At 32.0% G+C, this 241,172-nt stretch overlaps 45 protein-coding genes and 2 long non-coding RNA genes across 76 annotated transcripts; 25 read left to right on the forward strand and 22 right to left on the reverse strand.

Annotated features, from left to right (window-relative positions):
• Nucleotides 1–5,579: 5,579 nt before the first annotated feature.
• LOC128396025 (protein OPI10 homolog) lies at nt 5,580–7,341 on the forward strand. Its single transcript, XM_053356543.1, has one exon. The coding sequence runs from the start codon at nt 5,815–5,817 to the stop codon at nt 6,397–6,399; it is 585 nt and encodes a 194-aa protein (XP_053212518.1). The 5' UTR covers nt 5,580–5,814; the 3' UTR covers nt 6,400–7,341.
• Nucleotides 7,288–8,977, forward strand: LOC128396023 (FK506-binding protein 2-like). The gene is made up of 3 exons (XM_053356542.1): nt 7,288–7,501; nt 7,640–7,916; nt 8,064–8,977. The coding sequence occupies exons 1-3, from the start codon at nt 7,293–7,295 to the stop codon at nt 8,229–8,231; spliced, it is 654 nt and encodes a 217-aa protein (XP_053212517.1). The 5' UTR covers nt 7,288–7,292; the 3' UTR covers nt 8,232–8,977.
• A 169-nt stretch (nt 8,978–9,146) lies between these two features.
• On the forward strand, nt 9,147–11,065 carry LOC128396020 (RING1 and YY1-binding protein-like). The gene is made up of 2 exons (XM_053356534.1): nt 9,147–9,191; nt 9,691–11,065. The coding sequence occupies exons 1-2, from the start codon at nt 9,162–9,164 to the stop codon at nt 10,567–10,569; spliced, it is 909 nt and encodes a 302-aa protein (XP_053212509.1). The 5' UTR covers nt 9,147–9,161; the 3' UTR covers nt 10,570–11,065.
• A 217-nt stretch (nt 11,066–11,282) lies between these two features.
• LOC128396021 (E3 ubiquitin-protein ligase CHIP-like) lies at nt 11,283–12,849 on the reverse strand. Its single transcript, XM_053356535.1, has one exon. It carries the CDS (start codon nt 12,504–12,506, stop codon nt 11,655–11,657), a length of 852 nt encoding a protein of 283 aa, XP_053212510.1. The 5' UTR covers nt 12,507–12,849; the 3' UTR covers nt 11,283–11,654.
• Nucleotides 12,850–13,061: 212 nt separating this feature from the next.
• Nucleotides 13,062–16,614, forward strand: LOC128396013 (cytoplasmic dynein 2 intermediate chain 1-like). Its single transcript, XM_053356514.1, has 5 exons — nt 13,062–13,591; nt 13,667–14,321; nt 14,395–16,274; nt 16,369–16,417; nt 16,479–16,614. Coding segments are annotated over exons 1-5 (2,652 nt in total). The 5' UTR covers nt 13,062–13,589; the 3' UTR covers nt 16,545–16,614.
• Nucleotides 16,615–16,627: 13 nt separating this feature from the next.
• On the reverse strand, nt 16,628–18,517 carry LOC128396018 (RING finger protein 121-like). Its single transcript, XM_053356533.1, has 2 exons — nt 17,543–18,517; nt 16,628–17,465 (listed from the first exon to the last, which is right to left on the reverse strand). The coding sequence occupies exons 1-2, from the start codon at nt 17,985–17,987 to the stop codon at nt 16,936–16,938; spliced, it is 975 nt and encodes a 324-aa protein (XP_053212508.1). The 5' UTR covers nt 17,988–18,517; the 3' UTR covers nt 16,628–16,935.
• A 153-nt stretch (nt 18,518–18,670) lies between these two features.
• Nucleotides 18,671–22,102, forward strand: LOC128396026 (hepatic leukemia factor-like). 5 transcript variants are annotated; one of them, XM_053356547.1, is made up of 5 exons: nt 18,671–18,775; nt 18,898–19,111; nt 19,188–19,807; nt 20,556–20,671; nt 21,390–22,101. In XM_053356547.1, exons 4-5 carry the CDS (start codon nt 20,580–20,582, stop codon nt 21,724–21,726), a joined length of 429 nt encoding a protein of 142 aa, XP_053212522.1. In that variant the 5' UTR covers nt 18,671–18,775; nt 18,898–19,111; nt 19,188–19,807; nt 20,556–20,579; the 3' UTR covers nt 21,727–22,101. The 5 variants fall into 5 exon arrangements, with proteins under 5 accessions (XP_053212522.1, XP_053212520.1, XP_053212521.1 ...); XM_053356546.1 differs by having other exon boundaries at nt 18,683–18,785; XM_053356545.1 differs by having other exon boundaries at nt 18,677–19,111.
• A 571-nt stretch (nt 22,103–22,673) lies between these two features.
• Nucleotides 22,674–23,768, forward strand: LOC128396028 (probable insulin-like peptide 5). The gene is made up of 3 exons (XM_053356549.1): nt 22,674–22,940; nt 23,054–23,297; nt 23,385–23,768. Exons 2-3 carry the CDS (start codon nt 23,054–23,056, stop codon nt 23,615–23,617), a joined length of 477 nt encoding a protein of 158 aa, XP_053212524.1. The 5' UTR covers nt 22,674–22,940; the 3' UTR covers nt 23,618–23,768.
• A 1,691-nt stretch (nt 23,769–25,459) lies between these two features.
• On the forward strand, nt 25,460–27,159 carry LOC128396017 (NDP-glycosyltransferase YjiC-like). Its single transcript, XM_053356532.1, has 2 exons — nt 25,460–25,579; nt 25,659–27,159. Exons 1-2 carry the CDS (start codon nt 25,551–25,553, stop codon nt 26,935–26,937), a joined length of 1,308 nt encoding a protein of 435 aa, XP_053212507.1. The 5' UTR covers nt 25,460–25,550; the 3' UTR covers nt 26,938–27,159.
• A 1,128-nt stretch (nt 27,160–28,287) lies between these two features.
• LOC128396022 (cell adhesion molecule DSCAML1-like) lies at nt 28,288–30,930 on the forward strand. Of its 5 annotated transcripts, none has more exons than XM_053356541.1 (7): nt 28,288–28,979; nt 29,071–29,346; nt 29,425–29,544; nt 29,613–30,009; nt 30,067–30,348; nt 30,412–30,531; nt 30,623–30,930. In XM_053356541.1, exons 4-7 carry the CDS (start codon nt 29,928–29,930, stop codon nt 30,796–30,798), a joined length of 660 nt encoding a protein of 219 aa, XP_053212516.1. In that variant the 5' UTR covers nt 28,288–28,979; nt 29,071–29,346; nt 29,425–29,544; nt 29,613–29,927; the 3' UTR covers nt 30,799–30,930. The 5 variants fall into 5 exon arrangements, with proteins under 5 accessions (XP_053212516.1, XP_053212514.1, XP_053212513.1 ...); XM_053356539.1 differs by lacking the exons at nt 30,412–30,531; nt 30,623–30,930 and having other exon boundaries at nt 28,291–28,556; nt 28,778–28,979; nt 29,613–29,777; nt 29,987–30,009; nt 30,067–30,179; XM_053356538.1 differs by lacking the exons at nt 30,412–30,531; nt 30,623–30,930 and having other exon boundaries at nt 28,291–28,514; nt 28,778–28,979; nt 29,613–29,777; nt 29,987–30,009; nt 30,067–30,179.
• Nucleotides 30,665–46,361, forward strand: LOC128396014 (cell adhesion molecule DSCAML1-like). Of its 15 annotated transcripts, none has more exons than XM_053356516.1 (9): nt 37,193–37,330; nt 37,552–37,624; nt 37,685–37,856; nt 38,033–38,398; nt 38,459–38,737; nt 38,796–38,915; nt 38,991–39,164; nt 44,241–45,823; nt 45,925–46,360. In XM_053356516.1, exons 4-9 carry the CDS (start codon nt 38,293–38,295, stop codon nt 45,973–45,975), a joined length of 2,313 nt encoding a protein of 770 aa, XP_053212491.1. In that variant the 5' UTR covers nt 37,193–37,330; nt 37,552–37,624; nt 37,685–37,856; nt 38,033–38,292; the 3' UTR covers nt 45,976–46,360. The 15 variants fall into 15 exon arrangements, with proteins under 15 accessions (XP_053212504.1, XP_053212503.1, XP_053212497.1 ...); XM_053356517.1 differs by having other exon boundaries at nt 37,729–37,856; XM_053356530.1 differs by lacking the exons at nt 37,193–37,330; nt 37,552–37,624; nt 37,685–37,856; ... (2 more) ...; nt 38,796–38,915; nt 38,991–39,164 and adding exons at nt 31,825–31,982; nt 32,056–32,103; nt 32,282–32,334; nt 32,413–32,532; nt 32,598–32,762 and having other exon boundaries at nt 45,925–46,356.
• LOC128396016 (rho guanine nucleotide exchange factor 7-like) lies at nt 35,072–37,716 on the reverse strand. The gene is made up of 3 exons (XM_053356531.1): nt 37,193–37,716; nt 36,969–37,063; nt 35,072–36,885 (listed from the first exon to the last, which is right to left on the reverse strand). Exons 1-3 carry the CDS (start codon nt 37,580–37,582, stop codon nt 35,451–35,453), a joined length of 1,920 nt encoding a protein of 639 aa, XP_053212506.1. The 5' UTR covers nt 37,583–37,716; the 3' UTR covers nt 35,072–35,450.
• A 20,023-nt stretch (nt 46,362–66,384) lies between the features above and the next one.
• Nucleotides 66,385–68,773, reverse strand: LOC128395876 (uncharacterized). The gene is given in 3 exon segments (XM_053356351.1): nt 66,385–66,686; nt 66,770–67,321; nt 67,324–68,773. Coding segments are annotated over 3 exon segments (1,701 nt in total). The 5' UTR covers nt 68,171–68,773.
• A 2,661-nt stretch (nt 68,774–71,434) lies between these two features.
• Nucleotides 71,435–73,008, forward strand: LOC128395948 (hydroxyacylglutathione hydrolase, mitochondrial-like). Of its 3 annotated transcripts, none has more exons than XM_053356444.1 (5): nt 71,435–71,583; nt 71,780–72,265; nt 72,340–72,443; nt 72,528–72,629; nt 72,707–73,008. In XM_053356444.1, the coding sequence occupies exons 2-5, from the start codon at nt 71,869–71,871 to the stop codon at nt 72,884–72,886; spliced, it is 783 nt and encodes a 260-aa protein (XP_053212419.1). In that variant the 5' UTR covers nt 71,435–71,583; nt 71,780–71,868; the 3' UTR covers nt 72,887–73,008. The 3 variants fall into 3 exon arrangements, with proteins under 3 accessions (XP_053212419.1, XP_053212418.1, XP_053212420.1); XM_053356443.1 differs by having other exon boundaries at nt 71,506–71,692; XM_053356445.1 differs by having other exon boundaries at nt 71,506–71,652.
• LOC128395947 (uncharacterized) lies at nt 72,825–74,623 on the reverse strand. The gene has a single exon (XM_053356442.1). It carries the CDS (start codon nt 74,480–74,482, stop codon nt 72,998–73,000), a length of 1,485 nt encoding a protein of 494 aa, XP_053212417.1. The 5' UTR covers nt 74,483–74,623; the 3' UTR covers nt 72,825–72,997.
• A 4,920-nt stretch (nt 74,624–79,543) lies between these two features.
• Nucleotides 79,544–87,172, reverse strand: LOC128395869 (maestro heat-like repeat-containing protein family member 1). The gene is made up of 8 exons (XM_053356343.1): nt 87,029–87,172; nt 86,194–86,341; nt 85,884–86,047; nt 81,232–85,293; nt 80,970–81,158; nt 80,724–80,867; nt 80,506–80,643; nt 79,544–80,419 (listed from the first exon to the last, which is right to left on the reverse strand). Exons 2-8 carry the CDS (start codon nt 86,216–86,218, stop codon nt 80,258–80,260), a joined length of 4,884 nt encoding a protein of 1,627 aa, XP_053212318.1. The 5' UTR covers nt 86,219–86,341; nt 87,029–87,172; the 3' UTR covers nt 79,544–80,257.
• Nucleotides 87,173–88,822: 1,650 nt separating this feature from the next.
• LOC128395870 (uncharacterized) lies at nt 88,823–102,942 on the reverse strand. The gene is made up of 6 exons (XM_053356344.1): nt 101,664–102,942; nt 92,195–92,752; nt 91,852–92,121; nt 91,439–91,757; nt 89,321–89,946; nt 88,823–89,233 (listed from the first exon to the last, which is right to left on the reverse strand). Exons 1-6 carry the CDS (start codon nt 101,785–101,787, stop codon nt 88,830–88,832), a joined length of 2,301 nt encoding a protein of 766 aa, XP_053212319.1. The 5' UTR covers nt 101,788–102,942; the 3' UTR covers nt 88,823–88,829.
• A 1,632-nt stretch (nt 102,943–104,574) lies between these two features.
• On the forward strand, nt 104,575–105,470 carry LOC128395957 (mediator of RNA polymerase II transcription subunit 21-like). Its single transcript, XM_053356456.1, has 2 exons — nt 104,575–104,994; nt 105,102–105,470. Exons 1-2 carry the CDS (start codon nt 104,734–104,736, stop codon nt 105,258–105,260), a joined length of 420 nt encoding a protein of 139 aa, XP_053212431.1. The 5' UTR covers nt 104,575–104,733; the 3' UTR covers nt 105,261–105,470.
• A 228-nt stretch (nt 105,471–105,698) lies between these two features.
• On the reverse strand, nt 105,699–123,779 carry LOC128395952 (polyamine-transporting ATPase 13A3-like). 3 transcript variants are annotated; one of them, XM_053356448.1, is made up of 11 exons: nt 123,450–123,779; nt 111,107–111,195; nt 110,715–110,882; nt 110,179–110,531; nt 107,435–109,721; nt 107,280–107,352; nt 106,864–107,160; nt 106,681–106,769; nt 106,520–106,606; nt 106,295–106,431; nt 105,699–106,048 (listed from the first exon to the last, which is right to left on the reverse strand). In XM_053356448.1, exons 1-11 carry the CDS (start codon nt 123,571–123,573, stop codon nt 105,862–105,864), a joined length of 3,891 nt encoding a protein of 1,296 aa, XP_053212423.1. In that variant the 5' UTR covers nt 123,574–123,779; the 3' UTR covers nt 105,699–105,861. The 3 variants fall into 3 exon arrangements, with proteins under 3 accessions (XP_053212423.1, XP_053212426.1, XP_053212424.1); XM_053356451.1 differs by lacking the exon at nt 123,450–123,779 and adding an exon at nt 122,053–122,223; XM_053356449.1 differs by lacking the exon at nt 123,450–123,779 and having other exon boundaries at nt 111,107–112,353.
• Nucleotides 116,368–117,503, forward strand: LOC128395954 (uncharacterized). Its single transcript, XM_053356453.1, has 4 exons — nt 116,368–116,632; nt 116,698–116,892; nt 116,981–117,146; nt 117,220–117,503. Exons 1-4 carry the CDS (start codon nt 116,510–116,512, stop codon nt 117,414–117,416), a joined length of 681 nt encoding a protein of 226 aa, XP_053212428.1. The 5' UTR covers nt 116,368–116,509; the 3' UTR covers nt 117,417–117,503.
• On the forward strand, nt 118,366–119,610 carry LOC128395955 (uncharacterized). The gene is made up of 4 exons (XM_053356454.1): nt 118,366–118,581; nt 118,643–118,837; nt 118,927–119,092; nt 119,168–119,610. The coding sequence occupies exons 1-4, from the start codon at nt 118,474–118,476 to the stop codon at nt 119,362–119,364; spliced, it is 666 nt and encodes a 221-aa protein (XP_053212429.1). The 5' UTR covers nt 118,366–118,473; the 3' UTR covers nt 119,365–119,610.
• On the forward strand, nt 120,033–121,364 carry LOC128395960 (uncharacterized). The gene is given in 6 exon segments (XM_053356458.1): nt 120,033–120,303; nt 120,530–120,720; nt 120,781–120,881; nt 120,884–120,898; nt 120,901–120,948; nt 121,011–121,364. Coding segments are annotated over 6 exon segments (663 nt in total). The 5' UTR covers nt 120,033–120,195; the 3' UTR covers nt 121,211–121,364.
• Nucleotides 123,780–124,628: 849 nt separating the features above from the next.
• LOC128395953 (dol-P-Glc:Glc(2)Man(9)GlcNAc(2)-PP-Dol alpha-1,2-glucosyltransferase-like) lies at nt 124,629–126,966 on the reverse strand. Its single transcript, XM_053356452.1, has 5 exons — nt 126,296–126,966; nt 126,000–126,206; nt 125,672–125,911; nt 125,464–125,608; nt 124,629–125,388 (listed from the first exon to the last, which is right to left on the reverse strand). Exons 1-5 carry the CDS (start codon nt 126,521–126,523, stop codon nt 124,781–124,783), a joined length of 1,428 nt encoding a protein of 475 aa, XP_053212427.1. The 5' UTR covers nt 126,524–126,966; the 3' UTR covers nt 124,629–124,780.
• A 17,463-nt stretch (nt 126,967–144,429) lies between these two features.
• On the reverse strand, nt 144,430–145,416 carry LOC128395956 (serine/threonine-protein kinase hippo-like). Its single transcript, XM_053356455.1, has one exon. It carries the CDS (start codon nt 145,263–145,265, stop codon nt 144,654–144,656), a length of 612 nt encoding a protein of 203 aa, XP_053212430.1. The 5' UTR covers nt 145,266–145,416; the 3' UTR covers nt 144,430–144,653.
• Nucleotides 145,417–145,549: 133 nt separating this feature from the next.
• LOC128396035 (probable serine/threonine-protein kinase mkcC) lies at nt 145,550–150,238 on the reverse strand. Its single transcript, XM_053356555.1, has 3 exons — nt 150,105–150,238; nt 147,668–149,941; nt 145,550–146,749 (listed from the first exon to the last, which is right to left on the reverse strand). Exons 2-3 carry the CDS (start codon nt 149,798–149,800, stop codon nt 145,703–145,705), a joined length of 3,180 nt encoding a protein of 1,059 aa, XP_053212530.1. The 5' UTR covers nt 149,801–149,941; nt 150,105–150,238; the 3' UTR covers nt 145,550–145,702.
• Nucleotides 150,239–150,472: 234 nt separating this feature from the next.
• Nucleotides 150,473–152,051, forward strand: LOC128395958 (G-patch domain and KOW motifs-containing protein-like). Its single transcript, XM_053356457.1, has 2 exons — nt 150,473–150,725; nt 150,798–152,051. Exon 2 carries the CDS (start codon nt 150,881–150,883, stop codon nt 151,244–151,246), a length of 366 nt encoding a protein of 121 aa, XP_053212432.1. The 5' UTR covers nt 150,473–150,725; nt 150,798–150,880; the 3' UTR covers nt 151,247–152,051.
• A 586-nt stretch (nt 152,052–152,637) lies between these two features.
• On the reverse strand, nt 152,638–159,383 carry LOC128395951 (papilin-like). Its single transcript, XM_053356447.1, is given in 5 exon segments — nt 152,638–152,900; nt 152,902–154,452; nt 154,529–154,715; nt 154,964–158,063; nt 158,153–159,383. Coding segments are annotated over 5 exon segments (5,790 nt in total). The 5' UTR covers nt 158,909–159,383; the 3' UTR covers nt 152,638–152,704.
• A 2,598-nt stretch (nt 159,384–161,981) lies between these two features.
• Nucleotides 161,982–165,954, forward strand: LOC128396000 (GATA zinc finger domain-containing protein 8-like). 2 transcript variants are annotated; one of them, XM_053356500.1, is made up of 4 exons: nt 161,982–162,179; nt 162,520–164,163; nt 164,249–164,656; nt 164,734–165,954. In XM_053356500.1, exons 2-4 carry the CDS (start codon nt 162,904–162,906, stop codon nt 164,986–164,988), a joined length of 1,923 nt encoding a protein of 640 aa, XP_053212475.1. In that variant the 5' UTR covers nt 161,982–162,179; nt 162,520–162,903; the 3' UTR covers nt 164,989–165,954. The 2 variants fall into 2 exon arrangements, with proteins under 2 accessions (XP_053212475.1, XP_053212476.1); XM_053356501.1 differs by lacking the exon at nt 161,982–162,179 and having other exon boundaries at nt 162,345–164,163.
• A 261-nt stretch (nt 165,955–166,215) lies between these two features.
• LOC128396002 (suppressor of tumorigenicity 7 protein-like) lies at nt 166,216–170,015 on the reverse strand. 2 transcript variants are annotated; one of them, XM_053356503.1, is made up of 8 exons: nt 169,865–170,015; nt 169,560–169,642; nt 168,763–168,934; nt 168,488–168,640; nt 167,844–168,290; nt 167,421–167,747; nt 167,153–167,245; nt 166,216–167,063 (listed from the first exon to the last, which is right to left on the reverse strand). In XM_053356503.1, exons 1-8 carry the CDS (start codon nt 169,866–169,868, stop codon nt 166,828–166,830), a joined length of 1,515 nt encoding a protein of 504 aa, XP_053212478.1. In that variant the 5' UTR covers nt 169,869–170,015; the 3' UTR covers nt 166,216–166,827. The 2 variants fall into 2 exon arrangements, with proteins under 2 accessions (XP_053212478.1, XP_053212479.1); XM_053356504.1 differs by having other exon boundaries at nt 167,844–168,278; nt 169,865–170,013.
• Nucleotides 170,016–170,170: 155 nt separating this feature from the next.
• LOC128396001 (tyrosine 3-monooxygenase-like) lies at nt 170,171–176,048 on the reverse strand. The gene is made up of 13 exons (XM_053356502.1): nt 175,862–176,048; nt 175,164–175,787; nt 172,919–173,053; nt 172,726–172,842; nt 172,464–172,644; nt 172,308–172,396; nt 172,013–172,080; nt 171,867–171,917; nt 171,665–171,810; nt 171,465–171,600; nt 171,269–171,395; nt 170,957–171,186; nt 170,171–170,898 (listed from the first exon to the last, which is right to left on the reverse strand). Exons 2-13 carry the CDS (start codon nt 175,221–175,223, stop codon nt 170,700–170,702), a joined length of 1,539 nt encoding a protein of 512 aa, XP_053212477.1. The 5' UTR covers nt 175,224–175,787; nt 175,862–176,048; the 3' UTR covers nt 170,171–170,699.
• Nucleotides 176,049–178,440: 2,392 nt separating this feature from the next.
• On the forward strand, nt 178,441–179,631 carry LOC128396010 (mitochondrial inner membrane protease subunit 1-like). The gene is made up of 5 exons (XM_053356513.1): nt 178,441–178,690; nt 178,790–178,878; nt 178,954–179,062; nt 179,133–179,243; nt 179,314–179,631. The coding sequence occupies exons 1-5, from the start codon at nt 178,595–178,597 to the stop codon at nt 179,347–179,349; spliced, it is 441 nt and encodes a 146-aa protein (XP_053212488.1). The 5' UTR covers nt 178,441–178,594; the 3' UTR covers nt 179,350–179,631.
• On the reverse strand, nt 179,563–181,171 carry LOC128396009 (dynactin subunit 5-like). Of its 2 annotated transcripts, none has more exons than XM_053356510.1 (4): nt 180,770–181,171; nt 180,222–180,352; nt 180,024–180,142; nt 179,563–179,959 (listed from the first exon to the last, which is right to left on the reverse strand). In XM_053356510.1, the coding sequence occupies exons 2-4, from the start codon at nt 180,336–180,338 to the stop codon at nt 179,653–179,655; spliced, it is 543 nt and encodes a 180-aa protein (XP_053212485.1). In that variant the 5' UTR covers nt 180,339–180,352; nt 180,770–181,171; the 3' UTR covers nt 179,563–179,652. The 2 variants fall into 2 exon arrangements, with proteins under 2 accessions (XP_053212485.1, XP_053212487.1); XM_053356512.1 differs by having other exon boundaries at nt 180,706–181,171.
• A 176-nt stretch (nt 181,172–181,347) lies between these two features.
• On the forward strand, nt 181,348–182,843 carry LOC128396007 (uncharacterized). Its single transcript, XM_053356508.1, has 2 exons — nt 181,348–182,627; nt 182,726–182,843. Exons 1-2 carry the CDS (start codon nt 181,560–181,562, stop codon nt 182,780–182,782), a joined length of 1,125 nt encoding a protein of 374 aa, XP_053212483.1. The 5' UTR covers nt 181,348–181,559; the 3' UTR covers nt 182,783–182,843.
• Nucleotides 182,834–186,585, reverse strand: LOC128396004 (platelet glycoprotein 4-like). Its single transcript, XM_053356506.1, has 8 exons — nt 184,924–186,585; nt 184,693–184,837; nt 184,274–184,623; nt 184,089–184,205; nt 183,697–183,997; nt 183,549–183,622; nt 183,276–183,483; nt 182,834–183,190 (listed from the first exon to the last, which is right to left on the reverse strand). The coding sequence occupies exons 1-8, from the start codon at nt 185,214–185,216 to the stop codon at nt 182,984–182,986; spliced, it is 1,695 nt and encodes a 564-aa protein (XP_053212481.1). The 5' UTR covers nt 185,217–186,585; the 3' UTR covers nt 182,834–182,983.
• A 148-nt stretch (nt 186,586–186,733) lies between these two features.
• LOC128396005 (serine incorporator 3-like) lies at nt 186,734–191,810 on the reverse strand. Its single transcript, XM_053356507.1, has 9 exons — nt 191,632–191,810; nt 191,034–191,368; nt 190,849–190,931; nt 190,624–190,761; nt 188,434–188,607; nt 188,088–188,354; nt 187,723–187,758; nt 187,370–187,463; nt 186,734–187,263 (listed from the first exon to the last, which is right to left on the reverse strand). The coding sequence occupies exons 1-9, from the start codon at nt 191,665–191,667 to the stop codon at nt 187,125–187,127; spliced, it is 1,302 nt and encodes a 433-aa protein (XP_053212482.1). The 5' UTR covers nt 191,668–191,810; the 3' UTR covers nt 186,734–187,124.
• LOC128396008 (elongation of very long chain fatty acids protein AAEL008004-like) lies at nt 189,530–190,393 on the forward strand. The gene has a single exon (XM_053356509.1). It carries the CDS (start codon nt 189,530–189,532, stop codon nt 190,355–190,357), a length of 828 nt encoding a protein of 275 aa, XP_053212484.1. The 3' UTR covers nt 190,358–190,393.
• Nucleotides 191,811–192,148: 338 nt separating the features above from the next.
• LOC128396011 (uncharacterized) lies at nt 192,149–193,362 on the forward strand. Its single transcript, XR_008326755.1, has 2 exons — nt 192,149–192,470; nt 192,658–193,362. It is a non-coding gene; the product is annotated as an uncharacterized LOC128396011 (long non-coding RNA).
• Nucleotides 193,150–196,732, reverse strand: LOC128396012 (uncharacterized). The gene is made up of 4 exons (XR_008326756.1): nt 195,976–196,732; nt 195,615–195,886; nt 195,152–195,550; nt 193,150–195,075 (listed from the first exon to the last, which is right to left on the reverse strand). It is a non-coding gene; the product is annotated as an uncharacterized LOC128396012 (long non-coding RNA).
• LOC128396003 (uncharacterized) lies at nt 194,336–203,602 on the forward strand. Its single transcript, XM_053356505.1, is given in 6 exon segments — nt 194,336–194,975; nt 196,637–197,053; nt 198,007–199,738; nt 199,741–200,635; nt 200,638–202,885; nt 203,199–203,602. Coding segments are annotated over 6 exon segments (5,301 nt in total). The 5' UTR covers nt 194,336–194,967; the 3' UTR covers nt 203,200–203,602.
• A 274-nt stretch (nt 203,603–203,876) lies between these two features.
• On the reverse strand, nt 203,877–205,004 carry LOC128395874 (uncharacterized). The gene is made up of 3 exons (XM_053356347.1): nt 204,844–205,004; nt 204,397–204,705; nt 203,877–204,294 (listed from the first exon to the last, which is right to left on the reverse strand). The coding sequence occupies exons 1-3, from the start codon at nt 204,908–204,910 to the stop codon at nt 203,999–204,001; spliced, it is 672 nt and encodes a 223-aa protein (XP_053212322.1). The 5' UTR covers nt 204,911–205,004; the 3' UTR covers nt 203,877–203,998.
• A 2,637-nt stretch (nt 205,005–207,641) lies between these two features.
• On the forward strand, nt 207,642–208,546 carry LOC128396036 (uncharacterized). The gene is made up of 3 exons (XM_053356556.1): nt 207,642–207,789; nt 207,866–208,062; nt 208,354–208,546. Exons 1-3 carry the CDS (start codon nt 207,642–207,644, stop codon nt 208,477–208,479), a joined length of 471 nt encoding a protein of 156 aa, XP_053212531.1. The 3' UTR covers nt 208,480–208,546.
• A 658-nt stretch (nt 208,547–209,204) lies between these two features.
• On the reverse strand, nt 209,205–222,718 carry LOC128395875 (protocadherin-like wing polarity protein stan). Its single transcript, XM_053356350.1, is given in 7 exon segments — nt 209,205–214,932; nt 216,441–216,615; nt 218,742–218,894; nt 219,216–219,250; nt 219,253–219,596; nt 219,598–222,280; nt 222,541–222,718. Coding segments are annotated over 7 exon segments (9,072 nt in total). The 5' UTR covers nt 222,656–222,718; the 3' UTR covers nt 209,205–209,365.
• Nucleotides 222,719–224,432: 1,714 nt separating this feature from the next.
• Nucleotides 224,433–225,562, forward strand: LOC128395989 (uncharacterized). Its single transcript, XM_053356487.1, has 3 exons — nt 224,433–224,612; nt 224,736–225,044; nt 225,147–225,562. Exons 1-3 carry the CDS (start codon nt 224,546–224,548, stop codon nt 225,437–225,439), a joined length of 669 nt encoding a protein of 222 aa, XP_053212462.1. The 5' UTR covers nt 224,433–224,545; the 3' UTR covers nt 225,440–225,562.
• A 14-nt stretch (nt 225,563–225,576) lies between these two features.
• LOC128395988 (4-galactosyl-N-acetylglucosaminide 3-alpha-L-fucosyltransferase FUT6-like) lies at nt 225,577–227,499 on the forward strand. The gene has a single exon (XM_053356486.1). It carries the CDS (start codon nt 226,039–226,041, stop codon nt 227,272–227,274), a length of 1,236 nt encoding a protein of 411 aa, XP_053212461.1. The 5' UTR covers nt 225,577–226,038; the 3' UTR covers nt 227,275–227,499.
• Nucleotides 227,500–230,092: 2,593 nt separating this feature from the next.
• On the forward strand, nt 230,093–231,949 carry LOC128395946 (sodium-dependent glucose transporter 1-like). The gene is made up of 4 exons (XM_053356441.1): nt 230,093–230,456; nt 230,523–230,681; nt 230,827–231,303; nt 231,409–231,949. Exons 1-4 carry the CDS (start codon nt 230,249–230,251, stop codon nt 231,921–231,923), a joined length of 1,359 nt encoding a protein of 452 aa, XP_053212416.1. The 5' UTR covers nt 230,093–230,248; the 3' UTR covers nt 231,924–231,949.
• Nucleotides 231,950–232,468: 519 nt separating this feature from the next.
• Nucleotides 232,469–234,645, reverse strand: LOC128395945 (sialin-like). The gene is made up of 5 exons (XM_053356440.1): nt 234,151–234,645; nt 233,523–234,062; nt 233,182–233,461; nt 232,876–233,117; nt 232,469–232,797 (listed from the first exon to the last, which is right to left on the reverse strand). The coding sequence occupies exons 1-5, from the start codon at nt 234,442–234,444 to the stop codon at nt 232,570–232,572; spliced, it is 1,584 nt and encodes a 527-aa protein (XP_053212415.1). The 5' UTR covers nt 234,445–234,645; the 3' UTR covers nt 232,469–232,569.
• A 475-nt stretch (nt 234,646–235,120) lies between these two features.
• LOC128396060 (sodium-dependent glucose transporter 1-like) lies at nt 235,121–237,155 on the reverse strand. The gene is made up of 4 exons (XM_053356581.1): nt 236,597–237,155; nt 236,376–236,534; nt 235,874–236,305; nt 235,121–235,809 (listed from the first exon to the last, which is right to left on the reverse strand). Exons 1-4 carry the CDS (start codon nt 236,802–236,804, stop codon nt 235,259–235,261), a joined length of 1,350 nt encoding a protein of 449 aa, XP_053212556.1. The 5' UTR covers nt 236,805–237,155; the 3' UTR covers nt 235,121–235,258.
• Between the last annotated feature and the right edge of the window lie 4,017 nt (nt 237,156–241,172).

The raw sequence follows: 241,172 nt of genomic DNA on the forward strand, positions 1-241,172 counted from the left end.
TATCAAGGTAATACTATTAACAACTTTGACCGATGGTCAAGAAAGTTCAACAATTGAAATTCTTATTCCATTTTCTCTTGTCGGTGGTCAGTCTTCCGTTAAGATGATTAAATAAATTACTGATTTCTACTGAACAATTGGATAATTCATACAACAGCGGTGAATGTGATTAGAAGTCATTAACAATCAACCAAGATAATTAGGATCAACTAATACATAATAATAACCACTTAAGTTCAAATATCACCTATGGATAAACTTAATTTATTTCATCTAATTTCTTAATCAATGTTTTCACTCATTGATTATTTTTAAATCATTCTAATAATTAAGCTTAATCTTGACTATTTAAATTGTTGTCTTTATCTGTTTTTGAACTGATTTTTACTCTTAGTCTATTAAACAACTGATGAAGGAAAAAAAAGTCATTTCGATTTGATTTAGATGGTTAATTGTCAGAAAAAATGATTGTGATTAAAATAAGAATTAAATTGTGATGATAAACACCAGATTCGTGAATGCACTTTAATGGATTGAAATGGTGAGTGATTTTTTTCCTACATTTTCATGATTAAATTCAATCAGTTGATCAACTTAATTGTCTGTTTACTATCAATTTCCTAATTTCAACACCTAATCACTCACAACGAAGTCAATGATTAATTTTTTCATCGTTCACAATCAAAAGTGTATCCAAAAAGTAAAATCATTATCAAAAATTAACGGAAAAAAAACTAAACATCAACAATAATCAAATTGATCAATACAATTTAAAACTAATCAATTCAATCTAATCAAAAAGTAACATTATCAACTAATAGACATCATCATTATCATGATTGTTAACAAAAAGATACTAATTATTTGCATTTCCTTGGTTGATTAATCAGAATTGAGAGAGTAACCATTGACAATTATAATGATTAACATGTAATCAGATAAATTTGAACACAAGGGGTTAATTGTTACCAAATAAACACGATTAAAATTATATAGTGATCACTTTCTTGATTTGTTTAAATTGTTAAGATTGTACAATTGTGTATTACTTTGCCTCGATAGTTAAATAACAAACAATTTATAATAATAATTTGCGTAATTTATCAACAATTAACGTGATTCCAATATTGGTTGATTAAACAATGATAATAACGGGTAACCCTATTTAATCACAATCAGTGAAGCAACTGCAATTGATTATATCATTTAAAATACTAAATCATTACGATAATTTATCAACCATTAAGTGAGAAGACAAGAAAAAATTTTTTCTTAAAATGGATAACAAAGTTAATGATGAACAATTAAAAAAAAAGAGAAACAAAAAATAACAACAATTAACTATTGAACATCAATTCTTAATGATAGTTAAGGCTTTAAGCTTATATTGATGAACAACAGTAAAATCAACAGTTAGTTAGTTAACAATTAGAAATTTTTTTCATCGTAATTATCTGCTAATCAAACAACAATTAAAATTTTCCATTTTAAGGTAACTCATTTGTTTTGGTAATTAGCTTGATTATCATGATTAAATTGTGATGTGAATTGATTATAACTTCCTGTGAGTTGATTGATTTTAGTTGATACCTTGAAAATTAATCTATTAATAAAATCAACTGATTGTTTGTTTGTGATTATAATTGATTGTTGAGACTTGACAATTTAGACTAATTATTGGCGCCAAATAATTAAATCTCAATTCTTAATCATTACAACGACATGATTATAATTGTGATTAAAAAAAGTTTCTTTTCTGTAACAATCAAAGAGGTCAAGCAAATACTGATCTCAATTAGACTAATTAGATTTGATTACCTTTGATTACGATGTTTTTGATTACATTGTATCATTTGATATTTTACCTTAATTGTTAATTGTGAATGTTTAATAATGAAAACAAATTATTTTACCAACTATTAACAATAAACGATAATGTAACAATAATTGTAAATGATTAAAAATTGTGCTACCTTAATCATCCAATGCTTATGCTTCAATAATCAGGGTTAATTAATGTTAATTGTTGATCAGAAAGAAATGATATCATTTTGTTAATCATCATTATCTTTAACAGAATTAAAAGAAAATCAATTTGATTACTTCTTAATTGTTCAACGAAGGAAGAAGAATCAAAATGAAAATGAAAAATTAAACTTCCTGGAAAACTTTTTCAAGTCAATTATTGTTCCAAGGTTATAGCAATCAACTGATTATCCTGAAAAATTAAAAACTAGTATTTATCTTAATCTAATTGTTAACTTACCTTTAGCTTTGATTGCTGCAATTGTAGTGATAACAATTCCCGCTGCAACAACAATTAAAACTAGAACTACTTCCCATCGACTAGTTAATTTGGATCTAGAATCACGGCCAAAGGTTGAATACCTTTCCCGACGTTCCCTTGAATTAGCCAGGTTGATTAATTGAAGATCAAGTTGATTGATTAAAGCTTAATTGTAACAATTAAGCTCACCAATCAAACAGAAAACAAAACAAATAAACAAAAAACTGAAACAAAAAACTTCAGCGAGAGAGCACAAATTAAGATATGAGAAAAGAAGATGATTAATAATTAATTAAATTTCTTCTTATGAACTTTTTTTTTTAATCCAATTGTTCCAAGTACTATTAATAGTTGTTGAATAATTGATTTACAATTAAAATAAATTAGAGTAAATAATCAAATTGTTCATTGATCACTTAGGTAAATCATTATAACAATAAGTTAATCATTTTCAGTATCAAAAGTGGTAAAAAGTAGTTGAAAAGTTTACTGATGATCAATTTAACATATAAGTTGATTGATTTTGTATCCAAATTTTCATAACACAAAAATAATTTAAAAAATTTTGAATTGAACAAGTTGTAAGAAACTTTTAAACTGAGTATCTAAATTAACTGTGATGATGATAACTGTTGTTATCGTCTTGTATGTTGGTTGACGATCAACAACTGATTGACAAAAACATGATCAAAACAACAATCAACATCAACAAACTATTAGAAACCGGGAACAATTAACTTAACATCTACAATAACATCAACAAACTTATTCACTAGTTGTAGTTGTTGCTGTTGTTATTGGTTGTGGTGGTGTCGTAACTGGAAAATAGCGACAGGTAAACACCGTTAGTACAGTTACAGGTAAGATCAATACACGGTGAGAGAGAGAGAGAGAGATGTAGACAGATAAGATGATCTGAGGTATGGACAGGTAAACATAAGCATGAGAATAGTGAACGATTATTGAACCAAATCATAAGAAAATAATTGATGCGTAATTTTTTTCGAAAAAAATTGATGATAAAGATGATGAATAAACAATACAAACAAATGCTCATCATCTTTATCATCTTTATCATCATAATCATCATCATCATCATCATGTTATTCAAAGTTTCTCATATTCATGAAACCAATTATTTCATACTCTTGATTGTTGAAGTTTTTTTTTCTGATCACTTGTTATTGTTGATTCCATGAAATTGATTAAAGGTAAAAGGTAACTTTTCATTGTTTACCTTTTAATTACAATCACTTCAGGTGTATCTTCATGATCCTTTTCATTATCTTTTTCATCTTACTTGTTACTCTTCCTTCACATTTTTTTACCTGTAATTTGAATAATAGGCTTGAATGATCATTGATTTAGTTTCCAGATTCTCAACTTTTTTTTTTGAGGGTATTTAAGGTCTTGATAATGATGGTGATGATAATGATGATCGTTGATTATCATCACCATAATAATCATGGTGTTGGTTTGGTTAACCTTTTAAAATGAGCATTCAAATGAAAGGTAATCATTATCATCATCATCATCTTACCCTTTAGAATCCAATCAACACTAAATTGTTTGACAATAAATCAAGGACAAGGAATAGCATGATCGTGATTAAGGTAAAGTTCAGTTTAGAATTTATTCTAGAATTGTGAAGAAATTAAATTTAGAAAATTCTGTCATCATTATAACCGATTATCATTGAACAAAGTGATACAAAATTTTCATCGAATATAATAAATTGGTCTTATTGATCTTCTATCACCCTTATCATCTTGATCATCAGAACGCAAACAGGTCGTGACATATATTCAATTTTGAACATTATCATTATCATCATCATCATCATCATCATTGTTATTAGGAAAAAAAAAGAAAGAAAAGAAAGAAAGAGAGAGAAAAAAATTCTACTTCTCCAAAACTTTTATATCTTTTCACTTCAATGGTTGTCACATCTTCTTGTTTTTATTTACCAACAACACTTTGCTTCTTCCTCCTACTAGATAATGATATTTATCATCATCAACAATATGATATATCATATTGTTGATGATGGTTATAACCATCATTATCTTCCCGTTAATCCATTGATTTTGATCAACTCAATTCCAACTTCAGGGTCAATCGTTTCAACCTGATTTTCAGGGTAGAAATATTTTTTTCTGGCTCATCTTAGCACTTGGACATGTTGATTATTATATCATGATAATCAGCCGATCGCTTATTATCATGATTAACTTGATTAAATCGATAGATTTTACAATACGAGTGATCTTTTCCCAATCAGTGCTAGACGATGTGTGTACATGTATTTTTTTTAATTGTATTTGCTCAATGTGATTAGTCAGTGTAAAGATGTTATCGTGTAAACGATTCGCACGAAATCATTTCTGATCATTATTATTTTTAGAAATATTTTGTTTTGTTTCTTAGGGACAAAAAAAAACTCTTCCGGTTGTTCATTAGTATTCATATTGTGTCACTGTTTCCGAATATTGATTAACATATATTTTCATGGAGGTTAGAGAAATAGTTTCATCGCCTTGATTTATATTCAAGTTAATTGATTCAAGATTCAATCATTAGTAACACAGATTCTGAGTAATTATGAGTTTTTACCATAAATTGGTTGAATGGTTGACGAATGGCTTCCAAATTGTCTCATGTTTAAAGACCAAAAAAAAATTATTCGAAAGTGACATGAGAAATATACATAAATGGTTCGTCGATTATATTGACGAAATGCTAAATGTTACGAATACATGTGAAAGAATGATAGTTGAATATTAATATTTATCTGAACACTTCGATGTTCAAAATTCGGCCGATCATGAAACTTTGATATTTAACCTGGTCGATCGAAAATTCATGTTTACTTATTCGAAATGGAAAACTTTTTAGTACTTTAACGTTGTAAAATTTCGACAAAATTATACAGTTTGAAATCTTTCGTTGAGTTTATACAGAATTCGTAATTTTCATCATCTTAACTTCAGGAATAAATGAACTTTTTGTCTTTAGTAAACAGAATTACAAGGGAGCTTTGGTTCAAATCTTTCGAATGAATTTCTATGAACCATATAGTAAATTATTCATCTAAGAAAACATAACTTAATTTGTTGGATAAATAGTCGATAGACTTAATTGAAGAAAGTAATTAAATTCAAAAATTATAAAAAGGAAAAGAGAAAAATCCAATTCAAAACGCGCGCCTAATTTAGGACTTTTATTCTAAAAAGATACAAAATATATCTGAATATTTATCCGATATCGAAAAAAATCCAATCTCAAGTTGGAATTTCAACTTTTAAACAAAACTGAATTAAGAATTAAAATTTTTAATTAACTAGCCTTTAACAAGAAATTGATTCTTTTTATCAATCGAATTTTCTTCAAAACAACTTAATTATTTTAGTTAATCATTTGAATCTTAGAAGCAAATTCAAGTTTTGATTGTTAATCATCTGAAACTCTTGTTTTTGTAAATTGAAAGTGTTCATCTGAGAAATTGGAATTAATTTGCAAAATTAACCATGTCTGCCTTTGGTATAATTGTGAGCGGTCGTTTGGTTCAAACTGATTTCCAACCGGTTGATGCTGGTAAATTTTTGATAACCATACCAAGTCCTGAGAGTCTTAATCACATTGTCGTCTTTCTCACCGGAACCTCACCCTTACCTGTTGAGATGGGTGCAAGTGTCTATTTCTCATGGCCTGACCCAACCAGTCCACCTACATGGCAATACTTGGGTTACATTTCAAATGATAAACCATCGGCCATTTTTAGGATAACCAAGTTAAAAAATGCAACTCCTGCGAACACTTTTGCCTTTTCTCAACCCATTGTTGCTCAATATGCTCAGATTGGTATCTCATGTGAACCATTAACTCAAATTGCTCAATTAACTGCTGATATAACAGTCAATCCAATGGGATCAGATTCACTGGTTACCTATGCAGCAAAAACAGCGGAAAATTTATTCAATTATACCTGTTCATTTGCTCGAACCATATTACCCAATACAAATGAACAATATGTTCCACTTTCAATTATCCAACAATGGTACACTAATTTCATGAGAAGAGTTGAACAAGATCCAACATTCATGAAAGGATAAATCATCATTATCATCATCATCATCATCTTTAATCACCATATTTACATCTCTACTCTTTCATACATACAAACTGAACTGATAATTTTTTTAAAAACTTGTACAAAAAAATTGTTTCCTTTTACCAACTCAATTTATATTGTAACAATTATTCAATCATCAGTGTAATTCATATCATTCACAATTTAAACCTAAATTGTATCTCATCATCTTCAATATTACCTGTGATTAATTTTCCCCTCTCAGATTAAACAAAAACAAGACCATTTTGATTGAAAAATGTAACCATTTTCAATCAATCAAAAAAGTTCCTAAAAATCCCACCAATTTAACCTAAACCCTTTCTAATTGTAGATAAAAAAAGAAATCATCTAAACAATTTAAAACAAGTTGAAAATTTCGACCAAACAAAAATTGCTAAAAAAAAAGCCACACCAAGAAATTAACTTTCGACGATCAAAACAATCAGAATCAAATGAATCAACTATAATCGGAAAAACGATTCCAGTCAATTGGAAGAGAGAAACAGAGATGAATCCAAATTCTTAACCAATTGATCACTAATTGAGATTGTTACTGTTTCCCTGATTAAGCGAACCCATTAATCAGTTAAGGAAGAGGAAAGAGCTCACCTTTTATCATTAATTATCATCCACCATCATCTTCATCATTCTGCCCAACGGATGACAACCTGTTTTTTTATTCTTCTCTCTTTTTCTCATCCACCACATAATCTAAACTCCACTGTGGCAGTTTTTGTTTTTCTCCATTAACTTGACGTGTCTTTAAATCTCTTCATCTTCTTATAGAATTACTCACATTTCTCCTTTTTTTTTAAATTGTTTTTCTTTTTCTTCTTCTTCACTTCTTTGTGATTTAAACACAATTAGACCAACATGTTGTTCAGATTAAATTGTCCTTTGGTTGGATGTTTATTTCTTTTAACAGCAACAATTACAATTGTCTCTTGTGATGAAGAGGAAGGTGAATTGAAGATTGATGTTACTCACAAACCGACAAAATGTGATCGTGTTACTAGTAAAGGTGATTTACTTAAAATGCATTACCGAGGAACTTTATTAGATGGAACTGAATTTGATTCTAGGTGAGTTAATTTACGCAAATTATATTCTATTATTGTATCTATTTGATTGTAGATTTAATGTAAATTCAATGGTTTTGTTTCTCATCTCTTTTTGTTTCTCTCTCTCTCTATATTTATCTTATTGGTTTATGTTTTTAGTTACTCTCGTAATGAACCTTTCCAATTTCAATTGGGAATTAATCAGGTAATCCAAGGATGGGATCAAGGATTACTTGATATGTGTGTCGGTGAAAAGAGGAAATTAACTATTCCTTCACACCTTGGCTATGGTGACAATGGTGCTGGTAATAAGATCCCACCTAAAGCAACATTACTCTTTGAGGTTGAATGTGTTTCCATTGAAGATGGTCCACCACCGGTCAATGTTTTCAAAGAAATTGATTCCAACAGTGATAATCAACTTTCAAGGGAAGAAGTAAGTTAATTGTGTCCCCTGGAAACCATTTAATTATCTTCTTTTCTATTGATTGTATTCTTTTCCCATCTACCTAACCTATGGACTATTTTTTTTTACTAATCAATTTTTATCTTTTCTCTCTCTCTCTCTCTTTCTTTTTTATAGATTAGTGAATATCTAACTAAACAATTACCTAATGTTCCCGATTCAACATTGAAAGATCTCCCTGACCATGACAATTTGATTGAAGAAATTTTCCAAAATGAGGATAAAGATCGAAATGGTTATATTTCTCACAAAGAATTCACTGGGCCTAAACATGACGAGCTTTGAACAAATTCTCACAATGTTAATAGATGCAATTAACTTTTTTTTTATTAGTATAATAATAATAATCTCCAATCAACAAATTAATCAGAAAGAGAAAGAAAGTTAATCAGTCAATATACAAGCCAAAGACTGTGAGTTAAACAATCAACTGTTTAAATCAAATCATTCACGCAGTTGATTATAATCAATGAGAGAGAGAGATAAAGTTAACCAGAGATATGATATTAATCAATAGCCTATCATTTATCACGAGTTAATCCAATCCATTGAAATGGTCTTTTGATTAATTATCTTTACCTGATTATCATTACCTGTGCAAATGATTTGGTCAACCAAGTGATTGACAAAATCAAAGTCTTTGGCTGTATAAATAAAAGTTATATTCAGATTTTTGCTCCATTGTATCTCCACATAATACAACAATTAATTGTCCTGAATGAAGTGTATGTGTTTTACATGTTGTCTAATTATTATCAACTATTTTTGATTGAACAAATTTAAATTACCAGAACCATAATTGCAAATCCATCACATGGCAAATTCAACAACAAGGATTCAACTTAAAATCTTCAACATTTGAATTTTGATTAGCAATATTATATGATAAATTTAATCATCTTTTTTTATTTTATATATACAATTTATTCAATGTCAACACCAACACCAATGAGAGAAATTAATTGTTTGTACTCTTGTTACAATTAACCACCTAACGATTAACTATGATTAAATCTTTATTTCTACCGGGACTAATTAACCTTAATTGGAATGATTTAAAATTGGAAATGACCATGGAAATGTTATCAATCAATTTGTTGAAAAATTGGACATTTCTAAATTTGATTGAGACTTTTAATTGTTTGGATAGAAAAGAATAAAAGTTTTTCCAAATTAGTAGAATTACAAAATTGGCGGTTATCGAAATTGAGAAGCATGGAAACAAAGAGAGAGAAAGAAAGAAAAGTAAGAAGCTCTTTCAGTTTATCTTTCAAATTTTTTATTCCATTTTAATCATCATCACTTCATCTTCATCCTCATCTTCATTAGTTCCTTTAATTGTGAGTAGAAAAAGGACTAAACCAAAGTTAATTAATTGGAGTTAATTGTTGCCACCCAATCATCGGGCATCTCGGTTTCCACTGCCACCAACATTAAAGTGCTTTCAGTTAACTGCGACAACGACAACAAACTGTTAGTGTCACAATTTTATTCTGACAAAAGTGATCCAATTCTTGTTTTTTGTTCTTTCATCTACCGAGTGTTTAACCTTTTAATCAGCTTGATTGTTAAATCTTTGATTGATTGTTCTTCTTTTGTTCTTGAAATCTTTCTCCTCTTTCTATCACTGATTTGATCTTCTTACACTGAATATTTTTTTTCTTTCTCTCTCTCTTTTTCTTTCTCTTGTTCTTTTCAACTCACCTATGTGATATTAATTTTTATTTATTCTATGGCTAACAAGGAATCTAGGCCCTCAACACCCCCAGCAAGAGATTCATCTCCAGATAATTCTAATGCTACAGGTGGTAGTGGTAGTGGAAGCATTAGTGGTAAGGTAACTAAATCTCAACGTAAACGTGACAAAAAGGTAACAAAAGAAAAAGAAAAGAATGAAAAAATTGAAGCTGAACCAATGGATAAGATGGCGGAAGGTGGTGGTGGTGGTAACAATCGGGAAGATGAGAATACATGGGACTGTACCGTTTGTACTTATAAGAATCCTGCCGAAGCTTTTAAATGTTTAATGTGTGATGTTCGAAAAGGAACCAGTACCCGTAAGCCAAGAATTAATCCTGAACTGGTGGCTCAGCAAGTTGCTCGACAACAGCAACACTTATTGTTGAAAATATCACATGGACGAACCAAAGATGGCAATGGTAGTGGAAGGGAGAGTAGAGAAGGAAGCCGAGATGGAAGTCGAGACGGACGAGATAAAGATGGCGATCATAATTCTAGAGAAAAGATTAATGATCCAATTAAAGAAGGAAATGGAAAAGAGAGCAGCGGTCGAGTGGACAGCGATTCTGGGCCTGAAACAAAGAGACACTCATCTTCCCACAAGCAAAATAAACACCGAAAAAATTTAAACCATGATGGTAACTCACTTGGAACCAGTAATAGTCACATTAAAAGCAACACCATCGTGAACAATAACAACAACAACAACCACAACCACAACAACAACACCAACAATATCAAGTCTAGTTCATCTAGCAATATAAGTAATAATTTCTCATCTGAAGCTGTAACTGTCAACAATGTTACTGTTATTATTACTGAATTTCAAAAAGACTTGAAAGATAGGAGTCCATTATCATTGCCATTTTCTCAACTTAATTAGAATTTATCTTTTAAATTCCTTCCACCAATCAACTAATCACTATGCTCCAATATCTGCCCTTCTCTAGCTCTCTGTCTCTCTTAATTGTTGCTCAAATGGAAAAGACAACACCGACGCTTTCTCTCAACAACTTACATTTCATCTTTTTGATAAAAACAAAATTCATTTTATTTTAAATTAATCATCATCGTCATGATCATCATCTTATAGGAAACTTGTCACTAATTATACTTTCTCTCTAAATCCGTCGCCGTCGTCATCTCCACCGCCGCTGCCACCTCTTTATCTAATCCATTGAGACAGTTATTGTTTTCCTCTTTTTCATTTATATAAGAGAAAATTTCTTTATAACTACTTTAATTTCTATACACACATACAACTTAATTATATTTTTATCCCGTGAATTGTATTTTTCTGTTTTAATTTGTATTTTACACAATTGACTAATTAACTTATCAAAATGTTGATTAAATACACTTGGCCTGTTAAAAGATAATCACAACACCAATCAACTGTTACGAATGGGAAATGTCACTACATCAACAATTCTAATTTGTTTACATACAAACTTTTAATTCTAATTTCGATTAAATCTTCAAGAGTTAAATCATTCGACAGGTAAACACATTCACATATTCAAGGTGAACAATTGAATTAAATGAATTTAGTGAATTTTTTTTTTCTTCAAGAGTTGAAATGTTCAGAAAGAGTAATTAAAAAGCAGAATTATATTTTAATATTATTACATTATTACATTCAAAGGGTAGATGAATTTTTTTAGAAAAAAAAATTGAAACAAAGAGAAGAAAAAAAAATCAGTCAATTACAGTGATATTTGATTGATGATGAAAAGTATATAATAAGGGTGAAAAAAATTAAGGGAACAAATTAGTTAATTATGATAATAGAAAGGAAAGTTTTCTTTACAGAAGCGTTTGTTTTGGTTTTCTCAATGTCACAGTAAATGTTGAAGGAAAAGGCGATAAATTGTTTGGTAGTAATATATGTTTGTCTTTGTGTGTTGTGATTTAATTTTCACGGTTACACTTTAATTGTAACACAGTTTGGTTTTTAATTTGATTAGTTTAACACTCGGTTACCCAATCATTTTCAGCGAGAAAAGTATCGATCACTTCTTTCATGGCCAAATTGGGTATAAGCTGTTCAGCGGTTAACGGGGTTCGAGTGATCGGATCAAAGTGTCCAACACGTTGAAGATGCTCTTCAATTACCTTACGATCATAGGTTATCCCACTGGGAGTGATAACTGGATCCATCATCACCTCGAAGCTAATTTTACCACAAAGATAATCGGGAATATCTCGCTTTCGCCTTCTAGTATCAAGTTGGCTGAAAAGCGCATTCAATTCTGATACATGTTGGTGACTTTTGGCTTCAACTTGATTCTCAATTAAAGCCAATTTTTCATCATCTTTGGTTGTTGTTCGAGCCTCTTCTAATTGTCTTTCTTTGTCCTTTTTAATGAGATCATTTAGATAGGTTTGTAGTTCAATTTCTTCCTTGATTCTCTTTTCTTCCAATTGATTCCATCGCCGTTTTCGAGCCAACCTTAACTGTGAAGCGATTTCATCACCAAAATTTTTCTTCTGCTCTCTAGCCAAATCAGAGGCTCGTTGTAAATGTTTAATGGCGTCATCATAAGCTTCAACTTCGAGTAAAGCTGAACCAAGGAAAAAGTGACCCTTTATTGAATTCGGGTCCATGTCTAAGGCTCTACGAGCATCTTTTAAAGATAATTCCCATTGTTGGAGTTTAAGGTAACACAGGGCACGATTGGTGAAATACTTGGAATCTGCTGGATCACATGAGATGGCACGGGAATAATAATCAAGGGCTTCTTGGTACTTTTGATGACTGAACAATTTATTGCCCTGTTCTTTCAACTCTAAAGCACTTATGTCCTTGCTTATTGGCATCAGGTTTAATTTTCTCTTATTTAGGCCTCAGATATAAAGATTATGGTGCAAAGTAAAGAGAGAGAGGCGGCTGGTGATGACGGTGGAGGTAAATAATAGCTCTCAACTCAGAGAAAAGAAAAGATTTAAACACAAAACACCATGAAAAAAAAACGAACAAAAAAAGTATATGAGTAAATGAGAATAGAGAAAAAAAATAATAGAGAAAAAAAGCTCAGAAAGAAAAGAGAAGTGATTGTTTACACAAAGATAGATCTTGATGTTCAACCAGAAGAGAAACAAATCAACACTAGTAATTAAACTGGCAATTAAAAATCTTCTTAAATTGGTTACAAATTATGGAAAATAAACAATTTAAAGGAGAAAAGTAATCAAATTAAATGTTTACTAATTTAAAGAAATTTGACAGAAATGAAAACAAACTCACTCAGGTGATTGAGAACTCACCTTAGGGTTTGTACTTTAATTGCCAACAATTGATTGTTTTACTTTTATTACTCAACAATTAATTTCCTTTTTCAATCCAAAAGGTAGTAATTTATTAATAGTTTAATAAAAAGGGTAACAATCATCAGAGCCAATTTATGACTAATAATCGATTGGAAAAATTCAATAGGAACAATAGGAATACAGCAAATGGTTAACCTTTTTTTTTAATTGTTCCAATGGTTGTAACAATTAAATTACCAAAGACTATACATGAGATTTAATGGAAAGTAAATCTTAGAAAGTGAAACAAAATTTCTGATTACAATTGAGTTTCATAATGAATCTGAAATGATCAAATCAAATGATCAATTGGACTTGAAATTTACGATTTTCTATCAGGGTAATTAACTAATTAATTGACTCGACTTTTTTTCTTTCTCGCCTTTGAGGTTATTATTATTATTGGTGTTCGAACCTAATCAGCAATCATGATTTATCAGCATGAGCAATGAATTAGTTGATCACCATCGTGATGAATTTTTGAATGAAAACAAAACAAATGATTTGTCAACATGAAATGGACGATGAGCTTTGACAGGTAGATTGTCAGGTAATTGTTGTTAAATGTGATTCGATTCTCGGAGATAATAATAAATGTAAGTTCATTTATGATGTAATTTTAATTCTTGAGTTTCCTTGAAGAAAATTAATTTAGTTTTACATTTTTCAAGGTCAGAGAAAACCAGTCGAACCTCTAAAGTAGTTAAGAACAACTCAAATGTCCAGGTAACCAAAACGAGTGTACCAACTAATAGGAAAACGATAGTTGGTGCTAATGGTAAAATCGATTCTCGAGTATCTTCTAGAATTACAATATCAAATGTGACGAAGGATAAAATTTCAACCAATGAGAAGATTCCAGTTAAATCTTCATCTAAATTAACGGTTTCGACTAAAACGCCAACATCGTCGATTAAGGTTCGACCAACGGTGAAAACAACGATTCCAGCGAAATCCAATGTTTCCAATTCAAAGATCACATCGAAATCATCGATCACTGGTTCTGGTGTAACTGGAAAATTAAATGAGAGACGATTGTCTCGAATTGAAACTAAGACAGCGACTAAATCACGATCAAGTTTGGAGAAATCAGTAATCAAATTAAATGATGATTCGAGTAAAAAGAAATCAACTCAAGATTTAAAGATTGTCAAACCTGATGATTATCATCAACGTCCATCAGATGAGCTACAATCAGGAAAAGATGAATCAGAAAATAAATCAATTAGACCAGGAACTGCTAATCGAACCCATGGTAGCTCTTCCAACAGTCTAATCAAATCAAATCAATTAGTTAATCAACAACAAGAAATAGAAACGGAAAAGGTAGAAATTTCTTCTATTCGAATCTTTGATATTCTTTCAAATTGAAATTCTTATTATTATTTTTTTCTAACAGTTTGTAGAAAGAAAACAGAATATTACAAGTTCGACATTGGATAAAGTTGAAACTGACAATTCGCTGAGTGGCCATGAAAGTACTAATGATATCGAAGAAGTGACAGAAGCTGATTATTCAGATGATTTCGAGGATTATGAATCTGATTTTGAAGAGTACGAAAGTGACAATGAAATGAAGACACCCAACGATAAGGACTCGTCCTTAGGCTCATTGGATTCGCCCGTAATTTCATTATCTAGCTTGACTAAGCCGAAATCAATTGCAAAGACTGAAAATCTGAAATCTAGTGAACAATCAACTGATTCAAAAGAACCGTCAATAATTAGATGGGAAATCACTTTACCGCCTCCGACAATAAAGGTTGATGGTAATAAAATCATTGATGATTCTTTACAGAATCAAAAAGAATCCGAATCAATGAAATCAAAGCAAATCGAGAATTCAAATCTCGATGATTCTTTAAGAACAAATAATCTCTTGAAACATTTACTCGGTCCTGATAATGTTAATACAATCGCTATTCAAACAGTGGAAACTTCTGAATCTTCATGTCAATCAGATGAAATCAATTCAACTCATAAGAATATCCAATGTCCAGCTCGTTCGAATCTTGCTGATGGTCCATCCAATCCCACGCCAATCGATAATATTGATATTCTTAGATTGTCCCATTTTCTTGAAATCGGTGAAAAGATAACTAAAAATCTTATATCGAGTAAAACCTTTTCCTATTCAAGTACCAATGGTCATCCTATTATCGACAATTCTGGGTCAATGTATCCACCAAAAATTCCGAGCTATGGATTAGAGCCAAACAATTTAATCATCTCTTATCACCTTCCTGATGATTATAAACACTTTCAGATCAATAGTGTTGTGACCGATAGTCGATACGTTTATGTGGTCACTAATTATGGTTCTGTTGACGGAAATAAGTTCTTTGGATCGTTAATATTGGTATGGAACTTGTTAGAACCTCGAAAATGTGAATATTTGTTACACTGTAAATTTAATTGTACCAAAGTTATTACTGACAATGAATTCCTAATAATCGCTGGTTCCGTTGATGGTTCACTCGTGGCCTGGGATTTAAGGGAACCCTCACATCAACACAGTCAAGTGAACAAATTGCTCTTGATCAGTACTGATCTAACATTGAGAAATCCTTCATTTACAACAGCGATTGGTAAACACACTGATTACCATCAAGCACCAATCTTACAATTATTTTACAGATTTGAAGTTAATGATGATACGGAAGCGAAAAGAATTGTTTCACTTGATGAAAGTGGGAAGATAATTGTTTGGTTAATTGTTGAATCTTATGTTGACGATTTATCGGCCTTACAACAAGTAACCATTGGCTTGAGACCAGGAAGTTGTATTAGACTTCAAATTTCAATGGTCGTCAATTTACCGACCAGTTACATTGGAAATTCTGAAAGTTCAATCACTTGCATTGATTGTTCACCAACTGATTCTTGGAATTATCTAATTGGAACCAATTTAGGTTCAATTTATCGATATTCGAAGTATCTGGAAAATTCTGCTGACCCAATGGAAGTAATTAAATACACTTATTTCTCAGATGAAATGTATCATCCGGTTACTTGTATTTCTCATCATCCTAATCCTGAAAGTGAATCATTTCTCGTCGGCTACATGGATGGATCGATTTGCCTTTTCTCAATTAAATATCAATTTCCAATACGAATCTGGTTAACCGAAGATACTGGATATTCAACCATAATCAACTCTTTTTGGCTTTCCCATGAAACTGAACTATTTCTGATTCTCGACCAAACTAAAGGTATTTCTGTTCGTGATGTAAAAGGTAAAGGAGAGAGTCTATTTGAACACCAGAACGGAAATGAAAGGTAAGGTCACAACTTCCTCTTGGTTGATTAAATGTATTCCAACCATGATCCATGTTATAATATTGTTGACACATTCGCTTATCCATCTCATTAGGATCATTTTCGTTAACGTCAGCACGATCAATTTGGATGAATACTTTTTGGTAAGTAATTGAATGAATCTCCTTAAATTGTGGCTTTAATTGTTTCCTCCATTGTCCTTAGATCTATGCGTTGGCAGATTCGTCGATTTCAGGTTTCAATCTTTCCAATCACATGTCAAATAATTGATGATGGTTCTCAGTTTGTTGGAATCAATTGATACATGGAGATCAAAGAAAAGTTAATTGTTATAAATTGTGTTTACATTTGAATAAGTAATAAGAAAATTATTTATCTCTCTTTGAAATTGCACTAATATACAAACAAAGTTCTGAATAAAGTTCAGAATGTGTAAGGAAATTGTATTGAGATGTTTTTCTTTACACATATAATTTGTTTCCATTGATAGAAATGTCTCTCTTTTTGTTTAAACCGTTACAATTATTGTACATTTTAAGGTATAAGACAAGTTTAGGTACAAAATTATCACTAATGTGATTTTTTAAACTCGTTGTTTGGTGTCTTCGATTCCTTTGATTAGTTGATTAGTTTTTCCTCTTCTTTAAACTATAATTAGATATTATTCAAGTCCAAGGAAATAATTTATACCTTGTACTGCCAATAGTATTAAAGGCTGCCAGGCCACAAGGTAACGAATAAAGTCCAATAGATTACCGTATAAATAGTGCGGTTTTTGGAAAGGTAGGGAAGCGAAAAGTTTCTGAGTGTCCACTTTTTCACGACAAAAGGGACAGATTTGCTTTTTACCCACTAAACACCAACCATAGATACAATATTCGTGGTATTTATGGCCACATGAGAGAGTAAAACATCTCTCTTGTTCAAAGGTATCATCATAACTTAATGAAGAATCAACTGCATCTACTAGGCCATCGTGACTTCGACCGCAAATTGCACATATTGAGCTTTTTAATTGTTTAGAGGGAAGTGATGATGAAGGCTGATAGTAACCAATGTTGGCAGTTAAAATGTCGACAAGAAAATCGGTAAAATCTCGTGTCAAGACTCCCCAATAGATACCATAAAATAGAAACATAATACCAATATCCAAAGGTATTTGCGGTTTGATTCCAAACATTAAATTTAAACCTAAAAAGTAGATAAATGATTAAGATTATTAAAGATTGAATTACGATGTTTACATTGGAGGAAAATATGAAACTCACCTAAAAAAGTACACATAACAATAATGTAGCCTGTGACAGCGATTACCGATGAGATGGAGTATAAATAGTAGAACCATTTATAAATCATTCGTGGGGTTGATCCGCTCATCTTATTGTTAACCAAAGGTTTCCAAATGAAGGCTACAGTGAGAATTGTTAATGAGGCCCAAATGCCAACAAATCGCCACCATGAGTTGTGTATGGAAATACCAATTGGTAATAGCCACATGGCGAACATTGAAAAATTTTGATAACTTTTCATGTGACGCTTTTTCCAAGCAATCAGACCAATTTGAACGGAAAAAGTGGCCACAATTAGTACCAATAGCATCATCGCATGCATACCTTCATGTCCTCGGTGTTTCTCATGGAAAAGAATGTGATTTCGCTCTTCTTCACTTAAGGCTGATAGATTAACCTTATGAATATCGTGACTGTGAACCATTTTTGATGATGACAATCAAATAAATCAGTTAATTACAAAGATTTTCTCAAACAAATGAGTCTCAATGAGTCGATAAGCTTTTTCTTTTCAAGAGTGAGAGAGAAAAAAAAGATGACGTTGGATATTGGATAATGTAACTCCAATTCTAATTTGAATGGAATGATGAAAATTATTCCAAAATGATGAGTCCAATCAAGATTAGAGTAATTGAAGATTAAATTAAGAGAATGAAGATGTGGATTAGTGAGATGATTAGATTATCCTTTCCATGAGAAGATCATTTTGAAGGTAAGAAAACCAAGAAAACACAAAACATAAGGGAAGAATTCATAAGATAGGAAGAGAGAGAGAGAGAGAGAAAAGAACAGAGAATTTTTTTTCTCATTCACATAAATTTTACCTTTTAAGTATCACAGAAAATGAATTAACACCAAATTAAAATTTTTTAACCTTCTCCCTCTCCCTCTAATTAAGAGTAAATTGTTCTTGTAACTAATTAACTAAACAATTGAAAGTAAAAAAAAATGACTAAACGATTGAACAACAAACCGGTGGTAATAAAAATCCACAACAAACAAACCAAAAAGAAAGAGAAAAAGAAAGAGAAAAAGAAAGAGAAACGATTGGTAAACAAACAACCAATGAAAAGAAAACGAAACTTAATTCAAATAACATTTTCTTTTCTCTTTATTTTCGTTGATTGTTTACCTTTAATTTAATTTCTAATTGTGAATTCTAAACCCTAATTATAATCTTTTAATTATCCTTTTTAACAATCAATTGATTTGGTAATTAATGGTAACCCAATGTGACCAGAAAATCAACAATTCAAATCAATTTGAATCCTGATCGGTTCACCTTAACAAATTGTAATTGTATTTCTATTAATTAATTTTGTGTCTTTTTTTAGATTCATTTAGATTCCTTAATTGTGTTCATTCCCATGAAAGGTCAACTCTTTCCTGTATTTCCAAAAATTGATATTCACCTACAATGATGGTCCATCAATCTTGACTTTCTAATTTAAAATTGACTTGAGAAATCTATGGTTACAGTTTTGTTTTTGTTTTCCTCTTTGGCTTTTCCTATTGTTGTTAAGCTTAATTGGATCTTATTAATATCATGTAAGTATTATAGTTAATTTTAATATTTAATTCACACAATTAATCATGTCTTGTCCATTTCTTTGTATATAATTAGGTTGCATCAAATTGGTTTGATTGGATTGACAGTTAACTTTGAAAGTAAAAGGAAACATAGTTATAGATGAAAAGTGATTGTGATGGTGTTTTCATTTATCTTTTTGGCTTATCGATTGATTTATTTTTCCAAGTGAATTAAATTTAATTGGCATCAGGGTTAATAATAATAATAATAATCAATCCAGTGACTGATTGCTGAAGACGAAAAAAAAATCTAACTCTTCTCAGGAAAATGTGAATGAATCCATAAGAATCAAACAATCAACCGATGAATCTAAACTTTTATCACCTCAAGTTGGTTAACAATTACAAGGGTGAAATTGATCAATTTTGAAAAGCAAAATGGAACCAAAAATCAAGACAAGATGATGATCACATCTCATCAACATGTGATTGCAAATGAATTGAGAGAGAAAAAGAAAACACCATAATTAAAGATAATGGACACAACGAGAACATTTTATCCATCAGAATCCCGGAGTTCCAAGAGCAACAGAACTTTTCAAATATTAGTATTAATAATACGAATTATCTTGGTTAACATTAACTTGATCATAAATCCAATGAATTAGAGATAATCCAGAATCGGAGGAAATTTTCACAGGTCAAAGGCACAAGGTAAACATTTATAATCTTAGAACGATTTTTAAAAGAAAGAGATCAACCTAATTATCTTACTTCATCTCTATCAAGAACCTCTAAATGTCACTTAAATTGTGATTATCATCAAATCAACGTGACTTTTTGCTCTCTCTCTCATTTTCTCATTGAACTAACCAATAATCACGTTTAAAATCAATTGATCTCTCTCTCTCTCTCTCCATCTTTCTTTACCCTCATCATCTCCATCTTCATCTTCATCTTCATCTCCATCCTCATCTCTTTTTTTACCTATTATATTGATCATTCTAGACTCTAATCTCATCTAAACAGTTTCATTTTTAATCAACAATTTACAAATCACAACAAAGTAAAAAACATCATCAAAAATGAAAAATTATATCGATAAAACTGAGGTGGGATTGATTTATTATCTTAATTCATTCTTGACTAATTTTAATCATCAATCAACTAATCCATTCAGTCAATCAATCAATCAATTTAAACAGTTTCTCATATCTTTCAAATAACATTTATAATTTATCACAATTAAGGACATCTTTTTTTTACATATTGTTAAAAGTGTAACAATTAAGCTTTCGATGCTAATATTAATTGATTTTCTTGTGATTGAGACAATTGAAATAATCATTGATTGCTACTTTTTTCACCATTCCAAACAATTTAACTTAATCAATCTAATATCTTTTTGTTTTTCATTTATTTTTCTATTTAATCATTGATTATGATGATTACAACAATTTAGAGTTGTAGCAATGGCAGTTACTTAATGAATCTGGACGAGTTTCTCATTGAGAATGGAGTTGATTACAATTACATGAATATCATTAAAGAGGAGCAAAAAATTAACATTGAATTCAGGTAAATATCAAAATCTTCATTTATTTACACTGATTAACGAAAAAAATATTTTCCAACTAGTTGATTATGATCAAAGAGATAAACAAAATCAAATTAACTCAACATTCAACTTCAATGTTTACCCAATTAATTGTATTGCAACTTTGATTTACTCTGTTTACTTTAATATTGTTTGTATTCATTAAATTGTATTAATGAAAAACAACCGATTCTCAATTGGATTAAATTTAATTTGCTAACAAAAAATTAATAACAACAATAAGGTTAACAGTGAATTAAAATTTTTACTCAAAAATCAAATCAAACCCTTAGGGATGAGTATTCATCTCATATAATATGTGATATTTTTATTATTATCAAATAATTTATCAATTAATTTTTCAATTTATGATTATCATTAAATGATGTTTATGATTTTCGGTGAAAATATTATTTTTCATGTTTATGATTAAATGATTTAATGATTTATTAACCATTGTTTATGTAAATGTTTATTGTAATATCATCAAAAACAATACGATTACAACAATTTAATCATATTTGATTGGAATTACAATAAGCCGATTGATAATTAAGTTTCTTCGATGTGAAATTTTCTTCTCAGGTTTTCAATTTTAATGTATTCATTATTCAGTCTGAGTATTAATATTTTTCTTTTCATATGATTCATTGAATATGCTCAGAATTTTGTATGTTTACTATTTGATGTTATTTATAGCTCTTTGGATATTGCCTTGGCCACTCTACCTGGAAGCGAAGCAAGTTTTGACCCTTCCAATGCTCGATTCAGTGAAAATGAACTTCGTCCTCAACCAATAATGAGAAAATCACGTAAACAGCATGTACCTGATACATTGAAAGATGCTCGATATTGGGCTCGTCGAAGTAAGAATAATATGGCTGCTAAAAGATCTAGAGAGGCTCGTCGACTGAAAGAGAATCAGATTGTCCTTCGAGCGAGTTACCTGGAGAAAGAGAATGAATCTCTTCGATTATCTTTACAAAATCTTCGAGATGAAAATGAAAGACTCAAGAAATTGCTCGATTCTGAATGAGAATAATTTTCATTACTATCAGCTATCTGTTCGGACAATAGCTCACCCAAACGTAAAAAGATTTGGAACTTTCTTCTCTACCCAATGAGCTCTTCTACTACAACTAAACTTTACTCTTTCAGATTCAAGACAAAATGAACAATCAATTGGCTAACAATTGAAAACATTTCCAGCACAAATTGAATATTGATTTGATACTAAACGAACTAGAAAACGCATTCTCAATCTCGAACTTATAAAAATAAATAAACTGTTCACCTTAATGTTCAAATCTTTGTATTAGTTTCACGAGTTAATCACAATCTTTGTAAAACCTTATAATTTAACTAATCGATCAAAAATTAAAGTAAATTGATTGAAACTTCGTTTGATTCGTTTAATTAACATTATGAAACATTTCAAGAATGAATTTTTCGCTCGAGAAAAAAATTCTACTCAAAGAAAAACTAACTTAAGAAACTAATTCTTTCCTATCAAATTCTGATGAACGAATCAAAGTTTTCGAAAAAAAATTAGAACCTTATATATCGATCTAAGACTGTATTGATCATTATCAATAACTCGTTGATGTGATTAATTTCCAATCAAATGATCCAAATCAAGGTTAATAGTTACAATTTGGATTAATATTTCCACAGATCAACTTTTCTTTTTAAAAAAAAAGGATTAACTTTAAGGAGTGAGACTAATCTGTTGTTCCGGTTGTAACATCATCAATATCTGTCTGATTAGCTGCTCATTCACAATTAATTGTAGGTGAGGTGTCAAAGCTAATCAAGTTATGAGAATGACAATTATGCGTCATCTGTCAAAAATTAATACAACCATTGTAAATGACGCAGGGAAAGGCCACCCCAATCATGGTGGGTGGAATGAGTTATTCTGAGAGTGAGAGTGGAAACTTTTTTGTCTCATCACCTTCAGTTTTATAAAGTTTTTGAGAGCTTTGGTTAGATATTTATATTAAATTAATCTATGTATCAATTCATTATAAATTGATCAGCCACCAATTAAACATCAACAACTAAACCGTTAATTGTCAAGTGTTATCATTTATTATCTTCATTTAATATCTGAATATGTGTTTGTGATTCAATCAATCAAATTGTGTATTAATTGTGAGTGTTAATCATTGGATTTATCAATATATCTATTATCGTCAATTTCATCTCTATATTTATCCAGATAACAATTTAGGAACTTAATTACTAAAGGTAAAAGGTTCAATTTCAAATTGATTACTATTATTATTATTCAATGAAGAAAATATGAAATATGAAATAAATTATTTTGTTTTTCTTTAAATGTTTAATTTCTTGATCCTTAGATGATTCAAATTACTCGTTGGTTATATTCTCAATGCTCTATCATTATTTTACTAATTACTCTACTCCCACTGATTTATTCGTATCCACAATCAAATTCTGGCTCAGAGTATATTAATCAACGTGCACTTCGATCCCAAAAAGTTAGAACTTGTGGACGTAATCTGATGAACTTAATTCAATTAGTTTGTTCTGGTTCGATGCCTGGTAAACGTAATTATCATGATGAATCCTGGACATCAAAAGGTTAGATTGATTTAATTTCTTTTTTCTTCTCCATGATGGTGATGATGATATAACTAATTTCCAATCGTTTGATTATAATTCTTACAGAACTTAGACCTTGGTCTCTACACTCAAAGTTTAATCTTGAAGATAATGATTCAGAATCTGACGATTTCATGGACACCAGAGCAGCTCTTTCATTATTTGGTACAAGTAAGCGATCAGTTAACAATGACAATCAAATTTTCTTTCGAAATGTTCGAGGTGCTTCAGATGAATGTTGCAAAAAATCGTGTTCTTTTGATGAACTTCGAGCCTATTGTCGTCCATCCGGTAGATGAAATCTTAATTGATCTAAATTGTGGTCTCTCTTGTTCAATAATTAACTTTGCGGTGAATAATAATATCTAATAAATGAACAATCAAAAATTTCAATTTAATTTCTTCTTAAAGTTCATCAATAAAAATAGTAAATTATTGTTTAATGTTAAATTTAATTGCTCATCTTATTGCGGTTTAAACAATTAGTGTCACTTTTTGTGCCAAAAACTTTCAATCAATAACAATCAGTCAATAACAATTCTTCATGATGGAAATTGAAATTAATTATTGTACCAATCTACCAATTGAAAGATTTTTAACTTTAATCATTTGAGTAATAATTTGATTTTCGACCTAATCTGAGTGAATATTAGTTCGAAGATAATTTTCGATAAAATTTCTTCCCATTTTTCATAATTACGGTTATAAAATCGGGTTAGAATTCAGCAGAAAATCAAGTACAATGGCACTTAAAGTAGATTAATCTTCTTAAAATATTAATTTATGATTATCATTTTCTTTTTCGAACAGGATTAGCTTATGTTCTTGTCACTTTGTTGATTCGATTCTGATTAGTTTAGGTTCTATAAGTAATATTCATCTAATGAAATTAACTTTTTTATATTCGAACATCAATATTTAACTAATTCATAATGATTGAAATGTTGATAAGTATTGATTTTGATTCGTTATGAAAAGATTTGTCTAGAAACTTATAATCTTTGGTTGATTGCGATTTATTTGTATTTAACTAACAATTTAGATTCCTCTAGATGGCGACTGAGCCGATACCTAGAGAGAATTAAATTGTGAAAGTAAAAACGTTTACAGTCAGACCTCTCATATTTATTTATTTTAAGCTTTAACAGCGGCCTCAGGGGAGGCTTCGATGAATTAAAATTCATCGTTTCCGGTAATGACGACCGTACCAGGAAAGGGAAAGAGGGACAAGGAAGGAATAATTGATGAGGAAAAGAAACAATACAATAATTAACAATTTTCTCCCTGAGGCCGAATACAAATTTGAGATAAAATTTAAAATATAATTTAGTCACAATGGACAAAATGTCCTTTCAAAATAAATGGACAAAATGTCCTTTCAAAACAAATGGACTAGAGTCCTTTCAATACAAATCCATTAGGCTTTTATAAATATTATTAATTGAGTGGTTAGTTTGATTGTCCAAAGTCAAAAAACGGTTAACTCATTAAGTATGAAACGAAAAAAAGAAATAATAATAAACAAATAAAATTAAATTTCAATCTAATCAAAGAAATAGAAAAGAAAATTGAATCAGATTATCAACAAAACTTACCAAGAAAAGAAAATGGTTCAAGTTATTACGACGCAATAATAGCTCAGTTTTAGAGTAACAAAATAACTAAAGTAACTGTTGAACTATCATAATTTTGGTATCAACTTGATCCGTATGATAAGATAAATAATAATAACATAAAATTCAATTTTAAATTCACAGTAAAGTTAATTAAATTAAAGTTTATCAGGAGCTAAAAATTCATATTTTAACACTTTCATATTTGAACGCTCTCATATTTAAACGAAACGCTCCATCTATTGGATCTTGGAATAGACAAGAGGTAAAACGATTTGATATTTTAAAAGTTATTAGAATTGCTAATCTTGCTTGGCAGGATGTAAAATCTGACACAATTGTTAATTGTTGGGCACATGTTGGTCTTAGTAATTTGAATACTAATTCTTACAATATTCCATCTCTGGTCGATCATAATTATTAAAGTTGATTTTTTTCAAATCTTGCGGAACTTTTTCTCTTCAATTCTGACTAGTGACATCTACTGGTTCACCCACCCGTTTCGTTTAAATATGAGAGGTCTGACTGTACCAAACACAATTAACATTCTGCATTCCAAGCAATTAGTTGATTGTTATTAGTTATACAAAGGAATAGTTGTTTTCAAAGCGAACTCAAGATGAAAATTGTTTTCATTCCTATGGATGCGTAAGTACATTTATTGTTACATTTAAAGTCCAAGTTTTCATTTTTTGTTAACATGAATTCTGTCATTGAATTTTGGTAGCTATGGTCATGTGAATTCATGTGTTGGACTGGCCAGAAATTTGATGCCCTTTGGGCATGAGATTTCTTTTATCGTCCCAACGAATTGGATTAAGACGGTCCAAGGCAATGGTTTTGCTATTGAATCGGTTCAGATCTCTGGATATGAAAAGGATGTCGATCCACAGTCGGGATTTGGTACTTTTATGGATAAGCGAAATGAAACTTATGAAATGGAACCATTGGATAAGTTCAAGCATTTAAATGTTCCAATGCACGATTATTTCCTCGAATTTTTGATCAAATGTAATGAACAATACGAGAAATTGTTGACCAAGATCAATCCAGATCTGATCATTTTTGACCATTGGACTACGGTACCAGCAATCGTTAAACATGGAGTACCTTATATGTTACTATGGTCTTGTAGTCCAACTTTACCTTATTGGAAAGTCGGTGGTCCATCTTATTCATCTGGACTTGGAATCGACGATGGTCCGGAAAAGATTCAACGATTTCGAGATGATCTCAAAGATTGTATGAAAGAGATCGTGGTCAAGTTTAATCATTACTTTTCCAGTGAAGGTCTTGACATGGAAACTTTGGATTATCTTGATTTCACTGTTCTGGGTAGATCACCTTATCTTAATCTGTACTCATATCCAGAGGATTTGGACTATTCAGAATTTGGTCCAGTTCCCGATAAATGGTTCCGTCTAGATCACATGGTTCGGATTGAGGATAATGCTGCTCCTCTTGGAATCAGTGAAGACTTTTTCAACACCGAAAGCAAAGTAATTTTATTTACTCTTGGCTCTCTGGGAACATCCAACTATCAACTATTAACCCGATTGATTGATATTCTTGCTTCATCTAAACACAAGTTCATTGTATCCATGGGTATTCATCATGATAAGATTAAACTACCAGCAAATATGACCGGTAGCCAATTTCTAAATCAAATGAAGATTATGCCTCGAGTGGACATGGTAATTCACCATGGAGGTAACAACAGTTTGGTTGAGACTCTTTACTTTGGTAAACCTTTCATGGTTTTACCTTTGTTTGGTGATCAACATGATAATGGTCGTCGAGTGATTGATAAAAAACTCGCCAAGAGTTTCCATCCACTTCGAGTAACTAGCGATGAATTACTTTCGGCGATCGATGAAACTTTGGCTGATCATAAATTGGCAGAAAGGATCCAATCAATTAGCAAGAAAATCAGAGAGACTCAAAGTTACAATAATTTGAATGAAAAGTTGATTGAAATTGTTGACCAACATAAACAATCAAAGTAAACAAGATAAATATTGTCAATCTCTGTAACAACCAACAATTAGACAGCAACTTGACTTTCAATTAACCTCTAGACACTTGATCATTGGATTAAAAATAAAATAAAATATAATATAATCGAGATGAAAATGACAATTAAAGTTGTTCAAATGTTTAAACTTTACGATAACAATTAACTGAATCTAATCAGTTATCTGGAACAAATGAATAAATAATTATCTTGATGTTATTTGTGATTAATCATTTGTATACAAAGGTGACAAAACAATCAGATGAATAACCAATAAAATGTAACAACCATACCACCAAACAATTAATTTAACTTAAATCATTATCATCAATTGATTAACTTTTCTCATCAACTAAAACTCAAAATATAATAGAAAAAGTTAATCCTTTATCTTTGTTTACCATGATAATAATCTCATGTTAAGTGTTGGAATCATTGTACAATTAAGTAAAGTTAGATAATCACAATTAACAATAACCAATGATTAAATTAGCAAAAAGATTATTTTGGTTGTAATTATTTTTTTTTCCAATTGTTACTAATCGAGCTTATCAATTATCTTATAATGTTCACTTACAGGTGTGGAGAGAAAGATTTGAGCCAAATTTAATCATTAATTTCTTGAATATTAATCATAGCAAATCAATTATTTTCCATGTTTAAGATAGAGAATTTAATTCTGAGTAGAAAACTATCAATTTTGAAAATTTTCTGAAAAAAAATCGATCGAAAAATTCAAATTTTCGAAAACACTGAAAAACGTGAAATTACAAGATTTTCGGGTTTTTCGTCGCAAATTTTTAGTTTTTTTCGAATATTTCGAAATTGGTTAGGTTTTTTCGAAAAAAAACTTGATGAATATCTGTTTTCATACACGGAGAATAAGATGGACATGCTTTCGAAATCGAAAATCGAAAGATAAAAATTTTCGATTTTTCATTTTAGTCAAAAAATAACATTTTTGCAATTTTTCAATTTTTAGTGTTTTCGAAAATTCGAAATTTTTTTTCGAATTCATGTCCAAAGCCACTCAAATTTAACGTCAATTTAAAGACAACTAAATATTCTATGCGAATTGCTGAAAAAATTTTCTTAAACTTGATTGTGCTTTATAAAATTAACGTTTTAATTTGGCTCAAATGATTCTCTCCACCCCTGTATTGGACTTTTCAATTTCTGTCAACCAATGAAATATTAGTCTTAATCAAAGTTAATCAAGACAAAGAATTAATCGAGTCCAAATTGAGTTTGAAACTTTCAAATTGAAACTTTTTCTTGTATCGGATTTAGATACTCACATGGATTACATATCTTCAATAAGAATAAAGTATCAGCGGTAAATTTGATTTTCTATCAATTCTTTTCCGAGAGCAAAATTGATTTCGGGTCATCTTTTTTTCTTCTCTATTTTCTCATCATAATTTCAACGCAATTCCACAATTAATCAATTGATTTATATATTTTTTGAATAATTAACACTCGGCGATTCTAATGAGACTATTTAATCAATTTTCTGTTGTTTCTTTCAAAATTTATTCCAAGATGTGACTCAGAAGATCCAACCAGAAGGTATCACATAAAGTGTTTGGTAGTGAAACTCATCATTGAAAAGTGTGATTTCCTTAATTTGTTAAATGGTCTCATTGTGAGAGAAATTTAAATTATCTGTTGATTGTGATTAGTGTAAATTCAACTAACTATTGGCTTGATTGGAATCTGATCGATTGAGAATTGAAGTTCTAGTTCTTTGAATTCTGGAATCTATTCAGTGATTTTCTTTACTTTCTTCATTCAATTTCCATTTTTTGTTACTTCTTTTTTATTTCTAATAGATTTTTAGACCTGGCGGGTTGAATCCAATTGGTTTCGAGTGTTTCGATTAAAGCGCAGACCAAAAAATATCTAGAGAATAACAAATAACAACCTAATCTATCTTATTGTTGATTCCTGAACGTTTCATATAACCAGACTCGGAAATGATTCTTAAAGTTTTTCTCATCGTTCTACTTGCTAATTTATTCTCGTGTCAAAAGGGTAAGTCACCATTTTCTTTTATTCTTCAAAATTAAATATTCTATTCTATTCTTTGGACAATAACAGTATTTACATTGACTGAATTTTAAAGGTCCCAAGGCTCGGTTGTCTTTTCTTCATAAGCCAAAAAATGGAGGTAAAACTGCTGTCGCTTGTTTGGTCGATACTGGAGAAGCTCCTTTTGACTTTAATTGGTACAAAGATGATCAACTAATCACTAATGAAGCTTCATTTCGGATCGATAAACTTGGAGATTCGTCTATCCTCAAAATAGAACCAATGAAATCTGATCTTAATGGAAAATACTCTTGTAGTGTTAAAAATTTGTTCGGTATTGATTCACCTTCTATCGAGATCGCTGTTGAAGGTAGAGTAACAATCAGCAATTAGCACATTTATTTCCGTATTCAAGGTTAATCAAATTTCATCTTTTGTGGTTAATTAGGTTCACCTTCATGGAGATTCCAACAACCGAACATAAAAGCGAAAAACAAAGAAACTGTTTCTCTGAAATGTTCTGCCTCGGGTTATCCTTTGCCGAAAGTTATTTGGAAAAGATTTGATGGTAACTTTAATTTAGCTTCGATCAATTGGATTAAAGTTTTCTAATCTTATCCCTTTGAACTTTTACAGGCTCTAACTGGATTCCTTTAGGTGATGATCAGTCGATATTCAGAGTTTCACATGATGAGTTTAAGATTGAATCGATTAACAAAAATTTCCAGGGAAAATATGGTTGTGAGATATCAAATGGATTCGAACCAAATCTTTGGAATGAATTTATCATTGATATTATTGGTAAGATATTAAGGGAAATGGTTTGTACTCTGGTAATTCAGAGATCGCGGTTTAATTTTGTAAATGAGACTTGAGCAGAGGCCTTTTCATATCGATGTAATTTAGATTCAATCGGTTGTTGATTTGAACAGAAAATTTTCTTACAGCAAAATGATTCAAATCAATTCTTTAACCCTTGTGATCATTCACATTGTCTTACTTACTTGTAGTAATACAATTAATTGTCAAAACGGTGAGTACATTGTCATTGATTATCTTCAATTAGACTAATTTGTTGACTATTTAATAGCTCCAAAGGCTGGCCAGATATCTTTATTATCTAAACCCAAGGAAGGAGGAACAGCATCTTTTGCTTGTACAGCTGAGATTGGCGATAGACCTTTGAATTTCAAATGGTCCAGAGATGGAGAAGTTGTAATGAAAACAGAAACAATCAGGATTGAACAATTAACTCGAGACTCATCTTTATTGGTGATTGATCCCATTTCTGCTAAACACAATGGAAACTATTCTTGTGTAATTAGTAACAATTATGGACAAGATTCTACATCTATACTGATTGGAATCGAAGGTAAAATAACTCGTTCTTGTTAACAATCAAGTTTCTACAAATTATTTTTATTGATACTTTCAGGATCACCTAATTGGATTGAACAACCCAATGATTTAAAAGTTAAATATGGACAATTAATTGATGTTAAATGTCTTGTTTCTGGTTACCCGAAACCTAAAGTCCAATGGAAAAAGTTAACTGGTTAGTTTAAAATAATTTGTTACGATTTTTTATCCGCTATTTTCATAGTAATTTATGATTGATATTTTCTTATTATTCTTACACAATTTAGGCTCAATTTGGACTGAAATGGAATCAATTAGTTATGAAATCGACAATTCTGGACAACATTTGAAAATTTACAATTCCACTCGAAACAATCAAGGTAGATATGGATGCTCTGTCTCGAATGGTATTCAACCTGATCTATGGACAGAATTTTCCATAACCATTGAAGGTATTTGTTGAATATTATTTTCTATGTAATTTCACTTGGAATTGGCGCTTTTCTACTTTGACATAATCTTATTTGACCAAAGAAAATATTGAACATATGATTAACAGAAACTTTAAGCTTGTTTGTAATATAATCGTGATTGATAATTGTTTTGGTGGACAAAATGTTTCTATTCACTTTGATTGTTTTCTGTTTATTCAGAAACCAAGTAAATGGACAAGAGAGTAAGTATTGTTGGTAAGTAACAATTAAATCGATGGTAATCTGATTATCTTTGTATTTTCAGGTCCAAAAGTAGCTCCATTTTCATCTATAGTTAAACCAGTAATCGGTGGGAAGACATCATTCACTTGTCAATCTCTAACGGGATCATCTCCATTTCAGATTGTTTGGTTCAAGAATAACAAAGAAATTCAAGATTCGATAGAAACCAGGATTCGTAATAATGAGGACTCATCAATGTTAATCATTGATTCAATCAAATCAAGTCACTCTGCTAATTATACATGTAAAATCTCAAATAGATTTGGTTATGACTCTTACTCGAGTGAACTGCTAGTTGAAGGTATGACTTTCGAACTCTTTGACCTAAGCATTTAACTATTAGTTAGTTTTTCTTAATAATACAATCAAAAGGTTCACCAAATTGGATTGAGAAACCAACTAATCTAAAATTGAAATATGGACAATCAGTTGACATCAAATGTCTTGCCTCCGGTTATCCATCACCAAGAATTCAATGGAAAAGATTTAAAGGTGAACATTTATTGTGACCTTCTTTCGAATTCTAATTTTTTTATTCATCTTAAATAATCAAGGTTCATCTTGGAAAACAATTGATTCCAATGATATGATTAAGATCGATAACAATTTGAAAATTATCAATATTTCTCAACATCATCAAGGAAAATATGGATGTTCAGCCTCGAATGGTATTCAACCTGATCTATGGACAGAATTTGAAATGATTGTTGAAGGTATTTCTTTAAATTTCTCTTGATAACTTGGAATTGGCGCTTTATATTTTTGACATAATCTCATTTGATCCCAAGAAATTAGATGAAAATAGTAAACAATCAACACAGATCATTGCAAATGATTACGATCATCATGTATTTACCTTTTATTAGCAAAATGTTTGGTGTTTTACTAACTTTTTATCTTTTCCAAAGTCATCAAGTTAATGGATTTCAAAGTAAGTATTGATTATATCATTTTTAGTCGTATTAATTTCCAATTAATTGTATCATCTAAATTTTGAACAAAAGGTCCAAAAGTAGCTCCATTCACATCTTTAGTTAAACCAGTGATCGGAGGTAAGACTTCATTCACTTGTCAATCTCTTACTGGGTCAACACCATTGCAAATAAATTGGTTGAAAGATGATAAACAAATTGAAGATTTACCAGCAATTAAAGTTTTAACAAATGGTGAAGTGTCAACATTAATAATCGATACAATTCAATCAACCCATTCTGGTAATTATACTTGTAGGATAACCAATAGGTATGGACACGATTCTCAAAGTACTCAACTTTTGGTTGAAGGTAAATTGTTGATCATGCTGATTGTTTGTATTTTGTTTTACTTAATTGATATTAATTTATATTTTCCCATAACCTTAGGACCTCCTAATTGGATTAATAAACCTTCAAGTATGAAATTTAAATTATCTCAATCAGTTATCATGAGATGTGCAGCATCAGGTTATCCTGAACCAAAGACTCAATGGAAAAGACTACAAGGTTAGTATAGAAATCTAATTGTGTATGTTAATTAACTTTTTGAAAACTTCTCTTTTCTTATTAAGGTTCTTCTTGGATAGAATTGAATTCATTCAATGATCGAATCAAAATTGAGGATAACAGATTAAAAATTTCTAAAGTAAATCGAAATGATTCCGGAATCTTTGGTTGTTCAATTTCAAATGGATTAGAACCTAATCTTTGGACAGAATTTAACTTGACCATTGAAGGTGAACTTTTCTTTTAAACTTTTTCCATTCTTTTTACTTGAAACTTGGCGCTTTCATCATGAGAAAAACCTTTACCATTGGTTAATTCACTTCTCTTTAACATTAGTCACAATCTAACAATCATCTTAAATCATATTCTGTAATATTATTAATAATATCGAAATGTCCATATTATATGAAAAGATGCTTCGATTGTTAACAATTATTTCCACTTTCAGTTTAATTCTCACTGTAGATGGACAAGAAAGTAAGTATATTCACCACAATCAGTATCGAAAATGATTCTAATGTTTTCCTTTTTGGCCTCTCGTTAATATTTAGGTCCTAAAGTTGCTCCATTCTCATCAATAGTAAAACCAGTGATCGGTGGTAAAACATCATTCGCTTGTCAAAGTCTTTATGGTTCACCTCCACTTCAGATTACATGGTTTAAAGATGGAAAACAATTACTTGATTCACAAACAATACGAATTCGAACCAATGAAGATGGTTCTATGTTAATTATCACAACAATACAATCAAGTCATTCAGGAAATTATACTTGCAAGATATCAAATTCTTATGGCCAAGATTCATATACAGCTCATCTTCTTGTTGAAGGTAATCATTGGATATTTATGATTGATTTAGTTTAACTGACAATTTTAAATTCATATTAAAGGCTCTCCAAATTGGATTGAGAAACCTCAGAACATAAAATCTCATCATGGTGAAACAATTACAATTAATTGTCTTGTCTCTGGACATCCAAAACCTAAGGTTCAATGGAAAAGACTTGAGGGTAAATTTGTTTCGACTCATTTTCGTTGATCCAATATTATTAATACTATTATCTCTTAGATTCATCATGGAAAACTATTGCTGGTGATAATTTTATTCACTCTAATCTGCAACAATTTAACCATAAATTGATTATTTCCAATGTCACTCGTAATGAGAATGGTCGATATGGTTGTTCAGTATCAAATGGAATCAAACCAGATCTTTGGTCTGAATTTGATGTAACAATTGAAGGTAAAGTTTATACAAATTGGACTTTAAATTTTGCTTGAAATCGGCGCTTTTATGTTTCTTTTCATCTAATGTGTAAATAATATTTTCGAGGTTCATAATTGTTATCATTCTGTAATAATCTGCTCTCGGGTAATCTAAATTGTTGCTAATCACAATGTCTTTGACTTTGGTTTGGTTATTTATCGTATCAATTGGATTAAGCTATGGACAAGAAGGTTAGTAATTGGTAAATCGATTTATCCGAATTGTTAATTTCTAATTTCTTCATTTATTCTTAGCTCCAAAAGTGGCTCCTTTTGCTCCATTGATAAAACCTAAGCTCTCAGGTAAAACATCATTGTCATGTCAAAGTTCATCTGGTACTTCACCTCTTTATGTTACATGGATAAAGGATGGAACAGTTTTACAAGATTCATCTTTCGTTAGAATCCAATCATCTAATGATCCATCGATGTTGATTATTGATTCGATTACTTCAAGTCATTCGGGAAATTATACTTGTAAAATGTCCAATAGGTTTGGTCATGATTCTTATACAACTGAACTTGTTGTTGAAGGTAAAATTCTGATTGAAATTTCTTCTTGGTCACATCTTTAACTGTTCTTGTTATTGTCTATTTAGGTCCACCCAATTGGATTGAAAAACCGAGAGATATTAAATCTCATCATGGTGAAACAATTAAAGTTAATTGTCTTGTCTCAGGTTTTCCAATATCAAGAATTCAATGGAAGAGACTACAAGGTATGAGTTTAAAAGTTCAGTCCTGATCTCATTTCTAATAATGTTCAATTTCTTGTATTTTCAGGTGCAACTTGGACAAACATTGACAATAGATTGATGATTAATATTAAACAATCAAATGATAAACTAATAATTTCAAACGCTTCTCGATCTGCCAATGGTAAATATGGATGTGCTGCATCGAACGGTATAAATCCCGATCTTTGGTCTGAATTTGATGTAACAATCGAAGGTAAAGTTTATCAAACATTTTGTTCAATCTCTCTTGAAATCGGCGCTTTTAGGTCTTAATTGTACAGTTTTCGATATTAAGCAAAATTATCACATTATCGAAATCAAATGTCAATCAAAATTTATGTTCACCTTTCGTATGATTGTACATTTTGTCGTCTTCAAACTATGGACTCAAAGGTGAGTAAATTGATTTGACAAGCAACTAATTAGTTGACTTTTGTTTGAATTTTTTTACATTCAAATCTACAAATTTCAAGTATATTGTAGTTGATGTAATCGAAGGTAAAAGTTTGATTGTTTCGAAATTGAATCGAATTGTTTTATAGAAAAGGAAATTTTTTTATTGATTGGATTCTCTTTCTGTAGTATTAAAACAAAAGAAATAAAAATTCAGGTAATTTAACTGGTGAAATTAATAAGTTGAGAAGTTACTTTCCAGTTTAAGTTACATGTTTATAATTTGTTAGGTAATTTATATGCATAAATAATTAGTTAATTGTCAATAAATTTCAAATAACCTTGAAGCGACTATCAAGTTCAAGATTAAAGTTAAAGTGATAATTAGTATATAATTTGTATAAACAGGCAGGAAATTTAGAATGAAAAAATCTCATAGAAAAAGTGAAAGTTGATTAAAATTATCTGCTATTTTAACTAAAAGAGTTTAATTTTTGACTAAATTAGTTTGACGATTATAATTATTTGAAGATGATGGATGCAAGTGAATCCACTTTGGCCGCTAATCTTTTACGTGATTGTGTCTCTTTTTTCAGGCAACAAGTAATTGATTCCATTTCGGTCTTTAAATTTCGTATCTCTTTTAAAATAGTCGATAACTCGGATCCATGTTTACCATCAATCGAAATGTCATTTTGATGGTTATTTGTTTTGTTGAGAGTATGTTTATCATTATCACGATTTTGTTGAATAATCTGAGTTCCGGTTAACTTTGAACGATTACCTTGACAATAGGCTTCGATTACTTGTAGAATTGCCATATCGTTCATTTGTTTGGCATCCTCATTAGTGTTGACCTTATTCAATGAGTCTCGAGTTAACGTATTGTTCCCATCAAAATCACTACTAGAACTTGATGTACGATTTGGTGGATGGGGTAATAAACTTTTCCATGCCCAATATTTACTTCGATTATTATCGGTAAGTGCTGATGATAAAGGGCTTTCAGGTGCTTGAATGGGATGGTGACTTGGACTAGCTCGAACTTCCTTCATTGGTGTTTCCAAGCACTTTGAGGATTCAAGTTTACTTTTACATTTGTGCATCATACTGATCCATTTTCTTATATCTTCCGGGTTAACACAGGATAAAACGTATTTACCCGTTTCCTCGGAATTTGGATCAGCAACAAGAAGTTGAAAAATCGTCTTTGTAGACTGAATGTCAGGAAGACGAGGTAATGTTACATTGACCAGGTAAAGTTTGTCTTCATAGACAAAAGATGTCATCTCATCAGAGACTGAGAGAAGTACCAAACATGTAGGAAAAAGTACAAGGTAGCGATCTTTTTTCACAGTTTCTGATGATGATGGTGATTGTAAAACAGTAACTGGGCCCATATGAGAGACTGGACCTAAATCACCAATCGGTTCACCAGTTGTAGGCCAGGAACGAACATTACCAAGCATAACTTCAAGTTCCATCTCTTTTTGTCGGCGAAGTTGAAGACAAGAAGAGACCAGATCACGGAAAACAAAACCAGCTCGTTGAATGTCCCCACGATCAGGATGAGCATCATTGGTGTACCTTTGTAATTCTTGAAGGTAAGACGGATATTTATCAAGATGTCGAAAAGTTAAACTGAGTCCACTTGTGAGTAGAATAAGGTAATTGGTGTTAGGCTGAGATTGATTATTACTGTCCAGTGTCTCTTTCAACAGGGAGCAAACCTTTTCAGTTTGTTTCTCAATTAAATGAACAAATTTAGGATGAATAGAACAGAAATTGAAATGAGCTTCCTTGATACCTGAAGCATGACTCATAAAACAACCACCAATTCTCATATCTTTGTTACTTTCCTCTCGAACGGTTTCAAGAGCAGAAGAAAATGTATCATGAACTTTGATTACTTTCTCATAAGCTTCGATAGCCATTTTTGTCTCCTCATCAGGTAATCTAATCAGTAAAATAACAATTTGAATAATACAAAACATTAATTACACAAGATAAACCAATAGAGAGAAAGTAAAGAAACATACATATGAGATTCGTGTAAAGGTAAAAGATACGTTGATATATTATTCTGAAGTTCAGCGACATAATTTTTCTCCGTCTCAATTAGATCACTAAATACCTAAAGAAAAAGAAAAGAAAAAAGAAAAGAAAAAAAGTTATTTAGAGATATTAAAAATTGTCCATCGATTGTTTTTCTTTTAAAGGTGTGACCCATTCAACATTAAACATTCCATGGATCAATACTTACTGAGGTTCGATTTGATTGTAGATTGTGATCTTTATTAAATGTATCGATAAATTGTTGATCAAGAAGTGAATGTGCATGATCGGGTTGTAATGGAGTAACATAACCCGCTGGAAACCAACCAGTGATCCTTTTAGCAAGGTGAGTTCCTTCATACCAACCACCTTCAGGTGTTTGTGTTAATATAATTAAATCATCTTTTTGGAAGCACAGTTCATCATTATTGGCACCTTTAAATGGATAAATGGCTTTAACAATTTTCAAATAATTTCTACTACTGGTTATACAACCAGAATCTGAATTTGAAATTAATTCACATTTATCTTGTCGACTAATTGTATCTCCCTTATTATTATTTACAGCAACATCATCATTGTCAATAATTGAAGACATAATTGGAGATAAACATTACACTTTCTATTAGAAAAAAAAGAGGTAAAACTAGACAATTAAAATGGAAAACAAAAATAATAATTAAAACAAATTCACAATTAGAAACATCAACCAAACCTTTAATCTTTAAATGTTTTGGTTTAAAGATCTCCGAATGAGTCATTTGAAACCCACACCAGTTTCCATGGAAACGACCAGAGGCGCGATTTTCGTTCCATTCAAAACTTTTCCCTTCGAACATTTTTTTTGCTCTTTTGCACTGATGGACATTAGAGTAAGTTCGCAAATTTGATTAATGATAATTGATTAAGTTCTTAATTGTTCGTATTGATATTGATATGGACTCTTTGATGATTAAATTGGAGTTTGAAACATCATTCATTCATTCATTGTCGAATTAACTTTAGAATTTATTAATTTTTCTTTTTAAATTTTCTATTTTCTATTCAGTTGAAACAATTGAAACATCGAACATGTGATTTATTTACATTTCCAAGTAATTAGATGGTCGATTGTTTGTTTTAAACGAAAATTAAGTTTGTAACGGTAAATCTGAATGCTCCGTTCCAAACGAAATTTCCTCAAATCTTTGGGCCCAATTTTGTATTTCTATTTATGATAAAGTCTATTGAATCAATTCTTACTTAAAATCGGCGCTTTGATGACCATTTACAAAGATTTTCATCATTTCTAGTCATCAATTCATTCAAATGTTTATAATCCAAATGAAAGGTAACATAGAATTTGTTTTCGAAATGTCTTTGTGCTATTTTATCGTTACAATATTATTTTTCAGCTCATCTTATGGACAAGAAGGTGAATATTCAATCAATATTGATTTATTAATACCTACTAATTGACTCTAAATTCTTACAGCTCCAAAGGTCACTCCATTTTCATCCTTAGTCAAGCCAGTGGTTGGAGGTAAAACTTCATTCACTTGTCAAAGTCTCTATGGTTCACCACCACTCCAAGTGAATTGGTATAAAGATGGAAAAGAAATTGGAGATTCTTCATTTGTCCGAATTAAATCACATGAAGATCCATCAGTACTAATAATCGAATCAGTTAAATCAACTCATTCTGGAAACTACACTTGTAAAATATCCAATAGATTTGGACATGATTCTTACTCTACTGAACTCATTGTTGAAGGTTGAGTATTTAGACTTGATACATTAGTTTACTAAATGAAAATTACTCTTTTTCCTAGGATCACCTAATTGGATTGAGAAACCTACAGATATAAAATCTAATTACGGCGAAACGATCAAAATTAATTGTCTTGTCTCCGGTTACCCTAAACCCAAAGTTCAATGGAGGAGATTCAAAGGTAACTTTGAATTTGTGGGAATATGAAAATTTGAAGACTCCATCATTATTATCTGTTTGTTGATTATTTTCTTAGATTCATCCTGGTTTAATCTTCCATCAGATTATATTTCTGAATATAATATTAAACAATTAGGCGATGATTTGATCATCTCAAATGTCAATCGTGATCTAAATGGTCGATTTGGTTGTTCAATTTCGAATGGGATAAAACCTGATCTTTGGGCTGAATTTGATGTTTCTATTCAGGGTAAAGTTGTAATTCTTGTTATTATCACTTGAAATCGGCGCTTTTATGCCTTTTTATCATAAATGTTATGGTTTGTATTATCGAAGTGTTTGTCTGACCAGGAACAGGAATCTAAATCAACGTCTAGTGTTGACAAGAGCTTTGAATCATGTTTGTTGGGGTGTTTCTTGTGATACTGTCGATTAAAACAGTTCATGGACTCGAAAGTAAGTTGAATGTTTTCGAAACAATTTATTTCTAAACAAAGTTTGTACTCTTTATTAGGTCCAAAGGTGAATCCTTTTGCTCAAGCTATTAAACCAGTGATTGGAGGTAAGACTTCATTCACTTGTCAAAGTCTTTCCGGATCATCTCCTCTTCAAATAACTTGGTTCAAAGATGGAAAAGAGATTTTTGATTCTTCGGAAATCAGAATTAGGAACATTGAAGATTCGTCTTTATTAATTATCGACTCAATCAAATCGAGTCACTCAGGAAATTACACTTGCAAAATAACCAATAGGTTTGGTCATGATTCTTACACAACTGAACTTGTTGTTGAAGGTAAATTAGGAAACAACAATTGTATTGATATTGGAACATCTTAATAAATATTGTCTTCTATTTGATTAGGATCTCCCAATTGGATTGAGAAACCAAAGGATATTAAATCTCATTACGGTGAAACAATTACAGTTAATTGTCTTGTCTCTGGATATCCTAAACCTAAGGTACAATGGAAGAGACTTGAAGGTAAACCAGAGACATAATCTCAATTTCTTTTTCCGTTCTAATTTGAATCATTTGATTTTCTTTCCATTCATAGGATTAACTTGGTTAAACATTGGATCATCTGGCTATTCAGAATCAAAGATGCAACAATTAGGAGATAAATTAACGATTCGAAATGTAACAAGATCGACCAATGGACGATATGGATGTTCAATATCAAACGGATTGAAACCTGATCTTTGGTCAGAATTTGATATTTCAATCAAGGGTAAAATCTTTATTCATATCTCTTGAAATCGGCGCTTTTAGGTCTATTGGAAACATTGGAAATATTATCATCAAGATTTTCCAATATTATTTGATCTTTTTGTCTAAATTTTCGTTGAGTTAAAATGATTAGTTCTTCATAACGTTTTTCTTATTGACAACAAAGTAGTTTTAGAATATAAAGTAAGTAAATGATGCTAAAAATTAACTAATATTCTGTTACTTTAATTGTTTCTTTTTTCTTTTCAGACCCAAAATTTGCTCCATTTTTCAATTATTAAACTGATGCTTGGAGGCTAAACTTGACTTACATGTCAAAGTTCAGGTTCAGGATCGGAACTTTTTACTGCTAAATAGTATAAAGACGTGCAGTATTCATCATTAATTAGAATAGAATCAAGAGTCATCGATGTTGATTATTGGTTTGATTTCTTTGACTCATTTGGGGGGAAATTATAATAGTAAAATGTTCAATAGATTTGGTCATGATTCTTATACGATGAAATGGTTGACAGAATTAATTTCTCATGTTGATAATCTCATCTTGTTAATTGTGAATAGTTGGATTGTATATTGTTTCCTCATTGGAATGAAAACCTCAACTATTTACGATTAAATCTCGGTGTAACAATTAAGCTCGATTTTCGAGTCTTAGACTACCCTAGAACCAAAGTGCAATGGAAAAAAATTTAAAGGTAATTTTAAACATAATATCAATTCCATTTTCATTGATTCTTATTGATTCTTTTAGATTCAATAATAAACTTGATTGGTCGTAATTCGGTATTAAGCAGTTTGATGGTGGATTGATTATCACCAATATGACTCGAATCATCAACTGACATCATGGAAAGTATTGGCTCAGTTTCAAACGGAATCTCTTCAGATCTTTGGACTGAATTTTATATTTCTATTCAAGGCAATGTGAATATTAAGCTTGAACTCGGCGCTTTTTATTCAATTCAAAGCAAAGTCTTCTGTCAGTGTCGAGGTTATCCTTTTGTTTACTTTGTTGGTCATCAAAAACACCACTGACCGTCTAGTTGGACAACATGTTTGTCCAGTTCATCCTCGTAGTCTTGTTTTACATCAATCAGGAAAGTTATGGACAAGACAGTGAGTAGATTCAAGTTATCAAATATTCAATTGTGATTAATTCTGTTTTTTTTTCTTTGTTATCTAATCATGTCTTTTAGTACCAAAAGTGAATCCATTTGTTGCCGCAATTAAACCAGTGATTGGAGGTAAAACTTCATTCACTTGTCAAAGTCTCTATGGTTCACCACCACTCCAAGTGAATTGGTTTAAAGATGGAAAAGAAATAGGAGATTCTTCATTTGTCCGAATTAAATCACATGAAGATCCATCAATCCTAATAATCGAATCAATTCAATCGACTCATTCTGGAAATTATTCGTGCAAAATGTTCAATAGGTTTGGACACGATTCTTATACCGCTGAACTTTTTGTTGAAGGTGATTGATTTTTTTTCAACTTCTTATTGAGTTTTTTAATTAATGAATATTTTTATGTATCTTAGGAGCACCTAATTGGGTTGAGAAGCCTAAAAGTGTGAAATCCAATGTAAACCAAACAGTGACCATCAGCTGTTCAGCCTCTGGTTACCCAAAGGCTAAAGTTTATTGGAAAATATATAAAAGTAAGTTATCATTATATCTTATTGAACTGAATTAAGATTAATTTGATTCATTTTAATAGATTCAATTTGGGCAAATCTTGAGGATAATCTGAAACCATCAATTAAGATCAATAACTCACACGGAAAATTAACTATTCATAATATCAACCGTAATCTCGTTGGAAAATATGCTTGCTTCGTTTCTAATGGAATCAAACCTGATTTATGGTCAGAATTTGATCTCGAAGTTCAGGGTAAACAATGATTAATCTTCGATATCTATCATGGTGCTCATGTGATCTACAAAACTCTTCATTCAACTTTTCTATTAACGATCGCGATTCGTCATGGTATCGATCTCCCAATTCTTTTAATTATTTTTCTATTATTTTTTATCAAATTTTCATAGATCGCGGTCAAGCTTATGTCATTTAGTATTTTCAACTGATTGGTTGTTAAAATTTCCTCAATTCGATCTGATTTCCAACTCGATTGTTGATTAGGTTGTACTGTCAAAATGTTTCATCAACTAATAGTTTTTTTCGTCCTCAGTTGCTCAATAACTTGTCAAGGTAATTTCTAACTTAAATTATCGTTATTCTGAGAAAACATTGAATTGAATTTTCTCTTACAGATCCGCCAAGAATAACTCCATTCAACTTTCCACATAGTCCAGTTATTGGAAGATCATCTTTGGTTTATTGTTTAGCTGAAATTGGTACACCACCGATAACATATCAATGGCTACGAAATAATGAACCGATTGACCATCAAGAAGGTTTAAAAGTTACGATTGAACCGATTACCAGTGCATTTGGATTGGTCATTCAATCGGTTTCAGTTCAATTTTCTGGTAATTACACTTGTATTGCACGAAATATGTTTGGTGAAGATAAATTTTCAGCTCCATTGATTGTCAAAGGTAAATACTTAGATTGTCAACATTATTCTGATAATTTATATTGATAGTTTGTTAATTGTTTCATATTACTAAAGGGCCGCCAGTATGGATTAACACTTCATCCGCTGATTACAAAGCTCACCATGGTTCAAACATTGATCTGATCTGTCAAGCTGAAGGCTTTCCTACTCCTCAAATACAATGGATAAAGAAAACTGGACAAAGTAATTGTTGAGAAACTTTTAATCACTAGTTTATAACTCATTTACTTTTATTAATCCAGTTAGATCAAGGGAATCACCAATCGGTTCAAAATTGTCATTGAAAAATGCAAACAAACAAGATGAAGGTTCCTATGAATGCTTAGCTGTGAACGAATTAGGATCCATCACTAAATCAATTATGGTAACAATTTCGGGTGAGAATTAGACTCTAACATTTAATCATCTTTGAATGGAGCACAATAATTAACTCTAATCAAAACTTGATTCTCGCATTTGTAACAAATGTTTTCTTACGTCAAGTTTTAAAAAAGGCGGTTTAATGAATCTCTTGTCTATGAATCGAAATGGTTCATTATTAATTGTCTTACAAATCACTTAATTTAAATTATCCTTCATCTTAAACGATTGATTAGTCTCGCGAAATGTTATCAATCCTTTTGATACAATTAACTTTGCTTTTCAGCGTTAATGCAATAGGCAAGTACGAAAATTTGATTTCTCATCGATATCTTATTAACTAATGAAGACTATTTTTTTTCACTTGTTCAGGTCAACCTAAAGTTCAACCTTTTACCTTCCCAAATGAAATACAATTGAATCAACCACTTCTTGCTATTTTCTGCAATGCCCTTGATGGTGAAAAACCAATTCACTTTGAATGGTTAAAAGATGGACAACCAATCAACCAGAATCATGATAATGTTATTCGTAATCATGATATGGGCTCATTATTGGAACTGAGAAATATGAAAAGAGATCACATCGGAAATTATACTTGTCTTGCTCGTAATCACATTGGAACTGATTCATTCACTTCGACTCTTTTGATGAAAGGTTGATTATCATCATCAGTTTAATTAAATTGTTCTAATTGTTGTTTTTCCTTTTGTGTCAACAGTTCCAGTTGATTGGGTTCATGAGCCTCAAGATGCTGATCTTGTCTCTGGACAGAAAGTAAACATTTCATGTTCAGCTTTTGGTTATCCGATTCCTAAAATCAGCTGGAGATTTAAAAATAATCTTGATGAACTTTTAATTACCTCTGATTATTATTCTTCCTCTTTAACTTTTAATCCAATCTCTTTATCCAATTCAGGGAAATATGAATGCAAAGCTGAGAACGATAATGGTTCTCCTTTGATTAAATTAATCACAATTAATGTTGTTGGTAATTCTTGTTTCTTTCAGATGATTACTTTTACTAATGAAGGTTTTGAATAGATTGTCATGAAAGCGCCTCTCTCAAGTTAATTTTGTTTTTTCTTTGCAGTCGAAAAGACTTGATTGTTTCTCTTTTCTAATGTTTTCTATCACTTTTTCTTAATTGTTTACAGTTCCTGCTGAATTCAAGGAGAAAAATGTTGCAGTTTCGGCGAAAAAGGGAAATCTCTTGGAATTAACTTGTTCAGCCGATGGAGATCAACCAGTGACAATCAAATGGTTCAAAGATTCAACTCCAATTGATAAAGTCGATCCCTCGAGATATTCAATCACCGATGCTCCAAATAAAGAAGGAACTAAAAGTATCATGACCGTTTCATCAGCTGATGTGAAAGATGATGGACTTTACCATTGTTTTGCTGAAAATTCGTTTGGAAAAGATGAGAGGAAAATTCGAGTAACCATAATTGAACCTCCACCTGCACCTACGAATTTCGCTGTTCAACAAGTTTGGTCTCGAACTGTCAGTGTCTCTTGGTCCAGGCCACCAGAAAGCAAAACATCAATTCTCAGCTATTTGATTAGATATTGGAAAGTTTCATCAACCGGTGTTAACGATCGTCTCAATGAAGTCAACATTTCATCTTCGTTAACTCTTTACTTTATCAAAGACTTGGAACCAGGAAGTAGTTATGAATCAACTATAATTGCGATCAACGAAGTTGGCCTTGGAGTACCATCGGCTAAGATTTCATTCTCTACTGGAGAAGAGGAACCCACAGGTGCACCCGTTGATCTCGTCGTTGTCTCAAGAGGCCCGACAACGGCTCGATTAGCTTGGAGATCACCACCGAAAAACACTTGGAATGGAAAATTGATCGGATTTTATGTTGGTTATCGACTTTTCGATGATTACAAGACACCACATTCATTCCGAACGGTTTATGTGGGCGAATCTAATTCTTCCCATCATGAATTCTTTCTCACATCTCTGCTCAAAGGAACCAAATATTCAATCATTGTGAAATCCTACAATTCTGCTGGAACTGGACCAGAAAGTCAAGAAGTTACCGTTGAAACTTTAGCTGGCGATGTTCCATCATCACCTCGATTATTCGTTTCAACGGCTACAATTGACTCGATCACCTTAGGCTACTCATTACCCTCTAACGCTGCAAACAAGCAAATTCAAAATCTCGATTTACACTTTAAAGAAGGAGATGATTCTTCTTGGCGGGAAATGGATTTTTTCGTTGACAGTAAAGAGATTGGTGAATATACCTTATCTGCTCTAAATCCTGATACTGTTTACACCGTTTACCTGACGGCATCAAATGAGAATGGTGTTTCAGATCCTAGTCCAATAATTAAGACAAGAACAAGTCGATCACAGCGCGACAATTTTGCTAATTTTGGTTCAATTTTTGATCCAGCTGGAAATGGACAGTTTGGTGATTATCGAGATTTTGTCTCTATCTTATCAATCATCATCGCCGTTGCAATTATCATTATCGTAATAGTTTTCGCCTTCGTTTATGTTAGAAAAGCTCAATTAGAGGCGGAAACAAAGCCAAACTTTGAATTTGCTTTAGCCTCTCAAACGGGTACTCTTGCTTTGAACAAATCGATTCCCAATTTTGGAACAGAAAGACGATTCCATGATTCAGACAATACGAAACCCTTGATGCATGGAACTATGACCTTGGATCATGGTAATCAATACCCCGTCTCGTATTCAAATCTACCTACAGAGAGTGTAAGTTGAAAAAATTTATGCACTTTAATTATCTTTCATTACAATTGATTGAACCTCTAATCGATGAAATTTACTAATAATGACCTTTTCATTCTTAACAGAGACATTCAAAGTTGGTCGATCCATCACACATTTACGATTTTCCTCGATAATCAAAACATTACAAGCTGAAATTATCAACTGATTCCATTTAATTACAATTACAATCAACAATAATTGTAATCGATTTGCTTTCGTCTTTGCATTAGTATAATCATCATAACCTATTGCGATTTCATTAAGTCGGTTTCTTATATTTCATCGATAGATTTTCACAATTATTATTAAGGTTAATACTTATCAACACAACACAACTATTAGATTGAATTTCATTTTAATTGAATTAATATTACTATATACGCATTAATTAACAATTAACTGTTGATATCTAATCAATAACTTACATTCAATTTTCACCAATTTGTCAACTTTTTAATTCTTTCATTTACTCAATTTGCATTCTATTGATTGGTATTATTTAATTAAAAAGATCTCTGTCTCACTATAATCTCTGTTTAATTTTTCAACTCTAATGGAAAATTTTGAGCTGTCTTGACTGCCAATTGATCGAGCTATTGGAGTTTCAACGATACTTAATTGTCATATTTCAATATCAAGGTCATTCTGCTAGGAAAAGGTCAGTGATAACACTTCACAAACTTTCTAAATAATTCCGACTGTTCTGCCATATTTAAGATGCATTTAGTCAGATATGCAATTGTGTAAAGTTTTGGTGCCATGAAAGTTAAATTTCATGGCTCTTATCCGAAGGAATATAATTATTTTAGGATATTCGCCATAGTTCCAGCTAAAAGTAACATCAAACTTGCATTTTCTAAAAGAAACTAATTTGGCAAGAGAAAAGAGACAATTAAATTGTGGTTAAGTAATATTGTTAATAAATTTAACATGCAAACTAACTCACGGTAACAAATTGAAAATATGTTAACGGGAACATATCACCGATGTAAATTCCGATAACTGGACCACCAATGCGTTCAAGTAAACTCAGAACCTTTGGGAATAAGAATATTTTAATTAACAAATCTAATATCAATAGTTTTATCATTCGTTATGATGATTACCTTAAAATTTGGACGATTTTCAATCTCTGTTAAATTGTTGATACTTTTCTCAATTATCAAATGAAATGTGTGATATGTTTGATGTGTCTTGAGAATAATAGTCATTTAAATATTAATCCAATTAATTATTGATACATGATTACAGTAATTAATTGTATTATAAATATTACCTATCGAGCAAGGTAAAATACGTCCTTGCATCAATTTTTCTCGATCTTCATATTAGGAGTACTGGGCTTAGAGACGGGCGATTATTCAGTAATCGATTAGATAATTTCTCTCTCTTTCAACAACAATAAAAAAGCAGCAATAACAAAATCAACAATAAAAACAATTATTACAACATTGAATGATAATTTAATCGTCATTTAATAAGTAAAGGTAGAGAGAGATATAAATTAAATTTTAATCTATTTTATTCTCTCAAATATTTCTCAATTAATTATTAATTTGTAACAATTTTGTTTTAATTTTGTCATCAAACATGAGTGTCGTGAGTCGTCATAAAAAGTTTTCTTTCTACAATGTTCTTTGTTTCAACTATTGGTATTTGAAACCAAGTGAAGATTCATTCGAAGATCTTGAATCTTTTAAAAATTATATCCAATGTTCTCCAAAGTTTATCGAATTGAGCTCAATCACCGAATTCGTGAGGATTAATATGGATCAAGTCGAAATACCGCTATGCCATGCTTCAATGAAACTTTTAAGGTTGTTTGTGATGAAACATTCTTCTTACGGGCAGTGTGATGCTATTCAAGTAGAAATTTGTTTTATCGTCCGAAGGATGATAACTGTGTTGATCTATGCTCCAGCTTTGTGTCGATTATTGTTCCCTTTAAGATGACACATGGTGATTTTGTTTACGACCACGAATTCGATACCATAAATGGAAGGTGATTGTTGGGCTGACTTCTGATTAGGTCCGCAATGTTCAGAGACCTGAAATTTTTGTACGTATAGCTCATGTCAAACTACATATTATAAAGGAGGTGGAATTATGAGATCTAGTTCCTGAGATACAGGCTACAAAGTTGGATTTTCATGTAGAGCTCATGGGTAAAATGAAGTTTTCGCATATATTACTAATGTATTTACTTTGATTTTTATATATGTTATAATTTTGTGGTATGTAGTATTATCATGAAAAAATTAAGACTCTAGCTACCACGTGTGGAGTACTTAGTGTTCTTTATGAGACTTTATTCGTCTTTTTTACTATAATTAATGAACCACTACATATAGAAGTACTAAATTTAGTTGAACATCAAGTCACATAATAATGTCAAAGTCATCTCAAGGTCAAATTACGAGAAGTCTATGATGTTTTTCACTGATAGAAATATGTATAATACGCTCGTTGTAGACGAGAATGATGTGTTTGGAGTAGATGCAAACGATATACCATAGATAATGCAATATAATAGAAGTGACGTAGCCTGCGCATCAGATCTATGATTTATCAACTGCAGTTGATTCACGGAATCAGTAGAGAATATGAGGTTTATTTTTCCGTTTCATGGGTGTACAAGAAGGCCACACCCACTTGGGGGCGGAGGGTCAAAAAATTTCGCCGCGCCGTTTATGCAGATGTTTAAGTGGTACTATCAAGCACCTGTATAGCATATGCTGAATATCACCACAGCCTGTTATCTAGCCAGTAATTAGCTGCGGAAGAGCTTATTCTTGCTGACTGCACAAGTGTTGTCCACCGGTTGGCTTATCCGTTACCAAAGAATGATGAGCATGTTAAGCATTATTATCCGTATCCCTAAATCATGTCCTCTGATCTTAAGGGCTGCAAAGATAACACTAAAATTTATAACTAACATGTACAGAGTTGTCAGTCCAGTACCTTCAAGTATAAATGCACCGATTATGTGTGATTCAATAGGTTATTCATTACAAAACTACGTGCAAAAGTAAATGCAAATAGATTTTTTCATAACTGAAATGACCTGACATTATTGTGTGACCTTGACTTGATGTTCAACTAAATTCAGTACTTCTATATGTATTGGTTCATTAATTATAGTAAAAGACTAATAAAGTCTCATAAAGAACACAATATAAGTACTCACGTGTAGCTAGAGTCTTAATTTTTTCATGATAATACTTCACTAAGGTATAACATATACAAAACCAAGAAGTAAAGACATTAGTATGCATACGAAAAACTTCATTTTACCCAGAGCTCTCTATGGCAAATCCAACTTTGAAGCCCTGTATCTCAGGAACTAGATCTTTCCTCAATTCCACACTCGCACATAATATGTAGTTTGACATGAGCTATATGTACAAAAATTTCAGGTCTCTAAACGTGCGGACCTAATCCGTTTACTGATTGTCAAGGTACCTGATTCCGTTCTGATTTTTATACAGGGCATTTCACCAAGTTTCCAAAAGTTTTTCTCAAATAACTATTTTGTTTTGAGTGTTGAGACCCCATACTCGAGTTATGGTAGTTTGGGCCATACTCAATTGTCATATTAAAATATCAAGGTCATTTGGTGGTCACAATCGAATTCAGTTGCAATCATTAGGCTCCATACGAGTTTACAACTTTGACATTTTAGTTGCAGAGATATATCGGTTTTGACGCGAAACTTTTAATTCAACTTTCATCAATTCGCTCTTAACAAAGAGCGTAAGAGTCAAAAAACATTTTTGATTTAGGTACATTTTGGTTTTTAAATTTGGATAGATTGTGACCACCAAATGACCTTGATTATTGGCATTTCAACCATAATTGCGACCTACCATTTCGAAGTTCTCAAACCATTCGATAACATTGTCATTGATTTACCACTAAAGTATGCGATATGAGTCGGTAGATTATGTAAGGTCACATTGTTAACTCTTCGTGGTAATGAAGCTTTAGGTTCATCAGGTTGCACTTGTTCTTTATATTGATAGTGTTGGCAACCAACATTGGTAACTCTAAAAAAGATGAAGATGAGGATGACGAAGATGATGAGGATGGAGATGAGGATGAAGATAAAGAAGATGATGATAAAAATATAACTGAAATTGTATTAGTTAGAGTGGGGATCTTATCCCATCAACATTAACATGAACAAAATGAATAAATTGTGAATTCTTTTAAAAGGTGAACCAGAGGTCACATAAGTTTACAACAATTTGGTCCGTCGAAAGCCGGATTCGGCAGTCTTTTTTTAAAACGCTAGTGAATAAATAGTATATGCGAATATATTACAATTAACTCAGTAGTAGTGAAAGTATACAAGATAGCGCAGTCATTCACCCCATGTGACACATCATTTAATAGACAATTTTTTTGAAAATTAAATTAGAGCAATTATTAATACAATGTGACACATCATTCGAATGGAAATTTAATGGAGATTTTTTTGATGGATTTATTTAATTTATTTATTGTTAATATATTTTTCCCCTTTAACCAAAACCTTTTATTGTTACATTTTCTTAATTAAAATGAATATAATGATTAATTTTGCCCCAAAAGTTAACTAACTCGTCATCTAAAAGCATCAAAATAACGGTGATTGTTATGGATTTCGAATCGCTAAAGTGACTCTCATTAGCCTGGGATAGCGGTTCGTTGATTCAACGAGATAAAAGAAATCGAACATATGCTGGTGTATATATTTGACTATCATACGATCTGTCCACTGGGCGATTGTTTCATTTGTTTGAGATATGTCCATACTTATGAAACGTCCTAAGCTCACGGCCAATATAATGGGTTTACGTTTGTTTCTTCTTGTTCGCAATTGACGGAAAACACTCTGGCCTCTTCCATGTTGCAATCGCAGAGATAACTGGAGCAGCACCAAGGCCATAGTTCGACGCATTCTATCAAAGAATCTTCTGCCCTTGACAAATACCTGATTTCGGGTCTTCGTTTTCATCTGAACTTTCACCGGTGCTTAAATTCTCTCTTTCTTTGTGACTGGTATTTTCAGGATCATGTTGAGGTAAAGGGTTGATAAGTGGGTCAATCGATGAAGACAGTATTATCTTGTAGATCACTGTCCTGCTCCTGTTCTTCTGGAGCATCATCACAACGTAGCGGGATTAAATGGGCACCATTATCAGGGTCGATAAAGACGTCTTTCGGCCATAGTCGTTGAACCGAACCTAGTGAATAGTCGATGACAGTTGGTGATGTTGAAGCTGCGGGCATTAACACGGTTTTCTCTGGCAACCATTAGAAGAAGACGATAGAGGAAAGAAGCGATCAGCATTGCAGAGAATAGGGTAAGGTTGACACGGGTCATATTTGTAATTAGAGTAAAGGGTGAAAAATAATTAACAAAGAAACTTTTATAACGGTAAATAAAACAGAACGATGTAAAAATTCAAACTTTTAGACTCCGCCCACCTGCGTTTTAGAGTGCGCGTTGAATCTGCCAACATGTCAGTTTTTGTATTCGTTATATACCGGTACTGGTTTGGGTCAAAAAATTTTAAAAATATACATGACGTTTATATACATTGTCTCTGTAAAAAAATTACATAGAGAAGCACTTTTGGTAAGACTCTAGAACACCACCGTTCGCAAATCGTCTTGAAACTTTTTCAGTGTATAGCCCTTAACATATAGGTCATAACTATGGATGGAATTTCTGCGGAAACTTTTGGTTCAGAAGATACAGATAATCAAAAATTCATTTTTACATAGGAGTCTATGGAGAAAGAAAAGTTCTCTACAGCATGTCACGTCACCTGAATTTCATGCCATTTCATAGCACCCTGCGGGTGCAACATTTGACTATTAATCTCAGCATATCCTTATTGACCCTACGACCATGCAGTGCATTACATATATTATTCAACTCATATTTCCATCGAATGAATACATTCAGAAGTCCATGCATAGTTAAAAGTCAATACGTTACCATTATCATTGAAATATCAAACATACATAAACAAGCCTTAAAACAAAAATATAGTGATAACCTTGAAATGACCTTGACTAGTAAGTTTGACCTTGAGAATAATATGTACTAAATTTTGAGTGTGCCTGACTCACGGTTCAATAGTAATGTAAGACAACAGTGAAAATACAATTTTCATCCAATTTTACCTGCACAACCAAGTCACTCAGAACCTTGAATTTGCACACATAACATCATCATACCCTTATGTATACATGCTATCAAAAACATTGTTCTAGAAATTTTTTGACATGCTGTAGAAAACTTTTATTTTCTCCACAGACTCATATGTAAAATGAATTTTGATTATCTGTATCTTCTGAACCAAAAGTTTCCGAAATTCCATCCATAGTTATGACCTATATGTTAAGGGCTATACACTGAAAAGTTTCAAGACGATTTGCGAACGGTTGTGTTCTAGAATATAGCCTAATTGAAATATCTCGTCATACTTATCTTATGAACAAGGTTTTATGACAAGAAGGTCAACACAAAGGCTCGTTTTACTTCCAGTATTTGCATATCGATGAGAATAATAGTTGACTCAAAGAGTAATTCAACAAAGAGTAGTAATTACTCATTGGTAATTCAAACACATAGTCATTTTTGTTTCCTTTTCAACCAGTTTTGTCGAGGGCACTATCACTCATTGATTAACATTACAGATAAGTAAACAGGTGATTTGAAACACGGAATTCAGAAGTGATGTTCCTTTTTTACATAAGAGAGTAATATCCATTTCACATAGATAATTAATTTTTATTAACTAATATTAATGCACTCATCACTTGCCGTTATCCGGCTCGACGGACCAAATAAAGGCTTATTGCCTTTGAGTTCACCTTTTAAAACAATATTCACTTTTTACTCATTTTATTTTATTCATGTTGTTGTTTTTGGGATGAGATCCCTCTCTAATCTAAAATTACATTTTTCATTTCATCCTCATCTTCTCAGCAAATTACCTCAATGGTTCGCCAGAGAGAGAGAGAGAGAGAGGGAGAACCAACGTACCAATTGGGAGAGAGAAACCAAATGAATTGCTGGTGACGATAATATTCTCATGAACCCATGTCTTAATCGATGAAGTTGATGAACGATAGAGAACTGTTATTTAATAGTATTCATTAATACTTAACGAAGAATGATATCTATCTCCATTTTTATACTGTTGCTCTTTGGTTGTCTAAACAAACTATTTGATACCAATTGATACAATATTTGAGTAAACTACTTTTTTACTTTTTGCATTATTTAATTTACGTGCTTTTTTCATACCTTTGGTAATGGTAATACCCTCATTCTCACACCTTAACTATTTGTTTTTCATCGTCTTCTAACAATTAATGTTTTTCAACATTTGTTTTTCAAATAAAATTAATTAAAAACAATTAAGCACTAATTAACAAAATTCTGATCGGATATTGAATTGAGATAGTGGGAAAAGCAGGAAAAGCATATGTGCATTTAAAGCGTACGCTGCATTAGAGGCGTACGCTTACATACTACTGTTGAGCACTTACCCTTTTCTTGTTCAGTATAATACAGGGCAATTCAGCTATTTTGCTGGCTTTCATTTCACGATTACTCGATTACGGAAGCTTGACCGATACTCAATTGTCATATTTCAAGGTCATAAAGGTTATTCAAATGACCTTTAAGTGCGTTCTATCATGAATAACCTATGACCTTGAATGACAATTGAGTATCGGTCAAACTTCCATAGACAAAATATGTACCTTATCGGTCAAAAAGTTTTTGAGTAATCGTGAAAGAAACCAACAAAATAGCCAAACACAAAATACAAACACAATACAAAATATTGTGTATTTGTAGAGCCACTAATGACAAGTCCAAAAGCACATATTTCTTTCTGATCTGATTTATACTTTTCGAGAAAATCGAGTTTGAAGTTAAAACTTCAGGTCAACTTTTCTCAGCAACGACGTGTTTTAGATCATGAAATTTTAAATTGAATGGCAACTTTTGATGTTCTTTATCAAGTCTATTTTCTCATAAGAAAATCATCCCAAGAGCCTCCGGCCACTGTTCCGTTGTATTGTAACAAATGAACCTTGATTAGTCCCAGTATCAATACTTTAATGTTATTTTAATGAATATTTTCTGATGGGATGAATTTTTCAGTTAGTAATTGCGTATATGTTTCACTAGTCACTGTGTTCTCGAAAATGATCAGTTGAGTCTTTCCGAATCCACTCAAAGCCACCTATACTGATACTTTGACTGGATGCAAAGGCTTTTCAATTGTGTAATTTGGCTTTCCAGAAGCGGAACCGATAATCTAACGGTCTGACTCTCTCACCAGGACTTAGTCATTTTGTGACATTTTGAGCCCACGATGAGGACGATTCGCCTTCTGTCCCGGCGAAAAGTTAAAATCATTCTTGTAAAGTTCAACTAAAGTAACCACAACATCAATCAGTTAATTATTTTGTGCTCTATTCAAAAAACGAGATAAACCAATTGTTCCAACAAGTGAAATCATATAAACAAAATCGAAGTACATCAACAAGGAAGTCGTTTGCATTAGAAACAAATATCCTTTCATCTATTCCCTTCATTGATGACTAACATTATTCGGTCAAAGTCACACGGTATTCAATTTCAAAAAGAAAGAAGAAATAAGATCACGGTTTTCCCAAACAATCGATCCACCTCTGGTAATAATCTTACTAACAGTGAACCAAAATGCGTCGGGTTCTAAAAAGAAAACAAACATAATTTCTCTCTAAAGCTTGAAATAAAATCTAGAATACGAATTTCGACTTAATTAATTTCCATCAACAAAATCTCAAAGGGAAAAGGTATAAACTGGTCAACTCTAATTAAAACCTTAAATAAAAATCCTACTAAATTTAAATTTCACACCAACAAACAAGAACAATTAAAGCTATTAATCTCCGAGGTTACAATAAAGTTAACAATAAAAGAGTTTCAATAACAAAATTTATCATCAAATTAACCATTGGAATAAAATCACCTGAAAGAATGTCAACAATGGAGGAAACCTTAAAAGAGCTACTCACCTGGTCAACTCGGATGCAATTTCTACACATTCATAAAATCAAATCACAGTTTCCACAGTCGATTAAAGTTAAGAATAAACATTTATCCAACTTATACAAAACAATTAAATGCTACTGTTTGCGTCGACTATTACACATATATTACACTCTAATCGAAATGAACAAAACACAAGCAAAAAACTATATGGAAAAAGCTCCAGTTTATTGGCTCAAACTATCGAAAGAACTAACCATCGAAGTAAAAACGCAAATTTCAACGTTATCCTACAAGATTTCGAGGAAACGATAAAAACCTCTGGAAAAATGAGACGCTTATCAATCAAGCCGAGACATGTAACAAAATAAACAAAGAGCTAACGCATTTAATCACCTTAACAACCGAAAGAGTTAATATACACCAGAAATCTCCTTCTCTTGATCTTCTAACCTTTAATTAGTTAATAACCTTAGTTAATATTGTATAATCCCTAGATTACAATGTTACTTTATCTCTCCTTCTCATTCACCGTCTCTTTATCTGTCTCTTTCCCTTCTCAGGATATCTGTCTCCTCCATCTTAATCTGTTCTAAACCAATTAACTTTTAAAAGAGTTATAATTTCTTAAGATTAGAAAAACAAATGTAGTATACAGTACTTGTAACAGGATCGATTTCGAGATGAACAATTTATTGAACAATTGAACTTAGTTTAGACTTAGAACAAAACTTTTATTCGAACAACTTTAAACTTAGTCGAAAACTTTTATAATTTTACGTGAATTATTTAATTTTGTTTGTTAATTCAATTAATTCTTTTAAACTGAATGTAAACAATATCACCTATCATAGGATTGGTTTTCTTTAGTTGTTGAATTTCGACGTTTAGATTATTCATTTCTGTAGCAAAGTTCGCTAAATCTTTTTGGTGAGTTTTCGCTACTTCAAGATTTGCAGCCGCAAATTTTTGAATAGCTTCTGGTTCATTTTGTATTCTGTCTCCAGAATAATATCCTGCTATACTTCCAATTCCAGCGGAAAGAGCTGATAAAATTACAATAGTTGACAGAGCCAATTCTCGTTTAGATCGTGTTGTTTCATTTTGGAATTTAGAAAAAAGTGGATTCAATTGGTTGTTTATATAATCGAAACAATATAGTCTTGCAAATTCAAAAATTTCCATTTCATCTATGTGTATATCACATAAAAGGGCATTACGTGGACAATCAGGGGGTAATTTTGCTATTCCCATGTTGTACATACAGTCATTGAAGGTTTCCTTTAGTGAAATAACATTTTTCGGGTTTATCGTCACTTCTGGTCAGATTACCTTGAAGGTCAATACACGGATTTGAAATTACAATAGTGTAATTGACATTTCGAATCCCTTTTATAAATTTGTGACTTTGTTCGCGCCAGATTAGATTTGATCCATATTCAAAGCTTGTGGTTGGCAGTACGAAACATAGACTTATAAGTGTCATAAGTGTAGATATTGATTTCGAAGGTTTTTGATTTGGGTTCTTTCATTTTTTTCTTCTTTTCTTTCATCAGCAGCTTTAATCTGAGATGCATGGACTTGAATTGGATCTTCATTATCTTTCTGGATTTGGTAAGTTGTATTTCCAATCTTTCGTATAATTTTATATGGCCCTTCATACGGAGAGTCAAATTTATTTGTTTTTAATAGTTTTTTGTGAAAGACGAGATCGTTTACTTCGAAAATTTTAATTTTCTTCTTAGAATCGTGATTAAATGCTTGTTTTTCTTTAGCTTCAGATGAGAAGATTCGGGCTGTATCTCTTATAATTTCCAATCATCTGAAATGAATTTAACATATTCATCCAAATTTTGTTGATCAGATTTTGCATTTAATTGTAAATCAATTGGGAAATTGGCCTCTCTACCATAAATCAAATAAAAAGGTGTTGCTTTTGTACTTGTATTTGTTGATGTGTTGAAGGCAAAAGTGACCAGTGGTAGGACCTGACTCCAACGATTTGGGTTTTCATTACAATAATGAGTCAACATTTGGATAATCGTTCGATTTGTCCTTTCGGTTAATCCATTTGTTTGTGGATGATAGGGTGTTGAAAATTGCCATTTACTGGACATAAATTGACTTAATTTTTGTGTAACATCAGAAGTGAAATTTCGACCTTGATCGCTCAAAATTGTCTTTGGGCATCCATGACGAGAGACGATATTTTCAATTAAAAATTTAGTTGTGATGTGAGCCGTTTTATGAGATAAGGCTCGCGTCTCCACCCACCGAGTAAAATAATCAGTGGCCACAATGATGTACCGTTTTCCTGATGAATTGGGTAATGGGCCAATAATGTCGATTCCCAATTTTTCGAATGGATTTCCAACATTAATTGATTTGAGAGGAGCAGTCGGTGTCGTCACTTTCTTGTTTTGTTGACAACTTTTACATTGTTTAATATATTTAGTGATAATCTTGTTCATGTTATGCCAATAATATTTTTGGCGGATTCGATTATATGTTTGGTAAAGACCACCATGGGCTGCTAGAGGATCATCATGAAACGATTTGAGGACCTTTGGGATCATTTTTTCTGGTAAAACATTCACCCATTCTTGGCCATAATCAGTTTTAATTTTTCTGCAAAATTCCTTCTCTCAATCTGTGAAAATTGCTGATTTTCTCTTTTTTTTCTTTGCTCATATTTTTCAAATTATTTAATTGTTGAATTTTCATTTGAATGAAAGGATCAGCACGTTGTTCATTGATTAGTTCGTTCTCTAAATCTTCTGTTTCAGTTATCAGAAGGGTGAAGATTTCATCACCTTGTTCATAATCTTCATTACCATAAATTAAGTCATCAGTGGGATATCGACTTAAACAATCTGCATCTTCATGAATTTTTCCTGACTTATAGGTTATTTCAAAATCAAAGGATTGTAATGTTAGAGAATATCTCATTAAACGAGGTGGTAACTTTGCTTTTGTTCTCAGAAAACAAAGTGCACAATGGTCGGTCACAATTTCGAATTTAACTCCATCAAGATAGTGTCGAAATTTTTCTACTGCATAAATTATTGCCAGACACTCTTTATCTGATATCGGGTAGTTCAATTCGGCGGCTTTAAGTTGTCTACTAGCGAAGGCAAACGGTTTCCATTTCCCGTTGTGCCGTTGTAAGATAATAGAACCAAGACCAACGTCTGAAGCATCGGTTCGTAATTGAATTGGTAAGGATGGATCATAATGTGCGAGAACCGGACTAGAACATAATTTATTTTTTAATAGATCAAAAGCATCAATTTGATCTCGATCCCAAGTGAAAGGTGCCTCTTTACGTGATAATTGTGTTAACGGTCGAGCAATCTTAGCGAAATCTTGAATAAATTTGCGATAGTATGAGCATAACGCTACAAATGACCTGACATCTCTTAGATTTTTCGGTGTTGGGAAATCATTAATTGCTCGTAATTTTTCTGGATCAGGCTCTTGGCCTGCAGCACTGATAATGTGTCCAAGATAGAGAATCTTAGTTCGAAAAAAATGACATTTATCTGGTCTTAGAGTTAAACCGGCGGCTTGTAAACGGGAGAAAATGGATCGTAATCTATTCAAATGTTCATTTATCGTTTTACTGAACACGATAATATCGTCGATATAAACCAAACAAGAATTGTATTTGAGTCCAGCCAAACAAACATCCATTAGTCTTTGAAATGTTGCTGGTGCGTTACATAGACCAAAGGGCATCGTTCGGTACTCGTACATGCCGAACGAAGTTACGAGCTGTTTTTGTTGATCTTCAGGTTTTAATTCTACCTGGTGGTAACCACTTGAGATCAAGTAAACTGAAAAATTAGATCCTTGTAAAGCGTCTAATGAGGTGTTAATATCTGGAATTGGGTAAGCATCTTTCTTGGTGATTGGTTCTTGGCGTTTATCTTACGATAATCAACACATAGCCTCCAATCCTTTGTTTTCTTACTCACTAATACAATTGGTGAGCTCCAAGGTGAATAGTTCGACAATTATACCATCGTTCAAAAGATCGTCAATTAATTGTTTAGTTATTTCTCTTTTTGCTGCACTTTGTTGATATGGAACTTGAGCGATTGGGTTGTGATTACCAGTGTCGATATTATGGGTAAACAGATTCGTTCTTCCAAGTTCAGTGTGATTAGCAGCAAAGGCATTACGATATTCTTGAACTAAACTCACTAATTTTTGACGTTCAAAGTCTGGTAATTCTTGATCAATATCTAGTTCTAATTCAAGTGGTGTTGAGATTGATAAATTTGTCATTTCATTTGAATGATCAATTTCTTGTTCAGATTCTATTTCAGACTGAGAGGAAGATGAGTCATACTCAGAGTTCGATTCAAGTTCAGTTTCTAATTCAGTTTCAGACTCATGCTCGGAATTAGGTTCAAGTTCAGTTTCAGATTCTAATTCGGATTCGGATTCATGTTCGGATTTAAATTTTGATTCGGATTGTGGCTCCTTTTGATTTGAATCACTTTCATCGGAACTAACTAACATTACTTGAGGTTCAGTATTTGTCACAATATTTATTTTCCCTGATTGACAATTTATACTTATATTTCCTTTTGAAAGAACATCCTGACCGATCAATAGATTGAAGTGTTTTGGTAAATTTTCTACTACCTGAATTTTTGTTTGAATTAGTAAAGCTGATTTACCGTCGGTGATTTTTATTTTGACAAATGATTCACCTAATATTTTCAAGGGTTTACCATTTGCTGCATAAGGTGTTGGACCATTATATATCATTTGAATTAGTTTTAATTGTTTTGCAAATTTTTCAGTGATAAGTGTTAATTCAGATCCAGTGTCTAGCATAGCGTCAGTTCTGATGTTATTTATCTTGACTTGTTTATAAATTAAATTGTGTGAATCAATTGCAAAGACTAATTGAATATTTGTTTTATCTTCTTCATCTCTATCATATTGATCAGTAGTTATTGTTTTAACCAAAGTTTTTGTGTGTTGCATTTCAGCATCTTGAGACACTGTTTTATTTTGTGTTTCTTTATTTCTCCAATTTTGAGAATTTTCTGATCTGTTTGTATTGTTATTTTGACTAACTTGATTTTGACTTTGACCTTGATTTTGACCTTGATTTGTTTGATTAGTTGGAAATTGTAAGTTTGGAAAATTTGTTTGATTTTGATAATTTTGTTGGGCAATTACGTTGAAGATCTCGTTTTCTTCTACATTCTTCTTCAATATGACCTCGACCTCGACAATAATTACAAAATTCTTTTATTATCATCTGAAATTTTACTTAATTTCTCATAATAAATTTATGTTTTGTTGTATCTTTTAATAGATTCAATGAGGTTAGTATCTACTGAAGGAGTTGTACTCTGAATGAATTGATTCGTACTTGTTGTAGCCTATCAGCGATTCTACTAGCCTCGATATATTCATGAATAGACTTTGGGTTTTGCAAAGTTATTCCATAACAAACTGATGGAAGTAATTTTCTCTAATCATCCTGATAATAACGGATTCAGGCATTTTCTCATCTATCTTCTGACACAAATCGATTATTTCGTAGATGCAATTGCTGATGACTACCCTGGTTTCTGTTTCAATTGAGAGTCTTTGAGAGATGGGTCCGATAATTAACCGAACATAAGGCCTGAATTAATTTAGTTTTAACTGTAAATAAGTTGATGGTTTATCGCTAGGACCGAAACGACCGAATGTGAAATCATACCATCTCCTAGCACTACCCTGAAGATAAGTGGGAAGAGCCCTAAACATATCGACGTGTGTCCATCCTGATGATTCGGCTGAAGATTCAAATCTAAGTACCCATTCTATAATGTCTTCTCCATCGTCTCCATTGAAAGATATAATATTTATTGGTATAGTTGGGAGACTGGTGGAGTTGACATTAATTTGATTTCTATTTTCTGGTGGAGTTGAAGGTTCTGGATTCATGACTATTTGAATTTTAAACTAATTGAGAGATTTGCTAAGATGAATTGAAATTTGAACCAGAGATTCTACACTGAATCATATGGTTAAGACTTTCAAGGTTAATATTCACACAATTAATACGATTCACGTTTTTGATGCAAACATTGAGAAAGAACCTGATGTGTACTAGAGACACGAGACCCTTATTCAAAGCTTTCAAATTCCGCACCAACAAAAAATAGAACGATTGTTGTAAAGGTCGAGGGTCAAAAGTTATAATTTTTTCAAATTTTCTCTTTCTTTTCTCTTTCTTTTGACTTTTGCTTCTTTTCGTATCCTTCAAATATTAGTATTGTTTAACAGTTGCATTGTTGTTAAAAATGATTTTAAAAGAAAGAAAGAAAGGAAGAGAGAGAGAGAGAGAGAGAGAGAGAGAGAGAGAGAAATAGCCGCGTAAACGTCCACGGAAACGACCTGGTCTGCGACATACGATCGTATGGGAACCAGGAACGCATTCGTGAAGTTTAGTTAGCAAATGGCGGGGCTTAGCCTTGCATATACGAAGCTAACAATATTGTATAAGCTTAGCGATCATGTTGATCGCTCGCTCTCTTGTAAAATTTATTACTATTCCTGTAATAAAGGAAGTAATAATCGTTAGGTTAGCGTTTGGTTTTTTACCATGAAAACAATAAAAGTTAATTGATGATGATAAAATTTATCATCTCTTTCTTTTCTCTTTCTTTTCTTCTTTCTTCTCTTACAAAAATATATAAGAAAATCAGAAAATCAAAATTATCATTAGTTTCAATCCTCGACTAGAAAAGAACAACTTCAGTGAAGAAGTTGACTTTCTCTCTCTCTCTCTTTATCTCTTCGACTAAACTTATCCAATCAACAATCAAGTTAATCAACAAAATTAAATAATTCACGTAAATTATAAAAGTTTTCGACTAAGTTTAAAGTTGTTCGAATAAAAGTTTTGTTCTAAGTCTAAACTAAGTTCAATTGTTCAATAAATTGTTCATCTCGAAATCGATCCTGTTACAATGGAGCCGGATGAAGAAGGGTCATTGATGGTTCCATCTCTTGGTAATTTTCTTCGTTATTAATAAATTGGATCCTTGGCTCTCCATTCAAACCTCAAATCAACCTAACGGTAAAAAAAACACCTTTCTTTTCATTTCCTTTTCTTTTTAACCACATGACTCAGTGAAGAGGCTCTGGTTAGTAGTTTTTATCTGTCATATAATCATATATCTCAGTGAAGAGATTCTGGTTGAATTTTCCTTTCTCCAATTTTGAGAATTTTCTGATCTGTTTGTATTGTTATTTTGACTAACTTGATTTTGACTTTGACCTTGATTTTGATATTGATTTGTTTGATTAGTTGGAAATTGTAAGTTTGGAAAATTTGTTTGATTTTGATAATTTTGTTGGGCTGAATTACGTTGAAGATCTCGAGCTTTTCTTCTACATTCTTCTTCAATATGACCTCGACCTCGACAATAATTACAAAATTCTTTTTTATTATCATCTGAAATTTTACTTAATTTCTCAGCTAATAAATTTATGTTTTGTTGTATCTTTTTAATAGATTCAATGAGGTTAGTATCTACTGAAGGAGTTGTACTCTGAATGAATTGATTCGTACTTATTGTAGCCCTATCAGCGATTCTACTAGCCTCGATGTATTCATGAATAGACTTTGGGTTTTGCAAAGTTATTCCATAACAAACTGATGGAAGTAATTTTTCTCTAATCATCCCGATAATAACAGATTCAGGCATTTTCTCATCTATCTTCTGACACAAATCGATTATTTCGTAGATGCAATTTGCTGATGACTACCCTGGTTTCTGTTTCAATTGAGAGAGTCTTTGTGAGAGATGGGTCCGATAATTAACCGAACATAAGCCCTGAATTAATTTAGTTTTTAACTGTAAATAAGTTGATGGTTTATCGCTAGGACCGAAACGACCGAATGTGAAATCATACCATCTCCTAGCACTACCTGAAGATAAGTGGGAAGAGCCTAAACATATCGACGTGTGTCATCCTGATGATTCGGCTGAAGATTCAAATCTAAGTACCCATTCTATAATGTCTTCTCATCGTCTCCATTGAAAGATATAATATTTATTGGTATAGTTGGGAGACTGGTGGAGTTGACATTAATTTGATTTCTATTTTCTGGTGGAGTTGAAGGTTCTGGATTCATGACTATTTGAATTTTAAACTAATTGAGAGATTTGCTAAGATGAATTGAAATTTGAACCAGAGATTCTACACTGAATCATATGGTTAATACGAGAAAAGAAAATTCAACCAGAATCTCTTCACTGAGATAAATGGTTATATGACAGATGAGAAAGAGAAAAAAATCTAACCAGAGCCTCTTCACTGAGTCATGTGGTTAAGAGAAGAAAATGAAAATGAAAAGAAAGGTGTTTTTTTACCGTCAGGTTGATTTGAGGTTTGAATTGAGAGCCAAGGATCCAATTTATTAATAACGAAGAAAATTACCAAGAGATGGAACCATCAATGACCCTTTCTCATCGTGGGCTTCAATGTAACAGGTTCGATTTCGAGATGAACAATTTAGTGAACAATTGAACTTAGTTTAGACTTAGAACAAAACTTTTATTCGAACAACTTTAAACTTAGTCGAAAACTTTTATAATTTTACGTGAATTATTTAATTTTGTTGATTAACTTGATTGTTGATTGGATAAGTTTAGTCGAAGAGATAAAGAGAGAGAGAAAGAGAGAGAGAGAGAAAGTCAACTTCTTCACTGAAGTTGTTCTTTTCTAGTCGAGGATTGAAACTTAATGATAATTTTGATTTTCTGATTTTCTTTTATATATTTTTTGTAAGAGAAGAAAGAGAAGAAAGAAAGAGAAAAGAAAGAGATGATAAATTTTATCATCATCATCATTCTTTTATTGTTTCATGGTAAAACCAAACGCTAACCTAACGATTATTACTTCCTTTATTACAGGAATAGTAATAAATTTTACAAAGAGCGAGCGATCAACATGATCGCTAAACGCTTAATATTGTTAGCTTCGTATATGCAAGGCTAAGCCGCCATTTGCTAACTAAACTTCACGAATGCGTTCCTGGTTCCCCGATCGTGTCGCCAGACCAGGTCGTTTCCGTGGACGTTTACACGGCTATTTCTCTCTCTCTCTCTCTCTCTCTCTCTCTCTCTCTCTCTCTCTCTCTCTCTCTCTCTTCTTTCTTTCTTTCTTTTAAAATCATTTTTAACAACAATGCAACTGTTAAACAATACTAATATTTGAAGGATACGAAAAGAAGCAAAAGTCAAAAGAAAGAGAAAATTTGAAAAAATTATAACTTTTGACCCTCGACCTTTACAACAATCGTTCTATTTTTTGTTGGTGCGGAATTTGAAAAGCTTTCGAATAAGGGTCTCGGTGTCTCTGTAGCACATCAGGTTCTTTCTCAATGTTTGCATCAAAAAACGTGAATCGTATTAATTGTGTGATTACAGTACTAGTAAAGGGGTAAGAAATAATAAAAACATTAGATTCAAAAGGCAAGTCATCCTTGCCAGAGTCTCACTCTTCACCAGGACTTCGTCCTTTTTTGTGACAGCATGTATATGGGTATTTGGGACTAAAGTTTTGCTACACTCCAGTCAACAAAAATGTAGAGCTAGCTATTGATACTATTCAATGATAGAAGACACTTGTGTGACTAGCCAGGTCGACTCTGGTGCAAAGATTGAAATTACATTTAAAAAATCAAGGTCATTACTCTTTGATTAAAATTAATAAATTAAGATTTTATCTCTCAAGAGTCAGAAAAGGTTGAAGAAAGCGTTGTGTAATACTAGGAGGAGTGAGAAAAAAAATGATACTTGTTAATACAAGTTGTTATATTGTATTGGTATTATGTGACACTAGTATTTTTGTTGCTAGAGAGGTAATATTTATAATACAGTCAACAACCAGATAGCAGGACGACCAGATAATGGGACTACTTTTCTCAAATGCCTGAGTGAGTGACCCGACCCTCTTTCTTTCTCGTTCTCACTTGTTTTGTAAGAGAATAATATTGGGCAGGAGTCTCATGATCTGGTAGTTGTACTTGAATAAATGAATTAAATACTTACCCTGATATGAATGGTCCCTGAAAGATAAACGATAATACAAATTATAAATGTTACCTCGACCCCAAGACCAAAGACAAGAATATTGTTGAATAAATTGTCCTTCGGCATAGTAAAGGCCACATACAAAAGAAAATCCGTCCCAAAAGCAGCAAAGTTGTAGCCAAAGAAAAAAAGTTTCGCATTGACTATCAATTGCATCTATTGCATTAAACAGTTGAATTTGTTCACTAACCAATGAACGAATTAAATTAGCGGAATAACTGGTAATTTAAGTAGTCCACTAGCAAGTCGATCAACATAATCCAGTCGTAAGATTGTAAACAATTAATACGTAAATGTGAACAATAAGCCATAAAACCGAAATAACCGCCCAACTGCAGCAATAAAAGTGGACACTGTCCATAAAAGGATAAACGCAAGTCGACTGGGTGATGAGTAAGAAACTGGATTGTTAATAATTGAATAAGTGAATATAAATCCAAGAACTAGGATTGTTATGGGTGTAAGGTGAACTGTCTCCCCAAGTAAATTCGATTTCAGTATTTTCAAGTCCCTTGCGAAATGTGGGCATATCGGCTCGAAATCCATGTTTCTGAATATCAGCAAAATAACTTAACCATTTCATCTGATCCAATTGTTCTAACCAGTACGAGAATGTCCGTGAAACTCCAAGCATAATCGAACCAATCGCAATGACAGCATTCATGTAAAACGCGTTTTGGTCCCATAGAAAATGTCACCAAGATAAAGGATAACATATAATCAGAAGTTATCGATAATATGATGTCGACTCACTAAAATCCAATTGGTCTCAATCAATGATGAAAATGTAATGACTCGAAGGATAATTAGTTAATCGTGAATATCCACCAAGACAAACTAAACCTTTTTTGCCAAATTTTTCGAGAAAATCTAGATGATTAGTACCATCGAAAGGATTCACGATATCGCCAAAGATTTTACTGAACTTTGATAAGGCCTTAGCCTTTGGGACGAAATTGGTCAACTTTTTCATCTCGTTGTTGAAGCTAATACAATAATAGCAAATGAGAAGTAACTAATTGTGCAAACAAATGTAAACTAATTGCGAATTATTCTTGCATTAATGATCAGTTTGATGAATAGTCTTGCTTAAGTGTCCATTGTTTAACCTCTTTGGATTATTGATCAAAAACGAAAACACGAAGTAAACAATTAATTTACTCTCGTCTTCCTGGATGATTGACATTGTTATCGATTTCATTGGGAAAAGTTTCCGCATTAGTTTCAATGTCTACCGTTTCAAGAGCAAATTCCTGAAACAATCTCAAAGACAATGAATGTGTATTCATGAGAAATTAAGAGATTATTATTATTTAATCGATTTTAATATGAAGAAAAATTTTGATCATAAATATTTCAATAATTGAATTCAATTAATAGATGATTCGATTTGTTTTAAAGCTGTCAAATACAACTTTTGTTAATGAGCGTTTTTTACCACCAGTGGTTACATTTGATGAAATTATTGAGAGTAAAATGGGATTCGATGAATCTTTCACTGAATTTCGAGGTGCAAGTTCAAAAGGTGAGGATAATGTCTTCCAGCTCCCCGCAGGTAATTTTGTGATTAGATTTGAGCATCCAGAATAGAAACCATTGGTATACTTTGAGGTTTGTGGCCAATATCGTGAGTCCATTTTATCGACAGCGGGTACACGTTTCGATGTTCCTTGTCCTTCATGTTAAAAAGCAAAAAAAAATCATTTCATTACATGTAAGTTTGAATAAGTCATCGATTCATTGTTTTCCGATATTTACCTGTGTAATTAGTTGGTAATCTGTCAAAAATTGAGAGCAAAGATAATCCAAACCAAAGTGATATTGATCCTCCAATGTAAGTAAAATATGCGATAAAATCAATCGCTGGAATATGAATATATTTCACACCGTAGGCACGAGGGCGATTAACGTAAATCTTTGCATTATAGTTGGTTTGATTTCTGCGACTTGTGATGAAATTTTGATTCTTTGTCGAAAAGGTGACAATATAAGATGAACACTCGGGTTGAGCGCATTTTTTTGAGCATGTGTCCAAGGTTTTCAGAGGGAATGCCCTTTCTCTTCGTAAACCAAAACCTGAAGGGAAAAAGGCTAGAGATGTATTGAATGCTGGAGCTGGTACATCAAGAGGCCAAGTTCCGCGTTCTTTAAGGAATAGGCTCTTTTCACACTCTTGGATACAAGCGGTTCGACCTAAAACACCATATTCTGAATAATCGGAACAATTAGTCTTGTAGGGAGGTTGAAGGAGACGAAATATGATTATTGAATAGTCCATAGTGAACTGAGAGTATCGATCAATGTCCAGGAGGAAAAGTCTTCCCTTTCTGTCCAAGGTATGTTACAACCAGAGTGCATGGCGAAAATGACCACAGCTGATCCTTTGGAGGAAACTGAAAATTCAATAAGCTCACGTCCATCTTCACGATATTCTTGTAGTGGACTTGATGTTGAATTCCAAGTGAAATAAGTTGTACATCGACGGATAACATTATTTCGAGCCCAAGAAAGTGTCTCTCGAGGTTTAGAATAAACTGAACAAGGAACATTGACACAAAATGCTTTTGAATCGGAAGAAGATGAAGATGACCAAAGGGTTTCACTTGGTTTTATAAACCTACGATCACGAGAACACTTAACGGTACAATTTATCGAAACTTGACCGACAGTCTGACCTTCTCGAGCAATAATTCTGATCGGTGTTTCCAAGAAAATAAGCCTCAATTCATCAGGTGAATAATGATCTAAAACACGATCTGGATAGAGACGAGTAAAGGTTGACTTATCTTCCATATTATAATCCAGGCAAACGGTAACTCCAGGCATATAATAGTGATCTGCTTTACCGATAATTATGTTAACCACTGTATCATATTGCAAGTAAATGTAATTAATCCGATAAACCTGCCATAAGAAGCCAATGATGGTCAAAACGTTATATAAAAAGCGATAACATTCAAGTGGCCTCAAACCATTAGGTTCAATTGTCGATGGATCATTTAAAAACGATTGATTTACCTCCTTTCGATTGGTATGATGATGATTAGTTTGGACGATTTCCTTGAAGCTTTTAACTGAAGCTTCTTCAATTGTTTTGAAATAATTAGTTGATGACAACATGATGATTAACACTCCTTGACCAGAGAGCACAATTAACATGAAGAAAAACAAATTTCAAATCAATTCCATGATTGATTGTTTGCCTGGAATTGTTTATATTTTTGAAACATTGAAACTTATTAATACAAAAGTTAACTGATTGTTTTGTATTACTTAATGTGTACTGATTAAGACACTCATTTGTTGTGGAGTACAAAACAAAGGCCAAAATTATTTGTTACCATGTTCGTGTTTATCTGAATATCACAATTTCCATGTATAAGGTTGTTTATTATTCTTGATTTCATATTGATTGAGATTTTTTGTTTATTACCTTTTTTCTGTTCACAGTGTGACCTATGTGGGAAATTACCTGTAGTAATTATCTTCATCATTATCATGGTCATTATTATTCATTTACAGGGAATTGGAAGGAGAAAGAAAAAAAACTGAATGGAAAGATCTTTGTAATGGACTTCGACATGTTATTTACGCTCGAATATTGTAAACCTATTGTTCAGGTAAATGCTTGGAAAATATTAATTCAGTTCTAATGGATCTTATCTATTTCTTTTTTCCATTAATGAGGTTAGAAAATGAAAATCTTATTGGAAACTAATTAACTTTATCTACCTGTTAATGAGCTACATGATAAACATGCGACGATATTTGACCTTTATCAAGGTGATTTTGATGGACAATTCAAATGACAATCGTTGATTTCGTAATAATAAATGTGTTGATAGTTATTATCTGAATGATCCCCCAATTAACCTGAAGAATTAATTAACTTTTCCATTTCATTTAGAACTATTTTATTATTTTTCTCATCAAAATCTATAAACAACAATTGAACAATTAACTTTCTGAATATGAGTATTTCTAAATCAATTAATAATATTGATCAAGTTTAATCAAAGAATTGACAATCAACAATAAATGAGAATGAAAATTAATCAATTTAATGGTTAATCCTTTTCATTTTACATTATTTTGGAAAATGATAAAGTATCAATTGATATTTTCTTTCATTGTTTAATTGTGATTCAATAAACTAGATAATTAAATATAAAAATTTCAATCTAATTACTAAATTAGCTACAATTAGATAGTGAAGGTCAAATTTTTAGCTGGTTAATGGGCCATTATTATTGTATCGAGTAACATCATCAGGAGTTTCGGTAAAAATGGACTTATTGTAGGTCGGTGATAAATTGGTGCTTATTGGTGAGATTAAATTGTTTATTCGAGGAGGAGATAATCTAATGTTCGGAGGTCGTTTTCTGATCTTTTTCGGTGTAGGTAAACCTGTGGATCCAAGTCTTTTGGATTTAGGTGTTTGAACCATTAGAGCGCTTGGTGGTTGATCCTCTGGTGGTGTCTTTACATGTGAGCTATGGATTGTGGGGTATGGGGGCTGTGGTGGTTGTGATGGCGGTGGAGGATTTGGTTTACCATAAACTAATTGTTTGAAAAATTTTTCCGCAAAATTAAACAGAGTTAAACAGGAGAAACCAAACCAAAGGCCAATTGCCGATCCAACGTAACTAAAATATTCAATAAAATCAATGGCTGGTCGATGTTTATAAACTACGTCAAAATTAAATGGCCGATGAATGTAAACGCGGGTCAAATAGCTCGGCTGACCAGTACCACCTCCAGATCCACTTGGACCTCCGCCCAAATTGTATTGTACATACTTGACATAATGTGCGTACTCATTAAAGTCACATTGTTTTCTTGAACACTCCAAGTGACACTCTCGATTAATCTTATGAGTCATATGGGTGTCATTTAGACGTATCTCCTCTGAAACGAATGACAGTTGAACATCACGTCCTCCAGGTACATCTAAAGGCCAACTTTTGAAAGCTCGTTCATTGAGACGCTCTTTACACTTGTACATACAACCAACCCAACCAGAGACACCAAATTGTGAATAAATTTGACAATTAGTTTGATATGGAGCTTCGAGCAGTTTAATCCGAGTCAATTGATAATTAATAGACACAATTGACATTAGGCCAATATTGAAAGAGGAAAAATCTTCATCCTCAGTCCAAGGAACATATGAACCAGGGTGCATGGTGAAAATCGCAGTGACCGGAGTCTCACCGCTTTTCGTTAGATTAAAGTTAATAAAATCCCGTTCCCCGTTTAGAGCCTCTAAAAATGGGATACCCGAACTATTCCAATGGAAATAAGTGTAACACCGACGAAGAGCATTATTTCGAGACCATTCAATTGACTCTCGAACTTTTGAATACTCGGAACACGGAACATCTATACAAGTTGACCCATTGGTAAATCGTGAATCTTGACTACAAATTAATAGACAAGAAATACTAACATCATCAAGTATCATCGAATGGTGAAACAATTTATCAATGGACGCTGATCGATACAATAAGTATCTCTCTTGGATCGTTAAATTTTCACTGATCACTTTATCGGGATAAATGCGCTTCAAGGGTTCCAACAGTTTCAGATCAATGTCCAAACAAATGGTCAACGCAGGTAATTGAATCAAAAACTGCCGATCAACCTGAATATCAACAACGGTATCAAATCTCAGGTACAAAACGTTAATCCGATAGACCTGCCAGACCATTCCGGTCATCAGGATAATGAATAAAGTTAATTTGACCCATCGATTGTTACGAAATGAGTTAAATTTTCGAGACGCACTAATTAACAATTTCATCATGATCAACTTTGACCAATTTAACTTTTTTGTTTTACTATTAATAAATCGTTGTAATTGAAAATTGGGAAAAAAACTTTAAACACTCAAACAATTAACCTGTTCAATGTTATATTACCATAGGTGATAGTAAATAATTTATCATCACCATGTTCAGTGTTTGTTTTGATTTAGTTTTTCACATTGATGATTAAAAAAACAACAACAACAACAATTTAAATCATCGTCTTACCATTATGTAAATCACCAAGGGGTAAAAGTAATTTAAAGGTAATAATAATCGTAATAATAATGAATAGATAGAGATAATTAGATAATTCCAATGAGAAAAGTTTATTTGTAAATGTAATCAATAAATTGTAATTTCAATTCAACTTATCGATTAAACAATTTAGAAACAATTAGTTGATTTTCACCTGAACGAAAAAAACTCTTGACCCTTTTTACAAAGTACAATAATCGTGGTTATTATTGTTCTGATTAAGTTTAATTTTATTATTATTTTTTTCTCAACAATTAACATTCAATTTTAATTCTATTCTCATCGTAATTGAATTAACTTGATTGTTTCCTTTCTCTTTCTCTTTCTTTTTTTTCTCTTCAAACTCTCTGCTCATGTGAACACATGTTTCCATTTGTTGTTTATCTTTTGTTTTTCTTAATTGTTGCTCGTTGATTCCAATTGTAATTTCCATTGGAACAGTTTAATTACAGTTTCGTTTAATTGTTCTACTATTCGTACATGTTAATTGTCTCGATTGATTAGTTGGTTAGTTGATTCAATTGTTTGTTTTCTTTTTTTTCCAGAAAAAAATATTTACCAGGATATAGACAAAGAGTAAGCTGATTACTCGCTTGTTTACCTAACATGTTACAACGTAATTTTTGATTATTTTCAATTTAATTGTGACTAATTCTTTTCCTATAGATTAATTAATTGTTCTCTGTTCCATTTATTGTATTAGGTTTAATCTATTCTTCTGTTAAAACTCTCCGTGGTCTGGTTGGTATTCATTCATCACATAGTTTAACCTCTACTGTTTTTGGTAATCAAATGGAGGTGAAAATTTTATCCGCTCTTTCCGACAATTATATGTACCTGATTATCGACAAGGAGACTAATAAAGCGGCCATTGTTGATCCAGTTGAACCTGAGAAGGTTTTGAAAACGGTCAGTGATTCGGGTGTTCAATTGACAACCGTATTAACTACACACCATCACTGGGATCATGCCGGTGGTAATGTTGATTTAGTTTCCAAGGCTTCAGGTTTAACCGTTTGTGGTTATGATGAAAGGATTGGTGGTTTAACTAACAAAGTTAATCATGGTGATTCATTTACAATTGGAAAATTGCTGGTTAATTGTCTTTATACTCCTTGTCACACCAGTGGGCACATTTGTTATCATGTTGTTCCGCCTTCAGGTGAATCCGATGGAGCTGTTTTTACAGGTAAATTTTATTTTCCCTTTCTTCCCATTAATCTAATTTTAATCAAAATTCTAATCACATGAAAAAACAATTAGGTGATACTCTTTTCCTTGCTGGTTGTGGGAAATTTTTTGAAGGAACAGCTGATCAAATGTATGAAGCTCTAATCAAGAAACTTGGTTCATTACCAGATTCAACTGTAAGTCAGAAATTCATGTGGTTGATTAACTTAATTTACATATTCTATCATTCTAATTGTGATTTTCATGCCTCTTGATTGCAGAAAGTATATTGTGGCCATGAATATACTGTATCTAATTTGGTTTTTGCGAAAAACGTTGAACCTTCAAACCAAGATATTGAAAATAAACTAAATTGGTCGAGAGTAAGTTGATTGTATTGATAGTATCGATTGATTTTTAATCATATTTCTCTATTTATATTTATATTAATATTTATTAGGAAAGAAGATCAAATTGTGAAACAACCATTCCATCAACGATTGGAGAGGAAAAGTTAATCAACCCTTTTATGCGAGTTAATCAATCATCTGTCCAACAATTTGCCAAACTTACAGATCCAATCAAAGTAATGGCCGCTTTAAGAGAAGCCAAAAATAATTTCAAATCATCGTCACTTTAATAACACCACAAAGAAATTACAGTTTAATCCAGTTACATTTATTAGTTACAACTAATTTGATGTAATATTTTTAATAGTAAATCATAAAAATTGATTGATTTTGATTTTCTATCACCAGTAAACTGTTGGTAATTGTTGATTGATACTTTTAACTCTTGATACTCTTGCACGTCTATTAGTTGCAACTTTACTCTGGTATCCGAGATTTTGATCAATTGGTGAATTATTATTATTTGATTTGGTTGCGATATTAATTTTCGCTGATCTACTCTTTGTGGGCCGTGTAAATAAACCACAATAGCAATTGAGAAACTTTTCCGATAAACTAATCAACGACAAACCAAACCAGAAATTTAAACTACTTGCAAGATAAATTATCAAATCGAGAAGTGTATATTCGGGAAAATATTGATTTATCTCGAAAGGTGCTGTTGGTGCTCGTAAAAGGATAACATAAACTCCGTTTTGATCTTCATCAGTTAAGGTTCGATAGCCTTGTGGTGAATAAATTTCCTCCTCACAATCAGGCTTATCAGCGATATGATTACAATGCTGACGACAGAATTTAAAATATTTCCTTAGGCGATTTCGCTCTGTTATATTAGGGGTAAGATATTCACCATAATACTGATAATAACCATTCCTTAGATTGGCCTGAGAGTAATTTAAAGCTTGAATTGTCCCATAAAAGACTGACCCTATGGATGAAGCGGTCAAATTGTTGAGACAAGCGTCAATAAAGTGGAACCTTGAAGAGTAACCATAATTTGAATAGTTCCGACAAGAGACTTCATAGTTTTCTTGGCTTAAGATGTTGACAATTTTACTAAAGGTCACGATGTAAATGCCCGGTGGTTGACCATTGAAACCTATTCGATATGCTGTTTGACCTGAGCCCTGAATTAGTTTACCAAATTCTGAAAACATGATTGTAGTTGAAGTTGTAATGGTCGATATGTTATTATTTAAATCAATGGCCATCATTTGACCGTCGTAAGGAGGTTGAAATATTTCGTGACGGGAAAATTTAATCGGACCACCCGATGAATTGTAACAATTAATGGTCAAGCAAAATAACGGTTGTCTAGAATAACGAGTGACCTCACAAGTAGAATTGTCCTTTACCAAATAATAGCCCGATTTGGTGTCACCCAATCGTCGAAAGGTCGGAGTTAATTTGATCTTTGGAATTAAATTGTCAATATCTTTAAGAAGATTATTTAACTGGTTTACCGTTAGATTGCCCAAAATTGAATAGATTGAGGTGAACATGTCTCTGTGGGTTCCGAGGTCATCATAAAATGGCCGCTCTAATAAAAGATCATCTAATTTATCGTCAAGAGCGGAAGCTTTGGTTAAATTGATTAAATCAAGAAAAGGGAAACACAAGGAAACACTTGGCAAAGTAATTTGATTCGGAGTGGTCAAGTTAACCTTTGACGTTATCTCACCGGACATATAATCAATAGCAATCGAGTAAATTTGACCTCCACAAAGACAGGTCACCAGTAGATGGATAATAATCTGAATATGTTTACGTAAATTTGGTGTACATTTTGATTTAACTGGTTGACCAATTGAGATCCCGTTGTCCATTAGGGTCACAAGAGTTTTTACCTTAATTGTTAATTTCCCATTGATTGTAATTTCGATTTCTTCTTGATTGTTTATCGGTAAAATTCAAGCTTTCCATTCATATTAATCAATTGTCATTTATCATCATCACAAATGTTTGGCTCTTTTATGTTTCTCAGTTTGTTTCATGATTAATGATTCTAATTGTTGTGACAATTTTGCTTCAACATTGATTGATAATCACAAACATCACAAACAATTATTACGATTCACGATTTTTCGCATGAAGATTAAAGACAAACTAGGCTACCTACAGAGTTTGTAGTACAGGCACTGTAACGAAAACATTACATGTAAATTAAAAAGGGGTTGAATTTGTTTCTTTTGAGCACAATTTAATTGATTAGTTAATCTTTAGTCTTCACTGACTATTTAATTAAATCACAAGACGCAACTTTGACTATTTTAGTTAAAATGTAAAGGGTCAAATACGGTCTTCACTGACCGTCATTTGACCAGGACAATTTAGCACCACAATTATTTGGTCTTCACTGGTCATTATACACAAATTTAATAGATATTATATATTTTATTTAATTAACAAATTATTAGAAAATTGAACAATTAAACAATTAAACAATATTGATGAAAAATGGTGAAGATTTGACTTTGGTTGATCTTCACTGATCAAAACCAAAGTCATTAGTTGATCTTCACTGATCTAACTAATTACTTCTTCTAATTAACAAAATCTATTATTTTATAAAGAAAAATGAATTTATCGCTAGTGGGATCTAATTGAAGAGGTTTGTTTTCTGTTCAGGTTTTATCAATCAATTGATATTGTATAATATTACAACATTTCCGTCGACTTAAATTTGAGCAGTCTCTGCCAAAGCAAAGGGTTGAATTCCATATTTCAAGAAGGGCATCATAGAATTTATTTGTTATCGATTTCGTCGGCACTTCTTTGTACCAACCAGTTGAAAACATTATCGTTAGGTTTATGACAGCTTAAGTTGATGATTTTATCTTTCGTATAGTGATAGGGTTGATAATATGAAAGTGTAGGATTACAACTCGGGTAAGGTGAAGAGTAAAAATGTGAAGATAAACATTTAATTGAGTTTGATTCCAAGTAAAGATTAGGATAATTAACGTGAGCAGTTTTGTCAATCAATTTTGGTATCTCTTCAGCTAGTGGTATTTCAAGAGGATCAACTAATTCTAAAAAGGGGAAATTTTCCTCTTGTTCATTCTGTTCATTGGATTTGCATTGATTCGAATCGATCTGATCAAGATTTTCAATAATTTCAGTTTCCCTTTCGATCTCTAACGAATGTTTAGCACTTGGTAAACTCGTGAGATTAATCAAATTTGAATTATTAATATGAATTGTTTTAGCTGCACAATCAATTATAAGATTAGCTTTTGTCATTAGATCTTGACCAATTAAAGCATCGAATTGATGTGGCAAATATTCAGTAACTTGGACAATTGTTGATATTGCAACTGCTGATTTGTCGTCACAAATTTTAATTCTAACTTTGACTTGTCCAAGTATTTTAACTGGGCTATTGTTAACAGCTAAAGGAGGAGGTGCAAGGTATGGTTGTAAGTTTAAATTCAGTCGATCAACTAGATTTTTACTGATTAGAGTTAAACCGGAACCTGTATCGAACATTGCTTGGACTTTCTTATTATTTAATTTGATTTCTTTATGAATTAGATTTGAATGTGGAATTGGAAAAAGTGAAGAAACTGAAGAGTTGGGTTTCTCATTGATTTGGTTGATTTTAAATGGTAATTGATTTGAATTCAAATAATTTTCATTTTCATTGTGCTTTATTCTTGAGTTGACGGTTTTATCTACTAATTTAGCAGCATTAATAAGTTCTGTTAATGTTTGAGGATTTTGTAATGTTATTATGAATTTAGCTTGAGGTAAAAGTCTTTCAATGATGAAGATTATCATGAGCTTTTCTGGCATCTTTTTATTCATTCTCAAACATAATTCTTGAATCTGATAGACAAAGTTAGTCGTTAGCTGATTAGACGCTTGTTTGCTATAATGAAATTGATGAGAGAGATGAGCTTGATAATCAGCTGGGCAAAGGTCTGAGATCATTCTATTTCTTAATTCATCATAAGTTTTAGGCATTTTTCGGAAAGAATGAGGACTACAGGTAACGTTGTACCATTTGCGAGCTGAACCTTGCAAATAAAAGGGAATAATCTTGAACATCTCAATAGCACCAAGACCTAAAGCACTAGAAGCTAATTCAAAGTTTATCAACCAATCAATCAAATCTTCATTATCACCTCTGAATGGCTCAATGGTGATATGATTGTTCAGGACATGGCTTGAATTAATAGTGTTAATTGTTGGGTTAAATTCGATTGGATTAAATCCAAATTGATCAGAGTAATAATTCATAATTGATAAAGTAATATGTTAAATGTTAATTGTATGATAATATGATGATAATTTGTGATAATTGAATGTATTGAGAGAATAACGTCTTCACTGACAGTTAAGGATTTTTCATTTTATAGTCTAAGGAGAGAATAAACAATCAAGAAGCAAGGGTCTTCACTGACCTCACGTTTAACGATTTCGCTGAAAATCAATTGTCAGAATGAACAAGATAAAAAAACAATCGTGCTAAAAGATTGGTCTTCACTGACCTTAGTAGCGATATTAAAAAAAAGAAGAGAAAAGATACCAAAAAAGAAGACTTACTTTCGTAATTAAAGGATAGATGGAAATCTGTAAAGTGTGTTAATTATTTGATTTAAATACAAATTGATTTGATTAATTATTAATATGTTATTGTTAATTGATTATTATTAATTTTTGATTATTGATTAGCTGATCTTTTAATTTTTATTATTTATAATGGTTTATTATTTGATGGTTGATTTGTTAATTGTTGATTTGTAAGTTGTTGATTTGTAAGTTGTTGATTTGTTAATTGTTCGTTTTTTTTATTTCTCATTAAAGTAACATTGAGACCACGATTTTAACGTTTATTTGAAGGTCATTTTATGGTTCGAATTAAATTGGAGAATAGATTTGCACGAAAATTAGTTCACCAAATTCACCCTCACACACGGCCACCAAATGTAACGAAAACATTACATGTAAATTAAAAAGGGGTTGAATTTGTTTCTTTTGAGCACAATTTAATTGATTAGTTAATCTTTAGTCTTCACTGACTATTTAATTAAATCACAAGACGCAACTTTGACTATTTTAGTTAAAATGTAAAGGGTCAAATACGGTCTTCACTGACCGTCATTTGACCAGGACAATTTAGCACCACAATTATTTGGTCTTCACTGGTCATTATACACAAATTTAATAGATATTATATATTTTTATTTAATTAACAAATTATTAGAAAAATTGAACAATTAAACAATTAAACAATATTGATGAAAAATGGTGAAGATTTGACTTTGGTTGATCTTCACTGATCAAAACCAAAGTCATTAGTTGATCTTCACTGATCTAACTAATTACTTCTTCTAATTAACAAAATCTATTATTTTATAAAGAAAAATGAATTTATCGCTAGTGGGATCTAATTGAAGAGGTTTGTTTTCTGTTCAGGTTTTATCAATCAATTGATATTGTATAATATTACAACAGGCACAGAACAAAAAATCAACTGAAAGAGCTCAAAAATCTAAACCCGTTAAAAATAGAAGCAATGTCAGAGGTGGTCAGAGTCAAAAGTTATTAATGAAAAAAATGGGTCTTAAATTGACCAACAAAAAGTGTTAATTAGATAATTAATCAGATTAATAAGAGGATGAGATAGAAAAGAAAGAGAAAAGGTGTGTGTGTGTGAGAGAGAGAAGGGATGAATTATGGGAGAGGAGGAAGAGTCTCAGAGGAATATAAGTTTTTTAATTGTATCAACTGCACGTCCTGGGATATTAAAACTTCGAGGTGCTGATCAAATCTTTAATTGCTCTGGTTAATTTAAGGTGCAAAGTCGAAAGAATCAACCTGAACTGGTTAGGTTTATTGTGAGGTAAAAATGATTGTCAATAATAGACGAAGTTTATTGGTACAACTTGGCAACCTATTTGTGGCACCTATTACAAACAACTACAGTGGATTCTATTAATATTTGATGAATTAGTTAACAAACAAATTAAAAGAAATTTAAATTACTTTTTGTTTGAATTGTGACTTATTTTCGCAGGTGAAATACGATTTCCTATTTTAAAGCTTAAAACATACAGATAGTTTTCGTTGGTTGACATAAAAAGGATGAGTTTTTTAAGATCCTTCGTCATTTCAACAGTTTAATCTAAACAACAACGAATATTATTTTATTATTAATAAATATTTTGTTCTAAAAGCAACATCACCGTTTTCAATTTCATTCTCATTTTCTTGATCAATAGCAACAATTAAAATTTCTCTTTAATTTTTTCTATTCGAATAAAGTTATCATCCTCGCTCATCATCAACGAATCATAATTATGAATTTCCAGTTTTTCCTAACTTTTGTATCAGTTCTGGTATCTTTCATTGGAACATCTTTAGCACGTGCCCCTTCAACTACTGGTATTGCGTCGGCAGTTACACCTGCTGAGGTAAGCACACCAGGAACTATGACTGGTCCCGATGGAAGTCCTACCAAAATAATATTCCCACATTCAGCTGTTTCAAATATGGTGTATACTACAACTCCCCTACCTTAATATCCACTCATCATCCAAAAAGAGTTGATCACAAACTGGCAACGTCAAATGATGATATGTGATAAAACAAAACAATAAAATAATTCCTAGCATTCTAGTAATCCGTTTCTAATTTTATTATATTTGTATTTTGTATATTAACTAGGCATAATTCAGCCGAAGTGACGTCTGAGTGCTTGTACTTTATCGAGTGTGACTTTAAAGAAAAGCAAGAAATTTTATGTGAGTGATCTGAATTGTCATTTTTGAGTTCTCGTCCCTAGAAAATTAAGTTTCTTGAAGTAAAGTCTCGGACAATTATGGTTTCTAATAGTATTCTTGTATTATTAAATGATTATTGATTCGAAAATTTTTAGATTGTTATTGTTATTAATTGGACTTTATTATTAAGAAAAAAAACTATTTCTTTTAAATCTCTATTGATTTTTTTTCAATTGTTAGTAAATTGTTTTTATCTTTTTACAATGATGTGTGATTAGGATTAAAAAAAGTTGATCACTCTCAAATTGATATTCTGATTGTAACGGAAATGATAATACACACAATAATTAACATAATATTGATGAGGATGATGATAAATATAATACATTTTGCTTTTGATTTGGTTATAAGGATGGAAGCCACAATTAGTTGGGAATGGTTAATTGAAAACTTTAAAATTTTGTTGCATTGGACAACAGCATTTAATTAATTAGCATTAATTTGACTTGATATGACTGGTATCGCAATAATTGACTTGATATAATATTGATCCAATTTTGACTTGACTTATTTGATTGCACAATTTAATAATGCCTACGGTTAATTGTAACTATCAGCTTTTCGTTGTTGATTCGATGGCAATTTTTTTCGTAAAGCACTCACTTTAACACTAAATTTATTTAATCAATAGTTTCCTGCTTTTGGTAATTGTTTGGTTTCGTTGTTATCGTGATAAAAAAACGTTGATTTCAATTGTGTGTCTGGACTTTTTTGTTTTTGGCTTCCTCCCTTAAGCTTTAGCTAAAGCTTCAGCTGATCTCATTTTAACGGGATTACTTCTTGATTCTCGTAATAAACGAATCAAATGTCCAATTATTTTACTTTTAATCTCTTCGCGATCATTGTCTCATCAGAAAAGGCGAAAAAATGACCAAGAATGTAAATCGAAGCTGCTTGGATATTATCCTGATTACTCCTCAAGTATAGCTGTAAAGCTGTAATCCAATCGTTAATCAGTCCTTTGGATTCACTTACCTATGAGAAAATAGAAAACGTATTAATATTAATAATAATCATGACAATTTACCGTTACAATAATGTTTGTTCAGTTTTTCACTTACGATGAACTTGATTAAGCTTGGAGTGAATTCGGTTGGCTCAACAAAGTGTTTTTCTGAAACAACCTTTGCGAAAAATTTACCCAAAGGATCTTGAACAGAGGCCGTTGAATCGTAATTAGCTAATGCATATCTCGCAGCCTAAAATGAAGGAAACAAATTTAGTAAATGATTTTAGTAAAGAATATAACAATTTAGATTATCAAATTTCAAGTAATTACCTCAGTTACAACGGGAACATTTGAATTATAGTAAACAACTAATGGAATCAAAGATTCAGTTGATACATCTTGAAGGAGAAGGCCGCCCTTTTCACACAATTTACCATAGCAATGGATTGCTGATGATCGGATGTTTTTACTTTCCTGTAATCAAGTACAAATTTTGCATAAAAATCAATAATTAGTAAGACAAACAATTGAATTTATATAAAGATAATTATCAATGTTTGGAAAATGTTTGTTTACCTTATCAAAGAGTGATTTTAATCTAATAGCAATTGGTACACATAGATTTTCAAGTTGAGATTTTTCCAGATATACGAGATTGTTGGTCAATCCTTTGATTGATTCAAGAAGTACATCATCATTTTTATCATCCTTATCCTCTAAGCCGAGTAACAAAGCTGAAATAACAGGACTTGATAATTTGGCATTCTAAAAGAAAAGAAAACAGTTATGAATATTAAGATAATTTAAAGACTAATTTCAATGATTAGATGATCCTTACCAATTCTGGAGAAAGGCAACTATGTCGACCTAATCCTCGAATGCAAAGTTTCCTGATAGCATTGGATGAATCGGTGAGCATGTTAAGAAGAGTTTGAAGAAGAGGTTCGGCCAGTGTTTGCTGGTCATAATTATCGATTGATAAAATCTCACAGAAAAATGCAATTGGAATGAGTCGACGTTGAGGTGAAGTATCTTGTAAGAAGGGAGTCAAATCTTTAACTAGACTTGAAATATCAGCAGGATATTTGATACACATTTCCTTGGCTAGGAGTGTAACCGCCTCGGGGAATTCAGCTTCTTGTTCCATGAGGAAGAATATTTTCTCATTAAGTACTTTGTCTCGTTCACATTTGTAGAGGACATTTTTTAGGGTAAGGACGGCGATACTGATTGGGAATACATTTGAACGATCTTTCTCTTTCTTTGATGAGGAATTTTTCCTTGATGATGGTGCTACCGGTGCTGGTGGAGGTGCTGGAGCCAAAGGATTTGATGATGAGGCGATTGGATCGACTTCACTGGCTGGAATGTATTCTGCTTTAAGGAAATTTGCAACGGTACCAAAAACTGAAGTGAAAACCTTGACAAAATGGGAAATAAGGATCGGCGATGAAACGGTAGAGCCATAAATTTCTTGTAAAGCACCGACAGCGGCCAAAGTTTTAGCCGAAGCAACCATAACATTTTGCTTTCGTGGGTGAGGTAAAACTTGTTGAGATTCATTGAGAACCTCTAACAATTTTTCAATAATAACTGGACACAAAGTTGGATCAGAGACCAAGATTAGCCATAATTGAATATGATCTTTTGACCAGATAAGGGAACAATCAAGAAGATAATTGAGAAGAGCGTTTAATTGATGAGATCCAATTGAAGTGATAATACACTCAAGACCTCGTTTGGTGTGTGTATGAGTAACATAAGGCATCCGTTGGACGATATAACTAATAAAATCTGGTAAATTGAGTTTGATATCATTCCCGTAAAGGTCAACCAATGATAAGAGTGTAGATGAACATCCATACGAGCATACGGATAGTGATTCCGTCATTCCGTCCAAAAGAAATTTGAATAAAGGTAATGGTGTTAAATCTCGAAGTTTCAATTGTTGGGCCAAATAACTTGTTAGTGTTTTGATTGATTCAGATGTGAACTCGGGAACATTATCTTCACGGTGATTGATAAAACGGCCCAACAGTTCAAGGCATGGTTCTGGGGAGATTGGACGATTGGACACTTTTTCGGCAATTTTAAAGATTGTCCGAAGACACATGAAAGCTTTCAGACGAATATTTGGAACTGGATCGAAAATTCGTGCAATAATTAAACCGACAAGAGATCCAAAAGACTCGAAACGATGTGAACCAGCAACTAGGAAGGTCATCCATGAATCGAGATTCTCGTGATAAAATTCAATCACATGATGAACAGTATCGATAGCATCGTTTCTATTACCATCATTAGACTGAGAATTCATCCAAGTCTTTAATTGGGTAACAATAAAGATCAATATATCGAGAGATGATCTCTCTCGAATAATGAAATCTTCCAATAAACGTTTAAAGGCTTTAAGCAGCTCTTCATAACCAACTCGACAATAAACCGCTCTACCGACAACATCGATGACCGTTTGTTTCTCTCGATCTGAAAGGACAGGTTCATGTTTAACAAGACTGGAAATGCTCAACAAGGCTAATTGACAATGATGGGTTGGTGTTGATGGTGCACGAAAAATGGTCAACATTTCATCAAGTAAATCATCACGTTTACGAAAGATGTACATTTGTTTCAAATTTTCGGGAAGTACTGAGTGAGCGATTACATTGACCGCCGTAATGTAAGCCGCTTGAACAAGCCATTCTTTTGATTGTGAATAGAAAGTGCTTATGGTTCGTAGGATCGGTGTTTCCAGTCGCGTCAATAAAAGTTCACTTTCCGCGTATTTAACAACATAAGCATAACTGAGAACAATAGTTGATCTTAATCGTTCCAATTCAGGGTCAGTTCCATTTCTCATTGAATCCATGATTGAATGAAGTAAACTTGTCGATCGACGAGGCTCAGCATACTTTTCCAAACTGACCAGGACCATATCCAAATGATTGGCGGCACATTTACCAGCCATATAAGCGATACCTTCCCTTTCGAGAGGTGAACTGTGGTCAATGGTGTCAAAGGTAATGTCCAATGCATTGTTGGCCACTTCTTTATTTTTCAACATTCGAATTGCATTTCCCATGTTGATAAGATAAAAGTTTTTCAACAAAGGTTTCTGATAATAGAGATGAATCTGAGCGATTAACGATGAAATATATGCTCCAAGAAATTCCATGTTTCCAATTTTGGTTAAAAGAGCGGTGGTAAAATTGCAACAATTATTTCTCCAAGTTTCTTGTCGTGATTCTTCAAGTTCATTTATCTCAGCAATCAATTGATCAAGAGCTGGCATCATAGAGGAGAAATTCTGATGAATATGAGGTCCAATAAGTTTTAAAACATGTAATGAATCTTTGACATGAGGCTCAGGTACATCTCCAATGATTACTGATAGACGGGCAAGTAGAGCCTCTCGTTTGGGTGAATGTGAGATCCTCTCGAAATATGATTGAAGTAATCGACCTGTTGAATCTTGACGTTTAATCTTCTCACCCATTAGATTCAATGATTTACACAGGGTGGGTAATGCTTCCGTGTATTCGGGTTGTACAAGATACTCAAAGAGATGAGGCCAGAGAACTCGTTCAATATCATCTACGGTGGTAACAAGTAAATTCATCACGTTGTCAGACATTGTACGTAAATCTTTATTTGTTACCGTATCAACATCAGTTGATGACCTTCGAATAGCCAAATCCTCTTCACTTTCCTCTTCTAGAGCACATTGAGTGATAATATATTTAATCAGAGCTTGTCCACCCTCCAAATCAAGATAACCATGGTGAGCGATTGTAACAATTACTTGAGTTATTGCTCGACGAACTCGATTATTTTCTTCATCTAAAATACGACGAAGTGATTTAAATATTGCTGATAAACGGGGAACAATAAATTGACTAGAGGCATTAATTAAATGCTTTAAAATGGTAAGGGAACCAATTTTCGCCAATTCTGAGCTGGATTCAAGTTTAGCAAGTAACCATGGAATCAGGTATTCACTGTATTTTGAATTAAGGGTTGCAAATGACCGGAGAATCTCATTGTGATTACGAATTGAATTGGGCTGTTGATAATCGGGTAAGGCACATGTTTGGGTGAACAGGATATTGACAATTGTTTCCATTTGAGGTCGAGTTAAATTGGGTGATCCTCTCTCAATGATACACTCAAGAGCTTGATGTAAACTTTGGGAAGAATAGACAATCTCAAAATCATTGGTTGACAATGGAAGTGAAACCGTTGGCCGACGGTACATAGGAAGAAGTGAATTAATGAAACGTGGTACACCCTCGTTAAATGTTTTATCACTTAATAGTGAGATCATATTTCCAATTGCTTTGATAACAGATTCTTTAACTCGATTGTTACGAGAATTAAGCCATTCATGATAGAAAGCTTCAAAAAGTGCATCAATTTCCGCCGTAAAGTAAGACTTGTTAACCGCTGGATCTGGAGCTCGATCAATGTTGGACAAATATTCCTTGATAGATTCAGCAAATTGGCCAACACAATCGGAAAAGAAAATTCGAACAACATCTTTACGAATAACTGTTATCATGGAAACCATAGATCCAAGGAGAGCCTTAATATAACCCATCATTCCAAATGGATTAGCTGTGGCCATGGAACCAAGACATTTACATATTCCAATTGGAGGTGATGAATGAGGCTCAAATTGGGCAAGAAGCTTATCCATTATATCGGTTGTCTGATTTTTACTCAAACAAACAATTACTCCACTGGCGTATCTTTCATAATCAGTTAATTCCTCTAAATCTTTGTTGATAACGGTGATACAAAATTTAGTCAATGAGTCTCGAGTATTGGGATCAATTTTATTTAGAAACTCAATGCAAACCCTTTCGATACTGCTCATCAATTTGATCTTGCTTATAACTCGTACCTGAAGGGTAAATTAAAAATAAGAAAACAAAAACAAAATAATAAGATTAATGAGTAATGAAAATCACATCATAGATTTGCTAAATGGAGGGAGTTAATTGTATTATACATATACTGGAAAATCAGCAAAAAAAATATTCATTGGAATATAATGAATTCATTTAAACAATTCTCCAGCTGGATTAATATGATGTGGAACAATTAAGTTAATCATCAACTGACAATAAAACATTACGCAGCCACGCAAGGTAATCATTATAACTATGGAAAAATAATCCTAATAAACATGATGATAATATGGGAAATATTTAATAGGCTCATGGTAATAATATTAAACTGGAAAATGATGATGACCTTTATCATCCTAATCATAACATATTGTAACCCAATTACTTATGTTTAATTTAAAATTTATAATATATTATAAATCATCATGTATCTTGATAAACTATCATCATGAAGATTGATGGAAAATGGAAAATATCCAAATGAAAATCAATTGATTGGGTTTTGAACTTGAGAAAAAAAGAGTTAATTAGCAAAGGGATTGTGAGTGATTTAATCAGATTGAATTAGATTAGATGAACAAACCTCTCTTCCATCATCTTTTTGCAGGTAATTAAGGCAAGTTGCAAGAACTAAGGAACAGTGTTTACTTCCATATTGAACAATTATATTGCAAACATGATTACTGACAGTTTCTTGTTCATCCATACATCCTTTAACCAGAGCATCGACAATTAGCTCAGAATAATCTGTCAAAGGATAGAGAAAGTGAGAGTGAGAGTGAGATAAAATGGAGAAATCAATTTAAGAATTAAATGTTTCAATCAAGAGGCGAATTTAGAAAAGTTATGTTTCTAAAGAGGGGATAATAAGAAGAGGATTAATTAATTCTTACCTTCTAAATTTGTATCTACTTCCATATTGCATCCAAATTATTGGTTGATTTGAGTTTGAGGTATGTATGTATGTGTTTGTTGTTCCAAAATCAAATTAGAATAGAAATTGAAATGTTTATCCTTGAAAGGTCAAAAATCGCATATAATCTGTAATAAAACGAAAAAGTAAAAGGGTGAGAATTTCATCACAATAAGAGATTAATTAGATTTTATTATGAGAATAGAAAGAGATAAACAATCAATCAACAGGCAGAAAAGAAATGGAAATAAAATTTAAAAAGGTTAACCCAAATTGTCAGGTTAGGGAACCGGTGAGAGAAATAAATTGAACTCACAATTTTTTAGAATCAAATTGAGCTAATAAAACAAAAAGAGAAATCAATCAAACTAAACATATAGAAAATAAATTGAAAGGGTAGAGAGAGATTAATAAAAAAAAAGCGAACCAAGTAATAAGCTTAAATTGTCGTAGAAACAATTAAATTAAGAAAGAAGAGTCAAAAATAGGTAATCAAAAACGAATCAAGGTGAGTAAGAAAAAGTGACAGCTAAGATTTAGCTGAACTTGGGATTAGATTAAGAGAAAATGATTAACAAAACCATCATAAATAAACATAACAGGATAGAGAAAGAAAGAAAAACAATCAATTAATTAACTAATCAATTTAATCAATTGAACAATTAGTGATTTCGTCTACTAATTGACTAGAAAAAAAAGCCTCAAGCAAAATGGAAAAAAATTTAAGGCTTAAGAAATAGAAAAGGGTTAACATTGATCCAAAGAAATTGTAACAATCATCCGATTGATTCAAATTAATTAACAATTAACTTTACCTTTTAATTGTTTCCAGAGAATACAAATAATCACATAATCACAATTCTAATAAACAAACACACCTTTTATATTGAGTGAACAACTAGACTCATTGGTGAGAACAAAAAAAAAGAGTAAGAAATGGAGAGAGAGAAAAAAAATTCTCAATCAGCTGATCTGTTACCCGCTCTTTTCGGATTCCATTTTTGTTCAATTACAATTTTAAATTAATTGTTATTCCATTAATTATAATGATGAATATTTAATTTAAATGATTAGATGATTAATTTAATTTTCTTTTCGACTCTAGTGTTTTTCACAGTTTAACAGTTCAAATGGTTTACCAAAGTAAACAAAACTCGATGGCTGATTATCAATAGTATCCTGATTAACCGTTAATTGTGATTGATTGATTATTTGAGATTTAGGAAAATAAATGTTGATGGAAAATATTTACAAACAATTTATTAATATTTGATTGGTTTGCTTGGATTTACATGGAAATAGGTCACATAGAGACTCGGAACGGGACCAAACTTTGTTGATTGGTGTTGCGATTTTAATTGTGTTTACATTTTAGTTTTTTTTGCTACTCTTAATTGTTTACCGATTAATTCAAATTACCAATTCGACCAATCATTTTTTTACTATAGCTTTTGGATTTTCTAGATTTTTGTTTTGGTCTTTGTTTCTGTTCCATTGAAATTCGTGGTGGTGATGTTGATTTGGAAGATTTTGATTTAAATGATGCCGATGACGATGATGATGATCGTTTCTTGGTCGATAAATTGGCCTTGGTCTGAGATGTGACCTTTATTTTCGAGACTTGATTACTTTTCTTCTCAACTATTGGTATCACTTTCATAGTAACTTGTGGGATAATTTTATTCGGTGAAACAATTGGTAATAACGTTACGATTTCTTTGCATTTTGGACTTTCCGTCCTTCGAGTGATAGTTTCATCGACTTTAATCGAGTTAAATTTTTCCGGACATTTAGATGTAACATCAAGTCGATCTGCTTTCCAATTTACAAGTTTTTGAATAAAAGCCGATGATTTTATACGAAATTGATTCAATGTCGATGATGGTCCTTGTGATATGTTACTCGAAAGTCCAACAACTTTTGATGTTTGTAATATTGGGCTTGTAGTGGACAGCGATTTGGTTGAAAGTGATCGGGGATACGTTTGATTTTCAGAAAGTTCACTTTGCACCTTAGGTCTTGGACCGAGCATCGGCCATCTACGGCCGACATTGCCATCAGCTTGTTGATTTGACGAAACTGGACCAACATTATTTGAACCAAAACGAAATTTACAAAGTATCAATAAAAGGATAATGAGGAATATTAAAGTTATTGTTGCGATGATTAAACTCTTTTCAGGATTATCAAATAATGGATTGTCAACAACTCTTGTCCCATCAGAAGTGGTCACTTCGGGAGATTCTGAGCTCGCCTGATAATAGTAATTATTGTTGTCGTTGTTGGACATTTAAATGCGAGGCGAAAATATTAGATTGGAAAATGTTATTTACAATTAAAAGTAAAAGGGGGAAAAATGCTTCTCCATTAAGGATTTACACTGAAGAAAACATTTGATTACATTGATTAATTGAGGTTTAGTTACAAGATGATTTAATTAAGTCAATTGTTGTTGATTGTTATGGTTAATTGTTCCTCAAATAGGAAACAATCGTTATATTGGTCAAATGATCAAACTGGCACAAAAAGATGGACATGAAGAAGTATAAAAAAAAGTGATTCAAATGATGAATAAATAACAATATTTTTCAATTAGAATCTAATTAAAAGCAGATTCTAACGGTACTTATTATTATCCATTGATTGTAATATATACAATTGACTAGCAAATGAAGGTGATGGTGATGAGGATGAGGATGAAGCTGATCCTTTCGTGGTAAATGGTTGAATGGTCAAACATTTATCGGAAAAATTACCATGATGATGATGTAAATTGTGGTTATAATTGGATTTAGCTGTTAATAGATTAGTCGATGTTAATGATCGTGATAGAGTTAATTTTTCAAGTTGATCATTTCTCGACCAAGATGAACGGCAAATTGACCAAGCAATTAGGACAACAATTTGTGTGATCAATAAAATGCTGAAGATTAATACAAGTCCAGTATATGTTAGGCAGTTAAATGATGAGTACGATGATTGAGAAGATAAATTCAATTCATTTGGAATACTTTTTGAGTCTGAAAAGTTAAAAGGTAAACGTCAACAAATTAATCGATAATTAATTCTAATGGAATATAATTTATTAACTTGATTGTTTGGCTTACCTTTAATTATATCATATCGTCCATCTCGTTTGGTTGGTGTTTGTTTGGGTTGATTTTTACCTTCGATGAAATCGAAACCATCTTGAATACGAATCGATTGTAGGACAATTAGATCTTGTTCTGTTGGTGGTGGTGTCGATTGGTGGACATTTCGTCTTCTTCGTCTTCGTTTACCATAGGAAAATGATTCTTGGGTTGAACCATCAAAACCATCCGAGAAACAATGGATCGGCTGACATTTGGCCAAACACGGTGATACTACCGCTCGAAAGTTGACAATATCTGAGGTCGGAAATTTAAACGCTTCAAAGGTTGTCTCAAGGGTTTTGGCCGCTCCTTTGATTCGTGATATTGGTCCCATCACGGCGATATCAATAGGACAACCATCGGCACCGATAAGTTCAATTTCACTTCCATCTACTCCATCGGAGGCCACTAATGAACGGATGAAAATTTCATACGGTGAAGGTTCATCGATAATTGAAAATCGTAAAGTTAATTGATCACCAATCTTTGCCGCTCGAATTGGAGATCCAAGTCTATCGGTAACGGTAATTGTCACATTCGGGGAATCAACGATCGACGAGTGGACAAATCTTTCATCTTTAGCTGCACCAATTATCTCACTGAACAATTAACAAATTGTAAGAAAATAACAACAATGATTAATTTAATTTTACTTTTGATTTAGATTTTGAATATGACATAACAAAAAGAAACCAAAGTAAATCATATTAGCAATTAACTTTGAAAACCTTGTTAACTGTTAACAATTAAAAATTACAATTGTGTGCAAACAATATAAAAGATTACACAAGATTTAATTACTCCATGTTAATTGTTACCATTTAGTTGATTACAAAACAAAATTAAAGGAGTAATTTAAATTTCTCAAGGAAATAAATCTTTCTCAATGTTATGTATTATTATCATTTTAAATTGTTGTAAAACAAAAGTTGATTGTTAACCATTGATAATATACATAAATATAATCATTGTTTACATGATTAGTTAATTGTAATTACCCAGAGAAAGCAAATTAATTTCAATGTTAATCACAACTTGTTTATTTTTTCATTCATTATTTAACCAACTCGATTATTAATAACATCAACTAATGAGTTTATTTAACTTTATCCAATGTAAATAATTAAGGTTCATTGACCAAATCATGATGACGATTGGTCAACAATTAGATTCAGGGTAATAACAATTTAAAGTAAATCAAATTTAATTGTTGTTTGCTGAAATGGTTAACCCTTGATTGACAAAGTTACAGAAATGTAATAAAAAAAAACAAGACTTCAACTTTAACAATTGAATGTTGAACAATCAACAAACTAATGGGACAATTTAAAAGATCAAATTTTAATCCAGTTTAAATGATGAATTAAATATTAATGATAATGATTTAAAAAATCTTTAGACTGATTAAAAAGTGATTAACTGAGTTATGAGAAAAATTAAATTGTTATTAAATACTGGCCGTTGATTTTTCCTTAGCACTTAATACAAAGTGTAAGAATCAATTAATCAATGTAACTAATTAACTTGTTGATGTTTTAATTATTATGATTTATTTTGCTTTTACTATTTAAATAAACAGGAAGGAAAGTATATTTAATATGATGGAAAGAAATTAAATTTAATCATAAAGTGGAAAAACTTTAACTTGACCAAAGGAAGTTGATGGTCAAGGTTAATTATCATCGATGATTAAAGATTTGATGATTGATTGACCATGAAATGGAAAGTTTAAATTGTAAACTATTAGATTTACAATCGTTATTATTAATAGTAATCAGGAAAATCAATATTATCATTACTGATCTAAGGTTGATCAATGGATATCAGTTAATCCTTGATTACTGAATCAATTGATTTGATTTATTAAAAGTTGTGGTGAGAATGAAAAATAAATCTAATTGTGTTGAAAGTTATCATGATTACTTTTCCGCCGTTTAATTTAATAATTGCTGATCATATACTTTCAATATTGGACATGGGGCTTGATTGTTAATCTTAATTATTTTACAGTAAAAGTTTGCATTTTGTAATCAACTTAATTGGTGACAATTTGTACGGAAAGAAAGTGTCAACTATTGTTGATCAACTTACCCATCTGATTCAAAGACAACGGTATTGACCACAGTTTTATTGGTCAAATCATATGAACACTGGACAGATAGGCCAAGATCTTTGGTGGTGACAATTAAATCATGATGTTGAAGGACAATTTCTGATGTATATTTAGCACCATCATCACGTTTAACAGCACAATCAACATCATTATAGCCCAACGATAATTCAAATGATAGACTATTGTTAATGTCCATTACACAGGAATTGGGCTTCGATTTACCGTAAATTTTACCATTGAAAATCCTGTTGGTTCGAACTCTGGTCAGCATATCTCGAGATCGGCAAACAATATCGACTAATATAAATAATGTAATAAAGAGGGAATATCAATGATTAGTCTTAATTGTTATTCTTTTTGTCAGGTTAATCAATTGTCGCTGATTTATTACCATCGTAACAAGAAGTAAGCTCATAGGAAACTGCTGGAGGAATCTCAAAATAAGCATCGTTTATGTGATTAGTTGATGATGAATCAAGATGAGAGATTCGACAAACTTTACTAATTGTTGGATCTCCAAGATCAAATGAGAAACAACGAAATTCTGATTGTAAACATTTAGCTCGACATCCATCAGTTGATTTAATCTCCGGATAAACTGAATCAACAGTTTTCAATAATCGTCCTCGTATCGTTTTAAATTCACACAATTTTTTAGGCTCTAAAATAAGTGATTAGAAATTGATTAGCTGATTGATTTATTGATCGTCATTTGATTGATCGTTTTTTTTTACCTTGAATACAATTATTTTCAATATATTCTTGACCAGGAGCTGATCTGAAGTGACGATCGGTACTAAATGGTGTAACAATTGAATGTCGATCCATTTCTGATAAACTACATTCACCGGTAGCTCGATTGTAATTAGCTGATCGACATTGAAAACTGGTCTCAGTGTAACATTTAACCATACAATCTGATTTGGTCGGAGATGAGGCCAATTTAGAGGTATAACCGGTCAATATATGACTTGGAACAGTTTCAAAGACCCACGATTTTTGGCAGACCGGTTCAATTGTAACACCAAGACAAATTTTCTGTGCATAAATTGTAAACACGGGAAAATGTGATTTATTCAATGAGGCTGGACGATTAGAGGCACTGGTACTAAAAAGGACACAAAGTCCCGTCTCAAAGTTAAGCGATTGACAAGTTGAATTGGATCGGCATCTATTGAGACAATCAGTTAATCGTAAAGTTCCCGGTATAGTTGCAATTGATTCCGATGAAGATGAATAAACAAAGCCCGTAATTAGCTCAAAACTTAAATCATTCTGATCACAAGGTCCACCTGAAATTAATCCATCGAGAACAATTAGTTAATCATTGAGAGAGAGAGAGAGAGAGAGAAAAAACTTCTAATTAATATAAAAAATCTCATCTCGAGGTTTAAACGGTGAAACCAATTTTACTTTTCTGTAGCAATTTATAAATTGCTACCTGTTAATTGTGAAAGTTGGAAAGTAACAGAAAAAAATTCAAACGGTTGATTACAGTTCAATGTAATTGTTTACCATTGTAATGTATTGAAACGACAATTAAGTGATGATGATTAACACTAATGACATTTAAAGTGTTCAGTAGTTGAAGTAAATACTAAAGGTTGAATTGACTTTCACCTTTAGGAAAATGATATATATATAAATTGTGAACAGAAACAGTAACAATTTACTGATTGTTACGGGATAAAAAAAAGAGAGCCATAGATTAGATTGTCTATTAAAGTTTAAATGGTTATCAACCATTTAGAAATAGTAATCAAAGGAAAATTATTACAATCAACATGATTTCAAACTAAATCCTAGTTGAAATTTTAAATTGTTGAGAAGCAGAAAAAAAGTTTAGTTGAATGACCCAAACAATTTAAATTGTTTAATCAGCTAAATCAAGTTGAAGTTTTTTAAACACTTTCTCTGGATGATTAAGAATTAAGAAGAAAAAAAAATCTAATATACTTTCTGTTTATCGTAACTGTTAAATTGCTGCCAAATTGTTGAAAGGATTAAATTGTAACAATCAACTTTATTCATTAATTTAGTTCAACAATCAACTTTCATTATTCATGGTTAATGATATCAAGTCATCATCATGATATTGAACAGATTCACTTGTCAACATGATGACCAGAGACAAGAATTTTTTTCATTACTCTGACTGGACATTGACCAACAGGATGATGATGATGATAAGTAATGACCGGAAATATGAATCTCTTTCCGGTTATCTATTATATTTAATTGTCTTGTGAGTTAATTTGTATGGTTTAAGTTTAAAACTCTCTCTCTCTATGTGTTAATTGTGCTAATTGTTTTTCACTCCTCCTCCTTTGGCACCTTTGATTGTGCTCGGAAATTAATTGACAATTAAAATTGTGACTTAATTAACTTTTCATTAAAAAAGTTACTTGGTGTTAACTTGAATCCTTCTTGGTTTAATCATCAATTATCACAATCAGTTAATCATTTACAATTTAGTATGTTTATCAAAATTAACATTATATTACAATTTAAATTATGATAGCAACGATTAATTGTAAAAGTTTAATTAGTTGATTTGATTCACTCTTTCTAGTCTTAATTGTTATAGTAGTTGAGAGGAGTTTCTAAATTTTAATATTAATTGTTTATCATTTTGTTTTTTTTCCCAATCGGAAGATGATTAACAACCAGATTAATTATTTCATGCAGTTAATCATCAATATTAATGATGATTTAATCTTAATTATCGTTTATATTGATTGAAGATTCACCCACAATTAAGGTACCATAATTAATGATTAAAACAAATCATCAGCTTATTGTGTCAGAATATTTTTTGACAAAAACTCACAGAAATGAGGAAGTGATTTAACTTGATCACTATTAGTTAATCCGGTGAAAGGTCAACAATCAAAAGTAAATATAGTTACAGTTGATAATGATTACAATTAATAACTTTGCAGAGATGAAAATTAAATCAACAGGAAACTTTAAGAACTGGATTTAAGTAATAATAATGAATATTGATTGTGACAATTTGATGATTAGTTTAGATTATGGGAACACACAATTTACCTAAAAATCAAGTTTACAATTGAAAATTAGTTGATTAAAATTAACGAAATAAACAAACAACTAAATCATGTTGATTAACTTTTACGGGAACAACAATGATTACCATTAAATTGCAATCAAACTGTGGAGTTAATCATCATAAATTGTAAATTATCATCGTTATAATTAACAAATTGTAATGTTAATTGGGTTTAATTCATTTTTCATCTTAATAGTTTGGCAGTTGAACAGAAATTGTTTTTTTTTCGTAACTGAATTAAAACTAAATCAAAAGTCATTGAAAGTTAAAGAGTTGAAAAAAAAGTTAATCAAAATTGTAAGAATTGTAATTAATTGATTTCAGACTAAAGTTACATTAAATTTAAACTGAATCAACGAATTCAATTGTAATTAATCAAATTCCCATGTTAGTTAATTGTAATTTCCGAGATGAACATTTGAAAATAAATGTATATTAATCATACAATTTAATATCTTCATTGTACAATTTAACCGCAGGGATAAAACAACAGCAGTAATCAGAAAGTGTTAAGCAATTAGTTGATTTAATTAATAAAAATGATTTTAATATCCTAATAACAATTAAGGATCTTAAAGTTAATCGTGAGAGTAACAAAAAAAAATCAAGGACAAAGTTTGATCACAATGTTAATTGTTGATCGTTAAGCGAGTTAATGAATTTAAATCATAGTCTAACTAACTAACTAATTCAACAATTAACAATAATCATTTGATGATTTAACTTTAATCAACATTAGGTATCTTCATCAGCTGATCAATTGTTTACGGAACTAAATTGTTACTGGAAATGTTTAATCTTCAAGTTTCCCCATTGAACTAATCATCTTAATCATTTGATTCCCTGTTGTGATTAGGATTAAATTACAACAAAAATCAAGAGCTATTAACTAACAACAGGAACAATTTAATCAAGAATTCACAATCTATTTCTGGTTTAATGTAATAATTTGAAGGTCAATGTTGTAACAATTAATTACTTAATACCGTAGTAGGCGTTGGGAACAATTAACGTTGATTACAATTAATAATCAACAGGTAAACAAAATACAATTAAAAAGAAAAGCTTCCGAAAATTGTATTTACAATTAATAGTTAAATTTTGCTGTTGTTTAATTGTCTAATATTTAATTACCATGATTAATACATGGAAATGATCATTAATCATAAGCAAAAAACTTTCACTTTCATAATTGAACTTTCTGATTAGTTTTAATTTAATTTTAATTATCAACAACACTAAGGTAATTGTTTTAAGTGTACATACAATTATTAATAAATTCAATTAACATCTTCATGTTAATGATACAATTTATTTAATTGTTTCGCTATGATATTTACAATTAGCAAAGGTTAAATATTGAACTTGAAAAGTTTTCGGTAACAATTAAGTGTAACAAGAAACGTTTCCGACTCTAATAATAAAATCAAATCAAATCGTAATCAACTAATCAATATGAAAATTTATTACACAAGTCACACCTTGAATCGCCCAACAATCAACATGGGTGAAGTTAATTGTAATTAACTAATCATAATAAACTTTATATTTCAAGTTGCATTGAATCAAATTTGTATTTTTTTTTATTAACAAGTTTTGGTTAATCAATTTGTTGAGAAGTGTTTTATTAATTAACTTAATTGTGACATATACAAAGCAAAGAAACCACCAGAAAAGTGTAACAGTTAATTGTGGTTAGTTATATACAATTAAATTAACATCGTCCACCCTTTAAATTAGGTTATTAATTTAAATTGTAACTTGATTGTGCGTGTTGAGGTTCAATTTTACAAACTAAATTAGATTTGATTGTTGTGACTACTAATCATACTGGTTGTAATTTAAATACATATATCATGGGAAATTGTTACAATAATCATACCAGAATTAAGAGTTGATTTAAATTGTTGAAAGAAAAAAAAATTTCTAATCCAATTATTATGAATTTGATTCTTAAATTGTTGTTATGATTATCATCAAGTTAATCATATTATTCCTATGTCTCCTTTTTTTAATCATGATCATCATTTGGATTAACTTTTCCATGTCATAATCATGATTGTTGTATAAAATAATCAACTAAATTGTTGTACTCAGGTAATCATGATGATCGTAATCCTGATTGTGAATGATAATAATTATTGTTACTATCAAGTAACCAGGAAACACATTGGTTAGGCTGCTAATCATGATTATCATTTAATCAGATTGTTAAGGTTACTCTTGATTTAGTTTAAATTGTAATAGTATATGAACAATTTAAATGTTTGACCAAACAATTTAACTCTGACCCATTGGTAATATTAGGTTGTCATCTTTATCAATTTCTTGATGTTTAAATGATACTGATGATGATAAAATTAAAGATGACGACATGTAATTTAAATTGACAATTAAAATATTATGATTAAGCTAAGGATCAACGAGTGTATGTATCTTAACAATTAAGCCTGAGGCTAAATTGTTACTATCGTTTTTTTAGGATAAATTAACTAAAATTTATCATCTCTTCCTGATGAACATAATCTGTGGTCAAACAATCAACATAAATGATAATTAATCAAACAAGATTATCAACTTGACCAATACAATCAAACAAAAAATCAAGATTCGGTTCAAACTTGTTGATTGGCTAAAGATTAACAAACAATTTAACTAATCATATTGTTCACATACTAAAGGTGAATGTTGATAGTTGACAAATTAATTGTCATTCCAATTGGTTGATTGCCAATTAAATAGTAATCAAAATAAATACTGAACAATAATTTTCAATCAAGGATGAAAAAACTGTTTCTTTGGATTGTTTTACTTAAGTGATTTAGTGATGGTCAGTTAGTTGGATTGACCATTGATAATAATGATCATTTTGTACTGATCCGAATTGGGAAAAAATTGTTTTCTTTTTCACTATTTCAACCATTTTAACCCATTTTATTTGGATAATGAATCCAAAATGATTACATGGTACATTTTTTTCACCATCATCATGAAAAATAACTTGTTAATCAACTGCTTCCTTTTCCTGTTTCCAGGAAAGATAAAGATTATCAAGATTACTTCCTAAATTATATCCATAAATATGATGAATCATAAAAAAAGGGTTGAAATTGAATGAGCATTTATTGTTTCACTCTAAAGGTCAGTTAGGGTCACTTTCGCTGGACCAAGAATGGGATGATAAGGATGATTATGCTCAAGTGATTAAAGTTAATTAATTAGTATTCATATCTAGAGGAAAAGTAATAATATTAAAAGAAAACTTTTTTTTTCAAACAATCGCCATGAAAATGTTACCTGTTGACATGAACACGTTTAAAAAGTGATGTTAAATTTGATACCTGATGATGAGTTTTTGTTTATTTACTGTAGATGAAGATGAAGATGAAGATGAGGATGAGGATGAGGATGATTATGAGGATAAACTTGTTATCATAAAGGTAATTTGTTACTAGGAACGTTAAAAGGTGTGGTCATTGAGCTGAAATTTTCAGGTAAAAAAAGAGAAAAAGAAAGAAAAATTTTCAGAATAAACAAAAGTTGATTCCGGAAAAAGAAAATCTAATCATTTCTAATCAACAATTAACTAATTAACCAAACAACTTGACCCTTTAATTTGCTACAACAACAATTATCAAGATAATCAAACAAGGAAACAAACCAATTAAACGTTGGTTAATCATGACAAAGCAATCAAAACATTGAGACGATTAAATCTCAGGTGAAAAAAAATAAACAAACAAAATTTACGAATGAAAAAACTTTTCAATCGCAATTTATTAATCGTCAGTAGTTACGAGCAACAATTAATCAATTACCATTGGAAAGGTCAATGAAATAATCAAAACAATTAACATAAGCAATAAGAATTGAATAATATTAATAGTAAAGTAAGAGAAATCATCTAAAACAATTAATGATAAACAGGTAACTAAATTAATGACAATGCGAATTTAAAAAAGGGATATTAGTTGTAATCATTGAAATTGATTGCAAATAATTTACCAACCAATTAAACTGTCAAATTAATAGTTTATTTTGTAACTAAATGAGAAACAACAAAACTTTGTTTCCATCTACTTACCCTGTGTACCAAGGTAACAAGGTTTAGATTGAAAAAAAACTACAGTCCTTACCTGTTAAACTATGAAAAAATTTACTAATCATTACCGTCGTTATTATGATTATTTATATTGATGGTGAAAAAAATATATATAATATTTCAATGTCAATCTAAATATATGATAACTTTGGTGCGAAGGCAAAAAAACGCATTGAAAGATTATCATTATCATCACAATGGAATAGGGAAAAAATTTTTACAAAGATAATCTTTCATCTCTCTCTGTTTTTCAATTGAGGTGTTATAGAGATAAAGATGAAGATAAGATGATGACGATAATGATGATGATGATAAAAATACTTTTATCATCCATCGTCCCCCTGTAATTTAGTAGCAATGGATCCTCATCTCTTTTTTTTCATACCTGGATTAAGGTGATCGGGTAAGTTCACTCCCATACCTTTATCGTCATCATCATTATTATTAATGATGAAGATGGAAATGAAGATGATAGGGATGATGATGATGATAGTCTACTTACATAGTTACTTAGATATTGCCAAAAAATTGATAACAATTGATTCAAACTTATCGTGTTACCTTGACCTTCAATTTTTTTTTCTTCATCTTCTTTTTACTTTTAACCTTTACCATTGGTACAATTTTGTGTAATTGCTTTTTCTGTATACTATTAATGGTATAAATATAAAATGAAATGTGATTTGTTAATAGTTATCAATTGAAATTAATTTTGTCTATTCAGAGATGGAGATTAAATCTCAATTGTTGAAAAGAAATACAAAAAAAAAACGAGATGCAAATCAACTTGCAATCAACAGGTAATATTAGACAAGACACTTTGTAAACCATAATCATCATTATTCATTTGCTATTGAATTGTCTTCATCTTCCAGGTATTCAGTTTGATCACAACAATTTAAATCTGATTACAGATGATCTGAGCGTTTCTCTTGTACTAAACTCAAGCACATAATAATAATTCAGTGCTCATTGAACAATTTGTTATTATGTATTATACTTAATTCAAGTTAATCATGAAATTGTAATCAGACAGTGAAACAGTAATTGGTCAGCCTACCTGTTGTTGATCATTTTCATTTACCTGATATTTTTCATGCTACAAATTTAGATGATAAAAATGATGAGGATGATGATGATGACTGGTTATCCTAAATCATCCTGATGTATATATATATATAAAAAAAAGAGGTAAAATAACAATCACCAGGTAACAATAGACAGTTAGTTACCCAAAGAATCAGAATTCAAGTTCCGGGGTAGCCCTGAACTCTATCAAAATTTTTTGGTGAATATTATATCGATCAGAAAAAAATATCTTCCTATTTTTTTTTCATATTATATTATGAATAACCTGAGAGAGGGCGAGTAGGATGAAGATGATGATTATTATTATTATTATTTAAAAAAGAAACGGTAAACTGGCCTGTTGACCGTAAGGTACAATTGTTTTGTTGCTCTTTATATTAATGATAATAATATTATCAGAATTGTTCAAGGTTGGCAGATTACATTGATTAAGTAATCATGAATATGAAAATAATATTATTCATGACAATAAGTTTTGTTGTTTACTAAATTATCATATTGATCATGATGGCGATGATGATAATTTAACAATGACGTTGATGATTAAATAGTCACCAAAACGATTGACAGCTTCTGATAGATAATAATAACGATTAATGATCCAAGCAATCAACCATTCAATTCAATTGCCTTGTTACAGATCACCAGCGGTAACAGACAACAATTTAAAAGTTAATTGCTGGTGGTTGATCAGTTAACCAAAAGGGATTTTCAAACAATCAAACTTATTATGTATTAAGTGAGACATATGAAAATGTTTCTTAGATCAAGTTTAACAATTAAAACATCCAACTGAATGATTAACTGCCTAAGGAAATAAAATTAATCCATTTCATTGATTAACTTAATACATATTCATATTGATATTAAAATGAAAGGTTAATTGTAAATCTTGATAATGTTTTCTTAATTTAATTGTTAATCAATATGATGTGTTATCTGTTATGATAGGTGATTGAAAGTGCTATATAATTACACAATTACTTGGTTAATTGTTACTTACATTTAAGACAATCAAGTGATTGAAACGGTGTAATTATTAATTTGATATATTCATTTGTATTTCTCAATTTAATTTCCATCATTTAATCAATTTCTCTCGCATCAACTAAAGATAGTTAATTAATATCATAAGTTTTACTTTTCTTTTTCCAATCTCGAGATGGAAAACTAATTTCTATCACAGAATTTAATATAAAGGTAAATGATGGCGAAAATGAAGAAAAAAACAAAAGAATAAAAATCTTCTCCTCCCAATAATTAACTCTCAATCTCCAATGTTTTAAATATCATCCTCATCCTCATCTTCCTATTTATCTTCATCATCTTGTACATATGAAAAAAAAACAAAAACATCAACAAAAGCCCCAAGGAGACAAATCAAAAGTGACTTGAAATCAGCTGAATTACTTATTATGATGATCAACAAAAATCCCGACAATTTAAATGATAATCAAAATTTGACAGTTTCCAATACAATATTATCAGTATTAGTTAATTAAATTTAATTGTGATAATCACAATCACTTATTATATAAGATTAAAGTTTCCAATTAAATTTGAAACACTTCAACACTGATCCAGACGGGAAAAGTTAATTACTCAAGGATAATAAGTTTACAATTTAAACTTATCAAACTTATTAAATTGTTGTGATAATCAATTACTAATATATTTGATTACTATTATTTCAATATTTACACTAATTTTTAATGGTTCTAATGTTAATGATTAACTTGATTAGTATCAAAAGGAAAGTATTTATAATTTGATAATAGAAAGTTAAACGATCTAAATCAATCAATTGATTGTGAAGTTTTTTTTTCTTCATTCATTTCTAAATTTTTCTTAAATCGTTGAACCGTTAACTTCCGTTTGATTAAATTGTGATAATTAGAGAGAAAACAAAATTCACTATAATAATGATCAATATATTTACCTTGACGTTGTTGAAGTTTTGATTGTTGTGGTTGTGACTGTTGTTGTTGTTGTTGTTGGGATTGAATTTGAATTACCCAGGTCAATGTAATGGTAACAATAGTCCAGAATTTAAATTCAATCATGTTGAGATGATTAGATTGATTAGATTATCAATTTACAATATTGAATGATGACAGGGAGGTAATAGAAACAGATTCTAGATAATAATGATGAACGTTATTCAATGATATGAAAACGTTATGATAAACATTCAATTGATTGTAATTTTGATTGTTTGTTGACTGTTGACAATCACGATTGTTATTTTTTTTGTTATATCAACTATTGGATGAATGAAGGATTACCAATGGGATAAAGATGATGATGAGTGAGTGAAATTTGCAGAGTAAATTGTCAAAGGATGTTAGTTGATTGTCACGGTCTAACCAGCACTAAGAACTGAGAGTTTCAAATACTGACCTGGACCTTAAATTGCCCAGTTGATAATCAGTGTTGATTGTTGAGATGATGATGTTGAATGTTACTTTTTTTTCACTTGCTCACAAAGTCAACGGAATCTTTTAGTTGACTCGTCAAAATGAATGAAAGGAGAGAGACAGAAAGAGAGAGATGAAGATGAAGATGAATGAAAATGAAAGGTAAGAATGAAAGATGAAGATAAGAGAGGAAACAAGCAACAGGTAAGAGTTGATGATGATAAGAAGAGAGAGAGAGAGAGAAAAAAAAAGATTCTATCAACGACTTCCTCTGATGATTATGATGATGATGATGATGATGATGATGTTTATTTGTCTTTTTGTCTTCTTCTATCTCTCTCTCGGTCTCTGTTTTTGTGATTGTTTCAATTGAATTAACAACTGAGATACTTGATTATTATGTATATTTGGTCAGCTCCCTGAGTCTCAGTGGATAAAAAGTCACTTAAAGATGATTGATGAGATTAGATAATTAAAATCACGACCAAAAGCGTAATAAATTGTTACCTGGACCAAGAACTTTCATCAAATAACAGAAACAAAAAAGTTTCTAAAAAAAGAAGAACAGAAAAAATTTTCGATTTCACAATTTTTAATTTGTTCTAAGAAAAGTATCAACTTGATTAGGATTATTGTCACTTGTCGAATGGTAAAAATCACCAACCAAAATTAAATCCGATTGATTAACATGGGAAAGAAAATGGAAAACTTTTTATTCAGTTCAAAGTTTTTCGTTAACCCAGTTAATTGTTACTCGTTGGAATCGATAATCATAATGTTGTTATTAGAATTGAAGATTAATCTAAACTGAAGGTATCATTTGGTTAGAATGAACATTTATGATAGAAAAGAGAGAGAGAGAGAGATGAAGATAAATTCTAAGTTCAGAGTGTAAGAGAAGATGAAGGAAAAGAGAGTAAAGAAAGAGAAGATAACAAGTCTCTTTAAAGAGAAGGCGGGTTAAGGGCACTTGTAGTACTCTAACTTGTCTCTTTCTTTTTCCAAGGGAAGATAAAGGTAAGGGCGTTTTCATCATCTTCTTCTGCTTCTCTCTCTCTCTCTCTCATTTTCATCTTCAGGTAAGAAAAAAAACGATTCAAGCAAAATCGTGGTTCCTATTTGATTCGTAGTAAATTTTGATTGTTTCACTTTCAAAACGTTTTCTCAATTGAAAGTTACTACTGATTGCTCACAATTGGTTCACAATTTAAATCATTTTGCATTTTCTTGGTCTAATTGGTTTTACAATTTAATTTCTTTAATCGCTGCCGTGTTAATCAATTTATCCTTTTGTTGATCATTAAGATGATGAAATTGTTTTTGGTCAATTGTTTCTCTTGTTTCTTGATTATTATTATTACAATGAAACTCACGATATTAAACTCAAATGATTAAGGTGATGATGATTCGTTTGTTTTGTTTAAATCAATTGGTTAATTGTCCTTGGGTAAATCTCCTTGTTAATTGTGAACAGATCATCATCATCATCATCATCATCAGGTGTAGCGGATGTTTCCATGCTTCTAACCCATGTGTTTGTATACAATTAAAGATGATAAAAGAAAACAAATCAAAAATTGAATTAGTCAAACAATTAACTAATTGTTCACCTTCAAGGTTGTTTAACTTCAATTGCTTCTGATATTTTCAACTCTCTATCTTGAGAGATATTAATTATTGTTTTCAGTGTCCACAGCAAATGGTCAATCATGGTTAATATAATTTTTTCTTTCTCTCTCTCTTAACTTTTTTTTTCCTTCGAATTTGTTTTTTTCTCTTCTTCTTCTTCTCGAAATAGCCAATGGTCAGTTGTTAACACTTTCATTTGAGATTATTCAAGGTTTCAATTTGGATATTAAGAGATAAACAATAATCACAATTTGACACAATAAATTAATACACAAACAATTATTTAATTAATTAAACTTTTTCTTTCTCTCCTTCTGTTAAGTCAAGGTTTAACTGACCACTACAATAGATTAGTGGTCATCTTAACAATCTCAATGGAACCAATTGATACTCATGCCAATTGAAATCCTCGATTTTCAATTAAATTGTTTTATTTAATTAATTTCTTTCTTTAACCTTAACTTTCATTCTAACAATTATACACAATTGAAAACAATTAAGTAGCTAATGAATCAATTAATTGGTTGATTAACAAAAAAAAACAATTGAAAAGTTAAACATCCAATAAATTGGTTCCACTACTATAAGAATCACCTTTTCAACTTAAATCTTCAAATTAACTTTACCAACAATCAATTAATCAGGCAAGTGATCATTTATTCACTAATTTAAAAATTTAACCCTTTAAATCGTAATTGTAATCGATTTAGTTAAATCAATTTCGAAATTTTTTTTCTTCGTTTTTTGGTTGACCGATAATTCACCAGATGGCGCTGACTCTCATTCTCTTTTCAGTTTTGTTATTGTTTCTTTTTGTTGACAATTTAATCATCATTTAACTCAATTGTCTATTTTTCTTTTAATTGCTTCATTAATCTTGCTAATTAATTGATTGTTTTGTTTTCTAATTGTCCTGTGTGTGTTTCTGTGATTGTTCAACTTTGTTTCCTTCCCCCAACTATTATGGCCGATAGATTAACTCAAATCCAAGATGCTGTCAACATTCAGGCTGAAAATTTCTGCAATAGTATTGGTATAATTCAACAATTTTCCAAGCCAAGTTTTTTCCCTGATTTCGAGAAATCCAAGGCATCGGCTAATGAAGATTCATCTCCCGGTGAAGATTATCCCCAATTATTTGCTCAATTAATTGCAAGAACAGCCAAAGATATCGATGTTCTTATTGATTCACTTCCAAGTGAAGAGTCAACACCAGAGCTTCAGGTAAACAAAAAGATTCTCATAACAATTAATTTTAATATTCTTTTGATGGTGATATTTATCATTGTTTCTCTTTGTTAATCTTTTTTCTATTCATTTTGTGTATTCAGGCTTCGCATTTGAAAAGATTAGAGGCAGAAAATCAAGAAGCGGCTCAAAGATTAGAGGAAACTGTCGCCAAAGGAGAGAAACTATTGGAACAGATACAAAAAGCTCTTCAAGATATCGCTGAAGCTCAACTTCAAATGCAATGTTTCAAGAATTATTAATCAGTGTTACTCTTCAATTTGTCTAATTAACACTCAGATTAATTGTTATCATCATCAGTGAGAAAGTTACTTAATTTCCAAACAAAAAAAAAGGTAACTTATTCAAAGATAAATAATGGATAAGAAAATCCATTCAATCTAAACGAGCTGGAAAAAGATTTAATTGTTAAGCTTCCGATGATTAAAAGCGAACTTTTTTTCTTAATCAAATTCTGATTGAGATGGAAACTTTTTTTTCAATTTTAAAAGTTTACCGGTTTTAAGATGAGAGTTGATTGAAAAGTTTCTACAATTGGTCTCGGTTATGGGAAACGGAGACCTTTTAATCATTTGGTTAACTCTCGATGTTATAATTAATAGATTAGAAAATAAAACAAACTTAACTTCAAATAGCAATTTAAGCTTTTTGAAGATTAATAACAAATAAGAAAGACAATGTATTACAAATATTATATATTAATCAATGAACATAATTCTTATTTTTTTTTGTATCTCAATTTGTGTATAGTTTATGAACAGAACAATTTTTTGTTGTCTCTTTGATTATTATTGGTAAATATTATCGATAATTAGAATTAACAAAATCGTTATCTTGAAGAAATTAAACTTTATCCGATGCCATTGATGCTGGAGATGAAAGAGAGATGCCAGATTCTGAATTAGATTCTTTGGAGGAAATTCCATTTGCATCGGTTGAATGTTTCCTTTTTCCTGAATCAATGTCATCATCTCCATTTTCACACATAATTGTAGCAGCTTCTTGAAGATCTGATAAACTTGATGGGAGACTGAACAGAAAAAAAAGAAAACAAAGAAACAATATTAGTGTTAATAAATAATAATAATAAACTTGGAAAAAGTCAGACATAGACATGTAAGACTAGAGAGTCAATGAAAAAGGATTAAGAGGTTTAACATTTTGCCAAGAATTATGATCTAAATACTTAATCTTTGTGAGAGTAGTAAAAAAAAAAGGATTATTAATCTTGTATAATGGTAAAACAAAATCTCTTCAATGAATTAGTTATATTTACCTAAGTCTCGGTGGAAGCCAAGTAGTGTTGTTTTCAGTCTCACGTTCAATTATCTCATAAGGTTTTTGACCAGAAAATGATTTAACCCATTGAAGTGATCGCAATTTAACGTGGATTAAATAATCAACAATAAAGGACTATTGAAATGATAGAAAGAGAAAGGGGTAGAAATAAAAAGAGAGAATTAATTCCATTCAAAGTGTATAGATAATTAAATCAACGAACCTCAGCAAGGTAAGAAAAGATAAAATTTAATAAAGCCAAGAGTAAACAGAAAAATCTAAACTCCATGGCAACACCAGTAACCTCCAGCTGAAAGATAATAGAAAAAGGATAAAGAAGATAATTAATATCAATGTTGATTTATGTTAATCATGACAATTTACCTCTAGAAGTGAAGAAAGCCATGGCGGAGGAATGAGAATTATGTAAGAAGTTAAGATAGTCATAACCACTATAGCTGAGATGAACCATTCTGTATGATTAGGAATTAAGATAAACATTAGTTAGTCTGTGATGCTATTAATTAAGTAGAGTGTTTTGTTATTATTATTGTAATTAAAACTAACTATTGGAGTAAACTGGCTTCCGGTAAGGTGCTCCTTTGGCAAATACCAGAGCAAGACTTATGTATTGGAAAACGGAGACGGAAAATATGGCATAATTATCGTGACAAGCGACATCTTCCTCATCAATCGGAGTGTGGACAATGTACCAGGGTTGGGCCCATAAAACAACCACTGCGGTCATTTGGAAGATGATTATGATAACTATTTGCAGGAATAAGGAGGCAAGAGGAACAATTCCAACCAAAGAGGACGGAGGAGGATTCTTTGAAAGTTCAGTGAAAGACTCAGTGCGACCAACTGATTTTTCCAAAAATAATATGACAATAATAGAGATGAGAAAAACAATTACAATTATGTAATAATAATAGAGTGTGACTCTCGATTATGATATTGATTGTTGTCAATATAATACTCACAAAGAACGAAGAAAAGAGAGATTAAAAACAGATCAATATAAAGATATTCCATATCTGATAGATTTGAATGATACTAAGAGAAAGGGAATAAAAATTGTTGATTAATTAGTTGTAATTAATAAGTGTTTAGGAAATTTTTTCGTATCAATACTTACAGCGTACAAAATAATTACAGAAATAAATTGAGCAAGACTGTAACAGGCCATGTATTTTAGGATACCAAAGGCCGTTACCAGAGAGGCTCGACCTTCACTAATTAAAACAGGTATACAGGAAATGTTTGGTGTCTTTGAGGTGAAAGGTGAGGCCACCGATGCTTCCGTATCTGATAGTGAGATACCTGCGTGAGCAGCTTTGAGAGCACCACAATCGTTGGCACCATCACCGCACATACCAACATAATAGCCTAAATCTTGAAGAAGCTCGATAAGTTGCTGTTTCTGATCTGGTCCCATACGAGCAAAAATGGTGCCACGAATGGCTACTTTGTTTAAAAGGTCAGGATAATATTCACGAAGTACTCGAAATGTTTTACCAGTAATAGCGATATGTAATTTCTCATCAGAATCAATGACAACCTTAACAAAATCTAAACTAGTTGATTTAAGTTGATGATCGTTATGATGATTATTATTGTTGCCATTGTTTTCAAAGGGTTTTGTTGCTGATTGATGATCTGCATTGGCAAATCTCCAAGTTAACGATGGAGGTGATAGTGCAGATGAATCATGTTCAATTGCGTCCAACAATACAACCTTATCATTTGGTTTAATCATTAAACATTCCCGACCTACACTTAGAGCTGTTAACATATTGTCACCGGTAATCATGACCGATCTAATGTTAGCCGTTGAAAGTGTTTGAATGATATAAGTTGTTTCTGGTTTGAGGACATTGGACATGACAAGAAGACCCAAGAACTTCATATCTTGTTCAATCTCTTCTCGAGGTGCTCGTTGCATTTTAGAGTAAGATAAATGAAGATCACGAGATGCAATACCCAGAACACGATAACCCTTTTCCGTATAACCCATTAGGATGTCGGAAAAATTGGAGGGTATGGTTTCCTTAAGGCACAATTTAGAGATCATTTCCGGTGCTCCCTTAGCGTAAAGGACAAAATGATCGTCTCCAAGGAGACGAGTGATAACTGACATTCTTTGTAGACTAGATGAGAAAGGAAATTGTCGCAAGATGCCAATCTCAATATCGTTGTTTATCACCTCATCAGCATCGATACCAGAATTTCCTGGTTTAACGATTGTCGGTGCTAATAGATCATATTTATTTTCGTCATCAACTGAAGGTTCTTCCAATATCCATCCGGTTGCATGGAACATTTTCAAATCCAATGGATCGCCGACTAAATTGTCTCCAATAATTGTTAATGAATGACAGGTTGACAGGCAAGATAATATTGGTCCAGTGGGTAATTGAGACGGATTACGAACGGGAAAGGTTAATCGAGATGTGATAGGATCAACTGGAATAATCTCGGAAAAGCTAAGATCATCTTCAGTTAATGTACCAGTTTTATCAAAGCAAACACAATCCAAACAACCGGAGATATTGATGGATCTTGGTGAGATACAAAAAATATTAGAACGTCTTAATCGTGATTGAGCATAAACAACACCAATGGTCATCGCAGCGGGCAGGGTAGGTGGTATAACAACCGTTATCAGGTCACATGCTTTGAGAAAAATTTCCTTGGCGGAGACACCACGTTTAACATTTAATATCACAGAATAGATGAAACCCAGACCAGCGAGAACCACAAGACATAAAATAAACTTATATATTTGACGATTAAAATGAAAATCAACCGGCTTTGGGAACATAATAGATCGAACCAGTTCACCTTTTGAGGTTAGAAAACCAGTACGAATGACCACCGCTTTAACCTTTGAGCTATCATAGTAACGAGTTTGAATGACCTTAGTACCACAGAATAAAGTATGTTTACCATGTTCCTTAGAATTATAAAAATCATCTTCATGATATAAAAGTGGAATCTTGGTAACTGGAACACTTTCACCCGTAAGAACAGATTCATTAACAATGGCATTACCACTAATTAGAACTGCATCACATTGCATTATACATCCGTATGGAGGTAAAATTATTACATCTCCGGGAACAAGATCACTTGATTCAATTTCTTCCGTTTCATCATTACCCCGACAAACTGTAACCGCGTCAACACCTTGAACTGTATCACGAAGTTGCCGCTGATTCCGACGGATTTGGATAAGAGATGATCCCAATGATAAAGCTGACATCATGAGAATACAAGAAGCATAATAATAGTAGTTATCGAAACACCAAAGAACGATGCTGTAGATTTGAAAAACGTAGAAAGGTTCAAGAACTTCATTGAAAAATACTTGAAGGATCGATTGTACTTCGACGACAATAGCATTTGGTCCAAACAATTTCAGTCTAGGAGAGAAAAGAAAAAGTTAAACTTATTAAAAATCTTACTGATTAATCAAATCTAATTTGGAACTTGATTTAAAAAAGCGCCAAAAAAAGCTTAATCTAATCCATTGATTTATCCTTTTAATGATAAACAGAATAGCTTTCAACTAATCTATTATTTCATTTACGTAGGTAATTATTTCATCAGGTAATTAATAATCTTACGTTTCATGATAATCCAGATGAATAACAATTATTTTCTCAAAATGAGTCAACATTATTGCCTCAGCTTACAACATTGTTAATTAAGGGCTAATTAAATTTAATCTTGTAATTGAAGACTTGATTATTCAAGATTCTAAATAATAAAAGATAGTTCATCAGGAAAGATAACTGTAAAGTTCAATTTTTACTACTTTTTTCATAATCAATTTAAAGGTTAATTAGATGAGATAAGATGTTAGATAATCATAATCACCTTTTGGATTGATCAGCTGGTGAAAGTCCATGTTGATGATAAAAAAATGAGCAATCGACATTTCTATCAAGTCCACTGAGCTTAACAAATGATTGACTTTCCTCGTCCCAAATGTATCGAAGTCTTTTATTGTCGAAGTAGGAGAAACAATCAGCATCTCTAAAAGCGCCATCACTGCGTTTTTTAGGCTTATCAAAAGACGATGACCAATGGTTTGTGGGTGAATTTGATTGATTTGGATAATTTTTAATCGATTCGATACTTTCTTTTGATTGGCAATTGAGTTGAAAATAAGGTAAAACAGCTGAATGCATCTTTTTAATTGTTTCCACATAAATTTGATTGTATGTATCCTGAGAAGACAAACATAATCAAAATAAGACCAAGATAAATTAGATTAAACACACAAAATTGGAGGTAATTACTGAAGGTTAAATGTATTAATGAAACAATTAACTAAATGGTAATGATAGACTATTGAATTAGCTGAATAGAGAAAAAAAAAACAAAAACACCAACTGTCACAATCGACTTACAATCAACATAACTTTAGATGCATCTTTTAGTCTACATCTCCGATGGGTACAGATTAACATCCAATGAGGTTTCCAATGAAATAATAACCGAAGTAGTCCTAATGTCAGAAATATCATGAACCAGGTAATTGCTCTAAGAAAATTAGATAATTGATAACCAGAGACCTCCTAAAAGAATAAGATTAATAAGTTAGTGATTAGGAAAAAAATCTACTGACAATTTGATGAGACAAGGAAGAGAAAAAAGGTAATGGAAGAAAAAAGGACAGAGAGGGAGAGAGAAAAAGAAACAATCAATGGAGAGGAAAAGGAAGGAAGAAATAAGGAAGACAAGGGAATAATAATTGTCGATAGAATATTTTTTTTTTCTTCTATTCTATTGTTAAACTTACCATTTGGTCTTCTTCTTGATAATTAACATAGTTGATATCATCTTTTCTGATCGTCGGGTTTGATTGTTTTCTTTGTTTTGGTGAGGTATCTATAAAATCAGATACATTAGATAGTTCATAAGGTTTCTCCATAACCCAAGGAAAAAGAGATAGAAAATAGCAAAGGTAAAGATGCCACAAGGTAGAGAAATAGAGGAAATTGAGATGCAACAACAAGTATGACACAAGAACAGGACGAAAATAACACACAAGATGATGTAGGTGATATTCTCAACCAATTAATGATAAAAGTAGAAAATAAGTAACACTGATTTATGATGAGAAAAGATGTCGGGTAGTTATGTCTAGTAGTAGATGTATGAGATGTATTATAATAGGAATATGTATGTAACTCAAAAGGTAGAAAAAGAAACGAACAGAATTTAGATCATTTTTTTTAGGTTAAAATGTTGAAATGTAAATGTTGTTTGATGTCCAGTAGAAATTAAAGGTTCTCCTCAAGTTATTCAATTCCAAGGGTTCAATATTTAAGAAAAGGTGAAAGATTGGTGAACGAGTTGATTGAGTAAACAATCAAAACTCTTTACCAACCAGAACCTTTTCCCATATATTCTCCTTGTGAATGCTGAAGTTTGTATGTGTTGAGGTGAGAAGAAAATATATAGAGAGAGAAGAAAACAAAGGTCACACTGGAAAAGAAATTAAAATATTCGAATGACTTGAAAAGATGGATAATATGGTGAGAAATATGGATGAAGATGAATATTTAGAGATGGATTTTAAGAAGAAGAACAAGTCAACCAGATAGGATTAGATGAGAATAAGGTAGAATAGAATAGAAGAAGAGTAAAAAACAAAAATGTCGAAGATTATGAGAGAAAAGAGTTGAGGTTAAACAGTAATTAATTTCTCCATAATCATCACAATTATATTAGAAATCAAGTGAGTGAGAGAGAGAGAGAGAGGCAAAGATAGAGAGTAAAGAAGTGTGATGAGTTAAAGAAGAAAAAAAATGAACAACAATTAAACGAAAACAATTAATTGAATGGAAAATAACATGAACAATGTTTTCTCCTCACGACCTGTGAGAGCTTCGACTCACAACAAAAAAGAGAGACACAAACTCATCTCTCTTTCCTTTTCTTCTCTGTCTATTTTTCTTTCTTAAACCTTCATCATCATTTCCAATGTTCATCTTATTTCTCTCTTTCTATTTCTATCTCTTTTCTCAACACCGGCTCTTCCCTTCTCATCATCTTTCAATAGAACAAAATGAAAGAGAAATAGAAAGAGAAAACCGATAAGCTTATTCACTTTTCTTCTTCTTCCTTTTCATCATCTTCTCAAAGGTAAACAATCAAATCTCTCATCATAATCATCCCTCTCTCTCAATTCCTTCTTAATCCTTTTCTCTCTGTCTATTTCTCTTTCTCTGGTATTCATATCTCTCTTTCCCTCTCTCACTTGAACTGATTTAGTTGAAATCTTTTGTTTTATCTCCATTTGTTTACGGTTAATGAATAATTCCTGATAACTTGAGGCGATTCCATTGGATAATCAAAATGATTAATTTTCTTAATCCATGGTAACCTAAATTCACCAACACAAAGAGTATAATGTTTCAACACCAAGGAATTAACTAATTTTCTAATCATCAACACCTTTAATTACCTTTTACATCACAATTTTGAACAAAGAGAATAACTTAGAAAAAGAATATTTTTCTTTTCTTTTCTATTCTATTTAGGAAAAAAAAATTATCTTAGTAACAATTTAATATTCCATAAGATAATCGACCAACTCCTTTAGACACAAAGTCTAGTCAATTGGAGAAACAACAACAACAACAGTTAATTAATTAATTGTTCCAGAAGAAACCAAATCAATCAAAACAATTCCAGTTTAACCCCGATGAAAGGGGAACCTTCAAAATCTCAACTTAATGAGAGAGTGACAAAAATTGATTACTTGGTTAATTATATTCTTCTTGTCAAAATGGATCTTCAAGGTTTGTTGATGGTTTCGTTGATTAGTTAATTTTGATTCCAAATGATTAACAGTTCAAGTTGAAATTCTAAAGGGATGTTATTGGAAAAAAAAGGAAAGAGAACAGAAAATAAACTCGAAACGTTGGTCGCCATTTTCTTTCATTTGGCAAAGGAGCAAAAATTGGTTAACCTTTGTGGTCAAAATTATTTTGGTGAAATGAAATGTGAGAATTTTTTTTTCCTTTTTCTCAATCATTTTCTCTTTTGTGTCAATATTTTTTCTTCAGAGAAAGATGAAGGTTTAAAGTGCAAGATTATTCCTCATCATTTACTCAATCATTTTCTCGCCAAAAACAAACAAAATGGTTACCGTTATAAAGAGAATCAAAAGTCAAGGTTAGTTTTTTTTCTTTTCTCTCAAATGTCAACCTCATCATGTTTCTTCAATTATTCTGAATATTATTTTTCTTATTCTCTATTCAATCCACAGATTCAAGTCAGAGGTGAAGGTGATAATCACACTGGACATACAAAGTTAAATTACTAACGTTATATAAGATTAATGAACTATTTTTGTGATGTTAGTGGTGATATTGATGACTCAGGTTCGCAAGGAACCAAAGAGATATCCTGTTTGTTTTATTCTAACTGTTCATGGTAAGATTAATGCTACAAAAGATTGATTTTTTTTTCATCTTTTTTTTTGTCTACCTCATCATTGTTGAAATAATAAACTGTTTCTCTCTCATTCTCTTACCATAGACGAGATCAATATATTGCAGGTCATCCACCAGAATACCAGGAGCAACCAAATTATTTTACTTTCGTTTTTCAGTCTATTTCATTTCTACTCTTTCTTGCAATCTTTCATCAAGCATGTTAACCACGTGAAGATTTACCATGAATATCGTCCAAAAGAGTCAGAAGAGACATGAAATATTCTGGTTATAACAGTGAGCATGATTCAACCATGAGATTTCTAGGAACCAGAGGATTGACAAACAGTTGAGAGCAGAAAGTTAAACAGGAGATTGTTGAAAACACCAACCTGATATTTAACTCTACATATTGTACTTTTGTATTAATCATCACAATTATATGACAATAATTGGGTTACAACCACGGGAATATGTGAAAATGAACAAGAATTGAAAAAAAAGGATTCAATTGGAACATGATGATCTAAGCAAAATTATCCTGCCTTGATTGTTCATTGATGTATTCATGAGAAAGTTAATTATCTCACTTCATGATATCAGCGACATATCCTAAATGAAAAGATTTCCTATTGGGGTTAAAGGTAAAAACCATCACCAATCATAAGGGTAGAGGTGCGATTATAATGGTAAACTAAGGACAATTGTGATTTAATCAAACTTTAAATCATTTGTAAATTCATTCGTTCATATTGTTCATGAATGATGAATTGTTGATGAATGATCAGATAGCCTAGTAATGTCTCTGTAATTATCTGTTCAAGAACTAGAGTTTTGGGTGTGTACCTTGAACATATTATGCAAATAGGAAGTAATCAACTTGAAACTATTGTCTCTTGATGTCTTCATTTTGTTGAAAATTTAATTACCTCAAAGTTAATCAATCTTATTGCTCTAATTTCTAGGTGATCATTGATGGATTCAAAGTATTAACCAAATGGTTTCAATGGTTTACAATTTCACTTTGGAAACAATTAATCTTTCATGTCAATTGTTCAGGATAATTTGATTTCTGGTCAAATCACTATCAACAAGGAATGAATTGATTTCTAGAATCATCATACGACATGATTGATAATTGCCAGATGAATCAACAAAACTTCAGAGTTAATTTGAAAGTTTAAAGTCAATTGTTTCCTGTTTCTAACAATCTAAAAATCAGTAATCAATTATTCTGATTAGTTTTGATTAAGTTTCTTTTTTTTGTTATAATGGCTTATAATTAACTTTTTGACTTAATCAAATTGAGAATATCACACAAAAAGCTGGTTTAATTAGTGATCGATCAATAACTGATTGATTTAATTCAGTTTTACACAATCAAAGAAGACACAAGTTCAACAATAGGAAAATCTAATGACGGATCAGTTAATTGTGTTTCAAGCAATGACAAAGATAATTGTTGTTAAAAAAAATTATCAGAGTCATTCTGTTAACAATTAACTTCCTCAATAAACATTAATTAACACAATCCTAAGGTTATTAATAATAATCTGTTAATTACAATGTTTCTAATCACAATTAACATCTATCACACCTTCAAGTTTAACCAACAACTGTAATAATATAACGATGGTGATGATGATTTGATTAACCTTGACAATTAACTAACCAAAAACTAAAATGGAGTAACTTTTATCATTCGTATGTTTTACAATCTAATTGTCACAATTAAGAAAGGTAATCGTTTTAATTGTGTCTTACACTAGACGGCGAAAGGTAATCACAATTAAAAGGAACCCAATTTACTATCACATTAACAGCAATTAACCAGTTGTAATAATTAATTGATGTCTAAATATTTAGATAACTAAATCAAATGGTCAATCGCCTCACAATCAAGATAAAAATAAATAAATATAAATCAAATTATAATCACAATTAGACAGATAATTTAACCCATAGCAACAATTAATCATCCACTTAATTATTAGGAAAATTTGTTTAAATGAAAACAAAATTTGATTAACTATCTAAATGTATTAGAAATCAACTAATAATTAATGAGAGAGAAAGTTTAATATTCATTAAATCATCATGATTGACAGTTCGCAATTTTAATTTGATTAAATTTGTCAATTAAATCTGATGATTAAGATTAAGATTATGATTAAATCAATAGTTGTATTGATCAAAGTTCAATAAGATATTGGATTGATTATCTCATCTTACCAGAAGCGTTATGAACAATTTAAGCTAATTGTAATCTACTCTCTCGATTGCATAGGAAAAAAAGAGAGAATTGTTGAATTAAGTTAATTCAACAATTAAGTAATTATTACAACAATTTATCAATTACAATCAGACTCTGAACAGATAACAAATTAAACCAGAAAACCAGAAATTGAAGTTATCCTTCAATAGGGAAACATAACCAAAAGTACCAAGAGTTGATTGTTACATATTTATTAAAAGTAACTCTTAGTTTTTTTTAAGATGATTAAGATAAATTGTTGATCTTTAATCATGATAATTAACTAGATATTTATTATTAAATCGTACGATGTTATAATAATATTAATATTAGTAAAGTGGGAGAGGTTTAAAATGTTAGAGGGAAACGAAAAAGTTTCTTAAAAAACGAAACGAATCAATAAATTTCGGCTCATAACAAGATTGACTCTCGACAAGTTTTAATAATCAACAGTGATTAAATTGATCAGTGTTAAATTGTGTGTGGTTCAAGTTAATTGTTAATCATGAGTGAACAAAATAATAATAAATTGTCCGATGAATTTGTTAAAATTGAGCAAAAATGGAAACCAATGCCAATTGAAAAATCCATTCAAATGTACAGTGAATGGAGTGAAAAATATGATTCGGTAAGTAAAAGTTTGAAACAATCAAACTTGATTAGTTAATTGTTTCCATCTAATTGTTCATCCAGGATATGGATGTTTGGCAATATGATTCGCCACAAGGAACTGCTACTCGATTTACTGAATTAAATTTACCAAAGGAAAGTAAAATTCTTGATTGTGGAGCTGGAACTGGATTATTGTCCCACTTTCTAAAGCCTTTCGGTTACACAAACATCGACGCTCTCGATGGGTGTGAAAAGATGCTCGAAAAGGCCAAAAAGGTAATACTAATTAACCTTAAGTCTCTTGATTAACTAATTGTTTTTGGATGTTTTTGTTTCTTGGTTTTTTATATATAACAATTAACAGAAAGATTTGTACAGAAATTATTTCATCTCATTTGTTGGACCTGATATTACACTTCCAATGGAAGAGGCTACTTATGATGCTATTGTTATGTGCGGGATTTTTACTCCAGGTCACTTTCCTATCGCTTATGGGACATTTGTCCAGCTTTTGAGAGTCATCAAAAAAGGTAATTAGAGATTAGATATTGGATTGGATTAAGTTGATAGTAATTAAATTGATTCTATTATCTTTTTGAATAGGCGGTATTTTATCATGGGGAATGGCTGATCCTGAACATTATGCCGAAGTTGATCCTTCGTATGCGAATAAAAACTTTGAAAATTTGATTAAAAAGTTAGTCGAAGATAAAGTATTCGAGATCGTTGATGGACACCCGAAAGAACTGCCCACTGTCCAACCAAAGAAAAGGTTTTTCTATGCTGTTCGAAAACTTTGATTATTTAAGCTAATAATCTACTTACATAATTACTTTAATTATCAAGCATAAAATAAAAATTCAAGTAGTTAAATTCATCTAGCGAAATATATAAATTCATATTCTTTCAATAAAAACTTTTTTATAACGATAAAATTCAATATATTTAACTATTAACTAAATCAGTGTCATGATTTCATTCAGATAAAATCAATATTATTCAAATAATTTAATCAATTTATTAATATTTGATTGGATAAACTATTAAGAATCAATAATGAAAAAAGAGGGAAAATAATTAACTTTTCCAATAGTGGGAAAAAAATATTGATCATGACAATTGAAATGATTAAGTTATCGGATAAATTTAGATTGATTTGATAATCATTCTCAAAGTAAAGGGTGTAGCAGTTAACATTATATAATTAACTTACCTTAAATTGTGATAGATGACAATTTATTAATTTTTTCCATCACAATCACAATTTAAGTCAAGATAATTCACCGATTTAACTGCAATTACCATGCATAAGTTATCGGCAAAAATTGATTCAAACATCATATTGACAAAATACCGGATGAAGTAATTAGCTAATGATATGGTACGATTTTAACAATCAACCGATAATAGAGAAAAATTAAAAACACTTCGATATAAAATCGAGGTCATTTTTCCTGAACCCGTCGAGTGTATGATTGGTGTTGTCTGAATAGTAGGGTGGATAATAAAATGAATCGTTGTCAAGACGATTTAAACCAAGACCCCACCGGTGGTTGGTAACAATACGAAATAACAAAGAAGATGCAGTTTAAGGTAATTGAGATTATTAGTTTACGATTTCATTGATAGATGGATTTTCATATTATCCTGATTAGATTAATTATCTAAATTAATCTTTCCCATGTTTCGAGTTTATCTCTCTAAAAGTATCGCCTCTTTCATTCAATACTAGAGATAATTAATTGTCAACTTTTGTCAACAATTATTCAACTCATAAATGTCAGTTGAGTTTCTCAGGTTGTTTAATTGTTGTTAATTTTGAAATTGAGGGTTTAATTAAAGTTAATTTTATCAATCATGACGTCCGAAGGTAAAATGTCAATAAATATTGAAAACGTCCTAAGGCCAATGGCTAAAGATGAATGTGCCAATTTGTACAACGAATGGAGTGATAAATATGATTCGGTGAGTATTTAACAATTTAAATTAATCCATTGGTGATTAATGATTATATCTATGGTGTAAGGATATGAATGTTTGGCAATACGATGCCCCACAAGGAACTGCTACTCGATTTACTGAATTAAATTTACCAAAGGAAAGTAAAATTCTTGATTGTGGAGCTGGAACTGGATTATTGTCCCACTTTCTAAAGCCTTTCGGTTACACAAACATCGACGCTCTTGATGGGTGTGAAAAGATGCTCGAAAAGGCCAAACAGGTAAACAATCATCATCGTCATCAATAAAACTAATTAAGTTTCTCAATTAACTAATTGTTTCTTGGTTTTTTATAAATAACAATTAACAGAAAGATTTGTACAGAAATTATTTCATCTCATTTGTTGGACCTGATATTACACTTCCAATGGAAGAGGCTACTTATGATGCTATTGTTATGTGCGGGATTTTTACTCCAGGTCACTTTCCTATCGCTTATGGGACATTTGTCCAGCTTTTGAGAGTCATCAAAAAAGGTAATTAGAGCTTAGATATTGGTTTGGATTAAGTTGATAGTAATTAATTATTGATTCTACTATCTTTTTGAATAGGCGGTATTTTATCATGGGGAATGACAGATCCTGATCACTATGCTGATATTGATCCTGATTATGCGAATAAAAACTTTCAGAATATTCTTCATCAATTGACTGAAAACAAATTGATCGAAACGGTTACTGGACATCCGAAAGAACTGCCCTCTGTCCAGCCAAAGGAAAGATTTTTCTATGCTGTTCGAAAACTCTGAACTCGATATTAATTGTGATTTGACTTTCATTTCTTGATGATTCAGATCAACTGTTTGTCTTTGCCAAAGTCAATTTACAGTTATTAACACATCAATAGTGTTATTTAATTATCTCTTATATTAAAGACACATCATCATAATCAATCTAAACAATTAAACAACAATTAATTTTGTCAATGTGGAAATACTAGATGATTGAAGATGGGAAACAATTAATTGTCTACAAATAAATTGTCATTGATTGAATATCAATTTCTCAATATTTTTATATACCAATTGGTAAATGGTGAAAGGAAAGTTAAACAATTACAATCAATCAATTGACAATTAACCAGCGATATTTAATCAACGTCATCAACAATCTGATATTTTAAACTAATCTGCAATATCAGATTTAGCAAATTAAAAAAAAGGTAAGATAATTAAATGATTGAAAACCTTGAACCCAGCAAATAATTAATCAGTTAATCAATTTAACTAATCGGCAATTTCTTGAAAACTGATTAAATTGATTAATTAACTGCAAAGAAGAAAAATAAAAAGAGAGGGAAAGTAAAACTAATCAATCCTTTCAAACGAGTTGATACCTGATGATGATGACTAAGTAATGGAGAGAAAGAGAAAGACAGTCTATTTATCTTCTCTGTCTAATTTTATCATCATCATCTTCTTCCTATCATCTTTGTCTTCCTAAAGGTATCAACATGTTTACCTAATCAAAAAGGGTTCATCATTTGTCTTTCTCGAGTCAATCATTTCCAATTTAGTTTCTCGTTTCCATTATTGCCTTTGTGTTCATCTTAATTGTTGATCATTAGAAATTAATTAATCATGTCTACAGAAAAAGATATGTACAATTACATTGAGGAGACCCTTAAGCCCATGGCCAAAGAGGATTGTACCAAAATGTATGCTGATTGGAGTGATAAGTATGAAGAGGTGAGTTAATCTAATCAAATAAATTGAAACACTCAATTAATATTGTAGTTTTTAGATTATCAAGGTTAAGGTTAGAATGACAATTAAATTGCTACATCGATTGACCTTCTAATTTTATGAAATTAATACATTGTACTTGTTGGTACAAATGAGACCATTTTCATTGATGAATTTACTATTATCTTAATATGATTTTTGTTAATTGTTATTTTGTCTCTTAATTTAGGATATGCCGGGTTGTTCTTATAATGCACCTAAAGGAACAGCTGATCGATTCGCTGAATTAAATTTACCCAAAGATAGTAAAATCCTTGATTGTGGAGCAGGAACTGGACTCTTGGGTCAAGCGTTAAGTGATCTTGGTTATACCAATATTGAAGCGCTAGATGGATGTGAGAAAATGCTGGAAAAGCTAAACTGGTAAGTTAATTGTAGCATTGTTATTGAACAATTAACTGATTTTCTCTGATTCTTTTTACAGAAAAATATTTATAAAAATGTAACCATTTCCTATGTTGGACCTGAGATTGAGCTTCCAATTGAGGCAGAAACTTTCGATGCCTTAATTATGGTCGGAGTCTTTGTCCAGGTCACTTTCAATGGACATTGGAACTTATAAACAATTTTTAAAGCTCCTCAAGAAAGGTAAGCAAATGCTTATTAACGTTAATTAGTATTTACTAATCAATTGTCTCATCTGATGAAAGGTGGTATCATTTCATGGGGAATGGCTAATCCAGATCGTTATGCAGAACGAGATTCAACTTATGCTGACAAAGGATTTGACAAAATCATTGAAGGATTAGTTTCGGAGGGATTAGTTGAAATTGTCGCTGATCATCCAAAAAATTTACCTGATTATCTTAAAGGAGAAGATGGTTTTTTCTGGGCTCTTCGTAAATTGTGAATAGTTAATTAAACAATGATAATTAACGTGCTCACAATGAGATGAAATTATCTTTCAATTAAAGCTAAACAAAAAAGCAACATTGTAAATACTTTGCCATTGAATGAGCAAAGTACAGAGAAAGAAATTAATTAAAGAGATAGATTAACATTAATTTGTTTCCAAAATGATTAAAAATTTTAATTAATCGCGATACAACAATTAACGTAATTGGCTATTTACTATGACATTTGTATAAATTTGTTTTACATAAATGACAAATGATTAGTCTTACTAATCAAAGTAATGATACATAATTTTATGAATCAAATTTAACTACAATTAAATCAATTGATTGGGATTGTGTGTCATCAGACTAAATTGGAGGTTGAATTGTTGGCTATTGATTACAGAATATGTATTAATTATTAGTTTCCAATCAATAAATTGAACACAATACTGATCAAGGAAGACCCCAAGGATAAATTGAGAGGGTAATTTTTCTCGTTGAGATTTTCAATTGATTAAATTGTTGTTTCAAATTACAAACAGAATCATAAGTTAATTAAAACTCTCAACTAGAATCTCATATGAAAATCAGGTAACAGTTTAGATTATAAATGCCAATCAAAGTTGACCAAAGTGTAAGATTGACCATTGACAATCTATGAGAATATAATCCAAGTGGATTAATCGCAAGAGATTAAAGAAGCTAATCTTTAAATTGAAACAAAAACTATCGAATCGATAAATCCAATCAATAAAAAGTAAACTACAAAAGGTTATTGGTCATCAATTGGCTAAGATTTTTAAGTTAATCTGTTGATAATCAATGACAAACATTAATCACGTTAATTACTCACCTTCCTCAATGAACTGGAGTAGATCATCATCATAATCCATCTTGATGAATAATTAATTTCGATGATTAAGTTTATGAGTTGATCATCAACATACAATAGTCAAGACAATTAACAGTAATCAAAGAGGAAAAGTGAATTATCAAAATTGGATAACATTGAAAATTAGATTGTTGTTGTTTCAATTGATTTGATTTATTATTTAGTTTACAATCAAGTAAACAAAAACAAATATCTCTCTCTCTCTCTCTCTCTCTCCCTCTTTCTGTTTACTCCCTCTAAAATTATCTTAATTATCTTCTCAAATAAAATCAAATAGTCAATGATTAGACTATTTGTTTACATCGATTAAACCATTAATACAAACAATTAAAGTTAATTGTTAACAGATTGGATGATTGTTATAACTTGAATTCTAAAAGAAAACATTTAAATTAATCAGCGAATTGTGATTCTAACTATGAAAATAATTATCATCTCTTAATTGTAGAAACATTTGTTTAATTATCGTTATGAATTAATCATGTTTATCGGCATTTTTAACTCAGTCTATTTTCATGGTGAAACTTTTCATTGTAAAGTGACAATTTCATCATAATAAATGACATTTCTTTGAACATACAATAGGGGAAAATGTTGATTGTTCACTAATTGTCAAATTGTCAATTTAAATGGCGTTAAATTGATGATTAAACACCATCAGGTAACATATGATTTAACAATTTACGTCTGTTCAATCAAATTGTAATTAATACAATTTTTTATAATCAATTCGCAGACTAGAGATTGAATTTATGTAACCAAATTGATTTTGATAGGAAAATACAATTGTGAATGGATTGTAACAATTTGAATTACTAATTAAAGACAAACTAACTTTTAAGCGATTAGAATATTTTGATTGTACTGACCATTGGAAGAATTGGAAATCAGTTTGATACTTGAGAGGAAATACTAATTCTTGTGCAGTGAATTCAATGAACGGAGTTAATTGTTTAACATTTAATTAGACTAAATCTCTATCATGGTTGATATGAAATTTGTTAAACAATAGAAATAGAGGATCTGATTTTGATTAGTTGATGAGTGATAATTGTTTCAAATGAGAATCAATCAGATAATGAAAACTGTTTATTTCCATAAGTTACTAAATATCAACGCAAAGACTGACAAGTACAAGGGATGAAAAGACTTTGATTTTGGTAAAGTAAACGAAGAAGTTGTAACTCTAGATTTGTTAATACGAAAGAGAAAATTAATTCAATTTATCAAGGTGAACAAATTAAGCGAAAACGAAAAATTCTAAATAGAATCTTTCAGCAAAAAGAACAAATTTTTAGCATCAAAGTTTTGAGAAAAGAGGAAAGGTGATTAAGGAGAAGGAAAATTTTAGTAATTACCGTCTATTGATCCAAAGGTTTTATCAGAGTCGAGGTTGGACTTCGGAAGAAGTGAATGTTTTTCATCATGAATTTCGGTGGGAAGCCGATTGAATGGAAGTAACTTTAAGATGGTTGACAACATAAAAGAACAATTTTCTTCTTTTGGATTAGATTTTCTCTTCTTTTTTTCAAACACTTTTTTATTCTCTTTTTCCTTCTGGTTAACAAGTCAATCAACTAACACAACAATCAAACAAAGAAAAAGAACAATCAATAATAATTAAGAATCAATCATTGTATTAATTAGTAAATCACAAAGAGAAAGAAACTCAAAACTATCGGTCAGTTGGTTGTTGTTATTGTTTAGAAATCAACTGGTCCAAGTTGAGAAAAAAAAAGAAAAAAAAACAGCGCGAGAGTTGAATTGGAAAAACAAATGATCTCTTTTCGTTGAAACAGATTAATTGTGTTTTCTACTCGTTTTCATTTTCTAATTAATGTACACTAATTACCAATAGAATTTAATTAATTCCTTATCATTAAAGTAATTTCCCTTTTCTGTAAATCATTAATTTACTTTCTCTCATTTCAACCAATGAAATAGTTTATGGATCAACATAATTTGTTTACCATTGAATTGGATCAGTTTAATTTTGCCAACTAAATTAATTGTGTTCATCTGTGGTTTACGGTTTAATTAGTGTTCATTTATTGAAACAATTACATATTCTGGTATTTAACTGAATCAAAATTGATGGATTATCCCTTTTGGATCAATATTTTGATGAAATCACAGATATTTTTTTCATTTTCACTTTGGATAATTAAGTAAACAAATTAGTGTTTTTTTATAGGATTTTCCCTTAGGCCTTTTGTTGACTTTTTGTTGTACAATTAATACAATTAGGAAAATTGTAACTTACCTGGTGGCCTGATGATTAGTTGATATTATTGAAAGGATTTAATGTCAATCGGTTATCACTAAGGTTCACAATTGTTTACGTGTTGAAATTTTTTCGCTTCTGTTTGGTTGACAATACAATCCAAACGAAAGTGTTTAATCAATTGAGCTCTTATTTGATTTATTGATACTTTGACATTTCCCTTTCCTTTTCCCTTAAATTGTTAAACTAATTGTTCAAGCTTGCAATAGTTTTAAAGTGTCAACTATTTCACTTTAAAACTTTAGTAGTTAACTTATTGTGATGAAATTAATTTTTTTTTCTTTTATTATTATTGATCAAGATACACTTTTCTCTTCTCGTTATGGTTAATATCTGATTATGTGGACAAGTGACAATCACCATGATGAATATGATGATAAGTTAAATTGAATCAATACAATTCCATTACCACATGAAACGTTGAAGCTCATCACTGTTTGACCATTTGAATGGTTTGTTAAGGAAGATAAAAAAAGTTAATCCATTGATTAACATGTTGTACATAAGCTCCAAGGATAATGATAAAGCTGAATTGGTGAAAATGTTGAGTCTCCAGATGATAAATGCAGGTACAAAGTAACGGAACTCCAAGAGTCGCTGAGGTATCACTATGATACAAATGGATAAAATAAATAAACATTTCCATAGATTATCTTTACGGTGGATAAGATTAATGAAAGACCAGCTCGTTAAAAGGCACACTGGTAAAAGAGTATAACGGATAAATGATTCACTATTACCAAGGATTCGCCTCCAAAGGTAAAAGGTGAAATGTCGATTATCGGCCAACAAGTAGGAATGTGGTAAACTTTGGAATTTGATTATTACAATTATTGCAATGGAAATTAAAAGGACGGTGGTCATATTCTTGTAAAAATAGGCCATAAATTTTCGTAAACTTCCAGTCAACAATATCCATGGGACAGCAAATAGAAAAGTAAAGAAAAGAAAGTAAACTAATTGTGCAAGATGAAAAGTAACCTCATGAGCACTTCTATCACCAAGAACAATTCCTACAAAAAGAAAAAGTGAAAAGTATTAATAATAATTGAGAGTAGGAGAAAGAGTTGCAATTGTAATAATCTCACCTTGATTGTAGAATACAAATACACCAAATAGAATTCCGGTGATTAAATAGCCACCCTGGCTAAGGAGTATTTGAGGAATGGATGAAATGAGATTGGAGAAAAGTTTCGAGCGTTTCTTGGACCTTTCGAAAGCAGCCTGTAAAATCTATACAAAAAAAAGGAGATAATTAGAGAATTGAATTGATTGGTAGTTGATATATTCTCAAACCTTTAGGGAAGAGTAAGCGGCGAAAAAGAAACACCAAACAATATTAGTTTGACGGAAAAATAATGAAACGAATCCGAAAAGTGATGCAATCCAAGTTTGGTCATTAATGTGCATTAAATACATGGCAAGAATGAAAAATAGTGACCCAGAGTCGGTATAGTAGAGGAAATTGAAAAAGAAAAGAGTTGGGGTTGTCGATAATGATATAGCTGATACCAGAGTTTTGATTCGACAAATTTTCTGAAAAAAATAGAAACACCGAGGAGAAAATCAATACTGAGTTAAATCGCTCGTTAATTGCGAAAATAAACACAAACACAAAACTTACAGCTGAATATCTATTTTGTTTATAGCTAATTAGATACATGAGAATAACATTTCCAATAGCGAATAGTAGATTGATGAATCGAACCAATGGAACTGGACATTTACGGTTTGGATCTTCTTCACCGAAGGCGATAAGTTCCGATACAGGTTTGAATAGAACCCATGTTGTAAAATAGAGTCCGGGTGGAGTAGTTATCTTTGGATTCCACTGTGAATAAGAAAATAAACAAATTGGAAAAGAAGAGAAACATATGAAACATTAATTGATAGAAATCCTTTTTATATCGATTAACTTACATGTGTGAAATTGTGAACACAATAAGAACGCACTTGTTGAATATGGAATATCTCATCCATATATGGTTGCTGAACCTCTTCATTAACTAACATATAAACACTCAACAGAGAAGTAGAATATGTAAATATAATGATTGCGGCAATTTTATTAAACAATTGGTCAGTTTGAAGATGATGCCCAACACTGGGCGAGCCATTTGATTTAGTTGAGTCCATGGGTGGAAACATTTTCAGGCTTAATGTGTTTAAGAAATAAAGTTAATCATGTAATAAGACAGGTAACACAAACATTAAATTGGGAAACTTTGATTGTTGAATTATTGGTGACGATTAAAGAGAAAATTCTACTCTATTGAAGGAAACATAAATTAGAATTAAACAATTATTTTCATTGTAATTTTCGGTGGGAAGCCGATTGAATGGAAGTAACTTTAAGATGGTTGACAACATAAAAGAACAAATTTCTTCTTTTGGATTAGATTTTCTCTTCTTTTTTTGAAACAATTTTTTATTCTCTTTTTCCTTCTTGTTAACAAGTCAATCAACTAACACAACAATCAAACAAAGAAAAAGAACAATCAATAATAATTAAGAATCAATCATTGTATTAATTAGTAAATCACAAAGAGAAAGAAACAAAAAACTATCGGTCAGTTGGTTGTTGTTATTGTTTAGAAATCAACTGGTCCAAGTTGAGAAAAAAGAAAATCGCGCGAAATTTGAATTGGAGAAATTTTACTAATCAAAATTTTTTTATCGTTTTTACTTTTTTATTTTGAATTTTCCACTGATCATTGGTTAAAACGAAAGTCTAATTGTTGGTAATTAGTTAGTCAGATTAATAAAAGGTTATCGAATAATTAAAGGTCAGTTTATTAAGATACATTTGCTCTTTTCGTTAATTAATATGATTAAGATAAAATCGGTTTCATGGTAAAAATTGAAAGAATTTGTTCAAGGCAATAGTGTCTTGGATAATTGAAAGTGTAAATTAATTGATAGACGAATTGATGTTTCATTTAATTGTCTCTCCAATATTCTCAGATTGATTATTTGGGGAAAATTTTGACGATTAATTTGAGCTTTCATCAGAAATTTTGTTGTTGATTTTGACATTTTCTTTTCGTTTCAATAGCATCGAGGATCCTTTGTCTTTTAGCTGCGTATCGATGTCTAAGTTTTTCAATTTCATTTTCCATTTCGAAGTCAAGATTAGTTATTCGTTTAGGAAGCTCTTCGTTGGACAAAAATCTAATAAAATCAAAATCACTTTCTAATAAAATCGATCGAGATAATGGTTGATATTGGGAAGGTTGCTGGTGTTGTAGTTGTATTAATAGTTGTGGAGATTGAGGAGGTAAATACGGCGGAAGTTGAGCTTGTGGTTGGGGCTGTGGTTGAAGTTACAATCTAAGAGGCTATGGAGAACATACCCCCAGGGAAGAAGGAAGCAAAATTTTGAGGTAGAAAAGGGTTTGAAGGTGGGTCGCTGTCGAACTGGTTGATGAGGTTGTCGGTAGTTTAGAGGTTGTTGGTGTGGATGCAGTTACAGAAGGGTTTAGTAAACCACTGAATGATAATCGATGAAGTGGTTTTAAGGGATGATGATGATTATTATTGTTGTTGCTATGATTATTGTGATGATGAGAATCAGATGAGAAATTGTAAAAACTATCATCTTCATTTTTTTCGACATTATCTTAAGAGGATGAGTTGGTTTTCGACATGATTTTGATGAGGCATCGCTATTATGGTGTTGAGTTAATGATGAGCTTTGTTTTTGTTTAAGATGTTGAGGTTGGCTTGATGCAATTAATTCAGTTTGAGTTAATTGAGATCCTGAATGTGCTGCAGGAGGTAAAGTGTTATTATGATTACTACTACTACGAGAACTATTATTTGGTAATACATGTAAGGAGGAAAGGTGATGATGATGAGGATGATGATGGTGTGAACATGTTGTTGTTTGTGATAAGAGGGAAGATGATGTGAGGTACTACAAAGTGCTGTTTGATGGTGGTGACGATGATGACCACTTGGTCCACCAGTAAGAAGATGAGAGAAAGAAAAGATGATGATGATGATGATGATATGGATGAAACGGTTGGTGAAGATACAGTTGCGGTTGCAGGTGAATGAGCTGACCCATCGGTTGAATTTGTCTCCCGTTAGTGATCCCGATATTGAATGAACTGGACCGATGAACCACTCGCACCAACAATACTTGAACCAACGGGAACAATACCAGTACCACCGCCAAAGACTTCTACTTCACTAACTGAACCACCACCTCCTCCTACAATAGCTAATGTACTACTGGCACCATTTTTTTTCATATGCTCTCTGTCGGCGTACACGAAGAGTGTTGGGATTTGTAGGACATTTATGAAATGTAAGATGATGTCGACGGGGAAATTTTCCAAGGCACTTATCACAGACAAAGGGTTTATCCTTTTTGTGTACCAGTCTATGAGCTTTCAATTGATTTGAGTCTGAAAACTTTGAATGACATCCAGAGACATCACAAGCATAAGGCCGTTCACCTGTACCCATACGCTCATGATTCTGTAAAACATGTTCATGTCCAACACTGGGCGAGCCATTTGAATTAGTTGAGTCCATGGGTGGAAACATTTTCAGGCTTAATGTGTTTAAGAAATTGGGAAGCCTTGATTGTTGAATAATTGTTGACGATTGAAGAGAAAATTCTACTCTATTGAAAGAAACATAAATTAGAATTTAACAATTATCGGTGGGAAGCTGATTGAATGGAAGTAACTTTAAGATGGTTGACAACATAAAAGAACAATTTTCTTCTTTTGGATTAGATTTTCTCTTCTTTTTTTTCAAACACTTTTTTATGCTTTTTTTCCTTCTGGTTAACAAGTAAATCACAATGAGAAAGAAACAAAAAACTATCGGTCAGTTAGTTGTTGTTGTTATAATAACAATGTAACATTGTCAATGTTATTGTTTAGAAATCAACTGGTCCAAGTTGAGAAAAAAAAAAGAAAAGAAAATCGCGCGAAATTTGAATCGGAGAAATTTTACGAAAAAAAGTTAATTCAAATTAGAATTTTATTGGTTCAGTTTTTCGATTGTTGATTAATAGACTAATTTATTCTAGTTCAATATTATTGCTATAAAAAATTTCGTTTTTACTTTTTCTTTCACATTTTTAGTTTAGGAAGCTCTTCGTTGGACAAAAATCTAATAAAATCAAAATCGCTTTCTAATAAAATTGATCGAGATAATGGTTGATATTGGGAAGGTTGTTGGTGTTGTTGTAGTTGTGGTGGAGATTGAAGTTGAATTTGGTGATGAATTGAGTTAATTGAGAAACTTAATTAGTTTTATTGATGATGATGATGATCGTAATCACAATCAAGAATTTTACTCTCCTTTGGTAAATTTAATTCAGTAAATCGAGTATCCCAGTTCCTTGGGGCGAATCATATTACCAAACATCCATATCCTGGATGAACAACTAGACGGAAACAATTAACTAATCAAATTTGATTGTTTCAAACTTTTACTTACCGAATCTTATTCTTCACTCCATTCACTGTACATCTAAATGAATTTTTCAAACTGTCAAATAATGCTCCGAGCAAAAGTATTGGGAATCAGTTAATCATGATTAGTTCGAGAATGGATAAGGTTTAATTTTTCCCAATACTTTTGCTTGGAGCTTTACTCACCGAATTATATTGATCACTCTATTCGTTGACTAACTGTTTGTTTAAATCAAAATCGTTGAATAATCTAACATGTATACAGTTGGGTAAATGAGACTATTGTCTATGCAGAATTAAATAAATTTATTTATTTTGTAATCAGTCTCAATGATTATGTCATCGATAATACAAATATGAGTTTTCCTCGGACCAATTTTTATATTTCTTCAAAACTCATCGAGTAAAACATTGACATTATCATGAAGAGTGACCTGCGATGAATATCCTGTTGAGAAGAACGAGAAATAAATGAATTGTTAATATGCCAATTACCTTATAACTTTACCTTTGAATTTGATCAACTTAAGAGCTTCTTTTGTAAAGTCAACAATAATCTGCATCGGAGATACCAAGTGGCCTGAATCGCTAGATGCTCCAATACCAGCGAGTACATTAGTAACAAAAGTGTCTACATTAATTTTAAGGGTCTTTTCCACATCCAAATCTAGATCGTAACAATTAATTGATTTTGTACCATTAAAAAACTTCCAAAATTAGTTGGACAACTTACCAGGAATATTGAGATGGTTAATCAAACTTGTAACAAATCGAGTCGCTGCTAATACTTTGTCTTCTTCGAGATAGATTATTCGAGTTACCACTGATAAAAAGTGAATATTTTCGAAACTGATTCACTTAAATCAACTATTATTGATTGAAGAAAATCAAAAATGTCATGAAAATTATTTTCTGTGTCATCAGAATAATTGAATATAAATATTTACATGGTAATAAATCTCCGGTCAAAAGACTGTCGATGAGATTTATAAGATTTTCTTTGTTGTTGAGTTTAGAATCCCAAACTAAATTGAATTAAGTGAAATTGATAAAATAAGTTTCTCAGTTGATTATCAATCGAGCAATTACCTGGCGTATAACCAGCATCAAATTGTTGATCGATTTGCCGAACAACATTGGATTCAAGGGAACCATCGATTTGCCAGCCTGTAATTCAAATGAGAATCTCAATCAATTAGTATGAAAATTATCGAAAAGTTTAAATTTTCATCATAACAAAATTACCTTTGAGATGTTCAATTTAGTCTACATATAGTTGAACGTACGCCCTGGTTTCATTACTAATTTGTTATTATATTATTATACATATTATATTAGCTTTTGAGTTGAGAAATTAAAATTAACTAGTTACAAGGAGTAAATCTAGTTATCTTCAACTAAATCTATTACTTACTATTTTCAACTGGATTAGCTTTGATTGTTGAGATGAGAGTAACAATAATTAAAGTAAGTAACATGTTCATATAATAGATTTTAGATTTTTCAATCATATAAATATTCAATTGTCTAGTAGTTTAATTGATATTAATTAAAATTTTCTTTTTATACAAATTTCATTTTATATTATCTCTCTCGTAGGAGTCGCACCGAAAACATCATACTCGAAATACACTGATTTTATATTGTCCTAAGTAACTGACAGAATATTAGATAGAAAGACAATAGAAATTATATAAATTAATCAATTAACGTTTCATTCATGATCTGAGATCTTGCAGGTAGATAATCATTACTATCAACATGGGTTAATTCTGTTGATTTCAATCAAATTTGGAATATAATCTATCATATGCTCTCTATCAGTTTCATTGAAGTGGGTCTCATGATCGCTACTCTTAATCTATTAATCTTCACTTAACATTATTGAAAATGATATGAAATCCAAAGATGCAACGAATCTCTTAATCAAGTACAATTGTGAACATTGACAAATCACAATTATAATTGTTTCATATTGCCTTAATTTCACTGATTATTCAAAAAAGCAACATCCACAATAGATGTACTAAATAAAAGACAATTGAAACAATTAATCCTATGACAATCATGGTTATTAAAGTGATATCAAAGAGTAGAATGTTTTATTAAAAGTGAAATGATTTAGATATCATTGTTTTATATCAGTTATTATCCCTCATATGGTTACAATTAGTTTCGTTTTTCGTTGGTCTCATGAACATTATCAAAGTTTTGCTGATTAAATGAACAAAGAAATGGAAGATGCAATTTTCAGTTCATATTGGACATTTAAGTTACTATCGTACTCCAACTGGCGTAAAGAAATATTAGTTAAATGATATTCATTTAGTTCCTTTGAATGTTTCACTGATCATTGGTTAAAACGAAAGTCTAATTGTTGGTAATTAGTTTGTTAGATAAATGAAAGATTATCGAGTAATTAAAGGTCAGTTTATTAAGATACATTTGGTATCTATAATTAGATAAAAAAAATTTCATAATAAAAGTTGAAAGAATTTGTTCAAAGCAATAGTGTCTTGGATAATTAACAGAGCAAATTTATTGATGGACGAATTGATGTTTGATTTTCAATTTCATTTTCCATTTCGAGGTCAAGATTAGTTATTCGTTTAGGAAGCTCATAGTAGGACAAAAATCGAATAAAATCAAAATCACTTTCTAATAAAATCGATCGAGATAATGGTTGATATTGGGAAGGTTGTTGATGTTGTTGTAGTTGTGGCTGTAGTAGTGGTGGAGATTGAAGTTGAATTTGGTGATTAATTTGAGATGGTGATTTAGGAGGTAAATGAAGCGGAAGTTGAGCTTGTGGTTGGGGCTGTGGTTGAAGTTACAACCTAAGAGGCTATGGAGAACATACCCCCAGGGAAGAAGGAAGCAAAATTTTGAGGTAGAAAAGGGTTTGAAGGTGGGGTCGCTGTCGAACTGGTTGATGAGGTTGTCGGTAGTTTAGAGGTTGTTGGTGTGGATGCAGTTACAGAAGGGTTTAGTAAACCACTGAATGATAATCGATGAAGTGGTTTTAAGGGATGATGATGATTATTATTGTTGTTGCTATGATTATTGTGATGATGAGAATCAGATGAAAAATTGTAGAAACTATCATCTTCCTTTTTGGACATTATCTTGAGAGGATGGGTTGGTTTTCGACGTGATTTTGATGAGGCATCGCTATTATGGTGTTGAGTTAATGATGAGCTTTGTTTTTGTTTAAGATGTTGAGGTTGGCTTGATGCAATTAATTCAGTTTGAGTTAATTGAGTTCCTGAATGTGCTGCTGGAGGTAAAGTGTTATTATGATTACTACTACTACGAGAACTATTATTTGGTAATACATGTAAGGAGGAAAGGTGATGATGATGAGGATGATGATGGTGTGAACATGTTGTTGTTGGTGATAAGAGGGAAGATGATGAGAGGTACTACCACTACTACTACTAAGTGCTGTTTGATGGTGGTGAAGATGATGACCACTTGGTCCACCAGTAAGAAGATGAGAAAACAAAGGAAAAGATGATGATGATGATGATGATGATATGGATGAAACGGTTGGAGAAGATACAGTTGCGGTTGCAGGTGAATGAGCTGACCCATGGCTTGAATTTGTCTCCCTTTAATGATCCCGATATTGAATGAACTGGACCTGATCTATTGCTATTTGAATAGTTATTAACAATATTACTATTATTCATAGTAATATTAATACATGTATTAGCTGTTGGTTGAACCATTGAAATTGGACTTTTAACTCGTAGTAAATGATGTACCGTTGATGGCGATGGTGATGAGGGCGATGAACCACTCGCACCAACAATACTTGAACCAACGGGAACAATACCAGTACCACCACCTCCTCCTACAACAGCTAATGTACTACTGGCACCATTTTTTTCATATGCTCTCTGTCGGCGTACACGAAGAGTGTTGGGATCTGTAGGACATTTATGATACTTAAGATGATGTCGACGGCGATATTTTCCAAGGCACTTATCACAGACAAAAGGTTTATCCTTTTTGTGTACCAGTCTATGAGCTTTCAATTGATTTGAGTCTGAAAACTTTGAATGACATCCAGAGACATCACAAGCATAAGGCCGTTCACCTATAAGGGTACGCTCATGATTCTGTAGAACATGTTTATGCCCAACACTGGGCGAGCCATTTGATTTAGTTGAGTCCATGGGTGGAAACATTTTCAGACTTAATGTGTTTAAGAAATAAAGTTAATCATGTGATAAGACAGATAACACAAACGTTAAATTGAGAAGCTTCGATTGCTGAATCAATGGTGACGATTAAAAAAAATATTCTAATTAAAGAAACAAAAAAGTTTTTGGTCCAGGGTAAAAAACAAATACTAAGCAAATAGACAAATAACCGACAAATACACAAATACCGCACAAATACCGCCAAAATCAAAAGCCGGCGAAAATGAAAACAGCTGATTACAATGTTTTCATTCAAAAAGTTTTTTTAATGCTTATTTAGCTTTTGGATTTAGATTTTAAAGTGTTTTATAATTGTGATTCTACATTAAAATTTAACAAATCAGCAATAAGATGAGTGTTGATTCTCAAGCTAGAGGTAAGAATTAATTTACCATTGATAGATAATTTGAATTTACAAATGTTTTTTTATTACAAAATTTCAGATGATTTTGAGGTTACACACATGGAAGTTCTAGAACTATTACAGAATGGAAATCCTGTTAATACCATGGTACCGTGTGATCCAGAAGTTAATGTGCCTTATCTTCTAAAGAAAAGAGGAAACGATTATCGGATCGACCCTTGGGTGTGGTTCATTGGACCTACAAGAAAACTGAAGGAGGATATTAAAAAAAGCTTCAGCTATGTTTTGATTGGAAAAGAAGCCGGAAAAAATGTTACATCAACAAAGTTTAAGAGGCTAATTTATACGATGGACGGTAAGAAATAGAATAGAAAAATTTAAACTGAGCACATTGGACTTGTAACTAAAAATGACCAAAACAAGCTTTTTAAACCATTTGGACAGTGGTTTGCTTATTTGTACAAATATTTGTCTATTTGTACGAATTTGTGTATTTGTTTACTATTTGGTTTTTACTCTATCCCAAAGTTTTTTCAAAATTATCGGTCAGTTGGTTGTTGTTATTGTTTAGAAATCAACTGGTCCAAGTTGCGAGAAAAAGAAAATCGCGCGAAATTTGAATTGGAGAAATTTTACGAAAAAAAGTTGATTTAAATTAAAAGGACACTCTGCAAAAAATTAGACTTTTTAGTTAAGAGTTGAGATTTTGTGTATTTGTAGGGCCAAAAATATAAAGTCTAAATATGTTTATCTTTTTCTGGTCTGATCAGTAGTTTTCGAGAAAATCAAGTTCGAAGTTTAAACTTCAGGTCGCTTTTTCTCAGAAACGATAAATTTTTAGATCATGAAATTTTTATTTTACCGACAAATTTTCATGCCCTTACAGAAAATCAGATTTGTTTTGGTTCAGTTCGGGTTTAGGCTAACACACTGTTTCCATTTAAATGTTACCTCGAAGGCACTAATTCTAAGGGGAGTCTCGAGTAAAATGGAACTTAAAATGTAAAACAAGTTTCTTCTTTCAAATGTACTGATGATTAAGACGAGAAGACGAAGATGAGGATGGTATGTATCATGAAATTATCTCTCTTAATGGTAACTATGGACTTAACAAGAGATAAACAAGAAGAACAGAAGAGAGATTAGGTCTATGTTTCCGGACAATCCACCACTCTGCGAACAGCCGTGTGGTGCCGCACTGCTCGATGTTGGCTAGTGGTACTGGACCGCGCTATCTTGCGCTTTTGCCGGCAGACCTTACTAGTCGTCTATGGCGGTACTATTTTTTCTTTAATTGTTACTCAATTTTTCATTTTTACAAGTAAGTAAATGTCTAGGCCCTAGACTCTAGGGTATGTCACTAGCTCCTCCAGAGCCGATTCTCCTCCGTCTTACCCCTTCTAGGTGTCATCACCTAGGGACGCTGACTCCCTCGCAGGAGTCATTGCAGCTGACAAATGCTGACCTCTCATTCTCATTGGGTCATCATCGACTAATGCATCACCGGTCTCGAACCTACAACCTCGATTAACGAGGACAGTGGCTTCAACCCTCTGCGCCAGAGAGAAGATGATGATGCAGGGAAAGGAAGGAAATGATAATCGATAACAATAGTATTTTGATCTTCTTTTTTGTTTTATATTCTCTTCTTGTTTGTGGGCTAATGATGGCACGGGAATTCAGGGGAATTCAAGGTAGTTCAGGGGAAGAGTTTTGTTATCTTTTCCAATTCATAGGGTTACTGGTACTTTGTACTCACAATCACTTTGAATTCCTTCGGAACCATAATAATCACTCGTAAACAGCGTCCGATCTTTTGTTGGCTTCTATTTATTAAGAACGATGATTAAAGATCATCATCATGAAGATCGTGGAGATAATTGAGTCAATTGAGATGAAATGAAAGATGAACGATAAACATAAAGATGAGAATTAATATCCACAAGTAGAATTCACAATCACAATCACAAAACAAGCAGCAAAAATGAGAAAAAGAGAAAAAAGAAAAACATTTAACGATAAAACAAATTGATTGGAATTTACTGATCAACTGGTTAACTGATAAATCGATTAATAAATTACCTTGTTCACTTAGTGTTTTTCAAATCTCTAGCTGAGCATAAAGTAAATCACCACAAACTTGAGCTTGTTCCTTGAAATCTGATTCAGATAAGGAACACAAACTCATTCCATCCAAGTGAAAATAATTAAGTGGAAACATTGGTAATCCGAATTGTTCATTTTGCCATGATAACCATGAAATCCCAAGTCAGTCTTGAACAGTCCAAGTGAATGGATCTGATTAAGAACAGATTAATATGAGAATATGGATTCAGATTAGGATTCATGTAAAGAATAAAAAAAGAAAAGAAAAAGTTACTTGGTGATATTCGATGATTCTCTAAGAATCGCTTAACTTCTTGATGACAAGCTTCGACTTCGAGATTGGAAACCCTCGTCGTCGATGTGTTTGGGCCAAAGGGATTCCAATGGATCATATGGAGATGATGACAATGTCGAGAGGGACGAAGGACTCGGACAATTGGACATGATTGATAGTGAAAAAGATGAAGATAAAAACGATTGATATAAAAAGAATATGCAATCAATATGAAAATTATCAATTGACTTTCCTAGAAAGTAAATGAATTTATCATGTAAATATCTATTGAAATTTACTATTGACTTTCCTAGAAAGTGAATGAATTGGTTCATGGAAATGGTCATGATAATTTAGTATTGAATTTCTTAGAAAGTCAATGTTTAAGAAACGTCATCTTAAGGGATTATCATGGGATATTGGTGTTTAATTTAATTTTAACAATTTAACCTTAATTGGGATACAATTTACTAATTGTCATGTTTTTCTTTATATAATCTTACTGATATAAAAACCCAATCGATTAACAATTTAAGTTAAGTTAATCATTTTACTTTCATCTAATCATCATTACAATTTTACAATAAAATTATCTGTTTAACTAACTGAGTTTAATTGTGTTCTGAGTTACTATTTATCAACTGGTTATGGGTCCAGATACGCTTAGAGGTAGTAATTCATTGGTAAACTCTCCGTGTTTAGTGGATATTTTTAATGGTAAACATTTCGATGTTTGGAAATTTAAGATGATGAACTTCCTGAAAAGAGAAGGTCTTTGGTATGTAGTCAATGAGACTGTAGATACAGGTGACCAAAGAAAAATCGATTTATTCAATCGGAATAACGAAAAAGCTCTTGGATTATTGTGCTGTTGTGTTGGTTCAAAATATATTTATTTAATCAAACACGCAGAAAAGGCTGCCGAAGTTTGGAACATATTGGTTCGAACATTCGAGCGAAAAGACTTAGCAAAGAAATTTATTGTTAAGCAAAAACTTTCTAACTTTAAAATTAAGTCTAATCAACCTTTGATTGATTCGATTGCTGAGTTAGAGCGTTTGTGGTCTGAATTGGGTTCTATTGGTGATCCAATAAGTGATGGTGATAAGGTAATTGAGTTACTAGGTAAGCTACCATCAGAATACAAACATTTTGTATCAGCTATTCGTGTATCATTGGATATTATTAAGTTCGAAGATCTCATCGCTCGTTTATTAATTGAAGAAGATCACATGAAAATTGAAACGGTTCATGAACATGAATCAGCTTTGGTGACCAAGACAAAATTCAAATATAAAACAATAAAATGTTATTTGTTTTGAGTGTCAAGAAAAGGTCATTATAAACGAGACTGTCCGACTTTGAAAATAATAGAAAAGATAAAAATGATTACAAGAAAAAGTTTGAGAGACAAAGTCCAACTAATGAACATGCACTTACAATGGTCAGTCATGATAAAGATTCTGACAATTGGGTTATTGACTCAGGAGCTTCTAACCATATGAGTTGGAATAAGAAATGGTTCAGAAATTATTATGAAACTCCAGGTAAAAGTGTAACTCAAGCTGATGGTACATCGATGGATGTCAACGGTATTGGTGATATTGAACTTTTATCAGAATTTGGGACTAAATTTATTCTTAAAAACGTTTACCATGTACCAAAATTAGCAATCAATTTGTTTTCCATGGGTCAAGCTGAAGATAATGGAGCTACTTGTACATTTAAAAATGGACAATGTAAAGTTTATCTTGCTAATAAGTTGATTGTTGTTGGTGAACGAAAAGTGAAACTTTACTATTTGCGAGTTAATCAAATTGATCAAGATTACTCGTTAGTAAATATCGAGGAAGAGAAAGTCGAAAGTGAAGATAAAACGATTCCAATTGGTAATATTAATCTTTGGCATCTTCGATATGGTCATTTGAATTATGATAATATGACCAAGATGGTTAGAGAAAATATTATCGATGGTATTAACCTTAAAGGTGAGAAGTCTGATATTTGTAAAGGTTGTTTGAAAGGAAAAATGACCAAGCACAAGTATCCAGCTCGAACTATGGTTAAAACTGAATCAGTTTTGGACTTGGTACATTCAGATATTTGCGGTCCAATCAGAGTACCATCTTTTTCTGGTTGTCGTTATTTTATAACTTTTATTGATGATTTTACCAATTGGGTAAAAGTGATTCCAGTAAAAGAGAGAAAAGAAATTTTCAATGAATATAAAATATATGAAGCTGAAGTTTCGACTCTTCATGGTAAAAATATTAAGTGTTTTAGATCTGATAATGGGCGAGAGTATTTATCATCTGAATTTACGAATTTCTTAAAAGAAAAAGGTACTAAACATGAAACTAGTATCGCTTATGCTCATGAACAAAATGGTGTAGCCGAACGAATGAATCGAACTATTCGTGAAATGGCTTGTTCGATGTTACATCAAGCCGAACTACCATTAGAATATTGGGCGGAAGCAGCTATGACCGCTGGTTATTTAAGAAATCGTTGCATATCCAAAGCTATTGGTGATGTTACTCCATTCGAAAAGTGGAAAGGCCGAAAACCTAATGTTCAACATCTTAGAATATTTGGATCGAAAGCTTTTGTTCGTGTTCCATCGGAACAACATCTCAAGATCGAACCAAAGTCGATCGAAGTTCTATTTGTTGGATATGGTGTAAACAAAAAGGGTTATCGATTAATCAATTTATCAAATAACAAAATCATTTATGGGAGAGACGTTATTTTTGACGAAAAATCAATTCTCATTAAGCAAAATGATTCAATGATTAATCAATTTGAACTTATCGAAAATGACTTAACTGATTTATCTCAAGTTGAAAGTTCAAATGAGAAAACACTGATAACTTTAAACAATGAACCAGAAAGTTATCAAGAGGCAATTGAATCAAATGATTCAGGTGAGTGATTAAAAGCAATTAACGAAGTGTATCAATCTCTAGTTAATAGTGGAACTTGGATATTAACCAAACGACCTGAGAATACAAATATTATTAAAAACAAATGGGTATTCAAAATGAAAAGCAATGAAAAAGGTGATGTTCAATATAAAGCAAGATTAGTAGCAAAAGGGTTTACTCAAGTCAAGGGTAAAGATTATCAAGAAACCTTTGCTCCAGTTGCAAAATTTGCGACATTGAGATTATTAATCTCGTTGGCCGTTAATTTTGATTATATTGTTCATCAACTCGATGTTAAAACTGCTTATTTGAACGGTAAATTGGAAGAAGAAATTTACATGGATCAACCTGAAGGTTTTGTTGATGATCCTGAACTTGTTTGTAAACTAAAACGAAGCTTGTATGGACCTAAACAGTCAGGAAGAAATTGGAATCATTTGTTCAATGATTTTATCACTAAACTTGGATTTACACGAACTCAATCGGATAATTGTCTGTATTTCAATGAAAGTGAATCTAAACGAATTTATGTATTAATTTATGTTGATGATTTGCTTATATTTGGGAAGAAAATTGAGATGATCAATATTCTCAAGGAACAATTGAAAACGAAGTTCCAAATGAAAGATCTTGGTGAACTTAAGTATTTCCTTGGAATCGAATTTGATATTGATCAAAAATCACAAACAATTAAAATGCATCAATCAAAATACATCAAATTTATACTTGAAAAGTATAATATGATTGAATCTAAATCAAGTAAAACTCCAACGGATTTATCAGTTAAATTATCGAAATCAACTGATATAAATGCTGATATTAGTTATCCTTATTCAAGTGCTGTAGGTGCATTAATTTATTTGTCAACTTGTACTCGACCAGATATTACGTTCGCAGTGGGAGTAGTTAGTCAATTTATGACTAATTACAATCGACAACATTGTTTGGCTGTCAAACGAATCTATCGATACTTGAAAGAGACAATGAATTATGGATTGTTGTTTGACAAATCTAATGATCAACTAGTTGTTGGTTATTCAGATTCTGATTATGCATCTTGTATTATGGACAGAAAAAGTATCAGTGGGTTAACTATTTTCAACTTTGGTAATCTAATTGTTTGGGGTAGTAAGAAACAATCAACAGTTTCGCTATCGACTGCTGAAGCCGAGTATGTGGCTTTGACTGTGTGTACAAAAGAGATAATTTGGTTGAAATCTTTATTAACTGAACTTGGTTTTATCTTCGAAAAACCAATCGTCATAAATGAAGATAATCAATGTGCAATCGCTTTGGCAAGAGATCCAGTGTCTCAATCACGATCTAAACACATTGATATTAAATATCATTTTATCAGAGAAAAGGTTAATGATAAAATAATAGCAATTTATTATTTACCAACTGAGAATATGATTGCCGATATTATGCCAAAATCGTTACCACGAGAAAGATTTGAAAAATTAAGATCGCAATTGAAAATTATTAATATTAATTGAGTGGGAGAAAAAGAATATGCAATCAATATGAAAATTATCAATTGACTTTCCTAGAAAGTAAATGAATTTATCATGTAAATATCTATTGAAATTTACTATTGACTTTCCTAGAAAGTGAATGAATTGGTTCATGGAAATGGTCATGATAATTTAGTATTGAATTTCTTAGAAAGTCAATGTTTAAGAAACGTCATCTTAAGGGATTATCATGGGATATTGGTGTTTAATTTAATTTTAACAATTTAACCTTAATTGGGATACAATTTACTAATTGTCATGTTTTTCTTTATATAATCTTACTGATATAAAAACCCAATCGATTAACAATTTAAGTTAAGTTAATCATTTTACTTTCATCTAATCATCATTACAATTTTACAATAAAATTATCTATTTAACTAACTGAGTTTAATTGTGTTCTGAGTTACTATTTATCAACTGATATGATAAAGTATATGAAGAAGTGTATGAAGTGTATGAAGACGAAGGTGAGGTTTGGTTGAGACTCGAAAAATAAACACAATTCAATGTTCCATGTAACATGATGAGGAAGAAGAAAATGAAGAAGAGGAAGATGACGAAATGTTCTGAAGTCTGATGATTAATCAGATACACATGAGTGAATCGACTAAAGGTAGAAACTAAAAACTAGAATTAGGACAATCAAGCAAACACAAAATCACATATGAGATAGAGTACAAATGATGAAACAGGTAAAATGAAATCATGAAGCGTCTTTATGTATCATTAATGAAACGAATTAAGAAGTAGAAAGAAAAAAATGGTTGAATTAATATCAAAGAGTAATATAAGAAGAGACTGCGATCTCCTGAAAAAGAGCAGTTTAGGGATAAATCTCACGAGAGTCGCCACTGTCGTTTTTCTCTTTCTTTTTCCCTTTCGTTTTCTTCTTTTTCCTGTTATGATTTCCTCTCTTTCTTTTCTCTTTCTTTTCGTAAAAAATTGGTTAAAGGTTTTTGAATGTTTTTGAGGCCATTTTTCAACGGGATTTTGCTCTAATAAATGTCAAATACAAGCTCAAACAAAATCTCGTTGAAAAATGGCCTTAAAATCATTCAGAAAACTTTACACAATTTAGTTGACGAAAAGAAAGAGAAAAGAAAGAGAAAAACGACAGTGGTGACTCTCGTGAGATTTATACCCAAACTGCTCTTTTTGCTGTTGATCGCTCTCTCTTCCTTACTACTCTTTGATTAATATTCAAAGAGGAAAAACATTAAGAGTTAAAACGAAAATAAAAAGCCTAGAAATTAGAAAAGTTTTAGATGTAAACATCAACAACTTACTTCAACTGCTGAGATGAAAAGGTGATGAAGATGATGCGTATAATCAATATGATTATGTGATAATATAGATGAAAATGATAATGATAATGACAACAAACAGGGTGATGAAAAAATATGATTTTTATAAAGAGAGATGATTATGACACAAATAGAGAGATGTATTAAAATAAACAGGTGAAAAATGATTAGAATTAATCTGAAATAAACAGATAAAATTATGAGGATTACGAAATAACCAGATAAAATGATTGATAAACGTTGATAAAAAGAAATGAGAAAAAACTCATTCATTTATAAGAATTCTCGCTTTCTCAAACGTTATTTAATGATTAGTCAACGACCACCAAAAAGTTTAAAGTAATATTTAAAGATCAGAAAAAAGGTTAATGCTTTAGGCTTAATGGTTTTTGACTTAATAGCTTTAGGCTTAATGGTTGCAGGCTTAATCGTTTTTAAGATTAAAAGTATAATTTAATAATCATTAACAAGGTGAGGAAAAAGTAGGGTAGAAAAGTGAGTTGGAAAAGGTAAAATTAATGTTTTGGAAAAATGGGGGAAAGAAATCAGAACAGAAAGAGAGAGATGAGAAAAAGAAAGGGTAAAAGGGGAGAAGAGATTACAGTTTAATTGTAATTAATCAAGATCTGTGACAACAGCGATCTCTCAAATCATTTGCCGGAGTTGAAAAATGTGGAGAATAAAATTACCACCTTCAGATGACCTTGAAACGTGTTATTTTACCAATGACCTGAATGACCTTGACCTTTTGATAAAATCGCAAAAAACATCGGTAAAAATAGCTGAATAGCCCTGTATATAAGTATCGGGTATATAGGCACCATCACGAGCGTCACATTTGGTATCAAAAAGAACGTGGCAGAACATGGATTTTGTTGGTATAGCTGTGTTTGTTACGGCTGTGGTACTTGCTGATTGAGTTGTTGGAAATGAGGAATTTGATGCACTTCACTCGATAACGATTCTCGCCGAATCACTGGCATTGATGGAGCAAAGGTTGGCGGTGATGGTGAATTAGAGAATGGAAATGTAGAAACTGAAGAGAGGGACGATGGAGATGATGGAATGTCACCAAACTGAGGTGCGATAATTAATAATCCTTGTTAAGGTTCATGAGGAGAACTTCGAGGAGTAGCACTGTTTAAAAGGCAGACATATTTAATACAGCTAGATCACACTTTTCGAGGTCGAAAACGATTCATTCTTATAGTCTTGGTTAAATGACGATGATTGGACTTATTCAGACATTTTTAAGTATTGTAGTCTCAGATATTAGCCCTCGAAGATCAAAGGCCACTTTCTCATTCCGGTAAAACTGTTGATCAAATGGAAAAAGTGCTCGATCCAATATGTTAGCCCATACTAGGGTAGTCTCAAAAATAAGTTTCGGATTATTCTCGACACTAGGGGCTAATCGCGGTCCATTTATTTACGGAATTATGACCGGAGCACTTTGGACATTTTTTTCACCAAAACAAATCTAATTTTCTGTAAGGGCATGAAAATTTGTCAGTAAAATAAAAATTTCATGATCTAAAAATTTATCGTTTCTGAGAAAAAGCGACCTGAAGTTTAAACTTCGAACTTGATTTTCTCGAAAACTACTGATCAGACCAGAAAAAGATAAACATATTTAGACTTTATATTTTTGGCCCTACAAATACACAAAATCTCAACTCTTAACTAAAAAGTCTAATTTTTTGCAGAGTGTCCTTTTAATCTGTTCAGCGCTTCGATTGTTAATTAATAAACTAATTTATTCTATAATATTATTTCAATAGGAAATTTTTTTATCACAATTGTTAAAGAGTTTAGTTAATTTTCTTTGGATAATTTTACTTTTTACTACTGAATGTTTTACTGATCATTGGTTAAAACGAAAGTCTAATTGTTGGTAATTAATTTGTCAGATAAATGAAAGATTATCGAATAATTAAAGATCAGTTTATTAAGATACATTTGCTCTTTTCGTTAATTAATATGATTAATATAAAAGTTGAAACAATTTGTTCAAGGCAATAGTGTCTATTGGATAATTAAAAGTGTAAATTAATTGATGGACGAATCGATGTTTGATTTAATTGTCTCTCAAATATTCTCAGATTGATTATTTGGAGAAAATTCTGAGGATTCATTTGAGCTTTTATCAGAAATTTTGTTGTTGATTTTGACATTTTCTTTTCGTTTCAATAGCATCGAGGATCCTTTGTCTTTTAGCTGCGTATCGATGTCTAAGTTTTTCAATTTCATTTTCCATTTCGAAGTCAAGATTAGTTATTCGTTTAGGAAGCTCTTCGTTGGACAAAAATCTAATAAAATCAAAATCACTTTCTAATAAAATTGATCGAGATAATGGTTGATATTGGGAAGGTTGTTGATGTTGTTGTAGTTGTGGCTGTAGTAGTGGTGGAGATTGAAGGTGAATTTGGTGATTAATTTGTGATGGTGATTGAGGAGCTAAATGAAGCGGAAGTTGAGCTTGTGGTTGGGGCGATGGTTGAAGTTGTTGTTGCAATTGTAATTGTTGCTGTTCTCGATTTCTTTCAAAGTGTTGCATAAAAGAGGGTTTTAATGTCCGATCGTTATAATCGTCGTCCGCTTTATCATTGATAATTAATGTTCCAAGATTTGATTCAACATCGGAAACTGTTGCCATCGTTTTAACTGTCGCTGATTTAGCGTTAACACCTTGACTTGTGTCATTAGCTGTTTCATAAGGTGTCACTTTAAGTGTTTGACTGTTCAAACTTGGAACCATAGTTGATGAATTACAGTCGTTCAAGTTCAATATGAACAATTTAAAGAGACACTGAAACGGCTTAAAGATCAAATGAAACGGATTAGCGACTAAAAAGATTAAGAATATTTTTTAAAATTCAAGTGAAACGTTTTAAAGGTGATCAGAAACAATTTAAAAAGTGTTTCGTTTTCAGTTCATTCAAATTCATTGAAAACCTTCAATTCATGATGATTTGACCACCACAACATTTTTAGATTCATCCAATCATGTTAACAAAGCATTTGCGACAGTCAAATTTCAATTAATTGTAAGAGGTGATTTTCATTGATTTACAAATTTCTTGGACATTAGCTGGTTCTATACAAATCTCATAGAGAAAATGAAATACTTTTTAAATTGTTTCTGATCACCTTTAAAACGTTTCACTTGAATTTTAAAAAATATTCTTAATCTTTTTAGTCGCTAATCCGTTTCATTTGATCTTTAAGCCGTTTCAGTGTCTTTTTAAATTGTTCATATTGAACTTGAACGATTGTAATATCTTCATCTCCGATCCAACCTTGTTTAAATTGCTCTTTTTGAATCATATTGGCTTCTTGTATCATATGGATTAATGTGCTAACCGGTAAAGCTTTATTAATAAACTCGTGCTGAAGTAAACTACTTGCTGAGGCTCGATGTTCTGGATTTTTTACCAAACAACGTGAAACAAAATCAATAAATTCAGTTGACCAACGATCAGGGTCACGAAAAGACGGCGGCGGTTTAGTTGGGATCATGAAAATGGCTCTCATCGGATGAATATCTCCATAAGGTGGTTTACCTTCAGCCATTTCAAGAGCTGTCACTCCAAGTGACCAAATATCAGCTAAACAATCATAACCAATCTCTTGGATAACCTCAGGTGCCATCCAAAATGGTGTCCCAATTACGGTGTTACGCTTAGCCATTGTATCGGTAAGTTGACCTGCTACACCGAAATCGGCTAACTTGGCATGTCCTTCGCTGTTTAAAAGGATATTACCTGCTTTTATATCTCGATGAATCTTACGACGAGCATGAAGATACTCTAAACCAAGAAGAGTGTCTTTCAATATGGTGGCGATTTCTTCCTCTGAAAGAGTTTTCTTTCTCAATCTCATTATATCGCTTACACTTCCACCTCCACAATACTCCATCACAATCCATAGATCACTTCCTTGGCTTTTACCTTTGAAATAACTTCCATAGTATTTTACCACATAAGGTGAATCACATTGTTGCATGATAAATATTTCTTTAATTATCTCTCCAAGATCACTTTCAACAGGCACTTGTTTGATTGCTAAAACTTGTCCAGATTCCTTGTGTAGAGCTTTGTAAACTGCTCCATATGAACCTTCACCTAATTTACAAATTATATCGAAAACTTCCTCGGGTGGACGAGTTAAAGCTTCTTCACTCAATTTACCAAGGGTACCCATTTGATAAACAAAATTAATTATTCCCCATTGGATCTCTGGTTAATTGGTACAATCACAAATAAACGTTTACATCAACAGTTAAATGCAAATTGGGTTTTGCTTTGTTTTACAAAGGCCACACAGTTAATAACGATCGATGGGAATGATTCCGAAACAGCACATTGTCCCTTTACGATAGAAGATCAAATAATTTGATTTACATTTAATTCTGCGAATCAAATTATCGTCGGTTAATTAAAACACTAAAAAAAGTGAAAATCAATTTTTGTCGTTTTGTAAACAAATCACCGAGATGTTTTTTAAGAAAACATTTATTTTCTCACTTTGATCTAAATTTTATCAGTTTAATTAATAGAATTGTTGACAATTAATTAATCTCTCGAATAGAATAAAAGAAAAATTTACTTTTAGATTTAGAATTAAGAGTCAATTAAATTATCGGTCAATTGTTGTTGTTGTTTTAAAGAGAAAGCAACAAGTCCGAGAAAAAGAAAGTAAAAGAAAGAGAAAGAAAAGAACAAGAGAAAAGCGGCAAATTTGAAAAGGAGAATTTCAATTTAATTTTTTAATTTGATTGGAATTTACATTTTAATTATAACGAGAGAGGTAAAAATAGGCGAAAACGAGATTCTTTAAAAAGAGGGAATGAAAAGGAATGCACAATTATTTCAGATAATTAATCTGAGATTTTAAGTTTAAATGATAAAAAGTTGAGAGAGAGAAAAGTTATCAAAATGAGAAAAATTGTCAAGTAGATTGTTGAATAAAATAGTTAACAAGATTAATCAAATTAACCTATTTTGGGAAGATTTGCACGATAATCAAAGGCACATAGGTTACGAAAAAAAAGAGTTTACGATTTAAATTAAACAGAATTGGTAAGAAATTAGGAAAAATTAAGAAATGAGATTATCAAGAAAAAAGATGAAAAAGAAAATCGATCAAGATGATAATTCACATGAATGTATTGTCTTCCATGTCATCGGCTGTTTTTGGAATTGAACTTGATCGAGTTTGGAATAGTTCACGAATTAGAGCGGATTTTTCTCTCTCTAAAATGGTTATTTTATCACTCTTCATACTAACCTCTTCGGTTAATAAACGATTCTGTTCCTTGAGTCGTTGAACAGTTACATTGGTTGACGATTCATTTGATCGACCATCAAGATATTGAGGTCGAACAAGATTATTAGAGGTGTTGGTTAAAAGTGGCCTTAAAGCGAGATTCATGTGAACCGGAAAACCTCTTAAATTATCCATGAGGGCAGCCAAGTGTTGATTAACTGTCAATATACGGGTTGCCTGGAAATTGATTCTCTCTTGATTAGCGTCTAATGAATAATCACCCGGATTGACAATTGTTTGTCCAATAAAACGAATCTTATTTTGAATATTATTGATACTTTTAATGTACCAATCTCGACCTCTCTCAACCATTTCCAATCCTTGGAGGAGAATCTCCTTCTCTTGTTCATATTGCTGAAGTCGTTTAATTGTGTTTATATCGATACCCGTTGTAATTGTATGACGACGAGCTTCACGTCGTTTACCATGACGAGTTCGAGCTGAAATGTTACTTGGTAAACCAAAATTTGAACTGAATCCCCAATCGTCATCATCTTGTAAAATTTTGGGTTGGGTTGTCAGAGATGTTGAACCAACGACATTATTATTATTGTTGCTGTGAGCCGATGTTGATGGTGCACTTTTGTCAAGAGTTGAAGTTATATTAGAGGCTAAATTGGGTGCGATTGAGGTTCCAGGGCCAAGAGCTATTGACGGAGGTAAGGGTGGATTTTTAGATCTATGGATGGCATTATTTTTCCATTCTTTAAGAATGTTGATAATTCGGTTTCTCATTGGTACTCGTTGATTTTTAGCATCATAACCAATCTTTGCTTCACTATTGTATTGTCTAAAAGCTGTTGAACCAACAATTGGTAAATTTGTTTCTGATGATGTTCCTGGTTGATCAAAGTTAATTGCATGTGGACGATTTTCCCTTAATTGTGGCATGCTAACAACACGATGATCAGATCTAAAATCTGAGGGACGATTTGGTAAAACTTCATCATTGCAAATATCTTCACAAGATGATGTTTTACCTGTTGGAGTTGGTGTTGGTGTTAGTGTTGTTGTTGTTGTTGTCGTCGTCGTTGTTGTTGTTGTTGTTGTTGTCGTTGCCTTTGCTGATGAAGTGTTTGTCGTAAATGTTGTAACTCCTGAGGGTATAAATGAGGTTGTGAATGCTGAAGATGATGAGGGTTTCAAGGTTGTTGATACATTTTCCGCTGACAAATGATAACCTGTAAAAGGTTGATACAACAATTCTTGGGGTCTAAGATTTATTGATTCGTCAATGGTACTACTATTTCTCATCATCTCAGAACTTGAGTTTATCCTTTCAAGTCCAGATCTTGGTCCTACAATTTCATGATTAGAATTAATTGTTGATGATCCAAGAATTTCGGCTGTTGATGTTCCCGGGTTACCTGCCGCGCCTTTCAGCTCATTGTTAATAGATGTTGATATTGATGAGGTATAAGCTGCAGTAGTTGTTGTGGTAATGGTTAAAGATGATGAAGGAGATGATGATGAAAATGAACCTGGATGATGATGATGATGATGAGGAGACGATGGTGAAGGTTGATTTGAAGTTGTGTCACGAGAAATACAAACAGCAATTGCATGACAAAATCCATCAAAATCAATACAATCATGAGAAGTTTGAAAAGAGTGAAAACATTCAATTAAACCTTGTGGCACATTAGATTCATTTTCAATGGTTTTCCATCTCATCTCTAATTCAGATAATTTGATAAAACCTAATTTAGATTCATCAAGCAGAGAGAAAAGTGACCTCAAGGCATCAACAAATTTCCGAGGTAATCCATTGGTACCATTAAATTGTAAATTGACATCATCATCATTATTATTATTATTATTTTTACTATTTGTTAAAACTTCTTTACCCAAATTGACAGTTGCTGTTGAAACTTGCTGCTGGTCAAAGGTTTCATTTGATCTGTTGGTCATTTTGCTTTCACCAGTCAACACAGGTTTCAATTCATTACCTTCATGATACTTCATGATGACGATGATAATTTCCTATTGACCGAGAAAAAAACAACAAATTCACCAAAATAGTAAAACAGTGAGAGTCAATCAAAGAGAACCAAGTTAAAATAAAAAAGAATCATAATTAACCAGGCAAATGTTACAAGAGAAAAACTAGAAAAGAATAGAATAAAAAAGAAAAAAGAACAAAAAATTACAAAGAGAAAAAGAAAAAGAAAGAGAAAAAGTGAGAGAAAAGAAAGAGAAAAGTGAGTTGAATGGAGAAGGCATGAAAATGGTTATTCGCTTTGTGGATGTGGTCGAGTGACTTTCTTACCTTGAGGCTTTTTGGCTGTTTATTTGAAATTTAATTCTAACAAAATGTTACCTCAGTTTACGTTCCATTGATTAACATTAATTGGTTACATTTAATTAAAAGAATTACAGTAATTAACTGAAACAAGAGATTTATGTGATTGTCACAACAACAAGAGAAAAGGTAATCAAAGAGTTTCAACTTTTCGCGGTTTTTTCATTTTCTATTCTAATTGATCTTGGAATTGGATCAGTTTGGATCTTAATCTTGTTTCGTTTTGTTTTTCTCTCACCGGTTCTTTAATTTTGACAATTTTTCTCTTCGCAATTGTTGGTTAATTGTTATAGATTTTTAATTGTTTTCTGTTATTTATGTTTAATGGTTTTGGTTGATTTTCGTTGGAATTAGATTTTGGCTTCTTGGTGTTTTATTTACTCTTCTCTTTGGTTATGTTGTTCATGTTAGTCTTTTTTCTGTGATTTTTTTCTTCATTGTAATTGATTTATTTGTCTTTGTTTATTTTTATCTCTTTGGGTAATTAAGTATTAAAGAGAGAGAGAGTGTTTTATGTTAACTTATCGGTTGATTGATTGATTGGAGATCAAAGTTTAGATGAAATAATTTGATTGATACCATTTCAAGGTAAGTACTTTGTTTCCAATTTGTTGTTTGGTCTTTTTATTATTGTTTTTTTTTTCCTTTTTATTTTTTTAGGTTTTTCTCTTCTGGTTAATAATAAAGTAAACGTTCATTCAGAAAATTGATTATCGCTCAATTTTTTGTGGTGGATTAACTAAATGGAAAAGAAGATTAGTTTTAGCTTCAAGAGGAAGCCTGATACCCGAGGATTTGTTAAGCCTAAGGAAGAGGTGAAAAAAACTACCGAAGAATATGTAACAAGTATTGAAGGAAGAAGGATTGAAAGTTTAGGAGGTGGTGGTGGTGGAGAAGGTAGTTCATCTTCACAGTTAGTGATTCCATTAACAAAAGGACAAAAAATCTCTGATGAGCCCAATAATTATGACGATATTCCCGTTGAAGGATTTGGAGTTGCTATGCTTCGTGGTATGGGCTGGACAGAAAATGATGATCAGATAAAACCAATTGAAACTTATATTCGGCCCAAAGGAGCTGGTCTAGGCTCTACACTGAGTCGTAAATAGATTCATGTAAAATGTCAATATCTGTGATTCCGGTTTGTGATCATACTGTTGATCTGCCATGGGAAACGAAAAAGCCAAAACAAATTCATTCATTTATATAATCCAAAGGAATTTTTTTTCTTCTACCGATGAATCAATTTCATGGATCAAAATGACAATGATCAAATTCACTTAGAGGGGACAACATAAGCCAAGAATATTATTCACTAAATCAATATTTGCTTACACCTTAAAATCAGTTGGATTGATTGTATTCCATTAATTTTGATAATATGCTCTTCAAAACAAAGCCCAGTGACATCTTCTTGGCTGACGACCAGAGGAGAAAAAAGAAGAAGAAAAAAATTCTCAATCTATCTAACTAACAATCTATGTGTTGGGTAAACAATCTTAATCATTAAAAAAAACCTCCAACTTCTCATTTTAATGATTATTTTGAGAGTCTTCATCACTCTTGCTCTTCAATCCCTAAAGATTTAATCAACTTGAATACATGGATTCTCAAGAGTAGAAGAGACTGAGATTTTCCTTGGTTTTTACTCTCTCTCTCTCTCTCTCTCTCATTCTCTCTTTCCATTTATGGATCATATTATAATTAATGAAGTTTATTCCGTTTCTGTTTCCAGATATAATTTTTAATTTAAATGATTTGGTTTACACATTGAGAGAGAAAAACAAAAAAAAGGATGCAGAGGAAATAGAAGCCAAGAAGGAAGGAGAAATCGAGAAAAAAAATGGAGGAAAAATGAGACTTGGAGATTAAGAAAATAATATTCTTCCTAATCAATGTCGATTAAACATCGAATCATATTCAAATTAGATGATGAATCTAATTTTCTATTGTTTTTTAAGGATCAAATTTAATTTACTTCTTATTTTGATGTTGATTGTATATTCCAAGATTGTTGCTAATCTCCTTTTTCCAAAATGATGTTAATTATTTTGTCGTGTTTTTATCACGTTTTGTTAATTGTTGGTGAATATTTTCTGTTTTAAATATGGAAAGAAAACAAAATGATTATCAGATAATTAATCTTTCTTATTTTTTTTCTGATGATTATAATCAATTGGAAGGTTATAGAACTTTAATTATGATAATTGTGAATGGACTTTGATTTCTTGTGACTTTCATTAGGTGAGAAAGTCCTTTAAATAAAGTAGATTAAGAGGATGAAGATGATTAAAATTAAAGATTATAATTAAACTCTGGATAAATCACTCAACCTGAAAAGATGCTTAGGTTTATATGTGATTACTCCGGAATCACAGTTAGTTGATTATCAACAATTAACGGTACAAATGGAAAAGGAAACTTTCTCTTAGCTAATTAATCTGAACGCTGAACACAAAGACGATTATCTTGTAAATGGATTTGCGAAAATTGGACTTACCGTTTTAATTTTACATATTAAATGCACAATAATTTAATTCTTTTAATTGTTGTAGTTAATTTTATCGTTAAGTGTGACACCTTGTTCGACATTCTTCCAATGAATCAAATCGATTGGCATTACCCTCGCAACCTCCGTACACGAATGATAAACAGTCTCGACTCGATGGAGCGTAATAATAGACGAGATAGTTACCACCACATCGACCTCGAACGGGAGGTAATCGGCAAATGTCTTGAGCTGGCCAACACTTTACTTCGCACTTTACGAGAAGGGAATCTGTTACCATTTCCACCGGAACCGGTGTAATAAAAGGTCTTACAAACACCGTCCATGGGATCGTAATACCAAGTGATCGAAGAGTCTGAACCGGAACCGGGATCTTTGGGTAAGATGCACGATAGAAGAGGGAAATTTTCATTTTTCTCATTTGATGGATATTGATTGTAATTTGGTACATCAGGCCAAGTTCTTGGGGGTTGTACAGGCCGTTCCATTGGTGTTTCAGGCCAATTAGATGAAGGTGATGAAAGTGAGGGTGAAGGTGATGATGTTGATGGAGGTGAGATAACTTGGGGTGGGTAAGATGGTGGTGAAGGTGAAACGGATTGTGAGGCTATTCCACGAGTTATATGATGACCACAAGCGGATAAACATTCACTTTCAGAGCGGAAATTGTTGGCAGAACCACCGCAACCCAAGTAATAGAAACGAGCACATGAATGTGTTTCCAGATCAAAACTCCAACGAAGTTCAACCGTTCGATTTCCCGAACAAGGTAAACCTCTATCTTGACCTATTGTACATTGATCGATTCCGGGTGTAGGTAAAGGTGGACCAGGTCGAATTGGATAATAAGGCTGAACGGGTGAGAATGATTGAGATTGTGATACAGTCACTCCACAGCGATTTTCACACTCTTCCTGAGAATTGAAACTGTTATCATTTCCACCGCAACCTCGATATTCAAAGGGTACACATCGTTTATATAAATCGTTATGCCACCATTTTGTTATTCGTTCATCACATTCACCGTTACCAGTTGATACTGGTAATTTACAGATATCGACAATTGGTTGACTAATTGGTACTGAGGGTTGATTATAAGGTATCGATGGGTAAGGTAGTTCTGGATATTGAGGTCTCGAAATGATTGGACGTTTAGTTGAGTTACACATTTGCTCGCAATCAGTTTTGGACACAAATCGATTGTGATTACCTTCACATCCCGTATAGATAAATTCCCGACACTCTTGGGTAACAGCGTCAAAGAACCAACGTGGATAACGACCAAGACATTTACCTTCCGATCGAGGAAGATAACATAAAGTTTCCGGTTCCTCTTTTTTCACCACGGCACATTTTCTTTGACAATCTTCAATGGTACCGAAATTGTTTTGATTACCTCCACATCCACCCCAGTCAAAGGATTGACATGAATCGGCTTGTTTATTGTAATAATATCGAGACTGTTTTCGGGTACAATGACCACGATCCATTGGTTGGTCACATCGATCAAGGGTCTCAGGGTGAAGGCAAAAAGCTTCACACTCTGATCGAGTGTTGAAATTGTTCTTGTTACCCAGACAACCCGAATATTGGAAAGTTTCACATGATCGTGTTTCCGGATTAAAGTGATACTTTGTTATATTTAATCCGCAGGCACCAAACACCGCAGGTAGCGCACATCGTAAATAACCATCCGGATTAACACAAATCTTTTCACACTCTTCTTCTGATTGGAATCTATTGGCATTACCATCACAACCACCGTACCAGAATCGTACACAACCTCCATAAGATTGATCATAATACCTGAACAATTAGATGAGAATTGATTCATTTCGATTAATATGAATTTAGAATTGTTTTTTTTTCTCTCATTATTTACCATTTAATTGTGAAGTTTCGACATGGACCTCGTTCCCTTGTTAGTTTACATGCTTCCGGTGCTCGATTAATGTCCAAACTTGGTCCACCAGGACAACCCTCGAAGTTGGGACCAAGGGCAACGGTGGTATAGTCAGGACAACAATGCCATGGGGCTTTAGTACAATCACAACCAGCGTAATTTGGTCCTAAATTGAGTAAAACAGAAAAGTTAAAAATGTATATCATCTAACAATCAGTAAAACATTGAGCAATTTATTGTTCAAAAATCGGAATTAAAAAGTTTTTTTAGATAATATATGAATGAAAATGGTCACAATTATCTCGGTGTCTCTTTCTGATTTTAAATCAATGTTAATCTGCACAGAGAATAAGACAATTTGTCAATAGTTAATTGTCTCTAAATTGTAGTTAACTAATCGTTGTATTAACTTACCAGTTGCTGGAGTTACACCATCGAAACAACAACCATGAGTTAGTGTTTCACATGGACACCCTTCGTTGTTTGGTCCTTTCGCTGGTGTCTTTTGATCTGGACAACACCCTTGGGGTAAAGTGCGACAAGGGCAACCAGAGTAATTAGGACCAACGGCTGTCGTTTGATTATCGGGGCAACATCCAAATGGAGTTGAATTACAGCCACAACCAAATTGATTTGGTCCACGAGCCGGTGTTAGACCATCAGCACAGCAGCCATACAACATTCTTGAGCAAACACAACCTTCGTACTCAGGTCCAGTGGCCTTAGTGTAATCATCTTGACAACACTTGAATGGAAAGGTATTACATGAACATCCCTCATGGTTAAGTCCAGTCGCAAGGGTTTTATTATCAGGGCAGCAACCAAATTCTGAACCCGAACAAGTACAATCATCAAGTTCCGATTTTCGAGAATTCAACCCATCGGGACAACAACCGAACGTTGTACTATTACACAGAGTCGTTGGTTCCTTAGTTACTGGTGAACAAACTGTACCATTATTTGGTCCATCGGTACAAGCTACCGAACTGGGTTTAGCCTTGGAGGGTTTTGTACATGAGCTAATCGTAGTATTACTTGAATCACCTCCGTCGCCTGATCCTTCAACTTCAAGGCAAATTTCACCCGCACCAGAACCTTCAACCTCATCGGTATCTCCAGGTCCAGGGGTTGGTTTGATTGGACAATTGGTACGATTAACACCCGCCTCGGTTATATTGTCATCGCAACAACCAAAGGGAACGGACAAACATTTGGGTGGACAGTTGAGCCCAGTCTCATTAGTTTTCGGCGTCTTATTGTCAAAACAACAACCATGTAAAGTATAGTTACAATTAACTGGACACCCGAACTTGAAAGGTCCATAAGCAGGTCGTGCTCCATCCCAACAACAGCCAAAGGTTGAGGTCAAACAAGCAGCCGGTGGTAATTGGTCAGTTTTAATCGTTTCCGTTGTATTGCCTGTTGACGTATCGTTGGAATCACGAGTAACCTCAATGGAGGACATTGTTGTTATGATCTCGACATTCGATATTTCGGTTTTATTGTTTTCTTCAGTTTCTTTGTAACAATTTGAGAAATCTAATTTTCGAGGTGTTACTTGATCAGGACAACAACCAAATTGACTGGAACAACAATCGATTGCAGCGGTTGAACTTGAATTGGCAGCGGGTGGCGATTCTGGTGGGACATCGGAAACATCCGTTGTTGGCTCTTCAACTACTCCTGGTTTAACCCAATCACAGGTACGATTAACTGTTAACAATGTTAATTGTGTCAATTGTACCGCTGGTGTTGATTGGGTAACATTGGTTGTCTCATTGGTTTCACTAAGAGTCTCATTAAGTGTTAATGTTTCATTGGTTGACAAAATTTCAGTGACGTTATTATTGACTGTTACTTGCTCTGTTGTTGGTGCTGATGTTGGTGTTGAGGTCGATGTAGTAGCGTTACATTGTGCCAGCGGTAGTTTACTAGCAGTTGAATTGTTTGGATCTAAGCAAAGGATTGTCCTCTCTTCTTTACCACATTGACATGGACCCCATGGGCCATAGTAAAGTGTGGCCTTACATTGAACGGGTGCTCGACATGTTCTTACCGTTATTGGTTTACTTTGTCCTTCGCATTTACTTTCGTCTACTTTGATTGAATCATCGTCAAATAATCCGCACACAACATGACGAGTCTGAAGGCCACGTCCACATGACGCTGAGCACGATGTCCAATCAGAGGTAAACCAAGTGTAATTACAGCCTGGATTGTTTGTACAATTACGAGTATCGGCTGGTTTTCGTTCAAGTCCACAAACACTTTCATCGTAAACTGATCCCTCACTACTAACACAAAGGACACTTCTTGTTGAAATCAATGGACCACAAGGGATATCACAACTTGACCATTCGGACGTTACCCAATCGACTCCACCTTCACATGGGATAGAAGCACAAACACCTTCTGATTCTGGTCTTTTATCGGGTGGACACAGACTATCATGTACTCGAGTACCATTCATATTAACACATTGAACTTCACGAGAGTGTTTACCTTGACCACAACGAGAGGAACATTTTGACCATTCAGTTGTGTTCCATTTATATTCAATCGGTGGATCAGTTTGATTACCAGCGATAGCAGATAATTCATAACAATCATTTGGTGGACAAGAAGCAACTGTACTTGGCCTTGGTTCATTACCACAAACGGAATCATCAAGAACCAATCGTTGACCAGAACCACGAATCTCTTCACAAAATACAGCACGTGTTTTAATTCCAGGACAAATACATTCCGACCAATTACCCTTATGATAAGCAGGTAAACAATCAACTTGATTACAAGATCGACTTAGCTGAGGTAAAATTTCCCGTTTACAAAATTCGATTGGTACAAATTCACCGGTCTTTAGACGTACACAACGAGCGGGCCTAATTTGAACACCAGAACCACAAGATCGTGAACACGGGCCATAAGGTCCAAGCATATATTGGTATGCATCGGGTGGAGCCCAAATTGACGGAACTGGAACATCTGAAGGAACTGAATACTCATACTCGATTCCCGGTGTACTCTCTTGATAAACCATTTGAATGTATAATGGACTTCGAAGTGGCCCCAAAGCGTACAAACTTTCCGCAATGGCTCCAGTAGGTGAAGAGGTTGGTCTTTTACCATATTCAAAGCGAGTACCACCCGCTTCAAAGTCCGTAAAGGTTATTTCAAATGTCCAATGTCCATTGAGATAATATCGTCCACTTGAATCACGAACAGCTAAGAAATTACGGCTTGGTCCAAGTTCGTTGATTCTAATGTAAGTCGCTCCTCGAGGGATAAGAACAATATCTTGATAGCCTGCGGGTAAATTTTCCGAAAAAGTGTCTCGAACTGTATTACAATCTTTTCCCTCTCCACCACAAACTCGACATTTATCTTCCTCTTTAGGTGAACCCAAGAGACCATCACAACCCACAGGTAAACAATTTCCAGCCACACAAACACCCGAAACCCAGTCCATTTCTCGTAAGCATCTTGTCCCATCAATAACTCTTTCCATTAATTTCTGTTTCAATCACAATTTGAGTAACATAATAATTAGTTAATTTTTATACCTCGAGAAAAAAAACCAATTAGTTAATCTATTTTACTTACTGTGTACCAAGTTCCATTTTTAGGTTTACAATTTAAAGTACAAAGATCGTCATCTGACCTTCGATCAGTTGATCGGCTTGTATATGGTTCCCATTCAATGTTTTCCAATTTTCCGGTTGCCAATGGAATCGATTGATTATTAAACATTGAACATTGTTGAGCACGAAAATCAATCAATTCCTGACAAGGTTGAATATTACACGAATAGTATCGTGTATCTGGACCAACGCAACTTGACCTTCCATTAAGATCAATATCGGTACAATAGCGTTTTTGACTTCTTACTCCACCTCCACAAGGACGGGAACATCTACTTGGCTCAGACCACGGAGACCATGGGCCAGATTCAATTTGTGCCGTAGTATTTTCACCGAGAATAAAATTCGAGGGGATATTAAAATCGACTCTATGAAGGCCAAAATTGCGATAACTTCGAGTAAACCGAGTTCGACGAAAATTAATTTCATCGAGATGATTTTTACTCAATTCACCAATCTCATCAACATCATCTCGAATTGGATAAAGTATCGGTTGAGATACTTGAAATGAACTTGTTAACGATTTAATTGAAGGTAAATATGAAGATAATGATGATAAAGATGATGATGATGAGTCTCCACCGGCTAAATTAACTGATGATGATGCTGACGAATGGGATGAGGATAAAGATGAAGATGAAATTGAAGGATTGGTTCCGGGTAACCATGATGAGATGATAAATATAATATTAAATATCCAAAGATGATGGAGTAACATTTAATTACTTTTAAATTAATAACAATTTACTTAGAGAATTAGAAATTGGTTGAAAAAAAAGAATAATTAATTTACGATGATAAAGGATTAACTGATTATCCGTTTCATTGGATGAAGATACACAGGAGAGAGAGAGATCGGGTTAGTATTTAGGAAGATGAAATAAGAAGAAAAAAGTTTTTCTTTTTTTCTTCTTCTCTTTTTTTTTAAAGAGAGAAAACTTTTTTTTCTTCTTATATTTTAGATCCCAGAGAGAAAGTGATCAACACACTGATTAATTTATCGACAGTAGCAATAGTTTTTTGTTGTTCTCTGGTGATAATTGCGATGATGAAGATGATGAGGATGAGGATGATGATCAAACAGGGAGACAACGGATAATTGAAGATGATAAACAGTAATGGTTAGTTAATCATAGTCGAACAGGAGGAGAGAAGAGGATGAGGAGAAAATGTTTATGATAAAAGAGAGATGGAGAAAATAATCTTGAGACAAAAAGAAGAAGAAGAGAGAGACAGAGAGATGAGGGAGTGGGAGGAAGATGAAGGAGGAAGGGTGGGATGAAGGGCACTTTTACCACAGCATCATCTTCATCTTCATCTTCATCTTCTTCATCATTATCATCATCAACCTCCTAACATAATCTTAATTCATATCTTGGACTCTTCTTACTTTCTCCCTCCCTCTTTTCTCTCTCATCATCATCTCCTCTCTTTCAGCATCTCTCGTCTTTTTTTCCTAATTTTCTCGAGCATTTCTCTCTCTCTCTCTCTCTCTCTCTCTCTTCATCATCATCTTAGCTCTCTGTGTGGCAGATAACGAAAAGTGGATGAAGTGTACATTGTTTGAATGAAAGAGGAGAAGATGATGAGATGTCAAAGAGATGGAAGATGATAAAATATCTGAAAGCAACGTGAAGATAAAAAGATGAAGATGAAAAAAAGGTCGTCTTCTTGACCTTCTTCCTCTTTCTTTTTTAGTACATTTCTTTGGACGAATGTGATATCGACGATTACCAGCCCATTTCCGTTTCTTTTCAGAAAAAAAAACAGGAACTTAAATAGTAATAAACATTAGAAATCACTAAATTTAAGTTTACAATCAAAATCTGAGAGAAGAAAAAAAAACCAATCACAACAATCAAATGAATTTTTCCAATAGTTTAAAGTCTTAATTGCGACAATCAACTAAACCAATCAATGTTGACGAATCTACTTCTCTTGTTCAACTTTGATTGTGATCATTTTGTGAGAAATTGAATTTAACTTTACTATTAATAAATCATTGATTAAATTGTCATTTTTACCTTTTACATGATTGATTAATCATCTGATATGATTTAAAGTGGTTAATTACATAATGTATATGATAGTTAATTGTAACTGTTGTTAATTGGCCCGGGCGATCATCATTTAGAGAGCCAGATTAAACCGGGTAAAGATAAAATTGATTAATTGTATTAGGTTAATATCAATGATTAACTTTGGTAAACCTCTTGAATTTTAATCAGCAACAATTTAATTAATATAAGATTAGTTAGTTAGTAATTAGCGAGAAAAAAAATTGTTGCTTTTTATTATTAACCTGAAGATAACAAACAATCAATTGAAAGTAATCAAAATACATCAGGCCAACAATTAATTGTACTATCAAGATAATTAACAATTTAACAAGTTCAACAATCAAATGAAATTAACTTAGGCCTAACAAGTAATGATTAATTGTTCAAACAACTTATTCACAATTTGATAAACAATCAAGTATAATATTTGTACAAATCCAATTACAATTAACTAATCATAGATTAAGAGTAACTTGTAATTTTATCAATCGGATTAGGTAAATTTGACACAATCAAATTAATGTTTTGAATTTGAAAGTTTTATTAATACAATTAAATGTCTCGAGGAATCAGTTAATCATTTTGTTATTGTTATTGGGAAGGAATCAAATTCATCTTTATTAATCAGGTTAACCTAATTATGATATTTGAATTGTTTACGTCAATATCTCTGATTAATTAGTTAATTGTTGAGGAAGAAGAGGAAAATTGTTGCTTCTTTTTTTTGTTTCAAGAGGCTTTTTGATTATTAGCTATTAGAATTGATAAAATTAACCTCGTTCTCTATCAGTTAATTATTGATTCTCGCAGTGATTTAGATTGTAATCATAAAGAAAGTGAAGTGATTAAGTGTTACAATTAATTGATTTTAAAATAATTTCCATTTCAAGAGTTATAAATAACCATTAATATTGTGGTGACTTTTTCGGTATTAATGTTTTCCTTTCACTCTTATTGATAAATTAAGAGATTTAATTGGATTGGTAACAATTAAATATGAGTATTAAAGTCAATTCTCTCTCCACAATTAAAATGTAATTAAACTTGGAGATGATAATGATGACGGTAAAGTCGGTTTACATTTCCTTGATTCTTTTTGTTTGTATTTGGTTTTCCTTCAATTAGTATGTCGATATTGTTGTTGTTTCCATCCATAGATACTCCATATACTTGTCAATGATATTTCCAAGATAATTTATCACAATTTACTGGATTAACTAATTGAACGGTAAATTGTTTTCTCCTCATCTAAGTTAATCAACAGAGAACGAGAGAGAAAAACAAGAAACAGAAAGAGAAAAAAAAACAAAATTCTATTCGAATAGAAGAGAGAAACAATTAAATACAAACAAAGTGATTAAAGAATATTAATGGAATCTAAATTTTCCTTTGATAAAAGAATCAAATCAATAGAAGAATACAATTAATTAGGAACAATTAGAAAAGATCAACAATCACAAACAATCAAATGAAAATATCCCAAGAAATTGTTGTTATCCAATGAAAGAAAAACAATTTACTTGGTTTGTTTTTCATTCCAAGGAAAATTTTTTACCCTTTAGGAGACACACAAATAACAATAATAATCAAATATTCTACAATTTTAATTAGAAGAAGAACAATTTATCTAATTAATTTAGAAAGGAAATTATTTTATTCTCGATCAATTTTATCAAAAGAAAATGTTGATCTATTTTGACTGGAATTTTAGTAAGAATAGCAAACCAATTCTCTCAATTTTTTGTTCTTTCTGTTGATTGTTTAACATTTTTCTTTCTTTTCTTTCTTTTTACATTTTCTAAATTGTTTATTAATCTCCAATCGAATTAAATATTTTCCTCGTTAATCGTTAATCTTCTAATCTCATCCGAAGTTAAATGAGTGACAATTTGTTTCATTTTCCTTCAATTTCTAAATCACAAACAAAAGGTAAGACAATTGATTCAGTTGGAATGGAAATTATTTCTCTCTTTGGTTCTCTCTCTTTTTCTATTCTCTTTCTTTTTCTCTTCCTCCCTCTTTCTCTCTTTCTTTTTTCTCTCTCTTTTTCTCTCAATTTTCTCCTACTCATTTCTCTCTATCTCTATCTACTATTAGTATTCATTTTCTTCCTTCAATTCAATAATAATATCATTTAGTCATTTTCTCTCCATTTACTCTGCTCTTATATTCTCAATGTTATCTCTCACTTTATCCTCTTCCATCTTTATCTCTCTTATTATTATTATTGTTCACTTTTTACTCCTTTTTGTTTTCTTTTTCATTACAGAATAAAAAATCGCCCCATGTATGTGTGACAATCATGAATTTCCTGAATGTGCCTGACAGTTAATTGTTATCTCCTGTTGTAAAAATCTATTCGTCATTGGTATTTATATTCACTGAATCATCAGAAGAAGAAGATAATAACAACGTTTCTATAAAGGAAAAAAAAATATTTTCGACTCCATGACAACGTTTCACTTTGAAGGAATGTCAATTTAGAAAATGGAATTATAATATTTTATAGAATTGATAGATTGGAGCTGAAACACTATTACTATTACATCATCTATCAATCTATTTATTTAACAGAACAAAAATTTACTGGTAATTACGATCATCTATTGGTTAATATAAAACAATTGGCTTTAATTTACATTTGAAATTCATTATGAGCTGGGACAAGATTACTTTCATCTGTCGTGATGGTTGTATAACTGGTAATCGTTTCATTCTTACCAATTATTCACGTTTACTTGGTGAAGCTCTGGATTCTTATCGATCAAAAGTTTCAATATCCAGTAATCATAAACCCGCTGTTCATTTGAAAAACAATTCAACCCGTGACCTAAGGTGCCTTTTCCATGTGCTTTATTCATTAACTTATGCTGAAGTTAGTAATCCAAGATTAACTGGACTTCAAAATGTTGCCCGTTTATTGGATGTTGAATTAACGTTAAGAAATGGACGAAATGGTTTTATTAGAGTTATGGCTTCACCTGTGCCTTATCGTGATCCACTCAACGGCGGTGTCGGTGCTATTGGTGTAATATCATCAGCTGCTGCTATAGCCGCTACTTCAGCTGTTTCCAGACCACCTTCTCCCCTTTCTCCTCCCTTAAACAGTAGCAATAGCAGTAAAAATGGTAACAAAAACACCAATAACAATAATAATGATCGAAATGATAACAACAATAACCTAAGAAATGCTGGAAATAAAAATGGCCCTGTTATTATAATCAACAGTAAATCGGTGATTGTCAAACCTGGTGAAAAAAATGTAACATCAAGAGATCCGAGGTCTGATGCAAACAAGAAACGTCGAGTTGATCAAGCATCTCAGAAAAATTCATCAATCGCCAATGATGGTACTCAAACTGATCCCGAAATTGAATTGGATTTTTCCGTTGACGATGAGATGGATGAAAAACCTTTAATAAGTGACAATCGGCGTTACAGTGTTGATCTAAATGATAATGAGATGGATCTAGATGGATATGGGTCTTCATTTGCTGAAAATAATCCCGATTTTCATCATAATAGTATTTCCCATCATGATATCAATTATAATGATGTTTCCTATGAAATGTGTCCTTCCAAGTTACGTAAAAATGGACCCGGTGCAGGACTTTATAGTACCAAAAAATATTACACAAAAACGGCAAACAAAGATGAATATACGTGCAATCTTTGTCACTATATTGCTAATTGTTGGACATCAATTAAAGCTCATATTGAGACGCAACACTATCATCTTGAATTCCGTTGTAAACGTTGCTCTTACGTTTCCGTTTGGAGAGCAGATATTGTTAAACATATTCGAAATTTTCACAAATCTCGATCAAGTTCTGAAGACACTTATATTACTCGACAAAGAAAAGAGTTTTCCGGCGAAGCTGATATAAATCCTCAGCCTTCTAACGATTCAGAGGTTCGTAAATTAACCTGCAATCACTACGATAATTAACTCTATCGATAATTTATAATCTTTTACAATTTTTCTGTTCCTCATTCAGAGATCAATGGAAATTATCAATCCATTAAATGGAAACGATATTAAAATTGAGCAACCCGATGAAGAGGATATACCATCAGTTTTACAACAAGATCTCATGGAAGAAGATGAGGATGAGCTTGAAGAAGATGAAGATTTAAGAGAACCATTAATTGAAGGAAACAATAGTCTATCTTCTAGCCCAGTTAAGCCTTTCGAGAGATTATCATCTCGAATCCCTGATATAAACAAAGATTGTTACGAAGTTGTAAGAGTGGGTAACAAGAAAGTCTACAAATGTCTCTCTTGTGCCAAAGAGTGTAAAACCTATTGTGGTATAAGGGAGCATCAATATTCAACTCACTATGGGTACATTTGTATCTGTAATCAATGTGATGTCAAATACAGATCAAGATCAAACATGTTCAAGGTAATTATCCAGTTGATTTCATATTTTATTAAACAATTATTGATTGTGCTTATTTTTGTTTACCCTTTTTCTTGTAGCATCTCAATTTAGTTCATCAAATAGTGAAAAATTTTACCCAACATTTTGGATATCTAATTGAAGATGGACATCAGAAAATACCTGAGATACCATTAGACTCAGTTGATTCTTCAGGTAAATTCAAGTGTAAAATTTGTCAGAATAATTTCCTGGATAAGGAGATTATGATTAATCATCTTGTCTACAAGCATCGGATCAAAAGTGACGTTACCCCATTTTACGAGGAAAATGTTGAACCTTCACCAGTATCTTAAAAGCCGATTTCGACTGATCTCTTTCAATTCTTTGGAAAACTTTCTTTTCTCCATTTCATAAACTACTTTCTCTCTTTCACTATTATCATCATCATCATCATCACAATCATCATTGACTTCTAATCATCTCAATCAACTTCATCAGAAAACTTAAGGCCTGATGACATATAAGAACAAACAATTGCGCTTAAGACCAAAATATCCGTCGAAATCTAAGAATTTTTTTTATTCATAATTCATAATTCATATTTCTTTTTTGTTTTCATTAACTATTGAGGTAATTAGTCAAACGAAAAAGTTTATAAAACAACACAGTTACAGAATATTAATCTTTATACCAGAATTGCCTTGGAACTAAACAATTAACTTAGAAATGTAGAACCAAAGAATAAGTCAAAATTTTGGTCTCTCTTTCACTTAGAATGACAAAAATAGTTTAGAGCAATATCTTTATTTCTTATTGATTATTGTATATCAGTTCTTATATCTTTTCGTAATTTCATCTGCATGCCTTGACCTTTTCCACTCTTTCATTTTACCTTTAATCACGTTCCATTAAGATTATCAACAAAATCAACTGTGCACTTAAATCAAATTCACAACAACGAGACAATTAATCTTTTTCATCTATTCAACTTTACTATCAAACATTTTCTTGTCTATTTTTCTTCGCCCAAAACCATCACCTTGACGCCTTTCTTATCATTAGTACATTTTTCCCGTTAATCCTCGTTTTTTATTCACCTTAAACATTATCTAGATGATCGTTAATCTCATGATGTTCACGATGATCGATTTTTTTTTCTTGCGATTATACGTTTTCTCAATCAAATAACACGTATCATCAATTTCATCACTATCACAATCATAAAGCAATGATTTACCTTTTCCTTCAAAATATTACATCTATTAACTATTTTGTACTCAAAGAATTAATTAAATCAACTATTTAATATCTCATACAAATTATGTCAACTTTCATCTTGATTTGTAAATATTAAAAAGGTAATTATTTGGCTCCAAACAAATTACAGTCAAGTAAAGTGAATTAGATTCAATTTGATTTAAATTTTTCTTTTTGTATTTTATCACAAAGATACTTTAGCTTTTTGTTGTTGTTGTTGTGAGTTTTTGTTAAGGTAAAACCAGAGTTGGCCCTTTGAAATGGCCTCAGTCCAAAGCGAAATAGAAGGGAACAGAGAGTGAGAGTGAGAGTGAGTGAGTGAGTGAGAGAGAGAGAGTATTACACCGATTATTGACAATAAATTAATTTAGTTACAGAATTTGATTTGTTTCTTGTAGCTTTTCAAAGTGGGTGAGAGTTTAAGGGAGACAAACTGACAATCTGGATGATTGTTTGTCCAAAATCAGAGAAAAGTAAAATAAGCAATATGCTTAACTAACATTTTCTCTGTGTCAAAGGCATTTCGCACAGAACAGGAAGAAGAACAAAAATATTGGTGGACAGAAAGAGAAAGAAAGAAAGAACGAAAGAGAGAGAGAGAGAGAGAGAGAGAGAGAGAGAGAGGTTAGTTGTTGAGAGAGAACAAAAAAAGAGAGAAAATCAAGACAATTGATTGACATTTTCCACTTTTGTTAACAATATATTTGTTTTTCTCTGATGTAAATAGATAATTATAGTAAATATAAATTTATATATTTCTTTTCTCTTACAACTGTCTTTAACTATTTATGGATATTCTGAATTTTTGTTGAAAATTATTATTTTTTTGCAAGAATTTTGATTTGTTTTCATTGTCTTATCCTCGTCTCTCTTTTTTCACTCTCATGTTACAGATTTAGAGAGAAATTTGATATCATGTAAATCGTGACAATAGATCACACCCTCGAAAGTTGCTGGAACAAACTAGAGGGAACTAAAGTTTCCAATTTTTCAATGAAAAATCCCAACGGAAGGGAAAGCCAACTTATCAAGATTTTCGCTAAAGCTCCCATAGGTTCTGGGTACGAGTGTGTTAACAGTGCCAGTAATGCAGTAAAGGAACACAAACCAGCAGTAAAAAGTATAAAGAACGGTAATTCTTTCTTTGGATATACTGAAACATCATGAAATGCTAGAATAAAATGAAATAGAATAAAAACAAAATTAGAAATTTAGTAAGAAAACAAACAATTCATTTGACGAAGAAAAAAAATCACATACATGGTAACAATTCACGATCCGTTGTCTCTGTGCATGTTGGATATGGATAAAATAATTGTCCTTTTTCTAATGGGTATGGAATCATCCTAAAAGCTATTTAAAGAAATGAAAACACAGAATCAATTAGCTTCTAACTAAAAGTATAAGTTGAAATGAAATGGAAAAAATTCAATTGAGAAGCAATTGAGGAAAAAACTATTTGCATGACAGTTAATTCTGAAAATTAAGTCAAGAAAATAGGAATTATGGTAAAAGATGAGGTACTCACTTCCTTCCCAAGTACAATGGAGAAGATTTAAAGCTCCTTCTACTCTTTTCCAATGAGCCAGATGAAAAAAAGCATAAGCCACCGCTTCACTATCTCCACGTTTGAGTATATGTTCAGGGGGAAGGATGAGACTTTTCATTTCCAACAAATATTTAGGTACATGGGGATTAAATTCAACTGCTCGATGAATGGCTTCAACTGCGTGCATCTCTGCCGTTGTTAAGCCCCGTTTAGAGGCCAAATCGGGTGAAAATTTCTCGCTCACTCCTCGTGCCTTTAAAAGTGCTGCTGTATAACAGATTGAAGCTGATTTGGGTAAATTAATATCTGTCGAAAGGATTGAGAAAAAGAAATAGAAAATCAAAATATTAGATAAACATTAAGATAGAAAATAATAATAAAAATAATTGATTGAATAATAACCATCATATTTTGCAAGAACAGCTTGTACATCAGCATAAGCTTGCATTTCCAATAGGGCTTCAATTAAATTCTCATGGATATTGAATACATTCATCATAGGGAACTCTTTGATTAAATCTCTCATCATTTTGGTTGCTTCTTTTAGTTTACCCAATTTACGGGCACACATGGCTAAACGACGACGTATATAAATAAGTACATTGGTATCACGACGGTGGATTGTTTCATAGGTTGAGCTTTGATGGTGAAACTGTTGACTTTTACGATAATTGGTCTCGGCCACTTTTAATGCTTGTTTTAAAATTTTCTCCGCTTCCGTTATGGTTGGAGCTTCCTCTTCAGCAAGTAAGATTAACGCTGTTGCACATTCAGGATTTTTATCAACCGCCTCACGAGCGGCTTTGACACGAGCTTTAGGGTCTCTTTCTCTCCAAGCTGTTTGCATGGCTAAAGGAAAATTGGACAAATCAAATGGTTATGTGAATAGTAAAAACCAAAAGTAATCACAAAAACCAATTTGAAAAGTAAAAGAAAGAAAACAAAATCGAAATTAATAATGATCGATTACCATGATGTATTTGGAAAAATTCATTCTCAACATAAATTGCTGATCATTGTAATTTAATCACACAGGTTGGGTTTACCTGAGTCAGATTCACATGTGAAAAATGTTTGATGATCTTGTGCGGAAAGATTCATATCGTAGTAAGTTAATGGCTCCTTTCGAGTGGCTTTGGCATATCTATTGTATTCAGCTCCTCTAAATAAGTTCAACGGATTACGCCAAACTTTACATTCTAAAAGAGACAAAGAGAGAGAGAGAGAGAGAGAGAGAGAGAGAGAGATATTAAAAATTAGAATCATGATTAATTAGTTATGGTGAATATTAGAAACAATTAGAATTGATAAATTAGCTTACCCAGTGAAAGTTGACTCGAGCTATTTGAACTATTTGAAGAATTGTTTCCATTGGAATTGGGGGTCGCTTCGGCATTTGTCTCACCACTGCCAAGCCACGGAGAAATATGATTAAGTGAAACTTGTTCAATAAACGATGTACCATATTTACGGAAATACCACCATTCAAAAATCTAAATTGTCAAGAGAAACAATTAATAAACTGTAATGAAAGAGAAAAAAAAAATCTTTTCTACTGATGATGATTATATTCATCACTGTTTAATTACTGTTAAACTCTTGGATTTGTAAGGTTGGATATTAAATAGAAAAGAAACTTGTTGCAGTTAAAAAGGAAGATTCAAAATCTACTGAGGGAAAGGTTATTCTAAGATTTTCATCAGAACGGATGGTCATCAATATTCAAGAGTAAACTGGAATAATTATCAAGGAAATTTCAGAGTAAATAGATGATTTTAACATAATATCGTTGAGAGATAATCTCAATTGGTTATTTATAGCTTGAAAAGCAGATCACAAAAAAAGAAAAATTAAGTTATAAGTCTGTGAAAAGTACAGGAGAAACTAAACTCTCATTATCTCAGGTTATCCTGGTAGATTTATAAGTCGAATCTTGAAATTGGATTGAAAGAATTGTTGTAACTATGTAAATTCTAACAATAAGCCAAGGTAGAGAAGTGGATAAATTGAAGAAATGTAACAAGATGTTATGATTATGATGATGTAAGAAACAAAGGTAATGTCAATGTTTGTAATCCCGATAAGCAAGAGGATTAACATGAAGATGTTCATATTTACCAAGATGAGTCCAGAGATGAGTGATGAGGTTCCAGTAAGGGCAACATAGAATTTCGGTGTTAAAGTGCTGAGAAACATTGATGCTGAATAGAAATAGAAGAATAAAAACCATACAAGATATTAATTGATAAAAGAATAAACAATAAGAAGAAAAAAACATGAGTAAAATAGAAAAAGAGAGCAAAATAGAAAGAGAAAAATAAACGTATTGATGAGTATGAGAGAAGAAAAAATTGCAAAGGTAAAGGGAAAAAAAGAAACAGATTGTTAACCAGCACACAGAGAAATTTGCGAAAGACACTCACTCATAATTTAACTTTTGTCTCTCCAGGATGAATTATTGTTTGGTCAGTTGGAAACTTGAACGGTAACAATTAGAAAATTAAATTTTAACTAATTTAAGATTGACAAAGTAGAGACAATTTAAATTGTCACATTAAAACAAAAAATCAACAACAAGCCGATGAAAAAAAAGTAAAGAAAACCAACCAACATCTTTAGAAGAACAATAGATGGCGCTGATGTGAATTCTTTTTTTCTTTTTTTTTAATTATTAATTGTGAACAATTAATTTAATTGTTAACCAATTATTCTATTCTTCTCATCTTAGTGTTTATGTTTTTATGATTGTTCAGTGTTTATTTCGAGTTAATTGCTTTCGTTTTCCATCATTACACCGACATCATTACTGTTGATTGAAATGTTTTCATCTCTTGTAATTGATTAATCATTTATGGATTTTAATTAATTAAATGAATCTCTTTGATTGACTTTCGCTTGGTGCTAAATTAATCATGATCTGGATTTAGTGTTTTATAGTTTGATGCAACTGAATTAATCTCATCTGTGTTTAGATTTTATTAATAGTTTAAGCCTATTAACCAATGATGATTCAATTGTTGTTGATTTTTGGTTAATCAGTTGATAGTTTTCATTGCGTTTCAATTGATTTAAAGAGTTGATTGTTTTTGATTGCATGATTTAATTTGTTTTATCTTTCAACCAGATATAACATCAATTAGTTAAGCATTTATTTGGACACAACGAACAACAGATAACAATCAGCAACAGAATATTGAATACTTTTGATTATAAGCTAAGGATTTTTCTAATTTAACAGTTAAATTTTGATTATTTGATTTAATATTTTCTCCAACAATTAGAGTTATTTCTAGCCAAACTCAAACGATTAAGAGCTCCATTGAATCGGGATAATTGTGACTCTAAAGATTTCGAGATAGATTTCAGTTTATCCATGTTATCGATGACTTCAATTGACTGAGTGAATGGATCATAAGTAACATCAAATCGTCTCTTCAATTTGGTATAAACATAATTCCTAATGAGAGAAAAGTGTTAAATCAATCGACTGGTAAATCAAATTATAATCTAATTACTTGAGCTGTTCTTTGGCCTTCTCAAAGCTTTGAGCCACAAAGTAAAGATCCTGATAATCGACATCCTGATAAGGTTGAATCGCAGCCTTTTCTGGTTCGAATGGCCTTCGTTCTGGTTTATCCGACAGCGAATGTTGTAATTCACCATAAGACGATAAAAGTCCAGCACCATAAGCCTTTACTTGACCATCTTCCATACACAGGCCAAACTCAACAGTAAACCAATAAAGCTAAAGTTGATTTGAATTGCAAAGTAAACAAAGTAAACAATTAACTAAATTACCTACTAATAAACGATCACGAATCGATTACCGTTGCAAATCGTTCAATCTCCTGATCATCAGCACCAAGTGAAGCTAATCCAATTTCTTGGGAAAACTCAGCGAACATTGGATCGGCCAAAATCGGTGCATGGCCTAACAACTCGTGGATACAATCACTGAAAATGATTTAGAACATTTTTTCTTATCATAAAATATAAAAGAAATGAGGCCAAAAATAAACTAACGGTTCAGGAGAGTGATGAGGATTAGAACCATGTCGAATATATTGTGTCGATTGGAAAACTCGAAACGCAAGACTGGCCAGAAAATCCCTCGCAGTTAACAAACCAGCAGCAGGTCTCATGGTAAATCCAGTTCGACCTACGAACAACAATTAAAAGTTTTCAACTACAATTCCAAAGTAATAACAATTAGAAATACTTACGTTTCAAGAAATTGGAAACATCTTCAAGTTGAGGAATTGAATCAGGACCATAACCACACTCACGTTCGAGCACTCGAAACACCTCAACGTGCTGTCGACAAGCATATTTAGGATATAAGTCAACTAATTTCCGGTAAACTTCACCCCTGTTGATGTAAGAATTGGAATTAATTTCTCACAATCAAAGCCCGAATCAAATTACCAAGTGACAATTTCGTCCGGAGTGTAAACAACATCAGGTATTGTTTGTCCCCTGTTGGAAAATTGGATCAATCAGATTAGTACTCTTAATTGTTCTCGCAATAAATTGATTTTCAGAGCATTTATTCAGGTAGAAATGATAATTACCATCGATAATCAAAAGCAATTTGAGCAATCTCCTTTCGTCGTGCTCTGTACACCTTATCAGTGAATCCCTGTAGCAAGAAATTGATTGAGTAATTATCGTTTATTAATTTGTCAACAACAAAAGAGATTGACAATCAATTATCATCTTCACAATTAACGAACAGTGAAACAATCATTAACTATGATCGATACAAAGAAAAAGGTAAAAAAGATTCAGATTATCAATCGATTAATCATTATTATCTTCGTATAACTGATTAGAACAACAATTAAACAATTAGATAATTGTACTCACAGGATGATCTACATCTAAATCAGGCTCATATTTAGTCATAATATGAGTACAAAAGTCAAGATCACTTATGTGTCGGGGGAACCATGGATCTGGATTCGATTGAAAATGGAAAATTGATCAATGGATGATTGTAACAATTGAAGAGACAACAATTACCTTTGATGCTGATTAATTGTTCTTTCAACACTTCAGCTTGAGCTAAATTACCATGTCTTAGTGATTTCATGAGATGTAACAATCCTGATGAAGAAATCTCAAGTCGGAGAAATATTTCCATTCGCTTAGGATCATCTCGACTACAGCGACTTTCAATATGTTCAATCCTTCCCTTACAAGCCTTTGATTAATATCGATAAAAGGTCATCATCAAAATCGATTAGTATTAAATATTATCATCGACTTAGTATCTTCAATTTACCTCAATGAACTTCAAGATTCTTGCAAGACCAGAAAATGAGCCATCATTTGGACAAAGAAGTAGATTGTGAATTCGAGGTGAATCCTGATCATCTTTATTTTCAGTAACCACAAGAACCTAAATGATTTTCAACAGAAAATCAATTGTTAACTTTTCACCTTAATTGTGTAAATCATGGCAACAATTACGATACCTCTTCCTCGGATAAATCAGTATCCTGGGAGTTTTGCCGTTGCTCTTGTAGCCACGATAATCGAGCCTCGGAATTTTTTTTAGTCTCAAATTTTGCATCATCAACTAATGACCTCCGTCGAGATGGATAACCATGCTATTGATAAATCGAAATGAAACAAATCAACAATTAACAGAATCAATTCCATGATAATTTTAATCTTGCTAATCACTGATTCTCTTGGTAGAGAAACAAAAACAAGGGCAAAGTTATAATTGTTGTGGTCAATCAAGTTAATCATCATCCTCATGTAATTATTGGACCATGGATCTGAAACCTGAATTGTTTACTATCAATTCTGAGTTGACATATACAAGAAGATTCATTCAGGGTGATATTTATGATGAAAAGTAAGAGGAACATGAATCAAGGATAAGATTCATATGAATGAAAGTAAACTTATTTTCATGTCCCAATGATTTTCACGGATTTAGTTAATCATTTCAAGTGGAATTAATTAAACCAAAGGGTCAACTATCAATACCAGGCACACTTACAAAACCAACAGAAACAATTAAACCTCACCAACTCATGAAGATCATATCAATGGCCATTTAATTAATCCTTCTAATAATAACCAAAAGAAACCAGAAAACAACAAAAAAATATCCAATGTCATCAATCAACATCAACAACAGGTTAACAATCAACAGTAAGAAAATCAATACAACTACTAATTGTTCAATCATGTTGATAATTAGACGATCATCAAAAGTGATTTGAATTGTTTAGGTTCATTTTGAAATCAATGTTCATCTTTTTCTGGGTGAAAAAAAAACTTTAGACCAATTCCAAGGATCGATTTCATCAATGGCCATGAATTCCCTGAACAATATTAACGATAACTCCCTGTTGAACATTTGATAATAACTCTATACTCTTTCAATGAACTTCCTTCCTCTCCTTAGGACTATTTTGGTTCACTGATCAAACCTAATTGGTTTTAACAATTGATTCAACAATTGGACACTTTAATCACCTCATCATCGTCATCATAATCACATCTTATTCAATACACTAATTTCATTCAATTTTATCATCATAACGATAATAATACACAATGAAATTGGTTCATTATATTATTATTATTATTATAATTATCACAATGATGATCATCATCACTAAAGGTGATCATCATATATGGATACATAAAAAAAAAGTCAAATTTGATCCTCTCACACAATCAAATCAGAGAGAAATCAATTTAAGGATCAAATCTGTGTCATAATAGTAAATATCAATAAGGTTTTATAACAATGAGACCTCTTAACAATAACATTGTCATCATCTTAACCATAGGATAATGATGACAATAACCATGATAATCTGATGAATATAATGATGATAATGTAAGAATGATAAAAAGTGCGATGGATAACTGAAATATTTAGAGAGACAGAGAGAGAGAGAGAGAGAGAGTTAAGCTATAGAAAAATGAAGTTTTTATCATCGAATCAGATCTCATATTGTTCACGATGATCGATTTTTTTTCTTGCGATTAAACGTTTTCTCAATCAAATAACACGTAGCATCAATTTCATCGCTATCACAATCATAAAGCGATCATTTACCTTTTCATTGACATTATTGCATCTAAGGGGTGATCACTAAAAATCGGCCTAAACTTATTTTCGGATAACTTTTTAATTAAATAATATAATGAAACTTTCTTTTGATTTTATTGAAGAACTCGAGGATAGATGAATGTCCATATTTGTTTGCATATCCAAATTCAACCCATTTAATGTCCAAAATACGCTCGAAATTAGAAACATTGAACTCAGTCTTGTCAAAGGTAATTTTTACTGAGGCCACTTTTGCTGTTTTGGGCCCATCTTAGATTTTTCAAATCGTCGTGATCACTTGAACAGTTATTAGAAAGCAGAAATAGTTAAATAGATTTAAACAAGTTTGATTAAATCTATTTGTCCAACTAACCGATTCAGGGCCTTTAGTTTGATGTCTTTAAAATGGTTACTATTAGTGAATAAGATCCTAATATTGATCAAAGTTAATCAAGACAATAATTGACACTTTTTCACTTTCATAGTTTTCGAGAGAGATTTGATAACATGTAGATCGTTACAATAGATCACATCCTCGAAAGTGGCTGGAACTAAGTTTCCAATTTTTCAATGAAAAATCCCAACGAAAGGAAAAGTCAACTTATCAAGATTTTCAGGTAAGAAATTAACTAATTACTTACCTCTACACTGTAACTTTTGATTGAAAATTTAGCTCGACTTAAAGCTGCTATCGAAGCCATTGAACTCGACAGAATATTAATTAGCCACAGAACAATTTGAAAATAATAAACTCAACGTAACAATTTGTCTCGGTAACACTTTCTAAGTATAAGAATCTAAAAGTAATATGATAAAGTTCCGGTTCTTTGGCTAAGGAAAATGTTGCTTTGGATATTTTCTGTACGGTAGTGACATCTTTTTGGAGGAATCGGCAAACTCATGATGAAAAATTGATATTAATTAATCACAATCTTCTATTCAATTTTTAAGAGAATGAAAATTTATTCAAATCATTACTAATAACGAGTGTTAATTGTTGTACTTCATGATATTCATTTAAATAATCTGCAAATATCAGTATTCTTATTATAAGATTGTTAGCAATTTGGTTACGATTTAATTGTTTAGGTCCAATTTTGAGCAATTACATTGTTGTCGTCTAATTATTGAATTGAAGGTAAAATAAAAACCATAACAATCAACGATGCAAATAGAGTCGCCATCAAATTAGATGTGATCAAGAATGAATCTCCCAATGTGAATCCAATGTTACCATGATCAACCCTATCGAGGAAAAGTAAAGCCTGAAAAATAAGGATAAACAGATTTAATTAATTGTCGACGAAATAATTAAAACAAAAATTAAACTAATATTAACCTCTAATCGAGTTGAATCGTTACTTTCTCTCAATGTTAATTGGTACAAATCGTCATAAAATTCACGAGAAAAATGATTAACTCTTTTAGCGTTGACAATGACGATGTAAGTGATGATAATATTGATTACAAATCGATAGATTAGTTCAACTAATTGTTGTTCATCTAATTGTTTGTTTAAGATGAAGTGAAGCAAATTCACGAGAAAAATGATTAACTCTTTTAGCGTTGACAATGACGATGTAAGTGATGATAATATTGATTACAAATCGATAGATTAGTTCAACTAATTGTTGTTCATCTAATTGTTTGTTTAAGATGAAGTGAAGCTGAAAAACAGCGGGAATGAAATTTGATAAAATAAAAATGGCGAGAAAATTTTTCCAATAATTGTTGGCAGTTCGAGTGAATTCAATTGTACCACAATAGTGATTCCGTCGGGATAAGATTATCTCATCAGATTTAAGAATATTAATCGTTGACGATGAAGAAGATGATGATGATAATGATGATGATATATTCCAAGGAAGAGTTTTCTTATCTTCTTTAAAAGAATCACTTATATCACGAAAAATGGACTGAGCGAAAATCGTAATGACCAGAAATTGGTAAACAAGAAGCAGAACAACCAATAATCAATTAGGTCAATCGTTACATGGACAATGTCAACAATTCGGGTGATGGTCAGTAGATTAGAAGCCGAATCTAAACCAATGGAGATCATTAATTGGATATAGATAATTGTCGATAATATAATTACGAGGTAAAGCCTTTTCGGATGAAAGAAACACTAGTGAGAATCCATTGTTTCGTTCTAATGGACTTGGATGGATCGGCGATCGAAGGTGAATAAATTGCTGCCCAGAGATAATTAAGCAATTGGAATGGAGGGTCAAGGGTCAGAATACCATTCAACATGGTGAAAAGAGTTACATCGTTGAGGAAAAGAGTGAATTTCATGTAATCAAGATGAGAAGCAAATGAATCAACTAATCCGGTTGAGGGAAGAACAGAGATTAACATGAGAAACGAATGACTTATTGAGAAAGTTCCCATAAAATAGATAATCCTTTGGATCCTTAATCTCCTGTTCGCTTGGATAATAATCGATAAATCGGTGTGATTATCGGCTGATTAATTAGAATCTCACTTAGAGTTAATTTTAGATTAACTTGCTGTTCGCCGTCAATGTCAACATTAACTCGATCATTTTTCACATTCGATAGATCATTTGAATCGTCATTGTTTCCATCGGTTCACCGGTCACTTTGTTTTCTTCCGTTTCGGAAGGTTGGTTCGATTCTGTTTCGATATCTTCCTTAACTTCAGTATTTTCTTTCTCAGAATTATTTTCCATCTCTTGGTTCACTAAAGATTCTGAGCCTCGGGTCATCTCAAGATCAGTTGAGGTCATGTTTTCTTCCTGTCGATAAACGATCGTTGCTGATTCGAGTTAAACAATAGTAAAGGTAAACAACAAATAAGACGTTCGATCAACCAGAATATTCATATTGATTGTGATAACTCATATTCTAATCACTATTTTCTTAGAATCATTTTTTTTTTGCTTCTCTTATCATCTTCGTTGTTTCATAAATTCTCAGGAAAAAAACGATCTTAATTCTGAGCAGGTCCATCAGTCGACAATTGAGTTAATTCTTTGAGATAATCATTGAATGTTTTTTACTTTTCTTTTTTAGGTCAATTATTATATTTAATTTTCTCAATTTGGATAATCACTTTGATTTTAAATTTCCATTGAAATGATTGAACAATTTTCATGAATAAATACTCACAATCAGTTGGAATTACGTTTCTCTTTCTCTCAATGTTAATATTTCATGAGAAATTAATAGTAAGAAGAAAAGTGAAGATTATGATTAGAGACACGCAATCAGAATTATCATTATTCTAATTATACACAATCGAATAAGAATTAGGTCTGAATTTCGATTTTATGATTAAATAAGAGAGAAAACGATGAAATAATAACATTATAAATGGGAGAAGATGATAAGAGATAAACATGAAGCTTGTGATCTAATTTTCTGTTGATTTTTTGTTCTAAAATCATTGAAACTAGAATATTATTCAATATTAAGATGATAACAATAATTACGATCATGGAGTTGACCTAAATAAGCAAAAGAAACTTGATTTTTTTTTCATGGAAAAAAAAAGTTCTGTAAACATTGAGTAAGTTAATTTTCTCACAGTTGAAATGAGTTCTCATTGGGACTAATGATCAACTTGATTAGCTTATTGTTCAAGTTTTACCATGATTCATGTTACATTAATTATCCAATGAAGATAAACTATTGATAATCACAATAAAATGATGAACACAATTAGGTTAATAAACAACATCGAAAAGCATTAATCATCTAATGGATTAAGCTTTTAAAGTTCTGATTTTATAATTGGTCAGAAATTTGATTAAACACAAGAAAAACGGTTGATTTAATTTTGGTAATTAAATCAGAAAAAAGTTAATAGATTTGAATTTTTATCCTAAAAAAGTAACAACAATTCATACCAATAGATGAGGGAACTTGTTACTTGTTGATTTGTTTTCCTTCACATGTGTTGATGTTTTTGTTTACATTTTTTGTTTGAAAATGTTTTTCTCAATTCTGATCGATTGATTCAAATTAGTTAATTGTTTCGATAGTTTTACAATTTTCTAAGTGATGTTTAGTTAAAATGTTACATTCTGATTGTTTATTCTTTTACAATGATTAATAATAAAACGATTACCTTTGCATGGAGGAGTTTGAGAGCTTTGTGTTTGGCTTATGTTTGCGCTGAATATGGTTTCAAAGTGGCTTTGGTAATTATCCTCTTAATTGTCGCCTTAATTAATTGGGTGAAATGTTATTCTTTTTTTAATTGTTTACAATTTCTTCTCATTTGCTTGAAATATTTACAGATCGATGGACCATCCATGAAGCCGACTCTCAATAGTAATGATATTGTCTTGAGTAATCAATGGACTCCAATTTTTGGTAATGTCAAAAGGTGAATTGGCAGTTGATGATTTACTTGATTGTTGACGATTAAATTGTAATTGTTTTGTCCTTTTCCTTTTCTTAGAAGTGATATTGTTATTTTTAGATCTCCAATGGATCCGAAAAAGTTTCATTGTAAAAGAATCAAAGGAGTTGAAGGTGATTATGTTCGAAGAGGGTTTTCTTCGATATCGGTAAATATAAATTTTCTATTTTTTTCTGACAATTTTATGTTCGAATCATATTGATTCTTTTTCTATTAAGATTCCTAAAGGTCATGTTTGGGTGGAAGGAGATAATTCTAGTCATTCAAAAGATTCACGAGATTATGGGCCTGTTCCCATTGGATTAATAATCGGAGTTGTTTTCTTTAAGGTTAGTTGATTTGTTCAGAATATCAATTGTTATTATTTATATTCATTTGCTTTTATCCTTTTGTTTACAGGTTTATCCTTTTATTGATTCCAAGTTTCTTTCGTGATCCTTTTTGGGAATTTCTTGATATTCTGGGGAAAAAAATCACTCATGGTGATGATAGATGAAAAAGATAGTTGACCAATAGTGAATGAATTGAAGTCGTCGTGACACAAAATCAGTAGTTTGACCAAAAGCTTTGATCTGATCGGTAAAACCAGTTAGTGTTTTCTTTTCCAGATCCGAAACTGTATCAAAATTTGACGAATTTTGTCTTAAGTAAATGTTAAACACTTCAAAAGGTTGTTTATTAAACCCATTTGTACATATTAGAATATGTAAATGTAAATGTATTGGTTTGTTTTGTTTCTCATGATTTTGGCTTGAAATGTTGATAATAACTTTTTGTATGTTCCATCATCACTGTTTGAGTACATTCAGGTAGTTCTCCGATAAATCTACCTGGGTTTCCTGAGAAAATTGAGAAAGCAGGAACAACGGTTCCTTGGGGTAGGAAAGTATTATCAGCTAAAGCACAACAATCTTTAAGGACACAATGGCGACCGATGACACAATTTTTTCCAATATAAACATAGGATCCAATTTGTGCGGCATTTACAATGGTACCTTCTCCGATAAAAACGTTATCTCCAATGGTCAAGGGCAGAAAGGCAACTCTACGAGAAATAGGTCATAATAGATGAGAAAATCTTATAGTCGGAATAAAAAGATAGCCCTTACCCTTTGAGAAATTTTTTAAATGGAGGCCTAATAACTGCTCGACTACTGACAACACAGTGTCGGCCAATTTTTACATTCGCCAGGTCACCTCTGATTATACAATCAGATTGAATAATTGTCTAAACCAGGGGAAAGAAAGATAAAAGAATAATTTGAAATGAGAATTGGAAAAATTCAATTTCTAAAGGCTTATATTACCTTTCCATGTAACATAATATTTTGTGATCCACACAGAACCGATTTACGACAAACCTTATTACCGGAAGCGGTTTCAATATAATCAGAGGAATTGTAAAAGATATCTTGAAGTTCCATAATTAAATTATCACCTAAATTAACAATCAAAATGAAAGAGAAATCAATAAAAAATAGAAATGGTATTTTCTAAACAAAGTAACCAATGTAAAGATGTAAATAAACAGAATATAGAAAATCACTTGGTAAACATTGTACACTTGAATTCAGCTGTAGTTACAATTAAATCAAATTAATTTGGACACTTGAGTGATATTTGATTTGCTATAATTAAACAAATTAAATTTAAAAATTTAAAAAAGATTTGAGAGATAAATTAAATGAAATAAGAGGGCTTCAGGTTGTTGCACCAAAAGAGAAAAGTGATCCAGTCATTAAAACGATAAAATCAACACAAAAAAATCAGCTGATTGAAGATAATAATTACCATGTGAATAATGATGATAACAAATTAAATTAAACAATTAAATCCGATTGATTTAAATATTTACCTAAATCAATATCACTTATCAAGTCCAAGATCTTTGATTAAATTAACATGACAAACCGCATCCTTTTGTCTTAATGTTTACATGACCATTTATCGACTAAATTGTGTCCAATTAGCACTTTAATTCCAACCAATCAATCAACAATTAACCACAAATTTTCAATAATCAAGAACCAACAGCCAATTACAATGAAAGAAAAAAATTAAATTATGAAACCATGAATATCCATCTATGAATTGGAAACACTGGGAAAATATTATAACAAAGATACACCAAAGTAAGGAAAAGGAAACACACAATTGGAACAACTAATTGATTGGTTAATTGTTGTTAATTAACAATTGGCTCATTAGTCGAGACAAAGTAACAAATTAAAATTAATAATTGGAAACAAAATTTAAATTAGAAAATAAGCTTAATCATTTCTCCAAATAAACTAACATTTACATCATCAAAATGTCTAAAGAAATGACTTGAAGCCTTTGAACGAATGAAAAATTTTCTATTTAACAAAAATGTTCTTTTCTCTTTTTAGAAAAAAAAACATTTTCGTTCTTTGACATTTTCTAATCACCGTTTTTTTGTTTTTCTTTAATTTAGATTAGTTTTCTATTCTTTTTTTTTTTTTGAGAGTTTATATTCTATCTTTTTGTTTCTCTTGTTTGTTTGTTGCTGTTTATTTCTATCTCTTTTTCTGTGTTAATTGTTATCCGTTATCCCTGAGAGAATTTGGGAAAAAATTGATTTTCTAGTCAACAATCAAAATCTTTTCTCCATCATTGTGATTACCATGAAGTCCAGTTTATATAGACCATGTAATTGTTCACGTCCACACCTCACAAAGGAGCATATATTTGCCAGAATAAACTTTACCAGTGATGGACAAGGTACAAAGTGTTTCTATACGATGGTCAATCCATATTATAAACCAGTTCCCAAAAAGGGTAGACCAAAGAAACAACAAGAGCAACAAGGTGAAAGGTTAAAGGCAAATCGTGAACCACAATCAATACTTAGATGGACACCTAAATTACCAGGAATCAACAAGAATGACCAATCAAGTGAAAAGCGGGTTATTAGAAAGCCTTTACAGACAACAATTAACACTTCAAATGGGTCATTTGTTACTCCATTAACACCAAATTCGGTCTCATCATCACCGAAGGTTAAAAGTAAATATGATATTTGGTATTCGATCAAAAATACATTTCAAGATTTTCGTAAATTGAACAGCAATGGTATCAGTCCACCAATCGGTAACAAGGATTCATTGAAAGAGATTCATAAACCATTCAGGGATAAAATTGACCAATCTACTGGAGAGATTAAGAAAAAGGGTAAAGTGACCAATCCATTAAAAGAAATTCCCTTTATTGAACCACCAGGATCGATTAACGGTGTTACCATTTTCTCTATGAAAAATCCGTTCGCCAATAAGACGAAAGTAAATACTCCTGTCGATGAACTAACTCTCCTTTATTACAATACCATTGACACGATTGAAGAAGCAAATAAACTTCTACTGGACGCAAATTCATCTATTGACCATCTGATTACATCATCACTTTCACCATTGACTCCATTGACTCCATTGACACCCATATCACCAACATCATTACCAACATCACCAACATCACCAATGTCAACAACATCACCAATTCCCATGGAAAATGATTCAATACCGATAACAATTAAACATGACGATGAGAAAAAGATCAAGGTGAAGATTGAAGGAGGTGATACCGTTATTTTCGAGGAGATCAACAATTATCATGTAAATGAAGATTTAAATGAAAATCTTTTCGCTAACAATTTATCACCAATCACAACAACTATTTTTGACGATATTTGTATTACAGTAAGTAGACCAAATTTATTGGAAACTCATTGATTAATCTCAATCAATTTCAATTCTCTAATTATGTCTCTCTCTCTCTTTTTCTCTTTTCTTATTAGGATTTCAATGAACATGACTTTGACCAATTGATTTCCAATTTACCGGACATTGTGTAATAAAATTTGTTTAATTATGATTTAGATAAACTATTTACATTTCGATGAGTATTACTCTTAATTGTTTGAAAATGTTTCGTTTTGTTTTCAAAATGATGATCAGTTTAATCATTTTCGTGTGTTGATCGTGAAAAAAAACTAATGGATACATGAAAAAGACGCGAATAACATTGTAATTAATTGATTAGAATCACAATCAAATTAACGTTGGAGTATAAATGGTTTCAATGTTTTGGCCTTTTCGTGGATTTTGATTGACGACCCTCTTTTCTGAAGGTTGTATAATTTTCGTGCTTCCAGACTTTGTCTCCTTCGTTGATCAATAGTATCATTCATTGATCCAATTGTTAAATTCTGTTGCCTTAATTGTGATTGACTCTTTCTCCTTACAGTATCAATAACTGGAATCTAATATAAAACCCACATAGAATTAGATTATTATTATTACAATCAAGTTAATTGTTTCAAAAGGTTAAAACTTGTCACCCTTTACCTTTTTCGTGGACAAGCATTTAAATATTAGGCAAATGATGAACAATGTTAAGGTAACAATTAGTGAACCATATTTAACAATCTTCACATAAGACAATGGTTTAATTAACTTGTTGATTAATTCTTGAGCTAATTCATCATTAATTTCAGCTGATTGTTCAAACCAAACCAACGGATAAAGTGTCTCCTTACGAATATCACTCATGGTTCTAATGATTACAAGAGTAACTAATTAGTTAATTCACTGGAAATAAAAGAGATGATTAATACCGACTTGATAAAAGGAAATCGACGAACGTAAACATTGACCTGTAATTGGACTTTCGCTCGTAAAGGTGTTCCCGTTGTCTGGAATCCAAAGGAAATAGAAAAAAATTCTGATTATGATTGAGAGAAACAATTAACTGATCGATTGGTCTTACTGGTTCGATATCGATGAAAGATTCATGTTGTGATATATTGGGTTGTAATCCTTCAATTGATTCCAGGAAATGTCTCGAGGCTGAAAGGAAATGAGGTTTCGACAAATAGATCGGAGCATTGGCTCGACATGGACCGATACTCGTTACACCATCGGTATTACATGGGAATCCATTGGTTGGACAGAAACACTCGTTACTTGGATAACGGTGCTTATTGAAAAAAGTTGATTCGCTTATGATGAAACGATAACCAGCAATTCCTCTGAAAACTATCTTCATATCATAATCGAATGAGATGAACCTTGTCAGAAGAAAATATATATAATTACAAGATAATTAAGTTAATCGCAGAATTTAAAATGTTCAAAGAGTATCAATGAGGATTCATTTACCTGCACAGATCAGGAATGAATATATGAACTCGACTCTTATCGATAAAAGGTGAAAACATGGCTCCATCGGTTCCTCGAATTGTATTACATGTTTCTCCAGGCCAACAAGTTAATTTCCTAATTGATTTGGAAATAAATAATGCTATATGAGCTTGAAACTCGATTTCTTAGATGAATTGATTTACTTTTGATTTTTCCATGAGACAACCTTTCCCAATTTAGTTCCTTGACCAATAATCTCCAATGGTTCAGCGAATGTTGAATTTTGTCCATAAAATAGTCCATAGGTATTATCTTTCAGTCCAGTTGACGGAAATTTAACTCCAATTAAAGCTAACGGAGTCCAAATTGTTTCCAATGTTTGTAAAATTTTCACTTTTTGCCCCTTAAATAGTAAGTCGTCGATCGTCATATTGGCCATCAGCTCCTCTTTGTGAGCCTGGAATAGTCCATTGCCGATTAGTTCAAGTGAAATTCCAGTTAACCCTCTCAAAGGTAAATTGTTACCAATTGAGCCCAATTTCTCAGCAATCGCCTGGTGAAAATCAGAATAAGAAAATTACAAGTTTAATCATGAGAAATTCATTAGTAACAATTAACTTACCACCGTTGGTACATTAAGAGTAACAATCTTATCCTCCAAAGAACCAATTGATTGACTTTCATTGAAAAAGTAAACATTATGTTCTGAGTATTTGATTGTTTCGGTGTCATGTTTGATTTCAAGAATTTTCTTCTCACGCCACAGACTGAAATCGAATGAAAATAGTTGAAGATGAAATTTCTTTCACCGATAAATAGTAATTAGAATTAGAAAATGATCGAAAATTCTAACCTGAAAACGTATGGACCTTTTTCCCGAAGTATCGGTTTTTTTCCCGTCCAAATTTCGTCCGGATTGGTGGTCTCGAACACCCAAACCTTTAATCCAAGTGGAATCGGAAGTCGGACCCATTTTGAAAACAACTCAGAATCCGATTGTAATAATGTTAATTTAGAGTAAATGATTGATGAAACAATTAAATCAATTCCAAAGTAAAAAGTAACATTCAACACAAGGAAAACAATTGATCCTATGAGGAAACATGTTGATCGATTTAATCCTTTTGATGAATAGCAGAAAACCATTGAGATTAATTGCAATTAAATTAGACTGATTGTTCAATAATTTAATGGACAATAAAAATGTGAACACATGGTTACAGTTAATTGTTGATAATAACGAGAAAATATCAGAAAAAATAACGAAAAAAACAAAAAAATTGTAATCACTGATTCTTAAAAGCAAACAAGGACAACGGATAAAGGCTGAACAATTTACTGATTATCAACAGACAATTTATTATAAACCTGCATTACAATGATCACAATTACAATCAAATTAAATGTTGTTGTTGTTGTTTTTATCAATGAAGGTAAGGTTACTATAAATATCCTTCAATCATTTAACTGGCTCACAATTGTTGATTAAGATCATGAAAGTTAACCATCTCTCCTCCATAGAAATCACTGTTGCAGATTTAATTGTGATTAAACATTAATCTAATTGTAATAGAGAGATTATTATTATCACTAATTAAACTTGGCATTGATAGTTAACCATGTAATACAAACTGATTGTTGCTACTTGTTGAGATATTGATTGGTCACTTGATAAACTTTTCCCTTCTGGTCAATATTATTGATTATTGGTTAAACTATTAACTATTTGATTGTCAAAAAAGTTCAATGAATTAAAATATCACCTTGACAATCAATTTCATTCATCGTGTTAAAATCAATAATAATATGGAAAATTTATCAATTAAATGACAAGATTAAAGTCCAGTATAACAGGTCAGTTCACCCGAATGATGGTCACTCTGATTTCGGTCATGATTAAGACTCCGTTTTAATTTGAATTTAGATTTTCTTTTGATAATCTTAATCATCACTCCCTGGATTAGCTCATATGATTTGATCAGCATCAAAAGCACTAATTATTAATCTATTCACAAGTGTGAATCATTCTTATCGATTTCAGATAAATATCATGAACCTCGATATCTTCACTAATAAAAAGGTTGAAGATCTTTGTCAAGCTTCAGCGATGGTGCCCGATCATTGGTGAGTCCAAAGGGAGAAAGTCGAGATTCACTATGTCCTCCAGACGAATCTGGGGACATGATAGTCTCAGAATTTGAGGTTCTCAGAGAAGACAATGGTCACTGTCCGGTGCTGGAGAAGAGGCAACCATTGCTTATAAGGCAAAATAGATGAAAAATACAATCGTTTGTATTGAGAAAATAATTTAAAATTTAAGTTATTAATAATTCAACTAAATATTCATTCTGATATTCAGACTAAGAGGAAGTTCTTGATTTATTTCAGTTCGATCTGTTGCTCGATGGTAATTAAGGTGGTCTTTGTAATTTCCTTCAATATAATCTTCAGTTGTACGAAATTTTTAGTAATATTGAACATTGTATGTTTTGGACGTTGAGAATTGTCCTCGGGTAAATATCGAATGAGCTAATGAATGAAATCCTAATCAAATTGTGCTGATTTTGTCAAATGTCGCGTTTTTTGTTTGTGGTGTTTCATCTGAACCAAGTGAAGACAATTAGCTGTATTTGATTGTAAAAGTTAATCTGATTTCAACGGAATCAAGTTAATTTTGCGTATTTTTATCAAAAATTTTTGGCCACATTTTGGTTTGACCTGAATGTTGTTTACAATTACGGCAATTGTTTGACAATACAATTTGTTTTTTCTTAAATAAGGTGAACATGTAAATTGATTATCCAACGAGTGAGTTGATAATCTTCAATACTCTTTTCATCTTAACCATGATCAGAGGTGTGACATGATAAACAGTGTAGATATTTGTTCAAATGATTTGGATAATGTTCATGATTCAAATGGTTTCAAATGTGCCAAAAAAAGAGGGATTCAACGATGGAAACATTGAACGAGAAAAATAGAAGAAAAATAGTTGCTAGAAAAAAAGGTGAGATGATATCAGGGAGAATGATAAACAGTCGTAGAGTTGATCGTTTAACTGAAATCACGATCTGGTAAGACAATCGGAGCAATTAAGGTCCAAATGTAGAGTAAACAGCAAAACCAACTGGATATAATTTTAATCCACATCGAACCTTCATTTTGATTAAGATTACCACTCTTCAAGTCAGGCCTAAAGGAAGAGAAAAAGACATTGAGAATTGTATTCGATTGATTTATCATAATTGACTTTAATTACGATTGTAGTTGAAGTTTTTTTGTTACTAATGAACACTTACTTATACCAATTAGTCAGGGTCATCATGACGTATATATGTGACTCTTCATTGTCGTTTGAAGTGACCATTCCTCCGTTTTCACCATCGCTATTACCTGAAAGTTAATAAGATCAAGAGAGAGAGAGAGAAAAAAATATTTTCCAATTAAGTAAGCAAATATGATTATTCATTCATGAGAATTGGCTACAAATAGGAAATCAATGAAAGAGGAATCAAGCACTAATAATATTGAAAGAAATAAAGTGAGAGAGATTTAAAAAACAAAGGAGACAGAAAAAGAGTAACAATGGAACCGTAAACCCAACGTAATTAAAACGTAATAATATTGATGCCAAATTAATAGGACAAATTACCTTGATTGTTATGATTTAGAAGGGTACCAGCTCCATCTGCGAAGTTGTGATGACGAAAAGAGTGTTTTTTTTATATAGAGAAAAGTACAAGCAATAAGCTAAATTTATATACTTTTACTTAATTAAGATGAAAGAGGAAATCGTGGGTGAGAAAGAGGAGCAAATAAGAGGTGGATTGGGGTGTGAGAGAGTGAGAAGTGTGGGGTATTAAATGGAAGAGAGAGAGATAGAAAGAGAAAGCTGAATGATAGGAAGAGGAAAGGAAGGTAAACAAAAAGAGAGAGAGGGAGGATAACATTGCGAAAGAAGAGTTGACAGTGAGAAGGGAAAAGAGAAAATTGGAAAACAATTAGTAAATTACTCACCCGAACTTGTATCTTTCATGAGAATACGTTCAGACATTGTGATCTTTGCAACTTGACTGTTACTTGAGGTACGAATTGATGAATACAAAATACATGCAAACCAAATTGCAAGTCCGACTAGAGACATGGCATCAAAATTTTTGTCCTTTCCGTGTTGGAAAATGTTTGGTTTACAATTGTCAGCTGAATTGTTCATTGCTGACCAAGTTAAATACATTGAATATAAAGTGATGAGGGATGATTGAAGAAGTCCAGATCGTGGTTGAGCTAAAGGAGAAGAGAAAAACAAAACAAACATTAGATGACCGTTATTTTTACACAATTAAACTTGACCAACTCTAAATACCTTCTTGGACATCAGGTAAAATGGATAAAGCAGAAAGTACAAAGCAAACAATAAGATTTGTAGAAATGAAAAACTTCTGAAGACCACATCCTTCCCCTGAGGTGTAATAGATGTACAAGAACACGTATCCAGTAATCGCAGCGATGTAATGGAAAAGGGTGAAGAAAACAAGACCTGTAACAAATTAGAATAGTAATTAGAATTAATTATAACTTAGAAAATGATTAAAACAAAAATTAACTCAAAAGTTTCATCTCTAAACAAGTTACTATGTTAAAAAAAGCGAGAGGCAAGTTAATTTAAAACTAAGATACATAAAGGTAACAATTAGTAAATTAGTTTACCACATTTGATACCAAGATAGGATAATAAAATGTACGATTTAATTAACTGGTTGTTTCATTGATCATCTGTTTACTTTTGACAAACTAATATGATTTAAATGAAAACAGCAACGATAATAGTCAATCATCATCTTAATCAGTTGATTAGATGATTATAATTAGCATTGTATCTAAAAATTTAGATTATTGTTGAATATATTTGTCAATAAATCAGTTTTCATCTAATTATAACCAACAAAACTAAATTGTAGATAATAAGTTAATCACTTGAAAAGAAAAGGGATTGATTTGTTAACAATCATTAAGGGTTAGTTGGTGATGGCGTTGAAAATGATTCTAAAAACACCGAACCCTCTCTCTCAACCATATCATGATAGAGAGAGAGTTAGATCACTTTGTCGCACGAATTAGTATTAATACTTGTAGTCTTCTGTTGATTTGATACTGTTGGTGTTTCTCAATTGTCGAAACAAATATGCACTCCCAATAATCATAATTATGATTCAACAACGTAAATACATTATCGTTGGACTGGAACGTTTTGGTGAAGATTGATTGAAAATCAGATATGCACAGAATTTGATTTAGTTGAATGATCTTTATCGTTTTAACTGGATTAGTTGATAAGAAGAAGAAGTTTAGAGTTGGTGAACTTTTTTTCTTCGTCTTCGGTGATCAGATCACAATTGATATCGTTATCGTTATCTGTCGTTATTTTGTTTTTCCTTTGTGTTGTAAGGATCCGTAATAATATGGTTGTCAATGGCTCTGAAATGAGCAAGTTAAATCTTGATTATATTGTCAATGGATTTTGGTACGAATATGGTGACCCGAGGACATTTTCCATGCCAATTATCGGTGGTGGACCGTGGAAAGTGTTTACAATTGTGTTTGGTTATCTTTTGTTTGTTAAGGTTTTCGGTCCAATTTATATGAAGAATCGTCAACCATTTGATTTAAGGGAAATCATGTTACTTCATAATAGTTTTCTCATTGGGATCAATGGTGTTGGTACTTTTGTCGGTCTTTGGGTTACCGATTGGGGAAGTAAAACTTTCGATTGTTCTCCTCCCGAAACGGAAGACGTTTATAATATTAAAGTTTCCATTCTCATCTGGTTAGGGTGGATTTACTTTATGACCAAGATTGTTGACTTTTCGGATACAATTTTCTTTGTTTTGAGGCGAAAAAATCACCAAGCCTCTTTTCTTCACATCTTCCATCACGGATCAATGCCACTAGTTGCCTATTTTGGCCTTAAATTTCATCCTGGACCTTACAGTGCCTTTCTTCCCATTTTTAACTGTTTCATCCATTTTATAATGTACATATACTATGCAATGGCCTGTGCAGGTCCAAGTATGAAAAAGTTTCTTTGGTGGAAAAAGCAGCTCACTCAGATCCAAATAGTCCAATTTATGGCCACCATTGTCCACGCTTCGTATGCCTTTTTTACCGACGGATGTCACTATCCCAAATTATTGTCCTTTCTGGAGGGGATGCATGCGACTATTTTTCTTGTTATGTTTTTAAAATTCTATTTTAAAACTTATTCACGAATTCCAAATAAATTAATGTGAATTTTTTTACTCAAATAAAATTATTAGTATCACTCACTCTCTCTCTCTCTATTTTTATCCTCAACAGAGATTCTTTGACAATTAATTTAACTCAAGTAATATTATAATAGATTATATTGGAAAAGTTAATATTGCAAAAAACTATGTTTAGGTTCAATGAAATTGTGAGATTTGATTTACCAGATTAAAAGAGAGAATTAGATTGCCTCCGATTGTTTTAATCTTGCGCTAATCGTGTATTAGTTGATTGTTAAAGATTAACTTACCTGCATACCACCACCTTGATTCGGTTTGTTCCATCTTTTCAACCCAACTTTCAGCCCAACTATGAGCAAAGTCAATGATGAGAATTAATTGAATCAAAATGAACAGGAAACCACCAACAAGTCCAAAGTACATCCAGACTATTTTAAAATGAGAGAGAAGCAAAAAAATGAATGAGTTCAATAAGAAATAGTGTTTTCTGGATAAAGATGATGAAGATATGATACCTTGACCGAATGTTTCGGCTTCAGGGATGAAAAAAGCTCCGACCATTAAGCCAATGAGAAGCATAAACTTAGGACCCCAGAATCTAGAGAGAAGGGAAAGAGAGAATAATAGAAATTAGATAAGACAATTAGTCATTAATGTGACTCATTAATAGAATGTAATCAGATAGAATAGAGAATCATACCCATTTTGAATGGCAGCTCTTCCATCTTTTGATGTTTTTACGTTCAACATGATGAGTGAGAAAAGAAGAAAGAAAATTGTTTGGGCAAATAAAACTCTGTATGTAGAGAGATAACCAACAGCTTGTTGACACATTGAAGAATATCCTGAACCACTTTTACAAAACGGGACATCTTGAAGTTTCTCTGTTACCCAGGGTGACATCATGATCCATGAAAGTAAAGTAGATAGGAACAACATCATGGCGAACATGATACGAGTAACAATCGAGGAGAAACATGATTGGAGACCACAAAAGGCCAAGTTACAAGCAGCACTCGAACAGCAACAGGCCAACTAAGTATAGAGAAAAAGAGAGAGAGATAGAGAAAGAAAGAACAATTATTAATCAGTAACTAATTTCATAGAAATAACAATCAACCTTTAACGATAAATGAACAAGTAAACAAGTGAAGTAAACATAAAACAGTAAGAGAAATTCAAAGATACAATAGAAAATGAATGATCATAGATGATAGATAAGAAATACAAAGGAAAAGTCAGAAAAAGTGAAAATGGAAAATGAAAATCAAGAGAAAAGACAAAAAGAATAGACTTACTTGGCCTACAGTGAATACACTTAAAAGTGCTCCCATTTTCCTTTGATAAACTTACGTGAATTGTTAATTTAAATAGAATTGTAAACGAAATTAAATCTAATCAAAAGCAATTTAATTCTAAATCAAGAAATAAATGTCAAGTCAAACCCAAGAAAAATTAATTTTCTGGTGAAAGAAAAAAACAAAAACATTGAGTTATTCTCACAGTAGAATTCGTGAGAATAGCAAGTGAGTCTAAAAGAAGAGCAAAAAAACAGAATTTGAAACGAGCTCAAAGTAGAAACAATTTAAACGGTTAAATTTAATTTCTTTCAATTATTTTAATTTTAAAATTTATTTATTCTAATTAGTGATTCTTTTAATTAACATCTTTGTTATTCCAACAAATCTACAGATTAATTAGTTTGGAGAAAAATGTGATTCCAATTACAAATCTCTGTTTCTTTGTTTCAAGTTGTTCTATTTGATTGTTATCCTTTCCAATTCCATTTCATTTATTTTATTGAAAGGTGAGTGTTGTTATTTTCTAATTTGAGATGATTAATTTTCACATTTTCTTATTAAATTTCACTTGATAATTAACAATTTCTCCTGAAATTGTAAAAATTGCAATTGTTTAACTAGAGCCATCTATTGGGTTACTTGATCTTCTCCTAATTTAATCTTGGTCTTATGATTGAGTTTACTCATTTACAATTTTGTTTATTCTTTTCTTGTGTTAATTAATTCGTCTGTTAATTTGTTATTTTTATTTAATTTTTGTTCCTTCAAAACTAATCCATATCCTAATCTAATTCTGACACTATAAATTTTAAACGAATCCTCAACAATTTTCAAAGGTTTGTTCTCAAATGTAACTTCTCATTTCGTTTTTACAGTTTCATTTCCGTGTCTGTTGATTCTCTTGTTTTTTTTATTCTATTCTATTCTTGATATTCTATTCTCTGTGTTGTTGTTTATTACTGTTCTTTTTATTGTCTCTCGTCTGATTTACATCATTTATCTTTCTTTTTTTTTCTCTTCTAGGCCTTGTGAAATTTTTAATATCTTCTATTCTCTCTCTCTCTGCCTGTCTACACCTAGTCAAAAGGAGCCTGATTACTGTCTTTACCTTTCTGGTCCATCCTTAATAATTTTTGATTCTCTATCTCTTCCTCTTCCTCTTTCTTATTATCTCTCTCCCTCTTTCTTTCTTTCTTTCTTTCTCTTTCTCTCTTTTCATTCTTATTCCCTGTTTCTGACTCTTTATTACTCCACAACAACAACATATTTATACAACTACAATGGACAAATCAGAGACTCTAAATAAACGTCAAGGTAACAGTAATAGTAGATCAACGGGTAATAGTAATCCAGTGGATAGGACAAACTTTCGTTCGTTAATATGTGATGAATCTGGTATAATAATCGGTGAAATGGTTTACCGTTGTTTAATCTGTTCCTTTATTAGTGTATCAATGGATAAAATTCGAGCTCATTATCAAACAGAACATGTTGACATTGAAGATATAAGTAATGGTGAATTTAGATATGTAAATGATGATTATTGTCCATCACCAAGTGGCGATTCTTTAAACGATAATCAACAGAAAGCAACATCAACAACAACATCAAAAGAAAATCAATCAACAAATGATTCTATGAAATGAAAATAATTGTTTCCCTCATTTTTTATATTTTATTTTATATTAATAAACAAAAAAACTGCGTTGATTTGACATGAAAAGAAAAGCTCGAGTTGATAATTATATGATTTATCTTCAACTTATCGAAAAAAAATTTTTCTTCTCATAAGCCGATTTGTTTACCATTTAATCAATTAAACTGATTGACCAAATGACCTCTACAAATTGACTCATTTGTCGTTTAAGGTTCGATAAATGATTAGTCTTACTCTTTGATGGATATTACAAATTATGGTAAACATTTACTTTGATGATTCCAATGGAGATTATGATCCGGAAGGAAGTACAATTAATGTGTGGGTAGAAGATGAAATTATCTGGTTGATATTAAATTCGTGACAAAAATAATCAAATGTATCACGGATAATAAATCATCTTTAAATTGTCATTTGATTGTGATTGTCCTTGGAGTTGAATCTTATTCTTAAATTGCAACAAAAGAGTAAATTTTTTTTCGTTCTGCAAAAATTGGAAACAATCACAATTGTTACACAACAAGGTTACGATTGCTTTTCATTTACCTAGATGAGGAATTATCTTATTGTTGATTGATGATTATATTATCAAACAATTAAGAAATTGGGAGAGAGAAAAAGAAAAAGCTTCAGGATTAATATATTACAATTGTTACAATTTGATAAGATTGGAGTTGTTGAAAATGGAAATTAAAACATTTTTGATTGATCAAATTTAAAGCGTTGAATTTGCTACCTTTTGAGTGAGCAACTTGGGGGGAGACAAATGATACTAATTATAAGTTGAGAAAATTACATGCGGCTGCATTTACAGAATTAACTAATTGTGTTAGTAAATTGTTAAGAAAAGAAGGTGAAATAAATTGAAAGATGATGATGATACGAAGAAACAAGTTTGGCCTACATTAGATTCATCCCGAGAGGAAGAGTTTGACAAGAGCCCAAGAAATTGTCTAAGACGAAAAATTCAAAGAGGATGATGAAGATTGGATGAGAGATTCAGATGAGAAAGTGAGAGAGTGAGAAAGAGAGAAAGCAAGAGAGAGAGGGAGGGAGAGAGAGGAGGTGGAAAGATAATGTTCGGTTAAATTAGAAACTCGAAGTATCTCAGCCAAAACTTCAAGTCTCTCGATAAACAAACAACCACTTCCTCATCGTTCTCATCCTTTTTTTCATCATTATCATCGTTTTCCTTTTGTTTTCTCATCTTCTCTTTTTCGAATATTTTTCTTATTATTCAGTTGCAATTTTAATTGTTCCTCGATTCTCATCATTTCTCAATCAAGGTCCTCTCTCTTTTACTTTCTCCCTCCTTCAAGTTTCATAAGGCTTTAATCATATTTCACTTCAAGTTGTTCAGATGATCACCAGTGAATCTGTTGATTACTTTTCACTTTATAATTGTTTCATCAGTAGGTTGATTAAATCATCATATCAGCAAATCCAAGTTTTAATTTCACGTTGTCTCATCAGTCCAGTGCTTTGATTATATTAACCAAATGGATCCAACTAACGAATGATACAACCATGGATTAATTAAACTTCACATCACGTAATTAATTGATTATATATATTCTTGATACTTTAATCAAAATTGTTTGTTTTGATTTTACGACTTAAATCACTTGTCTCATCTGTTTGGTGTATGATTACAATTCCTGTCCAGTGGCTTCAAAATGCAAAGGTCAGTTGATATTATATTTGGATTATGTATCACAATTAAATCCACTGGGAAGTCAAGCTGCTTTTTCAGTTGAATTAATATGCTTTCTCCATCGCTGCCACTAATACAAAAATAACTTGTTAATTGTTATAACTGGATGATTAACTGTTGATGAACATTGTGCGAAATATACTTACCAAGAATCTATTAAGATGCTTCGATAAGTAAATTTTTACTCGAAAGACAAAAAGCTAATCTCAGCTTTTTCTCAAATTAGATACAAAAAAAACTTAACAACAGTCAATTGATTGATTTAAATTTTGTTTGTTCCGATGGTTAAATCATCCTTTCCACTTTTGAATTAATACCATTTTGATTTGGTTACCAAATCCATAGACGTCAAAGATTTTCAGATTGATTGATTAGCTCGATGCGATTACAACTTATTAATAATATTTACCGTTCCAAGTACGATAAGGCTTATAGATAAGAAAAATTTTCTTTTAGTAATCAACAGAGTAAACGATTGACTTTATCCAGAGGTGGATGATAAATTTTCAGACTTTTTTTTCCTCTTCATAACTGTAGATGAGAACCTAGAGAAAAACAAAATCCAATGTAAATCTAATCATCTTGCCAAAAATATCTTGTCACCCTTACTTTGTTTAGCATCTTTATAGCTACTTTTGCATCTTCACTCTAACTGTGTCGCAGTGTCTTCCATGTTTATCAGTGAATAATAATCATGACAACGACGATTAACAGTAATAAAAAAGAATAGTCAAAAGAAGATGATTAATTGAAAACCAAATTGTATACACGTCAAGTTAGTTAATTGAAATAAAATCTTCCCAAGGTTAGGCCTAACCTAGTTTGTCCATCACGCATTTATTACATGGCTCCAACACGGATTATCATCATTGTTACAGAATCTATAAATATAAATTGAAACAAGAAAAGTTTCATGAAAGAAGAGAGAGAGAGAGAGAGAGAGGGAGAAATGTAAATATAATTTAATTACCTTTCCATGTTTTCCTAAACAATCAAATCAAATCAAATTCCAAGGGAAAAGAAACACTGGAAACAAACATATTACATATAATCTGATGACCAAAAGGCTTCAACACTTTGACTATCCAAAGATGAGAAAAAGTTAATCAAAGAGGAAATTAAGTTTTCCAGGTAATTGCGTTTCCATGATTCGGAAAACAAGAGACAGATTAAAGAAAAAAAATTAACAGAGAGAAAGAAAATTAAATTAAGGCCAACAGAATTTAAATCGATTAATACATTAAGATGAATCTATTTTTACGTTTTAAAGTTAACGAGGAAAAGGTTAACATGTAAATGGAACAAAAGAGAAAAGAGAATAAATTTTTTTCTCTTTCTTTTTTATTCGATTCACTGTGATTGGTTATTTTCATTTCTCCCTCTCTCTCTCTTTTGATCATCACAATTGTGATTCCAAATAATTGACACTTTTTAATCATCACTAATTGCCAATGTTTTCCCTTTGAAGACCAACAATTAACTGACTGCTTTTGCTGCTGTTGATTAATAAGTTACTTTTAATGTGAATGTTGCTTTCCCTTTCATAATTGAATTGATCTGTTTCTTTTGTTTACAATTAGTTGATTGTTATTTGTATTGTTATCTATATTGTGTTGTTATATCATCAAAAGGTCACTGAAATTGGAAACCGAAGGGTCAAGTGTTGTAATTGATTGTGATGGTGAAGATGAAGAACTCAGGAAAATCAACAACGTTAACAACAATGAAACCAACACCATCACCACCGTCAATAATGAATCAGATACAAATGAAATTATTGATTCAGTTGAATTGGAAAGTGATAATGATGATGAGAATTGTGTTAATTATGATGATGATGATGATGAGGTTAAAGGTGATTCTAATGATGGTAATCCTGGTGTTGATTGTGAAGGTGAGAAAAGATTAACTGTTATGAGACAAAAATTTGCTGTTGGTGGAGCTGAAACTGGATCATCATCCATTGAGGATCGGCGTATGTGTTGCACCAACGTGGCTCTTATGGTCTATAAAAAAGCTTGGGAAGGTGCAAGAAAAGCTCTCCCAAGGTACGAGATTAATTCCAAGAGAAAAAAAAGAACCAAAAGTTAATTGATTAACTGCAAGAGAACAAAAGAACTGAAAGCGAAATTATCACCAATCTCTCTAATCGTTCAGTTACCAGAAAAAAATTCAACAACAAAATACACAATAATTTAATCTCAATTGAAATGTTAATTTGGTATCTTTGATCCTGGATAAGTGAAAATCTTACCATGTGATGAATGTAATTTGTTGCTAATCCATATCATCATCTTAATCGCACGATTAACCAACCATATTCTCATCATTTGACACATGATGACCATTCTTGTTCTTAAGCCTTTCTCTTAAATCCCTTAGCCATTAATCCAACATCTCAGAAATCTCAGAAATTATTAGAACAACAATCAATTTAATCTTCAACTCTTATTGTTATTTCTTAATTGTTTCATCCTTAATGAAAAAAAAACATTCAATGAGACATATTAATATGGATTCATTTGAAATAACAACAAAGATTTTTAGATTATCTGATTTGGATAAGAAACTTTTTGTTTTCAATCAAAACATAAACGATTTAGTCAAATAACAATTGAAAGATTATCATTATGAATATGAATTAGATCAACAAGTGATTTACAAATAAATGTCAATCACTTTGTTGATCTTTGTTTACATTTTATATTCTTTCACAAATTATGCAACCTTACAAAAAGATTGTGATAATTTAATGATGAAGATGATAGAGATTAACAATTTATAAGGTTTCATGATATTGATTATCATTCTCATGATGATGATGATTATTTTTGTGAAATGATTAGGTTATGATCGGAGGAGACCAATACTTGGCTTCACCTTTTGGTGCTGATTCCTTTTCCCTTTCACCTGAATTATTATTAGACAGAATTAAAGTTAAAGTTAAATGTTCATGTTTACCAATATTAACTTGTGATATTGATGTTTATCCTGTTTACAGAGCAACAAGGAATCGTGGTAATAATAATAATCCCAATTTGGATGATGGTTCATCTTCAATAACAACCCCAACGACTTTTATTGATCAACGAGGACAATCAACTGGACGATCTGATCCTAATCGAGTCATTTCATTTGAATCGGAAGATGATCCAGCAACTGAGTGTTCATTTGAATATGAAGATGATGATAATGGTGATTTAAAGTGTTCTGTTGAAGATAATGGTAAAGTTAACGATAGACCGACCGAAGATTTTGTTGGAAATGATTCATCAAATGGTGGACCTGGAGATGTTGATCTTGAATCGTTTAAAAGAGTTTATATGACCGATGTAATTCCCGAAGAGCCAGATAAAGAATCGGCTGCTGTTCAACTTGAGACACAATTAAAGGATAAATTAGATGATAATAGTAATATGAAAGATAATAGTGATGCTTCAAAATGGAGGAGACGATTTCGACTCAATGAGAGAGCCAATGAAATCAGTGATCAGCAAGAAAGTTCAATTGAACAAAATAATAACAATAACGAAGAAACGATTTCTAAACAAGATTCAACGACTGATCCACAATTAATCAGTGAATCAGATTTGGATAAACCAATGTCTATATCGGACATTGAACGATTTGTTCAAGTAACTTGTGATCAAGTTATGTCAAAGGTACGAGAAGAGGGTATTGGTATTGGCAGTGATGACGATGGATCAGTGCGAGGAAGTGGAATCTTCAAAGTTAGACCTGGAATAAAATTTGAAGATTCAACAGACTCGAGAGTATCGACTGATTTGACACTTTCGACAATTGAAATACCAACGATAACAATTACTGAAGATCAACTAGATGATTCAAGTGTTATTATTTCGGAAGCGACACTTCATGAAACTGCAAGTGAATATGAAGGTGGTGAGTTACCTGAAGATGGAGGATCAACTCAAAGTGGATTAAAGGGAAAAGCAACTGCCCTTAAATCTAAGGTTAAAAAATTGGGATCAAAGGTGAAAGACATTTTCAAAAGAGGAAATACTCCAGAGGCTAGTCCAGCTTCTTCGCCAGTGGGTGAATATATTGACATCGAAGAGGAAAAGAGGCGTCGAAAAGAGGAAGAAAAAGAAGCTGAGAAAAGGCGGAAAGAGGAAGAAGCTGCTCGTAAAGAGGAAGCTGAACGAAAACGAAGAGATGAAGAGCTGGAGAAAAGAGCGTTGGAGATGGAGAAAAAAGCTGGAGCTGAAATCGCCAAAGAAAGAGAACGACTGAAAAAAGAAGAGGCCAAAAGACTGAAAGAGGAAGAGAAAAGAAAGAAAGAGGAAGAGGAAAGACTGAGAAAAGAAGAGGAGAAAGCACGGAAAGAAGAAGAAAAAAGGATGAAAATTGAAGAGAAGAAACGCCGAGAAGAAGAGGAGAAGAGGAAAAAAGAAGAAGAAAAGATGAGAAAGATTAGAGAGGAAGAGGAAAAGATGAGAATTCGAGAAGAGGAGGAGAGAAAACTAGCCGAAGAAGAAAGAAAACGACAAATTCAAGAAGAAGAAGAAGCAAGGAAACGATGGGCCATCGAAGATGCTGAAAAACGAAGACGATGGATCGAAGAAGAGGCCGAAAAGCATAGAATTAAATTCGAAGAGGAACAAGAACGAAAAAGAAAACAGAAACAATTGGAAGAAGAAGAGCAAGAAAGAAAACGAATAAGGCAAGCAGAAGAAGAAGAAGAAAGAAGGAGAAGAGAAGAGGAACAAGAAGAAAGGAGAAGGAAAAAGAAAAGGAAGAGGAAGAGGAAAAAGCTCGAGAAACACTAAAACGAAAACTCGAAGATGAGGTCAAAGTGAAAAGTGTCCAACATGAAGATAATGAAAATAACCTTGACCAAGTAACGACAACAACTGTTACAGTTATTGAATCAGATCAACCATATTATGAAGTGGATGGTACCAAAGATGATATTAGACGAGCTTCCTCACCTTCGTTGGCCTCAGGTCAAGTTTCGGTAGCAATGTCAAAGTCAACTTCTCAGGCGACTATCATGGTAACATCACCTCAAGGTAGACGAGATAAAAGGTCACAATCTCGAGATGAGGAAACTTTTGGACAGGCTGGTGAGTCCGAAGGGGATATCGATCCTCACATGGGAGGACGGAAGAGGAAAAAGATGAGAAAACGACTTCGTGATACCAAGAACAAGCTGATTAACCTTAAATCGAAAGCACTTGAATCACTTCCTTCAATGTCATCATTGAAAAGTCGAGTTAAAGAAATACTCCCAGTTCGTGGGAACAATAGTGGTGGTCAAGTATCCGAAGGTGGACAATTTAATGATGAAGATCCTGCCTATTCAATTCACAGAGAGCAAAAAGTTTTCTCAGAGTATCGAAAACGTTATCCAGATTCTGAGAATGAATTTTTCTCTGATTCTGAGTTAGTTGAATCACGAAAATCAACATTGAAAGCGATGTCACCCGATTTAGATGGTATGCCGGATGGTATGTATGTCGATATGGATGCAACTGCCGATCGTGTTCAAATGTTATTATCGCCTATAAATAGTCCACTAAGGCCACCAAGAAAATCTGATTATGGTGGCGGAGGAATGGGCTCATCTTTTCACACTTCAGAACCCAATATAAGTAGGACGGGAACACCAAGAAGCCTAAACGAGCCCCACCACCACGACCTCCTCCACCTGAGGTTGACATTTACTTGGTTAGTTCAACAATGCTGAACACATCAGCCACCGGATCAACGGCAACATCACTAGGCGCATTGGAAGAGATTGACTTGGCCAGTTCCGCTCGTGATCTATCCGAGTCATTCATTTCGACCAAAAAAGAGCCTGAAAAAATACCAGCCTCTATTTATTACCGTAAAGTTGTTCGTGATTGGCAAGAGCGACATTTGAAGAAAATGGAACATGAAATGGTTTCAGCTTCGTCTCCAAATTTGGAGACTTATCAACGTCCACCTCGACCAGGCCGTCAACCTCCTCGTATTCCTCCTCTTCCTTTAACCACAGACCGTCCTCGACCTTTACCTCGACGAAAATTGTCCCGAACAGGCTCTTTGCGACAAAAGATGATTGAACAACAAAAAAACGAGGAAAATAAAGAAAACACTTTCGATGGTTATGAAACTTTAGGAACAAAACGAGAATTTGATCATCCACCATTACCAGGTAACTCTGGACTTCCACCTTTACCTCCACCTCGATTTCGAAACGATCGTCGAACTCCACTATCAAAATCTCCTTATAGTACTTTACATCGTCGACAATTACAATTACAACAGCAACAGAGACAAATTCAACATGATTACTTATTGACTTCTGATCGAGCAAATCTAGCCACCGATGGTCTTTATTGGAAGCCATTTTCTTGGAAAACTGGACGTTGTCGATCACTAACTGAGCTTTATGTTAGAAAACGGACTCAACCACCCCAAGGACCTTCAAGTTTAAAACCTTCTGAGATCGGATCATCTGAACATTCTTTAAGTCAAGAGCCTTTAGAACAATCTCTTTCATACCGATTAATGTCACAATACTGTTCACCTCCACGACCACCCCCACCAACGATAAAAACCGAATCCGCTTCCGATGAACTACTAACGAATCTTATTAGTTCAATAGAAGATCAAAGGACGACAGTTGAACCACTTTACTCAACAATAGATCGTAGTAAAAAACTGAAACGTGACATTGGACTAATGGTACTTGAAGAATCAAATGGCGGTGATACTTTAATACAAAATCGACCTTTACCCGCTCCACCTTTGCCTCCTCGAAGTAAACGAAAAAATTCCTGCTCTCGATCTCGTTCAAATTCACCTTACCTTAGTTTAACCAATTCTTCTGTTGACCTAAACCGACCTGATGCAACAATCATCAGGCCAATTTCACCATATCCACCATTGGGTATGGTGGATGTTTCCGTTGAAACAGGATCACAATTAATTAATCCTTCACCAAGTAAATCAAAAGAGTGTCAAACATCATTGGAGGACATTGTTGTTGACAAACAATCAAATTTAACCAATAGTGATAATAATTTAAGATTAATTAAAGACGCAAAAGAGTCTCAACTTACATTTGAAAATATTGAAGGCTATTTTGAAGATATTGATGGTCGTGAATCGATCACACCAACACCAACAACAATAGCAGAATCAGCAATTACCAAAAATCAAATCGCAATTAAGGTAACACCTGAACGAGAAGTGATATTAATCGATGATTCTAAACAACCCAACGACGTTTCAACCAAAATTTGTCAACTTAAACGAACGAAACTTTCATCATCATCATCATCTAAAGATCAATCACCTCCTTTGGTAACTGCAAACAGTGTTAATGATAATAACTCTGTTCCCAAAGTTGTCAATCAACCCTCAGGTCAAGATTCGATGGGTCGACTTGATGATGAAGGTTCGAATCGGACAATGACCAGTTACTATGACGCTGAAGAATGTGACACCGATATGGATACTTTTACCGATCTTGATTCAATATCGACCGAAACAAATGCAACTCTAACAGCTTCCAGTCAATTCCATTCAGTTTATTCTGAACCTTTAATTTCATCAACCACCACAACCACAAGTCATTATGACACCGATGAGGGAGATAGTAAAACAATGGAAATTCCTTGTCAACCATCAATCGCCGCTCCCTTAGTACCTTCAAAAGGTAAAAGTGAAGATGAGAATATCGGAAATGAAGAAATGACACAATCATCATCATCGAAAACCGTTCCATTGGTTGCTGAACATGTAACCATAGAGGAAGATTCTGATGACGATATGTTACAACCTCGAGTTGCCTCACCAAGCGAAATGAGAGCTTATATTTCCCGAAGACGAATGCGACCCGATTCAATGGATGCTTCAGATTCTGAATGGTAACGTGATAATTAAGAGATTAATTTGTTCTCAATTTTCTTCTTACAATTTAACTTTCGACGATAAAACCAACATTAGTCAGATTGTTTCTTTTACCGCCATTTCTAATGGATAACTAAATATTGTTCTGTTGAATTATTAATATAATTTCACTTTTTGAGTATATATTTTATTTCCTGTTCTATTTGATTGAGAATGACAATTAAGCTTATTGAGAAATCTCTTCAACATTCTTAATCAAATCAATGTTAAAAATTTAAAACAAAAATCGATTCAAACTTAAATTTATTTCCTTTTCCTCTATTCCTTTAGACTAAAGTATTTATTACATATAGATGTTTAATTGATGTTACCAAATTATACTCGAGAATATGAAATTGATTATATCAACAATCAAACCGAAATCTCATTGTGAGAGTACCACAATTTGGATTATAAAGAGAAACACACAATCAATAATGGTGGAAACAGTTTATCAGAGAAAAGGAATTAAATTTTAATCGAAGAAAATGACGATGATTTAAATCTAAAATTAACAAATTTAAAAATTGTTTTTAATTGGCTTCAGAATGTTAAGCAATTAATCAAAAACTGTAAACAAAAAGTTAAATCAACAAAAAATCCCCTTCATTGTTATAAATCAAAAGATAATTAAAATAGTGTTATTATTAAAAACAACACACACACACAATCAATTTGATGAGAATTTAATTCAATCATTAAATTGGAATAAATCACAAGAACAAGTTTGAAGAAAACAAAAAAGTGAATTAACAATTAAAAAAACAATTACCATAAAAATGGGTAAGGTCGAAGTTAATAAATTCGGAAACAAGTTCCATGTCAGAACTTGGATTGGATATCGGGCGAGGTACACCTAATTTCGCAATAACACCAAAACGAAGATCAGAGTCGAAGCCTTCTAGTAAATTCTATTAATAAATTATTTCAATCATTAAATTATCTGAATTAATTGTCAGAATATCGATGTTAAGTTTGCATAATTAAATATTTATTGAAATTGGATCATAATTATTAACGAACATTAACTGATTATTCAGAAATCAATCAATTGGAAATCGTAATTAATCATATGAAGTACTAATAATAAATTAGAAAGGTAAAAAGGCCACGAGAATATCGGCAATATTTTGATCAAGAGTATTCGATGGATTGAATCCTGGGAATTTGATTTGATTGATGTTCTTTTTAACGAAAGCATTGGCAACTTCTTCCAATGAAGCCTTTGGATCTAATCCATTGAGATTGTTGAGTAAATCGTCGACCAAGGCAACAATATTGTCGTCAACCGAGTTATCCACATCGAATCCTGGAGATTGGATCTTTTTGAGAGCATCGTAAAGATCTTGAAGGAGATTCATGTGAATTCCCTTCTTTGGGATCCAATCTATTGATAATTAAAAGTATTAATAATAAAGTTAATATAGTAAAGTTTGAATAAAACTTTTCATTTCTACCCTTTGGTTTGTGAATATCAATTGATACTTACATGGAAATGGAAGTGAGTCCAAGAAAGCAGTTACAGTACAATTGAGATTGTCGACAATGGACTTGGTAGCATCGCAATCGGGAAGATTGAGTTTTCGGATTTTCGACTCTAAAATGTAAACAAGATTATCCTTACTAGTTGCAAGGGGATTCCAATCAGGTACAGTAGCTGTTTCCAATGGTGTGTCAAGAACAGTTAGAATGTTTTTCTCGAGTGAAGCGGATCCATCCCAATTAGGAATCGTCTTCTCCCAGTCCTTAACAACGGCATCAACGAGCTTCAAGAGCAATCTGTCAAATGTACTAGGTCCTGGTAGATTTAATGAGTAATGATTAATTATTTTCAAAAGAATTATTTTAAAAAGAAAACAAAAAGTTTGTTGTTAGGTTAATTTCGTAACAGAAAGACAATCGTTGATAATTAAAACCAAGATTGAGGTTAACTTACCCCTTGGTACACCAGCATCGATTGCAGAAATACAGAAAAGACTAATTAAGACAAGGGAGAATTTCATTTTTATTAATTTTAAAGTTTTTATGGTTAATGTAAACACAATTAAAAATTATTCAATTAGTTTGAAGGAAGATTAAGACTTGAATGATTTCATACTAGGTTAACATCGAGGCTTTTATACTATTAGCATATTAGTAATTTACGAGCAAATGTATGAAAATAACTAAACTTTGATTGTTCTGATCTATCGACATTGAAAATCAAGATTAAAGACTTGATTTAATCTCAATTTGATTGCAATAATTCTCATTACGATGATAAGCAGAGAATTACGGTTCTTTTTGAAATAAATATCGATAATAATGAAAAATTCCATTGTTCATGGTGATGCAAATTCATGATAAAATCTATTACTGAGTAGATAGTAAACACCATAAGATATTTTTCATATTCTAAATATTTAGTTCTTATCAATTAGATAAATAACTTAATCAAATGGTTACATTATCTCTTGAAATAATTACGGACAATTGGTCTGTGATTCAATTAATTGTTAATCAATTATTCTATCATGAAAGCAATTTAATCGTATAACAGAATTTGGTTGTTGTGTGACTTTTTAGTCAAAAAATTGATACTTTTTAGGGCCACAAATAGGAAGTCCAAATATATTTTTCATTGTCCGATCAGTAGTTTTAGCGAAAATACAGTTCGAAATTGAAATTTCAGGTCACTTTCTCTCACCGATGGCAAGTTTGCAGATCATGAAAATTAGATTCGTTTGGGTAAAAAAATATGTAAATTGCTCTGGTCATAGTTTCGTCATTTTAAATAAATTGATCGCGATTGGTCCCAAGTGTCGAGAATGATCTGAAACTTATTCTTAGGCCTGTTTCAGTATGGTGAATCAAGTACTTTTTCCTTTTTTCATTGGGTCAACATTTTCAACGAAATGAGAAAGTGGCCTTTGGTCTGAAATTTTACATTATCTCTTGAAATAATTATGGATACAGAGTTATTATCATTCACTTCTTGTCCAGGTATTACCCTAATTGCTATCTGATTTTTGGTAATTACTGATTCCGCTATTCAGCTATATCTGTTGACCATCAATAGCTTCAAATGTAGAAGATGAAACTCTTTCGAATCTTAAACTAATCTTTGTCCAGCCAAATGTTTTGTGTTTGTCCGCATGAAATATTATCACATTTAAACACAGTCAAGCTATCTATAAAGTGGCTGATTTGTTAGACCGCAAAATATTAATTCTTACAGTCTTAATTAAATGACGATGATTTGAACTATTCAGACATCTCTAGGTGTATTAGTATATTATATATTAGGTATAGTATATTTTTTATACAACTGTCCTTCGCCGAAGATCATGTAGGGAAATCGAATCCTACTTATAATTATTTGCGAGCTCTATCGTAACAATATTTCCGTTTATCAAAACTTTCTGTCCAATAATTCTGTACAAAAAATCCTGAGAGGCTGGGTTTCTTTCAAAAACTACAATGGCTGGCACATTTTGACTTTGACGGCACAGCTGAAATTCTATAAGTTCAATGTCTTCGCCGAAGTACTCTAATGCATTAGTTATATCTTCAATTTCTGAATATCTAGGAATATCGCTCAACTTGAGTGCAAGTCTTCCTTTTCTATGTTCTCGTGCTTCTGAAGATATACAAACTCTTATAACTTTATCAGTGAATTCGACTCCGTTTTTCAAAAGAGCTCTGCGACAGCTAAACACATCAGCACAATCAATCCATGCAACATTTATCATTGTGAATAAAAATTCTTCCTAAGGTGCAATTACCAAAGAAATTCAAAATATCGGGCTTCTTGCAACGTTGGGGCAAGGTGATCAGTGATCTGGAGTCGATAGAAGTCATGAGGTATGCGCTTTTTGAAAGGTGTCGTTTTTAACTGAGAAGAGGCGATGTGCTTGTTAAGACCTTGGCAAAATAGATCAAACTTAAAATCAAGAGCGATAAGATTGAGATCAGGAACTGAAGTAAGCACAATCGACCTGAAAAATTGCTGGTTCCTTGGGACAAGAGAGTTTCGTGATGATGGATTGTGTAGTCGGTAAGTCATCCAGTCCTGAATAATCGCAAAAGCATTAACATCCCAATTCGGCTTACGGTTATAAAGTAAATCCTTTGGTAAGATTTCATTAAATTGAGGAAAGGCGATCCAGAATCGAACATCGAGAGAGATCCGGTGATCCGATGTGATAAAAATATTGATATGATCTCGATCTAGTCTAGACTCTTCTTTAATCCATCCTAGACCCAACGACCGACTAAAGTTAGATCTTTGAAGAATGATAGGATCAGAGATAGTTCTGGGTCTATTGTCTAGAAAAAGCATACGACAAAATTTACCTCCAGAAATAAAATCAGGATCCATTGCGAAAGAACCGCTGATGATGAAGATGATGATAAAGGTGTTGATGATGGCGATGGTTTAGATTGAATTGGTACGGTTAAAATGATCGAAAGCAACCGTGAGATTGAAGATCAAATTATAGAGAAAAAACGCCAAAAGATTCACTAAAATGAGAAAAGAGAAAGAAAAACCTAAAAGAGATTAGAAACAATAAGAATGAAAGCCAAAAGATTCACGAAACCAACACTTAGAAAAACACATTCTAAGTGTTGGTTCATTTCTTTAGTTACCTTGCTGATGATGGTTTAGATTGAAAAGGTTAAGTCAAAAACTAGATAAAGCCAATAATGACTTAAGCTTGCTCGAATCTATTGGTATATTACTTATTGAAATTGATGTCAAACAAAAAATTTGATCTCATAGCACCAACGTCCAAAAGAACCTCTCGAAATTCGATTTTATTTATTGAGGTTAAAAAGTTTGAATTTAGCGCTCAAGTGTCGTATTTAATACAGTCAGACCTCTCATATTTAAACGAAAAGGGTAGGTAAACAAAAGGTTGTGATTGATCAAACTTTACTATATTAACTTTATTATTAATACTTTTAATTATCAATAGATTGGATCCCAAAGAAGGGAATTCACATGAATCTCCTTCAAGATCTTTACGATGCTCTCAAAAAGATCCAATCTCCAGGATTCGATGTGGATAACTCGGTTGACGACAATATTGTTGCCTTGGTCGACGATTTACTCAACAATCTCAATGGATTAGATCCAAAGGCTTCATTGGAAGAAGTTGTCAATGCTTTCGTGGTAAGACTCAAGATATGTCCGTCAGCTCGATATCTTCACTTTTCAGCTGATTTTTTTCGGCTTAAAGTTCAAGCTACATATGAAAATGGACTTAATTGTTCAGTTAATTGTGTATGTTTAAATTAGGTTAGGTTAGGTCTTCGCTAGTAAGGGTCACCATGACCAAAGAATCAAACCGAACTTTAAGCTGAGAAAAAAAATCAGCTGAAAAGTGAAGATATCGAGCTGACGGACATATCTTGAGTCTTACCGCTTTCGTTAAAAAGAACATCAATCAAATCAAATTCCCAGAATTCAACCCATCGAATACTCTTGATCAAAATATTGCCGATATTCTCGTGGCCTTTTTACCTTTCTAATTTATTATTATTAGTACTTCATATGATTAATTACGATTTCCAATTGATTGATTTCTGAATAATCAGTGAATGTTCATTAATAATTATGATCCAATTTCAATAAATATTTAATTATGCAAACTTAACATTTATATTCTGACAATTAATTCAGATAATTTAATGATTGAAATAATTTTGAATGATTTTAAATTAAATTATGAGTTTATTGAGTAGAAAACAATAAATAAATAAAGCGGTCGGAATATAAACAAGTTGATTGATTAACTTAATTGAGATGAGAATGAAAAAAGTTTCATGTTTTGTTTTTGTACAAAAGTTATCATTGAGAGAAAAGCTCAGTGAATGTAATAAATAATCACTGATTGTTGGAAAATTATTAAACCAAATTTACAATTTAAATTTGATGGCAATTAAATTAATTGTTACAAAATGAGAGATGACAAGAAAATTATAATACACAAATTATAAGTAAATGATGATTAAAGTTGCACATATGAAATGAGGAGTGAAAATAATGTTGATATGAATTGTGAAAGTGAATTGATTAATCGTTAATTGTGAAAATGAAATACCAATTATCATTATTAATATCAGTGAGCACTAATTTATATAATACTAATAATCTAATAGTTGAATAAATACTTTTGGTCAAGTTAATTGTGTAAATAGTTAAAGTTACAACTATTACAAGGCAATTAAAGTTAAGATAATTTGTTGATCTGATGTTGTTTCAATATTTGCTGCTATTATAATAAAGATATTGCTAATTAAAGACTGTGGACCATTAATTGTCGTTGATTGTGTTGAGGTAAATGTTAGAGAAGAGAAAAAAATAGTTAATCTAGTAAATTGTGACATTTAATGTAGTTGGTTTGTTAAGATCTTTGTACTTCCAGCTGATTATTTTTCATTCATCGAGACTCATTGATAATATGAGTAACTGATTATTGGCTTCGATGGGATAAAGATGATGAAGAAGATGATTGAGATTTTTGAATTGGCGATGTGTTGGTCACTCCTCGAGGAGATGATGATACTATGGCATCTTGAGTATTATTCCTGAGCTGTGAAGTGTTTCGTTCGGGAAGATATCCATAAGGATTAGTGGTTATATTTACATCTTCTTGTAAATTGACACTCCGACCAGAGCCTGATGGAGATGGTTGTTGTTGATGATGATAGAGATGGTGATATGATTCATCTGTCTCAACGACATCATCTTCCAACTGATGACTATTGATCTCTTTGTGATCTGATGGACTGGCCATCATTTGATTCACATCATGAACAGGTAAACTATCGTACCTTTGATGCACTTGAGGAGCTCCTCCAGAAGCCATAAGTTGACCATTGTCATCATTAAACTCTGGTGATAATCCTTCATCTTGAGATGTATTCATATCAGGTGAGTTGTCATAAAAGGTTTTTGGTCCTCCCATGATAACATTAGGATCATCTGATTCTGGTAATCCCATGGCTAAGATATTTGAGCGACTGTAAGGTCTTTGGGCCATGTAAGGAACTGATCCTATCCCGTCAACATTAGATTGAGGGTCAATCGAGGTTAAAGTTGGTGGTTGTCTTATGTTCATACCAAATGATCCCCATCTTTTTTGCTCATTAAATTGTGGATGATTAGTATGTTGATGCTGAGATAGATTTTGCTGTTCAGATGCTGACACAACTAAACCATTTAAATGGTCAACATGTTCACTTACTCCAGTCATTGATTGTTGTCTCATTATGTTGATATGATTCTGTTCTGGTGCATCAATGGCCTCAACCTCTTCTTCATCAGATGAATGACTAGATGCCAAATCAAAAGAGCGTTGGTAGGACATTTCACTTTCAGATGCTGAGTCCATCGGTCTACCTCGACGGCCTCGAACACCTTTACGACCACCACCTCGGTGAACATGATGACGAGCTTTATGATGTGATTGTACCGACGGAGAAATGCCACTTGGTACATCAGATCTGTAAGGACTTGATGAAGTTTTTGTTGCGGTTGAACGACTAGTTGTTGATGATGTTGAAATACCAAAACCTCGAGCATGAAGAACATCAAGATGAGCACCTTGGATTGGATTGATTATCCCTCCTGATGAATTTTTGGCAGCTAATGATGTTCGTGTTCCACTCATGCTTTCCTCTAAATGGTTCAATTTAATTCCCTTCAATCGATACCAAGTGATCTTAATATTTTGTCTCACTCGTCGATTTACCAAACAGTAACCAACAAACACATAACAAGCAGATATAATCGAAAGAATGACAAATCCCAAGTTGAACTCTTCCAGTGTATCATTTGAAGCTAATAAAGCAAGAATCCAAGTCGAACCAAGAACAGGAAGTAATATAATACTAAGCCAAAGTAAAGTCTTTAGGTTACCATAGTCAGAAACTGTCTCTTTTATTTGGATACTTGCTCGAAGAGCTAAAGCAAAGATGACTACTGAAAGGAAGGAAAATAAAGATATTGGTCCAATCATACTCCAAATGACACTTTCATAAAGTGACAGCCAACAGAATAGATAATGTCCATACTGGTCAGCTCGAACACCAACTGCCAAGCCAACTATTATCGCAGGTAAAGCATAGCCAACAAAATGGTAAAATCTCATTGGTCCGTGATTTATGTCACGAATTTCGGTCAACATTCGGTAAAGATGAATGGACTCTACAAATATCCAGGAGAACTCACAAAGAAAAGTATAATGTAAAAGTATTGCCACCATTGTACAAGGAAAACCTCGTTGAGTTAATGAGTTCCTTAATTTCATTGCCACAATGAATATTGCTTGAGAAGCAAACATGGAGATAACTATATTCCTATGAATGCTGTTACTATTTGTTTGAACTCCTCGGATAACTGAAAGCAGGAAAAGAGTGACCAAAAGGATGACCAATGAAAGTGAAATACCAGCAAGTGTAGCAACACCAAGAACAAATGATTCTTCAACATAAATTTTAGATGATGTTGTATCCATGAGAACACCAAATGGAGCGATTCGATCACAGGTACAATTGATGTAGGTAAATGATCGTCTCAATTTGGTTGGTGGATAAATACCAGTTATCTCACATCCTCGAGTTGACCATTTACCTGATCGTGACTCGTATTGTGATCGACCAGATTTACCATTAGAACCTGAAATCCAATAACCACACTGAGGATTATTGTAACCCTCGGAGGCTAATGTTGCCAGACGAACAGTTATTCGAGGTTTAATACTTTTGTCGAGAAAAAGTTTCGAGTCAGCGGGCCGTAAGATGAAACTTGTCAGGGGAGTGTTAAGTTTCACAGGAACACCGAATCTATGTTTAACTGAACTGTCATAAGAGGCCATCAAATGTTGTCCTAATGTTTGATAAATGGCATAAGAGTAAATGGCTCGAGGATAATTTGTTATCATAGAGCTTGGGGATGAGGATGATGGTGATGAAGAGTAACCACTTGATGAGAGTATTGATTTTTCAAAAAGAGTTAAATTATTTGGCTCTTTGAGATGTAAGTTTTTCAATGAAGGAATTAGTCGGGTAATTTCATCTGAGTGTTGTTTCCTCATTGGATAATTGTTGTACTTGGGTAATGATATGATCGGTCCAATGGATGATGGGACATTATGGTCAAGGTAAGGTGAGGAAGACAATTTTTTCATATCAATCGATTGATTATTAGCCGCTATTGATGTTGTATTTGCTATAGTCGATGATAAAGTTTCATATTGTAATGATTTACTGATTGTTGTTACTTCCCAAAGTTCATCGTAACCAATTGTATCCAAACCAAATATCATGTTAGGATAAGCGATTTCAAATGGCTCAGTATAAGTGTCTTCCATATTTTCAATCAAAACTTTACTATAATCTGAGAATAGTGTTAATAACACCTCAGGTCCAGAACTATCGGGTGATTCAGAAGCCATTTTTGCCCAATACTTGGAATAACTTTCATCGAGTATTTTACTTGTAATGTAAATTAAATTGTTGACATAATATCGATCTTGTTTATGAGTTAAATTAAGTCCTTTCTGGTCAAGTTCATAGGATAATAAATGGTACAAAATACCATAAGAAATTAGGACATCACTACCATATAACTCTTTGGTTGAGTTGATTGCATTTTTAAGATCATGGGAAAATTTGATTGACATGTAAGTTGTCAGGGGAAACTTTTCCTTCTCAAGTAAAACCAATTGTTCAGCGAGTTCACTGAATGTATTGGAGGTACATTCAAAAAGATCTGGAGTTCCCCAGCCACTGGTTTCATCGCAAAAACGTTTCGCTTTACCAAATGAACCGGTTGGACAATTTTGAATCACTTCCGTTTTAAATAATCCTCTTTCCCACCAAATACCTTCGGCAAAAGATCGAGGGCAACCATCGTAGATCACTTCACATCCTCTCATTGTAACCTCGTACAAAGAGCTAGCACAGGTATCACACCGACGACCAATTACTCCAGGTCTACATTGACACTGACCACTGATTGGATCACATTGATTACTTAATGATCCTCGTGAGTAACAATCACATGAGAAACAAGAATCACTTCCAATGGGTTGATAATGATTCTCAAGACACATACACTCGCCTGTTGTTTGATTACAATGACCATCATAACCTTTGTCCGAGTCACAATTACAAGGGCCACAAATTGGATAACCCCACCAATTTGATGGACACCGATCTTCAATTGTTACATCACAATTTGGTCCAGTATGAAATTCATCACATTCACATCGATAGCCTTCCTTGTTGTTCCAAGGGATACATCGGGAACCGGGTGAGCAAGGATTCAGCTCACAAACTAAGATACAATCTGCTCCAACATAACTTGGATTACATTTACAGACAAAGTTTCCCAATCCTTTGTTAATACATTGAGCTTGGTGAGGACAAGGATTAGATGAACATGGATCATGATAATGACAACCTTCAACGACATTAAGCTCACTTAGTGGCCTTAACCAAGCATCACGAGCATTACCAACATCAACTCCTTGAATACACCCATTAAAACCAACCAGGTCAATATCAGGTGATGATATTGGCACTGTCGGTGCAGTTGATTCATCTTCACCTGGTTCAATACCTCCAACAGAAACTTTGGATATAAAAAGGCCACGAATGTCACCAGTAAAATCTTGATTAGCCTCATACTGACCATAATCAAGATTCAACCAAATTCCATTGGTCATCCAATTAGCTTCCAAATAATGCCATTCACCATCGTTCACTTTAATTGGAGCTACGAGAACAGTTTCACGATCAAAGGTGTATCTTAATAGACCATCTTCAATGTCGATAATTACATAAGTTTTCTGGCTTAATTGCATTCGTAAAATTGTTCCTTTACTTTTGAGTGTTTTAAAGGATAGTCTAACCAACCAGGGAATACTAATTGGCCGTAGGCGAGGAGCAAATATTAAATAACCATCACCGTTGAAATGTTTGACAACTTCATTTTCCGAGCTACAGTCTTTACCAAGATAACCATCTCTACAACGGCACATGTATGATCCCCATCCTTCAGTACAGGTTCCTCCATTCATGCAAGGATGAGATTGACAGAAATCACGTTTATCTGAACAGCCTGGAGTAGTTGAATTGTTGGCAACATATGAATTGAGATCAATTAACTCATGATTAATGGTTAGATGAGAAATACAACCAACAAATGAATTTGTTGTAATGGGAAACTGAGTTGGCAGGGGAGGTAATCCGCCGATTTGAAGTGGACCTGAGAGATCAAAATATCTATAGCAAGTTTGCATTCGATCGGAACATCGAGCCTCAAGATGAAAAGTAGATGAATTGGTACAAGATAAATTGTAATCCATTGTTTCTTTAGGTAAACCGATCATATTTCCTCGGTCACAATTATGTAAACTAAGAGTTGCCGTTCGATTAAAATAATTAACCTCAACCGTGTGCCAAAGACCATTGGTTAGATATCCAGGTAAAGCAGGTAGGGAGACTTGATGAGTAAAAGATGATAGAGAACCAAATGAGAAAGAGAAGATAATTGATGAATTGATTATCTCCAAAGCGATAAAATCATGCTCTTCATTGTATCGGCCATTATAAAAAAGTAGAACATTATCTCGACGGGTTGCAAATTTAAGCTTTATATTAAAACGATTACGCTGTTTGATTGGAGGGAATGTTAAATAAGATCCTTTGGTGAATGATCGAGTGTGTAGTTCACATATTGGTGAGCTCCATTCACCGTGAGTACAATTAGCACAACGGAAACCTTTGAAAACAGGTAAACCTGAAGTATCGGAAATTGTATCACGAATATTAACACAATCAGATCCACTTTTACAAACTCCTTCTGAACAATGGTCAGTTTGTAAATTATGTTCACAGTTACGACCAACGAAATCGACCGGACAAGTGCAAACATAACCCGATTCTCGACGAATACAAGTTCCACCATTTAAACATGGATTGGAAAAGCATAAGTTAATTTCTGTATCACATTCATATTTATGATACATTCCTGGAGGGAGAGAGAGAAAGAGAATTGATTTTAATACTCATATTTAATTGTTACCAATTCAATTAAATCTTTTAAACTATCAATAAGAGTGAAAGGAAAACATTAATACCGAAAAAGTCACCACAATATTAATGGTTATTTATAACTCTTGAAATGGAAATTATTTTAAAATCAATTAATTGTAACACTTAATTACTTCACTTTCTTTATGATTACAATCTAAATCACTGTGAAAACCAATAATTAACTGACAGAGAACGAGGTTAATTTTATCAATTCTAATAGCTAATAATCAAAAAGCCTCTTGAAAAAAAGAAGCAACAATTTTCCTCTTTTTCCTCAACAATTAACAGAAATATCGTATTGTAAAACTTTCAAATCAATTCTATGAATAATCAATCAAATATTAATTTGATTGTGTCAAATTTACTTAATCCGATTGATAAAATTACAAGTTACTCTTAATAATTATCTACGATTAGTTAATTGCAACTGAATTCATACACTGAAGTACTTGATTGTTTATCAAATTGCAAATACAGGTAGTGTGACTTCCATAGTGAACGTTTTTGAATTGCTATTTCTCCACTATTATAAGACCGAAATTGATCAATTTAGTTTTAAACGTTTTGTTCTTAATTAATTTAATAAAAATAAAAAATTGAGATAATTCTCAAACCTCCCTAGTTAGTTATATGATTTTTTCTGAGGGGTAGTCCAAAAATTTTTTTTAAAGGTTTTGATCAAAATATTTTGACCTTGGCTCGGACCAGGTCAAGAAAAAAAACATCATTAAATTCTTCAGAATTAAAAGTATCGTATATATAAATTTCAGTATGATCTATTTAACCGTTTTTAATATATTCGAATTTAAAGATCGTTAAATCCCAAAAAAAAAATTTCGCGCGCATTTTCATTTAAAAATCCCATGTTAAAAACCCATTGTTAAAAAGATTTTTTTTTGACCCTCCCATAAAAAAGGTCATAACTTGAGAACGGTAAGTTTTTTTTTTACTAGATTTGAAATATAATTAATTGAATAAATGATGAGTTGATATATGTTAAAAAAACACGAAAAAAACTAAATCTTCAAATCACAATTAACAGTCAAAATCGTTCACTATGGAAGTCACACTACCTGTAAGTTTCTTCAACAATTAATCATTTCTTGTTAGGCCTAAATTGATTTGATTGTTGGCTTGATATTCTGATTACTTTAATTGATTGCTATTGAATCTTAATATCTTCAATTTGATAATGAAAAACGAAATTAATTTGATTAATCTTTTGTTGCTAATTACTAACTAACTAATCGTATTCAGATTGAACTGTTGCTGATTAAAGTTCAAGAGGTTTACCAAAGCTGACCATTGATATTGCCCTAATCTACAGCTAATCAATTTTATCTTTACCCGGGCTAATTAGGCTCTCTAAATGATGGTAATTAATTGAAAATATCATAAAATATAATATAAAGTTGAAAATGAAATGCAAATCAGTCAATTTACCAGTAAAACCGTATGGACATCGACAGGCGAAAGTGCTAACAGGATTGATTGGTCGGAAAAGTGTAGTCTCAGAATTGATAAATTCCGAAGCGTTTCCAAATTTCAGCACCGATAAACATTTCTCGAAATTGGGACATGGTTCTCGAACGCATAAGTTATCATCGAAAGGTAATACCTTGATAATGATGAAAGAAAAATAAAAATCATTATCATCGTGGATTCAATGTAAATGTTACAAATCATAATTAGCTATTAAATTGCAGTTTTCAATCAATTTCATCGTGAAAATATAAAAATGATACCAAAAACATGATAATCAAACTTTTAAGGTGAGGTTGTTCAATATATATTATACAATATGAATTGAAATTTAAATCTAATTCATGAACATGAAAAACACCATTATTATCATGATAATATGAGATTATATTGTAGACTTGAATTAAAATAATGAATCCAATTATATGCAAATTTTAAGATGATCACTATTATAATGATAACCAAAATGAAATGTTATTCAAAAGTAAACAAAAATTTGATTTACATGAAAAAAAATCCCATCTCTATGTAACAATCGACTACTATTAACCATAATTGAACAAAATTATCTTATTGTTAACATCATCAAATAATAATGAGAGAATCATTTTAATTTATATTTACAGTCCTCCCACAATTCGTGACCATTTAATATAACAAGATAAATATTGGATAAGAATCACAATAGTTATCATCTAATTTTCATCATATAATGTTGATCGTCAAGGTAACAATTCAGATGAATGATGAAGATGATGAAGGAAAAAAAATGAGAAAAAAATTCTGTTATTAGTGTATTTTGTTGAACAAGAATTGTAACAATAACAATTAAAGTAATTTTTTGGAGAGTCTGATATTATTGTGACTAACATTTGATGTTATGAAAGTTGATGATGTTGTTAAGTTAATTGTTCAAGGTGCTAATCAGAAAAGCGAAGAAAAAAAAATGAATCAACAACATTAGAGACTATTATTACCTGTGTTAGTTACCCTTTTTTGCTTACAACAGGTACAAGGACAATTTTTTAAATTGTTAGTTTTTTTCTGAGCTAAATTGTTACACCTTAAAATTAAAGGTGAAAATTTTGTAATGAGCACCTAATGTTATCATTGATGATTGATATACAGGTAAAGAGAGAGAGAGAGAGAAAAAGTAAAGTTTAATGATGGATGAGAATTTAACAATCAACCTTATTTGTGGTGAGACATTTTTTTCTCCATAAATATTACATCAAATTAAATGATATCCAGGGTAGAGAGAAGGTAAATTAGGTAGAGAGACAAGAAGAGAAAAGGAGAAATGGAAGAGGATGAGGGATAGAAATGGTGGATGAAGACAGAGAGAGAGAGAGAGAGAGAGAGAGAGAGAGAGAGAGAGATGTAATATAATATAAGAAGAGAGGGAGATGAAGACTGATAAGAAATGGCTTCCCAATGATGATAGACCTGTAATACTGAGAGCGGTCATTGGAAAATGAGAAACATATTCTACCTTAAAAATTTTCTCTTCCTTTCTCTTCACTGCATCTTTGTATCTCTTACTTACAATCGGGTTTTTTTTCTTGTAAGAAATGAGCAGAAGGAAAATGAAAGAAGAGAGAGAGAGAGAGAGAGAGAGAGAGAGAGAGAGAGAGAGAACAGAGAACAGGTAATCATCTTAATCATCATTATCATCATCCATTAAATTTTATCTTAGCAGGGCAAAGGTAAGGGAAAAAGAAACAGAAAGTTGTTTCTAAAAAATATTAAGCTTGTTTTTCTTATAAAGGTGAAAACATCAATCTACCCTCTCTATAGAGAGAAATCATAAACCCGCTTCAACTGACACCTTAAATTTCATGTAATATCAATTGAATAATAATAATGATGATGGAGAGAGAAAGCAAGAAAATCAATTTTCAAGATTCGACGGTTATTTTTGTTATTTTAATTTCTCTCTCTCTCTCTCTCTTGTTGCAGAACTTTTTTCTTTAATCATTAAAACTATTGTAATATAATAATTGAACTAAAAGCAATTGATTAAATTATAATTATATCTGCATTTTGTTAATTTCTACATGAATTTCTAATACATACTTTTCTAAATCTAATGAGTTCAATTCAATGAACTTTCCTTAAAAAACAAAGCGCATTAGAGATGAGAGAAAAAAAGAGAAAAAAAGTTTAAACTTAATTTGAATTATGATTATCATGATTATCATGATGATGGTGATAACTAATTCAGATGAAAAGATGAAAATTGAAGGAGAAACAAAAACTTACTTCTAATCCAGTTATCATTGTTAGGAAAGGACGGTTTAGATAGATTCGCTCTTGCAGATATTGAGAAGGATAAAAAGCGTCCAGGTCATTTGAATCGGGTATTCGGGCCGAGAAACTGATACTTAAAATTTGACCTTTGGTAATTTTTTCCTCCTATAATGTTAGATGATAAAAAAAATTGCAAGAAGACAGAAGAAAAATGGAGAGATGAGAGGAGGGAAAATAAGAAAGCATGAGAATTAGTTTTAACTATCTCACAGGTAAAAAAAACGCTTTTTTTATCTTCTTTTTGGCCTTGTAAAAGGCAGGAACTCTCATGATTAAAGGTCTCTCTCTGTCTCTCTCTCTCTCTCTCTCGTTTTCTCTCATCACATTAAGATGACGATGATGATTGAGAGACCAGAGAGCAGAGAGTTTTTTAGCTTCTCGTTTTTTTCTTTCTCTCTCCCTTTCTTACTTGTTGACTCTTCTTACCTGTAAACTGAAGATGACTATATTTTCTTTTGGGAAGGTACAATGGCTGACAGTCCATCGAGAAAACGTTCATATAGAGAGGAGAGAAAGGTTATTGGTCGCACGTTGTTTAATCTTATGGTGACAGAGTTAAATAGCATCGATTCGGTGACCAGGTTGACGGTTAATTGGCAAAGAGCAGATGCCTCATTAAGTCCATCAGAGACACTTATTTCAAAGCGAGCTCGAGTTGGAACATTGGTGTTTAAACTGGTACTTAAACGTATCTCTCCAGTCGTTGAATTTAGTATCAATAGTCCAGCCTTGTTTCCAGAAAGAAATTTAAAATTCATCACGTCATTGGCATCGGCTTCATACATTGGCACACGTCCAATAGGTTCAAGGGAAGTGATTTTTGTAATTGTTGAAAATAATTGAGAAATCTTTGAGTATTGGAGCATTGTCGTTTACATCGGTCACGTAGACTTGCACGTCAACATCATTTCTCAATGGAACTGATGATGCGCGAACAATTAAATTGTAAACTTTTTTCGGTGATTCGTAATCCATGTCGACACGAGTTACAAGTTCAGCGATATCATTACTACGACTTACTAAGGAAAATGCTTTTGCATCGGACCCACCGACGATTGAATATTCAATTTTGGAGTTAGCTCCTTCATCAGGATCAATTGCTTTCAATTCACCAACAACCCAACCAATTGGTGAATTTTCAGGTACATGGAATCGTAAAATGTCCGAATCAAATCGAGGTGGATTATCATTAACATCTTCAATAATCACATTTATCGGGACGGTTGACGATTGACTTGGAATACCATTGTCAACGGCGATCGCAACAAGTTCATATTTACCTGTTGACTCTCGATCTAGAACTTTATTGGTTCGTATGATACCCGAAGCTGAATCAATAACAAATGCACCATCACCATCATTACCACCATTAAAAGTATATCTTATTTGACCATTGAGACCATAATCATCATCGGTTGCTTGAATTTGTGCAACTCGAGTACCAATTAGACAATCTTCAGATATTGATGCTTGGTAAGAGTCTTGTTTAAATTTAGGTGAATTATCATTAACATCCATCACTTCAATTTCAACATTTGTTGTATCGGCCAGTGGAGGTGAACCATTGTCCGTTGCTGTAACTACAAGCGTATACCCGGCGACCCTTTCACGGTCTAAAGGTTTGTTTGTTGTAATAGAACCAGTAATCGGATCAATTTTAAATTCACCATTTTCATCAATTGAAAAAGTTAAACGAGCATTTTCACCAATATCAGCATCACTTGCTTCAACAATTAAAACTGTTGTTCCCAATGGTGCATCTTCAGGTATACTTACAGCGTAAGGTGTTTTCTCAAACACTGGTCGATGAGTATTGGCATCAGATACATTGACATAAACAATGGCCATGTCAGAGCGACCGCCATTATCTGAGACGGTTACAGTTAACACATATCGACGTTCCGATTTATAATCCAATGGTTGGGCAACTGTAATTTGACCTTGATTTTTTTGACTATAAATGTTAAATTTACCTTTATTATTACCATTGGTTATTTGGAAGTTAAGTCTTGAATTTTCATCTCGATCAGTGGCGAAAATGTTTACCACCGTTGTCCCAACAGGATCAACCTCTGAAACGGTTGCATAATATGATTTAGGCTCAAAAATGGGATCATTATCATTGACATCTTGAATACGAACAATAACATTTGCTGATGATGATTTAGGAGGAGAACCATTATCTCGGGCAATAACTGAAAATTCATACAAATTACCCTCCTCCCAATCTAATTGACGGGTTGTTACAATCCAGCCCGTTTCATTGTTTATTGTTAGTGGCATTTCATTGGGCAGGGTACCAATAATGGTCTCAGTTTGACCATTGATGGATAATGATCCCTTTATGGAATAGGTGAGACGAGCATTATCACCATCATCATCATCAAATGCTTGGATACGAAGTACATTTGTTCCTGGTGGAGTATTTTCAATCACGGATTCTTGGAAAAGTGAATTATAAAATTTGGGCTCATTATCATTAACATCTTCAACGTTGATTAATATTTTGGTTGTATTTGATCGTGGCGGTGAACCAGCATCTTGAGCTCTTAATATTAGTCTATAATTACGAGTTGTTTCATGATCCAATGGAGAGATTACTGAAATATCACCAGTCATTGAGTCAATCTGAAAATGTCCCTGAGTATTTCCTCCAATAATTGAATATCTTATTGCAGCATTAGAATCTTCATCTGCATCATTTGCTGAAATAGTTATAATAACTGGATGAGAAGACCAATCAACATCTTCCTTAACCGTTGCAGTATAAGAGCGATTTGAAAATTGTGGATAATTATCATTCTCATCGAGAATCGTGATTTTAACAGTTGTTTCAGCGTGTTTTCGATGAGCTGGTGCAGCACAATCAGAAGCCTGAATATTGAGAATATAATTGTTAACCGTTTCCCGGTCAAGCGATGCTCGTGTTGTTATAACACCGGTTTTACTATCAATTTTAAAAGCCTCATTGGGACCAGTTGGATTAAGTAAACTGTATTCAATTTCGGCATTTATATCAGCATCTGAATCGGTTGCTCGAACATTTAAAATAGTTGATCCAATGGGCAGTGATTCTTTAACACTTGCCTCATATGAGGCTCTCTCAAAAACGGGAGAATGATCATTTTCATCATTAACATTTATCTGTAAAGTTGTTGTTCCGGTTTTTGGAGGTATCCCTGAATCAACAGCAATTATCCGTAAATAATGAAGATCCATGAATTCCCTATCCAAACGTGAGGTGGTCGTTACAACACCGGAAAGAGAGTCAATACTAAACATACTTTGAGATCGAGCATCCAAAACAGCCGACATGGAATAGAAAATTTCCCCCTTTTCGGGATCATTGGCAATCAATTTGGTAACCACAGTACCTTTATCCTTTTCTTCAGGTATGTTAACAACATACAAAGATTTGTCAAAAAAAGGAGGTTGATTAGGAGATGCATCTCGACGCAATCGAGATGGAGCACTAAAAATATCCACAGGATCTAAACACAAAACGAATCACAATCACCAAAGAGAATAGAAAACAAGATGAAACAATTGGAACACACACCAAAACAAAGAAAAGAACAAAGAAATTAAGCATAAATTATGTAAGATTTTGCGGGATCAACATTTTCCTTTATTCTCTTTCTTTCTCTCTCTTTCTCTTTCTCTTTATCACCACAATACACAAGAGAGAATAGAAAAAAATAAAAGAGAAAAAAAGAAAAAAGAGAAAAGAAAATGAAAAATAAACACTTACCTTTTCTGGTTAATTGTTGGTACCATTTATTGATTTGATTATCCGTACAAACACCATAATGTGATGAACAAATTAATAAACTAATTACATAGAATAAAATTAATTTATCCTTCATTTTGTTGAAGTTAAAAGACACAATCAAAAGACAATCATAGTTACCATTAGACCGATGATCTCAAGTGAACCTGTAAAGGTGAAAATCATTTCTGAGACTTACAGGTAACCCACTAGCTCCTCGATTCGGATTATTATCCAACTAAAAGGAACCAGTTTTTCATCGGTAAACTTTCAAGCCTAAAATCTTTAAATATAATAAAAGTTAAATTAGATTGGTAAATAGAATTTTGGTAGAAATTTTGTTCTAATCAAGTGCTTCATTCGAAGAATTTGTCAACTTAAACGAACGAAACTTTCGTCGCTCCCTTAGTACCTTCAAAAGGTAAAAGTGAAGATGAAAATATCGGAAATGAAGAAATGACAAAATCATCATCATCGAAAACCGTTCCATTGGTTGCTAAATATTATAATATGTAACCATAGAGGAAGATTCTGATGACGATATGTTACAATCTCGAGTTGCGATCTGATTTTTGGTAATCGCTGATTTTGCTATTGTTGTCGGTGTTGGTGTGATCGATTCACGATCTTTATAATAGCCTACAGAACCTTCAAATGTAAGATGAGACTCTTTCGCGTCTTTAAATGATCTTAAATTATCACTAATATCAATATTGATCGAGCCTTGTTTCATTAGCGGAATGAAAGAGTGGCCTTTGGTCTTTAAGAGCTAATAACTCCGAAACTACAACACCCAGAGATGGTAGAATAGGTCAAATCATCGTCATTTAACCAAGGCTGTAAAAATTGTTCGTTTTCTGGTCATGAAAATCGGTTGCTTTCGCTATGAATAGCTCGCCAACGTTTCCTGGAAAAATAATAAAACATTTTGGTGTTTTTAGTATCTCAGCTAGATAACAATTTTTTAAGGACAAAAACTTATTTCATTTTAAAGCCTTGGTTAAGTGGTGGGGATTTGATATATTCAGACATCTCTAAGTCTTGTAGTTACGGAGATATAAGGCTTCGAAGATCAAAGGCCACTTTCTCATTTCGTTGAAAATGTTGACCAAATAAAAAAAGGAAAAAGTACTCGATTCGCCATACTGAAACAGGCCTAAGAATTAGTTTCAGATCATTCTCGACACTTGGGACTAAACGCGATCAATTTATTTAAAATGACGAAACTATGACCAGAGCAATTTACATATTTTTTTACCAAAACGAATCTAATTTTCATTTTCATTTTCTGCAAACTTGCCATCGGTGAGAGAAAGTGACCTGAAGTTTCAATTTCGAACTGTATTTCCGCTAAAACTACTGATCGGACCATGAAAAATATATTTGGACTTCCTATTTGTGGCCCTAAAAAGTATCAATTTTTGACTAAAAAGTCACACAACAACCAAATTCTGTTTAGCGATTAAATTGCTTTCATGATAGAATAATTGATTAACAATTAATTGAATCACAGACCAATTGTCCGTAATTATTTCAAGAGATAATGTAACCATTTGATTAAGTTATTTATCTAATCGATAAGAGCCAAATATTTAGAATATGAAAAATATCTTATGATGTTTACTATCTACTCAGTAATAGATTTTATCATGAATTTGCATCACCATGAACAATGGAATTTTTTATTATTATCGATATTTATTTCAAAAAGAACCGTAATTCTCTGCTTATCATCGTAATGAGAATTATTGCAATCAAATTGAGATTAAATCAAGTCTTTAATCTTGATTTTCAATGTCGATAGATCAAAACAATCAAAGTTTAGTTATTTTCGTTTACTTGCCAGTAAATTACTAATATGCTAATAGTATAAAAGCCTCGATGTTAACCTAGTATGAAATCATTCAAGTCTTAATCTTCCTTCAAACTAATTGAATAACTTTTAATTGTGTTTACATTAACCATCAAAACTTTAAAATTAATAAAAATGAAATTCTCCCTTGTCTTAATTAGTCTTTTCTGTATCTCTGCAATCAATGCTGGTGTACCAAGGGGTAAGTTAACCTCAATCTTGGTTTTAATTATCAACGATTGCCTTTCTGTTATTAAATTAACCTAACAACAAACTTTTTGTTTTCTTTTTAAAATAATTAATTATTACTCATTACATCTACCAGGACCTAGTACATTTGACAGATTGCTCTTGAAGCTCGTTGATGCCGTTGTTAAGGACTGGGAGAAGACGATTCCTAATTGGGATGGATCCGCTTCACTCGAGAAAAACATTCTAACTGTTCTTGACACACCATTGGAAACAGCTACTGTACCTGATTGGAATCCCCTTGCAACTAGTAAGGATAATCTTGTTTACATTTTAGAGTCGAAAATCCGAAAACTCAATCTTCCCGGTTGCGATGCTACCAAGTCCATTGTCGACAATCTCAATTGTACTGTAACTGCTTTCTTGGACTCACTTCCATTTCCATGTAAGTATCAATTGATATTCACAAACCAAAGGGTAGAAATGAAAAGTTTTATTCAAACTTTACTATATTAACTTTATTATTAATACTTTTAATTATCAATAGATTGGATCCCAAAGAAAATTCGCATGAATCTCCTTCAAGATCTTTACGATGTTCTCAAAAAGATCCAATCTCCAGGATTCGATGTGAATAACTCGGTTGACGAAAATATTGTTGCCTTGGTCGACGATTTACTCAACAATCTCAATGGATTAGATCCAAAGGCTTCATTGGAAGAAGTTGTCAATGCTTTCGTTAAAAAGAACATCAATCAAATCAAATTCCCAGGATTCAATCCATCGAATACTCTTGATCAAAATATTGCCGATATTCTCGTGGCCTTTTTACCTTTCTAATTTATTATTATTAGTACTTCATATGATTAATTACGATTTCCAATTGATTGATTTCTGAATAATCAGTGAACGCTCATTAATAATTATGATCCAATTTCAATAAATATTTAATTATGCAAACTTTTGAAACTAAATCAGCAAGTGCTTAATACCTTCTAATAATATGAATATTATCAACAACGAGAAAAATGATTAGCTGAATAAATTAGATCAGAATTGAAACACCAGTGGTTGTTTACTGTAATTTGGAGTCTCGTCTATGTACATTCAACAACCAGAAACCGGTGTGTAAATTGTGATGACAACAAAGAGGAAAGAGAAAGTTGTAATTAAAGATCTTTAGTTTAATTATATTACCTAATGAATTTTCTCTACTCGTTTTCCTTTCTCTTCAGATAAATTACCTGAGTCTAATAACAACTTTCTAAACAATCGTGATAATCGCAGCGAGTTTTGATCTTTTTTACTTATGTACACTCTATCTATCTAGATTATCAACTAATCTCTTCATTTTTTGGACCCATAATCAAGTCAAAGTCTATTTTCTCTCTCTCCCTTGGTCGTTTCTTTTTCCAATCGAAAGCTTTACTATCTAGCAAATGGATGAAGTTCAATTACTATTCAATAAACGAATTAATCAGTTAAACCGGAATTCACATTCATCACAAAGACGTAAAAAATTGATTCTGGTTTTCATCGGTCTCCTCTTTTGTTGCTATTATACCTATTTTTATATCAATCTATCTTCTCTATCAACCCAAGTCTCATTATCATTTCCAGCATTCGTTTATCCTAGTTCTCCAGCGGTTATCATCCTATGGACAGCTCCTTACGACTCATGGCAGGGATCAACCGATGTACCTTTAGATTGTGATTGTATTGTCACTCAAAATCGAAGTCTCTTGGCTCAAGCAAAAGCTGTAATTTTCTATTGGCGACGTACTAATCTCACGGATTTGCCTAAATATAAATTTCAAGGTCAAACGTGGATCTTGCATCATCTAGAGTCTCCAGTTAACACACATAGACTATCTGAATTAACCGCTTTCTCTAATTACATTGATTGTTGGTCCAGTTATCGAGTTGATTCAGACTTTCCAACACCATATGGATTTATTTTACCAAAGGATGAATCTTTTGAATCAGACAAAATTAATGTTACCTTTTCACAGAAAAGTCGTAACGTGGCCTGGATGGTTTCACGTTGTAGGGCCGAATCGGGAAGAGATGAATATGTCAAAGAGTTAGCTCGTTACATCGATGTTGACATTTATGGTGAATGTGGTCCATTTAAATGTCCACGTTCCGAGGGATCACATTGTTACGAATATTTTGAGAAAAAGTATCGATACTACTTGTCCTTCGAGAATTCAATCTGTACCGATTATTATACTGAGAAGATAATCAACCTTCTTAATTATACAATCATTCCGATTGTTCTCGGTGGAGCCAATTATTCATCAGTTTTACCAAATCATTCGTATATCGATGCGCTTTCATTTAAATCACCTCGAGACTTGGCAATGTTATTACGAAGTCTATCAAACGACGAGAAAAGATACAATTCCTATTTCGAGTGGAAATCTCGATTCACGGTTAAAGCTAACGATTATCGAACACTTTCCTGCCAAATATGCTCCAAATTGAAACAATCAACCCAAAGTAGATTTTCATTTTCATCATCAACCAAAGATCACAATCAATTAAGACGATCAAATGTATTATGTAATCATCTAGATAAAGATTTTGTTAGTTGGTGGTACAATGAAGGATCATGTGTATCATGGACTCCGATAAATCAATTGATATCCTGGTCATTGGACAGTTCAATCTGATTTTGAATTGACATAGAAAAAGATTTTCACTTAAAAATCAAAATCTATCTACAACTTATTATTATTATCCCAGCTTTTCTCAAATCACTAACTTTCTCATTAAGAAGACAATTAAAAAATGGTTGCAAATCACAATTTAACCTTTTCTAATTTTTATAAGCTATTCGAAATAATAGTAAACATGGTTCATATTTTTTTCCATATTATGAAACAATAAAAACAATTTTTTTCGTTTATGAATTTTGAGCGAATTTTTATTTAATTCATCTTCATGTTAATATTGAAGCAGCACAAATTAACAAATCAACAAATTATTTTAACAATTATCTGATATATTGTAACAACTTTCTAGTTGAAACTTAAAACTGAAACTGATTAAGGTTAAGAATGAAGATAATCTTTATTAGTAAAGAGGCTTAAAGTAAAAAGTGCAACTGCACTCGAGGATTAACAAGATTATATTGCCTCTCGGGTCATAAACTAAGCTCCTTTTATCCTCCGGCGGGAGTTCTCGTAGGGTCAAAGTTGTTGTTTAACTCACAAAGAGCTTTGATTGGTTAAAATTTAGGGTTGGTCAGTATAAGAAGCGTGACATTTTCCACCACTTCATCATTATTCACTCCGTGAAATTGTAGACAGTTTTCTTAATTTCCTATTGTCCAAGTTTCTTTGTTTATTCACATCAACTTCAATCATGACTCGTCATCAAATTAGTACTGGTGTTGTCAATTCTAGACCAACACCTCCAATTGCTGTTAAGTGTCCTCGTAAGGATTTTGCCCATTTGTGTTCAGTTTCACCTGAACAAAATAAACGTCCCCGCTTGACCACCAATATTGAACCAATACCTGATTCACCTGTTAAAGAAACTGCTCAAGGTGCTGATGGGGAATATGAAATTAGTGGTATTGTTCGGTCAGAACGAATTAGGGTCAATGGGAAAATGTAAGCGTGGTTAGCTGGAAAGACACGCTCAGTTTAAATGCTGATATCACCAATGTCGAATCCGAAACTTTAACAAAAGGTCCTTATGGTTTAACAGCAGCTGATCGTAAGTTATTATGGTCTTCTTGCTTGACAATTGATCCTGAACGTGATCCCAATAAATATTACTGTCAATATTGTGACAGTCCTTTCAAACGTAAAGATAATGGTACTCGCCACGAGAAGGATCGATGTAAGTTCCCAGGAGCTCCCAATCATAAGTGTATTGCTTCTTTCATAGTGGACAATAAGACAGTAAGATGATGTCGTTGAAACAGATGAATCATATCACCATCTCTATCATCATCATCAACAACAACCATCTCCATCAGGCTCTGGTCGGAGTGTCAATTTACAAGAAGATGTAAATATAACCACTAATCCTTATGGATATCTTCCCGAACGAAACACTTCACAGCTCAAGATGCCATAGTATCATCATCTCCTCGAGGAGTGACCAACACATCGCCAATTCAAAAATCTCAATCATCTTCTTCATCATCTTTATCCCATCGAAGCCAATAATCAGTTACTCATATTATCAATGAGTCTCGATGAATGAAAAATAATCAGCTGGAAGTACAAAGATCTTAACAAACCAACTACATTAAATGTCACAATTTACTAGATTAACTATTTTTTTCTCTTCTCTAACATTTACCTCAACACAATCAACGACAATTAATGGTCCACAGTCTTTAATTAGCAATATCTTTATTATAATAGCAGCAAATATTGAAACAACATCAGATCAACAAATTATCTTAACTTTAATTGCCTTGTAATAGTTGTAACTTTAACTATTTACACAATTAACTTGACCAAAAGTATTTATTCAACTATTAGATTATTAGTATTATATAAATTAGTGCTCACTGATATTAATAATGATAATTGGTATTTCATTTTCACAATTAACGATTAATCAATTCACTTTCACAATTCATATCAACATTATTTTCACTCCTCATTTCATATGTGCAACTTTAATCATCATTTACTTATAATTTGTGTATTATAATTTTCTTGTCATCTCTCATTTTGTAACAATTAATTTAATTGCCATCAAATTTAAATTGTAAATTTGGTTTAATAATTTTCCAACAATCAGTGATTATTTATTACATTCACTGAGCTTTTCTCTCAATCATAACTTTTGTACAAAAACAAAACATGAAACTTTTTTCCTTCTCATCTCAATTAACAAGTTAATCAATCAACTTGATTATATTCCTACTACTATTTATTGTTTTCTACTCAATAAACTAATTGAATTTAAAATCATCAATAGATTATTAATTTGATTTTTGATAAAATGATGATCAGTTTGGTTTTTTAACCAACGATCGAAGATAATTATAAATAATTCCGTTTAAATCGCATTAATCTCAATAACAATTAATCTTAAGTAAATTTTCAAGTGATACGAATTTAGATTAATCTTTGTATTCTAGTTGATTGTTGTTGTTGAATTATCACTATAATCATAATTCAATTCGTTCATTTGAATTGATTTTGATAGTGAGCATCATGGCCAATTTTTAGTTTAATCCATTACGAGTAAATTGTTGAGGTGAAATGAACTGTTCACACCAATTAAGAATCAGAAATGAGCTCGAAAGTAAACTTTTACCATTTATAAGCAATTTAAGTAGGAAGAAAAGAGAATCGAAATCGAAAACGCTTCTGTTTTTAAATTGAAGAAATCAGTTAATTGTTAAGAGTGAATTAGGTATGATTACAAGTGAAACATGATTTCTACAGAGATTATCAGTATTTAAACAATCAAATTATGATGATAATGATGATGACAATTAGACTTACTTGTCAAGTGATTATCACTTTTTATCAGTCAATGTCTTTGGTTTGAAGAAACCTCATTTATATGATTGTGTATTAAGGTGACACGTAAGATTTTTTCAATCGTTTATTTTAAATTGTTTTGGTTTTTAATTATCCATTTTTACAGTTAATTAACTGAGGAAAAACAATGAATCTGAGAAATTATCTCGATAAAAATGGATACAAGTTGATTAAAAGTATTTTCTGTTTCCTCACCTTCATGGGATTAGGAGGAGTTTGTACTCTCCTTGGCTCATCTCTACTCGACATTCAGATCAGAATTCAACAGAGCTTTGTTACGACCTCAAAGTTGATCCCAGTTCGTTCAATTGGTTATATCACGGGAGGATTATTTTGTAAGTTTCAAGATATATATCGAAATGTTCATTGTGTTTATCTAATAATATTTTTCTGTGGTTAAGCTGCTTTTCTGGGAAAATTCACCAATATCAACGTAATCATGGCCATCACCAATTTCACCGGTGGATTTTTCCTGATCCTTGCTCCTTGGTTCACATCCATTTATACTGTCGCTGGTTTCATTTATCTTTCCGGTATTTCTCAAGGACTTTTCGATATATGTAAGATATTAATTGATTATCTCTCTCTACGACAAAAACAACACAATCACGTTTTCCAAAGGTTAAACTAAGAATCTTTATTCAACTATCTCCAAATCATGTTGATTAAAATCATTCCCGATTCTCTCTCTCTCTCTTACAACAGATAGTAATGTTTACATAATCAGAATTTGGGATAAAGATGCGACCAACTATCTTCAAGTTCATCACATGTTTTTCGGTGTTGGAGCTTTAATTGTACCGTTAATCACTCGGCCGTTTCTATTACCATATGAACGAGAAGATGATATCGATAACTTGAAAGAAAACACAACTCAGGCTTTTTCATCATTACCCTTTGGTGGTTACAAACCAGACGATGTTATGATTGAATATCCATATCTGATTACTGGTCTATTCTTATGCATCATATCAATTGGTTATGTTGTTTTCTATTTTAAAGATAAACGATTGGAATCTCATGTTACTCCCAAAAACGAAAACGAACCTGAAACAAGTTCAAACGATCCAATGAAATCTGATCAATCATCTTATCATAATGAGAAACCTTGGAAAAAGTATGTTGCTATTATACCGATGATGCTTATTGCAAATATCTCATTCGGATTTACCACAACCGTAGGTGAGTATCGATTCATATTAATAATAGTGATTGATAACTTGTTCTGATATAATATTTTTCGGATATTTGATATTTTGATTGATTCGATAAAAAAAAATCTCTTAGGATCACTTGGACCTGCGTTCGCGGTAAAATCTGACCTAAGGATGAGTAAATCAACCGCCGCATTATTGGTGACCGTTTTTTGGACTATGTTTTGTTTTTATCGAATTATTTTTATTCCATTAACACTCTATTTTAATCAGCGGCGATTAATGTTAATCAATTTACTTTTAATTCTCGTCTCTGTGGGATTAATGGTTCCACAAGCTGCTTATAATCAATATTTTACCTGGTCATCATTTGTGCTACTTGGAATTGGCTATTCACCAACATTTTCTGTATCATTTGCATTATTACAAAAATATTTTCCAATCTCTGGTAGATTGGCTTCATTCATCTTCATGAATGGTTGTATCGGTGAATCAATTCACCCCTGGTTAGTAGCTAAATTCATGGAGGGTTTTCCTCAATTTTTTGTATACTACCTTTCAGGTATGTGTGTTTTTTATGTTATACTTAACTTTTTTCTACCTCATCTTTGTAATAAGCTTTTTAATAATCCAAATAATATAAATTAATCAATTTTTATAAACGTTTAATACAATTTGTCAGCTAATTACACTCGACATAGATAAAGAGAGAGAGAGATAAAACTTTCTTTGTATCAACTAGAAGCTACTGGTTGTTGATTACTTTGAGTATAAAGATGAGATAATGAATTTAATTAAGTAATTACTACTTCTCCATCATTATCCAACAACCAGCACTGCACTTTTGGTGACGATAAATAAGTTTCCCTTGCCATTCAATGCGTAAATTATTCACGTGTAAGTCTAATTGTATGTTACAATTGTAATTGTGAAAGGAGATCTATTCAATAGTAAATTTAATGAAGTTTTCTGATCAGAAAAATTATTTTAAATAAAATTTTGTTTTTTTCCCATTCTAATTTTATCCATCAACTAATGAAAAATTGAAATTGACACTTTTGATATAAATTTACATTATTTCGTTACATTAATCTTAATTGATTCCCGTTGAGCTATTTTATTATATTATTAATATTCTGGGTGAGCCAAACTTGGATTATTTTCCTCTTCCATGATTTATTATATATTAATAATTTCTCAAATGCTTAAAATATTGAATATCATGTATCTATTATTTGATATCCATGTAAGTTTATTGATCAGTTGAAAGTTTATTACTGGATTACAGTTTGGTTTAAGCGACTGATGTTTGTCGGCTGAAAACGGGATGAACACGAACCTTGTGATGTTTGTGCTTCTTATGAGTTTCGAAGACAGTTGCTAGATTATCGGTTGATCTTGAAGGAGCAATTCCCCAGGGTTCTGGGTCAGTATTAGCAAATATTATGAATACTAACCCTCCGAAGATCATGGCACCAGCACCAATGAAAAATACTATCGTCCAAGCTTGATTGCTCGGTAACTATGAAAAACAAAGAAAAAATTGAATATTTTCAGAATAATTTATGATATTAAGCGAATCATTAAATCAGATACTAACTCCACTATCAAGTAAACCTCCAATGATCAAGGGTGAAATGAATCCCGCTGCCGCTCCAATGGTATTACAAATGCCAAAAACACTTCCAGCTAAATCAGGGGCTACTTCGGAAACTATTGGCCAATCACCAGCTGATTGAAATCCCATGAAAAACACCGATACAATTAAAAGAACTTTGATCACAGTTACATCTTTCCCAACGAAAGGGATTGAAGCCAGAGCGATAGCCGGAAGGAAAACCGCTAAAATGGTGTAAAAATATTGATTTTTAGAATTTCGATTGTACCTTTCAATTCGTGAACTTACTAATACTTTCAGCGATTTTTCGAGCCACTGTCCTGGACACGTAACCTTTGCTAATAAGATACTTGAAAAAAGGTCCAGTCACCAGATTGGAAAAACCGAGTGCGATATAAATTAACGAGTTGAATGTACCGTTACTGGAAAGATCCATTCCAAGTTGAGACTCAAGATATGCAGGGATTTTCGTGTTTATCACCATGTAACCAATCGCAAGACAACCTTTCACAGTGATAATTGACCAGATTTTGACTGAACTTAAAATCGATAACCAGGGAACTTTCATCTGAAAAATGAATCCAAACGAGTGAAGTTTCCAAATTGGCATTTAAATTACATTTTCTAACCTTGATTTGACCAATGTTTGAATTAGCACTATTAATATAATCCTTTTCATATTCTGATATAAATGGATGATTATCAGGTGTTGGTGTTACTGTTGCAAACCACAATACAGGGATGATCATATTAATTACCGCCATCGAGTAAAAGACCATTGGCCATCCTCCCCATTGAACTTGATTACAAAGCCAAGCGGTGAATGGCATAGCCGCAGCAGTACCAATGTTACAACCAAAGTTAAGTAAACAAATCGGTAAAACAACCTCGTCCGGAGGGAACCATTTACTGGCTAAAACTAATATTAACGCGATTGTTGGTGCATGAAATATACCAATAATTATCCGAGCGATTGAGATATAAATGACACCGGCACGAGCTGCCATTGGAATAAGTGCCGTTAAAACTGACACAATAACGGTGCTAATAATATTCATACGAACAACATCAAATTTATCAGCTAAAACTCCGGTTATTATTTGAAATGCTGCATAACCATAGAAATAGGCCCCAAGAACGACACCCTCTTGACTTGCAGTCCAGTGAAACTAAATGAAAACAAATTCGTAATAAAATCAAATTGATTAACACGTACAACTAATTACATAATTTTCACCAATATTGGTGAATATTCACCTTTTCGGTTAGCGGTTTAATAACCACAGAATCATTTCCACCATTGAGAGATGTTAACAACGAACTTCCATTGATTGATTCCGTCACCTCATCATAAGTCATTGAAACGATTGCAACAGTTAGACAATTTCGAACGGCAAACATAATGGCCATTGTTATCGAAGAGACAAAAGCGATATAATATCGAATGGGAAAACATGGCTTCGAATTGTTATCATTATTTGATTCATGGATAGGATGAAGAGTTGGGGTAACTTTAATTTCATAATTAGATCGCTGACTATTAAATGACATTATTTTCTTGTATATTTGATTAACTTAATAGGAATCAACCAACTAAGATGAATGAAGATGAAGGAAACAAGTTAAATTTATATATAGAAAGTGTCAATTTATTTATTAGTTGATCAGAAAAAATCAGAATTGGGAACAACAAACAAACATTTTCATAATTTAATCCAAATAATATAAATGAATAGATTTTCACAAACTTTTGTTATAATTTGATTAATATTTACACTTGACATTATAAGAAAACAAGATAAATATATTACCTAGTTTCTTTTAATCAACTAGTAACAACTGGTTGTTAATTACTTTGATAACAAATTAAAAGTTAATTACTACTCGTTCATCTTAACAACTCACAACAAAAGTGAACAACTATCAATTTTAGTGACGATTAATAATTGAATGACAAGGCTGTCATTCAATGAGTAAATTATCATCGTCAGTCTAATTGTGCAAAACTTTCTAGTGATAGTAAATGTTAATTCAGTTACACGTGTTAACTAATTGATTCATAATATGAGTGTTTCACCAAATGTTTTAATGTTAAAATGAGTTCGATTTCATTGATCAATAAACTTCCATGTATTTCCAATAGATATTATTTAATATTGTCAAGAGAATCAATCATTTCTCTTCCCTTAATTACTTGCAATCGTAATCAATTTAATATTAAATAGTGAAAACATAATTTTTAGCATTTGATAAGTGATCAATTTTATTAATAGTAAGTACAAAACGCAAATAATACAATATTGGCACAATATTATTCTACGAACTTGATTGTACAAAAATCTTTATTAGTTAAGCTTTAAGGCTTTTATCTTGTCCAAGATCGTATTGATGATGTTCGGGTGTAAGTGCGTTTCTTTTCAGATGCAAATATTTTATCACATATGATTGGCAGTATTATACATATGGAAGTATTCAAGAACGAGACCATAGCAAGGTAATAGACGAAAGAAACTGGCTTGGTATCCATTAGTTTAGATGCTATCCATGGATGAATAGCTTCACCAATTGATCCATTGATGAAAATAAATGAAGCTAAAGCATTTGTGAGAATAAAATACTTTTGTAATTTACTTAACGTGACTGTGAATAGAGAAGCGTATCCAATGCCCACAAAAGTCAATCCAATCCATATACATAACCGATTATAACCTGCATGAGGAATCAGAACGAATATCGCTGCTAATTCGCTACAATAGCTAAATAATATCAAGTATTTGTCTCCAATGAAGTTCGATATGACAACGAAAAAGACTTTGTAAGCGGTTATAACCACCCAAAATACTGTTACCAATGAAGCTCCAGTAGCTTTACTCATGTGTAAATCAGATTTTACAACGTATGCAGGAGCTAATGAACCTAGAAAATAGTGGGAAACGAAAGTCAGTTTTGATACGATTATCAGTTATAAGCTAATTCATACCAACTAGAACTGAGATACCGAAGGTTGTATTAGCAAAAAGTGCCATTAATCCAACGCCAACATAGATTTTCCATTTCTTTGGTTGATCATCAATATCCTCTTCATTTGTATCGATGGTCTGTTGTTTTGTTTTATCTTTGAAATGAAATATTAAGAATCCAACCGATGAGATAAACTGCAAAGCTGTGATAGAGAGAAATGCCCACTGAACTTTAACATCATTCGGAGTGTAATTTCCCTGAATGGTAATGTTATCTGTCTTTGTAATAGTAACACCATCACTAGAATCATCATCATTTAGAGGAAGTAAAAATGGTTGACTAATTAGTGGAGTTATCAAAGCACCGACACCAAAGGCCCCGTGAAGAACTTGAACATAATTCGATAGAGATTTACTGTCCTTCCAGATTCTAAGAATGTAAGTATTACAAACTGAAAGAAAATTACTCGAAAATTGAATTGGTCAAACAGTTGTTGAAATAACTGTAATTCCTTTACTCACCTATGTCGAAAATACCCTGAGCGAATCCTGAGAGTAAAATGAATGAATAAACAAAGTAAAAAGATTTGAACCAAGGAGCGATCGCAATCGCTGCACCAGCGATAAAATTGGATATAAAGAGTATCATATTTGGTCCTAAGAATCGATCAATTAAACCAGCTACAAATTGAATTAATGAGATTAATAAGATATTAAATATGTAAATGAAACAATTAGCTTACATGCAATTCCTCCGATAAGATACCCAATGGATCGCGCTGGAACCAGGTTCGATGTGACGGCGAAAGATTCACTAATTCTGATCTGAAGATCAAGTAAAGAGGACCCAAGTAAAGTGTTACATCCACCGAGACCCAGAAATGATATTACACAGAGCAAAGTTTTTATAAGTTTTACTCTATGGCTATCAGATGAATTAGTTAACTGCATCTTCGTCCTGTCGATTCAATCAAATCCTCGAATAGTAAAACTGTTTGATTGCCATGAATTCAACACAATGAAAAGAAATAAAAACTATTCACCCTTCTTTTATATGGAACTTTATAATTACTTTTATAACTTTCCAAGATAATTTACTAACAACCATTTTGTAAGATCAACCATTTTTTTCATATCTTACATACAAACCGATTAAAACCAATCTGAATTCACACTTTGAGTCTAATAACAATATTTTACATTAACATGTTTTCTTCTGATTTAGATCATAATAAAATATCACCTACCACTTAATATAATCTACTGATAATGTTTGTACTCAGAAAAATTTCATCCAAGATTAGCTGATTAATTCAATTCTCTGTTGAAGAAAGAGGTAAAGTCTGAGACATCTAATGAATACTAAGAAAAACTAATCTAAAAATTAAGTGAAGATTTTACTTGATTATTGAGTTTATACTCGACTCAGAGTTAGACTAAATTACCAAAACGACCAAAATTAACCAAAAGAAAACAGAAAATCACAAAATAAACCAAAACAAACCAAAACAAAGCAAAAATAAACAGATTAAAGTATTTGCTTTGACTAAGATATTAAAACCTTTTATTTTTAAGAATATTAAAATCCTTTTTTTGTTTATTGTTGACAGTGAGAGAAAGTGATTGAGATGGTGAGTGAGATGGTGAGTGAGATGGTGAGTGAGATGGTGAGTGAGATGGTGAGTGAGATGGTGAGTGAGATGGTGAGTGAGATGGTGAGTGAGATGGTGAGTGAGATGGTGAGTGAGATGGTGAGTGAGATGGTGAGTGAGATGGTGAGTGAGATGGTGAGTGAAGGCTAACCATTAGAGACATGATCATTCTCAAGTGAAATTTTTACTTTTCAACTTAAATTTTTTTGTTGTTTTTCTAACTATTTCCAATTGTTCTCATCACTGTGTTATTGATACTTTCTCATCACAATGGCTTCCGGATCAAATTGAAAGACTTATAAAGTAAGTTATTTAATATGATTTTTACTCAAAGTTTAGTTATTAATATTAGATTTTGATATATTTTAACAGCAATCTGTTCACTATAATGGTGCCGATTTTGATGTTGACATCGAAGAGATGTTCATTGATGAAAATGGTCAAAGGTGGGGATTAGTAGCTAGTGATAAATACTACGAGAAAATAGAATTTTGCTGCACACATGGAGAAGAAACACCAGTGAGTCCAAGGAATAAAGAATATTGTAAGGCCTGGGAAAAGGTATAAAAATTTAGTAATTAAACTTAATTTTTCCAAGAAAAGTAAATGGATGAGCATTCAGAATTGAGATTAAGGTTAAATCATTTTAACTTTAAGAACATCAAATAAGGTAAAATAGTGAACACAAAGATAAAGATTAATCTCATAAATTACCCTCATTTTAGTCAAACCTGTCAAATTTTATGATAATTTATTGTCAGACCCTGGACTTACGATCATTAATGTCAGACCCTAATGTTAAATTATGACCTTTATCTGAGTAACCATCTGCCATGACCTTAAACGCATGTTCCCCTCCCCTTCCCTTGTCCGGTTTTGAGGATAAAAGAGAAAAAGAAAGAAAGAGAGTTCAGAGTGAAAATACATCAACAACAGTTTGTTTGAACAAAAGTTTGGTTTCAATTTATTTTCTATTTGTGCTTCGTCGATTATTTTGTTTTAGGTTTAATTAAAGTTTTGTTTGGATGAATTAATGTTTATTGTTTTCTCTCTCACCTTATTCACCTTCAATCATCTTCTATCATTTATTCATCCTTTTTCTTTATTATTAATTTTGTGACAAAATGGAGGTCCCACCGAGAGCTTTCAATTGAAAGCCTCCAGTACTTGTGTTTCTTCTGACAAATTAATTCTTTATGAAATTTTATAATCATCTCTTAACAGTGAAATTTGTGATCATCTTGTGTGAAACATCTTTGTTTTATCTGTGTTTGTACTAACAGTTTTGGCCTGACAACAATCAAGAAAGTGCCACACCCTGATTTTCTTTGTGTTTTCATCGACTCATTAATTTAAAAATTCTTTTAGATTTGTTGCCTTTGGATAAAACCCTCATCCAGAAATCATAAACTTACACATAATCACCTTCAATTAACTTCCTTAATTCCACACTCACACGTAATATGTACAGTCAAGCTCAAAAGTTTGAAAACGGTTAACAATTTGATGTAACTTAGTTACAATTAAAGGTAACAAAACCAAACCAAGGTAACAATTAGGTCTCAGGGGGGTTAATTGTTTACAAACAAATCAATGTGCTCATCACTTACCAACTGAATTAAATTAAGTAATTAGTTAATTGTCGTTGTTTTTGATTGGTTCATAAGTTTGGAAATGTTTTGAAATCGAACCTCTAAAAAGGTAACTGATCAATTTGATAAATTTTCTTCGAAATATTATAATTAATTAGATTTTTCATATTGTGAGGATAAAACTTAGATAACAAGATATCAGCATGGTCAAAGGTAGCATAACCTTCCTCCTCACCCCAATGCTATTATTTTATCACTTTTACTTTACGGGGAGTTTTTCCTCCCAAAACCTATTAATTTTGATTTACACTGACAAGGGAGGAGAAGTAAATGTATGTATCTTTACTCCTCCTCTCTCCAGGGAAATTAGTATCTTTATGACTTTTTCTCCTCCTGCATTAAGAAAGAATCTAAATTACTTTTGGAAAGGAGAGAAAGCACTAAGAAAGGTGGATATAATAAATGACCATCTCTCTAGGGAAAAGCAGGAAAAGTTTAAGATCACATCCAATTAACTTTGGGGCCATAAGAAAGAGACTCTTTCTTTCTCTTTGTCGGAGGGCCAATCATCTCTCTTTCCTCTGTCTTTTCTCTTTCGCAATGGGCCGAGTTGGCTATAAAAGAGAAAGAGAGAAAGTAAGAGGTGGCGAAGTCAGTTACAGTTCAACATTTACACCAGCAACATCAACACTTTGTTGTTTCTCTCTCTCTCTGTGTGTGACACTTCTCTTAAGAAGTATTTTTAAGAAGTTTTATTTAAATATATTAAATAAATAGTGTGCGCCACCATCTTTGTGTTTTCCCAGTTCCCAAGTTTCGCCGTTACCACAACCTTTGTGTTTCCCCAGTTTCCCAGTTTCGCCGTTACCTCCATCACGGTGCTCCCCAGAACCTACTTTGCTGCTAAGCCGCCGCTCAGCTCCCTCTCAGACTGACCCGTATCAGGATCATCAACAAGGTAAGCCTTAGGCTTTTGAGTGTTTTTCTTTTATTCTTTTTGTACCAATTGATCCTTCACCTTATCCATAACCTTTGCATGCTATGTACTTGTACCATTGATCTATTACCTTAAGTCACCTGGTCGACTTAGTTTTAGATCATCACCTTCGATCCTTCACCTTGACCATAACCATTTACCAACTCCTTATCTATTGCCATCCGAACCTTTACCATTATTTACACCTCTATTGGAAATTTATTTTGCCCTTTAACCATATCAACACACCTTTTACCTTTTATTCAAAATCATAATCATATCTTACCAATAATCAGTAAACTTTAGTCTACGATACTTCGCCATAAGAATCGCCGCTGAACTTGAATATGTACTTTTCATCACCAGTCGTAACCTCTGTTACGCTAAAATTCTGCCTCAAGGATAACAGTTTCATCGAGACAACGTTTATCTTGAGAGTATCTTCTTGGCACGGTACTTTACCATCCTTCTGACTATTATTAATCCCAAGTTGCACTGATTATAACCCTATATTAACCAATCACTATACCAGACATAATAAAACTTTTCATCGAAGGTCAAGAGTTTACAAATCATTATCGCTACTAGAACTATCGAAATCTTTTACTAAGGTCAACGTAAGTACCCTCGCAACTACAGATAGTTTTAGGTTCCAGGCGAAACAAACGGTATCAAATTGATCTAAGCTGCAAAACTCGAATGTCCATAGGAAAACACTTAAGAGAGTTAACAGCGGTAGTAATCCAGATTCAAGGAGCCATACAAGAAATAATTGATCTACTGATCTTGCATCACCTATCGATAACTGGACCGGAAGACTGGTTTCTGGAACTAATACTGGACGACGAATTGGCTGATCTGGAACTTAGCGATGAGGTTTAGTAATCAACAAATTGAGTTTATGCAACAACTTATATTTTCAGGTTTGACTTTCAACGAAGTGATAAATTTATACATCATAACCCATGAATGCTTAGATACTGGAGAAAATCCTATCCTACATGTTGATACACCATCCACCAGTCGAGATATTGTTTTAAATCTTTCTACACCGAATAAAGAGCAAAGGAATTCCTCTTAATCAAATTTACCTCCTCAC

Source organism: Panonychus citri, unplaced genomic scaffold (assembly GCF_014898815.1).
Source record: "Panonychus citri isolate SS breed McGregor unplaced genomic scaffold, ASM1489881v1 Contig00142, whole genome shotgun sequence".
Lineage (NCBI taxonomy): Eukaryota > Metazoa > Arthropoda > Arachnida > Trombidiformes > Tetranychidae > Panonychus > Panonychus citri.

Bases quoted from the DNA above. Each gene is read 5' to 3' on its own strand.
- LOC128396008 (XM_053356509.1), top strand. From the start codon at position 189,530: ATGGTTGTCAATGGCTCTGAAATGAGCAAGTTAAATCTTGATTATATT.
- LOC128396013 (XM_053356514.1), top strand. The intron at 14,322-14,394 runs GTAGAAATTTCT...TTTTTCTAACAG, and splicing joins AAGAAATAGAAACGGAAAAG to TTTGTAGAAAGAAAACAGAA. The intron at 16,275-16,368 runs GTAAGGTCACAA...CCATCTCATTAG, and splicing joins CACCAGAACGGAAATGAAAG to GATCATTTTCGTTAACGTCA.
- LOC128396000 (XM_053356500.1), top strand. From the start codon at position 162,904: ATGAGCTGGGACAAGATTACTTTCATCTGTCGTGATGGTTGTATAACT. The intron at 164,164-164,248 runs GTTCGTAAATTA...TTCCTCATTCAG, and splicing joins AGCCTTCTAACGATTCAGAG to AGATCAATGGAAATTATCAA. The intron at 164,657-164,733 runs GTAATTATCCAG...TTTTTCTTGTAG, and splicing joins CAAGATCAAACATGTTCAAG to CATCTCAATTTAGTTCATCA.
- LOC128396022 (XM_053356536.1), top strand. From the start codon at position 28,922: ATGATTCTTAAAGTTTTTCTCATCGTTCTACTTGCTAATTTATTCTCG. The intron at 28,980-29,070 runs GTAAGTCACCAT...TGAATTTTAAAG, and splicing joins TTTATTCTCGTGTCAAAAGG to GTCCCAAGGCTCGGTTGTCT. The intron at 29,347-29,424 runs GTAGAGTAACAA...GTGGTTAATTAG, and splicing joins TATCGAGATCGCTGTTGAAG to GTTCACCTTCATGGAGATTC.
- LOC128395870 (XM_053356344.1), bottom strand. From the start codon at position 101,787: ATGATTGAATTTAAATTCTGGACTATTGTTACCATTACATTGACCTGG. The intron at 92,753-101,663 runs GTAAATATATTG...GATTAATTTCAG, and splicing joins AAAACTTCAACAACGTCAAG to GTGGACCTTGTGATCAGAAT. The intron at 89,234-89,320 runs GTAAGCCAAACA...TTAACTTTTCAG, and splicing joins ACGATATGATATAATTAAAG to ACTCAAAAAGTATTCCAAAT.
- LOC128396005 (XM_053356507.1), bottom strand. From the start codon at position 191,667: ATGGGAGCACTTTTAAGTGTATTCACTGTAGGCCAA. The intron at 190,762-190,848 runs GTATCATATCTT...ATTTTAAAATAG, and splicing joins AGCCGAAACATTCGGTCAAG to TCTGGATGTACTTTGGACTT. The intron at 188,355-188,433 runs GTATTTAGAGTT...CTTCTCCTTTAG, and splicing joins TTTACCTGATGTCCAAGAAG to CTCAACCACGATCTGGACTT.
- LOC128396028 (XM_053356549.1), top strand. From the start codon at position 23,054: ATGATTCAAATTACTCGTTGGTTATATTCTCAATGCTCTATCATTATT. The intron at 23,298-23,384 runs GTTAGATTGATT...TAATTCTTACAG, and splicing joins TGAATCCTGGACATCAAAAG to AACTTAGACCTTGGTCTCTA.
- LOC128395947 (XM_053356442.1), bottom strand. From the start codon at position 74,482: ATGGACAACGGGATCTCAATTGGTCAACCAGTTAAATCAAAATGTACA.
- LOC128395988 (XM_053356486.1), top strand. From the start codon at position 226,039: ATGGATGAAGTTCAATTACTATTCAATAAACGAATTAATCAGTTAAAC.
- LOC128396017 (XM_053356532.1), top strand. From the start codon at position 25,551: ATGAAAATTGTTTTCATTCCTATGGATGC. The intron at 25,580-25,658 runs GTAAGTACATTT...GAATTTTGGTAG, and splicing joins GTTTTCATTCCTATGGATGC to CTATGGTCATGTGAATTCAT.
- LOC128395948 (XM_053356443.1), top strand. The intron at 72,266-72,339 runs GTAAATTTTATT...AAAAACAATTAG, and splicing joins CGATGGAGCTGTTTTTACAG to GTGATACTCTTTTCCTTGCT. The intron at 72,630-72,706 runs GTAAGTTGATTG...AATATTTATTAG, and splicing joins ATAAACTAAATTGGTCGAGA to GAAAGAAGATCAAATTGTGA.
- LOC128396002 (XM_053356503.1), bottom strand. The intron at 168,291-168,487 runs GTAAACCCAACC...ATTTTCCTTTAG, and splicing joins CACATGTGAATCTGACTCAG to CCATGCAAACAGCTTGGAGA. The intron at 167,064-167,152 runs GTATGTGATTTT...ATTTTATTCTAG, and splicing joins GGATCGTGAATTGTTACCAT to CATTTCATGATGTTTCAGTA.
- LOC128396026 (XM_053356544.1), top strand. From the start codon at position 20,179: ATGAAAAATTATATCGATAAAACTGAG. The intron at 20,206-20,555 runs GTGGGATTGATT...ACAACAATTTAG, and splicing joins ATTATATCGATAAAACTGAG to AGTTGTAGCAATGGCAGTTA. The intron at 20,672-21,389 runs GTAAATATCAAA...TGTTATTTATAG, and splicing joins AAAATTAACATTGAATTCAG to CTCTTTGGATATTGCCTTGG.
- LOC128395874 (XM_053356347.1), bottom strand. From the start codon at position 204,910: ATGAAATTCTCCCTTGTCTTAATTAGTCTTTTCTGTATTTCTGCAATC. The intron at 204,706-204,843 runs GTAAGTTAACCT...TAAATCTACCAG, and splicing joins CGATGCTGGTGTACCAAGGG to GACCTAGTACATTTGACAGA. The intron at 204,295-204,396 runs GTAAGTATCAAT...AATTATCAATAG, and splicing joins GGACTCACTTCCATTTCCAT to ATTGGATCCCAAAGAAGGGA.
- LOC128396009 (XM_053356510.1), bottom strand. From the start codon at position 180,338: ATGGAACTTCAAGATATCTTTTACAATTCCTCTGATTATATTGAAACC. The intron at 180,143-180,221 runs GTAATATAAGCC...CCCCTGGTTTAG, and splicing joins ATATTATGTTACATGGAAAG to ACAATTATTCAATCTGATTG. The intron at 179,960-180,023 runs GTAAGGGCTATC...TATTTCTCGTAG, and splicing joins TTTAAAAAATTTCTCAAAGG to AGTTGCCTTTCTGCCCTTGA.
- LOC128395989 (XM_053356487.1), top strand. From the start codon at position 224,546: ATGAAATTCTCCCTTGTCTTAATTAGTCTTTTCTGTATCTCTGCAATC. The intron at 224,613-224,735 runs GTAAGTTAACCT...TACATCTACCAG, and splicing joins CAATGCTGGTGTACCAAGGG to GACCTAGTACATTTGACAGA. The intron at 225,045-225,146 runs GTAAGTATCAAT...AATTATCAATAG, and splicing joins GGACTCACTTCCATTTCCAT to ATTGGATCCCAAAGAAAATT.
- LOC128396016 (XM_053356531.1), bottom strand. From the start codon at position 37,582: ATGTCTTCAATTATTGACAATGATGATGTTGCTGTAAATAATAATAAG. The intron at 37,064-37,192 runs GTAAGTATTGAT...CTTTTTCTTTAG, and splicing joins TACAATCAAATCGAACCTCA to GTATTTAGTGATCTAATTGA. The intron at 36,886-36,968 runs GTATGTTTCTTT...TTTACTGATTAG, and splicing joins CCTTTACACGAATCTCATAT to ATTACCTGATGAGGAGACAA.
- LOC128395869 (XM_053356343.1), bottom strand. From the start codon at position 86,218: ATGGAAGTAGATACAAATTTAGAAG. The intron at 86,048-86,193 runs GTAAGAATTAAT...ATCCTTTGACAG, and splicing joins AGTAGATACAAATTTAGAAG to ATTATTCTGAGCTAATTGTC. The intron at 80,868-80,969 runs GTAAACAAACAT...ACTTGATTACAG, and splicing joins TAAAATCACTCTTTGATAAG to GAAAGTAAAAACATCCGATC.
- LOC128396014 (XM_053356515.1), top strand. From the start codon at position 31,847: ATGAAAATAGTAAACAATCAACACAGATCATTGCAAATGATTACGATC. The intron at 31,983-32,055 runs GTAAGTATTGAT...TTTGAACAAAAG, and splicing joins TCAAGTTAATGGATTTCAAA to GTCCAAAAGTAGCTCCATTC. The intron at 45,824-45,924 runs GTAAGTTGAAAA...CATTCTTAACAG, and splicing joins CAAATCTACCTACAGAGAGT to AGACATTCAAAGTTGGTCGA.
- LOC128396025 (XM_053356543.1), top strand. From the start codon at position 5,815: ATGTCTGCCTTTGGTATAATTGTGAGCGGTCGTTTGGTTCAAACTGAT.
- LOC128395945 (XM_053356440.1), bottom strand. From the start codon at position 234,444: ATGTCATTTAATAGTCAGCGATCTAATTATGAAATTAAAGTTACCCCA. The intron at 234,063-234,150 runs GTGAATATTCAC...GTTTTCATTTAG, and splicing joins TTAAACCGCTAACCGAAAAG to TTTCACTGGACTGCAAGTCA. The intron at 233,118-233,181 runs GTAAGTTCACGA...ACACCATTTTAG, and splicing joins AAAAATCGCTGAAAGTATTA to CGGTTTTCCTTCCGGCTATC.
- LOC128396007 (XM_053356508.1), top strand. From the start codon at position 181,560: ATGAAGTCCAGTTTATATAGACCATGTAATTGTTCACGTCCACACCTC. The intron at 182,628-182,725 runs GTAAGTAGACCA...TTTTCTTATTAG, and splicing joins TTGACGATATTTGTATTACA to GATTTCAATGAACATGACTT.
- LOC128396010 (XM_053356513.1), top strand. From the start codon at position 178,595: ATGATTAATAATAAAACGATTACCTTTGCATGGAGGAGTTTGAGAGCT. The intron at 178,879-178,953 runs GTGAATTGGCAG...TCCTTTTCTTAG, and splicing joins ATTTTTGGTAATGTCAAAAG to AAGTGATATTGTTATTTTTA. The intron at 179,244-179,313 runs GTTAGTTGATTT...TTTTGTTTACAG, and splicing joins TCGGAGTTGTTTTCTTTAAG to GTTTATCCTTTTATTGATTC.
- LOC128396060 (XM_053356581.1), bottom strand. From the start codon at position 236,804: ATGCAGTTAACTAATTCATCTGATAGCCATAGAGTAAAACTTATAAAA. The intron at 236,535-236,596 runs GTAAGCTAATTG...TTCAATTTGTAG, and splicing joins TCTTATCGGAGGAATTGCAT to CTGGTTTAATTGATCGATTC. The intron at 236,306-236,375 runs GTGAGTAAAGGA...ATTTTCTTTCAG, and splicing joins TCAGGGTATTTTCGACATAG to TTTGTAATACTTACATTCTT.
- LOC128395958 (XM_053356457.1), top strand. From the start codon at position 150,881: ATGGAAAAGAAGATTAGTTTTAGCTTCAAGAGGAAGCCTGATACCCGA.
- LOC128395954 (XM_053356453.1), top strand. From the start codon at position 116,510: ATGAGTGAACAAAATAATAATAAATTGTCCGATGAATTTGTTAAAATT. The intron at 116,633-116,697 runs GTAAGTAAAAGT...TTGTTCATCCAG, and splicing joins GGAGTGAAAAATATGATTCG to GATATGGATGTTTGGCAATA. The intron at 117,147-117,219 runs GTAATTAGAGAT...CTTTTTGAATAG, and splicing joins TTTGAGAGTCATCAAAAAAG to GCGGTATTTTATCATGGGGA.
- LOC128396020 (XM_053356534.1), top strand. From the start codon at position 9,162: ATGGAAACAAAGAGAGAGAAAGAAAGAAAA. The intron at 9,192-9,690 runs GTAAGAAGCTCT...ATGGCTAACAAG, and splicing joins AGAGAGAGAAAGAAAGAAAA to GAATCTAGGCCCTCAACACC.
- LOC128395953 (XM_053356452.1), bottom strand. From the start codon at position 126,523: ATGTTTCCACCCATGGACTCAACTAAATCAAATGGCTCGCCCAGTGTT. The intron at 126,207-126,295 runs GTAAGTTAATCG...TCTTATTCACAG, and splicing joins GTGTTCACAATTTCACACAT to TGGAATCCAAAGATAACTAC. The intron at 125,912-125,999 runs GTAAGTTTTGTG...TATTTTTTTCAG, and splicing joins AACAAAATAGATATTCAGCT to AAAATTTGTCGAATCAAAAC.
- LOC128395952 (XM_053356448.1), bottom strand. From the start codon at position 123,573: ATGTTGTCAACCATCTTAAAGTTACTTCCATTCAATCGGCTTCCCACC. The intron at 109,722-110,178 runs GTGATTATGATT...TTTCTCTCCTAG, and splicing joins CCAGCTGATCAATCCAAAAG to ACTGAAATTGTTTGGACCAA. The intron at 106,432-106,519 runs GTTCGTTGATTT...TCATTTCAATAG, and splicing joins TCTTTTCTTACCTTGCTGAG to TCCTTTATTGTTGATTATTT.
- LOC128396036 (XM_053356556.1), top strand. From the start codon at position 207,642: ATGTCAAACAAAAAATTTGATCTCATAGCACCAACGTCCAAAAGAACC. The intron at 207,790-207,865 runs GTAGGTAAACAA...AATTATCAATAG, and splicing joins CTCATATTTAAACGAAAAGG to ATTGGATCCCAAAGAAGGGA. The intron at 208,063-208,353 runs GTAAGACTCAAG...TCAAATTCCCAG, and splicing joins AAGTTGTCAATGCTTTCGTG to AATTCAACCCATCGAATACT.
- LOC128395956 (XM_053356455.1), bottom strand. From the start codon at position 145,265: ATGGTTCCAAGTTTGAACAGTCAAACACTTAAAGTGACACCTTATGAA.
- LOC128396018 (XM_053356533.1), bottom strand. From the start codon at position 17,987: ATGGTTCACAGTCACGATATTCATAAGGTTAATCTATCAGCCTTAAGT. The intron at 17,466-17,542 runs GTGAGTTTCATA...TCTACTTTTTAG, and splicing joins TGTTATGTGTACTTTTTTAG to GTTTAAATTTAATGTTTGGA.
- LOC128396023 (XM_053356542.1), top strand. From the start codon at position 7,293: ATGTTGTTCAGATTAAATTGTCCTTTGGTTGGATGTTTATTTCTTTTA. The intron at 7,502-7,639 runs GTGAGTTAATTT...TTATGTTTTTAG, and splicing joins GGAACTGAATTTGATTCTAG to TTACTCTCGTAATGAACCTT. The intron at 7,917-8,063 runs GTAAGTTAATTG...TCTTTTTTATAG, and splicing joins ATCAACTTTCAAGGGAAGAA to ATTAGTGAATATCTAACTAA.
- LOC128395955 (XM_053356454.1), top strand. From the start codon at position 118,474: ATGACGTCCGAAGGTAAAATGTCAATAAATATTGAAAACGTCCTAAGG. The intron at 118,582-118,642 runs GTGAGTATTTAA...CTATGGTGTAAG, and splicing joins GGAGTGATAAATATGATTCG to GATATGAATGTTTGGCAATA. The intron at 118,838-118,926 runs GTAAACAATCAT...AACAATTAACAG, and splicing joins TGCTCGAAAAGGCCAAACAG to AAAGATTTGTACAGAAATTA.
- LOC128396021 (XM_053356535.1), bottom strand. From the start codon at position 12,506: ATGCCAATAAGCAAGGACATAAGTGCTTTAGAGTTGAAAGAACAGGGC.
- LOC128396035 (XM_053356555.1), bottom strand. From the start codon at position 149,800: ATGAAGTATCATGAAGGTAATGAATTGAAACCTGTGTTGACTGGTGAA. The intron at 146,750-147,667 runs TGAATTATCATC...TGTACCAATTAA, and splicing joins TGGAAGACAATACATTCATG to CCAGAGATCCAATGGGGAAT.
- LOC128395957 (XM_053356456.1), top strand. From the start codon at position 104,734: ATGGCCGATAGATTAACTCAAATCCAAGATGCTGTCAACATTCAGGCT. The intron at 104,995-105,101 runs GTAAACAAAAAG...TTGTGTATTCAG, and splicing joins AGTCAACACCAGAGCTTCAG to GCTTCGCATTTGAAAAGATT.
- LOC128396001 (XM_053356502.1), bottom strand. From the start codon at position 175,223: ATGGCTTCGATAGCAGCTTTAAGTCGAGCTAAATTTTCAATCAAAAGT. The intron at 171,811-171,866 runs GTAATTTGATTC...TTACATCAACAG, and splicing joins CCGGACGAAATTGTCACTTG to GGGTGAAGTTTACCGGAAAT. The intron at 171,601-171,664 runs GTAAGTATTTCT...TGTTGTTCGTAG, and splicing joins TGTTTCCAATTTCTTGAAAC to GTCGAACTGGATTTACCATG.
- LOC128395946 (XM_053356441.1), top strand. From the start codon at position 230,249: ATGAATCTGAGAAATTATCTCGATAAAAATGGATACAAGTTGATTAAA. The intron at 230,682-230,826 runs GTAAGATATTAA...CTCTTACAACAG, and splicing joins TCAAGGACTTTTCGATATAT to ATAGTAATGTTTACATAATC. The intron at 231,304-231,408 runs GTGAGTATCGAT...AAAATCTCTTAG, and splicing joins CGGATTTACCACAACCGTAG to GATCACTTGGACCTGCGTTC.
- LOC128396004 (XM_053356506.1), bottom strand. From the start codon at position 185,216: ATGGTTTTCTGCTATTCATCAAAAGGATTAAATCGATCAACATGTTTC. The intron at 184,838-184,923 runs GTTAGAATTTTC...ATTCGATTTCAG, and splicing joins AAAGGTCCATACGTTTTCAG to TCTGTGGCGTGAGAAGAAAA. The intron at 183,998-184,088 runs GTAAATGAATCC...TCTTCTGACAAG, and splicing joins TTCATTCCTGATCTGTGCAG to GTTCATCTCATTCGATTATG.